Source organism: Bacillus rossius, chromosome 11 (assembly GCF_032445375.1).
Source record: "Bacillus rossius redtenbacheri isolate Brsri chromosome 11, Brsri_v3, whole genome shotgun sequence".
NCBI lineage: Eukaryota > Metazoa > Arthropoda > Insecta > Phasmatodea > Bacillidae > Bacillus > Bacillus rossius.
This window is the reverse complement of record NC_086338.1, coordinates 50,398,535-50,652,606: the sequence shown is the minus strand read 5'-3', so window position 1 is coordinate 50,652,606 and position 254,072 is coordinate 50,398,535. Positions and strand designations below refer to the sequence as shown.

Below are 254,072 nucleotides of genomic sequence, written 5' to 3'. Positions count from 1 at the left end.
TCTCCAACCACCTGCACTGATGTGCGGTAGAGCGCTTCTACATGTTCGATGCTACGAACTAAGCCGTGCTGGCGGCTAATGCCACCGCCGCAGCAGGTGCCTATTGTATGCTGGGGTCCGGATACCAGCTCAGCCTAAAATACGTCGTCTCCAACCACTTGCTCCGATGTGCTGTGGAGCGCTTCTGCATGTTCGACGCTACGAACTAGGTCGTGATAGCAGCTCATGCCACCACTGCAGCAGGTGCCTATTGTATGCTGGGCTCCGGATACCTGCTTAGCCTAAAATACGTTGTCTCCAACCACCTGCTCTGATGTGCGGTGGAGCGCTTCTACATGTTCGACGCTACGAACTAGGCCGTGTTGGCGGCTAATGCCACCGCCGCAGCAGGTGCCTACTGTATGCTGGGCTCCGGATAACTGCTCAGTCTAAAATACTTCGTCTCCAACCACCTGCTCTCATGTGCGGTGGAGCGCTTCTGAATGTTCGACGCTACGAACTAGGTCGTGATAGCGGCTCATGCCACCACTGCAGCAGGTGCCTATTGTATGCTGGGCTCCGGATACCTGCTTAGCCTAAAATACGTTGTCTCCAACCACCTGCTCTGATATGCGGTGGAGCGCTTCTACATGTTCGACGCTGCTGGGCTCCGGATACCTGCTCAACCTCAAATACGTCGTCTCCAACCACCTGCTCTGATGTGCGGTGGAGCGCTTCTACATGTTCGACGCTACGAACTAGGTCGTGATAGCGGCTCATGACACCGCTGCAGCAGATGTCTACTGTATGCTGGGCTCCGGATAACTGCTCAGTCTAAAATACTTCGTCTCCAACCACCTGCTCTCATGTGCGGTGGAGCGCTTCTGAATGTTCGACGCTACGAACTAGGTCGTGATAGCGGCTCATGCCACCACTGCAGCAGGTGCCTATTGTATGCTGGGCTCCGGATACCTGCTTAGCCTAAAATACGTTGTCTCCAACCACCTGCTCTGATGTGCGGTGGAGCGCTTCTACATGTTCGACGCTGCTGGGCTCCGGATACCTGCTCAACCTCAAATACGTCGTCTCCAACCACCTGCTCTGATGTGCGGTGGAGCGCTTCTACATGTTCGACGCTACGAACTAGGCCGTGTTGGCGGCTAATACCACCGCCGCAGCAGGTGCCTACTGTATGCTGGGCTCCGGATAACTGCTCAGTTTAAAATACTTCGTCTCCAACCACCTGCTCTCATGTGCGGTGGAGCGCTTCTGAATGTTCGACGCTACGAACTAGGTCTTGATAGCGGCTCATGCCACCACTGCAGCAGGTGCCTATTGTATGCTGGGCTCCGGATACCTGCTTAGCCTAAAATACGTTGTCTCCAACCACCTGCTCTGATGTGCGGTGGAGCGCTTCTACATGTTCGACGCTGCTGGGCTCCGGATACCTGCTCAACCTCAAATACGTCGTCTCCAACCACCTGCTCTGATGTGCGGTGGAGCGCTTCTACATGTTCGACGCTACGAACTAGGCCGTGTTGGCGGCTTATGCCACCGCCGCAGCAGGTGCCTACTGTATGCTGGGCTCCGGATAACTGCTCAGTCTAAAATACTTCGTCTCCAACCACCTGCTTTCATGTGCGGTGGTGCGCTTCTGAATGTTCGACGCTACGAACTAGGTCTTGATAGCGGCTCATGCCACCACTGCAGCAGGTGCCTATTGTATGCTGGGCTCCGGATACCTGCTTAGCCTAAAATACGTTGTCTCCAACCACCTGCTCTGATGTGCGGTGGAGCGCTTCTACATGTTCGACGCTGCTGGGCTCCGGATACCTGCTCAACCTCAAATACGTCGTCTCCAACCACCTGCTCTGATGTGCGGTGGAGCGCTTCTACATGTTCGACGCTACGAACTAGGCCGTGTTGGCGGCTTATGCCACCGCCGCAGCAGGTGCCTACTGTATGCTGGGCTCCGGATAACTGCTCAGTCTAAAATACTTCGTCTCCAACCACCTGCTTTCATGTGCGGTGGTGCGCTTCTGAATGTTCGACGCTACGAACTAGGTCGTGATAACGGCTCATGACACCGCTGCAGCAGATGTCTACTGTATGCTGGGCTACGGATAACTGCTCAGTCTAAAATACTTCATCTCCAACACCTGCTCTTATGTGCGGTGGAGCGCTTCTACATGTTCAACGCTACGAACTAGGCCGTACTAGCGGCTAATGCCACCACTGCAGCAGGTGCCTTCTACCAGCTAAGCATCAACACTGCTGTCTCCAACCTGATATTCTGAAGCCGTTATACCTACTTGGCCTTTAGATAAATTCTACTATCGTCACCTGTCTACAGACTTGATAGTATCCTACGAATACATTGTGTACTTAATATCATCGCGTTGTAATACTCTCGTGTGTTAAATATGTGGCTGTGAAATGCCAATTAGTATTATTATGCCATTTTAATAGCAAAAATGATTTTTTACATATGCCATGAGTGTTAAAAGCAATTTATTAATTTGGAAATACCTTTGTGTACTTTCATTATATAAATAATATGATTTTATAAATGTTATTTATTTTGAAAAGGACTTATTAGTGTACAAATAGCATAACCATTACTAACTTCATGTGTGCATTTCAAATCTAGAACATAAAAGATTATTTTCCAGTGAAAATAATTTATGTTTATTTTTACACTTTATATAATATTATATTTATTTAACATGTATAGTAACTTTTATATTTATTATATTGGTTTTATAAGGACAATAACTTTTTTATATATTACATTTGATGTTCACCCTTTTTTTAGAAATGTGCTTTTTTTTTAGATACAACCGTTTTTGACATCATCTCATTTCTTAGATACCTCACTTCGTAAATTCAGAGATACTGTGATACTTAAAATAATTTATCCATTGGGTTGATGACACTGAATAACATTAAAATGTATATACTTAATCTCGCAAATTTTATGAGAAAACACATAAAAGTCTCTTAAGTTTTTCTTTTGAATGATCAGACAGTTGACAAAACAATTCCGTGGAGAGAGTAATTTAGTACAAATTAAATCAGTGTTCTTTATTTTTCTCATTTATTTGCCTCCATATTGGTAGTGTGTATGTTTCGGTACATTTTTATTGAAAATGGATTTTTGATGACTTGAAAACTGTCCGAACCCCGTTAAAATAACCGTCCTCGGAACTTCTGTACGTCTGTCTGTTGACTTAATAAGTATCTTTCAGTGGGCTATAGACTGTTGTGAATGTTCAGAGTTTTCGCAATTGTCTGCGGAGAGCCTGTTTTCAGTGTTCAGTGTTAAGCATCGTGTGACAATATACAGTTAATATTATATATGTCAGGAGCTGACTTTCCTGCGACATCAGAAACGCCAGTGCTTCAATAAAGACACTGGAAAATTATAGACTGTTTCTCGCACTGTTGTACATTATTTAGAAGTATTTTCTCGATTTATAATGATGATGTTTCCGTCACATAAGATTTAAGTGTGTCATGAATGTAAAAGTGTCTAAAGAAATATCAAATAAATTTTAGGCTCTATTGTATTCTTGTTCGACTATTGACCACCAGAGAAATTCTTTTTTATGTTATGTAACCCCATACTATATTTTGGAACCTGCAGTGAAAGCTGTCTTGGATGTTACCCAAACGCAAACTTTATATCTTTGTTAAATTTTATAATATTTAAAAAAATATATTACTCTTCACTTCATCAATGAAAATATTTTCTCAGGTAATCAGAGAGCCTCAGTTGTTAATGGCCAAACTCTGGGAATCAATTGTACTTTTCAAAAGCAATGACCTGTAAAAAAAATTTTAAATCCTTCGTTTAGGAGACTTAGTGTTTTCCTAACTTTTCACTTCCTTGCCGTATAAAAGCGTTAATAACTACAGATATACTGAAGCCACAACATATCTGATCGAACCATTAGAATGATAGTTTGTTGGATTTACTCTCAGTCAATCTTGTTTTCAATCTTCATCATCAGTTGGAAAATTAAACGGTATCATTTCGAACATTTGAAAATTTAAAAATTTGTAGTAGTGAATTTTTTTCGCAAAGAAACTTCCCTTTTTTTAAATCTATACCACTTTTTCTTACATTCAATCATCATATTCTAGTTCCATCCACTTCAATGTTACTTTTATATCTTGGGATACCAAAGTCAAGTACATTAGCTGCCATTTTATGTGAGTTTGGTCATTTATAACTAAGATTTGCAGTATAGATAAAAAAAATTACCTATTGGTCACTCCGGATGGTATACCTCTGCTTAAAAGTCTGTTCATGTGTGGTGAGTTGGTTTTTAGAAAGAAAAAACAAAATAAAAAAGAAAGAGAACACGCCCATCACGTATGGTATCAAGGGAATATGAGCTAGAAGTATTCAATGCAGTGGTAGAGAGAGAGAGAGAGAGAGAGAGAGAGAGAGAGAGAGAGAGAGAGAAGTTGGATACGTACTGGCTCTGATATGAGCGGAAACCTACACTATTAAAAAATTTCTACTTAAATTTGCGATCGAATTGTCCAGTGACGTTAAAAAAATTTCAATTTAAATTTAAGAACAAATTATTCAGTGATGTTGGTAAATTTATCATTATATTTGTAAATTACCGGGAACTAAGCTCATTTATTTCGAAAATTAATTCACAAGAATAATCTTGGTATGTAAGCAAAACATTCAAAAACTGCTTAAGACTACTGCAAAAAAATTATATTTTTTCCACTAGTTTGTTTTCCCAGTGGGAATGTTTTCGAAAACATTTACGTGACATTAGGTAATTGTTATTTATTTTGATAGATATTACATGTAAGCTTTTTTTTTTGTTTATTTATTGAAACAGTCCACGTATTATGAGGGGCGCAACAACTAAATTTCCAAAAGGGGGAGGGGCAATATACCTTTTTTTAAAGAATAATCGATCCTCCTATTGAAGCGGGGGGTCCGGGGGTCCTCCCCTGGGAAAATTTGGATTTCAAGGTGGAAAATGGTGCTATTTAAGCAGTTTTATTATCTAAAAATTGATTACACAGCATTTTCTTTGCCCCCGTTTGCCCCCACTTCAAGGTTTCAGAGGGGGGGGGGGGGGGGCAAAATACCCTTGCCCCCCCCCCTGTGTTGTTGCGCCCCTTCGTATTATAATACCATTCTCTTTTGAACAGCCCGTGAATGTTCCCCGCCCACAACCCCCATATTCCCGCCTTGCCTCGTAAGAACGAAGGTATTGCGATATATACCTATCCCACAAAGCGCTGTATTGCCTTGCAAAATCAGCAACGAGCTTGCGGGTGTGGTCTATGTCCGCCATTACTCTATGGACCCATCGCTCCACTCAAACCCAAGTTGCGCTGGTGTTTAAGAAAGCGTGCTTACGCAGTGCGCAGTCGTTTCTTCATCTTAGTTAAACTGGGTACGTAGTTGCCGCATGTAAAAAAAATCAGTAAACGTGTATAAAAAAAAAGATATTTTGTGTCTGGTCATTAGCGAAAGCTGATGTCAAACGTAACCGAATATTTAAAAAAAAAGTTCTTCAGTCGAGAGCAAGCCGTCATCAGACCAGCTTCTTCAAGTCAGCCACCGGATGCCATTCGACACCGAGAAGGTCAAGTTTTTAATTCATTTATTTTGTGGAAATTAAATGTTCGTGGTGGTGGTAGCTTTTGTTTTCCCAGGTATAACTAATTGTGAGACACCATATGATACATTACGAATAACCTATGCTTCCGTTTTAACTCACGTAACTAATGGCTATTTTTTTTTCTCGCGTCCTTTGATTCATGAGTAGGCATATGTATTTACGAATATTTATGATGCTAAAATAATTAAGGTTCCCCACTTTTACATTCGTTTTCAAAAAAATTTAAAAATTAAGCTTTATATGTTTAACTAAAAGTTAAGAATTTTTAAGAATATTCAATTTTAACACATGATAGATACACATAAAAATCCCTAGACCTTTAGATGCGAGTTTTATGTTGGAAGGCTGGTGGTAGGGTGGAGTACCATGTGAGTATAAACCTATTGCAGTAACTAAGCTGCTTATTCGGGGATCGAATTTGGTACCTAGTGTGACTAAGTATTTTGGCCACAGATGTCATCTGATATGAATATATATTATCAATATTGCCTACTAAATTATTCACTACAAGTCTTAAATATTTAAAAAAATAACGAACAAAGTTTATTGAGGTGAGGTGGGCTACTCTGATGATCATTTATTTAAGGGAAAGAGGAAAAACGTTTGTGTGAGGTTTTATAGAGTTATTTATTTTTAAGCGATGATGAATAAAATTTTCAACCATCATAATTTTCGTCCACAATTTTCCCACGTGTTAGTAATTTAATCTATGAATCCACGATGTTATTCGGACGTTTGGAAGCGCACGGTTTGGTTGAGACTAGTAAAGCTGGAGTCACAATGCCCCGACGGACACGCCTAGCTCAGCAGCCAATGAAACACAAGGTCGCCGTGACGTCACCACGACGAAATACGCATCTGGACGACCCGCAAGGAAAAGATTCCATTTCTTATTTCGTCGTGTCGTGCCGCGCGACAGAACGCAAAACGGAAACCAAACAGAACTAAACAAAAAAAAAATTGGTTGTCTGTAAAGTCGGTTTATGGACGATAGTTTAAAGTGACAACGTCATATCAAAACATTTATGAAATTATTGCATACTTTTATGAATAAAATTGAATAATTTTATTGAATTATCACTATTTTGTATGGATACAAAGACAGAGTGAAATGAAATCTACAATTTAATTTATAAATTTACTTTTAATTGCATTCATTAATTCAAATATGTTTATTACTATAACGAACAGATTATTTTAACTATAACTTTTATACATGTTTGCTATTTAACTTCTTCTAATCTGTGTTATTCTGTTAAGGATAGGACGATGATAGGAAAAGTAGGAAACGAATGGGAGTGTTTCAAGTTTAATGTGCCTCGAAAAAGTCAAATCGATGGTTGTTCCAATCAAGTGGAAGAGAGATAGATGCGGGGCAAGCGTACAATGAGCGTAACGGGACAATATGCGTAACGGGACAATGAGTCATCCGTTTTCGTGCGTGCAGCCGGCGTTCATCGATTTATTAGACGTCACGTCAAAAAATATTATTTACTTTGTAAATCTTTATGCTGAAAAATTAAATTTAGTTTTACATTTAGGTACACTTTCACATTTGTAGTTTATGACGTTTGTTTTAATTTTTAGCATGCCTGACAGCGGAATTATTTTTTTGGACCTTTATCAACATATCTATTCCTTGCTTCTTTGTTTCTAAAATAAACTTAATCTCACTTTGTGCAATAGAGGGCTAAATGTTACATTGTTTCGCACTTCAGGTATCAACAGGAAATAAAAAGATTCCTATGGGACCTACACCTTTTTTTTGGTGCATTATAACTGTATTTTAATGACATATTTGGTTTGGGATGATTTGTCGACAGCCGCATTAGAGTTCGTTGTGTTGGTACGCTTGTTAACTCTGTCTTGCTGAAACGATGTACGACACTTAATCGGATTCGCCATGAGATGTTGGTCGCGGCATTGTGAATCCAGATTCAAGGCTGGTTTGAGGCGTTTCGCAAGGTTCGAGTTTCGTCGAGAGCACAGCCAAAGGTGAACGTTCAAGATCGTCGAAGAACCGAGTCAAGAGTGCGCGAGACAGCCAGCAGCTTCTGGAACTTGCAAGATCTCGAGACCTCATTGCGCACCATCAGGCATGATCGTGGACCGCACTTTAAAAATAGGCCAATTTTCATAAAATTCTGCAAATATTACAGAGGTACCATAATGAATCAATATGCATAGCTTAGTTCAAATAAAATTTAAATAATTTTAATTGCTTTAAACACTGTTTTTTTTTATTCAGTTGAATATAAGAGCAAAATCAAAAATAAACAGAAGCTATCATACAAGGAAAAATTAAATTTTGAAGAGAACCTCTGAACTCTGCCAGTCCTTTTGGAATGGATATTGGAAGAAAATAAATGTCAAAAAGAAACTAAAATTACCAAAACATTCCTTATGTACGTGTACGTACATGTATAAATAACGGTTCCTTGTTATAGACTCGTCCGTATAAAGAACTACACTCTGTATGTTAAATATTTGCAGTACACAGTAATACTATATGACCACGAAAATAACGAAACGTTCAGTGAGACTGTAATAGTACTATTTAAAACCTCAGTTTCAGCGTACCGCATTTAACCATAAACAAAGCAATACCGTTTTACATACATAAATACACTTTAAGTTCACGTAATAATTTAAAGAAAGATAAATTAACTTGACTGAGTTTATATCAACTGTATTTGTTTTTAGTACTATAAATTGATTACACTATTATCTCATACATATATGTACCTTAGTGTTATTGATCAAAGGAAACAATAGCTGAACATACACGTAATACACAATTATACTTCTCAAAGGTTCTCGCACTGTCTATTAAATATCAAAGCATATCAGATTATTTTTGAATCATCAACAATTAAAGTACAGGCTGTCCATAAAATAATCCCACAGTTTCAATGGTATAACAGTTTAATTTAGACTATTTACAACAAACAATTCACTAAATTTAAGGTAAACTAACCTAGTGTTTCTTTAAAATGTTCAATATGTGCACCTTTAGATATACGGCATGCATCCAACCTAAAGTCCGATATTCCAACACTTTGGTTAACACCTCCAGAGTAATGGAAGCAATAGCCTCTTCAATTCTGTGTCTTAACTCTGGAAAATCATTAGGTAGCAGCGGAACGTAGACACGATCTTTTATAAAGCCCCAAAGGGGAAAAATAATCGCATGGCGTTATGTCAGGTGAACGTGGAGGCCAGCGAAAAAGAGCTCTGTCGTCTCGACCATTACGACCAATCCAACGGCCAGGTACTTCGACGTTCAACTATTATTTTGCAAAGAGATTCCAATGGGGAAGGGCTCCATCCTGTTTGCCAAATAAAGTTTACAGGTTCACCTTCTAATAACTGGGGAAAGAGACCTTCTTTCTCGCTGCAAGCGAGATAATAACAAAGCAGTATTTGCTAATGCGCATATATAAAACTGTTTGAGTGACTCTTTAATTATGACCTTGAACCAACACTCTTCAAAGCTTACTGTAGATACAATTATTATATTTTATTGGGACATTCTTTTATGGACATACTGTACGTAATATATGCACTCGAAATAAATCTCGGGGGTTTGTTAAGCACGGAATCATTCAAAGACCACTGGTTTTCCATGAACCGTAGGGATTGTTTACTTTCCTTCGTTTAACAAAACTTCATTTATCGACGGAATCAATCAATAGATTATCGTCCACATATTACGATTTATACCAGTTTATGTCCTCTGGATTTATTATTTACGTGTAATCGACTTGGCGTCACTATGCCATATGAGTTTTGCATACTTTTAATGGCTTCATATACAAACACACATAAATCACTCCTACGTAAGATATTGTGCAATACATTCCTATATATCCGACAACTAGTCTTTCAGGTCGGTACTAATCCGTTTCAAAGCAACGGATTCCTAGCTATATTTTATAATAAGCTGGATTACTCAGGAGCATCACTTAGTATCCTTAGTATCACACATTATGGAATCCGACCTTGGAGGACGCTCTCGATTATTTACCGTTCCATTCAAATTACCGGCAACAATACCGACGTCAATGACGTCATTATTTAAATAAATATCAACAATCGAAACAATCAGATATTGTCAATCAGTTTATGTTTTTACCAAAATAAATTTAAAATAAGAATTATTGAAATGCAGGTCCCTGGAGTGCTTTCAAGAATCTCCACCGAAAGTTTCTTGTCCAAAATAACTCTGAATAACACGTGTTTTTTTTAGCTCTTCTCACTCGCCTAAAAATGCAGTTTAACAAAAAATAGTGCGTGGAGTCCCTCCGCGCGGAAGAAGTGAAACTTCACTGTTTACTTCGCTGCAATAGCAAGAATACCACGCGCATGTGCTTGGGATCTACCGACTCACTCTCTTTCTCTCTCCTACTTTCTACCTTTGTGTATCTTTCTTTCTATCTCCCTCTTGAGTTGGAATATTGGACGCTACTCGTTGCTAGTAACATTGACGTGACAACGTCTAATAAATCGATGAACGCCGGCTGCACGCACAAAAAAGTGTCCCGTAACGCACATTGTCCCACTACGGATGTCCCACTACGGATGTGTCCTGTTATGCTCATTGTACGCATGCGTGGCATCTCTCTTCCACTCGATTGGAACAACCATCGATTTGACTTTTCAATCCTATTTTCGTCGTTTGAATTATTAATATTATGTAATTTAAAGATCGTCCACCGATTTTCAGCACAATCGGTACGGTTATTAATATCCCGCCTACCACTATAAGAAATAAACATGGCGGACTACATACGTTTTTAAAACTTCCACAACACAAAACAAAATTTTTATAAATATATATAACATTTGAAACAATTGTTTTCAATATGGCATCGCTAACTACCAATCCAAAGGTTGACGGATCGAATCCCGGCCGCTGCAATACTTTCATTTTTGTACTTGTAAAAATAAATACGGCGCGCGCGACACTACAAAAGTAATAAATATATTTGAATTAATGAATGCAAATAAAAGTAAATTTATCAATTAAATTGTAGATTTCATTTCACTCCTTCTTTGTATCCATACAAAATAGTGATAATTCAATAAAAATGATTCAATTTTATTCATAAAAGTATGCAGAGGTAGATTTTATTATACAAAAGATTGAAAAGTTTTATAAAAATTTATTTCTTAAAGAATATAATATTTTTAATGCCTAAATGGTTTGGTTGCAAAAAACCTATCACGGCTCAGTCTCAGGCCGAATATATTTCATTTTCTTCTGGATCAATCATTTCATCAATGTTTTGTTATGACGTTGTCACGTTAAACTATCGTCCGTAAACCGACTTTACAGACAACCAATTTTTTTATAATTTAAGAACTAGTTTCAAAATTTTTAACTTTTACCTTCCTTGAAATTTTTCAACATACATTTTTCATTTGCGCGACTTTTTAAACCTATGTTATTCACTTTTAATTGATATTTCATCTAAACTTATAAAATATGTTTTGAAAAGCTTTTTTTAAATTATTTTGTTAAAAAAAAGTCACAAGCTAAATTTACAACATTTGTTTCAAATTGATCTGAAATTGTTTATGAATATTTCACTTGAGCGTTAATCTCTATCACGAATGATTTCCAATATTCTTCATAAAACAATTTTGAAAGTATATCAGTCTGTTTACATTACGAATTACATCGTAACGGGATATAATTATATTAAAATTAATTTCATTTGGGAAGTTATTGTGTTGTTATTATTATCAGCAAACATTTCACGTCGGCAAAAACCATGTAGGGGAGTTGACTTTCGTAGCGCAGTTGAATGCACGTGAGCTTTCTGTCCAATGGATTTTGGGTTCGAGTTCGGATGAACAAGTGAACATGTTTTAAATACTCGTGTCTCTTGATAATACTCGATAGAGATAAAAATTAAATATCAAACTTTAAACTATTCATTAATAGAGGGGGTGTTATTGGTAACGAATTATTACCATCGAGCCAAGGTTTTATTAATTACATTATTATTTTAAAACGTTTTTAAAAATAAAATAAGAATCCACGACAAACAGTAGCGTATGTAGAACACTTATAAGGGAGGGTCACGCAGTGTGTTTCTATCTTAACGGTCGTAGACTTATCAGTTCATGGGCTGCAATGTCAGTCGAAGTCATCAGGTTTTTCTTTTTTAATTTCTTCTGTAAGTGGGCGCTAGAAATCTAGAGCATTGCTACAATCCAGCGTTAGAAACGAAACTAGAATATGTGATATTAAAAAAAAAAAGACAGGGCTACTATTTGGCTACCGAACATTCAAGTCTTAGCAAAAGTTGCTTTACAAAATAATTTACCACCCCTTCCTCTCCTTCACCATGTAACTAATTCCGTGTTATACTTTCTACTGAGAAGAGAGTTAAGTTTTTTATAAAATTTAATTAATGTGATTTAGTTTGTTTTGAAAACATGAGCTATCGATATGGATACTAAACAATGAAAAATGTATCACAAATAAATATTTGGTTGTATGATTCAATTACTGTGATTCACAATTAGACCATGTTGCAGGTAAGCTAATTTAAGACGTAAGTTTTATAGTTCATCAATGGAAAAAATATACCACTAGGTACTTAACTAAAATTATTTAAGTGAAAGGTTTTTTGTAATAAAATTGTATTGTTCAAGTATGAAAATTGGTCAATACCTCCATAAATATTTTATGTTCTCCATGGTGACGGTAAAAAAGTATTTTAGTAAACGACTCGAAGTAATAGATAGTTTTGAAGTGATTGAATTATATAACGGTGTTTAATTCTATATCCGCCAAAGTTAATTTATATTTAAAAATTAAATGCGCGTAGATACTTATGTAAGCACGTTAGAAGTTATACTCACTAGGCAAAATAAAAACTAACTTTATTTTGCATGCAAATCATTAATAGAACTAAAATAATTAAAGGACTACAGTAATATAATAAATACTGTTAGTAAGGTTTTAATTCAATAAAATTTAAAAGTTTGAATAAATACTTAGTATTTAGTTATAATCATATGTAAAAATTAATTATTTAATTTAGTAAAATGATCGAAAAAGTTTTAATTAATAATGAAAATCAATATTATTTTTTCTAAATTAATAAGTAAATATATCTTATTTAATCATCAAATCAAGTATTAAATTATTATTTTTAATGTTATTAATTATTAAATTAATAAGTTATTCTAACTTAATAAATTAATAAGTTATTATATTAAATTCATTCTATTAAATTGATAAGTTATTATAACTTATTAATTTTCATTAATTATTAAAAAAATGTAATAAAATATCATAATACAATACATTATAGGTATGTACGGGAACATAACCTCACTTATTTAAATACACTTAAAAACAAACTTGAAAGTTTATCAACAAAATTTCTATCCCTAATATTCAGAATAAATAAATGGTTTTAATAAATGGACCAGTATTCAATATAAATCTCCAAATTAAATGATTTATAATAACATATATAATATTTGTTGTGTGTAGCCATTATTTAATTATGCGAACATTTCGTTTCATGGTGCGCGCGCATCGTAAAAATTCACTATCATCATTTTTTTTTTCATAACGCGCCTAACGAAGTAGGCTATAACTTCATAATAATAACATAATGACTAGTTAAATAACGTTTACGCTAGTTGGTTAGCCTACGTGCCGTACTAAAATAAATCACGGTAAATGCCTAGACACATATTTTAGATTATTCTTTCATTATATAAGTTTAGAATTATATACGGTACGTTAATGCTAATTTTTATAATTTCTTGATGCGATAAGTATTACTTCAAGCTATTTATGTCTATTATTTAGTAAATAAATTACAATTATTTTCTCAAAGTTTGTTTTTGGAAAACATTTTCAGACTAAATGCTGAATTTAATAAAAAAAAAATCGTCTAAGTAGAAATGTTGTAGGTACCTACATCAAATTTTATGCAATTATGATACACGGTCCGATACCTATATGAAAGAGTTGCGATGTTAATAACTTTAAAAACCAAAACTCTCTGGTTCTACTCAATTTTTGATACAATTATTAGATGGAAGGGGGGGGGGGGGGGTGAATGTAATTGCACCACAAATACCACAAGTACCTATTTATATCTAAAACTAGATTTTGTAGAGAAGCACGGAACGCTTATTGTTGATAATTTTTTTTTAATTTGTCAGACATGCTTTTAGACATTGCGAGGACATATTATTATTATTATTATTATTATTCGTTATCAAAACGAAGACACATTTTTGTCTACTGGAGGTTAAGTAATACCTGTAAAGTTTTAAATGTTTTGTATTTAAAGTCTAAGTATATATCACCATAAAAAAGTTTTAATTGAACAACAGAAGCTTGGAACGTCTCTTTTTACTTCCCTTCCCCATCTAACCTCTCTCTCCCCCCCCCCCCCCCCCCCCCTCCTTCCACACCTAAAAAACAAACACAAAACACACAGGTATGTTTCACAAATCTAGAAGCTGGCGAGCCACCGGAGCTGGTCGCTGGTCAGCTCCACGCCGTTCCGCCGCCGGCCGCCAGGGGCGCTAATGAGCCCGCACACCCGCACGGGTAGAGAAAGGCCTCTGCGCGCCACGATTTACGCTCCCGCCTCGCCCTCTAAATTACGAAAAATTGGATATAAATCAGAATACACACACACACCTTTGTTTTGATTATCTAATTCCCGCCCGCCCTAGCCGAACGAATAAAAACGCTAACTGCACACGCACGTAGTATGTATTCGCACACATCCCCAAATGCACGTATCGTATCTTTCCTCTTGATACGGTCGGGGAATTTCAAAATAATGTTGCTCCCGTTCGTATTTACATTCCCCAGGCGTTTTTTCCCCCCTCCAACCTTCTCTTCCACCCAAAAATAACCTTCAAAACATAAAATAAACCAACATTCTCCCATGTTCGCAATCACACAGTCCGTGTGTGAAACAGTTAAAAAAGGGATTGGGAGGGGGTGCTTTTTGCCCTCGAATGGTAATTGGATTTCCTCTCATTTTGGCAACATAACACTTAATAAACATTTCATAATAACGTAATCATCGCAGTCGTAATTATTCACTACTTCATTTTTTTTTTTCTGGACTTGTATTAAATTAATAAATTCCACAATGAGATCGCTGTGTTTTGAACACAACAGCTAGGATTAAGTATAAAAATAATAATTTGCTTGGGATGTAAAATCTTTAGTTAAATTGTTAATGCGGTTAATTTTTTTTGCGTCAGTAATTATCTGTAATGCAAGTAAAGATGGCATTGCTATTTTCAAATTTTTATTTTTAAGTCTAATATCAATATGATCCGTAGGTGATGTCAACATAGCTATAAACATTTATTTACATAAGTCCTGTAAAAATCTAGGGTGATATAGCTTCATATGCCTGGGAATGTCCTAGAGATCTGGAACTTGAGTATTAATTTCTTAAATTATTCATTTTATACATTCTTAATGTATGATCGTTCCAAAATGATCTTTGATTTTCAGTTAAGTATTTCCAGCAATTTGATCTCATAAATATGTCTGTAACATGTAACTGGTTTATTTTTCATAAAGTCGTCACGTAAATATAACGGCATTGGTGTTTTTTTTTTTAATCTGCATGTGCACGTAAAAAAATTAAAACGTAAAGCCTTTGAAAATAACCTTCCTGTATTTGTGTTTATGTATGTAGGTTATGTGTGTACGTTCTTTATGCTTCTATGTAACAAGTTATGAATAAATTTAAAAAAAATATGTTCGGTCAAAACTATTTTAGCAAATACTAAAATTTTATTTAGGCCATAAATTTAGACTTCTTCAAAAATTCAAAGGATATGTGTTGTGTCAGATAAAATTAATATTAATATGTCGGTAAGAGTGGATAATATACTGTTAAAATGGATGAAAAACCAAGCTTTTAGAGAAAGAAGTCATAGGCCTAATCAAAAGAATATAATTTGATGTTACAATACGAGGTTTGGTTGGAAAGTTTTAATACTGTTCTTGTAATTTCAAAATGGTAGTACTTACATGCTCCAACGGTGTTGCCACGTTTGGTGTTTGGTAGTATTCGTGGAAGAAAAAATAATCTTAACGGTATTATAAACCCTCTCCGTTGTCTGGATGTCAAATCGTATCCCTTTCAGGGGAATAGAGGTGTTACGGTAGCTCATAGCTCGGAACTTGGTCGAATATTCTTGTCTCGCCAGATTCCAGGCCTTAACTCCCGCACGATTTTGCGCAAAAGCTCGGGGGCAAATTTGTAATATTCCTGTTTGACTGTCTGCCTCCTGCGGTAAATTCGTCTTGCGCTAAACCTTAAATCGTCTTTACATCCGACGGACTTTATCGTGTTTTTTTCGGTCGTTGCGAACTATGTCACATATACTGCGATGATTGTACCTTTGTTTCTTTATCTTACCCATAAACCCATGATTCGTCCGCCTGTAGTTACCCTGTTTAATCAAAATTGGACAATTGTGGCCCAATTCATCAGTTCCTGTGACACATCAATTCTGTGTTGTTTCTGCTGACCTGGCAACCAATTAGGGATGAATTTCGCGGACACTTGACGCAATTAATAATACTTATTTAGTTGAAACCGAGTGGAACACATAAAAAAATAAATTCTGTTCTTCAGCCATTTATAAAATTATTTTAACTCTATGGTCTGAGCGCACTAAAACTTACTTTTTTTTATGGAGTAAACTTCGTAAGAATTTAAGGAATTCACAAAATATACATGCCCTAGACATACTTTTAAACATCTTTGAATCAAACATCATAAGATTATGTTGGAAAGTATCAAAGGCTTTGCTCATGTTGAAATAGATAGAATATTTTATTTACATCTGGATTTATACTGGTACACACACACGCACGCACGCACGCACACACACACACACACACACATATATATATATATATATATATAAACGTGTGTTAAAGACGATATTCCTGATTGAAAACAATGTGGTTTTACAGAAATAATATATTTAGGAATAAAATTAATGTGCCTTAAAATATTTTTTCGTCAAAAACATTACAAAACAAAGGTTTCTGACTAAAATTTAATAGACAGTAATACTTCAAGAAAATATATACCGATAAAGGGTTGAACACCCAACATCGGTATACAACCACTCACTGACTGATACACAATTAATGTTTGTTTGAGCTTTATTTATAACATGTTGGAATGATAATGCTAGTTACTAAAAACTAAAACGCTACAAAACTAAAGAAATATATATATTTTTGTAAAACTCCGTTCCCCCGGAGAAACCCCCGGAATGGCCACCGCATGGGGCGCCCAAGAAAAGAAACGGGCTCCCCATTTGGAACACACCTGGAAGGTTTTTTTTCTGTTCCACCCACCGTTTCTATGGTAGCCTGACTTGTTACAAGGGATTGTATAACTACCAGAGAAAATGTCACCACTTTATCTGGGCCATCCGCCTTGGAGGAGCCGGGGCGCGAACCCGGGTCCTACAAGTCACAAGGCAGGCGCTCTATCCCAGAACCAGAGTGGTAGAGCGTATACTTGCAGTCTTCTTTACACTGACATTATGTTATTCCACGAGTTTACTGCAGTTTCGTGTGTCATTAACACGTGCAGTAACATCTAACCTCGGTAACGAACAAATTTATCTGTTCTTATGTTGTTCTTTCAGCATGAATTGTGTAATTTCATAACAGTGAAATATAATTTGTATAACTAGTCTGGCAAGTTTTTAGTTGATTTCCTGCAAACAAACTTACAGTCCCGTTGTACAATAATTATATAGAAATATAGACTAGTAAAAACATATGTAAGCGCTTGCACTATCGATGGTAAATTTATTTTAAAATAAATGTTATATATTAAAAGAATGTGTTTAGGTAAAATATGTGTGTGCTTACAAGCATGAAGTTATTGTATAAAGATTTTATTTATTTGGTTTTAAAGCCAAAGAAAAGTTAACTTTTTTATATTACTATTGGCTTTACTTTGTTTTACCGTGCTTAACTTGCGCAGCTAATACTGGAAAGCTATTCAAACAACTAAATATTGGAGGTACTGGGGCAACACGAAGAATAAATGGTAACACTGTTTTGTAAATGTACAAATTAAAAAATATGTAAGTTTACATGAATATTTCTGTTCCATTTACAAAGAAAATTTACGGCGCACGACAAACAGAATAACTCAACGATGAAACTTAACAGAAAATGATAACGGCTATACAGAGACGCACAGGTGAACACAGCGATGTGAATAAACAGTGATGACAGCACAGACGAACACCGTAAGCAACAGTTGAGCGAAAAAAAACAACAGATATTTTGAAAACCACAACGATGATAGCGCAGACTAACACAGTATATGATTCCTAACAGAACAGTTGCGGCGTTTCGGGAAAGAGATCTATTATTCCCTTCTGAAGGCACAAACAGACTGAGGTTTGTCGTGACATACAGCTTAATGAGTAATAGCGTATGTCCGAAACTACATCTTGAATTAATTTACCTATTATTTAAAATTATGTTTGTCAGTGGAAATTTTATTTAATGAACTACACTGAATTTGTTGATATTCACATAGCTACTGATTTTCTTTAAACAGATTTGTGTTTTGTTGTTTTATGTGTATATTTGTTTCCACTTCTGTTAACAAGGCACAGTTATTATTGCCGAGAAGCTTATTTAAAAGAGGAACCTGTTTCTGTAACAATAAGTGTCAAGAGCGTAGTAAAAAAAAAAGGGGGGGGAGTAGGGTTGCCAGATTTATCTATACAAAGAATTTTATTTTACAAAAATTACAATGGCAGGAATTTCAAAACATACTTAAGGTATCTTCAACTAACCTAAAAATATTTTTTCAATTATTATCTTTGTAAAAGTGTTTCCAGGGCAGGGACTGGCTTCTGCCCTCCCCTTCCACAAATACTGTCTACACCATGGTAAATGTGTAAATAATAATCACATGTACTTACACACACTACTACACGATATAGCTACTCAAAATACGTGAATTACAATTTTGGAGACTGTAATTTTTGATAGTTGTACTTATAATATTAGATGTCAATAATGTTTCAAGACATGTGATGATAGCCTACATGGAGTACTATAATCTGAAACTATGTATTTGTACTGTTATGCAATAATCGTACACTCACTCCTGTGGCATAAGGAATCACTACAAGGCAATCTGAAGATGAGAAAAGATACACTATAGAAGTTTATGGAACGAGTCGTAAGACACTATATTCGTATTCCAGAGAACATGGGTTCAAATCCCGACTGGTATTGTATCATTTTGACGTAAACGTCTTAAAAATCACAGCGAAACATATGGGTACCAGAAAACGTCTGACGAAAAGGTCTGTATCATCGTGCTTAAACATTTTCCTAACTATATATGCTTCGGCCGGAGACGCTCTTAGGTCTTCCTTACCTAGACCTCCCAAATACACTTAGTTTTTTTTTTTTTTAATTTAGGTTCGGAAAAAATTTTCTGTTCAGTGTAGCTCACGACTCAGATGTGATAGCGTGGTGATTCGTGTGATTTTGTTTAGAGAACTGACAACACTGGGCAGTAAAGAATGTACGTTCACCAAAAAAAAAAAAAAAACATTAATTTTTATATTATGCTTCGGTATCTCATTTATCATATCACAGGCCAATGTTAAACAGAATTTTCGTTGAATATTAATTAAAATTAATAGTAATCTACCATTTAGTGTCTGTTTTGAATTTAAAAAAAATTTAATACATTGTCAATTTCTCGTTTTTATTGTTTTTATTTGAAACCATTACACTAAAAGCGACTCGCTGACAAAGAAGTTTCACGTGAAACCAACGGCAGTGAGTCTCGATACAGCCCCTCCGATTTTTTCTAGAAAATTGGTAGGATGGTTCCGTACTGTAGGTCATGGCTAATTTCTTTCACATTGTCGCTCTACTGTGGCGTTGTGTTTTGCCGTCTGCACTGACCTCGCTATTAATATGTTTACGGACAAGCAAGCGTATCGGAATAAGAAGAAAAATAATATCGGAAATAGGCTATTCCCCTGGTATACATACATAAAAATAATTTCAATGCTTTCAATTATTTTTTAGTCATTGAGGCAGTTAAAATATAGGTCTAATTTCAGTAAAACTAAAACAGCAACCGTAAATCGTTCTCAAGTAACGTATAACAGATATTTCGTATTCACAGTTCACAGGTTCGAAATGCTGTGATTTTTTTTTATCTATTCTTAATGGCAATAGTTTTTTTCTGTATATCTATATGTTAAAATACTCTTCTAATGGTTTTCACAGCACATGCTAAAAACATAATCCTGTAACATCCCCAACATGACAAAAACAACACCACAGCCATTAATAAGTAAGGTAGTAGTGAAGTCAGCCTACAAAAAGTGAACCCCAATATCCCATCAGAAACATAATGTGGGTATTATTAATGATGTAGCAACGTAAAAGTTTATTTTTTTTTTTGCGAAATCATTAATGCTTAAGTTTATTTTATTGCTCTTTTGATATACATTTGGTACATAAAATAAACACAATTTAATTGCCACCTCAGTAGTATAGATGACTATACCGCGATGGTGATAATCTGTCGTGGCATTTTAAACATATTATATAAATAATGCAATATTTTAGGTTGTCAGGGAAATGTGCTTTTCGGTCACTAGATTACATTTCATTTCAACTAGTGGCCTGGAGTTAAAACATTAATTAGAATCACAAGACTTATTATGCTGCTTATTTATACAAATTATTTCTAAGATAATAGACATAATTTACTCATGTCGTTCGATTATTAGGACTGTATGGTAACGTTTTAACTTATGGTAGTTTTCCGTCGCCCCCAGGCGGAATTCTGGCATTATGGTAGTCTTCCATTATGGCAGTCTTCCGTTGCCCCCCGTCAAAACAATAGGAAAATTTCCATAATTGAAAACTATCATATGTTTATTTTTACAGATCGCGATTATAAGTATACAGTGTTGCTTCCTATAGCCCATTTTTGGAAACATTTGTTTCTATTAGTGCGCGATCTGTTGAGTTGATTTATGACTGGAACTACAGAAAGTAACTGTCAGAAGCACTATATGTAGCCTTTTAAGTTAACCTAAGACACAGCTAGGGGGTTAACAGTGCTACCTAGCGACGTATTCTATACACTACTTCGAGAGCAAGGCAGCTGTACTCATTCCATGGAGTGTATAAGGAAATATGGTAGAATTCTGCCTCGCCCTTTGAACTTATGGCAGATTTCCATTATGGTACTTTTCCGCCTTTTTAGAAGAGGCCAGGCAGAATACTGTCATTATGGTAGTCTTCCGATATGGTATTCTTCCACCCCCCCCCCCCCTTTTTTAATCTTGTTTTTACTTTCTTTCTTTTTTTTACATGATACTACCAATTTTGTATTGTTCAAGGTTCAAACTAAGAATGTGAATCATACGATTGAATTAGTATATTAATTGCTGTTTTTTAATTTTGGAAATTTTTCTAAATTTCTAGCTTAATAATTTAACATTTTCAAGATGGCGACCAAGATGACTGCCTTGTTATTATACTGGCTGACATAATATATATCTTTGGCATTACTAGTTGGGGGTCAATCGGCTGGTGACTTCCATGGAAGGAGGAGACACTGCCATTTTTTTTTTTTTTTTTTTTGCTTTCACAATGTTCGAAATAGTACACCATGGCATAAGTGTGTATTTTTTATTTTATTAAATAATTTTTTTCATATATATTTTAATTTTTTTTTTTTCAAAATTTCTGTGCGATAATTAAGGATTTCTAAGATGGTGACCATAACAAAAATTACAACAGTGACATCACTATAGAAAATGGGGTCATTACATATTAATGGTTAAGGTCATGATCTCGGTGGCTTAGGGTGGCTTGTTGATGGTAAATTTAAGCTGTTTAAGGAACATTTAAAGTTTCTGACATTTCTGGGAAACAAAGCGGGAAATTTTCCCTCAAAACGGGAATTTTCCCCTCGAAATGGGGGTATTTTGACGAATAATTAGCCAATTATTGCAGATTTTGAGTCTCTCTTTTGGCAGTTCTCAGCTAATTTTCTAATTCAAGATTCTTCGTTCATTTACTTCTCTCGTATCTTAGCGCATCATGGGAAAGTGTGAACGATGTATCACAGTAGCCGAAAGGATGTCTAGTCTACGAAGACGAATCTTTCAACCCGAACCAGATACTGATGTTACTAGAGTTGTACCAATTCCTGGAGTACTCTTATGCACATCAATGCATCGTTGTTTCAGAGAAATTTTTACTTTCTACCATGCAGCTCGACCTTTGCATGTCTTCAAGTGTGTTTTATTATTATCTTTTCTGTCAAACTGCTTCTATCATTTATCACAGCCAAACATTTTGCGGCGTGAATGCTTAGCATAGACTCTCTTCTCGTAACATCGAATGTTACTGTTATTCGAGAAAATCTTGTCACAGTAATGATATCAATGCTCGCTGTTGTTAACTAATCACCAACCATTATAGTCTCCTTCGCTGGCGAAACGTCATTCATCGATGTTTACTCTGCAACCACCACTGCAAGACATAAGAGTCTCTTCTGCTGGTGGAATCATGCCTGTTGAAGTCGCCTCTAACATTTTCGGTGACGATTATACACATTCCATCAAGATCAGTGTCACCGTCATTGCAGACATCAGGGTCCCCGATGTCGATGGTACATTCCATCGAGTTCAGCGTAGTTGTCGTCGTCGCTGCCATCAGAGTTCCCATCAATGATGATAGAACTTCCATCGAGTTCGATTCTAAAGATTGTACAGATGACATAAATATCTTAAAAATTAGGTAATTATGTGACTAAGGGGCTCACTTTACATTACGGAATTTGGGGTATCAAAAAAAATTATCAAAATAAAACTTTAGAAGTAATTTTTTGATTAATTACTTCTACTTGCCCTTCCTTCTCCATACTCTCTTTTTCCCTTCCTGGCAGCGACCCTTCGACGACAGCTGTCATCCATGGGCGTCTCTGGCACATAAAGTTTTGGGGGGATAAAATAAATTATTTATTTAAATGCTAGTTTCTTCATAGAGTTAAGTATATAATTTCTGTTTATTTTCAAACAATGCTTTGTAAGTAATTTTTATTTAACACCTGACCTAATACTGTATGTCATTACTGTAAATACATGTATTTTATGAACATGAAACTAGTATCAATAAAACTACTGGATGTACTTGAAAATATTGTGAGGGACGTACCCCCCTTCCCATCCACCCCCCCCCCCGAGACGCCCATGCCACTATCCAACTTCCTGGTAGCGATTATTCGGTGATCGCTGCCAACCGCCATTCCCGGTAGTGAATGTATGGCGAAGAACACTTGGGAGATTTTTAAAGAGGTTATATATTTTAAAAAATTAAAATAATGTTGAGATTAATGTTGTATACAAAATATTTTTTGCATGGAAAATAAAATTATATATCTATAACTTTTAAAAATTACTGCTTATTAATATGAGTTATATTTATAAGAAAGTAAAGATAAAATAAGAGTGTGTGGAACTCGATACATGTGATAGATGTGAAACATCTTTGGCATTTCAAACCTCGACTCGCAAGTGCTCTCTTTATACCTTTTTGGCATCAAAACTTTCCAAAACAATGTTTAATAAAAATTTGCATTAATATTCTGTCTTGAAATTGTTATTGAAATTTTTCTTTCATTACACCCAAAAAGGTTTCACTTCAATAAAAACCATTAATATTCAATGCACGAGATTTGTTTAAACCTTTTTTAAAATTACCATATTCTTACTTTTAACAGAACATATTGCAGTCGCCTGGGGTCTCGTGCTCAAGACCGGGCCTGTATCCTAGCAGATATGTGGCTTTTAGGTGTTTCTCCGGGTGGGCGCCAGGCTAGCTGCTCTAACCATGATGTGGGTGTGGGTGTTTCGCCCCTTGCGTGGTCTACTAGGATCGTCGGCGGTACTTACTACAAATAATGTACATGGGTTTTCTTAGACGTCTTTTAATTGCGCAGCGCGCACTGATTGAGCATAGCCTGCACTGTACAAATGTTTGCAATTACATACGGGAGTGACACGACATGTTACAAATGAAGTTACACGATACCTTACAAAGGGAGTTACACGACACATTACACTGTAAAACTACATTGGTTAAAAGGCACTGCTTCCTATGTGATACCCTAATGCCAGTCTCGGTTGGGGTGGCGATTGGAGGCGGCCGATCCCGTAAATTACAAGCCGAGTGGAGGCCGGGCTCACCTGTGTGAGCTGCGGTCCGAATTAAATTTAGCGAACAAGTCTGTTATGCGGTTGATATCGGCACTCGTGTACCTGACACATTAAATAAAGTTCTGAGTTCTCGGGAGTCGGCCCGTGCCATGAAGTGACTACACTGTTGGTCTAAGTCACACGTGAGCAAGACATTAAGCGGCCGGGCTAAGCCCTGCACCGTAAAAGGACACGGGGGTATTTAAGTGAAAGGGTTAGGACGATGAGTTAATAGTTGCCAGAATGAACAGTTCAGCGAAGACCAAAATGTAGCTCCCCATGGAACACTAGGTCCGCCCCGGTTCGCGAGTCGCGCGGTACTTGCATCTGGCTCTGTCACGAGGGAGGGGGTAAACGCTCTCTCGCACCAAGGTTCCTAAAGTGCCGTTATTCGAAAAATATAAACATGAGTAAGTTATGATTGTATACAAATTCTATTAATAATTAGTGATAGGCAAATTAGGCCACAGAAGGCCTATAATAATTATGCTAATGAAATTTATGTAAAATTATGTTTGAAAATCCAAAGTCACGCTAGAGCCTGTTCGTCACTTGTTGACTACTCTAGTGATTGCTTATGTGTAAAAACGTGGAGGCTTAAGTTGGCAGACATAACACTACACTTGATTAAGGCGGAAGGCCACAAGGGGGACACTCATGCTCATAGATTAACACGTTCCCGCAGGAGTGACCCGGGCACTCCTGCATCGCACTTTCCCCAGATGGGGTTGGGAAATTATATAAAAATCACTGGTGAGTGGCATCTAATAATTAGGTGTGGGGGTCAAGTGGTATGGTAGTTAAGTGCCGTGGCAACAGTTTTACCTTAGATTTGGGAGGCTTGCCTAACTCAGGTTGGTTTGGCTAGGAGTGCATTCTGTTAGCGGGGTCAGATGCTGGCAGTTGCAGGTCGGGCTTAAGGTAGCCTTCGGCCATACGTCAATATTTAAATGATTGTGGTCATGTGTGATTTAGTTAATCAAATAATTCGTAAGACATAATTAACCTGTCAAACTAAAGCATGAAAAACATTATACCAGAAAAAAATATTTAGTAACACAGCTAAAACAATATTCATATAACACTGTTTAACAATATAGATTTACACAAGTAATTAAAATAATATGCCTTAAAAGAACATTTTCTTGCGAATATGGCCCATGTTACAACAATAAGCTGAAACCTCTGCCCACAAATATTCCCTTTCTAGATGCTAGCAAGTTGGATAGGGACAGATACAAGTGGGTCCCTATCGCCGCGATTAGCCTATCCCTGTATCATGGCAGGGTTCAACCTGAGCTGCAAGCCACCACATGGAGCCAACTCAAGAGAAAGAATCCAATCGAGTTCTCTGCATCATCCACAGCATATCTTATGTACTTTTAGTGTCATAAATCGTTTTACAATATTTCTTGAAAATATTGCATTAAACTTTGGCTGTGAAATTGTATTCACATTGCACCCAAGGAAATTTCAAATCAAAACATGCAATGCAATGTAATGTATTTCCAGTACTGTGATGCATTACTTAATTTCAAAATGCGATTAAGATCGATACAGCTTATACACTTTAAGCTGACGCCGCCGTCGGTGCTCCCTCTGAGAGCAAAGGCCACTATGTGTCCTCAACACCTGAGCCAGTGCTAGTGCGACGAACACGCCCGCGTGTGTGTCTTAGTGCAGCGCCTCGAATAGTGTGATGTCAGTCACGGCCAGCTAATTGCCCAAAGCGCCCGGCTGGGTGTGGCAATGCGCATCAGGTATCTAGTGCACATGTAAATTATTTAACAAACAGAAACTAAAGCTTTTAATAAGCATAAAAATTGTCTTTAATTAATTAATGGTTGTGTCAAATATTTCCGCTCACAAAACTGGCCTGCACCGCCTTCCTGCGCTCCGTCGTTTTCCCGCGGGTTTTCCTCCCCTCCCTGGCCCGGTTGCCAGGGAGAGTCGTCAGTCGCCATCCAGCACTCGCCAGGGCCGGCAGCCCCGCTCACGGGGAGCCTCCAATTTTCGCGCCAGTTTCCACGTTTAGCATCAATAGGTAATTATCTCCGAATCTTCTTTCTACAGCTCCCTGGTCGGCCCTAACCGGCCGTACGACATTTCGTGCAGTCCTTAGATAAAGTGTGCAACCCGACCACGGGTTTTTCAGCGCAATATACGTAATTCTGTGTTTTAAGGCAGCCCGCCGAGGCGCCTGCGCCTCACGCTATAAAACCTCCCCACGGAGAATTAGAACTTTGCCCACGCAGGGCGACATGGCGCCAAATGCGTAACTGAACTTACGAACGCCTCAACCCCTGGGACGTGCAACGGACGTGAACGAGAGACCACGGTGGGTCCCATCGCACCCGCTCCCAGTTTAAACGTGGCTCACGCCACTGCGAGAACCAGTCTCGCATCACGTTGACGCCACTCCCGCTGCCTGTTTTTAGCTTTTAATTAATTATTAGCGTTGTAAAATATCTCAGGGGTTTTAACGGGGGTTCGGCCTCGTGGCTGCAGGCAGGAGTGCGTCTCGGAGTTTGAAAATCGTTCAGAAATTACCTGGGCTGTTTAGGCCACCCAGGACGCCTTGTAAATGAATGGTAAACGATTTACAGGACACTGCACTTTATTCAGTATCGATACACTCATTCGTCCCCGAGACTGGCCGCGTCCGTTGTCGGACCGCTATGACACGCGTATCTCTATACGTGACGGTTTGCGCGACCAAGATAGATTGCAAAGTTATATCGACAAGCTGAAACAGTGGCTTCTCGTCCCTATGAAAGGTTTAGCAGATAAATATGAAACTGTCATTGCCACAACTTAGGCTGGCGGGCAATCACGTAGAAAAGATCCTATGTTCAGGATGGTTTGCAGTCTAGCCTGCTACTAAATGTTAACGTCTCTGAAATTACGTGGGCACGCCGGCTGGAGACGTACACGTAAAAGTCCCTTACAAATAAAAGTTAGTCACTTAAAATACACGTTACACTTTGCACTATAAAAACGGAGAAAGTTACAAGACGAAAGTTAGTCAGTGTTGTTCTCAACACTTATTACGGAGGATCTACGACGATAACGATTAATTGGCTAATCAGCCGAAAATTGCGTACCACTACTACGCGGTCGTTAAACTGGACATGGATTTACGTATGAAAACAAAGTTCCCCGATGGGGAGAATTTAATAAATTAAGAGCCGCACGAAATATCGTGCGACTGGGTTGGGGTCGGCGCCGAGTCAATTAAAAGGTTTCCGAAAACTTACACTATTGCTGAAATGTTGAAGAGATGCTAGAGTTGATGACCCGACGTTCGCGGAGCGCCCGACACCTTCGAGCTCCAAACGGTAACTGAGCGCGAGACCTCCCTGCGGCCTTGCGCCTAACCACGTGAAACGCGGGAAAACCGACCCGGCCAGTTTTGGACTTAAAGACAAGTTACATAATATATGCTTATAAAACAATTAGACATAATTTCCCTTACATGAATCCTCTTTTAAATTGTTATTAATTTAGTTGCTTTAATTTGACAAATAATTATATATACTTAGTTAAGCGCATTGCCACACCCGGCCGGGCGCTGACGTCGCTTTGGTGTTCGTCGCGAAGCACTTTCACACACTCACGCTCGGCGTGTTCGATGCACTTCGGGGCAAGTGTTGTTGTGGCATAACGACCTTTGCGAACCAGAGGGAGCACCGGCGGTTGGCGTCAACGTGATCATTAGAAGTCCGGGAACCGAACCCACCTCGAGTCCGGGACGTTCTCATAATTATTTAGTGTTAATTACCGAGTTAAGATTAGTGTGTGTCGTCATCATCACGTCCATGTATAAGTCAGTATTAATTGTAAACCCGCTCAGACAGTAGCAGATTCACGTAGTGAGTGTATCACGAACTATCACGTGCTATGCACGTGCACGTGCTACGCGCCACGAGCCGCCATCACCGTAGCTCAGGCTAGCCTGCATCCCTCGTTGGAGTAGTCCTCGGAACACCATGAGACGTAATCAGTGCCGCCATTCGAGGGCCGTGTAGGTGGAGTGAAGGTTGACGACGATACGGCCAGTCACGTGCCAGTGCCTTGTGTGACGTTCTGTAACGTGTGCTACCGGAATAAAACAATCAAAGTTACGTGTGTATTTCACTAATACGGCGTCCTGGGAGGCCATAACATCCCCGGGAGGTCCTTTGTCGACGCGTCCCTGCCTGCAGCCATGAGGCCAGGAACCCCGCCCTTAAGACCAAATTTCCTTTATATCAATTTAATTAACGTAATTTCAAGACAGGCAGCGGGGACGGCGTCAAAGCTAATATAAATACTTTGATAGGGTTTCATTATACAAACCAATTTGGAGTAGTCTGTCCCACTTTATTTGATGAAGTAATATGAAAGCCATTTTCCGTCCAATATTATCCTTCCAGTACTATTGTTAAATATATTTGAAGACAAACATTTGACATTATGAGGTGTATAATATACAGTAACATATTTTCTTTTGCTACATGAGGATTTACTATTTTGGAAAAAATGTTTATGCTGTTGATTTTTAAAAAATGAAATACCAAAACCCACTGTTTATCAAAAAAATATTTAGGATAATTTTTCACTATAAACACCAGCCATCCGTTTTAATTTTGAATAATGAGTTTACAAATAAATATTATACTAATAAACTTAAAATTTTGTTTGAATCCAATATGGCGTATTTTAGTTACCTTGTATTATAATTAAATGTTTAAGTATTTTAAAACAGATTTTTAAAATCAAACCAAAAACAAAAACTCTGTGTACCAAATAAGTAATATTAGTATATTTTGTATTTCATCACAGTTGATGAAAAAATTCGTAAATTCTACGTTATACACAATTATGATATTAGTACATTTTCGGTGTCATTTTGTGATTTATATAGTTGTTTGTAAATGAAACATACTGCATTATAGATGTTACCAGTTTCTATCTCACTTTCAATAGTATTGCCAACTGTGTTATAATGTTTGTTAGTTGGCAAAAGGAAAAAAAAAAATTCATGGAATAATAATTTTGGTTTGTTTGAAGAAGGCGGTGAGAATAAAAAAATTTGTTCCCGGCTTTGTTATGTCATAGGACAACCGTGTGGGGATTGGTGGAAGGGAATGGCGTGCGAGGTATTGGTGTGTTCGAAGATTTAAGTTATGAGTGTTGCTGTTTGGCGGTGCAGTCGTGGTACGGAACACGCGGGTACTCTTCTCGCAGCTTGTTGGGTCTAGTCGGGGAACGGTAGTTTCGTGTGTTTGCCGGGCGGGTAGTGAACCGACGAAATCATTGAACGAATGAAAATGAACGAGTTTTAAGAAACATTTATATTGGCTGGGAGAATTACTTCACAACGTATTTGATTTCCACTACATAAGTTGGTAAGTTATAATCTCAAACACTGTATTGATTTGTTGATGTCTATTACAGAGATTTATATTTTTAACACATATTTCTATGGAAGTAAAGCGGTGTTGTTATTGTAACTTTTGCTTTTGGAGCTATTGTTTACACATGTTTTATCTCAACTTATTTGAAATTTAATTGGATTAGTAACCGTTTACATATTTAGAAGTAATAGGTACCGGCAACGGTAGGTAAAGTCTTGTCATGCTAAGTGTCTCAAACATTGAGGAGAAAATTTTTACGAAAGGCTCCGTCCATTATTTGTGAACAATTTTGAAGGGGGACAATATTTTTGTAGTATTATTAATAATTTTACCTGATGAATATTTCTTGGGGTCATTGGCGAATCCAGCGCGGGGTACCATGGTTAGGTGCTCCCCCCTTTTTTTTTCCTTTAATTTTTTGCCCGGTTAAAAAAAAACTGTCTCTTGAATTCATTAGCTCCACAGTGTAGAAAATACAACTAAAGTCAACTAGTATATACCATCAGGTATTTTAATATATTTTGTAAGTTATTATTTTATTTATAAAATTTTATGTTGTGTGTACCTCCCTGTGTGTGTGTAATGTGTATCATTAAATTTTTTTTATTATATAGATTGTCATGCGCTAGTAAAATTAAAACTCGGGTACATTTTAACATTGAAATTCAGAAATCTTTTGGAGTCATAAGATCTGGTTAAATGTGATTAGTATATTACTTAAGTTCTAAAATCTTTACCCAAATTCCACTCCTGCAGTAGATCTGTGCCTCTCCGTGTCAAACCTCTGGAAAATTGGAAAATTCAAATATGGTTTTCAGTGGCCAGTAAAAAATTCTATATAATGTGTAGCTAATTCTAGCCTGAATACAAAAATAAATTTTACAGTGTGTTACTTTTGGAAACTTGGTATTCCAAATATATTGTTTTTGGTTAATGTAGTAAACATCCCCATTTTTAAAAATGCTTTTGGGTTTTAGATTGTTATGAGACTTATAAAAAAGGCTTAGTTATATAACATAAAGTGGTAGTGTATTTAAGTCTTGTTAAAAATATCATGCTAAATTTTGAGTTGTGTTAAAATTGATATCCTTGGTTATCTAAATGCTGGTAATTTAAGCAAGATTTTTCCCCACATTTACTACTCTAGGTATGCAAAAATAATGATGTATTAGAAGATGAACTAATTTATATGTGACAAATGTATTGCAAGACTAATGTAAAATGTGTTTTCTGTTTTAGGTGCTTTACGTTGACTGACCACGATGCTAAGAAGTAGAACAAAACACTTACTGCATTGCGTGCTCCTATTTACTGTCATAGGAGTATTTGAATTGTGCACCGGAGGAATACGTCTAAGTGGCGATCAGACGGCGTATTTGGACCCTTGGGAGAGGTACGGTTACATCGGGACGGTCGTGTTATACTTCCTGAGGCTCCTTGCGTTCCTGCCATTGCCCCAGGTGCTGTTCAATTTCTTCGGTCTGACCTTTTACAACGCGTTCCCCGACAAGGTGGCGCTGAAGGGATCCCCCATACTGGCTCCTTTCATATGCATCCGCATCGTGACGAGGGGGGACTACCCGCAGCTGGTGAAGGCGAACGTTTCGAGGAACATGGCGACGTGCACGCAGGCCGGCCTGGAGAACTTCATCATCGAGGTGGTGACGGACAAGAGCCTGGGCCTGCCGGAGCGGAGGCGGGTGCGGGAGGTGGTGGTCCCGCCCAGGTACCGGCCCAAGAGCGGGGCGCTGTTCAAGGCGAGGGCGCTGCAGTACTGCCTCGAGGACGGGGTGAACATCCTGGCGGACTCGGACTGGATCGTCCACCTGGACGAGGAGACCCTCCTGACGGAGAACTCGGTGCGGGGGATCCTGAACTTTGTGCTGGACGGCAAGCACCACTTCGGCCAGGGGCTCATCACGTACGCCAACGAGGACGTGGTGAACTGGGTGACGACGCTGGCCGACAGCTTCCGGGTGGCGGACGACATGGGCAAGCTCCGCTTGCAGTTCTACATGTTCCACAAGCCGCTGTTCAGCATGAAGGGCTCTTACGTCGTGACTCAGGTGAGTCCTCGATGCCTTGAGAGGAGGGGGACTGGGGTACCAATGGAATTCAACTATGTATAGTCTTTCTTATGCTTCGATTACAGTACAGAGGAGATGTCACCCACTTGCCAGAATGATATTAATCAGCTTGAGAACATTAAAGTTCTTATTTTGTTTACCATCTTTAATTATAAGTTTTATTACACATATATATTTTTTATTTTTATATTTTTTTTAAGTTTATAAAAAGGTGTGTACATTCTGGAAAAGAAACTATCATTTCTTAACATCAATTATAATTTAATATAGTAGAAACTATTTTTAGCAGTCGGTTGCTATTAACAACAAGCTAAATAACAATAAAAACATTGATTATGTGCTGTGGTCAAACAGAGCCAAATTACAGAAACCTAATTAAATATAGACTAAAGTAATTGGATTGCAAAATTGGTTGAAACCTAAATGGCGACTGTGTGTTAAGATTTCTTAAAAGTAGAAATTGAATATTACCAGATTACTCTCTTGATAAAATACAAAAAGAAATTATATTTCTAAGATTATTTCAATTTTTTTAATTTTTTTTTTTACTTTTTTTGTATATTCTCAAAAAAATTTATTTTACGTGAAGTTTTGGAAAAACATTTATGCTCGTTGGGTATGTCACTGAAACAAGGACATTTCTAATAGCAGATATGGTGCATTGGGAAGTGAGAGTAAATGCTCGTTAAAATGAACAATGCAATTTAAGGATGAGACACAGTTTAGGGGCATTGATTATTCACTGAAAGATTCTAAAACTAAGTAGAATTTTAACCACTGTAGTAGCATTTATTTGTATTACAAAATTTGTTGGATTTTTTTTTTTTTAGTCACGTGTCAACACTTTGCACACGAATCACAGCTTTATAGCATGGTAGTGTTGCCAGTCTGCAAATTTCCTGGTCAGAGAATGTAACAGCATTTTGTGTACACATTATCTAGTAGAAAGAGAAGAAGCAGTGTTGTGGTCACAACTTTTTAGTATATACAGTTGGTCAGAGTGTTTCGTAAAAAAAACACTGGCTCTAAATAGGTATCGCTGTCGAGCATTGCAGTGAAATTTTTTTCACTAACTTTGCCCGGCATTGGCGTTTATTATGTAATATCATTGCTACGAGGACAGGCACTAGATGTGCAGATATTGTAATTCATGTGGAACTGCAGGCATTATGTTTACCTGATTTGACGTGCAGCACAGGTTTGTTCTTAATGCATCTAACATCACTGGATGTTGCTAAAAGTGGACAGATTATATTTGTAATTTTTTTTTAAGATCGGTTCATCAATTTCTGAAGATCTATTGAAATGTCCACTACTTTGTGTGAGCTGTAAGTTAAGAGGATCATGGCAGTTTCACAGCCGGACGTAAGTATGTTCAGATAACTTGAAAGAAAAAAAGGGATTAGTCTTTGAAATTCCATAACAATACTGATGCCGTAATCAAGATGGCATCTCTTACGTCCTTACCACCCTACATTCTTAATGGACAAACATGGGGAATATATGGGGGTTTTGGGCAGAGAACTCTAAACATGCATTTATCATGCATCTATTTTTTTTGTCGGTATTGTAAAGTATACTATAAACCCCCCGTTCTAGTATATTTTGTGATATTCCTGTTTCATTTTCAAAGAAAAATAAAATCTGTAGAGGTTACAACTTATGGTGGTATCATGATATACAAGAGTGTGCCCTATTTATTAGAAAACTTCATGATACTGAAAAATAAAAGTTGTGGATAGAGTGGTAAAATATGACTAGACCGGGTGGGACTGTATTCTACTTAGCGATACAGAGAACATATTTTCTTGAAACGTGATACCAATATAATATTTCTAACCGTCATTCTTTTAAATAAATTAATTCAGGTATCGTAAAATAGACCAGACTGGGCCGGACTCTAAATTACTTTTATCTACGTATTTCTTCTTGTGTTCTTATTTATTCACTTTATAAAAATATTTATTTCCTTATTAATTTGCTCCTCCTCGTAACATGATCGCTAGAAAACTCAACTATCATTGGTCTTTTATTTCCACTGTGGTATTTTGTCTTTCGCTGTTTCCAATTTTATGTACAATATTTTCTTTTGTTCCGTAGTTCAATATGTTAACATTTAAATTGCAATTTCCATGACATAATATATTTCCCCTACTTTATTTCCAACCAATAGGAATCCGATTTCGTAAAATAAACTTGACCTGAAAAAAAAATGTTTCATACCGCACCAAAATTTTGATACAACTTTCAATCGCCATTAATTTTATCTACTCCTTGGTTAATATTTTCTGTTTTCCGAATTAGGGTAAAAAGAAGAGGTAAAATAAAATCACAATTTCTGCATAGTTTGATTAATTTTAAATATGTTAAAAATATGCTTATACATTTGACAACAAAAAGTAAAAGTTCTGTTAAAAAAAATAATCTGTACATATTTATACACACACAATTTTGTTATAATGTCAAATCTTATTATTATTATTTTTTATAAAAAATCTTTTTGAAAATATTTTGTATGAAGTTTTTGGTTGTGGGTTGCATACCAATTTATCAAATCTTATTAACAAGTTTCAAAATATAGTTTGGAGCCATACCTCAAAATGTTTTTGTTTTTTTTTGACATATATATATATATTTTAAGATTAAAAAAAATTGACAGTATGAGCTTGTGAATAAATCTATATTTTGCAAACATCTTGTTTGATTGGATTTCAATTTGCACAGCTAAATATATATTTTTGTGTGTGTAAATATACATTTTTTATTATATATTTTCTATGGCTGTGTTTTATGTTCAAAGAGCAGGCAGTCACATATCTTGAATGCAGGGACTAATTAATCATATCTCTTGTTTGTGGCTTGCGGCAAAAAGACCTTGCACCAAAATGTAGCTCATGTTCTATCACCTGATATTTCACGAAATCAGCCAATGCAGAGAAAATCCTGAGAATCTTGAGCTAGCATGAGAAGGTGACTTAATGAAACTAGCTAGGTGTAACTATTGTTGACTTTCTGCCTGAGTCACAATTTAAAAGCCTAATTTAACTTAATTACATTATATTTATTAAGTAACATTCAGCGGACTTAGTTTACAAAAGCAAATTGAGTCTTCTATTTGGTAATTGATAAAAATTTGATTGACTCGACGTAAACACGCCTCGTCGCGTTAGGAGGGAGAAATATAGTAACTGAAAGTTGCCAATAAATATCAACCACTTTTACACAGTAAGAATTTTTTTATCATTTTATATTTGAAATCTGACTTTAAAGCAGAGATTTAAACTAAGAGATATACAAAGCTCATAAAATGGTGTCTCACAAAAGCATTATTACAGTTGATGCTATCCCTAAATAAACTTATAGTTTAAAAAACTTATAAAAATCACACTTTTATTGTTGAATAAACTATAAACTAAAAATTTTAGTTTTAGTATAACTAAAACATGGGGTGCTTGATATCATTTGTCTTACATTTTCTATATGTAATAACAATATGATTTGTAATATATTTCCTACCACTAATTTTAGAATATAGTCAATACAACAATTTTAGAATATAGTCATTACAAAATTAATATTTGAACTTATTACAATAATTAATTTAAAATTAGTAATAGGGTGCTTCAGGGGCACAAATATGTAGGATTCACAATTTTGGCCCTCAGAAATTTACAGGGGGGGGGGGGGGGAGAGGTTTTGCACGTGGGGTTGACTGACACGTCATATCTGAATGCGAGGCCTGTATGCCCGTGCACTGCCTATATTTTGGCCTACATGCATGCAATAAGAAGAAAACTTTAAAATATACATAAAGTTTCCCATAAGGCATAGTTTTGACATCAAATGTGTTTCACAATCACGCCTTTGCAAGTGCAGGCAGCCTTAATTCCAGCATATTAGCCTTTACATAGATACCATTTGTTTTGCTATCTAATCGCTAACCATTTGACTTCGTCTTCAGAACACACACACTTCCATGGTTGTGCCCGCGTGGCTGCTGCATTGACGAAAGAGATAAAGTGATGTGTAAGGGGTGGGGGGGGGGGGGACACACGGGAACCACGGGTGTGCGCATGCGCGGCGAGCGCTGATTGCCCGCGTTCCTGCGCCGCGCCGGACGTCCGGCCCCGCGCCGCCGCCCTTTTGTCGTCGCCCAGCCTCGCGGGTCCTCGGACGGGTGCTCGACCGGCGAGTGTCGCGTCGTGCCGCCCCGGGGCCCCCTGCCAGCACCGTCCCCGAGCCTCCCCGGGGCTCTGCCTCGGAGCGGCGAGCCCGCAAAGTCGCGAGGCGAGCGGCCATGGCTCCCTTCCGAACAAAACTCACCAACCAGCTTAAAATAACGAATATGCGGCCAAATTTATTGCCATTGAATATGAAAAATTATAATAGAGTAAGTGACCTCCTCTTTAAACATGTATTAGAACGCAATCAGCAGGAAGTAGTATATAGTGTAAGGATCTACCGTTCATAAGTGTTGTGTTTTATATATATATATATATATATATATATATATATATATATATATATATAAGCACTCGAGAGTCATCGGCTAGCCAGAAATGTGTATTAAAAACATTATACTGTCAAGTGACACTATTTTAAAGTGTCATGCAATCTGTTGATGTGTGGTCTCTGTTACATTGTCAAACTTTTGGCTTCAAACACCTTCAAATATTTTGGTTCATTAAGTAGATGGTTGTGACGTCACCGAAACGTCACTAGCGCGGACATGTTTTTTTTTTGACAAGTTGGATGACTTGGATTTTCATCAAAAATTGAGCATATAGGACAGGTTTCTAAAATATGTTGGATGCAATCGGCCAATCAAAATAGTACCCGGCGTAAACGGAAACTACATCCGTTTCCGTCACAACGATTCTTTAAAATGATGAAAAGCACATAAAGTATTAGTGAGGTTATAAAAGTAAATAACTAAAATAATGAGAATATGAATGTCGTATACGAAATACTTTTATGTGTTAAAAGAAAATAGTGTTACTATAATTTTAAAATATCGCTGAACATTTATTTTTATTATTTAACGAGTATTACATGGTGAGTTAAATTTATGTATGTTAAAAAATTTTTGTGAATGTTCACATAGTATAACAATTTCAAAAATTCCATCCAGCTCTGTGATGAGTTATTAAATTTCAAAATGACATTAAAATTGTAAAGTTTGAGATACCTGTGAACCAAAAAATTAAACTTTGATGGTGCGACGTGACTAAAAAACCAATTTTGAAGTTATCTGTCCAAATATATATATATATATATATATATATATATATATATATATATATATATATTTGATGGAGAGGATGGTCAGCCATTTCGCGTGTGATACTACCTGGCCAACTCTGTTGTCAAGTATGTTGGAGACAGGTGTTGGACCGTGTGACAGGGACTTTGGCGGTACTCGCCAGGCGAGTGCAGGTGGCGCGCCGCTCCGAGTTGCAGTCGTTTGCAGTCCACTTTCTCTAATCGCCAGACCTGGCGGGCGCGGCGAGAGAAGGTCCGAACTGAGGTAGAAACCTGCTGTTCTGGCTTCTCTTGTTGTGTCCTCTCTTTCTCTCTCTTGTGGGAGTTTCTCAGTGTCGGCGCCTCGATTGCGGGTGCCCGGAGGGATTCTTCTCCTTCCCGTGAAGGGTCGAGAAGCGTTGGCGGCGATGCATCTCGGCGCTTTTTTCTCTGGGACGGGTTGACGAGAACGGAAAGGGGGGTGGAGAAAGCAGCGGGAATGTGGATAGCATTCCGCCACAGAGCAGGTCAGTTGCCTGAGCGGCCGGTCTCAAGGGGGTTTCGCCTAGTCCAGGGGTGGGCATGTGTGTAAGAGAGGCGGGATGAGGTATTTCTAGCGCTGTATCGCCTCTAAGAGCAAGGCTCTCTGAACTTGGCCCCCAGCAGTCTTCTCGTCGTGCGTTGGACAACTTCGAAGTTCAAGCGGTGGACCATAACATTATATGGCGGGGAAATGAAGATAAAGGTGTAATGCAAGAGTCCCTTTAGTGCTCTCAAGAATCTGTACCGGTTGTTTTATGGCAAAAAAAGTTACTCTGGAAACACGCCTTTTAGCCATCCGCCCTCGACGTATTGTCAAATGGTTTTCGAGGACGGACACCGCTCGGATATCTTGAGCAGTTCTTGAATCGCGTGTTTTTTTTTTTTCCAGAAGCTCTGCGCAGCGTATGTGTGCCTAGATAGGCGGGGGCCTTAAGTACAGAATAAGGTGGTGTGTAGCGCTGTCAATCCCAGCAGTTCCCTAGGTGGCCAACTTAAAAATACTATAGATCGCGATCCTGGCGCCGACAAGATGTGATTACAATTTTAGGATCAACCCATTAGATCGCGCGCTAGGAGAGACGTATGTTTCCAAAATTATTTTAGATGCAGTACTGTAAGCTTTTAAAAGGGGGGGGGGGGGGGGAGAAGAAACATACGGACGCCATCACGGTTTTAAACAGTTTTCAGGCAATGTCAAGTTTCTGTTTGTTTTTTTAAATATTTTTTTTTTTCGCTTCGTAAGAACGTAGAATATAATTGTAATGATATGCTTGTGGTTATTAGTGACCGGACACTACAAATGTTTTATCCTGTGAAGTCATTAAAGTTTAGTATTGAATATTTCCGAGAGAAAGGCACATCTGTAATAATACTCTCAGTAAACACGCTGGGTGACGCGAGAGGGGGGTAAGGGGGATATATCCCCCCCCCCCCTCTCGAAATTGGGAAAAATGTGCAAGATATCTGTAAATTTTGGGTGGTGCAAGGTGAGCTGTTACAACACCTGCAATCTCAACTGTGTGAGAAGCCGCGTAGTATACGGTCAACTACTATAGGCCTACATGTCAGTGTGTTAGTGTCAATAGTAATGTTAGTTTTTTTAAACACACGTGTTGAAATTTTCATATTATTCCCATGCCCTCTCCCCCTCTTTGTTTCTCCTCCCGAAAAAAAAAATCCATAGAGGCGTCACTGAATAGACTCCATGTTATGGTCTTGGCAATGCGTGGCGTATGCTTTAAGGAAGGACCATTTTTTTAATATAAAAACGATAAAGACAGTTGAAGAAGATATGGGTCTTTTGATACCTTTATCTTCCCCTTTTTTGCTATCTTGCGTAGGAAATGTTTGTGGTATTCCGTCGGTACTTTTTTTTTTCCTCCCCGTTCTCGAGTTTTCCTCCTTGAGTAGGAGGAAAAATGGGGAAAGTCCGTGCTGAGACAATCCTGCGGCTTCCCCCTCCCCCCCCCCCCCCCCCCGGCGCTGCGCTACGTGCATCGTAGTGACCTTGGCGCGCGCGCATCGGCGCCCACGCGGTGACGCGCCGGTGACGTGTGCAGTGTCACGCGCTCGCCCGAGTCACCGGGTCGAGGGTCCGCCCGCTCGCGACTCCTCGCGACTCCTCGTGACTCCTCGTGACTGGAGACCTCGTGGTGTTTGTTCCTGCTGACTGGCGGCGGAGTGAGTGGTCAGTGCAACCACTCACCACCACCAGGGGCGCTTGCGTCCCTGGTCACTGAATCCAGTACTGGACAATTAGCAAAGCGGACCACGAGTACAAGTGCCCAACCACCCGCATGGTGGACTCGTTTTCTACTCTGTCCAACACTTCATCCGGACCATCCTCTGTCTCCTGTAAATTCCTACACGTAATGCATGCCAATTTGCATCCCGCATGGATGTGCCCAGGGTTTTTCCCTGTGTCTATGCAGGTTTTACCTGGGCCCAACCTATCTCTAGTTATAGTCTAGATTTAAGAGTGAGGGGAGTTAGTCATGGCGCCAATCGCTGCCATGGCTGGCCAATCCCCTCCTAGCACATGATGCATGCGACCCTCTCCTTGCATGGCTAATCCCTGCATGACTAGGCGTATAGGCTTCGGCCTGAGACGCACCTAGGTCCCTACCTAACCCGGACCCCTCCAAAATACACTTAGTTTTAGTTAGGTTAGGAAAAAAAAATATTTTGTTCCGCGAAACGTCTTCTTCTCGAGCCGGACTCGCAATGATCCGCGCGTCCGACCTTATATATATATTTTTTGACGTGACAACGTCTAATAAATCGACGAACGCCGGCTGCACGCACGAAAAAATGTGTCTCGTAACGCACATGTTCCCGTTACGCTGTGTCCCGTTACGCTCATTGTACGCTTGCGCCGCATCTATCTCTCTTCCACTCGATTGGAACAACCATCGATTTGACTTTTTCGAGGCACATTCAACTTGAAACACTCCCATTCGTTTCCTACTTTTCCTATCATCGTCCTATCCTTAACAGAATAACACAGATTGGAAGAAGTTAAATAGCAGACATGTATAAAAGTTATAGTTATCGTTATCGTATAGTTATCGTTTAAGTAATAAACATATTTGAATTAATGAGTGCAAATAAAAGTAAATTTATCAATTAAATTGTAGATTTCATTTCACTCCTTCTTTGTATCCATACAAAATAGGTATAATCCAATAAAAATGATTCAATTTTATTCATAAAAGTATGCAATCATTTCATCAATGTTTTGTTATGACGTCACGTTAAACTATCGTCCATAAACCGACTTTACAGACAAACAATTTTTTTTTTCTGCTTGATTGCTGCCGAATAATCACAAAGGCCTAAATTTTTTTTTTGGGAAAATTTCTCTTCTAAAGGTTTACCAGCCTGACGATCATGTACGCTGAGCACCAGACGGAGACGGACCCGCGCAATGCTGAGATCTTCCGTTTACGTTGCTCCGTGGCGACCAATAGAAGCAGAGTACTTGGCTGCGGTAGTAGCCATATTAATTAGTCTATGGCAGTGGTTCCAAAACTTTTTCAGCTGGCGACCCACCTTTCCTTATAGGAATACCTCCACGGTCTCTCGGTCCATGGTTGAGTAAAAAAAAACAACCCTATTCGTATCGTATCCCTTCCTTATGTATATACAATTTACTATACAATTTACCATCAAATATTTCAAATATATGTATATATTTATATATATATATATACTTTTTTTAAGATACCGATTCATTATTGATTAACAATTTGTGTTCTGATTTGAAAATGTTTGACTAAATATAAGCACTTTGTACTGTAGCAAAATGGTTATTTATTTAACAATAGATATGTGTTTGCACACAATTCGATTTGTTTCGATTTTTCTTACCTTTTCTGGTGGTTTATTCGATGGTATCTGATAGTTTTAGGATCGAGTCGCGACCCACCTGTAAACCTTCCGCGACCCACTAGTGGGAACCGCTGGACTCTATGTTCTAAATACGATATCAATTGTTTCAAGCACAAGAATATCTAGTGTTCGATCATAACTCTATCGTTTATTTTTATTATACATGTAAATTCTGCCCGTGCTTTAATCTCTAATCATAATTATTTTTTAAAAAATTAAATTAATGTTTCGTGATCTTGAAATACAATCCCATTGGTTGTCATTTGTTATGTTCCCGTGCACTGTGGAAGCAGCAGACGAGATAGTGAAAGGTTTGGGGATATCCTTTCTCTGTTTCCATGCCAATTGTAGATTGGGCCTTAGTATGACACTACAATAATTTTTACACGAATTGTAACTACGTATTTACTTCTCCTACCACTACTTTTATTGCTCGTTACGAAAGTATGAAATCGTCATTCATACGAGATTAGTTCTTCGTGGGAGTACTCTGGATTCCAGCCCGGGATGAAGGTTTTTGGAAACCTGGCCAAGAATGCCAGCTTTTTGAGTCATTCGTCTGCTGGGGTAGTGTTGGGTCGGACAAGGAAGGACACGGCGTCAGTTTGACTTTCAGAGAGTTACTGCTTCGTGAAACGACCTTAAACTCGGCGTTTTTTTTAAAGCTTTACGGCTGCGCGAGATGCTTATACAACCCCGGCTCGGTTATATCGCGGTGTTTTGTTGGCACGTTGCCGAAGCCAGGAGAACATGACCTTGAACGTGCGAATTAGTTGCCTGCCCCTCCGCCAGGAGGCTAGCAGGTTGATCCCAACCTGACTTCAGGGATCCTCGCCTTAAAATGTTTCCAGCGACGCATTTATCACGCATCATGAATAAATCATATTTTTAACACCAGATTCGATTTTATGTGGCGAATTATATTCATGTATTTAAAAGGTTTTGATTTATATCCGCTATTTAATATAACCAAACAAAAAATAAACATTTTTTTCAGGGCACGAAAAAGTCCCGAAGTGAACAGTAATTGCGCTGGAATTTAGAATATTTTGATTTCCAGCAGTCTTTAGCTAACGTGCATTTTTTTTTTTTTAACTCTCTTTAGATTATAGTCGCACATTTAGTTTAAATATAAACGTGAAAATTTTCTTGGAAAATATTGTAGCTCCCTAACACACACACATACATATACTATATATATTTCTAAATAGATATTTTTTTTATTTTGCTTGCTGTATATATTTACAATTGTATAAAAAATTGACATATTGAATTAAAAGGTCATGTTAAAGCCCTGAGATTGGTTCATCAGGTAATTGTAGATACACTGTTATGTTTACAAGCTTAGCCTAGTATTTGAAAGCATACTTACATATACATTTCTTACATATACTAGCATACAAAGTGTGTACTCCTGTGCTCATACAAAAAAAACCATGCTAAAATATCATAAATGAATAATCTAAACGGACGGGAATGAAATATCGTTGTTTTAGCTTCTTTCAGATTTTTGTTATGTATTACTGTATTAGTTAATGTTAGGTATGCATTATCCAACTGTATAAGTAATAGAGAGTGAATACTTGCCTTTTTTTTTTTCAAGTAGCAAACATGATGAGTTTGGTTGCCACAATTAGGAATACGGTCATTTGGAGTTCATGGAGTTAGGACTTACCAAGAGACGGCATGCTGTGATGTAGGTGAAGTCACTTTACCGCGCCATCGCCATATTGTTCCGCCAAAAAACATTGGGAAAATTGTGCTTGGCTGCGTCTGATGATAGTTAGTAAATATGAATTAGAATTCCCGTCTTTAAACACTGTTAACTTCCATTAAAAAAAATTATTTGAAACTGTTTCACACAGTGCAAACAACACACTTCAACCAATGTTTTGGGCATCGAACCAACACGACGCAAATTATCTGAGGGGAAAAAAAAACTTCATCCTGTTACCGTGTGAAAACGCAAACGTGGCCACATACTGTCTGGCGTAGCGGGGGTGTTCTGCAGTGGTTAGCCTTTGCCTTCCGCCAGTACGGAGCACAGGGCAGTCCTGAGCCCAGGAAGTTGAAAAATCTTGGACTCGGCCGTGAATGGAATTTGGGATCTTTGGGCCACCAGCCAACAGAGCACACAATTATTAGGTAAGTGTTGCCCGGTATATGCAGTATGTCCATAAAATAATATCCCAGTTATAAGTTTCAATAGTATCAACAGCGTTGTAGAGTTTCGGGTCAAGGTCACATTTAAAGAGTCACTCAAAACGGTTTTAAATAAGAGCATGGGAGAGTCCTGTTTTGTAGTTTTCTCGCTTGCCGCGCCACCTCGCAAAATGGCGACTGTTGAGCATAAAGTGTTTTGTGCTCTGCAATTTGCTAAGAGTGAATATGTAAATTTAGTTCAACGTGGCAAAAAACATCCGCCGATGGTCGCGATGACAGAGCTCTTTTTTGCTGGTGTCCATGTTCACCTGACATAACGCCATTGCGATGTTTTCCTTCAGGGCTTTATAAAAGATCGTGTCTACGTTCCGCCGCCACCTAATGATTTGCGAGAGTTGAGACGCAGAAGTGAAGACGCTACTGCTTCCAGTACTCCGGACTTGTTAACCAAAGTGTAGGATGAATTGGACATTAGGTTGGACGTGTGCCGTGTAACTAAAGGTGCACGTACTGAACGTTTGTAAGTAAAACTAGTTCACCTTCAATTTGATGTATGATTCATGTAAATAGTCCAAATTAAACTGTTATAATATACCATTTAAACTGGAACATTCTTTTATGCACATGCTGTATACGGTGACCATATTTGCGACCAAACAAATATGCAACGCAATTGTGAAAAACTCTTAAGAGATCATCACTGAGCGAAACAAATTTCATGGAGATGCAATTACACAGGAAGACGCTACCTGCAGGTGAAAACTCGTCGCGTCGAAAATTACTCGTTTCTTTGTTGAATGGTGCCTTGAAGTGGTTTCGTGCGAGGAGAAAGAATAAGAAACAGGAAGACATTTGAAACGTGCCTGGGTGGTTTTCATTGCACAAGTAATGCGATTTTGCGAGGTGCGTCGTCATAATTATCTTTTTTTCAAACGCTTCCTCGAATACGGCGGGAACAAATGTCCACAGAAAAGTCGCTTGTTCTGCAATTTTGACGCAGCTACAACCCATAAGATTAAAGGGTGGTATTCCAAGACTTTTGGGTATGGTAGCATATATTTCAACGCATTCTAACGGACGTGTCACAACCATCGATACGTTTGTTACGGAATGAATACTAGATATAGCAGCACGATCGCACAAAAATGTAACAGCATTTACAATTTTCTCAATTACTTTTTAAGTTGCGATTTTTGCGTGTTGTATAAGTGTACAAAATGTATTCCAGGATAGTTTCGCTACCATGGATTTATATTTGGCACGCCAAAATGCATTGTACGTTCCCCGATGATAACAAAAGTGACTATATATGAGTTAATGGCGGCAGACACGGGTCTGCCATCTGGAGGACGAAACCACCGAAAAAGTTAGCTTTGCGCATACGCGGAATTTGGACAACAGATCGGTCACCAAAATCCGTTCCCTAAAAATAGAGACTGGTCGTGTCCTGTCGTGCACTAGGAATACGGTTAGGGCACAGGTGGCATATTTAACATCTAACCCCGTATTTTTGTGTCTTGGGAATACTGGCCAATGGCTTGGTCTTTCATGCCATTTGATATGTGTGTGTATATGTGTGTTAAAGGGCTATTTTTGTAAATTCAACACACGACCAATCTTAAATTTGTTAGCGTGTCTCAAATTTGTTCAAATTTGTAATACAATAATAACAGAAAAGTTGAAAAAATGATAATTACAAACATTTGCGTGACCTTTTACACACATGTTATAATACTTTGTGAATAAATGTGGAAATTATGTGGATATAAAAAAACCTTGACAAGAGAGGTATCGTCTTAAAATTTACAGAAACAGACTTTAGAGCAAATTAATGCCATAAAAAAAATGTAATCAATAATATGGCGTGTCAAACATTGCATGTCAAACATTGCACTGTCAAACATTCGTCTTCAACTGTATCTTACGTTTTTCCTTGGTGTTTCTGGGCCTTGTGGAGGCGAAGGGGTTTGCAGGAGTTACTGTTGACATGGATATGCCATAATCTACATATTATATTTTTTTACATTTTATTATTTTAATGCATTTCTTAAAATTAAATAACGCCTATTCTGGTCCCATTAAACAATTAATTTTTCCTTTAAAAATAACCTTAGTCCTGTGATATCCAGTTTTGCTAGGCACAGATCTGATTGGTTGATAATTTTAAACGGCAAATTGAAACTTTTCATGTTTTTACCCAAAAATGATAATGGAATCTAAAGCTAGTCAGTCAACTATGTTAACTAGGAAAAGAGATTGGGGCGACAGTGTTCGACATTTGTTAGTAAGCATGTTCAAGTAGTGGTCGCGGAAGTCTGTGAACTTTGTAAACTCAGCTTGTTTGGCTTTCGACGAGTTGCGTAACTGATTATGTACCATGGGGACGAATATGAGAGTTGGTTTCCTGACCTTGGAAGAAGTACTTGGAGACCCGAGAAGGAGAGTTGTTTTCCTGACCTTGGGTAAGATTGCCGAGTGAACACGTTCGCCAGTTATTAAAGGGATAATTACTGTAGAGATTAATGGCGGTGGTAAAAAAAAGTAAATTTAACATTGTGAAATGTTTCCCAGGCGAATTGTGAAGGCATTGAGCGTTTACAGAGTGAACCGACAGCTAACACGCTTAAAAATGTTGACATTAAATTTAATACGAAAACTAGTTACAATTTATCAGTGGTTATGGGTAAATCTATACTAATATTATAAAGCTGAAGAGTTTGTTTGTTTGTTTGAACGCGCTAATCTCAGGAACCACTGGTCCGATTTGAAAAATTCTTTCAGTGTTGGACAGTACATTTATCGAGGAAGGCTATAGGCTATATTATATTATCAATAACATTAGGGATCCTTACTAAAAGTCCAATTTAGAATCAAATGCGTTGGAGGGGGTTAGATACAACATGCAGTACACGCACGAAGTGTGTGTTGACAATGCCGCAGGCGCTAGAAGTTTATTTAATATTGCCTATTAACATTGTTGCCACGCACTAGATGCCTTATAATTCTTAATTTTCCCATACAAGTAAAAAACACCCGTGTGATATTAACAACGAAGCAATCAGTACCCTCATAAGAGTTCAATTAGTATTTAAATACTTTTTATCACTTTAAATCGCAAACCTAAACTATTGTTTTTTTTTCCTCTCTCTGTGTTTAATTTGTTTTTTTTTTACTAGAATTATTTTAAATTAATTTTCATTTTTCGGACCATCAATAATTTTCCTCTCCCGTTACAATTCTGACAAGGACTTGTGTGTGTGTATGTATGTATGTGTATATATATATATATATATATATATAAAAGCGAAATACCACTCACTGACTCATCACGAGATCTCTAAATCTATACACCCGATTGACTTGAAATTTAGCATAGTTACTCATTTTGTGATGTAGACGCTCACTAAGAACGGATTCTGCGGAAATCCGATCCCAAGGGGAGTTTCGGGGGCGTAATATATCAAAATTTCCAGTTTTTTGTAGGAAATCACCATGGCAACGGTTGTTGCTTTGTTGATGCTTCATTCGTCTCTATGGCAACGACTATTTAATTGTTAGTGCAGTCTTCATCACCGTTGAAATTTTGCGGGTACTTTAAATATCAAAAATTGCCCTTTTTTTTTCAAGTATGTATATTTTACAGACTTGAAACTTCACAGTAATGTTCCTTATGTTACGCAGGATGACATTTTCCGAAAATTAGATCCCATGGGTGGTTAAAACCAGGCAACAGTGGGTACTTTGTCTGCATGAGAACAGGATCTTGCATTGTTCATGCCTTCTGCGTCTCCATGGCAACGGGCATCGCGCGGCAGTGGCGTACCCACTAGGAGGGCCATGTATAATGAGCGGCGCAAGAGTGATCTGCCTGTAGACTGCCGTAGCGAAGTACGGGTACGTCAGTTGTACGTTGCGTGCACGAGTCGGGAAACCATCGGTGCTATTCATATTCTCTCCGGTACATTACACAGCATTGTAATAAATTTTTACTGAATTTTTTTTAAATTTACCATTACTGTAAATGGGAGATGTGGCTTAATTTTTTTCCTTTAGTATAGCCGTGCGAAGCCGGGTCGGGCAGCTAGTGTATTAATATTTACGTACATTCACGGGTTAAGCGCAGTCACTATAATCGAATTGTAGTATTAACACAACCTTGAAAAAGGCAAGGCCGTGTTAATTTTTTTCTTCGGGTTTTTCGTAATTACTTTTATTTAAAGGTGATTTATAAAATTCTAATTTGATTTTCATTTGTTATTCTGTCATAAATATTTTAAACAAATATTTACTTAGTGTAATGTTATTGACTTAAAGAGGTCAATTGTGGAACAATATGGCGGTAACCATCGTGAAGTGAAACCGTCAAGTCATGTAAGGGATCGCAGGCTCACGCGGCCGTTGTCTGAAGGGACTTGGACTTGCTGATTCTAGCCGCGTCGAAGGAGTAAGGTTCGGCGACGTTTCGGCGAACGTTGCTGTCGTCATCTTCAAGGTAGCAAGGTGGGCAGAGAAGACTGCTACCCTGGAGATTTCGACTGAAACTTCTGTGAACCAGTGTCGTTCTCGGTGTCCGCCAAAACCCACAAGCAACTTCATAAAGTCACGTGTCTTAAAGGCCCCTTTCAAATTAAGAGTAAAAATGGCTTAGACGCGTGTTTTTTTTAGAATAATTTTTAGGCATGAAACAACACAGTAATGATGCATGAAAGCACTCGAGGGACTTGCATTCTACGCCATATCATGTTTTGGCTGTCGCTCAAATTTAACAGTTGTCTTGTCTACGTCGAGAAGACTGCGCGCCAAATCAGAGCCATGAGCTTAGAAGCGATAACGTGCTTTCAGCACCAGCGAGCGCCGATCTTATCGTCCCTCCTCATTAACACATACAAGCCAGACTGGGCGGCCCCCCCCCCCCCCCCCGAAGGTTTTGTTTTTTATTGTGCAAAGGTCTTAACTTAGACATGAGACGATCTTGCTCGTGGTCACTTGCTCGTGCGTCCCCCCCCCCCCTCTCCCACGACTACACACAGTTACATGGTTTTTTCACTACACCTCTCACTTTTATCTTCTTTCCTTTTTCCCCCCCCCCTTCTCTTGGCATCCTTAGCAACCAGCGAAGCACGAGGCACAGACTGCCAACGCTGACCAGAATATATTTATACCTTGGCCAATTAAGCCACGTTTATTTATAAACAAGACAGTTTCAGTCCCCGTGCTAAGAGGATAGAGAGTTCGCATTGCGTTGCGAAATCGTTTTCTAAATTAAAAATAAAAATTAATCTCGTGTGATGTTCAGGTACTGGAAAAATTCGCGGTTTTTCAGTGACCTCTGGGATATGCTCCACATTCCCTTAACATACTCGAGCCAATGCCACCTGCTCATTGGCTACTGACTCGTGACAACTGTTAGCTGGGATGCTTGCGACTCGATACTTCTTTGGCTGAATGTTTTTCGTTTATTCAGAGTCCTTCAGATGAACTGTGAACGTATAGAGGAAGCAGCAAAAAAGATACAATTATTTGAATTTTGGCATATCACGAAAATAATCTGCGAATTTTCTTGGGGATCTAGTTATGCTTAGAGACGTTCAAATTTAATGTTGCTATTTTGCGACAGTCTAGAATGCAAATGTTTGTACACTTGAACGTTCTTGGTTTTTGGACCACGGGAGAAAACAGGAAATATTCGTGGCTTCGTTTCGTGATATGCTGAAATTCGTGTAATTTATCTTTTTGCTACTTCCTCTATTGGTTTACTGTTGACCTGGAGGACTCTTGGCCAATTAGAGACTCTCAATGAAATAAGTAGCGAATCACAAAGTTAACCATTTGAGGCGCCTCACAACTCAGCAGCCAATGAACAGGCGACGTTTGTCTAAGTATGCATAGGATCGTGGAGTCTATAGGTCATCGAAACCGCGAATTCTTCCAGTCCCTAGTTAGTGATAATAATGTGTATTGTAAACATATTTGTTATATTGCCAGGTAAACAGATGAGACACGGGAAAAGACACGGAAAACAGGGAAAAGTCATGGAAATTGGCCGAGTGAAGAGAGAAGGAACTCTGGTTCCGCGTCTAATTTCAACGAATGTTTGAAATATGCTGTTAGTTGTAAGAAAACCCGCTCTCTGTTCACAAAATCCGATTTAGAACAGTTCTGAGGGAAAATCTTGAGCCAGGTTATCCACATTCTCGAAAGTCGAGGAAGTTATAATTGGTCTGGGAAAGTCGGGAAATTTACTTGTTAACCTGTAAATGTATTGGAAATTTCCGGATATGGGGGGGGGGGGGGGGGGGGAAATGCCATGCTCCAGTCTGCATTTACTCAGAATGAAAGCATTTCAGATTGTGCCTCAATGCAAAGTCGTAAACATTATAATACGGCGTACACAGAGTTCTGTTGGAACTATACCAGCTATGGGGATGGCGTAGGCTGGATGATATTTATTTGTCCCCGAAACTGGCAAAATAGATAAATTATTTTTAAAGAGTAGTGTAATTTTCGTCGTGGAAAAAAACATGGTTAAGTCAGGGAAATTTTATTACATACTAGCTGAAGTACCCGGCGTTGCCCGGGCTAAACTCCTCTTGGGAGTGATTTTCGGAAAACCTTGTTCTAAGTTGTTGGCTGTATAATATAAAGATATAAAGAAAACACACACATTCATTTTTATACATAAGATTTGCGTGGACACCCAGTTAACCCCGACATTATCCCTTTGTCACACTTTGTCATTTTCTATTAATTTTTTTATATCATAACAGAACAACTAATGATTTAATCAAATTTCTTGGACATGAGTCTTAGCAGTTTTGCACGGTTTATCATTGGAAAAAAAATCATAAATGCAAAATATAAAAAAAATAATGAAAACATTCACCATTTAAAAAAAGCCTAAATTAAATGATGTCAAACAAGCAAGCTTGATTTCTGTGCGTAAATGTTTTCTTTTATTTATTTATCAGTGAATGAATTATTTGAAGAACGTAAAGGTAACTTAATTTAACTTCTATTTTTTTTCTTTTCCTTAGCCCTGAAGAATTGTGTCGACTAGAATTATTGTGGGCTACGCCGTGACCCATGCATTCAGAATTTAACCACTCCACGTATCATTTAAGATCTGGATTGCCCACTTGAGTTGACGGGATAGTCTGAAAGGGTTGGGCATTGTACGGCGCGCAGAAGACTAGTCTTTCTGGCTGTACCGTGTCTGCGGTCTGCCCGAATGCGCCGCGGCGGTCGACGGGCTATTGGTAGAGACCTGAAAAATTCGCGAATTAATTTCATGTTATGCTAAAATTCAAAGAATTATACCTTAGTGCTGCTTCTGCCATTGGTTCACTGTTAATCTAGAGGAATGGGGGGCCAATTAGAGACCCTCACTCATAGAAGTGTCGATTCACAGGACACCCAGTTGAGACGACTCACAAGTCAGCAACCAATGTACAGGTGGCATTTGCCCGAGTGTGCATTAGGATTGTGGAGTCTATCCTGGAGGTTATTGAACCCGCGAATTTTTCCTGTCTCTAGCTATTGGTAGGGGCAGGCATTTTTCGCGAAAAGATCTGAACGCCTATTAGACTGCAACAAGGTATACCCGCACCTGTGGTTTTATTCCTTGTGATTGGCGGCCGTCTGCAGAGAGAAGTCGTTGCCTTGTTTGACCGAGCCACTCAGGACGCTTTTACTTCCGCACTGACTTACTGTGATCGGTGTTGTTAAAATCGATGTGTACCTGGGGGAAACTCACCCTAATCACTAAACACAGACGACGCTGCAGTGTTTTAACTTTCAGCTAGTCTCGAGATCTTTTCGCGAAATCTGCATGCCCCTAGCTATTGGGAAACTCTTCGTCAGTCTCCAGTCGCCCGTCTCGGAGGTAACTTGCCAGCGGTCCCGTCGCCGGTTCCGCGAAAGCTGCCGACGTCAGCCGTCGCGACGCATGAGCTCCTCGGGTGAAACGTCCTGTGCCTTCTTCTCTCCCTCCTCTTCTTACTCCAGGAAGTTCTTCATTCACTGACTTCGAGTCGGACCCAGGGGCCCCCAAATGGCCGGTGCTACCGTTGCTATGGCAACGGGGCCCATGGGTCTAGGGGGCCTGCGAAGGAAAGAAAAAAAACTTAAAACAAAAAAAAAGTAGACAATTTTAAACAAATCATAGAAAACAATTAAATAGTAAGGCATAAATTTAGTTACCGATGAAATATTACACCAGAGTAATATTATTCGGAATATGCTGTGCATACAAAACGTGTCTGAATCTACAACTGTAACAAAACCACCACCAATTGACGTGACACCATGTTGACAGTGCAAAAAACTTACTCATTTATTTGCCATTATTCAAAATAAATTTACGTTGACAATCGAAAAACTGACTTAAAACTAGTTTCAATGTGTTTTAAAAATAATTGTGAAAAGGTTAAAAATATATATAACTAAAACAATGTACATAAAGGAAAGAAACATTTTTTTATCTCTGTTAGAAAAAAAGGGGGGAGGGGCATCATGACTTCTAGCAACGGGGCCCACAGAATGATGTGAGGGCCTGGTCGGACCCCCAGGATAATCCGCGTTCGTGCATCTCCGGATTTTTTTGTTTCAAAGTTAATTGAAATTGCATCGAATAGAAACGTGGAATTTGGTATTTTTGGTTTCTGGATAGACCTAAAAAATAATAATAAATAAATTTAATTCCTGTTGTAAAAGCGAAAGTTTGGTTATGTTGTGTGTTTTACTTAAATGTAATTTTTGCAAAAAAAGTTCTTATTGAAGTAAAACTTCTTTGCTGAGGGAACTGCAATTTTCGAGCGTGACGAAAATTCCGATCGCATAAGGGGAATAGTTAGGTAAGCGATGGTGGAACCGGTAGAGGAGACGGCAGGGGGGGAGGTAGAAATGACGCAGCATACTTGCACTTTTGCATACCTGCACTTATGCGTACTTGTACTTTTACATACTTGCACTTTTGCATACTTGCACTTTTGTGTACTTGCGCAGTATCATAATTAATTTAGCGCTCGTACACTTGCATATATATATATATACTTTTTTTAATCTGCGACCTCAGCCAAACAAAACTATGTTTCTTACACCTAATAATATAATAAGCAAGAAGTTTCTCTTCTGTTGCGCGCAAACTCCACGCATACAATTACAATTTTTTTTTTCTGGTAAGAAAGGTTTTAACTAAAATGAAAGATTTTTGAGGTTAGGTAGGTGACATTTTAAAATACTCTAAATTCAATGTAAATGAATTAAATAGGCTATAGCAATTATATTTTTTTTATATATTTTTATTCCGACCGCAAATTTGCTCGAGCGAACGGCGAATTGGGGACATATACGGGGACTGATCCATGTTTCAAAGAATTTAAGGCTTCCCCTTGTCCCTATTCCTCTTCTTTTTATTTTGCACGCACGTACCGCCGCCGAGCCTGTGAGCCTGTGAGCCTGTGAGCCCATGAGTCGTTAATGTAATCTGTAGCGGAACATCCACATGCCTTCGTTCCGATCGGTAGTCATTATATACAGAATGTATGCTTTCTAAGATACGCGTCAAAACTGAGGGTATATAAGAATGCAGGACACGTAGAGGAGACAAATAGACAAGAGGTACGGAAATGCTAATTTTTTTATCACCGGAGTCGTTATTACCGTGTGCACTGGAGCCATGTTGTGTGGAATGCCAATGCTGGCGAACGTGGCGCCTCGAATTTGGCGTTTTCTGAGAAGCTGTACTGGTGGTACCAGTTTCCCGAATGTCACCTTCAAAGCAGCACATGATGTCTGTTCACAAACACCGACGACCACTTGGAATTTGTTTAAAATGTTGACGGAACAGCGGTGGCACAAGAATGCCTAGACCGTTGGTGCAACTTTCGAGAGCTGTCAGATTTGAGACAAGTTAAATGACAGAGGATACACTTTTTAACGTGATAACGTTTAAAAAAAAAATGTTTCCGTACCAAGGTCTCGCCAGAGTGGGCGATGAAACGCTTTTGTCGTCGCCAAAAAAATTTAATTTTATCTCGTGACTCAAGAGCTGTATCGCCAAGTGATTTATCGTGCGCCTACGTCCGGGTGGGAAAAAAAAAGGGGGGGGGGTGAAAAAAAGCCTTGAAATTATTCACTCTGCGCGACCAAAGAATTAGTCATAATTCCGAAATCTGAAAGGGTTTCACAAGTTATTTGTGCATCGTCGTGTGGGTACTGAGATGCTCTAAAAGGTTAGCTAAGCAGGAGAAGAAAAAAAATAAGTTGTCGGTTGAAAAGTTGCGCCGGGTGAAATTTTTACAAAACTTTCTAAAATTGCTTGTAAAACCATACGCGTCGTATTTCTCATTTCGCCACCCCGTTTTAAATGTTTTAAATCTAATGTGAAATATAATTTTCTTATTAACCGGTAATGTATAAATACATGCATTCATAATAAAAAGGTGTGTTTCATTTCTTTTCTCTGAAATTACACACGTTTTCACGCAAAATAATTACGGTAGTGCAGCAATAATACACACCCCGTTTTTCTTTTTGCATGTTGCAGATTCCGTCATGATTGATATTGTACCTTGCAAATATAAATAATCGAAAATTTCTGGGGAAAAAATTTAATGGGCTGCACAGGGATAGCCTGAACAAGTAGTTTCTTTATTTAGGAACGCTTGTTTGGAAACACAACAAAGGTACAGGTGCGAACAGCAGTGTGCGAATTATAATTGCGCGCGCATCCAGGCATTATTCCTCTGGCTCGAGAGGACGTTCGAACACCCCGCGAGAAGCACGTGACAAGCCGAGGACTGACGTCACAAATTCTGGTACGCATTTCAGAAACGTCACGTCCGCGACGCGAATGGGGGAAAAAAAAATACGGTTTCATAGCTAGAGACCAGAAAAATTCGCGAATTCATTTCGCGATAGGCTAAAATGCAAATAGTTATACCTCAGTGCTGCCGCTGCTATTGGCTCACGACTCACCTGGACGAATCTGGGCCAATGAGAAACGCCCGACCAAAGCTTTATCGAATCACAGGCTGCTGCGTTGGGACGTCTCACAAGACAGCAGCCAATGAGTGGGTGACATTTGACCGAGTGTACGTAGAACTATGGAGTCCATACTGCAGGTCATTGAACCCGCGAATTTTTCCGATCCCTACTCATAAGAAATTCTGCCTCACCCGCGAACTTTTTGTCGCACTAGCACCACAGCTGTGCCTAGTTGCCATTGGCTAGGAAATTATTTTTATTCGCGTCGCGTACGTCGCGTCATTTGTGATTCAATCGTGATAGAGTCGTCACTGTTGTGCAGGGAGTTTCCCAATGGCCAGTTGCACCATTGGGAGTTGGGGCGTGATCTCGAGCCATAAGCTTGTTTGACCATCGTTGGACCACAATTTCATGTTGCACCATTGGGTTGTGAGCGGGGAGCGAAGATCATTGGGAACTTGGATGTGAACCGACTCTCGGGCCGGTTCATAGCAACGATCTCGGATAGACTCCTTGCGAGCAGACATGGCCAGTATTTCCACAGACTTTATTCAGGTTAATTTAATCAGACGTAAACAATAGAGTATTATTTACGATATTTAAAATAATATATAATACAAGTTTCCAATGTTTTACTTATTCTAGTGTTACAACCTCTTCTCTCGCGAAATACTAATTATTTAAATGTTTGAAATATTTTATTTCTTCATGATTACTTTTTTTGTTTAGTCGAAACCTAGTCATATTCCCGACTGCTCCGTTTTGTATTAACTTTAAAATAACGGCATGTGTTTTCAGTTGTTTTTAAATTTCAAATGCTGAAGGAGCGACTGTAATTGCTGCTATCTTGTGGCGATCGCATCAATCATTTTTTCGCCGTGTCCCAATCGATTGTAGCGACTTCATATAGTTCCAGCCGACAAACAGAGATGCACCTAACGTTTCTTCGACGCTGCTGCTGCCCGTTGCCGCAGATTGAAAATGTGTGAAGTTCGGGTTCACGCGAACAAAGATCGTGTAGTGCCAGTAGTGCCGCAACTTTTAATGATCTTTGTATCATTCTTGGGCAAAGATCATCGGATCGAGGATCCAAGAGCAGAATAGTCAGAATAGTGCAACTGACCATAAGACGACGGAACCTCCTGCCTTGAGTACCAACGCTGTGGTGTTCGTATAATGTAATTATGGAATTACAGTTGTGCGATGGGAAATTTTTTTTTTCCAGTAAGCACACCGTGTGGACAAAAATATTTTATTTCGCTTAAAATAAGTTTGGGAACGTATTCCAGAATGATGAGTGCACTCTGTGGTTTATCATTTATCTTACGCTTAAAAACCACGTGCGAATAAGAACGTAGCTGAGCAATACGACTTTGTAAACCGACTGTGCAGTCTTAAAACAACCTTCATGTGAAATGTAATCAAGCCTGCTGCGGGCTGCGTCAAGATTAGCCTAGTTCTTGGCAGAAATGATTCATCTTCCGTTGTCAAACATTCTTCCTCTCCTTACGGCATTGTTGATGCAAGATTTTCTTCTCTCTGGCGATGTGATTGAACTTGCTTCTAATGAAGCGTTCAACAGTTAAAGGAATATATATTTTTTAATTGTGTAAATGATTGTTACTGTCTCCACTAGATATCGGCTATACTCTCTCTCTCTCTCTCTCTCTCCCTCTCTCTCTCCCTCTCAATGGCTTTAGAATTAAAAATTTAGGGGGTTGTTTAGAATCAAACAATAAAAACACAAGCTGATACCAAATGCACAAGCTGGTACCAAATGTAACTCGGGTTGGGGGTTTTAAATCACTCCCATGAGCAAGCAGATGGGATTGGGGGGAAAAATGACGTAACTCAAAGTCAAAACTAACTAAATCATTATTATGGTAGAGCTGCGAGAGGTTTTACGACATTTAGACTTGTGTTAGGAATCGTGTAGTTTTCCTTCCTCTACAAGAAGTTCCAGTGTATGACTACTTACTACTTGTAAAGGTTTAAAATTAAAAAAAAAAATTTAGATGTCAGCATTTATTACGTTATCGTTAAAGAGAACAGGTGTGGTTAAGGTACTGCCGGAACTTAAGTAAAGTAGACATTGTTAAACTAGTTGTTTAAAAAGATTTAAAACAAAATACTTAAGTACGAAGTTACTATCGACTGAGTATTAGATAAAAATTTTAACTTATTTTAACTCTCTCTCTATCTATCTCTCACTTTCACACTCTCTCACCCGCCGTCGCTCTCCAAGGGGCGCACGCACCATCTTCACTTAACTGCAGTTCGCAGGACGGCCCCGCCTTTTATATATTTCAGTCCCCACCCATGGAAAGGTCCCGTAGCCCTCCGAAGTGTCACTTCATCACAGTCCCCCGACTTTAGCACTCGAAACTTCGAGAACATTGACGTCCTAGTTACGCCACTTCACGCGGACAGTGTTCTGGGGACCCGCAGAACCTTCTAGGCAGCCATGAGGCCCGCTAATGGAGGGTCCGTGTAGTGGTGGGAGAGGGACGGGTACTACCTGTGTCGCGCCCGCTTCAGTTGGAGGAATCCTACCAGGCTGACTGGCCCTCGTCTCTTAACTACCTCGCAACAATAATATTACAAATGCCCGTGGGATATAAGGCAGAGAATTTTAAGGCTTTATAGTGGGAAGCTTTCAGCTCTATAAATTTGTCTGTTGTGTTTGTCTTTTCCTGCCAGAAGCCGAGTTACGTGTTTTAACAAGCAAGCATTTTGTAGTTTATTGAAATGGTTTGGAAGTTCACGCAGTATTGTGTTGTTTTGTAAGTAATATAATATAATAGAAATGAACTCTGACTGCCTCGCTGCTGACTCACACGACGATGATGCGCTACTCTAGTAAGTTATAGAAACAAGAAAATATTATTTACTTTGTAATCACACAATAACAGTTACGTTCTTTGTGCAAAAAATAATAATACTTTTTGCAGTGAATTTGCCGATTCAATTCACGCAATTTCCAAATCACCATATGGTAATTTTTTTTGTGATTTTTTATGTGAGATTTGATGCGTTATAAATTTATCAGAGGTTGGTTTTTCCCGCACTCGTGACAATTCTGTTTACATTTCGTTATCTTGTTATTCGTATATAATGGTATATGACGTAGCCGAAAAACGTTCTGTGATATTTTTTTTTTTTTTTAAGGAAATGATTGAAAGTCATTTTATAAGCCACTATTTGCAGTAATTTGTATCCTAATGTATATAATTATTACCAAATTAATTTCTAATGAAGATGAGTCAAGTTAGGTTGTAACTTTTAGTCTTAACATAACAATTCCCAATTGGTTATTGGTTAGACTCGTCATTTTGTTGTACCTATACCAGATTCGAAGGATTGAATAACGTGATCATTGTGCCCGGGATCGGGGATAACCCGAAAAAGTATCGCCGAGTTTTTGATTACTGGGGACCAGTGGCGTAGCCAGGATTTGTGTATGGGGGGGGGGGGGGGTGTTAATAAGCATGCGCCCCCCCCCCCCGTATTAAAGTGGGGGGTCCGGGGGCCCTCCCCCGGGAAAATTTTGGATTTTAGGGTGTAAAATAGTGCTATTTTAGCAGTTTTCGGTACCTAAATTTAAATATTGTAATGGTAAAATTTTTATTAATTTTAATATGAAATTTGTTTGAGTGATGAATAAGAAATTAATTAAAGATTTGGTGCTAAAGGGGGGGGGGGGGTTTGAACCCCTAAACACCCCCACCCCCCCTGGCTACGCCCCTGCTGGGGACAGGTTTTGCAGGACTTCTAAGGAACGAACGTGTCGTAGTGTTTTTTTTTTTTGTGTCGTGTAAAGTCGACTGGCGTGACCATCTCGTCTGACGAGGTCGGCCTACTTCTAGCGCGTCCTTGGGACGGTTCGTCCGTCGCCGCCGCGATGAAAATTTCAGGCGCCAACCCTCCCCACCCCCCAACCCCCACCCCCCTATTGCAGTTTCCGGCGGCAGTGTACTGTCGTCACGGCACGGTGCGGCGGCGTGCGGTCGACCGCGACACTCGAGACGGGATCGATACTGCGGCGCCGTCGACCAGCTGCAGGGGCCCGGTGGGGAGGGGGGGGGGGTGGTGTTCGGGTCGTCGACACAATGCACGCGGGTCGAGTTCGGGTTTACAAACAACTCAACATATCGTCTATTGATTCTCTTGTATGAACGAATTTTTGATACAACATAAAATTTAATACTAAATTATTTCTGTCTGGATTTGTTATATATAAAACTATACGAGAACTTTGGTTTTCTAACTGTGGTTGAATAAATTGTTTCAAAAATTGTATTATTAAAATTTATAAAAATTTTAAATAACGAATATATTTTTTATTTTATTTTTGCATCATTTTATTTTCGATCAGAACAATGCCAAATTTTAACTAAGCATATATTCTCAAATATTTTTAAGAAAACTGTCTGTTTTGTAAACAAAATAGCCCTCGGCGTACGGCATTTTGGTAGGGATAAAATTTCCGCGAATGGAACGGAAGTGGACTGGAACGGAAATGTGTGATCACGTATCTCTGTAACGTCTGCGGAAGTCTCGGAAATCTCGAGAACACGGCGGACCCGCGTGATTCGTCAGTATGTGTTGCTTTCGTGAACGTCGCAGGATTTACACCGCGCATAGGAGTACTTCGTTATATTCATGAACATAAAAATGAATAATGACAACTTAATAAAAAATACGCGTTACAATTTTGACAGTTTTTTTTAAACATTGAAGGAAAAAAAATTGGTTGTCTGTAAAGTCGGTTTACGGACGATAGTTTAACGTGACAACGTCATAACAAAACATTGATGAAATGATTGCATACTTTTATGACTAAAATTGAATCATTTTTATTGAATTATCACTATTTTGTATGGATACAAAGGAGTGAAATGAAACCTACAAATTAATTGATAAATTTACTTTCATTTACACTCATTAATTCAAGTATGTTTATTACTTTAACGAAGAGATTATTTTAAATATAACTTTTATACATGTTTGCTATTTAATTTCTTCCAATCTGTGTTATTCTGTTAAGGATAGGTCGATGATAGGAAAAGTAGGAAACGAATGGGAGTGTTTCAAGTTTAATGTGCCTCGAAAAAGTCAAATCGATGGTGGTTCCAATCGGGTGGAAGAGAGATAGATGCGGCGCAAGCGTACAATGAGCGTAACGGGACTAACGGGACAATGAGTCATCCTTTTTCGTGCGTGCAACCGGCGTTCATCGATTTATTAGACGTTGTCACTTCAAAAAAAAAAAGCCTTAAACATATATCGTTGAAAGCGTATTTAATGGCAAGAAACATGTTATGTCCGGTGTTTTATGTTTGTCGCGCGCACCATCGTGCTATTGTGATTCCAACGCGACGGGTAAGTGTGTTGTAAAAAAAAACCGAGCGAGGACACGTTAGCCTCAAGTCTTTACGTCATTGCTAGACACGGCACGTGCTGTTGTGCGTGTGTTGGGGGCAATTTTGTTTTTCTTTCTCGGCGGGGCCTTGCGAAACACGGTCGTTGTTTCTCGTCGAGCACAATGGACGGCCCGCGTGAACAGCTCCCACACATTCGATCTACACTGTTAAAAATACATTCGCCTTAAATTCGCGAATGACGCTGATTACGAATTACTAGATCTTTGGGGGAAAAAAAAATTTACAGGTACTGGGTCAACTCGTTTCGAACAAGAATTAAGCTCATCTTCAAAATCTTGATCATGTCTGCTGGAAGAAAAAAAAAACTCTCACAATCATAGGCGCACACACGGTGTACAGAGCTACAGATAAAACCACGCAATTTGATAACTGCTCGAGATATCCGAGTAGTGTCTGTTTCCGGTTTTTATTTTAACTGTATTTTTTATAAGAGTGAAAATGGCAACAAGTGTTCGTTCAGAATAATATTTTAGGCATGAAACATCAACTAGATATTATTGAAAGTACTCTATGGACTGTACATTGCACCTTTATTTTCATTTCTTCGCCATATATCATCATTAGAGACCGGAATAATTCGCGGATTCATTTCACGACAGCCTGAAATTCAAATAGTTATACCTCAGTGCTGCCTCTGCTATTGGCTCACAACTCACCTGGACGACTCTGGGCCAGTGAGAAACACTCAACCGAAGCTGTATCGAATCACAGGCCGCTACGTTGGGACACCTTCACAAGACAGCAGCCAATGAGAGGGTGACATTTGACCGAGTGTACGTAGAACTATAAAGTTCATCCTAGAGGTAATTGAACTCGCGAATTTTTCCTGTCCCTAATCATCATGGTTACCACTCACATCATATGGTTGCCCTTATGCGCGACGAGAAGACGGCGCGCCAGTTAAGAGCCTTGCTCTTAGAGGCGATACCACGCTAGAAACACCAGCGAGCGTCGCACTTAACCATTCCGCATTACCAACACAGATACGCCCCTGGCTAGGCGGGCCAATTAACCCTATTCGCAAACAGAACCATAACTCGGCAGGAGGACTCAGGAATAATTTGTACAAATATATGGAACTACGAATAACCCTTCGTTTACCTGAGGTACAGTCTTCGTTTGAAAAGTCAGTAAATATGTTGTAATATCTAATAGTGCAGTTTTCATTAGGTGTCAATCTGAACAATAGTGAAGTATGACTGCTAACCTTGGTTGGAACAGGTCTTTAAAAATCGTATGTTAGGGTTGCAAAAGTCCATAAAACGTTTAAAAGTCTGGAAGTTTGATGTCGGGGTAATATTTTATGTCGAGTAAAAATCAGTTATGGTGTAGTGTTTAATATAAAGCAATTGCTTTTAGAAATAAACAATTCTCTAGCTGCAAAAAAAATCAATATCCGAAAGGTCAATAAAATAATATGAATTATGATAAGATTTAAATTAAATACATGTCGCACTAAATATGAACAGACAAGCAGTACTGCTGCTCAGGCTTTGAACAGCTGAACATCTCGTATTTTGGATGTGCACATTTTGTTATAGTGTGAATTTTTTGATGTTATAAAAGTTTTTTTTATGAGGAAATCCTTGAAAAGTCTGGGGGAACTTTATTCTGACGTTATCTGTGACATGGATTGCGATTCCAACGGGAAAAAAGCTATTTTCTACGTGTAGTAAATAAAAGTTGACAGTTTAAAGATAATGCTTTTTCTTAGAATTCAAAGACAGATTGTCATATCTGGTTTTTTTTTTTTTTCGTGTGGCAATATCCGCAAGCCATTGGTATTTACCAGTGTATCTCATATAACTGAAAAAAAAAAAAAAAACTATAACTACCAGCAGACCTTAACTACTTAGCGCGAAGTCTGTACACTCGATATTATTTTACTCAGAACTACTGGAGATATTATTTTCAAGTTTTAACATTTTTGTTACATTAAACATGTTTTTCTACTAGCCTCTGACAATTCATTTTTTTTTGTGTGTAAAAGTCTATGATAAAATTTTAGTAATCTTCCAAAATCATTAATAAGTAGTATATATTATCGTAATCAAGGATGGAAAAAATAGTATTTTGGAGAAAAAAATAAAACGGCAATGTGCCTACGTTACTTGACACAAGAATTTTTTTTAGGAAATTACAAAACTTTTTTTTCTGTAGGCATAATATAACGGGCACAACATTTCCATAAGTGATATGAAAGATAATATACAGTTTGTTGTTGAATTTGAATCGCTTTAAAATTAGTCATATCACTTCAGTAATTGTATATTTTTTTTGGAATGAAATAATATGCCAACTGTAAGGTATGGTTGTTAACGATATCATGTGGGGGAAAAGGTATCTTAACTTTGGAGATTGGCTATAAGAAGCTTTTTTTTTTTCTTTCTGTGTTTTGGAATTGGAAAGACACCAGATAAATTTAAATTGCGTTATTCTTTGCTACGATTATATGAAAATACTGCGAATATTAACTGTCTTCGTAGCGAGGTAAGTATTGAAAACTACGCAGATGGTTGCTATTTTAAATGTGTCGTACTTGTCGGAGCGGAAATGCATCACAGTAACCTGGGCGTGTGTTGTGCCCATCCGTCCCAGGAAAAAAAAATGGGATGCGATGAGAATTCGACATTTATGGGCTCGTGAGCGGCGGGCCCAACTAAGTATTAAAAATGTTCGGGTATTGCATCTGTCATTTTGTATTTTGGCCCGTGATTTAAATTGAATGAATAATAATTCAACTATGGTTGATAGTTGGAGTGGTTTCATCACTCCAGTTAAGTTTTCTTGTATGATTATTTTGATAACCTTTAAGTCTTATTTATATTTTATTCCAATCGATTGTTGTGCGATATTGAATTAAGAATTTCAGCTTAACGTTTCGTCGTAAACTTTTTTTTTAAGGGCCACATACAAACTTTCAGTTCGAAACTGTATATACCATACGATTTTATGTTAGTTCGTGTTAAAGGGGCCCATACACGCTCAGTTTGACTGTCCGTTTATCTGTGTGACGTCATGTCTGTACGATAACTGAAGCCACTGCGCAGGTTTGTCCTTCCCCAGCCATCCGGGTTTTTTTTTTTTTTTTTCGGACTGAGCCGGTTCCGACCGAGAAACGGACAGTCCTTCAGTTTTTTTCAATCCGTGCTCTGTTCAGTTTTTTTATTGCTTGTTTGATTTAAAGTGTCGTTCGCTATGGCCACTAAGAAGACGAACCTACCTCTTTTTTTTTTCTTTTCCGAAACGTGCAGACGTCTCTTCCCGCTTTGTGGGAATCAGAAAATCCCGACGACGGCAATAAAATTCGTCAAGCAGGTTTACCTCACCAGGTATGCTCATGTCCAACCACTCCTTTGTCCATACTTTTCCTTTTTTTTTATCGCGCCGTTTTTCGTCTTTTTCCTCCTTCTGAAGCGATGAAACAGCTGCCAAAAGGCAAAATGATTATTTTCTCTTAACGTCCATACCGCACTTCTTTTTTTTTTATGTTCAACGCATGGTGTGACCTACACAGCTGAAAGAAAAACTGAAGAACCTGGACGATAAACAGTGTGGCTACACACGCTCAGTTCAGTTAATCATTCAGTTTTTTTCTTTCTTTCTGATGAACTGGCAACAGATAAACTGGGCGTGTATGGGATTGAAATATAAATTGGCCTTTTAAGTTTCTCATCACCATTAAATTAACACTAATGAGTAGAGACCTGCAAAATTCGCGGATTAATTTCGTGATATGCTACAATTCAAATAATTATACCTTAGCGCTGCTTCTACCACTGGTTCACTGTTAATCTGGATTAATGAGGGCCAATTAGAGACCCTCGCTCATAGAAGTGTCGAATCACAGACACTCAGTCGAGACGACTCACAAGTCAGCAGCCAATGAACAGGTGGCATTTGCCCGAGTGTGTAGAGTGTAGTAGAGTCTATCCTGGAGGTCATTGAATCCGCGAATTTTGCAGGTCTCTACTAATGAGTTGATAAAACAAACTCTCACAGGCGTGGTTAGATGATGGAGTTATTTAAAATCAAAGAGACAAAACTGCGTGAGTATAATAATTAGTAGAGACCGGAAAAATTCGCGGATTCAATGGCTTCTAGGATAGCCTCCATTATCCTCTGCACTTCTCAAGTAAACACGCGTGTTCATTGGGTACTGAATTGTGAGGCGTCTCCACTGGGTAGCTTGTGATTCGACGCTTCTTTGGTCGATAAGTCTCTCATTGGCCCGGAGAGCTCCATTAAAACTGCGAGCCAATAGCAGAACCAGCAGAATTGTACACACGTGTTTGAATTTCAGCCTATCACGAAATGAATCCGCGAATTTTTCCGGTCTCTAATAATTAGAGATGCTGCCCCCGTAATGGCGCGTGCTCTTGGCTAGACCTTGACACACAGCCGGTGGTCGGACACCCGGTAGCCGCCTGGTGCGGTGGAACACGGCCAGTCAGGCCGTGTGCCAATCCGGGCAAGGCCGGCCTGCTCTTCCTGGGGGGGAGTCCTTTACCTGCGCGGTATATTTGGATTCGCGTTTAATTTAACACCCTTTGGAAGCCCGGCTTGCGATGTGTAATTCTGGGTCCGCGCGGGGCACCCCTCGGTGGTAGAGTGGCCTAATTCCGCGGTCGGAATGCTCTCCGGCTGTGTTTTTGTCTCGTTCCAACTGTTGCGCCGAATTTTTTGGGTTCGGTATTTTTGTGCTGTCATCATTTGTGGGTTTTTTTTTTCGTTCCGTTAGTTAGCATTTTTCTTTGTTTGTTGACCATATTCCTGTTGTGGAGTATTGCGTGGTGTTTATATCCTGACAACAGCAATTTTTTTTTTTTGCATAATTTGTGTTTTTGTCATTTGTGTGTTTTTTTTTGTAGTTTTCTTCTACAGACATACATGTGCTTAGCAATGGCGTATGTCCAAAAGCTTACATAAAGTCATGCACTCCCATTGCACAAATCTTTCAAAGATAATATGCTCTCCGGCTTTCGGCGCGTTGCTAGTTCGAACCCCGGGCAAGCTGTGGGTCGGAAATATTTCGCTAGTCAAAATATGACAATAATATCAATTGACTTCCTCCATCGTCCAAAAATAGTTCAGTAAATGATGTATTAACTCGATGGTAATGACAATTACCAGCAAATCACAAACATTTTAATATAAGAAAAAGTAGTTGCGTGGCCGTCACGCGTGTTAGAAGTTGAACTTCACAGGAAATTATTAGTGTACTCTAATATTTTGAACACGCTTAATGATACGTTGAAAGTAGAGTTTTTTTTATTTTTTTTTTTTTTTTACTGATATGTTTCCATGTCTTCAGTGGTGTCTTAGAATGAATTAATCGGTTTGTGATAGCATGAACCTATTCGAAATATCTGCACAAATGGTCACAATTCCAATGCTGACACCGGAACCAAACTCAAGCGAGTTGGGAGTTTAGTGTTGCGAATTACTATTTGCGAAAGAATGCAAAAAAAAAGTGTGCGCTACCGAACGCTCGAGAATGACAGACAGGCGCCACTGCCAATCGCTTTACCATGTAGCGGAGTGACAGACGCTACCTGTGTCCGGGAGGTGGAGCCTCCCTTGGAATCCCCCCCTCCCCCATCTCTACCCGCTCCCCGGCTAACCGGCGCGACACAGGCCTGCCTCGTCTATAGCATTCTCGTAACAGTATTTTTTACTTCAGCACAAAACTACAACTACGCCAACATACGCAGCATCGGCAAAAAAAAAACTGCTGCCGCATAAGTTTTATGTAAAATCACGCAGTGTTTTTTTTACAGTGTACAATTGTTCATCTGCGATGTGTGTTTTGTTTTCCTCCTGTAATGACCTTTCCGTCCGCGAGACCTAAATATCCAGCTTGGTTCTGTTCGTCCTCGTTCGCGGATGGGCGAACACGGCGCGACCAGATGGAACGCGGCGGGCAATTGTCCACGCCGGTATCTTCCTGGAAGCTGAGGTATCGGAAGAGTCCAGAGGCAGCACGAGCTGGCGAAAAGGGAAGCCGCACAAACCGGACAGTTGCTAAGGTCAACGATGGGGTAATTTCTCTGTGCACTCGATGTTTTTCTATTGTATTAAGTTCACTTTCCATCACGATGTTCACTTTCTGGGAAGTCAGGAGAAATCAGGGAAGTTGAAAATTGATCATGGGAAGTCAGAGAAATTACTTAAAATCCTAGAAAAACCATGGAAATTTCTCAGTGGTGGTAATTAGAGAGGGAAAAATATCATCTAGCCATTCCATCACTCTGTAAAATCCTTTTTTATTATTATGTTTTAGTGCATAGTCACACACACTATAAAATGGTGTATGCAAGGTCAGGGGCGTAGCCAGGGGGGGGGGGATTAGGGGTTCAAAACCCCCCCCCCCCTTAGCACCAAATCTTTAATTAATTTTTTATTCATCACTCAAACAAATTTCATATTAATATTAATAAAGTTTTTACCATTACAATATTTAAATTTAAGTGCCGAAAACTGCTATAATATTACATTTTTACACCTTAAAATCCTAATTTTCTCGGGGGAGGACCCCCGGAACACCCGCTTTAATACGGGGGGGGGGGGGGGGGGCATGCTTCTTAACACTCCCCATACACATATCCTGGCTACGCCACTGTGCAAGGTTATGTTTGAACTATGCAGCTATGCGGATGTTGGAGAATGGATTTTCTTTATTTCTTCCAGAAAATTGCAAAACAATGAGATTATTATTTTTTTTTTAGTTCGTCAGATATATTAGTAATTTTTGATCATATAACTTGAAAGAAAAAATCAGGATAAATATAATCAACAATTTGTGTGGGAACGTTTCTCCAGGCTAAACTCGCTTGCCTATACATAGTTCAGACTTTTTTTTTTAAATTAGAGTGCTCATTGATCGGTAACTTTGGCGGGGTTGCGCCTGATTCGGTAATCAATTATTTGCCCGGTTTACAACTGGTCCAGTATCGCCGAGGGCTTGTCAGAGCACTGTAGCACAATCATTATGTATCTGTGGTTTCAAGTCTACTTAAGGGGCCCGCCTCGTCAAGTGTGTATGTGTGTTAGTGAGGCGGGATGATAAGCGCGACGATCGATGGTATTTCCAGCGCGGTATATATCCTCTAAGCGCAAGGATCTGAACTGGCGCGCAGTCTTCTCGTCGTCAGTGAATATCTGTGAAATTTGAGCGGTGACCGTAACATTATATTGCGGGGAAGTGAAGATAATTAAAGGTTTAATGCAAGTCCCTCAAGTGCGTTCAAGAATCTGCACTGGTTGTTTTACGCCTAAAAATTACTCTTGAAACATGCGTTTTTAGCCATTTTAACTCTTCTAAAAAATACAGTTGAAAAACTAAATCCAAAATAAAAAGTACTTTTCGGTCCTCAGCGAACTTTTAAATGCTTTTAGTAAGCAGACCCCACTCGGATATCTTGAGTAGTTTTGAATTCGCGTTGTTTTTCCTGAAGCTCTGCACACCTTGTGTGTGCCCGGGTAGGCGAAGCCCTTAACTACCCAATAAATCCGCGAAATAATCTTGGCTCTTCACTTGAACAAAATTTGTTTGCGAAAAAGGGGGGGGGGGAGAGAGACATTTCCGTTATGGTGTTGCGCCCGTCTGCCTATTACTGTGCAGTCGGGCCTAGGTGGGTTCGAGTGCCGAGCGGTACACTCGCTGATAGCCAAAATTAAGGGATAGGTACCCCAAGAAGGAACTACATGAATCTGTGGAAGATCTCTTTTATTCCTGCTCCCAACTATACACTTCATTTACGTACAAGTCAGCTATAACTAGGGACCGGAAAAATTCGCGGGTTCAATGACCTGCAGGATGAACTCCATAGTTCTACATACACTCGGTCAAATGTCACCCACTCATTGGCTGCTGTCTTGTGAGGCGTCCCAACGTAGCAGCCTGTGATTCGATAAAGCTTTGGTCGTACGTTTCTCATTGACCCAGTCATCCAGGTGAGTTGTGAGCCAATAGTAGAGGCAGCACCGAGGTATAACTATTTGTATTTTAGCCTATCGCGAAATTAATTCGCGAATTTTTCTGGTCTCTAGCTATAACCATCATTACATTCTAGACATCCGCTCCCTCCGAGAGCCTAGTCTCTTCTCTTCGCTGTTCCCCAGCGTCTCTCACGTCAGTCCACCGCCAGCAACGCCCTAATCAAAGTTCAGTTTTTCAGGCGTCCTGTCACGAGGCACTCCAGATTCCAGGAATCAGCAGCGACGCACACGCACAATCATTCTTGGTTTGTACAGCATTCAGTGTTCCGCAAACAGTTCTGTGTACATGTCCGCTGACGTTTTCAGATTACAAACATTCGCCACGCATCAGCCGGCTAAGTGCACATGTACCCTTTCCACTGAATCATAAGAACTACGTACTATCTTTATAAATGTCTTAAAACGTATGCTTAAATGAACAAAATACAATGCAAAAAAATAAAAAAATAAAAATATTCTTGTCAATATGTCCACCCTCCCGAAATCCCGGACACAACAATGGCGCGAAGGCTGAATTCGCCTCCCCTAAATTTCTCCTGTTTATAATTCGGTTGCAAGCGAGCCGCTCTAACAGCCTACCCCATTATCTTATCACGGCTTCGAGTGGCCGATAACGGCAGCCGGATCTCCGATCGCGCTTCAAAAAATAAAAAATTTAAAAAAATGAACCTCTTTATCTCTTCGCATTTACGTTTTGCTGCACGCACGCCTTTATCGCAATCTCGCACTCTCTGGTCTGCAACGCCCCCCTTCTCTCTATTCCTTTCTCTCCTCTCGTTCATTTAATGGAATGTGATGTGAATATCGTGTATCGCCGTTCTGTGCGTTGATTGGACACTTCACGAAACAGAAAATAATGTAAATACATTCCGAGGCGAACGTCGTTCAGATCAGCGCTGATACGCTGCACATCCGTGAATTTTTTTTTCTTTACTTACGTGAAATTTTTTTCTGTGAATACATATTTACATAGTGCACTAAAAAAGAGGACGACTGTTTACGATGCTATCTAGAGCTGTTGAGGGATCACTAAAAATGACGCAATTTATGATGATTGTAACGTAAAATGAGTGCGTAGTGATAACGTAGTTTAGTAGTTAAAAATAAATATTTATACTAGTTATGTAAATAATGACAATATTGTTCATGTAATAGGTTCCTTTGCTGATTGAAAATTGAACCTTAACATTCCATACTTATTTTCTAACTCGAAATTTGGAGTATATTAGCATTCAAGTAACGCACGTGGTTCTTTAAAAAAAATTAAAGTAGTGAGTTACGACAACTTCTCGTGACTTTTTAAATGATTTTTTAAGCGTATGTCACTAAGGAAAAATTACTTAACAATTCAGTGTAGAACCAGTTAATACACGTTTATAAACAAACTTCGAAATTTTGCAAATTGCTTTTGTTGTAATCATTTAGTAAACATCGTCATTCGTCATCCCCATGCGCAATACGCTATTCGTTGCAATACATTTGCGTTTTGTCTAATTACTCCATCAGTTATGGAAGAAAAAAACACCGGGTATTTATACTACATATTTTACTTTATATGAATTTAAGGAGGCTGGATGATAAGTGCGACGCTCGATGGTGCATCTTTGCGGTGTCGCCTCTAAGCGCAAGGCTGCAAACAGATAGCGCGCAGTTTTTCCGTCGTGCATAGGGCAACTACAAGATGTGAGCGGTGAGCATAACATTATAACGCGGAGAAATGAAGATAAAAGTGCAATGAAAAATCCCTTGAGTGCTTTTCCAGAATTTGTGCCAAGTGTTGCACGCTTAAAAACTACTCTGAAAGCACGGGTGTAGCCATTTTCACACCTCTAAAAAAAAATTTGAAGCCAAAATGCGGGAGAAGAACTACTCATCCGTCCTCAGCGCATTATTAATGTTTTTTTGCTAAACAGACACATGACTCTGATATGTTGAGCAGTTTTCAAATCGCGTGTTTTCTTCTGAAACTCTGCACACCGTGTGTGTGCACCCAAAAAGGGGCCCTTAAGGGGCAATTAGGCCCCGCCATCTCGGATTTTTCCAATTTTTTGCTGTGATTCTAATTTTGAACTATTTATTCCAAAAAAAATTTGGCATGTCGAAGGCATGAGTAATATCTCCCAGACTTTCTGTACCGTGTTGAAACCACTTTTTTACTAACAAGGCTGTCTGTAAGCGCCGCGAGGAAACAAGCTATTATTTACCGCGAGCAACCACTACTGTCATGAGAACCAACTTCAGTTCACATTGTGTTGACTTCAATAAGAAGCCAAAGATAGGTCCTCATGTCATGTCGTTCCCAAAAAATAAAATTGCAAGTGTAAACCGTAATATTTGAAGATGCACGATGGCGAAGCCTAATTCCTCATTAGGGAATAAGCCACGTGTAGAGACCGGAAAAATTCGCGGGTTCATTTCATGATATGCTATAATCCGAACAACTGTATATTTATATTGCTTCCGTGATTGATTCTCAGTTTACCTGAATGACTTTGAGCCAATGGAAAACCTTCAACCAAAAAAGTAGGTATCGAATCGCAAGCGTCCCAGTTGACAGTGGTGTCACGAGTCAATAAATAGCCAATGAGCAGGTGGCATTTGCCCGAGTGCGTAGGGGGTGTGGGAGTCCATCCTAGACAGGTCATCGAAATTCGCGAATTTTTTACCGTCTCTAGCCATGTGACTCGCGACTTGGGACCTCGACGCCCTTGGGAAAAAAAAAACCGTCCTTGGAGCCGGACCCTCGGGAGTTGTTCCTTCCGTGACGAATGTCTGGTGGACGAAAGAAAAAAACCCTGCCGCGCGGGCGGGCGGGGTCGTGTTGATGGATGGGGCGGCGCCAGAGTCTTTACTTTCCCCGCGCTCCGGTCCACGACTCGACGGGCCCCCCGTAGATCGATGGCGGCCGTCTCCCGCGGCCTTCGCGCGGCCTGGCTCCCCCCTTTCCCCCCCCCCCCCCCCCCCGGCGATCACCGCCGGTACAGCTCCGAAGCTCCCGTCCGCAATCCGCCAGCCCTCGTCCCTACTACCTTTGAATATATATACTGTATAGAAGTCGCCAGCCCAGGTTAAAATTTCTAATACGGTTTTGAGGTAGTTGGTTAATTCACCGCCGCAATCGCCACCATCTCTAGGGCATCGACTTGTGGTGGTCCCTAGCGGACAAGTGTCGAACTCTTCGAACACCCCTTCCCCCCTCCCGTTGAACGACGTTGAGCTGCAGTGAATGATGGATGAGGGGTGCGGGAAATGACAGCGGGCGACAGCGCTGCGCTCTAACGTGTAAATAACAACTAAGACGATACAGGGCGTTACGGCAGCGCACTGCAGCGGTGAAGTTCCCAAGCTGCTCATCATACGCTTCTGAAAAACGTAGAGTAAATCCTATCCACTCGCGACTTCTATACAGTATATATATTCAAAGCTACTACCAGGCTCAGACTTGTTGCTCAATCAGTAGGGACACCTTTATTTCGCGATTTCATTTCATGTCAAGGTATTTCACAAAACACTGTAGCTTTTCCTAAGAGTCATGGCTAGAGACCTGCAAAATTCGCGGGTTCATTCGGTGATAGGTTAGAATTCAAACACACATACCTCTTAGATAATTTTGCTATTGGCTTACTGTTCATCTGGACGAATCTCAACCAATTATAAACCCTCAAGCAAAGAAAGATCGAATCACAGAAAAACCAGCTGAGACGACTCACAAGTAAACAACCAATGAACTTGCGTTATTTTGCCCGAGTGTACAGGGGAATGTGCAGTCCATCCTGAAGGCCATCGAAACCGCGAATTTTGCAGGTCTCTAGCCATGGCAAATTGTGAGGGTGCAGCAGTACGGTGGCCACATTCTCATTGGCCCCGTCAAGAGCGGGACGACACCTCTCCCCCGACCTCAGCCAATAATCACAGGAGAAAAGCTACAGTATTTTGTGAAATACCTTGACACGAAATGTATTCGCGAAATACAGGTGTCCCTATTAATCAGTAGAGACCCGGAAAATTCGCGGGTTCGTTTCGTGTTATGCTGAAATTCAAATAAGTATACCTTAGTGCTGCTTCTGCCATATGTTCACTGTTAATCTGGAGGACTGAAGGGCCAATTGGAGACCCATCACTCATAGAAGTGTCGAATCACAGGCCACCCAGTCGGGACGACTCACGAGTCAGCAGCCAATGAACAAGTTGGCATTTGCCCGAGTGTGTAGAGGATATTGGAGTCTATCCTGGATGTCATTGAACCCGCGAATTTTGCAGGTCTCTATTAATCAGGCAATACCGCCGCAGGGTGAGCTGCAACTGTATGTACACTGTCATCATAGCCATTGCCGGCCTCGAGGTCCGAATGCAAGATCCGGGCATCGAACCGCGGGGCCGCGTGGAGTTCCAGGCCGCGGATTGCCGCCCCACTACCTCTAGTTGTGAAAATAGATACTAGATTTTAATGGTGATGTAGATAACGGATGTTTGGTGGCCCTGAGAGTGTTGTGAGTCGGGTGGTTTGGCGGGGTTGCAGTAAGGACTAAGGGAATCACACTAGCGAATGTTCTGCCCGACGCGACGGGGCGACATCCTACATCACATTGCTTCCGTACAGCAGATCATCTTCTGTCGATTTTATGGAATAGGTTTCCGTGTATCGCTGTACATTTCCATAACACTTGCCGTCAATGTGGAAATTTTTAATGACGTGAAAAAAAAATTGACGTCCATTTGGCAAGTACGTATAGAATCCTCCTTAAAAAAAAATTCTGCAAAATTTTTAAATACAGTCGTTTTTTTTAAACGAAATTATATTTCCTTTGTACAAGCAACTTTATTTTATGTGACAGGCGGACGGACTTAATCTATAGGGACACGCATATTTCGCGGGGGAAAAAAAAATTCAAGACTAGTTGAAAGTTAGAACTCTGTAGTATCTATCGTTTGTGCTTCGTGATTCGGCGAGTTTCTTTCAGGCAAATGTCGATTGTTAACAACACCACAGTTATTCAGTGCGGAAGTAAACGCGATCTGAGTGGCACATCGTGGTATTATTGGGGAAATGAATTTTTTAATTTTATTTATTAAAACCAAGGTTAAAAATAAAGGTTTATACAGACCTGCCAACTCTCACGATTTTGGTGTGAGGCTCACGATTTTAAGGTCTATCTCACGCCCTCACGCCAAAATAGTGTTTCCTCATGATTTTTCGGGGCCCCAATATTTTGTTTGTAAAGTTACAAAACAAGTTTTACGAAAGCTTACAGTAAAGAGTTTCCATCAATACTCGAGTCACGTAAAGGAAGCAATTTTGCGTTTTGTAGCATGTGCCGTGCTGATTTTTCTATCTCGCATAGTGGAAGAGGAGACATTGTGAAACATGTCGCTACAAAAATAAACACAACTAACACGTGAAGTGTATTGCTTCCAATAAAAAATAATAATTTTGCTGTGAACTGTGATAATAGTGTTAAACGAGCAGAATGTTATTTTACATCTTTTTTTAGTTGCGGCCCTGCATGATCACTACATGACAGCGCTAAATTATGTTCAACTAAATTAAATCTGCAACCTATAATTTGTTGAAATAAATTTTGAAGCGGAGACCATGTAACATAGGTACAGGTATGTCACTTAAATTTAAAGATTCTCATTTGTTGTTTTTTATATCTAACCTGTATTTATGGGCCTAAAAAAATTTATCGAGGACCTCATGATTTTTTTAATTTGAATGTTGGCAGGTCTGTTTATATGTTTATAAGAGTAGGAAGTGCATAGCACATTTCTTATGAATGTTTTCAACCCCACCTCCCTCTCCCCTTTTTTGTTGTTGTTGAGAACTACGATTTTTTCTGTCTTGAGTTATTCTGTATTGAGTCTAATAGGCGTTCGGAATGCCTGCCCCTGTTCATCAAAGTAATAACAAGCATGCCTGTTATTTCTTTCACTGCTGTTTGAGGGTGTTTGAAAATTGACACATCAGTGGGCTTTGCTCTAATGATTACATCAACTTATCTGTAGATCGATAAGATTCCTGGTAGTTTATAAGATAATGTTCGTGAAGAATTTCTCTTTGTAGAAAGTAAGTGGAAAAATTTATCACTAAAGTGGCTTTTTTTCCCCTTTCCTTTTATGGTATCCAGCGCGTGATTGTAACGAATTATTCGCTCGTTACAGTGATCGTCGATCGGACTTTCTTGTGTGACAAAATAGCGTAAGAGATTGATGATTATAGTACATATTAATACGAAACACCTGTTAGATTTTATCCCTACATTTTCACGAAAAATCTACGATGGGAACCTGAACTGCGCCTTCCTCTGTTTATTTTGTTACTTAAGCAACTCTCTCTTTTAATTTTCATTTTCAATTAGCTTGCTTATTAATTAACTTAATAAAAGTAAACTATACGTTTTCACCTTAATTTATAATGGGTTTAGACCGGGAAAATTCGCGAATTCCTTTAGCGATAGGCTAGACTCCAAACTCGTTCGCCTTCAAGCTGCTTCAGTGATTGAACCACAGTTTTCCTGTATGACTTTTTGAGCCAATGAAAAACCCTGAACGAAGGTAGTATCGAATCACAAGCATCCCAGTTAACAGGTGTCGCGTGTCGGTAGCCAATGAGCAGGTGTAATTTTGCCCGAGTACATAAGAGGCTCGTGGAATCTATCCTAGTGAGGTTATTGAAACCGCGAAATCTTCCAGTCCTTAAAAATTAGGGACCGAAAAATTCGCTGGTTAAATGACATCTAAGATGAACTTTATAGTTCTACGTATACTCGGTCAAATGTCACCCTCCCATTGGCTGCTGTCTTGTGAAGGTGTCCCAACGTAGCGGCCTGTGAGTAGATACAGCTTCGGTTGAGTGTTTCTCACCGGCCCAGAGTCGTCCAGGTGAGTTTTGAGCCAATAGCAGAGGCACCACTGAGGTGTAACTATTTGAATTTCAGGCTGTCGTGAAATGAATCCGCGAATTTTTCCGGTCTCTAGTAATAATGGGTGTAGGCTAAACCCGCCGTACATTTGAGCACCAGGCTGGGCGCCATAGTCATATACATGTTCGAGGGTCAGTGAACTGTTCATTGGGTGCCGCTCGTGCAAAAAGGCTACCCCGTGATTCCCAGCCACACGGGATTATCACGTGTGCCCTCGACTAAGTTTCAAAATAACGATGGTCCAAAAACAATTGAGGTAGGAACGCTCATACTGTTTAAAGACAGCCTGGTACTAAAATAAAATAGTAAAATGCTCCGTGAAGTTTAGTATGAATCGCGCCACATGATGAACGCACACTTTCTAGCCTGTGTTTACTTGCTATCCGTGGTCTTCGCAGGGTATATGAAGATTTCTAAATCAGCATAAGCAAATTAAAACAGTCGATTAAGTCATTTTGTTCTGGTTTTAGATAAAAATATTGCAATAACTTACGATGATTAATTTGTGTGTGTGTGTGTGTCATCTTAGCTCTCAGTATATGGAATTTTGTGGGGGTAATTTCGTGAATGTGACGGAAGTCAAAGAACGTAAATGTATAATAATCACGGTGCAGCCATCTGTGGCGGATGGCGCGAACTAAAGTTCACAAAAAGCCCGAGGGAAACTTTTACAGGACTAACTTTTGCACTAATTTTAACAAGGATGGTCAGTATTTTCTTAAAATTCCTTGTCGAAGATCTGGTCCAAAGCCCAGGTTTAGTAATTTTTTCCCCCCGAGTTTTTTTTTGTCGCTTTTATCGGAGCCGTTTCATTACATAGTTAAATATTTCGCTTTACAAATGGAAATGATTCGATGGTCGACGCAGCCGCTCCGGCAGCGAATTCTAGCGGCGGGTGCGGGAACTCTCGGCATTATTTTTTTTTAAAGAATTCTGCGTTTGATTTCGTTCCTTGAGATTCGAGGTGTTTGCAACATGAGAACACGTGAATCGTGTGTGTGGGTGTGAGGGAGAGTGTGTGTGTCGGGAATCCTTCTTTTTACAGACGAGAGAGCCAAACTCCCAATCGTGCATCTTCGGGGGGGGGGGGGGGGGGGGGGTTTGTTCATTGTAAATAAATATGGCGGGGTTGATAAAAGGATACTAATGGTCAATTGGGTTAGGTTAGCTACATTATAAATACTATAAAACATTGTGGACGGTTGATTTGGTTAGGATAGCTACATAAAAAGATACGGAAAATAAAAGCACGAGCTTCGGGGAACTTCGGGTTTTGGCTCTCTCCGTCTGTGAAAAGAAGGCTTCCCGTGTGTGTGTGTGTGTGTGTGTGTGTCTTCCCCTCCCCCCCTTCGTTCAGCTTCCACGGCTTGTTAGAACACTTGTGGACACGTGGTCACGTGTGTGGGCGGTCCTTTAACACGGGGTCGCTGTGTGACGTCACGCGCGGCGCCGTGTTCCAAATATACCTCCCGGGGAACCGCAGGAACCCCCCTTCGTTTCGAGGGGCGTCCGTCTCTTGTGGCGGCCTGGGAGCGGCGAACTACCTCCCAACTATAGCCCCCTGACGTCACGGGACCCCTCGTTTTCTTTCTGTACCGCCGCGCCGAGGCCTTTCAACCCTGAGGAGGGCCGGCGCGTCCACACAGGCGGACTAGGCAACCGCCCAGGGCGCCAAGTAGCTGGGGGCGGCGCAGCACGGCACATAACAGCTCATATGATATGTTTAACGATTATTGAAACTAGATGAAAATGGATTTTTGTAACAGTTTGGAATGTTTATATTGATATAGGTAATTATGTAAAGTCAACGGTGACCTGTTTATGATTTGTAATAAGTAAAAAAAAGTAAAAAAAAAACAAGCCTGCTTACATTTGATTGTTGACGAAATATTAGGCTTACGTGATGTATTTTGAGGCAAGGAAAAAATTTCTTGTGGGGACCGGCGTGGCGGGGGGGGGGGGGGGGGGGAAGGGGGCATTAAGGTTTTTCGCCTAGGGCGCCAATTTACCTTGCACCGGCCCTGTGTGAACGGCAGTTCGTTCCGGCTCACCTGCGGGGTGATTATTATACCCTCGTTTTGTTTTTTATTGATGGAACAGAAATATTCATTTGAATTTACAGATGTTTATAAATTTTGACATTCACGTTAAAACAACAGTATTATCGCTGCGAAATAAGTGTTCGCAGAAATTCTGGGTTCGGATTCTTGTGTTTCAGCCCAGTAAATTCCGATAGTTATTATTTTTAAACCGTTCCCTGAATAGCTTTCCAGTATTAACTGCGCACACGTTAAAGCATAATAAAATGAAGTAAAGTCGAATTCGGTAGTTTAAAAAAATTATGCTTTAAAATAACATCCATTTTCCAAAAAAGGTTTGTCCACAAATTTTTGGGAGAAATACTCAGTGTTATCTCGAAAAAACGTATTTCATGTATTCAGAAATAACTATCGCCATGTGCCATCTTTCTTGTAGTAGGGGAGGGTGTTGTACCTTGGACCATTTATCATAAAAATCGAAATTATCGAGTTATAAATAAGACATTTTCTGTTTTCTTGGACGCAATTAACTCTTCAGTGTGTTTTCGTTGTATCTTCATCGGTATAAACCCACGAACTGTGCACAAAATATTTCCAGAAACAAAACAATAACATGTTGCATAGTGGGGTACACGATGCTCGTGTACCTTGGGACAACCATCCTGTACCTTGGGCCACATTAATAAAGTAATAAGTAGCCGAGCCTATGTAATGCAATATATTAGAACTATAATTAATAATCATTATTGCATATACTGTAGCAAAAAACAATACAAAAAACACAAATAAAACATTTTACAAACATAGTGTACCTTAAAGGTAAAACAAATTGCATTCAAAACAAAGTATTGCTTTCATTGTTAGTTAATTCAAAGGCACACATCCATAGAAGTAATGTAAATAATGTCACAACATATACAATGAAAAAATTCGGACAAGTATCCTTTAGGTTACCTTAAACAATGGTAAAAAAAATGGTTTTAAAAATTAGTTTGTAAAGCTATTATTTATATGACTAGGCCCTACTGTTAATCAAACAATGATAGACCTACAATAAGTAGCCAATTAATAGGTAATTAGGTTTTAACGTGAAACACAGTAATCACAACTGTATGTTTTCCAGTCGTTGCCTTCTACCCCATCGCACAGGAAATGAGTCCAGCGACCACATTTAATGCATATGCACCACTTTTCGCCACTACAGTCAGCCTTCTTTGAATTCCTGCAGTAAGGCATTCTTCGTCAGCACTGTTCACAGTTGCTTTATTGGTAGATTGGCTTACGTGAAGCACAGTGTCTTCATCTTCACTTTCAGATGACAATGGATCCAGTAGTTTCATCTTCTCCGCCATGTTTGGAGGTATCGATATCTTCTCAGAATGTTCGCTTTTAATGGCTGGCTTTGATTTAAGCACTTCACTTAAATACTTGGCAACTTTAAAAAAATTCTGTGTTTTTCCTTTGAAGTTTGTTTTTTCCCTTGCTGTTTACCTTTATGTTGCTTTATAGCTTGTTTTTCTGGAGTGTCCGTAGCTATCATCGTATTTCTAGATCTTCTTCCTCTGTTTGAGATTTTCCTCCGTGCAGCCTTCAAATATGCCTGGATGTCTTCAGGGGTGACCATTTTTTTTTTCTTCTCTTGTCGTGTCAGGTGTAACACAGTGAACAGGAAATATTCCCGATTTTGTAAATCCGGATAAAGTGTTATTTGGTGTAAATGCTTTTGGATAAGCCACCCCCAAGGCCTCTGCTACTGTATAAATGTCAAATATTTTCCCCTTGTTATACAGCCTGATTGTAATAGGTCTTCAGTGGGCTATATACAGATATGTCCAAGGCTGAAGCTTGTGAGATGTGTGTGGGGGAAATGTTACCATTGTTGGGATGCTGCAACCCCACACACGAGTATTTCTTCGCCATTGATGGTAATCTCTTGTACCATGGACCACTGGTCCAAGGTACAAGATGCATTTGTGGCCCAAGGTACATGACGATGTATTTTTTAACACTAATGGCTGCTGACAGTTTAAAACACGACAGAAAGATAAATGCTTATCATTTTTCACTCACCAAATAACGAGCTATCCAGTAGTGGTACACAACACAATGTTTATACAGGTAGTTTAAATAAAAAAACACATTCAACGGGAAACGAAAAAATTTACTTCACACAACTTAAAACAACTTTTTACTGCAGTACGCGCGATTCTTGTGCTAGCGCATCTATACTCAACCTGACGGGTGAAATCGTCACTAAGAACGACACACTTAATCCAGACATCGCTAGGTTGCAGCACAAGCACAATAATCAAACTGGCCCAAGGTACACCATGGTCAAGGTACAACACTCTCCCCTATTAAAAACTGTTTATTGTCAACTGGTTTCCAAAGGAATCTTTTGAAAACGTCCAGAAAATATGGGAAAAATTAGTGATTTCGACAGTTAAATTATACAAATTTGGGCATTAAAATTGTACATTTGCAATCGTTTTACTTAATAATAAGTTTCCAAAACCAGGTAAATTGTCAGAGAAACCAACTTAAAGCAAATGTTAAAGATAAAACGAATATGCCAGTCGTGTGAACAGTGAATAAATGTTTTAGTTTGGACGTGAAAATATTTTAGCCTTTTTCCAACATTTTTAAATTAATATTTAAGTTGCTTGTTTAGGAATTAATAGACGCGGTCGAATACGAATACGAGGGAGAAAATGTATCACATGTTTATATTGCCACTGAAACCAGATCAGTTATTAATTTGATTTGCATAAAATAAATTTACTTTTTGTAGAACGTCTTTTATAGTTTGAAAGTAATGTGTTGTTAAAAAAAAGTACATGTTATTATCGGGACTGCAGATAAGTGTTTCAGGTATACTTAAGATTTTTCTGAAGCAATTCAACAAACTGAGAAGTTCCTCAAAACTCATATACTAACATGCTACAGTTAAGATACTTGTCTCGTTTTGACTGTTGTGCTGAATTTTTTGGATCCAATATTTTTTGTGCTGTCATCATTTTTTATTATTATTATTATTATTATTATTATTATTATTATTATTGTGAAAACTATTGTGTTTGTTTCGTCTTTTCGTTTTGCTGTGTTTTTTTGTCACGGTTCAACTGTTGTGTTGAATTTTTTTGGGTTAGGAATTTTTGTGCTGTCATCATTTGTGGGTTTTTTTTTCGTTCTGTTAAGTCCATTTTTCTTTGTTTTTTTCCTTGTTTGTTGACCATATTCCTGTTGTGGAATATTGTGTGGCGTTAAATCCTGACAACAGCAATTTTTGCTTAGTTTGTGATTTTTGTCATTTGTGTTTTTTTGTAGTTTTCTTCTGCAGACATACATGTGCTAAGCAATGGCGTATGTCCAAAAGCCTACATCAAGTCAAGATACTTATAAGTTGAAAATTCTTCAAACAACAACAGAAAAAAGAAATAATTTCGTATAGCTAGTCGTGCATGTGAAAAAAAGTGCTTTAAATTATTAGCCATAAATAGTTGGCAGCACTGTCGAAATGCTTACAGCGTGCGTCGGAAGACTGCCGACATTCCGCGGCCAGTGATAGCGCCCCCTACACAGTATCGCTAGTTTTCCTTCGTGGTTTGCTCACATTCTATTGTGCGTGTCACGCTTAGTTTACAGTGCCGAGTATATATAGCGTCCACTGTCGCCATATTGGTACTGCAGCGGATTGTTAACATTAAAAAACTTATATTGTATACCATCGTTAATTATATATATTTTTTTAATTTTAATATTTTTTCTTAGTTCGTAAAATGGTGTCTTTTGACAGAATTATTTCAGCTGTAGTTACTCTGAAAGCAAAAAAAAAAATATATATATATATATAATGCGTTATACCAGTTATTATTTCACAGGAAAGCTATTGACCAAACACACGAGTGAACTGTTCAAAAAAACGTGACTTTTTTTTTACAGAGCAACTTTTGACAGCTTGAATTTACTATAAAATGAGCTAAATGATTATTGATACATGATTAGCTAGAGTGATGTTTTATGATCTTCAAAATGTTCCTTGCAGCACCTGTCGGGGGAAAGAAATAAAAGTTGCACAGATTGTAGTTTTTGAAGAAGGTCGCGTGCCCAAAACTTCGTCGCGGGGTCGAACTCGTGCGATTGATCGAGGTCGGGGACTCCGCAGCAGGGGATATGTAATTAAGCGGAAAGCCTTTTGGGGTGGTACGGGAAGGAAGGGAGGGAGGGGGCGTTAAAGGGATTGGTTGGCGGTTCCAGTCTTCGTCGGGTATGGGCGTCTCCCCTTCGTGGCGCGGGCTCGTTCCGCGCGTCAGTGCGACAACCTGACTGCCGAGAGTCCAATCTGCTTGATTGTTGTCGGTCGAGCTGTCGATATCCTCCGAAGTTATTGGACGTTGTTTGGTGATTACTGCAACTGCCGGTTCTGGCGGTAAACCTGGGGGTAGTGGTTATGAAATGGTTGGCCTAGAATTTTCTGGGGGGGTTCTGGGCCATTTACTTTTGCGGGGTTATGATATTTTGGAGAGGGACCTTACCATAAACCCCCAGAGAAAAGGCATAAATTTAATAATAATAATAATAAACCTTTGTTACGAGTGGGAAAAAAAGTGTTCGTAGTACTAATATGTACACTATCAATTAAACCACAACGCTAAAATGTCTGTTCACAAATTAACTACGCCTTCGTACAGTCCACAGTTCACTCTCCCCACGGGAGTTTCGGCTCGACGGTGGATCTCTCCTCCGCTCGTCTCTTAACGCTCGCCTCCGTCCCAGCACGCCGCCACGCAGTCCCCGATACACCAGTCTAGAGGTGTAAAAGTAACGAAAAAATGTGTACCCGTATGTATTCGTTACTATAACAATCAGTACTCGTTACTTTCGTATCGTTACTCGTTACTTCTGATACCGCATGACATGGCACATGCTATGTTATGTAACAGCATCGAATCGAGTCGTATTTCGTACGCGTACAGTATGACGTCGCGTAAATAAAAATAAATCGAATATAAACAATTAAAAATATTTGATAATTAACAGCTTTTGTTAACCAAGAAACAATTAACTCTCATTAGAGCGGCTTTATTATAATATATCTTTTAAGATAAGAACATAAAACGTGAAAATACGCGATTATAAAAAACAAAAACATACATATTTATAATTTGTAAAAAATACTTTCTTACGTTGTTTCTGTTCGAATCTAAAACTTTGTCTACACACACAATACCTTTAATAAACAGTAAAAAACTTGGACGACGAATTTCCAAATCATACTTTTATTAATAAACAAACATCGTTCTTTGTAACGAATACGCGCGCGCATGCGTGAAACATACGAAAGATGCGAGTAACGAAATGCATTCGTGTGTAACGTTTCGTTACTCGTTACTAGATGCCGCACCCGTTACTCAGTAACGAATACATACGGTTTGCTACAGCTCTACACCAGTCTCCTCCGCACACGGAGCCCGTCACTGGCTCGGAAGCTGACGTCGCCGCTCTTATACACCTCATCCTCCCCTCCTTCAAATGAAAAAAAAAAATATGTTAATATTTGGCTACATAATTTAACTGATGAAGAGATGGCTTTAGTATTTAAGTAAGTTTTATATATTGTTATAACTTTGTACCTGTACTTTACTTAAATACTAATTTTTATTTAATTGAATTTTCATTTATTCATGTAACAATGATTCAATTTATACTTTTTTTTTGTTTATACATAATATTGAATTTAAATAATTTGCTCTTTTTAACTTTCATATTTATATAACTAATGTAATATTTTATATATTTATTTCTCAGTTATTATACATTTACAAATGTTTACAATCGTCAAAATACCGCATGTAATTTAAAGTGACTAGATGCACTCACATACAAGCTTGCTTTCGTGAGTGCCAAATTTCCTGGTTAATTAAGTGAATATTGTCAACAAAGTGTAAAGTGTAAAAGTGCTTCGCACCCTTCTTGACGTGTCGCGTCACCAGGGTCGACCCGACGCCAGAAGCTCCCAGAACAGTGGCGCACTAGTTACGCCACTCCACGAGGCGGTCTCCGGATGCCCCGTAGAACCCTCCAGATGGACGGCTCAAAGTCAACGACAAAGCGCCGTGGAAGGGGAGATAGTGAGGCCAGGTCGCTCTGATCCCAGAAGGTTTGCGTCAACGTGCCGCGCAACCACCTTCGGGCCACTGGCTTGTTCCGTAATACGTTCGTAAAACTATTTTCAACGACGTATTTTAAGTCAACCAGGACCTCAAAATTTCAACGACTGTTTTTCTGAATACTAATTTGTTAGTTTAAAGTATAAAAATAAATAACAATGACAAGTCAGTTTAGTGACAAACATTTTATGCTACTAGTGCGTTAGTAATAGAAGGGCCTAAGCGGGGGCTGCTAGTCGCGGGGCCCTGGTCGATTGCCCCGCTTGACCAGCCCTGGAGCCGCGCCCCAGTGGAGAAGGGAGGGTGGGGAGATCACCCATAACGAAAGTCCTGGAAGTCAAGGAAAAATTAAGGAAACTGAAGGACTGGTCTCGGAAATCACGGAAAAAGTCCCTAAATAAGCATCATTGTTGCTGGGAACCTAGAAATAGCACGTGGTCGACAAACTGCTTGAATCCGCCCGAAAATTTCCGAAATTGAGCGGCAGCGTTCGGTGCCGAATTACAGGAATGCCGATGTAAAAAGCGCCTGCAGTAATAATGAAAACACCAGTTGGCATGATGTGAGGGAATTTTGCAGTTGAATTGAGACGGTTTCGAATCGACACGGGAAGTTGCCCCCACTGGGAAGACTGGCGTGGCAGCGCCGTATAACGTATTTGCGCGAGAGGTGACGTCACGTCTGGGACGCGTCTGGGGCGCCGTGGTATCTCTCGGTGTTTGCCCGGGGATTAGCGCCGCTGCGCCGTGTGTTGGTGTCCTCTTTCCCGCCGGTCCTGGTCTGGTCCTGGTCGCCCTTTGACGGGACCCTGAAGACCTGGTGGTGGCGTCGTAGGGCACGACGAGTTGGTTTCACCCCCCTTATTCTCTTGAAATAACTATAAATAAAGGGGATGTTCCTCTTAGTCTGTTGCGCTAGCTCTCTTGGCATTTGTTGTTGGACCACGGATATTTACCAAGCGTTATGTTAGAGCTCTTGAAAGTACTAACGCAAGTGATCAAATTAAGGTTCAGACGAAAACATGAAATTCGATAGAGCTATCAGGATAAATTCACAAAAAAAAAAACATGAGGTTTGAGACCGAGCCTTGTCAAGGTCATAGGTTTAGTCCAGTCCTGAGTGACAATAACTATATATATATATATATATATATATCTTTATATATATATATATCTCTCTCTCTCTCTCTCTCGTAATCCCTTTGGTACACATTAGACTTTGTTTTCAGGACAAGTTTAAACTTGTATTATTTTAACTATTATTTAATTTTCTAAAATTACAGTGACGTTAAATATGTGTTTAAAAATTACATAACCACATAATATTACGAATGATATTCAATTCACCTTGAAGGGGTCGTTATGCGAAGTAAAACTGCGGGTAAGGAAACGGTATGTTGTGGATGTCTAGCATGCGCGCGAATCTTAACCAACTATATACGGTTCCCCGCCTTTTGGAGTGAAATGTTTTGTAATTTATTTTTTTCTTTGGACTGGGCTACTAGGTGCTGCCCGCCGTGGAAAAACACCGCCAAAAGACGTTGAGGCTGGTGTGTTTATGCTCGACGAACGACCTTGGCGCACTGTAAATCGCCAACACGTGGCGTCGTTCTGCGGCGAGAGCTGTTCGTCTGCACGGCCTTGTTCTTATTGACGAGTCCACCGGCTGTCCACCCCGTCATCGGGGAGTTATGGTTCCATTCGGCGGCCAATAAGGGTTAACGAGTTCACCCTTGCGTCCTTGTGCAATTGCTTTATTGGTATTTTTTTCTTTTAGCTTGACTGTTTCAAAAGGTCTTGTTTGCCTCTTCTCGCTGAACATTGGCTTACGTTGTCAGAAATTGCTGATTCGTAGGGGCATGCTTATTTCGCGAAACACTTACTGGACTGCAACAAGGTATGCCCGCACCTGTGGTTTCTTCCTTGTGATTGGCGGCCGTCTGCGAGAGAAGTCGTTGCCTTATTTGACCGAGCCACTCAGTACGCGTCCCCCCCCCCCCCCCCACAAGGAATCACTGTGATTGGTGTTCGTAACAATCTATATGTACCTGGGAGTAACTCACCCAATCACGAAACACAGACGGTGTTACAGTGTTTTAACTTCCATCTAGTCTCGAAATCTTTTCCGCGAAATTTGCGTGCCCCTATACGAGTGATTCGTTTAGGATCCATTAAGGACGTTTTCGAAGAATCTACCTTAAATAAACGAAGGGTACTTCGTTGAAAAGTGGTCAATGTAAAAATAATTGTGTAATTTTATAAAAAATGTATGTGGCAGCAGTCTCTTCACCGACGTCAATGTAATTTTATCCCTACATGTGTTGTGGTATTTTTATTCTTTGTTTTCAAAGTAAAAATACTATCAAAAGTGTAAAATTACAACTGCTATGGTTTGGTAAATATGTCAGCTTGGCTATTGGTGTATTTTTACTCTTGATTTATAAATTTACATATGCATGCGTGTTTTTTACACAACTGTAGGCTAATTTTACTGAATCGATGAGTAAAGTTGCATTAAAAACGAACATGCTGATTTGCATTATTCCCAAAGAAAAATTATTTTTGGTAGCTTATAGCTGTTACTGAAAAGTGTGTATTTTCGAGGGGGGGCCCCCCCCCCTTTTTTTTTTTTCAATTTTATGATCTTAAATTCTTCAAGTAAATACTTTTAACACGCGGAGTGGATTACAGGATTATCGAACTTACTATATGTTGATTGTTCGATTGTTCGTCTATCGTCTCAGTCACTTGACTATCGCGCACACAGTTAACGAGGTTAAATGTTACACATCACTGGCGAGTACTGAAAGTCTCACTCGCATTTTTTTTTGTTCAATAGTGGGTTAAGTGATGGAAGTTGCAGTGAGGTGTTTTTTTTGGGGGGGAAGGGGGGGGGGGGGGTTCGTTGTGATGTACCAACCAAATGCTTCGCTTATTATTTTATGGTTTGGCTCAACTAAAATTCCGCATGCATGGGGCTACATGATAGTTTCCAAAAAAAAATTTTTGTTACAGTCCGTGCCATGTAACTTCTCAACTTACAGTTCTTAAAAGTAGTGCCAACTGTAGCCTTCTGCCACTGTTTTGTCAACAGCGTTTGTAAACAACTCCTTGTGGTTGGTTTCCAGTGTTCGTAAACAAACATCGAGTGTTGCTTTGCAATTGTCGTTTGGGAAATAAGTAGCACTGGTGCTCCTTGTCAGAATTGTCACGTTTCAGCCAAGTTTCGTGACGCAGACAGTGGCCAGTTGCACACTTCCGCTCTTCGATCCGCGTTCCAATTATCTTCGCCTGAAAATGATCCATGGATCATTCTTCTAAACGTTGTGCCACTGGGACTACAAGATCTTAGCATTCCAAATGTACGACAACGGGTAGCAGCAGTGTCGAAGAAATGTTAGATGTATTTCTATTTGTGGGTTGGAACTACATGAGTTTTCTAAAATCGATTGTGACTCGGCGAACAAATGATTGATGTGATTGCCAAACGATAGCAGCACTTATAGTTGCTGCCTTATCTTTTGAATTGTAATAACTGAAAAAAAAAAGACTGGTATTTAAAAGTTAATACAAAATGAAACAGTCGGCAATATGAATAGGTTACGATTTTTTTTAAAAAAAAAGGTATTTATTTATAATGGAAAGTAATCAAATATTTTAACATTAAGCTGAGATAACAAGCATTTCGAACATTTAAAATGTGGGTATTTCCAGTGAGAAGAGGTTGTACCATTAGAATAAGTAAAATGTTTTGTACGTATGTTGTATATGATCTTATGATTTGCGATTATATTTTTTTAATTAATACTCCAATATTTACTTCTGGCATGTATAAAGTCCGTGAAAATACCAGCAATATCTGTTGGCATAGCATCTATCCGAGATCATTGCAATGAACCGATCCGAAATCATTGCTATGAACCGACCCGAGAGTCGGTTCACATCCAAGCGCTCACAACTATGGTGCAACCGAAAATGTCGGCGAACGGTGGTCAAATCAGCTAATGACTTGAGATCGCCTCTGAACTCTTATGGTGCAACTGGCCATTAAACATTCTTCTACGAGGGTATTATGAAAGTAAAATAAAAAAAATTCAAGAGTCTATGAAGAAGAAAACAATGGCTCTCTCTTTTAAGCTGTTGCCTTTTTTAAGAACCCGAGCCTTGAAGGAAATTCTTTGGTGTAATAGTTTTTTTGTAAGGATCAGTTTGTACATTCCTCGTTTCTTTCTCGTGTTAACCTCTTTTTGAGTGTGTTTCGAAGTCACTGAAATTCGTGCCAAAGAAAGTCTCTGTTCTCCCACGTTTCTTGTCCTAGAAAAAATATTGTCTAATCAGTTGTCTACAGTGTTGCAAAATCATCGGTACTTTTTTTTTACTTCCAGCTTTCAAGGATACTTCCGAAACACAAGCAAGGCTTTTTTCATTGTAACTTTGCTAATGGTTTCAACCATCTTCTATCAGAACTAATTACTAGCTAGGATGATATGTACGATGATTGTTGCTTTTTTTATAAAATGACAAGGACAGGTAAATAGCCCACACCTGTAAATATAATATAAACTGTAAGATAATTGATTTAGGTAGCTACTTTACGGCGTTAATACTGGGTGGAGCATAGGAACTAAGGTTTTTTTTTAAATAATCATAAAATTGTTAGTTTTTGCTCTAAAAATAATTCATTGGTAAAACTACATGTGTTAGAACAAAGCATTGTAAAATATTCATGAACGGAAAGTTACACCTGTTATGTGTTGTCCGTTTTCGTTGATGCATTGTTGAAGTCGTTCGCGAAAATTGTTCTCCACTCTTTCCAGCAGGTCTCTTGTTAGTTTGAGTGAATTTTGACGGATCGCTTCCTTCAAATCGTCTAATGTACGAGGTTTTGGCCTCGTAAACACGTGACTTGAGGTATCCCCATAGGAAAAGAATCACGTATGGACAAGTCAGGTGACAGAGGATGCCATAAAACGTCACCAAATCTCAAAATGAGACGGTTAGGAAACAGGCTACGAAGAACAGCCATAAATGCTCTGGAAGTGTGTGCCGTGGCCCCGTCTTGTTGAAGATTCACAACTATTCTTTGTAAATCAGGTATGAAAAAGGTGTTCACCATGTTAATGTAACGCTCAGATGTAACAGTAACCCCATTTTCTTCAAAAAAAAAAATTGAACCAATGACGTCTAATTTTCCCATCGCGCGCGCACCAAACTGTTACCTTAGGGCTATAACGCGGGTTTTCATGTAAGTCTCCCGGATTACCGTCAACCCAATACCTACAATTTTATCTGTTGACGTACCCATTAAGGTGGAAATGGGCTTTATCGCTCGTTATCAACATGTGTTCATTCTGCTCATAAATTTCAAGCATTTGTTGTGCAAAATTCCAGCGTTGGAGAGGGTGATCTCTTATATTCAATTCCTGCACAACCGCTATCTTATATGGGTGAAAACGTGATTCACCGTGCAAAATCCGTCTTGCAGTGCGATTGCTGATTTGAAGTTCAGCTGAAAGACGACGAGCAGAGCGGCGTGGGCTTTGCAGTATCGCTTGTCTAACCTTTTCAACTTTCTCTGGAGTACGCACAATACGTTGACGGCCGGGTGGATTTTTTGACGTGAATACGTCTTTAAAATTGCTTCCATAGTGGGAGACAATTCAAAAAATCTAATGATAGCAAAAACGGAGGATACAATTTGGTGTTGCAGCTACATATCTATCATCTCCATCCAAAATTTAATTACACCACTGGATAGTGAAAGGATCAAAGAATTCGTTACGCTAAGTGAGAACTGCGGTGGATGGGGGAAGCGCCGCCATTTTGAGGTCATTTTGCTGCGTTTCGAGATTTACATTTAGTATAACTTTTGACTTGGAGAAGCTACGACGTTCGTTTAGGTTGCAATCGTCAGCTCTCGTCAAAATCTATTGATTGCATGTATAAAACATTAGTGTAAAATTGTTAGTGTATATATATGGTGCTAAAATAATATATATATATAATGTCGACCTATACGCGACTTCTTTGTGTTCAAACATGATTATAACATACATAAAATAGCGTATTTTATATTTTGTATAGAACATATTACCTGTTAAATACACGTATTCACGTACAACACACGGCCGTGTCCAGGGCTGCAACTAAGGGGGGGGGGGATGCAAGCGGGGCATACGCCCCGGGCGCAAAGCTTTGGGGGCGCCGAAATCGCTTGCATTGTAATTCCTACTACAACTGGTAAAAAATTTTTGCATGGAAGTTACAGTAGCACAGAAACTGTTACATGTAGGTATGGAAAATGCTTAAATAGCACCATTTTTCCGTGGTAGGGCCCCCGGACCCCCCGCTTTATTGGTGTGGTATGTGCAAAAAAAGAGGGGTGGGGGGGCATGAATCCATTCATGCTCCGGGTGCCAAAGACTCTAGTTGCGGCCCTGGCCGTGTCCATGACACAGCGACACCCCCCCCCCTTTTTTTTTTTAATTATTGAGCCTCCTGTTTGAAAATTACTAACCCAACGTAATATTGTGTCTCGGGCGGGAACAGTCATCTCGATTGATGTCGAATCTCCGGCGGAATTCGCGCTGTATCGCCGTCACCGACTCGCCACCCCTAACAACAAAATCGTATGTAAATATGCGTTGTTCTAACGACCACGGCTCCCATGATAACTGAAATAGAAATGCCTTCAGTCAAGAAATATATGGTAACTAACCGCGCGCCCCTCCATTTTCTAATTGCTGAGTACTACCCAATAAAAATACACTTATGCCTCACCCTGTATTTTTCTTAGCTTTCTCATAGTTAATAGACCTGCTCTTAAATTGTTTTAATTTCGGTCTTTTAGCCGTTTTTATTTTTGTGAGTCATATTCGACGAATTCTTTGCCCGATGTCTCTAAAGCGTCATACGTTGACCATCGAGTTTGAATCCACAGTGATCCATGGATGCAGTTGTTTATGATGTTATGGGCAAGCTAGCTTTAAAGCCGCCTCTTTATTGGCCCACCGGCGCGGCGTAAGAGCTGAGAATCAACTTTCGACAAAAAAAAATCTATTAAATGTCTTGTCATTTTACTTGTATGTTTAACGTGATCATCTCATTATTTGCACTCAGGAAAAAAATAGCATTAAATTTAGAAAAACCCTAGCGCGCAATTGGTCTTAAAAATGCTTTAAATGCATGTGTTTTATTTTATTTGTTGTCTTTTTATGCGGCGATGTTAAGGCGACACACAGTCTCTTACACTTAACCACATTTGTATTTTAACTACTATTGATTTATTTTTTGGAAATAATTAATTTAACACTACTAATATAGAGTTTACGATAAAATAGGTAGTAAAATAGGGCCATGAATATTTCGCTAAAAGATTCCGAGACTAGCTGAAAGTTAAAACACTGTAGCGTCGTCTGTGCTTCGTGATTGGGTGTGTTTCTTTCAGGTACAAAAGCAATCACAGTAATTCAGTTAAGGAGCAAACGTGTCATGAGTAAATCGGTCAAATATGGCAACGACTTCTCTCGCAGACGGCCGCCATTCACAAGGAAGAAATCGCTGACGCGGGTATACCTTGTTGCAGTCTAAAAGGCATTCAGAATTTTTTCCCCCCGAGAAATGCCTGCCCTTAGTAACAGGCCACTACGCTGGAAAACAACTTTTTTTTTCCCTGTAATGCATTCTTGTGCTGCTTAGCGCCTACTAATCTCCCATCATTCACTCCCGGAGATAGGGTGTCTGTATCTCCTCTAGAAAACAGCCGGCTCCAATCTAAATCCAACTTGCTTTCCCCTTCGCCCCCCCCCCCCCTTTTTTTCATTGATCCTTCTTCCTTTTTAATCGTAAACGCCTCATGTACGAGTGACTATATGGATTTATGGGCTGGGGGAACCAGACAGGGCTGGGAGGACGAACAGATGGAAATAATCAAGCAAGTCTCGTCTAGACGGAAGTAAAATTAACCTCCCGGTATATACCAGTGCGGTGAACCAATATTACATCGACCCAGGGGTACGGATGTGAAATCGGACATACGCATTGGCGAAGCAAATGGAGAGATGATTTCGCACTTGGGATTGAAGATAACTAGTTTTGTATCTGCAACATTATGTACGAGGAGTGTTTGAGGTTAAGGATTAGAGTTTGTTAAACTTAAGAAAATATTTTATATCAGTTTAATGAAACATGTTGTTCTTTATTGGAATAAGTGGTGGGCCCAAAATTGTTTCCTGACGTGGGCACACAACATCAAAAACTCGCGGTTATTATATTTTGAAAGAAAGAAAAACAATTGAAAGTTCAGATTCGAGTCATATTCATTGAATTGTTTTTGTCTTAGGATCCTTATTGTCTGTTGATGACCCTGATACTAAATCGGAGTGATCTGAGACTTAAGCACTCGCCTTGGTTATCAAGACTTGTAACAAGAGACGCACGAACAGTAGCACTATTTCTAGCTAACCCTAGTTGGACGCAAAAAATCTGCCTTGGGTCGTGTTGTTTGTTGTTGCGAAATACAAACTTTAAAAAATTTGAAAATATGTGCGATTTCAGGTAGTGTAATTTAAGGTTTCTACTGATAAAGTGTATGAGGGGAGGGGGGAGGTTCCCCTTGTTGGTTCTCCTCCCTCAAAATCCGCATCTGTCAAACATCATCACTATATATTTTTTTTTTTTAATACAGCATGTCCCTGAACTCAATGTTAAGCCGAATACAGTTGATGGGCCAATTAATTACAGTTCTGAATCAAGAAACCAATCAAGAAGTTTCGTGGTTTTTTAGTTACATGCCTTTTTTTTCTTTTCAAAGGTTCAAATCCTTATCCTGCACCAATTTATTAGCTATTGAGTCTACATATTTTTGTTACGCAATAATGAATAACCCTACTATTTATATCAATTCCGAATAAAATCAAACATTATGTTACGATTGTGGAAAACGTGTCCGGAAAGGATAGCCTAAATTAATTAAAGTTTATTTATTAACTACTCTGCATACTTTTTCCCCCCCTAAATTACAAGCTGAATGACTGCCCACAAATTAATCTCACTTTCATAAATCCACTATGCACTCTCTCTACTGGAGCTCGGCTCGATAGTGGCTCTACTCTGATCGTCTCTTGCCGCGCACTTCGGTCCCAACACACTCGGCCGCCGCGTCGTGAAATATGCAACCCCGATGCTCCGATCTCCGCACACTAGTCCGTCCCTCGTTGCCCGCCATCGCTCGCCAAAGGGGTCTCTCGCCCTCTTCGCTTCACTCTCGCATCGCTCCGAGGATTCGCCGGTATCGCCACCAGTCTCTCTCTTGCAACATGTCGGCACTACTTTATGTTACACTGGAGTCTGCCCTGGGGAGAAGTCTCGAAGAGCTTCTATGTGTCGCGTCATAAAAATCCCCCTGACTTAACACTCGAAGCTACGAGAAAAAAAAAAGCGTCCTACTTACGTCACTTCACGAGACAGGGAGTTGGGAGCCTACCGAATCCTCTAGAGGTACATAGGGGCACCCGTATTCTTTGGGAAGGGCGTTAATGGGATTTCTGTATTCCATATGGGGAAGGGGGAGGGACAGGTACCGCCTGTGTCCAGGAGGAGGTGTTGTTATCCCTTTTGAATTCCGCAGGCCGGCCGGTATCGTCTCTAGCAGCCTCGTAACAGTATGTGTGATTTTATGTTGAGTTCTTACCAACGAAATTGCGTAAAAAAAATTTGTAGTTTGTAGTGTCTAATAATGTGGTGCATGGCGAGGATTTAAAAGTATTTTAAGAATTCCCTTTAATTAGAAAATTGCTACAATATTTTTTTTTTTTAATTTTGATTTTCTGATTAAAAGCTGTAATTTATTGGTCTGTCAACCGTTCTCGGTTTGACGTTGAGACCTCGGAGGGACAATAACCAGTAGGTTTCTTTGTCATTTACACTCGATGTATTCTTTGTTTCTTGAATATTTTACTACAAAACTATCTAGGAATTAACGTTATCGATCCGTTTCGACTCCAGCGTGTGAGCTTAACCAGTACGAAATTTTCGCCTCGTGGCCGCGGACTGAAACAAGTCCTTCCTTGCGTGTGTGGCTGTGTGTCAATCGGTGGGCAACCTTGCGCCGCGCGGGCAGGACACGTCGTCGGTGCCCTACATCGGGGACGCACCACCACGCCGAAATACCACAACGCCGAAATACCACAACGCCGAAATACCACCACGCCGAAATACCACAACGCCGAAATACAACCCCGAAATACCACAACGCCGAAATACCACCACGCCGAAATGCCAAATTGACCACAACGCCGAATTACCACAACGCCGAAATATACTAACGCCGAAAAATTTCATTGCATCAGGACTGCCACAAAGGTTAGGTTAGACTAGGTTAGGTTATACTAGGTTAGGTTAGGTTAAGTTAGGTTATGTTATATTATGTTATATTACGCTAGGTTAGGTAAGCTTAGGTTTGATTGTGGTATTTCGGCGTTAAGGCACATTTAAGAAACACACACAAATTCATTCAGTTGTTATTTCGGCGTTGTGGCACACAGCAGTTTTCTAGCTGTCGGCGTTATGGTCAATTTGAACATTCGGCGTTATGGTATTTCGGCGTTGTGGTAACGACCCCCCTACATCGCTCACGCCACGTCCACGAGCAGGAAGGAGGGGAAGGGGGGGGGGGTGTTTCTCCTCCGTCGAAACATCCCGCGACCGCGGAAAGCAAACACGCCACCAGCCGAACATCTGCCGGCCATGGACGACGCACGAGGTCGGATAAAACGCACGCACGGCCAGAGTTCAGGGAAATGGGGTCGCTTCTCGTGTCTAGGGACCATCGATTGCGTCGTTTGCCCGCGGAGTGACTATAATCCCGAAAACCGTGGGATACCAGGTCCGAGCCTTGCTTATCCGGGAACTCATGAATGCCTTGCCTTTCATTTGTTTTATATTGTGAGAAGGGATTTCGGAGCGTCTAAAACGGATGTCGTGTTATCATTTAGACGATTCACACGATTCATCGCCGCACGCAGGGCTTATTTCTTGCATCTTTTGGAGCAAAATATTGTTACGAACTAATGTGATAAGAACAGGGCTCGTGAGGGATAGGCCAATTCAGTTTTATTAAGTACTAATATTTCCATTAATTTTAATAATTTGTACTTAAAAACGCCTAATCGCCAATTACTTGTACTTAAAAAAAAAGTTTATTCACAAGTCACTAAGTGTTTTTCAAGTTCCACAGTCTTGCTTTCCTCACTGTACCGCACTCCTCGCGGAACTCTGTCGCCAAAATCTCGTCGCACTCATAACTCTCGCCGCACTCCGTCGCCGACGTCGCACTTCCCCTCGCTTGGGATCCGCTCGGAACTCCCGCGTAGGGCCGGCGCGGCGTCGCGGCTCAAGTAGCCGTCGGGCAGTACTTCCAGAAACAGACGAGCGCAGTTGTGGCCAGTCGCGTCATGCCGCGCCGACCCGGCGCCCGAAGCGTCGATAATAGCGTCGCTCCTCACGTGACTTGACGCGGCGGCCCCCGAGAATTCCCAAGGCCGCTCAGCGATAGATGACGGCGTCGAGGCAGGACGATGCGCGGGGAGCGGAGGGGGGCGGGAAGGGTGGTAGCAACGACCCTTGTAATCCGGCCAGGCACGCGTGGCATGTCTTGCGTCAGTGGCGGCCACGGGATACGCGCGTGACGCCAGCGGTCTGGTCTCCCGCGTTCGTGACAATATGTTATGTGAAACACGTGTCCTTTTTTTCCCCTCTCCAGTACTGGCGGAATGATTAGACAAATTGTAAATGTTTTGCAATGTTCAGCGTATTGCTAGTGGGGATGGACGAAGGACGTTGCTTAACAAAGGACTGCACGAACACAGCGTTTATGTTTGACATATTTTATGTGGCGAAGTTACCGCTTGTCTTCCACTTAACCACATAAATGTTTACAAATTAGACCAGAAGCAATAATAGTAAAATAATACGTCCGTAACTAAGTTAACCTGAATAACAATTATACCCGGGAAAATGAAAACAGCTTACAAATACAGTAAAATACAAGCTAATTAAACAGATTATTAGTAAATATAAAAAATAAACTAATAAGATACTTTACTTGATTTAACGTATATTATATTAAAAACTGGGTTTTTATAAACATGGATTTATGAGAAACAAGTTACATAAAGAGGAAAAAAGATTATAAACTAGCCTAACGCTATAATTTATAATTTTAACTATCCTTTGAAAATACAAATACATTTAGTAATAAAAATATTTGTTTTTACATATTCACACATACTCAACCACAAATTACCGATATCGCACTAAACGTATGCTTGGGAATGTAGTAAGTGCCTTAATACTGTTTTATTAAACATCGAAGCCTGATTGACTCGAGGTAGTTCATTCCGGGTACGTGTACGTGCAAAGTACAGGGAATATTTATATAGCATATGTTTTATTTATCGTCTATCTTCGTTGCATTGTCACGTACGTAAGAGTTTGTTGAGGTGGTGACGTGATGGCTTTTTCTTGGCTTCTTTTTCTTTTCTTTCTTTATTTCTTTCTTCCCGAGGAGGGCTCTAAGAGCTGCGGCGCAACTGTGGGTTGGTTGTCCGTCGCCTGGAGTCCAGCTCTTGTGGGGCTTCTCTGGTCTGCCAGGAGCGAACTTTGTTGGGTGCGGTAGGCCCCGGGATCGCCGAAGCTGGACATCGTGGTGTTAAGGCACCCGCCTACCCGGGCACACACACGGTGTGCAGAGCTTCAGGAAAAACAACGCGATTTCAAAACTACTCAAGATATCGGAGTGGGGCCTATTTACGAATAGCATTTAAGAGTTCGCTGAGGACCGAAAAGTACTTTTAATTTAGGATTAAGTTTTTAAACTGTATTTTTATAAGCGTTAAAATGCCTAAAACACGTGTTTTCAGAGTAATTTTTTGGCATAAAACAATCAGTACAGATTCTTGAAAGCACTTAAGGGGCTTGCATAACACCTTTATCTTCATTTCTCCGCCATATAATGTTACGGTCACCGCTCAAATTTCACAGTTATCATGTGACGACGAGACGAATGCGCGCCAGTTCAGAGACTTGCGCTTAGAGGCTATACCGCGCTGGAAGCACCAGCGAGCGTCGCGCTTATCATCCCGCCTCACTAACACACATACACCCCTGACGAGGCGGGCCCCTTAATAGCCGGGCATAGGCGTGCCCAGACATTTCCCTGCTAAATTTTTAAATCAGAAGCTGAATTTAGAATGTTAAATAGCCTAAATACATTCACTCATTTCCGTGTTTATATTTTTGTGCAGTATCAACGAGATATGTTTACTAGTTAATATTTGTATCCGTATAATTTTAACAATCTTGAAAATATGTTTTTTTTCTTTCCGTAGACAATGTATAAAGGGTACTACTTACACATTTATCCCCCTCGAATTTTCCAATAGCTTGGTCCAGATCTACCTTTAAAATGAACTTCTTTTTTGTGAATGCAAACACAACAATTCAAACAACAGAACTTTAACAAACCTCTTAAAAAAAATTTTTTTGCTTGTCCATTTTAAGGGACCTCGTATTTTAAATAAACTAAGGCGGCTGTATTTCCAGAACGATAAAATGTTTAAAAAATATTGTTAATTAGCACGCTGCAACACTGAAAAACAGTTTGAGTGTCACAGTGCCAGGAATATACGAATATTAACGAACGCATTAGAGAAAATGCCGATATGAGTGATTACATTAGGGGGGGCCATGGCGAGCGAGTTTTTCAGTACTCGCCAGTGATGTGTGAACATCTGACCTCAGTAACGATAAAAATTGTAGTATTCTCATGTAGTTCATTTTGCAAGTAAACTTTTCGACAAGTAATTTTATTAAAATACTGTCCATTTTGTTAAAAAAAAAATCGAACCTTAATACTTTAACGTTACCGCACGCGTTAGAAGTTATAATTATATGGCCTTACTCAAAAATCAAAACGCATTATAACACTAAGTATGTGTTTTATTTTCCGTAAGCTACTTTAATAAGTCTGTAAATAATTACTACAAAGAAACCTTAATATTTTCGAGCTGATTCGACATGTGATTTTATAATATTATAAAAAGTAGAAAATGTAGTAGTAGAATGTGACGAGTTTCGAACCATGTCACTTGGGTTAACAAGCACGTGTTTTGTCGCTGTGTCACCGAGCCAATTTAAATATTGCAAGGAGAATTTGTATCATCATTTTAATGCCAGTTTTCTTAGGTATTTTAAAACTTAAGATTACTTATTACTATGACTTTTAGTTCAACAAATCTATTCCGGGGTAATTTCACTCACTATCATAAATTTTTATTTGGCACGCCAATACGTTTCGTATGTATCCTAATGTTTACGAAAGTGACTATATACGGGTTTATGTTGCACTACATGTGTCCGCCATCTTTGTGTCGCGTGTCCGTTCATCGACTTCCGTTCCGGTTTCACGATATTGCTCCTCTCAAATGCCGTATACCGAGAGCCAAGATGTTTGTTTACACATAAAAATAAATTCAGCGAGTCCAGTTCCTCAAAATCCGACATTTTATCGTATCAAGAATGAAATTGATTTTTGCCTTGGGAAGAGGTCGGGAAGTGCTGGGTATTTATTCTTTAATGGCTGTTTGAAACACAATAGGATTTGACAAGTCGTGTCGATGACAACTAAATGCAAGTGGACCAATAGTTTCCCGCTTGAGGCAGGGTCTGCATGGATGGAATGGGATTGAAACTCACAGCAGCCGGCTGTCTTGCCAGAGGGACAGGCCTGTCGTTTGACGGCAAAATACATATATGCCTATTTATTCCCAACGTTTTTTTTTTTTTTTTTTCAGTAACCCCGCGATAGAAGCGGTCAGGTATTGTGCTGACTAGCTGATAAGGACGATTGTTTTCTTTTCCGAGGCAGTGTTCGTGTTTGCGCATTGCGCCACAACCCGCAATAAAATTTTGGTGGCAGTAATTTCCGTGAATTTGACGGAAGTCGAGGAACGGAAACGTGTAACCACGGTGCTGCCATCTGTGGCCGATGGTGCGAACTAGAGTTCAGAAGGACAGAGGGAAACTTCATATATCCTTGTCGAAAATCAATTCCGAAGCCGGGGTTTGGTATATCCCCCCCCCCCCCCCCAAGTCATTTTTCTCTTTTGTCGGAACCGTTTCATCATGTAGTTTAAAAATTTCTATCTACAAATCGAATGATTCGAAAATCGACTTAGCTCCTCCGGCAGCGAATTATAACGGCGGGTTGCGAAAACTGCCGTGATTCGCGTCCGCGCACCGAAGTTCACAAAAAAATGCAAAGGGTAACGTTATAGCATTAACTGTTTAATGATTATTTTTTTTTACAAGATGGGCAGTATTTTAATAAACAGTATTTTTAATGCTCGCCGTATTTTGTAAAAAAATGTAGGCGGGTCTTGATGATAATTTTTTTTTCGCGATGTCATGACCACCCATCTTCAGCCGGTGGTGCTAAGAAGGAGGAGGAGGCAGGCGGCTTGGCGGCGCGACGGGACTTTTGATGCCGGCGCCGGTGATCGATGTGGGTGTAGCCTGTAGCGACGAGTCCTTGCGGGAAGGAAGGCGCTTCGTCGCGCAAGACGGGCGCCAGCGAGGTCACGTGGCCTGTGTGGCCTTGCCGCCCGCCCGTCGCGCCGGTTTCCTGAGCCAGCTCAACCTTCCCACGGCCCGCGGGTCTTTTTGTTTTTTCCGCGCGTTAATCGGCGAGACACGTGCGCGCGTTTATCGGCGCTCGCAGTCGGTGGCGCTCGCTAGTTGGGGAGGGGGGGGGACATGGGGATATATCAGGGGTGCCCACAAGGTGGGGGTAACGACGCAGACTGCGTCATTAAAATTTCAGCCGGGGGGGGGGGGGGTGGTGGTTAAAAGACGAGAAAAAATGTATATATTATTCACATAATTATAGCTTCTAATGTGAAAATACGTTTCTGGTGCTTTGATAATTGAAAGGGATCTTGTAAATCAAATTGGCAACCCCGCACTTTTCTCAACAAAAGCAGTTTGACATCTGTCGGTTCAGGATGGAAATATTACCTGATATGACCAAAATTATTATTATAAAATCAGTTTTAATTAATGCAAAATGTGATAAAATATAATACTAAAAAAGTGTAATATTATAAAATCATTGAGTAAATCATTGAGAAAATGGCATAAAAAATTTCGAGGGGGGGGGGGCCATCATTAGGTTAGGGGGGGTGAGTCATATAGTTTGGGGGGGGGGGGGGGTTGGGCACCTCCGGATATATCGTACTGCCAAAGTAATACGGCCACATGTCAAAAGTGGAAACTTTTTTAACAAAATTAAACGAGAAGCTATATTATTGCAATAACATGGTTAAATTTCAGACTCGCGTCCATCGCAACATCGTGTTTTGACCGTTATTTTTCAAAATTCAGGTCTTATGGCCTTATTACATTGGTAAGATTGGCAGATGTTGTTCCCATTGGCGATCTTAACTCAATTTCACATTTTTTTGAGATATGGCTCTATTACTTTGACAGTGCGATTTCTCCGAAATCCTAAAAAAAAAAAAAAAACTCGCACATTTCCCACTTCCAAAGGGAAAAAAAAAGAATTTGAAAGAGAAAAAAAACAGCGGGAAAAGGTGTTTCTATCCCCCCCCTCCCCCTTCCGAAAAGTATCTCTCAACACATTCTTGCATGGAGTGAATAATCCTAGTAGGACTTCAAAGTTCATACTCATTGTTATTGAATCGTTGATGAACCCCGCCCTCTTCAATGTCATACGAAATTTCAAGCTTGACATTAATGCAAATCGTTTTATCGTGCTGCTAAACGCATCGTTAGCAGAACACGAGGTATGTTAGCAGTACATAATATGATCAAATGCTACGTAAGTACGCATTAAACAGTCGTAATTTATATCAAATTTGTACGGAAACCAGTGGATTTTTTTTTATGGTTGCGTAACATTTGTTTCTCGCAAAAATTCCGACCACTGCCAGATATTCCTTCGTAGCGAGCACGCTGGTCACCATCTCTACGACTTTGTGCGGTGCGACAAGTTATAGTTAGGGACCGGAAAAATTCGCTGTTTCGATGGCCTTCAGGATAGTCTACACGTTCCCCTGTACACTGGAGCAAATAACGCAAGTTCATTGGCTGCCGACTTGTAAGTCGTCTCAGCTGGTTTGACTGCGATTCGATTTTTCTTTGGTTCAAGGTTTATAATTGGTAGAGATTCGTCCAGATTAACAGTAAGCCAATAGCAAAATCATCTAAGAATGAATCTGCGAACTTTTCCGGTCTCTAGTTATAGGAGGTCTGAGAGATGTGATTTGTACCTTGACAAGCCCCAAAAAAAAAAAAATTATAAACAGAATAGTTCAAAATTAGAATTATAGCTAAATGATGGGGAAAAAAAAAATCCAAGATGACTGGTTGACATTATGTTACGCAAAATCACACCACAAAACGCTCACGCTCTTGAATAATTGAAATCTCTAAAAAAAAAAAAAAAAAAAAAAAAAAAAAAAGTCTTAGGCAAAGACTACATCTGACGTATGTGTTGGAGCCCAAAAGAAATAAACTTCCAGTGTTTCGCTTCAATACGTTGCAAACAACTTGTAGCTACCTCGGTTTTTTTTTTTTTTTTTTTTTTCCCAAGGGATATTTTCAAACCCTCTGGCTGACTTTAGACACACACTAGACTATTAATCTGCGCTGTTGCGAGAGAACCCGCGTTGTACCTGAGTCGACGCCAGCCCAAATGGGTTCCTGGACCGCTACCAGGTGCTAAACTTGGGCTTTGCCCAGTCGGCGCCGTTGAGATCTGGCATGAGACAGCGGCCGTCTTGCGCTCGTACAACCACGTAATCTTATTAGAGTCGGTGTTGGTTCCTGTCAGTGGGATCGCTTTATCGGTTGGGCAGCTGACCAGTGCGCGCCATCTGCACATATAAAAAAGTACGACGCCCCGTTAATCTCTCGTAATTCGTTTAGTGCCAGGACTAGACTTGTGTAGTTCGCGAACGAACTAGTTCGGAAGAGCGCTCCCACAGACGAACTACGCGAACTAGTTCCCAGATATCTCGCTCCTCAGTTCATTAGTTCGTTCTTTTTCCGATCTCGTTCTTTTAGTTCTGTGCACATGATCTGGCTCTTATCAAAAGTCGTCACTCGTTCTCCCTTTCGGGTATTAGCATTGAATATATATAATGTATAGAAGTCGCGAGCCCAGGTTAAATTTTCTGTCCGGTTTCTCAGAAGAATTGTTGTAGTTCCAAGCTCCGCCGCTGCGATCGCTTTCATCTCTGTGTATCGGCCGTATACGCCCCTGGCGGTATTTGGCAGAACTAGGTTAACCAGCCCAGTCGTGACATCATCCTTCACCCCCCCCCCCCCCCTCCTTGCGAAAATCCCAGACCCACGATTCAAATTACCCGGCAGGTCTTATCAGCATCGTTAGGCGACCTTGAAGAGGAGCTTCCCTTACCGTCGTTTGAGAATGATGAAATCCCAAAAGAAGCTAGCCACGGAAATCACTGAATGATGGGATTCTGTACCCGAGTGAAGTGAAAATTGGCTATTAAAACTTTGTATTGGGCCAATAGTCAGTGTTCCGTTCAAAATATGGTTTTATTTTAAAAGTAAAATACTTATTTAAACTATATTTCGCGTTTGTACAAATTTACTTTTAGATATTGGCAAGGAAAATCAACATACCTTAAACAACCTTCTCTTATTCAATGTTATCTATTAAGTAGTAAAAGGGGTAGATATTATTTTTTTAAATAAAAAAATATGGAACCCACTAAATTAGTATTGGCAAGATATATATATATATATATAATATATAATATATATATATATATTCAATATTAAAATACGCATATTAAACTTTTTCGGTAATAAAAATTCAGGATGATTTTGGTTTAATTGGTTTACGTATATTGCTATATTTTCTAAATCACATAGAAAGGGGAAAAGAGTACATCAGTGAAAATTCAAAAATTTAATTTAAGTAATACTAGCCATACCAAAAAATCAATATGCGAGATAAGAAATTTGGTAACTGCTCTACATTTCAAAAAAAAAATGCATTGGTTTCATGAATACTGAAATGTATGCGTAATAAGGCATATTATGTTATTATCCTAAGCATGACTATAACTAAAAAAATTACAGTAATTTAAAACGATGGCAGTCTTAACATACAATAAGTGCGCGAGTCTTAGTTTATTTTTTAATTGGCTTCTTCGTCAGATGGAAAAGAGTTAAGATTTCATCAAGGAAAAATATATTCTCAAAGTCACTAAACCGGGAGATAGAAAATAAGTAGGTTCTTAATTTTAAATAAAAGTTAAAATAGGCTTACGCTAAACCAATTAAAAATAAGTCGTTGTAAATATATTTTATTTATTAAATATGTTCTTTACTTGACAGTTCTTTGTGTATAATTCTTCAATAATCTTTGGAATTTAATACATACTTTTCTTAAAATGGTAGAATATCAGCAATACCCGGAAATTACGTGAGCAAAGCCACGGGTTATTAGATACACTTTTACTATAAAATAAAAACAACTATACTTTTGTAGTTCACGAATGTGATATTTTGTTTATTGCTTCACAACATTCATTTGTCAGTCTCAAATTTCATCGTACCACTTGTCAGAAATGTCACCAAAAATGAGAGATAGATTTTTTTTGACGAATTTCAATTACGAGGAAACCTTTCGCAAGACTTTTTTCTTCGCAGTAGTCACTGGGACACCATTAATTTAAATCCACTAAGATAATAAAATTGTATGTATAATGATTTGTTTTTGTATATTTATATAACTTCCCAACCAATTTTTAATGATTTTCATGTGAATAAAAACTTGTAAAGCAATTTGATTAACTGTGTCATAATACTTCTGATTAGATGGAAATACAAACTTTTCATCCGTAATATACGATGATAAAATATATTTATTATTGCAAAATAATATTCACTGTTCAAATGCAAATTTAAATAGATTATTCATACATGTTTCCTTTTAATTAATGGTTTAACATAATAATTTTTAGTATAAAATCCTTTTTATCTAGTGTTAAAATGGGTTGCTAAAATTAGGAATTATAAATATATCACTTACTAAGTCCGTGCACAGATTTACACAAAACAGCAACGTAGATAATCTTTTTTGGTAGTTTCTAATTTTCTGCCCTGAATAACATGAATTTGGTTGAATTCATACTAAAGTGAATTTTTTGAACAACTTAAATTGATGTCATAAATAAATATTTATTTTATATTAAAAATCCACAAACTGTTTTTAAAATATAATATTTTTCACGCCAGATGAAATAATAAACAAGAAATAGCTTTTATATGTTGTCTGTGTTTAAAGAATTTTATTATATTTCATGGAAATAATATTTACCTTTCGGTTATTAAAATTAAATATATTTGTATTCAAAATACTTGCGCATCGTTTTTACGAGCATAACTTGTGTATCTAACCTCAAAGCAAGGAATATAAAGAGTGGCAACTCAATGCTATAACACAAACTCTTATTTTCTTTGGAGATCCGGGAAATGTGCGTTAATTATAAGCAACTTAACATAGTAAATCGTTAACTTTTCAGATCTATGTTGGCAAAATTGATTTTTTTTTGTGGTCATTCGTTACTGGGAATATTCACCATATAACGTTTAAGATTATTTATTTTGAATTACGAAACAACCAAATCATTATGTAAAAATGCTTCATCTTATGTTAAAAAATTTATAAACTGCATAGCCACAAAGTATGACATCATACCATTAGTTTCAGTTACTAATAACAACACGTGCACGCGTTTGAACAGTCATCGCAGCCATAGTTGTTTCATAGCTACCAAAATCATTCAACGTTGTCAAGAATTATTCCAAATTATGTTTTGCCATTTTACTCAATGCGCCACTCCGTTAACACAACATTTTATAAATTCTGAACTACGAATGTCAGTATTTTTTTTTACGTTATTACGTTTAAGAAATTTCTGTAGTTTTCTTATAATTAAAACTTAATTTTTGATGTTGGCATCTTTTAACCGCACTTTTTTTTCGGTGGCCGTACTCCTCCAATTCAGTTGCGCCCGCCCGTATCTAAGCGCTCGGATTTCCTCAAAAGGCACCGCCTCTCGATAGAGTGAGACAGAGAATTACGCGCACGACCTTGAAAAAAGCGACGCTACAGCGCCCTGGCGTGGAAGCTGGTAACTACGAGTACCCTCTTGTGGAAAGAAGAGCTGTCTAGCGGCGGAGCTAACAACTACCACAGTTTTGGATCCGAAAATTGGAATAATAAATCCTATCCCCTCGCGACTTCTATAAGTTATATATATTCAATGGTATTAGTTATGGCTTTGTCGCTGGTCTTTTTGGCTGGCTATCGTTATCTGCTCTAGCTGAAATTTCAGACGTCTAACGGATACTGATTTTACAAAAATATTGACTCTTGGTCGCTGTGAATGTTTACTGCAATGATACATTTTCAAACATGATCGTTTTGTTGATGATGATAGCTTTATACTCGTGTCCGAGCACGGTTACCCCAGGGTAACTTCGCGGTGGGGAAACCGTGGTGTATACTGAGAACAAGTCACACATAATTACATTAGGTACTTATATCAGTGTTTACAAAATGATTTCAATATTCATAAAATAATTTTGACAGCTGATGACAAATATTAATATTAAAATTATGACTAATATAAAACCATTGTTAAATAAACTTATTTTTACATTTCATACATTATTTATTTGTAATTGAATAAAAAAAATAAACTAAACAAGTTGTTTTTATGACTGTCTTAGAATGCCAGTACATGCAGTGTTAAGTAATTATCTCAAAAATAATAAGTGTGGAGCACATTTTTTGTAACTTCACTCGTATTTATTCTTAGCATTTTTTTTATTACTTCCAAAATTCGTGTGTATGTGAAAAAAATTCTTAACTACTATGTACTTAACATTTGACATTGTCGACTGTAGATACTTTTTATGTTACCCTATATGGTATATTCTTTGATCAGATGTTTTTAGCTCTTGTGAATGTGCACGTCTAATACTTAAAAAAAAATAATTAAAATTTGTATATTTATTTTAAACTAGCTATAAAATAAATCCTTTTATAATTTAATTTTTTTATTATAGTGTATGTTAAGTGAAGAATAAAAACATAACTGTTATATACGCCATTTTACCCAATTATGTAAATTATTGTTTTTTTTACTCATTTGATGTATAATAACCCAAAAAAGGATAATAATCTAGGCATTCACAGCACTGATCATTATAAAAAATAACTACTATAACATACAAAGAAGATCGCCTGCAGTAGCGGTAGAAAAGCGAACGAACTATCAGTGACCTGTCTTCTTTGAATTCGAGATGGGAGCGGACGAACTAAAAGAGCGACCTAGTTCGCCAAGGAGCTGCGAACTAAAAGGAGCGCTCCCGGTCGCGAACTATTATGCGCAAGTCTAGCCAGGACGGACTCTTCAAGAGTGTTAAGGGGGGGCTCGTCTAGCGAGGGGTGTATTTTCGCTCGCTGGGGCATCTAGCGCAGTATCGCCTCTAAGCGCAGGGCTCTTGAACTGGCGCGCAGTCTTCTCGTTGTGCACGGGGCAACCATGCCATCTGAGCAGTTATCATAACATTATATTGCGGAGAAATGAAGATAAATGTGTAATGCGAGTCCCTTGAGAAATTTTCACGAAACTGTGCCTAAAAATACAGCTTTGAAACAAGATCTGGAAACAGAACTACGGCGTATTGTTAAACACCACTCGGATATCTCGAGCAGTTTTCAAATTGCGTGGTTTTTTCTGACGCTCTGCAGATCGCATGTGTGCCAGGTAGGCTACATTCCTTCCAATGAATCTTCCGATAACCATTCCGTTAAATATTTTTCTAGTAAACATTCTAATGACAAAAAAAAATCTTGAAACCAAGCTGGCATATTTTGGTTGGTATTCTCCTTTATGAATCTAGTAAAAGTATGTGAGTGCCACAGTATGTGATCATCAAGTGAGAGACATGTTTCGTCACCACGGAAAGGAGGTAGGTAAGCACAAGAGGAGAGAATTGCTACACGTCTGTAATCTGAGGGAATGTTTGTTATCACTGCGATTTGTTTGCCTGAAGGAGTTTCCCCAACTTCTGCCATCTATCTCGCAACACGCTTTCAACCTTTATCTCTACTTGCTCGGATTAGTGAGCCGGATATGGACTGTTAATCCTTTTTTTCACCTCGAGCTTTGTCTAGGGCATGCTAACCTATCTTGAATGGATGTCCATTTTATTTTAATATTACCTCAAAGCTGTTACATTCTACAAGTATACCTACCGAAATAAGTCTTAAAAGCAAATAGGTAAGCACTGCGAGTAATTTATATCAGACTAATTTCTGGTACGATGATGCACTTATCCTTTTGGTTATTGTGACAGTATGTATCCTAATCGGACATCATAGGTCTACCACTGCAATTAAAGTAATGAATTTTATTTATGTTATATGACGTTAATATTTTGTTTTGGTATCAAACCTTTTAATCTACAAATATAGTTACACCGAATAAACTCTCTTAGATTTGTTTTATGAAAGATTGGTTTCTTCTGGTGAAGCAGGAGATCCTGTTCGTGGAATTCTTGTTGATGTTTCATGGTAGACATGTGTGGCTGCGAGAAATAAAGCATGATGGCTGCAAGTAGTCTGGATGGATAGGAGTACAAGCATAAGGGACAAAGTCGTGGTTTATTTTCGTAGTTGGTTAAAATTCTAATAACCACCGAGTCGTTGGTGAGAGAGATAAAAACGCACGCTCTGCCTCGTGCCCAGTGAACTACATTTAATAGCCCGCATTCTTTCGTGGTTAGTCTGTACTACGACTATGGAATGGCGAGATTTCACCAAGAGTAATTAAATTATGCTTTAAGATTTTGTTTTATCGAAATCTCACCCCTTGTTTCGAAGGTCGAAAGAAGAAAATAATTGGTGCCGGGGGGGGGGGGGGGGGGGGGGAATGCTAGGATTCCTTTTGTGATGTCCTAAAATTCTAATAATTCTATATTCTAGCTGCTTCAGCTATTGGTTATCTGCAGATCTGGAGGACTCTTAGACAAATAGAGACTCTCTGTCAAAGAAGTATCGAATCACAAGTTAACTATTTGTGACACATCACAAGTCAGCAGCCATTGAACAGGCGACGTTTGCAAGACTCTCTCCTGGAGGTCATTTAACCCGCGAATTTTTCCATTCCCTACAGATAATAGATAAAGAATTTACGATGCTGGGTCAAGTACCACAACCAAACAATGTTCTGCCACTATTGCAGAACTTGTCGTTATAGTGAAATGATTTTTTTTTAATAATAGGGGTTAATACACATTTATATTCCATGCATTTTTTTTGTAAAGTGTTGGTACCCCTAATTACTGCAAAAAAATCAGGGACAGGTTTTTTTTCTGTGGTTGTAGAACTTTGGCGAATTTAATATTATCCAAATGCTTAGTGTGCTGTTATAATAAATTTTGTATTATTAGAGATGTTGAAGTTGTTAAGCTCCAGCTTTAAAGGTACACACCAACCTCGAATTTAGGCCACGATTCGTAAAAGTATGTTTTCGTGATGAAGCTGTAGCCAAAATTTGTCGGGCGAATTCTGCCTCCTCTTGCGTTGGATGTCCGCCCATCGCCCGTCGCGGCTCACTTTGCCCGAGTGATTTGCGGCCGACGAAAGAGATGAGTGCTGTTTAGTGCGATGGTGTCGTGGGATTGCTAAATTTGGGGGGTGTGCGCTGCAAGCTTTGCGTGGGGTGCATGGCCTGGCAACCGCGGGTGTCTTGGTGGGTTTAGCGTAGGGTGACCAAATCATAAAGTTGAAAAAGGGACACATCCAGGAGGGTTTGGGGGCGATGCCCTCCAGCTAAAGGGGAGTCCGAGGTGCCTCCATCGAGACGTAATCATTGAAACATGCTCTTTTTTTTTGCTAATTTGAGACCTATAATTATTTTTCAATTTACCTATGAATATGTAATTTAATTTAAATTGTGAGGCGTATAATAAATAAAAACAACTATTTTGCAGTGAATACTTATTTATTATAAGTATGTCTGACATACTTAAAAACATAATTAAACAAGGTAACTAAAATGGGTGAGTTCAACTGTCGAGAAGAGGGGAAGACGGTCCGAGGAGAGGCGCGACAAAAGAGTATCATCAACCCAACGTAAATACGGGACATTTAGGCGTCCCGGGAGACTTTTTCAGGACCCCGTGTACGATCGTTAAAAAACGGAACAATCCCGTTTTTACGGGACGTTTGGTCACCCTAGTTTAGCGTGATGGTAATGGGAAAGGACTACAAGTTACATTGCGTTCCGTCGACGAAAGCATATGTATTTTTTTTTTCTGGGCTTGTGGATGATGGGTCCCATCTACCGTAAAGAAGGCGTAAATAGGCTCATTCCCCAACCCCCTTCCCCTTTTTATTTTGTAGCCTTCATTTATTGTAAACTAGTTTTTACACCCGCGCTTTGCTTGGGCAGTCTACAGGCAGAACACTGTCTCACAGTTCATTATACATAACCATCCTCATGGGTAACGCCACTGTCGCGCCTCGAACGAAGAAAATTAACTGAATTAATTGAAAATCCATTTTACGGAGAGAAAAAAAAAAGCTGTAGAACGTATAGTTAACGGGAAGGAAATGCCAACAAGTTACTAAAAAAAAAAAAAAAAAAAAAAAAACTATCCAAACTTCGCACACGTAATTGTAAAAAGTGTTTAAAATATTTGGACCCGTTTCTAAAGTCAACAATCCCAGTGAAAGACATTTTGAGCTCTTAATTTCTGTGGAGTTGAGTAACTTTATGTAAATATTTTAACTGTTATTTCAGTTGTTTGAATTAATTTAAAATTATTAATTTTTCTGTTTTTTTTATTGTCTTGGTCGTGTGATTTGTTTTATCATAGTTGAAGCTTGTGTTGTCCCATTTTCATTATTGTGACTGTCTTTGTGCTTTATGTATGGTATTGTCTCTATGTTTTATGTAATATAGGGCTGCTGGCAGGTTTTTAAGTAAAAAATAAATTTGTTAAAAATATCGTGTCGCCCTTAAAAATGAATAAATGAAATGACGCGCGTTGAAACGGCTGTAGCGTGCTGATAAGAAACCTGCCTCCGTTTTCAGGGAAGGTTGCGACACGTTGCTACCTGCTCAGTAGTCAGATAGATTGCTCCAGACAGAGAGAAGAATGAGTATTGTTCGAGAAGCAGCTAGCGACCCGGGATCGTGATTATTCAGTGCTTGTAGACTCTGTTGTATCGTGAGGTAAACAAGCGAGTGCGTGGGAGGCAGCAAGGAGATAGATATGGCGCTTCGAGTTGGCTTCCAAAAGAAAACAGACGGGGGCACATTCGCACTATCTTGTCAACGCCACTTGAACACATCGTATTATGTCGAATGCACTTACCACCTTCCTTTCATGCCTTCATTTTCCTCGAGGACAACACTTTGAAAACTTTTTACCGCGTAAGTTTTTTTTTTTTTTAAAAGTCACAGTCTCACAGTGCCTAATAATTTGGAGCACGGTAGGGATTTAAAATATATTTTTTTAATAAAGGGCCTATAACTTGAAAACTACTACACTTATACTTCTTCTTTTTGTTCAGAACCGTGATTAATTCGCTTATCAACTGTTGAGTTCTGGAACATCTTGTGTGCAACTTGTAGTCTAAATAAAGTGTTTCCCAAGGATGGTGTACGTATTTGAAGTTGGGGCTGAACCATTTTCAGTAACGAAGTTAAAACATTTTTTTTAATTATCTCTCATGCTTAAAATGAGTGGTGACTGTTAGTTTGAAGACTGCATCGTGATGACGTCAGCTCGTGCGGGTCGAAGTACCTACGTGAATCACTTTGTGGGTCGGGGGGTCATCAGAGGCTGAAGATAACAGCTGTCGAACAAAGATCATGCATTGATGACACATCAAGGTCGTCGTCTTTTCACAGACGGCATGACGTCATTAGGTCACCTGCACCAATCACGATTCGTGATAAAAACAAGTTATAGTTTAAGTGTCTACCTTGGCTTTAAGATTCTAGGTTTAGTGCTCGTTTAATTAAATTGGTAACAAGAGAACAGCAAAAAAAGTTTTTTTTTATGAATTTTCCTATTGAAATCGTAATTATTGGGGAGACATAAGAACTAAGAGGAACCTTCTTGGCTTTAACAGCTTTAAGGTCTAATCAATTTCCTGTGGTTTGATTTTAAAATTTTGGATGTCGTTACCGCCTAGTATATAATTGACTTGAATGCCTGAAGTTAATTGCGACTGGCTGTTACAAATAGTTAACCTCTGTTTAGTATTGAGTTTGTTTTTGGAAACGACTAAAATTGTAATTACTGCCAATAGACAATATGCTATGGTTTTCAAAAATCTCTTGGTGTGATATCTGCAGTGCCTTCAAGCATTACGAATTTTCCGTAATTATTACTGATTTTAGAATCGAGTCATGAAGTGTTATTTATTTCGGAAGCAGAAAAACGTAATGACACGTTTAAAATATTGTGTGCGCCAGCGTTTCATAAAGCCTCGCCCACCACTCATGTAGCTGATTTAATAATAAGGTGAACGTTTTGTTAAGTAACTAAATCCTGAAACACTCTTCAGCTTTTTAAAACCTACTTAGTTTTTGAACTAATTAATGTATGGGTTATTTAGTTACTGTAAAGGAGTGGCGCTTTCTGTTTACGCGTGTTTTATTGCGTGTTTTAAATGCTTATGTATGTTCCTTTACGTTGGCAGCAATGCATCTGCCTTAACGAAAGCGAATTTGCAATGTTAAACGTTTGAAACATTGATATGACATAAAAGTAGTTCAAACTAAAAAGACATATTTATGTTTCTATCTCTCCCCAATTTTTTTTTTCTCCCTGTGTATGTAGCGAGAAAATGCTAGTGTATTTAGTTCTGTTTATTTTGTTAGGCGGTTACTCAATGCAATTGGTTATATATATACATATATATATACACACATACTCAACCGCGGTAGCCATTTATGTGTTTACATCATGAGCAGTTGGTAGCATCCAGGTTAAATGTTTGTAGATATCTGCGATGCAGTTGTATGTATCTCCATGGAAACTACGCAAACTTCACTACTTTTAGAACTATCACGCAAAATTCGGGAAGTACAAGCCTTATCTCTTAGTTCAGGACCTCTTCTGTGCTCTCTGACCCGTATTATCAGCAGCGTATCACAGCTCATAAGGACGACACACGCTTGCGCAATGCAATTGACTGTGTGATAGCACCATCACTTAGACTTTTTTTGGGTGCCTTTTCGACCACGGAGTTAAAAAAAAAAAAAAAAAAAAAAAAACAAGAATGAAATTTACCAATTATTTTATTATGACTAGAACTAAGCTTCTGAATACGTAGGTACTTTTGTTTCCCAGAACGTAGTAAATTGTATCTATCAATAATTTGTCTTCGCTGAACAAATATTAATAGGTTTCGTAGTCGTTGATATGATTTGGTAAAGTTCGTTCATCTATTTTGCGTTTTCTTTTAGAGTAAAATTTACCTTTAAACAAAATTTATGTCTGTGCGCATAAAACGCCATTCAGACAAATTATTATAAATTTGAAAATATTTTTTTATGTTGTCCACTTTATAATATATTGCGAACAGGTATAGTTTTTTTTTAAATATGAATACCAACACTAAAACGATTGAATTTAATGGGAGATAACCTATCATATCCTAAATTAGAAAGATATACATGCATCTGAACAAGTTAAGCCTTCAGCAGGTTTGTTACTTTAGGAGTTTATTGCTCTCAATAGACAAATTCACATTTTTTCTAAAATGATCACTAACTTTTTTTGTTTGTTTTAAACTAAGATCAATTTGGATTGTGGGCTATTAATAACAATCCACGCAATATAAATGATTTATTTTTTAAGTGAATTTAGATACATAGATCTGAAGTCTCATCTGCAAAATGGTACAAGAGCCATTTTAGAGAATTTTAGACCCAATAAAGAAAAAAAAAACTTTGATGCTCATTCATATCGTATTTTAGCTTAACATCGTTATGCTATAGGGCTAGTTATACGTTCTTATCACGAAAACAACAATTTTGCTCAAAAATATAAATTGATCACTAAAGAGATTAGCTTATCGTACAAGTTCACTACTGCCAACTTGGTAAATACATGTTTGATTAAAATATGTTACGTAAATTCGTGCTGTTCAAATATTTGTAATACTGTCGTAAAGACTTATTTTTCGTATTTTTTTAATACGTAAAATAATTCTCAAACGTTTCATGTAAAATTTTTGAAGAGTTAAATCACTAATATATACATATATATATATATATATATATAAAAGGAAATGTGGTCCCAAGCTAATTACCCCCTCCCCTTCCCCTCGAAAAAATTTCACTGACTATTATCCAGGTATTTTTTTAATTCCTTGTCAAACCAAACATATATTTCTCGAAAACCGTCAATCTTATTATTTTGCGCGAAGTCCTAATACTGCCTTAGTCACGACGTACTTGCAGATTCATTAATGTCGTGGCATAAATGTTGACACATAATCAACAAACGTGGGAATTCTGAACCAACCAATATTCGGCACAACAACGTTGCAACATGGGGAAGAAAAAAATCTCTTCGGTACAGCCTACAGGTGCAGGTAGATTTACAAGTACCAATTTCTTCTGGAACATAGCATCCTACGTGTACTCCATTATTTGAAATTATCGACTAAAAAGTTTCTCATTTTTCAGGAAGCGTTTTCGAATTTCATACTATGACTACTTAATTGCTAAGGATTCCCCCCCCCCCCCTTCACTTCAAACGCTGTAATTCATCCCTTCCACTAACAAGTGGCCATATAAAAATTTGTTTTAGATCAGAGTTTAATAAAATATTTAGAAGGTTTACAGTAAGTTTGAACAGATTTGATTGTGTACGTGGTAAGGAAGTTTTAAATTTTTTATTTTATTGTAAACTACGTGTTTTTTTTTTTTTTTTTTTTTTTTTTTTTTGCAGAAATAGTTCGTCTCGTTGATAATTGTTTAGGCCAAAAGGTTTATATAATGTTTAGGATTTTTACCATAAGTTATAACGTATTTGATAGCATACATACAAAAAGTTGACTGTCCACTTGATTATAATGTTATTTTTGTCCTTCAACCCGTTTTATTTACACCCCTTAAAGTATAAAAAAAATACACAAAAGTTTTTAGATGATAATATTAATAAGATTTATAATCAATTTTAACAGAACTGATGCCTTAGGTAGTAGTAGTAGTAGTAGTAGTAGTAGTAGTAGTAGTAGTAGTAGTAGTAGTGACTTTTTTGTCCTCCAACCCCTATTTTATCACACATTTTGCAGTTATGGTTGGTTTTATCAATACATTAAATGTGCTAAGTAAGAACTATCAAATGTCACAAAAAACTACCACGTAAGTTATAAAAACATAATTTAGAATTATCACAAGTTGGAACCATATAACGTAATACTAGGCTATCACAAGTTAGAAACACATAACTTAGAACTATCACGAGCTTGAACCACGTGGATTAGAACAGGCATAAACTAGACAATTTCGTCTTGTGTGTTTCTAAGGCCGGCGTTTCAAGACTTTCGAGTAAGGTAGTGAGTGATAAGCTCTTCCTTGTTGGCATGCAACCGTAACATAACTCGCGGGCCGTATTCCAGAACGCGTCCAAACCGAATCCCAGCAAGGGAACAAATCGTCAACAGTTTTGATAAAAAGGTGCCCTGCGCGAGGTTAGAAACTTGTTTCAACGCATTCTAGCGGACATTTCAAAACCATCGATGCAATTTTTACATTTTTACAGCAAAAAAATTCTAGAGATAGCAGCACCAACGCACAAAAAATAGAACCGCGTTTAGAATTTTCTCAAGTACATTTTAAGTTGCCATTTTTTCTTGATATGACCTTTAAAGTGTACAAAATGTATTCCAGGATATTTTAGCTACCATAAAGTTTCATTCGGCACACTAACAAGCTTGGTACGTCCCCCGATGGTCACCTAGGTGACTATACGTAGGGGCAGGCATTTTTCGCGAATAAATCTGAGCGCCTATTAGACTGCAACAAGGTATACCCGCACCAGCGGTATCTCCCTTGTGATTGGCGGCCGTCCGCGGGAGAAGTCGTTGCCTTATTTGACCGAGCCACTCAGGACGCGTTTGCTTCCACACTGAATTACTGTGATTGGTGTTGCAACAATTGGTATGGACCTGTAATAAACTCACCCGATAACTAAACACTAGGGACCGGAAAAATTCGCGATTTCAAAGACCTGTAGGATGAACTCCATAGTTCTACGTACACTCAGTAAAATGCCACCCACTCATTGGATGCTGTCTTGTGAGACGTTCCAGCGTAGCAGCCTGCGATTCGATAAAAGCTTTGGTTGGGTGTTTCTCATTGGCCCAAAGTTATCCAGGTGAGTTGTGAACCAATAGCAGAGGCAGCACTGAGGTATAACGATTTGTATTTTAGCCTATCGCGAAATGAATTCGCGAATTTTTCCGGTCTCTACTAAACACAGACAATGATACAGTATTTAGCTCCCAGCGCGTCTCGGAATCTTTTCGCGAAATATGCATGCCCCTAACTATATGTAATTTAATGGAGCCAGACGTGGGTCCGCTATCTGGACGGAATCGACGAAAAAAATGAGCTCTGCGCATGCGCGAAGTTTGGGCAGCAGATAGGTCGTGGATAGGACACCAAATTCCGTTCTGTAAAAAAATAAGGGACTGGCCATGTCCTATCGTTAGAGACCTGAAAAATTCGCGGATTCATTTCGTGAAATGCTACAATTTAAATAATCATACCTTAATGCTGCTCCTGCCATTGGTTCACTGTTAATCTGGAGTAATGGAGGGTCAATTAGAGAACCTCACTCATAGAAGTGTCGAATCACAGGCTGCCCAGTTGAGACGACTCACGAGTCAGCAGCCAATGAACAGTTGGCATTTGCCCGAGTGTGTAGAGGATATTGGAGTCTATCCTGGAGGTCATTGAACCCGCGAATTTTTCCAGTCTCTACCTATCGTTAGAGACCCGTGAATTTCGCGGATTCATTTCGTGTTATGCTAAAATTCAAATAGTTATACCTTAGTGCTGCTTCTGTCATTGGTTCTCTGTTAATCTGGAGGACTGAGGGCCAATTAGAGACCCTCACTCATAGAAATGTCGAATCGCAGGCCACCCAGTCGAGACGACTCACAAGTCAACAGCCAATGAACAGTTGGCATTTGCCCGAGTGTGTAGAGGATATTGGAGCCTATCCTGGAGGTCATTGAATCCGCGAAATTCACGGGTCTCTACCTATCGTGCACTAGGAATACGGTTAGGGTACAGGTGTGGCATGTTCTGTACCTAAGCCCTCGTTGTTGTGTCTTGGAGCACCGGCCTGAGTTATGACTATAGGGACCGGACTCGAACCCCGGGGCGCGGGTCGGGGTGACGGCGGGCGCTCAGGGGCGTTACAGGCACGACCATCGATCCGCGCGCCATCGATCCGGAACGCGCCCGTCCTCGCGTCCTTCCGCTTCCTCCCTCTCTCTCTCTCTCTCCCTCCCTCCCTCCCTCTTTTTGCATCGTCCTCCACTTGACGGACGTGAAGCCCACGTTTCACAGACCTCCGATCAGTCCTGAACATATCCGAGGTTCGCCCTTCTTTCGTGCTGCTTCGCGGTTGGAATATTAAAAAGAAGGTATTGGTCCTTTTTTTTTTTTCCCCTTCACGATTTTAGACTATCATGTCGCTGACCTAACCCTACCAACCTTTCATTTCAGCGAAAATAAAACCTACCCTCCCGCAGGGGCGGAGCCAGGTGGGGGGGGGGGTGTTTTGGGTGTCCAAACACCCCCCGAAATATTATATATATATATATTATATATATTATATGTATATATATATATACACTTATGACAAAATTTACACTTGTCTAGCTGTTGCAAATGCACTTAAATGAAACTAAGAAAGAACCATTGAGCCGATAACCCTTAATATTCAGCAATGAATTTTCAACAGTGTCTCGTTAAAAATATCATAAAGTCGGGACACAAACTTATGTTATTTAAATCCAATATTTTAATTACAAAAGTGCTTAAATAGCACCAATTTGCACATTAAAATCAAATTTTTTCCGGGGGAGGGCCCCCGGCCCCTCCCTAGTACAGGGGGTGGGTGTAAGTAAACACCCCCCCCCCCCCCCCGAAAAGAAATCCTGGCTACGCCCCTGTCTACCGGACTAAAAAAATAATAATAAGGAATGAATTTTTGCTACTAACGTTACCAAAATGGTACTTTACAGCTGCAAAATAAAAGTCGCGGTAATGCGCATGCGCGGATTCGTCGAGTTCGTTCAACTCGGGGGTTAGTGAATACATATATTGTGTTTCTCGTAGACGGTCCGTCGGCGTATTTTTTTTTTCCGGCCGTCCTGCCCGACCTCGTTCACCGGGCTGTCTCCGAAATACACGTCAGTGAACATGGGGTTTATCGCTGGAACCGTCACCGTATACTTTGGAGAAGCCTAAGATGTCCATCAAGTTCTGTCCCTGCCCGAACACGCCCGAATATTCACCTTCGGCCAACCTCGGGATCTGTTTTATTTTTGCGCAGGAAAAATGAATTCCAATATTAAAAGTGGAAGGTTAGGTTAGCTACATTAAAACACTTTAAAAACACTATGGACGGTTAGTTTGGTTAGTATAGCTACATTATAATAAACAGAGAAATATAAATATATATATATAAGTAGTATAGTTTGGTTCCTCCGAGATCAGGATGCAGGATGTGGTGCCGGTGCCGGTGTCCGCCATCTTGGATTTGTGACGTCACGGCGGCAAAAAGTCCTCAAAATTCCTCAAAAATGACTCAAAATGACTCAAAATTTCCCGTTTTAAGAAAAAATGTCCCGTTTTCGAGGGAAAAATTCCTGTTTCGAGGGAAAATTTCCCGTTTTATTCCTTAAAAATCCCAACGGCTAGAAATGTCCTGATAGAGGCTTAAGCATCCTTAACTCAAGCCTCAGTTAAGCCTCTATCAGGATGTGACCTTGACCTTTGACCTTGACCCCGACGGCCATCTTGGATCCACCATCTTGGATGACGTCATTTCGTTTTCTCGAACATTCCGGCATTGTGTTATCCGCCATTTTGAATTATGACGTCATCGTTGCAATTTCCGTTACGGCCGCCATCTTTAAATTTATTATCCGATTTTAATGAAAAAATATTTTAAAATTATAAAAAAATTAAATAAAATTTTTTTTAATAACATATTTAAAAAACAAACATTTACAACACGGAGCTCGGAGTCCTCGGTTCGAACCCGACGAGTGCAAAAAAAATAAAAATGGCGACCGATCCTTCCCTCGTGGTGGACGCAGGCATACTGACTCCCTCCACTTTTTTTCAAAGCATATATATCGTCAGGTAGTATGACGTCATGTCCGCCATCTTGCCCTCGTCTGCTGGAAGCCATCATCAGTGTATCGTCGGCGAGAGTGCGCTGACGCCATGTTAGTTTAATTCTTATCCGCTAGAGTGCAGTAATCATTTATTATTGCTGTGACACCCGCCATCTTGTAATTTGGCCGCCATCTTGAAAATCCATTATTATTTAGCTAGAAATTCGGGAAAAATTCCAAAATTCATTAAATAAATTTGTAATCTATATACTGATTGATTAGGTCGACTAAGGTCCTTGGTACGATCTAGGACGATGCAAAAAAATTAAATATAACATCAATTTAACATAATAGTAACAGGTTCGAGGAATGAAACACCACAAGTTCTTTTTACAAACATAATATTTATTACATAATTTCTATTCTACTACAGGATCATTTGCGAAAGCCAGCAATCTTATAATCATTTAGTTCCGCAGCGGTGTGAAATGACTAATTCTTAGCTCCAATCGGTTTATACTAGACAGAGTCCAGCCAGAACCTTTACAGACATAGTTAACCTCTTCTTGACAGAGTTTCTGGATACCGTTTTTAACAGTTTGCTTCACATCGTTAGAACTGTAAATTACTGCAGCCGATGTCTTGAATGCACACTTCTTCACTTTGTCATCGAACGGATATGGCTTTCCATATATACAGTCCAACCACAAGTTATATTTCAAAGGTCCGTTTGTTGCTACATCATCAGTAAGCTGATTGATTATGTCCTCTCTGATATCATCAAGAAAATTACAAATGTCTTTCGACTCACCTAACGTATTTAAATAATATTAGTCCTTCAATGTTCCACGAAATGCAGACTGCGCTAAGTAGAAGCCATTATCGTTCACTTGTAATGCGCCGAACACAGTCTTAGGTTTATTTTCCTGTTCAGACGTCATACCAATCGGTTGCTGCACATCGGTTTTCTTGCTTGTACGCTCACGAGCCTTCAACCTAAACCGAGGAGTCGAAATTTCTGCAGGTAGTTCAGCAGTAGGCACACGGACTTCACCTTTACAGTTTTTCGCATGCCATCGCAAATTATCAATTCGAGTAAACCATTCATGACACTCATCACATCGAAACTTCATGCGAGATGAATTCTTCGTGCATTTGCTCCGCTCATGTCTTCGTGCATCATGAGCAAATGCGAACGACGTATCACAGTAGCTGCAAGGATACCGTGGTGATGAAGACGAACCTTTCAGACCCGATCCAGATACTGACGTTGCCGCAGTTGCACCATCTCCAGGCATACTCTTATGAACATCAATGCATCGTTGTTGCGCTGAAACCTTTACTTTCTACCGAACAGAAGGACCTTTGCATGCCTTCATGTGCGTTTTCATATTATCTTTTCTGGTAAACTGCTTATGACATTTCTCACAATCAAACATTTTACGATATAGGTTCTTGGCACATTCTCTATTCTCATGTCGTCGAGCATTGCTGTTGTTTGAGAAAATCTTGTCGCAGTAACAGCACCGATGTTCGTTAGTTGTTGTCGATTCGGCATCCATTGAAGTCTCCATTGATGACGAACCAGCGTTCGTCGAGTTTCCCTGTGCATCCAGCACTAGTAGCATTAAAGTCTCTTCTGCTGGCGGTACCACGTCTGTTGAAGTCTCCTCCAGTGTTGACATCGACGTTGCCAACGGAATCTGCTCCACCATCGTCGACGCTGACGTCATGGTTCCCGCATTCGATGGTACAACCTCCATCGAGTTCGTCGTTAAAGTCGGTAAAGATGACATCGAGTTCGCAAGAACAGGTAATTACGTGATTAATGCACCAGATGAAACAAACTAGGTGATCCTTACACCGACGACGTCAGTAACAAACTGAGCGTCCTGTTGTCTAGGACTCGCTTATATACATGCACCGTATGGAATAATACGCTAGTCAAATCAAGAACCATTTACAATAATACTAGAGTCAAAACAACATTAAAAATAGAAGAACCATCAACGAAAATACAGCACATTTGGAAGCACCGACAACGAAAAGGCAGCACATTTGGAAGCACTGACAACGAAAAGGCAGCACATTTTGGACGCACCGACAACGAAAAGGCAGCACATTTGGAAGCACCGACAACGAAAAGGCAGCACATTTTGGACGCACCGACAACGAAAAGGCAGCACATTTGGAAGCACCGACAACGAAAAGGCAGCACATTTGGCAGCACCGACTACGAAAAGGCAGCACATTTGGAAGCACCGACAACGAAAAGGCAGCACATTTGGAAGCACCGACAACGAAATGGCAGCACATTTGGAAGCACCGACAACGAAATGGCAGCACATTTGGAAGCACCGACAACGATAAGGCAGCACATTTTGAAGCACCGACAACGATAAGGCAGCACATTTTGAAGCATTGACTACGAAAAGGCAGCACATTTGGAAGCACCGACAACGAAAAGGCAGCACATTTGGCAGCACCGACTACGAAAAGGCAGCACATTTGGAAGCACCGACAACGAAAAGGCAGCACATTTGGAAGCACCGACAACGAAAAGGCAGCACATTTGGAAGCACCATCATCGAAAAGGCAGCACATTTGGAAGCTCCATCAACAAAAAAAGGCTAAAAGGAAGCACAAGTTACGAGATCTAAGTCTTAGTTAGAAATCAGAATACAAAAATAAAAACATTAAATTGTTATAATTTAAATTATTTATTTTATTGCTTTACATTATACAAATGCAAGTAAAAAAAGCCATTATTGTATGTAGCCAGCATTCCTCAGTTCCTTGAGTATGAAGGATATTTCTTTGATGCACGAATAGTTTCCTGCACAAAGCGAACCATGTAGAAGTCTTAGCCGGTCAACCAATATGTTTGGATCTTTCCATGAAGTATAATCATTCTCTTCTACCACCATCTTCCTTGCACCTTTATAATAAATATTATGATCTCTGATGTCTTCCGTTTTACCACCAACCTCAGGGTAACTTTCAAGTTTGAGATGGTGATCATCACAAGCTTGATCAGATTTTTTTAATATATCACGTCGTTTCCATCATTTCAGTCTCAGGACACCGCCACATTCTTCGATCTTGACAGCTTTAGGTGCTTCATCATAGTCTATGTCTTTGTCAACAGCCTCAGAGTCACTGTAACAATCACCGTAGAAGGAATCGTCTTCACCCAATTTACCGTAATAATTCGATGTTGATGATGTTGAAGTGTCTTCATCGTCTTCATGCTTCCTTTTTAGGAGTCCATCATTTTTACAAAGTAGGAAAGATCTACTTGAATTCGGCTGGAATATATTCTCACTTTTCACGTTAAGGATTCTTCCATTGTCTTCATTCTTCCGTAAACCATCAACCTTCTTCAATTTAAGTTCTTTGTCGAGATCGGAAGAGCCAAGAAAATTATTGTCGTAATGCAGATCACTCTTCCTTAGGCTAGTACATTCATTGTTGTCCTCTAGCTTGTACGCAGGCTTGGCGCTACAAGTTCTGCCATGTCTTTTTAGGCTCTCTCTCCGCGTAAACGACTTGCTACATCGAACACAACTTATCATATTGCGCAGTGGATTTTTAACACAGTCATTCTTCTCGTGTTGTCTTTTATTCTTTCTCAAGATAAACTCTTTACTGCAAAACTTACACCTTTTTTCTTTCGATACAGCGTCAGATCCCAAATCGGAATTCATATTAGTTACTGAGACTAATGCCAGATACCAATTGAGTGTTTTAAATTAGATTCAATACTTAAATAGAAATTTTTTCATATTTCATCAGCGAGAATTAATATATCTCATGCAAAAGTACTTCATGCATGTAGTTCTGCTTTTCAACAACATATGTCGCCACATGTAGCTTGCAGGTAAATAATATTTAGTTCTTTTATGCGGGATGCGGGATGCTCACTAACGATCGCAAAAGAAGGATGGCTTCGCTAGACTCCAAGGAAAAGGAAGTTCGTCTTGCATGTTGGTGCTCCACAGATGTCTCATGGCGTAATATTAATTTGACTGAGTAATTATATTTGTTAATTCCACCTGATAAAAATATTGCAAGTTTTGATTTAGTAGCAGAAATTATCGAATTAAATGTAACTCCAAATAAAATGACATGTCTCATTAGACCAAAAAAAATCCATGCAGAGAGCGGTTTCTCAGAATAGTCAGAAACACTTGAAGAAACCACAGGAATGATTGCAAGAACACGGGAAAAACCATCAAAATATTGTCAAGAATAATCAGGAGCACACTGAGAAAACCACCATAATATTGTCTAGAATAATCAGGAGCACACTGAGAAAACCACCATAATATTAACAATAATAATCGGAAGCACACGGAGAAAACCATCATAATATTGACCAGATTAATCGGAAGCACACAGAGAAAACCACCACATGTTTTCTTTGATATCATAAAATTACAAGAAAAAATATTTTAAAATAAAAATAAATTAATAAAAAAATTAAAAAAATGCATAAACAGTTTCTGCTAGCTTGTAAACTTATCATTGTTGAGCAAAGATAGAGTTCTTGTACAAGCCAGAAATTTATGCATTAATTTTTATTTTTTTATTAATTTATTTTTATTTTAAAATATTTTTTCTTGTAATTTTATGATATCAAAGAAAACATGTGGTGGTTTTCTCTGTGTGCTTCCGATTAATCTGGTCAATATTATGATGGTTTTCTCCGTGTGCTTCCGATTATTATTGTTAATATTATGGTGGTTTTCTCAGTGTGCTCCTGATTATTCTTGACAATATTATGGTGGTTTTCTCAGTGTGCTCCTGATTATTCTTGACAATATTTTGATGGTTTTTCCCGTGTTCTTGCAATCATTCCTGTGGTTTCTTCAAGTGTTTCTGACTATTCTGAGAAACCGCTCTCTGCATGGATTTTTTTTGGTCTAATGAGACATGTCATTTTATTTGGAGTTACATTTAATTCGATAATTTCTGCTACTAAATCAAAACTTGCAATATTTTTATCAGGTGGAATTAACAAATATAATTACTCAGTCAAATTAATATTACGCCATGAGACATCTGTGGAGCACCAACATGCAAGACGAACTTCCTTTTCCTTGGAGTCTAGCGAAGCCATCCTTCTTTTGCGATCGTTAGTGAGCATCCCGCATCCCGCATAAAAGAACTAAATATTATTTACCTGCAAGCAACATGTGGCGACATATGTTGTTGAAAAGCAGAACTACATGCATAAAGTACTTTTGCATGAGATATATTAATTCTCGCTGATGAAATATGAAAAAATTTCTATTTAAGTATTGAATCTAATTTAAAACACTCAATTGGTATCTGGCATTAGTCTCAGTAACTAATATGAATTCCGATTTGGGATCTGACGCTGCATCGAAAGAACATAGGTGTAAGTTTTGCAGTAAAGAGTTTATCTTGAGAAAGAATAAAAGACAACACGAGAAGAATGACTGTGTTAAAAATCCACTGCGCAATATGATAAGTTGTGTTCGATGTAGCAAGTCGTTTACGCGGAGAGAGAGCCTAAAAAGACATGGCAGAACTTGTAGCGCCAAGCCTGCGTACAAGCTAGAGGACAACGATGAATGTACTAGCCTAAGGAAGAGTGATCTGCATTACAACAATAATTTTCTTGGCTCTTCCGATCTCGACAAAGAACTTAAATTGAAGAAGGTTGATGATTTACGGAAGAATGAAGACAATGGAAGAATCCTTAACGTGAAAAGTGAGAATATATTCCAGCCGAATTCAAGTAGATCTTTCCTACTTTGTAAAAATGATGGACTCCTAAAAAGGAAGCATGAAGACGATGAAGACACTTCAACATCATCAACATCGAATTATTACGGTAAATTGGGTGAAGACGATTCCTTCTACGGTGATTGTTACAGTGACTCTGAGGCTGTTGACAAAGACATAGACTATGATGAAGCACCTAAAGCTGTCAAGATCGAAGAATGTGGCGGTGTCCTGAGACCGAAACGATGGAAACGACGTGATATATTAAATAAATCTGATCAAGCTTGTGATGATCACCATCTCAAACATGAAAGTTACCCTGAGGTTGGTGGTAAAACAGAAGACATCAGAGATCATAATATTTATTATAAAGGTGCAAGGAAGATGGTGGTAGAAGAGAATGATTATACTTCATGGAAAGATCCAAACATATTGGTTGACCGGCTAAGACTTCTACATGGTTCGCTTTGTGCAGGAAACTATTCGTGCATCAAAGAAATATCCTTCATACTCAAGGAACTGAGGAATGCTGGCTACATACAATAATGGCTTTTTTTACTTGCATTTGTATAATGTAAAGCAATAAAATAAATAATTTAAATTATAACAATTTAATGTTTTTATTTTTGTATTCTGATTTCTAACTAAGACTTAGATCTCGTAACTTGTGCTTCCTTTTAGCCTTTTTTTGTTGATGGAGCTTCCAAATGTGCTGCCTTTTCGATGATGGTGCTTCCAAATGTGCTGCCTTTTCGTTGTCGGTGCTTCCAAATGTGCTGCCTTTTCGTTGTCGGTGCTTCCAAATGTGCTGCCTTTTCGTAGTCGGTGCTGCCAAATGTGCTGCCTTTTCGTTGTCGGTGCTTCCAAATGTGCTGCCTTTTCGTAGTCGGTGCTTCCAAATGTGCTGCCTTTTCGTTGTCGGTGCTTCCAAATGTGCTGCCGTTTCGTTGTCGGTGCTTCCAAATGTGCTGCCTTTTCGTTGTCGGTGCTTCCAAATGTGCTGCCTTTTCGTTGTCGGTGCTTCCAAATGTGCTGCCGTTTCGTTGTCGGTGCTTCCAAATGTGCTGCCTTTTCGTAGTCGGTGCTGCCAAATGTGCTGCCTATTCGTTGTCGGTGCTTCCAAATGTGCTGCCTTTTCGTTGTCGGTGCTTCCAAATGTGCTGCCTTTTCGTAGTCGGTGCTTCCAAATGTGCTGCCTTTTCGTTGTCGGTGCTTCCAAATGTGCTGCCTTTTCGTTGTCGGTGCGTCCAAAATGTGCTGCCTTTTCGTTGTCGGTGCTTCAAAATGTGCTGCCTTATCGTTGTCGGTGCTTCCAAATGTGCTGCCTTATCGTTGTCGGTGCTTCCAAATGTGCTGCCTTTTCGTTGTCGGTGCTTCCAAATGTGCTGCCTTTTCGTTGTCGGTGCTTCCAAATGTGCTGTATTTTCGTAGTCGGTGCTTCCAAAATGTGCTGCCTTTTCGTTGTCGGTGCTTCCAAATGTGCTGCCTTTTCGTTGTCGGTGCGTCCAAAATGTGCTGCCTTTTCGTTGTCGGTGCTTCCAAATGTGCTGCCTTTTCGTTGTCGGTGCGTCCAAAATGTGCTGCCTTTTCGTTGTCGGTGCTTCCAAATGTGCTGCCTTTTCGTTGTCGGTGCTTCCAAATGTGCTGCCTTTTCGTTGTCGGTGCTTCCAAATGTGCTGCCGTTTCGTTGTCGGTGCTTCCAAATGTGCTGCCTTTTCGTAGTCGGTGCTGCCAAATGTGCTGCCTTTTCGTTGTCGGTGCTTCCAAATGTGCTGCCTTTTCGTTGTCGGTGCTTCCAAATGTGCTGCCTTTTCGTAGTCGGTGCTTCCAAATGTGCTGCCTTTTCGTTGTCGGTGCTTCCAAATGTGCTGCCTTTTCGTTGTCGGTGCGTCCAAAATGTGCTGCCTTTTCGTTGTCGGTGCTTCAAAATGTGCTGCCTTATCGTTGTCGGTGCTTCCAAATGTGCTGCCTTTTCGTTGTCGGTGCTTCCAAATGTGCTGCCTTTTCGTTGTCGGTGCTTCCAAATGTGCTGTATTTTCGTTGATGGTTCTTCTATTTTTAATGTTGTTTTGACTCTAGTATTATTGTAAATGGTTCTTGATTTGACTAGCGTATTATTCCATACGGTGCATGTATATAAGCGAGTCCTAGACAACAGGACGCTCAGTTTGTTACTGACGTCGTCGGTGTAAGGATCACCTAGTTTGTTTCATCTGGTGCATTAATCACGTAATTACCTGTTCTTGCGAACTCGATGTCATCTTTACCGACTTTAACGACGAACTCGATGGAGGTTGTACCATCGACTGCGGGAACCATGACGTCAGCGTCGACGATGGTGGAGCAGATTCCGTTGGCAACGTCGATGTCAACACTGGAGGAGACTTCAACAGACGTGGTACCGCCAGCAGAAGAGACTTTAATGCTACTAGTGCTGGCTGCACAGGGAAACTCGACGAACGCTGGTTCGTCATCAATGGAGACTTCAATGGATGCCGAATCGACAACAACTAACGAACATCGGTGCTGTTACTGCGACAAGATTTTCTCAAACAACAGCAATGCTCGACGACATGAGAATAGAGAATGTGCCAAGAACCTATATCGTAAAATGTTTGATTGTGAGAAATGTCATAAGCAGTTTACCAGAAAAGATAATATGAAAACGCACATGAAGGCATGCAAAGGTCCTTCTGTTCGGTAGAAAGTAAAGGTTTCAGCGCAACAACGATGCATTGATGTTCATAAGAGTATGCCTGGAGATGGTGCAACTGCGGCAACGTCAGTATCTGGATCGGGTCTGAAAGGTTCGTCTTCATCACCACGGTATCCTTGCAGCTACTGTGATACGTCGTTCGCATTTGCTCATGATGCACGAAGACATGAGCGGAGCAAATGCACGAAGAATCCATCTCGCATGAAGTTTCGATGTGATGAGTGTCATGAATGGTTTACTCGAATTGATAATTTGCGATGGCATGCGAAAAACTGTAAAGGTGAAGTCCGTGTGCCTACTGCTGAACTACCTGCAGAAATTTCGACTCCTCGGTTTAGGTTGAAGGCTCGTGAGCGTACAAGCAAGAAAACCGATGTGCAGCAACCGATTGGTATGACGTCTGAACAGGAAAATAAACCTAAGACTGTGTTCGGCGCATTACAAGTGAACGATAATGGCTTCTACTTAGCGCAGTCTGCATTTCGTGGAACATTGAAGGACTAATATTATTTAAATACGTTAGGTGAGTCGAAAGACATTTGTAATTTTCTTGATGATATCAGAGAGGACATAATCAATCAGCTTACTGATGATGTAGCAACAAACGGACCTTTGAAATATAACTTGTGGTTGGACTGTTTATATGGAAAGCCATATCCGTTCGATGACAAAGTGAAGAAGTGTGCATTCAAGACATCGGCTGCAGTAATTTACAGTTCTAACGATGTGAAGCAAACTGTTAAAAACGGTATCCAGAAACTCTGTCAAGAAGAGGTTAACTATGTCTGTAAAGGTTCTGGCTGGACTCTGTCTAGTATAAACCGATTGGAGCTAAGAATTAGTCATTTCACACCGCTGCGGAACTAAATGATTATAAGATTGCTGGCTTTCGCAAATGATCCTGTAGTAGAATAGAAATTATGTAATAAATATTATGTTTGTAAAAAGAACTTGTGGTGTTTCATTCCTCGAACCTGTTACTATTATGTTAAATTGATGTTATATTTAATTTTTTTGCATCGTCCTAGATCGTACCAAGGACCTTAGTCGACCTAATCAATCAGTATATAGATTACAAATTTATTTAATGAATTTTGGAATTTTTCCCGAATTTCTAGCTAAATAATTATGGATTTTCAAGATGGCGGCCAAATTACAAGATGGCGGGTGTCACAGCAATAATAAATGATTACTGCACTCTAGCGGATAAGAATTAAACTAACATGGCGTCAGCGCACTCTCGCCGACGATACACTGATGATGGCTTCCAGCAGACGAGGGCAAGATGGCGGACATGACGTCATACTACCTGACGATATATATGCTTTGAAAAAAAGTGGAGGGAGTCAGTATGCCTGCGTCCACCACGAGGGAAGGATCGGTCGCCATTTTTATTTTTTTTGCACTCGTCGGGTTCGAACCGAGGACTCCGAGCTCCGTGTTGTAAATGTTTGTTTTTTAAATATGTTATTAAAAAAAATTTTATTTAATTTTTTTATAATTTTAAAATATTTTTTCATTAAAATCGGATAATAAATTTAAAGATGGCGGCCGTAACGGAAATTGCAACGATGACGTCATAATTCAAAATGGCGGATAACACAATGCCGGAATGTTCGAGAAAACGAAATGACGTCATCCAAGATGGTGGATCCAAGATGGCCGTCGGGGTCAAGGTCAAATGTCAAGGTCACATCCTGATAGAGGCTTAACTGAGGCTTGAGTTAAGGATGCTTAAGCCTCTATCAGGACATTTCTAGCCGTTGGGATTTTTAAGGAATAAAACGGGAAATTTTCCCTCGAAACGGGAATTTTTCCCTCGAAAACGGGACATTTTTTCTTAAAACGGGAAATTTTGAGTCATTTTGAGTCATTTTTGAGGAATTTTGAGGAATTTTTGCCGCCGTGACGTCACAAATCCAAGATGGCGGACACCGGCACCGGCACCACATCCTGCATCTTGATCTCGGAGGAACCAAACTATACTACTTATATAAATAAACTCGAGGTTGGCCGAAGGTGATTATTCGGGCGTATTCGGGCAGAGACAGAGCTTGATGTACATCTTAGGCTTCCCGTATGCTTTGTGGTATGCAATAAACCGTGCGCTATCCTCTGCAACGCCTATATGACATTCCACACAATAGATCTCCAGTATCTCAGCGTTCACGGCGGTGGTTCTAGCGCAAAAAACCCAAGTTCATTGACATTCTCTACGTGTCATACCGAAAGTTTTGATCGAGTGTTGCAGGGACAGTCTCTTTAATTTTCACAATCAGACATAACCGTATTTGTTTTGATTTTGATTTTTTTTTTGACTTGATAAGGTCTTATGAATCGACGAACGCCGGCTGCACGCACGAAAAAGCATGACTCATTGTCACGTTCCGCCTGAGCCGAGCGTGCAAGCGAGAGCGCGCAACAAGCGATAGAGAGGCACGATCGACCTAAGCGTTCGGCTTGTGTTATTTAAATTAGATTTGCAAAAACTGTAAATAATATTCGAAAATTAAAAAAGTATGCAATTTTTCATCAATGTTTTCTTATTACGTTAACACGTAAATTTATCGTCCGTAAACCGACTTTACAGACAACCCCCCCTTTTTTTTCTCTCTATTTATACAGCGTTTTTAATAAGGCGCTTTCGTAAACATTGCGAGGTTAAATTCGATTAGAGTTTAAAAAAATTGGTTGACTGTAAAGTCGGTTTACGGACGATAGTTTAACGTGACGTCATAACAAAACATTGTTGAAATGATTGCATACTTTTATGAATAAATTTGAGTCTTTTTTATTTTAATAATAAAAGAATAAATACTTGAAATTATACTAGTAATCAGATTTTTAAAATGCAAGAATAATTGTTGTAATAAGCAATGAAAACCACATTAACTTTTCACTACACTTTATAAACAGTCGACGAAACAGTTCAAGTGTAGATGACTTGTAATTAATTTTAAAAACTGACGTTTAGCTATAAAGTTTAAATATAATTATGAACAAGTTTTAATATAAATAAACTGTAATCAAATATATATCATTAATTATTTGAATCACCATAATTTTTTAGTCAATTGTAACATAACTTATTATTACTGCACTCGCCGAGAGATGCTACTAGTTGCCACAGAAATTTTATAGATAGCGCGATTCGTTCGGTTCGCCTCCGTCACCGTAGATAGCAGCACGGTAGGTGAATAATATTATTTCGTTTTTATAATACGATTTTATAACAAATATGCATCCGAAATACACCATACTTATTTATAATGTGTTACAATATTTTTTAAACATTGTGCAAAAGATCCCGGGTGTAATTTGAATTATTATGTGTAACTGTAAAACACCATTGTTCGTTAAAAATGTATTTGAATATTCAACATTACTTTTAAATAACCGTACCGATTGTGCTGAAAATCGGTGGACGATCGTTAAATTACATAATATTAATAATTCAAACGACGAAAATATGATTGAAAAGTCAAATCGATTGTTGTTCCAATCGAGTGGAAGAGAGATGCCACGCATGCGTACAATGAGCATAACAGGACACATCCGTAGTGGGACAATGTGCGTTACGGGACACTTTTTCGTGCGTGCAGCCGGCGTTCATCGATTTATTAGACGTCACGTCAAAAAAAGTACTTAACTCTTTTCAATTCGTAAATGGAGCCCCAAGTAGTTCATCGGTAGTTTACCTGTGTTCGTAATCTGAACCGGTTAGTTACGATCCCTTACAAAACAAAATATTGTAAAAGTGCCACAGGGCTCTGTCTCATACGATAGTTGATTTTTTTTTCGTATCTTCGTCATTATTTTATTTTAAAGGCTGTTTCTAAAATTTCAAGTCGATAAGAATGTGTCAGCTGGATAGCCCTTAAATAAAAGTTAATGACGAATAAATAAAAAAAATCAACATGGCGTGCCAGACCGAGCCTAGGTAGAGTAAGAAACAGTTTGTTTGACGATATCGTATGAGATAAAGGGGGGGGGGGGATTCCTATTTGACCTCTATTCCTCCAGTTGAACTGTGTGCCAATAGCAGAACCAACGCTAAGGTATAGCATTTTGAATGTTCTTTTTGTCACGAAATAAGTCTTAAAATCCAACTCTGTGTTTCAACATATGCAAAATATAAACTTATTACATCTCTATTTTATATAAGTATATATATATAACCGGCAAAGTTTCAAAATTTGTAAGAAAGTATGCCCGTGAAGAAATCGAGAATTGTTTTCGTAATCTTCCGTGGCGGCAACGCAACTTTGACGTGTAATTATTTTAATTTTTTTCTTCCCTCGAAACAATCCACGAATTTATTCCGAGCTCTATCCATACACGACATTTTTTTATTATTATTTCTATAACCGACACGGTTTCGAGTTCGTAAGAACGTGCGGTCGTGCGGAAACCGAGTCGTGTGTTTTTTGTAATCTCGAGCAGTGGACAAGGCAACGGTGACGTCACAGCGGTCGCGTGTCCGCTCGTGTTGGTCCAGCTGCTTCGGCGCTCGTGACCTTGGAGACCCTGCTTTTTGGTTCCAGGGGTGAGGAGGGGAGAATCCTCAGCTGCTGCTAGATGTGGGTTGTTACAGCAATTTTCGGTATCTGTTCCAACCTGATACTGATACAGTAATGTTGCTAGTTACAAGTCTCTGATACTTCTGTATCAAACGTTCCCAGGAAGCAACAAAGCTCCGCGTACGCAGACCGTGCGACCGGAAGGAGAATCTGATACATTATTAATCACGCCCGGTAATTCTCTACCTCTGTTACTCTCATGCCCGCCTGATACAGCCAGTATCAATCAGTTCATCATTCATTGCAGTTCGTCCTGGCCGTGTATCACCATGTACATTGTTGCGGGCTGTCATGCTTTGTAGTTAGTATCTTTATAGTGAAATAAGGAATAGATAAGTGCACGAAAAAGACTTCATTTGTGTGGAATTTTTTTACGGAAGATAATGAGTTTGCTAATTGTAATTTGTGTAAACAAAAACTGAGTTATAAATCATCATCGACTAATCTGAAGAAACATTTGAAACGTAAACATTGATATAGTATGCTCACTAATGTACGTATCTGTTTTGTTTTTTTTTTAATTTTTATTTTTTTATAAAATCGTAATCTTTTAATGTATGAAAACACTAGTTACTAATTGTTTTCGGAAAAAAAGTCCTAATGTTGATTACATCTGTTATTAGTGTCAACTGAGAATTTATTTGCATTTTCATAGCTGTTAGGTGCACAAATATAAATATTATATCTTGTATTAATGTACTTTTTAATATTAAAATTTCATTAGTTTTATTATTGAACGAGTCTGTGCACGCACTGCGCTCTGAGCGTACTTTGATGTGGGACAATAATAACCAAACGACTCGTAACAATTTCGCTTTGCGCCTCTCCTTCAACGCCTTCCCCTGCGCTTCCTCCCCTACATTATTTCCCTTCTTTATCCCTTATTCGTCGTTCCTGCTCCCTCCCCTTTCACAAGCTCCGCCCAAGTGACCGTCATCTGCGATCGGGTTCTGCGCACATTGGCCGTGGTGTTGTTCCAGGCGAATTATGAACTGATACTAAAGTACCTGATACTTTTCAAGTGTACTCGTTTGCCGTTCCTGATACAGGCGCGTATCAGTGCCAAAGTATCAGGTTGATACTTATCGACCCACCTCTAGCTGCTGCCCGGGTCTCGGGTCCATCTCATATTCAGCATGTGTCTGGGCCTCGGACGGTCTATAAATAGAGACTGGAAAAATTCGCGGGTTCAATGACCTCCAGGATAGACTCCACTATCCTCTACACACTCGGGAAAATGCCAACTGTTCATCGGCTGCTGACTTGTGAGTCGTCTCGACTGGGTGGCCTGTGATTCGACACTTCTATGAGTGAGGGTCTCTAATTGGCCCTCATTACTCCAGATTGACAGTGAACCAATGGCAGGAGCAGCACTAAGGTATGATTATTAGAGTCCCGGAAATTTCGCGGATTCCTCTGGCTTCAGGATAGAATTCAAAGTTATAGGTGTGCTCGACCCGTGTTTACTTTCCCATTGGTTGATTTCTTAGCGAGAACATTTTTATCCTTGTTATTTGGCACTACCTGATTCGCTTACTTCTCTCCTAGCTGGACATCGTTGGCTCACGGTCGTAGAGGGGCGTGTCCAAGTAACTGCGGGCCAATCATGAACACAGTGCGACAGTGTGGAGGTTTGCATTCTAGCTTGCAACCAAATGAATGCGCGAAAATTCCGTGGCTCTAATGATTATTTAAATTGTAGCATTTCACGAAATGAATCCGCGAAATTTTCAGGTTTCTATCGATAAACATCTCGCGTGCACAAGTATCTATTTCCCCGTCCGCTAACTGTCGCAGCGCTCCCAAGGCCGCGCAGGTAGCCCGGGCTGTGACGTCACGTCACGTCCTGTCGGTGCCGAGATAAAAGGCCCGGAACTTCTCGGAGACCTTGACCTTTGAATATATATACTGTATAGAAGTCGCCAGCCCAGGTTAAAATTTCTAATACGGTTTTGAGGTAGTTGGTTAATTCACCGCCGCAATCGCCACCATCTCTAGGGCATCGACTTGTGGTGGTCCCTAGCGGACAAGTGTCCAACTCTTCAAACACCCCTTCCCCCTCTCACTGAACGACGTTGAGCTGAAGTGAATGACGGATGAGGGGTGCGGGGAATGACAGCGGGTGACAGCGCTGCGCTCTAACGTGTAAATAACAACTAAGACGATACGGCGTTACGGCAGCGCACTGCAGCGGTGAAGTTCCCAAGCTGCTCATCATCGCTTCTGAAAAACGTAGAGTAAATCCTATCCACTCGCGACTTCTATACAGTATATATATTCAAAGATAAAAGGCCCGGAACTTCTCGGAGACCTTGACGGACCCTCGTGCACAACTTTCCTTCCCCTCTCCCCCCTCTGTACTCTCCTGCAATTGTACACCCTCCCCCGCGTTGTCAACTGGAATTATACATTCGCGCTCGTGCGGCGTTTCGAGATTGTTTCTGCCGCCCAAAACAGTGCATTACTTCGTATGATGAGGCCGTGGTTCGATGGCCATTTTGTTCTACACAGAATGGCCACGTGACCCTCTTTTGCCGACAAAATATGTGGCGTATGTTTGTCCTTTTTTTCGTTTTTTCGAAGCTTATCAGTTACAAAACACAAATTACTAAGTTAGTATGCTATTTTAACTTTGATAATTATATATATATATTTAGTTTAAATAAATGTTCGTTATAGAACCATGCTGAAGTCTTTGAATGCTTATATTTATATGTTTGTAATTCTAAAGATATTATTTGGATCACTTCATGCTAATGTTAATATTGTTAAGACCTATGTGGAGGAGAACTGGGTTCGTGATAAGGGATGTTTAGTGGCTTTGAAGATTTTTTTTTTTTTTTAAGTTGATCAAATTGGTGATGTTGCGTTCTGGTGGGCTTAAAACCAAGCGCTGTGCTGAGGTACAAACTCAGAAACAAACGCGGGAGTAAATAAATGAACGAGATTCGGGGGGAACATTTGTCCAAATACTAGTGGAAGCAGTTGACATGTTTGAAGGTTGCTTGTCGAGAGATTTTGAGTTCTCATTCGTCGCATGGATAATGGGCCCCACCTATCTGGTCACGTATACGGTGCGCGGAGCTTGAGAAGAAACCACGTGATGGTGTATGATTAAGAAAAGCATTTAAGAATACGCTGAAAGTGGATGAGTAGTTCTGTTTCAGTATATATATATATTTTTTTAATTTGTATTCAAAACAATATTTGGACATGAAATAGTACAGATTTAGTACAGATTTATTTAAAGCTCTCAAGGTGCTTGCGTTACATATTTCGATATTTGTCTTCATTCATCGCTCAAATATTGTAATTTCCCGTAAGGATCTTGCGATTAGGCCCGTTTTACAATGGCACGGAAACGTAACATGTGGCACCCAATGAGATTACAATTCAAGGTTAGGAAATATTAATTAAATTTAAAAACAAATGTATTGTGCTTCGAGATTATAGCACGGGCAGAATTTACTCATAGTAAAAAAACAAACGACTAGGTTATAATAGATATTCTTGTACTTGAAACAATTTTTAAACGTGTTTAGAACATGAACAAACATGGCCACCACCGCAGCCAAGTTCTCGGTTGGTCGCACGGAACGACGTAAAACGGAAGAGCTCGGAATTGCCCGTCTCCGTCTGCGTGCCGTTGTGGAAACGAAACTCTGTTCCGTAAGATGCGTCTGCGTTTCCGTGCCTTAGGGGTGATAACCGCGCTAGAAGCTCAAGCGAGCGTCGCACTTACCATCCCGCCTCACGGACACAGATACAGGGGCGCAACAACAGGGGGGGCAAGGGTATTTTGCCCCCCCCCCCCCCTCCTCTGAAATCTTGAAGTGGGGGCAAACGGGGGCAAAGAAAGTGCTGTGTAATCAATTTTTAGATAATAAAACTGCTTAAATAACGCCATTTTCCACCTTGAAATACAAATTTTCCCGGGTGGACCCCCGGACCCCCCGCTTAAATTGTGGGGATCGATGATTCTTTATAAAAAGGTATATTGACCCCCCTTTGGAAATTTAGTTGTTGCGCCCCTGCACAGATACGCCCCTGGCTAGGCGGGTCATTCAGTTACACACTTGTGTCGATGTATTTGAGGAAACGAGTGACTTCAGTTCGGGGAGGGGGGGGGGTGAAAATGAAGGATGATTGAGATGACGTGTGGAACCCGACGCGACTTGTCGCGTGAGCGATGACCCCGGGGGAGAGACCCTAAGTCTTGGCTCCCAACACACGCAGGCTGTCTCTCTTCCTCTTCATCAGCTCAAGTGGCCCGACTCCGCTAATTGCTGACGTCACCGCCATTACCCCCTCGCGCCCACGGCGATCCCTAAAGGCGTCGCGAGGGTCCGCCCGTGTCGTGTTTCGTTTGTTTCGCTTCTCCTCCTCCCAAGATGGCCGCCCGGGCCGGGTCAACGTGCAGACCCTCCAGGTGTCGACAAACAGCTCGGGGTTTATTACAAATGTGTAGAGACCGAAAAAATTCGCGGATTCATTCGGCGATAGGCTAGAAGTCAAATACATATACCTTTTAGATGATTTTGCTATTGGCTTACTGTTCATCGGGACGAATCTCAACCAATTATAAACCTCCAACCAAAAAAGGATCGAATCACAGACAAACCAGCTGAGACGACTTTACAAGTCAGCAGCCAATGAACTGGCGTTATTTGCCCGAGTGTACAGGGAAATGTGCAGTCCATCCTGAAGGCCGTCGAAACCGCGAATTTTTTCCGGTCCCTACAAATGTCTGATTACGAACATCATTGCATTTGCCTATACAAGACCTTCCTTTGTGTTTTATGATCAATCGGGCCTCTTTGTACCCCAAAAATAAAGACAAATGACCGAAAAGTCAAGCATTTCTACTTTGCCCAAATGGTGACAAATTTTGGGGCAAGGTGTGGGAACGTCTCGGAAAACTAAAACTAGTTCAAGTGTTAGCTAAAAATGCCCAAAAAAAAAAAAAAAAAAAAAAAAAAAAAAAGCGTCAAAACGCGCACACGGTTTCATAGACGCTTTTGAGTTGGGCTTTACTTCTGGTCGACGACGAGGTAGCTTGGTGGCGGTACGGGGGCGGGGTGGTGAGGTTTTGAAACAATGGGCTCGGATTTGGAAGCACTTGGGTTCGAATCCCAGCTATTTTGATTCCGAATTTTTTTTTCCTTTGATTTTCGCTCGAAAACAACTCCGGGCAAAACGCTAGCGTGGTCATTAATCACATGGCCGAGTTCTCGCCGCAGTTTCACCGCACTGCGTTCGTTGTGTCTGTTCGTCTCTAATGACCTTGAAGTCTTAGTGACACCCGACTGGTCTGAAAGTCGGGTAATTCACTTCCAGGAGAGAGAAAAAAATCATGAAATTTCCCGGTAGTGGTAATTTGAGGGGAAGATTTCATGCTCCAATCTGCCATCACCCAGACTCTGAAGTACAATTTTTTTTTTTCAAATTGTGTTTTTATTATTGTCATAAACACTATGAAATTGCGTATGGAATATTCTGTTTGAATTTTCATTTTTATTATACATTTATAGGTTAGTTGTGAGAACAGTGGAGGCGGTTTTTTATTTTCTCTCGTTATTTCTTTCAGAAATTACCCAAATAGGGTAATTAGCCTATTTGCTCTTGAAAAAGCAAGAGGAAAAAAAATCAATAATTGTGTGGTCACACTGCGTAATGATAAATTTAAGAAATTAGAGCGGATGACACACAACAGTTGTTGGAAGAGGGGGGGGGGGGGGGTTCTATGTGTGTGCATTTATTTCAGTTTAGTCGGTCAGCCCATTTTCTTGGCCAGACAGGGTGTGTCGTCGCAGACCTGATGGCGGGCATCAAACCACAGACCCGGCGGAGAGTTTCAGGCGTCGGAATGCCTTTCACTGCCTCGTTTGTCTAGTTATTTGCTGTGAAAAATAAGTATACAAATATGAAAAAGAATTTTTTTTTTAAATTTTATGTGCATCTTAATTTAAAGTGCTGACCGATACCTTTCGATTTCAGTTGAGTTTTCATGATTTCATTTAATAAAAACCTTCAAAGATTTTAATGTCTCGTATTATGACGCCATCTCACCGGAATATTGTTGGCCGCATTAATAAAAAAATCTTGTATAATTTTTCTAAAAAAAAAAGAACATCGAACTTTCTTAAGATAAATTTTAAAAAATAATGGGCTAATTGTAAGTTCCGTATTGGATTAAAAAAAAAAAGTTCCGTCCTTTTCGTTAGGTGGCTATTCTATACCCATAGGCACTTCTCCATTATATTAGGTCCGTGAAAAAGTAAATGGCCCAGGCGCAAATTGTAGGGCCGCCAATGACAGAAATTATTGGCTAATCGCGGTTGCAGTAAAGGAGTTAATGCGACTGCTGCTGTGTATTGAATTGAGTGGACAGGCAGAGTTGCGGTCTGGGTTCGAACCCACGCTACGCTGACTGCCATTCGAACAGAAATTACGGGGAGAAACTAATGCATGAGTAAATGGGACATGGGTTCGGATCCCTTTGGGTGCAATTTAAAAAAATAAAATAAACAAGCTGTCGATTGACTGCAGTTTATTCGTGAAGATGAATCATAAAAATTGCTGGGGATGGTCCACTTTTGAAACAATTCCGCGTGTGCTGATATATCGTGTGCTAAATATCTGTAAGTAACTTTCGTTGAAGTCTTTCGTGTAAGGTCTCCCCCCCCCCCCCCCCCTCCTCTCTCACTCTCTCTCTTTTTTTCTTCCGAGAAAATAGTTAAACAAAGCTGTTGACTGTTCTCCAAGAAACGTGTCTGTAAACACATTGGTATCTGGAATTTTCGTTCCTGGAAGGTAAATACAATGAGCGCAGGACAGGCAGTAAACTGGGATTATCTTCATTTCCGATACTAGGAATGCTCTATGTAAACAGGATGGCCTCAAAGCGGACGCCGCGCTGTGTGATCAATGGCGATAAGCTTGCAGATGATTTTTTTTTTTTTCATTCTGAAGAATGGGACTATATTCGCACTATCTCTCGAAATCGTGTGATTTTGTCTCATAATTCGACAGTTCTCAAAAAGTATTGCAAAATGTGTCTGCGTGGTCCTTCTGTCGCTAGTGTTGTTTACATCAGTGATTGTTTTTGTAAACGATGGTCGGTGTTCGTAAACATTTCAGATTTTGGTTTGCAAGTGACAGTTGAGGAACGTGTGTGCCGCTGCTGCTAATTTCCGGAATTGACAGAACGGACTTTCAGGGGAGTAACTTACGCAGAATTTCTTCCGGGGTGGGTGAAGGGGGGAGGGGTAGGGGTATATACCACTTTGCCTGCGGTTTGCTTTCAAATTATTTTCCATTTGTTGGTGGGAATGATGGATTTATTTCAGGATTTCGGCATATTCCCCTGCGGGTTTCAACCTGATCACAAAGGCCCAAAATTTTACTTTGTTATAGCTTGTGATGTGTGTGTTTATATTTATTTTGACGTCTTGTAAAGTGAGGTCATCAGAGGGTCGTTACCACAACGCCGAAATACCATAACGCCGAATGTCAAAATTGACCACAACGCCGACAGCTAGAAAACTGTTGTGTACCACAACGCCGAAATAACAACTGAATTAATTTGTGTGTGTTTCTTAAATGTACCTTAACGCCGAAATACCACAATCAAACCTAACCTTACCTAGCCTAGCGTAATATAACCTAACCTATCCTAGCGTAATCTAACCTAACTTAACCTAGCCTAGCCTAACCTAACCTAACCTAACCTAACCTAACCTTTGTGGCAGTCCTGCAATGACATTTTTCGGCGTTGTATTTCGACGTTGTGGAACACAGCAGTTTTCTAGCTGTCGGCGTTGTGGTCAATTTGGCATTTCGGCGTTGTGGTATTTCGGCGTTGTGGTGCGTCCCCGGGCAGGAATCAACTGTGGCCTGTGGCCAGGGGCGAAGATCCCGGGTTCATGATTGGCCCACAGTTACTTGGACACGCCCTCTACGACCGCGAGCCAGCGATGCCCAGCTAGGCGAGAAGTGAGCGAATCAGGTAATGCCGATTAACAAGGACGAAATGGTTGTCTATAAGATGTCAGTAAATGGAAAAGCAAAAAGATATGTTGAGCACACCTCGGGCTTATAATTATACCCTGACGCCTGATTCCGGGGTAATTGTTCCTTGTCGCGTGCCCATTATATATCATTTTACAATTCATATTTTAAAAATTATATATATATTGGCTATGGTACAGTTTCATATCACAAACACATTTAAATGCTTACTTTATTTCAATAGTTTACATTAAAATACAATTGGATAAGTTTCTCGGAACAATTGCTCGTGTCAAAAATATTGTGGCGATTGTACAGTTTCAAATCACAAACATATTCAACATTTTTTTTTTTGCGTTGAAATACAATTGGATATGTTACACATAAAAATTGCTCCCGGGAATAAACGTTCCTGGACGATTTGTACGTATTCTCGAAATCAAATATATTTTGGCAATTTTACAGGGGTTTTTTTTTTTTATGACAAATACAACTTGTGCCTGTGTTTGTTGTAATGATTTTATTTTTTTAAAAGAAAACTGTATCCGCAGTAAGGAGCAAATTCCATTTTCAACGTGTGTGAATGTTGTGTTGGTATCCACGGGATGCCCGGCGGTGTCGTGACGACTTGACGAGCCCCGCCCACTGCCGGCTGATAGCGACTCGTGGGGCGTCAGCCGCTCTGCTGTGGCTCGGATCAGTTGCTGGTGCGGACGGCACTGTCAGCGACCAGTGGCGTCGCGCACCTGACACCGTCGTCATTGTCTGTCTTTGCCTGTCTGTGACTGTCTGTGACTGTCTTTGGCATCGATCCAGGGGGCTCGCGGGCTGCCGCCCATCACCTCTCGGCATGTCGCCGCCTGAGTATTGGAGTGTTCTATGTCCACTTTTTAGGTTTTTTATGCTATGGACACGAAATTAATATTAGTATTCATTTGTACTATATCCACACACGTCTACGCACATAAAAATGTTTGTTCTTAATTTAAGACCAATATTATTTTGTTCTATGTCATGATATTCATAGTTATTTGAACTTTCAAATGCCTATATCTTAGTTCCGACTTCAATGGACATAGAACACTCCAATTCTCAGGCGACGATGTGTCTGTGTGTACGTTTTTCATGTGTTTGGGTGTGAATGATTCTGGAGTTTGTGTTAGGGGGGTGGCTGTTTGGCCTTTTCCGGCTGTGGTGGAATGCTGGTGGTCTGGTTGCGTGGATGAATGTGGCGGAGTCACGAGGTTCACCAGGGCCCCCGCTGAGCGCTAGCCAGTCTGCGCCTGGGTGTTGTCTTGTAGTCGAGCTGGAGTTAGGGTTACCAGACACTGATAATAAAAAAGGAGGACATTCATATCGCAAAAGGAGGACATTTCACTAAAAAGGAGGACAATATATTTTCTTAAAAAGCCATGAATTAATTACAATGGAGTACGATATTTTACAATGTTTTGGCATTTAATACAGTTTCAGTATAAAGAATCAAACAAACTACGCATATTAAAAACACGTGCTTCTGCATGTGCTGTTACCTGTCAAGCTGTCATATAACTACTTACTAGTGGGGTGACTCTGCGGACAGCGCATTAGTGCGCACCGCGCGCTTTACTCAGAGTGTAACTGCAGGAATTATCTCACTTTATAAAAAAGCCGGACATTTTGGAGCATTAAGGAAAATCCGGCCGGACGCAAAAAAAAATACATAAAAAGGACATGTCCTCCTTTTGCCGGACGTCTGGTAACCCTAGCTGGAGTGGTCTGTGTTGGCCGCCGGGGTTCGCCTAGGGCCCTCTAGGCAGAGGAGTGGATGAGGAGGGGGGTCAGGCCTCCTCCCCCCCCCCCCTCTCACGCTCTGCTGGGGCTGTGTCCCGTCGTCAAGGGAGACCTAAGATGCACATCAACTTCTGCCATTCCCGATTACACCCGAACAATTCACCTTCGGCCAACCTCGGGATTTGTTTTATTTTTGCGCAGGAAAAATGAATTCAAATAGTATTAAAAGTGGTCGGTTAGGTTAGCTACATTAAAACACTTTAAAACACCATGGACGGTTAGTTAGGTTAGTATAGCTACATTAAAATAGACAGAGAATAATATATATATATATAAACCCGAGGTTGGCCGAAGGTGAATTGTTCGGGCGTGTTCGGACAGGGACAGAACTTGATGGACATCTTAGGCTTCCCCGTCGTCAACGTGCAGTGCCCGCCGTCTCTGCCGTCGGTCGATTCGACTTGGCGGCTGTGCCATACCATATCGTGAAACATGATTATGACTGTAACCTTTCCCCATGCCTGAATTCTGCAATAAATGCATTATGTAAAACTGTAAACACAGAGCGGTGGCCAGCAGCAGTGGCTTCCTGTTCTAGTCCCGGCGCCGAGACCGTGTTTGAAGTACTCGCTATCACTAGCTCGGACGCCCGTCATGGGCTAGCACGTTGCCTTGAGGATATCTTATAGTGACTTGAGTGACGATTAGATAAAAAGGGATAAGATAATTATGCCTTTCGTAGCACGAGAGAATTGCTACTTATGTTTACCTCTACAATGAGTAGGAAGTTTGAACAATGGAGAGAAAGGGAGTGTTAACAAATTTATTGTGCAATTGTTTAATTGCACACAGCATTTACGTTAACATTTTAAAATACGAGGTTCACTACTTGACAACAGGTACTAAACTTGAAGTAACTTGGCTTCTGGGTTGTAGCCGCGTCCTTGGCGAATAATTCACCGACGTTTCGGTGGACATTGCAGTCGTCATCATCAGGGAGCAGTAACTTCAGACAATGGCCGTGAAAGCCTGCGAACATTATTAGGTACTAAACTTATCTGTGCGTACATGTATTCTCAGCCACATATGACTGAGAATTAAAAAAGGAAAGTGCATATATTGTATTAACCTAAACATAAATTGAATACATGCATACCCTAATCTTTCTTAACCCAAACCAATATCTCTTGCATAATCAATTTGTAATTTCAGTAGCATTCGACGTGTTTGAAAGCTATGTTTATTAAGTAATGTTGAAGGTATTTTTTGTTATGATAGAAACTGTTTTTTGTGCAAATTAATCATTGGCCTTCATAATTTTATTAGTGACTTAATACCGATATGGTAGGTTTTTTTTTAGACAGACGTAATTTTAGGTGGCCTGAGGTGTTTTACAAACTTAAGTATTATTATTTCTATGTTTTTTTTATGTTGGTTACAAATAATGTTTGCTTACAAATGTGATGGTAACATTAGGTGGTTTTTTTTTTTCTTTTGAAAACATTCCCTGCAAGTATTTAGGGCACCAATATTTATTATAATATGAAAATTTCATTTTAAAGCGTAAATAGGTTTTTCTGGTTGGTTGATTCGGCCCACTACGTACTTTCAGGGAAGAATGCACTCTTTACGTAGTAAATATATATTAGATATTACTGTATTTAAAGTCACCCACTTCATTTTAAGAAAACAGGAAGCTCAGTTTATTACACAAAGTTGCAATTTTCAATAGCAGCATACCGGTGGGGGAAAAAATATCAATCTCTTTAAATTGAACCTTTATAAACTTCAGTACTGTAATTACATTAAGACCGAGGCCGATATGGGCACTCGGGTGTAGATTTTTGAGGAAAGTTGGTAAGTTCGGCATTTTGAATTTTTTTTGTAACATCTTAGCTCTCGGTATACGGCATTATGTAGTAGCAGTTTTGTGAATGTAACGGAAGTCGCGTGGAACGGAAATGTGTAACTATGGTGCTGCCATCTTTGGGGGATGGTGCGAACCAAAAGTTTACACACCTAATGGGAAACTGCTTGGTATCAACTGTTTATTGAATTTTAAACCTGATGGGCACTATTTTAATAAAATTCCTTTGTCGACAATCAGGCCCAGAATCTTTTTTTTTTTCTCTTTTATGGGAGACTTTTCATTATATTGTTTAAATTTTTGTTCTGCTAATCAAATGATTCAGTAGTCGACGTAGCTGCTCCGGCAGCGAATTCTAGCGGCGGGTGCGGAAATAACGTGTCATTCTGGTTCAGAAATGTAGTTGAGAACACCAGTTGCGTATATTTATCACGCTCGGCATTATTTTAAAGAATTCTGCGTTAGATTTCATGTCCGAGTTTTGGTATTATAAGTGTATTTGCAACATGAGAACACATGAATTGGCTCGTTACTGACGTTAGATGTTACACATCTCTGGCGAGTAATGAGACTCGCTCACATTTTGGTCTTGTTAATATATATGGTAAAGAAAACTGTTTCTGTATCGGGAAGAAGTCAGAAGCGCTAAACGTATTCATTACAGTTGGTTTAAACACTAACGAATTGGGTGAGTACTGTTTTCTCTATAGTTGAAAGCAAAATTTTTGTACCTATTTATGTTTATTATATTACCAACTTTTTCTTGTTACCACGCTTTGGGCGGGAATGTTTTGTGTTTGTGAAGGAAGATATGACCGTTGCCTGGAAATAACAATTGGAAGACAACCGAATTATTGATATAAAGTATTGGGTTCTTGCATGAAAGCTAACACGGGTGGTTTGATTTTTCAATCGCCAACTGATGAGTTCAAAACATTGGCATGGATGTTCCTAAATGGTACAGTCAGTAGCCTGTAAGACAATTGTGTGGCAGTGTGTGCTGTACATGTATAATTGATGCCTCGAAATTATTATGGTTTGCAACTGGCACCATCTGTTCGACGTTGATAGTATTTCTTCACGGCACGCTTTGGATGAAGTGTGTGTTATGTAACCTGGCAGCTTCGATTATGGCAGTTGCCAGATGTCCTGGCTGAGATTAAGCTTACTTTATCTGATGCAGGTTATAGTTAAAATATATAACAATTCAGTGTAACATAGTCACAATTTTTGAGAGTTGGTGGTTTCATAGTTCTTATCTTATATCAAAGATGTGAATTTTTCACAACTTCTTCAGCATGCAGATAGATAAATGCCAAAAAAGTATCCTCGTGGTTGGTGTCGAAAGATTCCGGGAATAATCCAACAAGAACGATGATCTCGTTGGAAACTATGTATCATACCTTAAAACAATGGGTGCTCCATATCACGAAAGGCAATAGTATTACTTGAACATTTTTAATTTAAGTCATATATACAACAGTGTGTGCGAGAAATTAGCAGATGTAACAGAAGCGTTTATATAATATATAACATCGCTTTGCTGGAAAATTCTGGATCCTTTCAGTGGGCAATCCCAAGATATGATGCTCAAACAAGTATTTAATCCAAGTGGTATGGTTGTATTTGGTGGTTTTTTGTGAGTTGAATTGAAGTTGAATGCAGACAGTAGGGTGCCTAAAACAGTATTAGCAGAATATTCAGTTCTGATTTTTAAAAACAGTTAGCGTTGCACTGGCAGAATTCGTTATCACTTGCCTCCTAATTTTAAGTTAGTTTAATGACTAAACAGTAATTTCTGATTAAGTGTTCACGATTTTTACGTGAGTCGGTAGTGTGTAAAATTATTTTAGCTAGACAGGTGTAAATTTGCTAACAGTCTACTTTAAATTCATTGTTGTTGTAAAATCTTACAATTTGGTTACACTGTTATGAGAGGTTCTGGTGACTGCGATGATAGGTCGAATCGAGTAGGCTCACATCCTTTTGGTCAGGAATGATGTGTTTATTTGGTGGATTGGGGAGCAGGCACGGTGGCTAGTTTAAAGTTAGGATCTCGTTATGTGGATCACACTGGAATATGGGGATCCTTGCAATGAAGAAGGCTGCTGAGACTTTTTGGTAACTAAACTGATCTCTCCAGATGGAAATATTTTGGGGTTGGTGGATGGATTCACCTCAAGCACGAGTGTAGGCGATGTGATCAAGGAAGCAGTGATGAAAGTTGGTGTGCGGATGGTTCTGAGGAAGGTGCTCGTTGTTGCAGGTTGGAGCGGAGCGGCACGTGTCGTTCGACAACGGCCTGGACGGCTCCGTGGCGGAGGACTGCTTCTTCGCGATGCGCGCCCACCGCGAGGGCTTCTCCTTCAACTTCGTGGAGGGCGAGATGTGGGAGAAGTCCCCGTTCACGCTGTGGGACTTCGTGCAGCAGCGCAAGCGCTGGCTGCAGGGCATCCTGCTGGTGGTTCACTCCAAGGAGATCCCCGTGCGGCACAAGCTGCTGCTCACCATCTCGTGCTACTCCTGGGTCACCCTGCCGCTGTCCACGTCCAACGTGGTCCTCGCGGGGCTCTGCCCCATCCCCTGCCCGCCGCTCATGGACTTCGTGTGCGCCTTCATCGGCGCCGTCAACATCTACATGTACGTGTTCGGCGTGGTCAAGTCCTTCTCGCTGTACCGCGTCGGGCTGGTGCGCTTCGTGCTGTGCATCTGCGGGGCCCTCGCCACCATCCCCTTCAACGTGCTCATCGAGAACGTGGCCGTCATCTGGGGCCTGTTCGGCCACAAGTACAAGTTCTACGTCGTCAACAAGGACCTGAAGCCGCCCGTTACCGTGTAGCTTTGCTTGCAGCCCTCCCCCCACGCTTTCCTGCAAATTCAACACGAGTCGAATTTCGTTCTCAGATCATTTTCGTCCAGCGTGTCGTCAAAGTGTTATTTGTTTTGTTACCATTGCGGTTTTTTCTCTCTATATCTTTCTCTCTCCGTTGCGTACGAGTATTTTTGCCTCATATTGAGGCTGATATTGCTAAACCGACCCTTTGTGGGTTTGACGCAGCAGTCGTTAGGTACGAGGGGTTTGTCGAACGTTGTCTGCAATGTGGGCATTAGAGTGTGAGACATATGGTTAACAAAATTTAAGGTATATAATTGTTGCAAGCATTCTTCTTAATATCCTTATTAGTAACATATGTTCCTTGCCCTTATTAGTTTGCCAAAGTTTTTACACAAAGTTCTTAAGTATGTTTGGCTCTAGGAAATTGAAATATGTAGAAACTAAGAATTGAGTGTATTTAAAGCATCACTTTTCTTGTTAAATTTGCAAAAAATATATTTCATGATTCAAATGTGGCATGCATTAATTCCTTCCAAACTCTATACAAAGATTTTGTCCCATTTCTTAAAAGTTTAGCAAAATGGGATCAGATGCCAGTAAAACTATGAATGAAAATTTTCCTTATTTTCATAAGATTTTTTTTGTAATTTTTATTTATTATTTTTCATTTTGAAAACTGAGAAATTTTAAGATTTATTTTTGACTGAGGGGGGGAGAGATGTTTCATTTGTAGTTAAGGTTAGTTTCTGCTCCTCGATAAAGAAACTGTATTTCATGGAGCAATAGATTTATGACAGATCTCTGTAGTGCACCTGGCACTAGTTTCGTCCCATTGTAGGAATAGATATAGTTTAAAAAATAATCTAACTGATTTTGTGTTGTTGTTGATGTTTCAAGAATGTTATTCGCAGAATGGTGAAAAATTTCAGAATGTGTTAGTCATATTTATTAAATATACAATTGAAATTCTGTGTCCATAATTATTGCTGTATTAATGTGAATTGATGGCAAAGTACTATTTTTCAATGTGATTTTTGTGTTTGAATACGAATGTATGATGCCAAACACATAAATATTGTGATAAATATTGAAGTTAATTTTTAAAAAATAAGAATGCAGTATTATAAATATTAAGTGTTTATTTTTTATGTTAAGTTCTATTTTTTTATTTTGATTTTGTGTCTGTGCTAAATCACATTTATCTGTAGAAATTATTTTGATGTAGATATAGGCTACTTTCACAGAAAAAAATATTTCTACACCTTTTTTTTGAGCAATTATTTTCAGACATAGAAGTAATTAAACAGGAGTGGATGATAAAAGTTCTAGAGACAACATTTTCAATGTTAAGATAGTACCTACTTAGCTTGATGTTTTTTTTGCTGATGATGTGTCTTGAGTACCCAGTAATGTGAAGATTTTTAAATTTATTTCTGCTATAATATTGTTTATCTGCCTTTGTAAATTAGTTCGAAAGGACTTAGCTTGATTATGACGCTGAATTTACGACTGTCCATTAAGTCCATTAAAGTCACTGCTGCAAGTGCATAGTTACATTCGCTGCACCATTGACATGTGTACACACCAAGCAAGCATTGTGATCTAATACACACAGAACCCTGCATATTTAACAAACTATTTTATTTTAATGAGCATGACCTGTTTATATTCTTGGTTCAGGGCTAACGATTTTCAGCCTGGTTAAGACTATATTTTTCAAATGTAGTTTTATTATGAAAATTTGTAAGAAAACCAAACCACACATGTTTGCTTATTTTATTTACTTTAATCCAGATATAAAAAAATATTTGGGATCAGCTATTTACCTTATTTTATTGGCTAAACATTAAACTCCATTATTTAAGAACACATGTCTCAAATACTTAACATAAAATCTCACAAACTCATACATCCATTTGCATGTAGACGAGTAATTGCTTTACAGTTTTTTCTAAAAAGAATTATTTCTTAGTTGATAATAATAACAGTTTTTCTGGGGTCAACGTGTATTGTGAAATTGTAGGTAAAACTAATAATTTTTCTGCTTTTAGTGTTTTAAGTTAGTAGTTCCTAGCATATATGCACTTATCAGAAAGTATTCAAAATTCATTTTAAAGACATTATTCAGATTGCAAATGGTTTGCCCTTGTTACAACAATCAAGCTAAAATTTGATCAAAATTGTTTAACAAGTTAATTGATAGTGGAGATTTCATCATCTTCTGACCCTTGTATTTGATTTGTAACAGTAATCTATTTAAGTGTAATGTGAAATCAATTACAAGCGGAGTGTTTAAAATGTGTATATATACAGATGTTAAGTAATAAATTGTTTACAGTTGTGGAAGGTTGACACTTGTAACTTTGCTTGGTTCTGTATTTTCAACAGAAATGTACTCTTCAGAGGCAGGCCTCTTGGATCCACTGTCACTTGTGCAAAGAGAAACTTAGTCTCGTACGTCTGTCCTTTTTAACCACACACACGCACGCACACACGCACACACGCACTTTCACGTGCGCATGCAGATGCACTTGTCTGTTTCAACTCGTATCGCCGCATTGAGTCGAGTCACATGCACAGCAGTGAAAATTATTACATAATTATAAATAAGTAAGGCTTAAACTTTGGCTAAAAGCATGGCATGGTACTATTTAGGCTAGAAGCATGGTAGTTGGAACAGCAATGTGAAGAAGGGGGCAAATTGCTAAAGCGTTGATCTTAGTGGTGGGGCAGGCACTTTATTTTGCCCCTGCGCTTTATTCTTTTATAGATCATTGTATCACAACTAACCCACTGAAAATCAAGATTTATTTTTCAAACCAGCATGTTAAGTTCAATTTACTAGGTTGTCTAGAATGGCGCAAAACACGGAAAACCTGTAATTTTCGCAGGATTTAGAATTTCTTGAAAATCAAGGAATAGTCTGGGAATGGACGTCCTGTTTAGGTAGCATTAAGATATATTTGGAATTTCAAATTTTGGTTTTGGAAAGCTTGATTTAGGCTTGTATTAAAAAAAGTGTTGCTTAAGCAGTTTTAAATTTTATGTTACAAAATAACATTTTTATGTTAAGGTATTGGTATTACCACAATATTAAAAATCTAAATTCACAGCAAAAATCAAAACAAAAGTATTTGCCCCCAGAAAGAAAAAGTTCTGATGTTAAAACTTTTTTTTTAACTACGGGACTTGCATGGATTAGAAAGAAGTTTAAAGCAAAAAATAAGTGCATGAAACAACAAAGCAAGTTTAAGGATAGAAGTGTATGATTACCAGGCAGTGGATTAATTATCAGTGTGAGTGCAAACACAGCAACTTTTTGTACTGTTGGGGGAGGTTGGTTGTTTCTGTATCTTTTATAGTGATTTTTTTTAGTAGTGAAATTTATTGTCAATATTGAGATCACCTTTGTTTGAGCAAACAACTTTATCTTGGACTTCACATGCATGACAAACAGTGCATCAATGCTGAGAAGTGCCCAGTGTCATCAATTAGATGACTTTAGTCTGTTCAAGTGCAGTGGGAAGGCTCACGTGCTTAAGACCATGCAATTTCAACGTACCTTAGCTTCAAGCCGATTTGTTCTGGAAGTTGATATTTCAACCTCAAGGCAATAAGTGACTTTGATTTTTGGTATTTTTTGTTGTTGGCACTTGTAACTTCTATGCTCATTAATTAATTTATTTTTTTTTTAAATTGTGTACCAAACCTAAACTTTTACCGTCGTGCATAAATGTAACTTTCATAACTGTTATTTAAAATTTTTCATCGCTATTATATGAAGGCTATTTTTTCAGGAAAAAAAACGACTACACTTTAATGGGGTATCGACGGAAATGAATTTTCTTTTATAATTTGGTGTTTTTGCTTGAGGGTACAAATCAGTACTACAACTTTCATTAATTGTTTGTAAAAGTTCTTTGTGTAATAATTCAAGAATCTTAAAAGTCATTTTTATGTATGTGTTGTTGTGAAACTCTTCATTTTTAGGATAACTTTAACAAATAAATAAATATTTGGATAACCCAAAAACCTAAACAATGAAGGTAAGCTACTCAAAAAAAGTTAATTAAAAACTGTTTATTACACTATTACATTGTCTTTTTTCATGGTAGGTCCGAAGTATTGGACATTAGTGTTCTAAAAACTATTTAAAAATACTTATTAAATTGTTAGAAACTTTTGTAAACAGTTTACTAAGTAAGCCTTAGAACTTATTTAAAATTGTAAGCAAAAACACAAAATTATGTAAGTAAAAAAAATGTTGGATACTTTTTCACTAAGACTGTATTATTTACACCATCATGGTTATAGAATTTTTTTTGTAAATGTACAGGATTAATTGCAACAAAAAAAAAGTGGTTTTAAAAATTGCTAGTACAATGTAGGTACATTACATTAAAAGATTTCTTTCATTACAAATGAAATGAATTGTCTTTAATAAATAAAATATTCTGGCTATAATTTTATTCTAGTATAGGTACCGTGGTTATGATGTAAAATATGTTGTTAAATTTTAATGGCTTCAAATATTGTATTTAAGAAAATGAATACTTTCATAGTAGCTAAATGAAAAAATATTCCAGAAATCAAAGTTACTTTTCTTGTAGTTTATAATTTTTGTCCCTAATATTTGTGCTATTATTGTTGTAGGCCATTGACTGTAAATTAGGCTACTGTATTTAAAAATAATACTCAAAAGACCACTATGTTTTCTTTATTCGGTACCACAATCAGTGTAACCTAATGATTGCATAGCTGTAAAATGGCTAATGTAGGACCAAAATGAAAGTTTCTTCATGTACATCACAGTAATATTTATTGTGCAGTGTTGGCAGCCAAGTTTGTAAAATAGTTGTGTACTTATTAAATTCAAAGAAAACCAATTGAACAATGATAAATTTGTAATTTGTTCCTCCTCCATCTTCCTTTATATGAATTAATGATTATATTTATTGTTATACAAATATTAAGGTCTGAGAAGGGCAGGTCAGTAGAATATACCATGTAGATCAACGTTTGTGATCTACATTTATATTCTACTGTGCAGAATACCGGGTAGAATATTGAAATTAATCTCAACTTGATCACACAGAAAATTATAATCATAAACATCACGTATGATGTGTATTTACACTCTTTTCAAGTGTGAAGACATTTCTTTTTTTACAAGTGTTCCAGCAAACATTCTAACTTAAAACAGCTGAATATTTCATTTATATATATATTTATTTATTTTAAAAAACTGACACCTTGTCTTGAACAAAGTGTAATTAGATTTTATAAATGATACACAATTGAAACACTCATGCATTGTAGTATCAAATTAGACTAGTTTTGATTAAATTAAGTATTTTTTTTTAAGTTTTCCGTTACACATAGAAATCCTGCACACACATTACCTATTTCCTTTAACAAAAGACATAAACCATATTGTGTATCAAAATGGAATCCAGCATTGTGGGTGTTGCATGGGTTTTTAAAAGTAGTCTTGCCCAGTGTTGTACCCCGGTAGGTGCAACACTACACAGTAGTTTTTAATAACACGCGAGTTAAGTGCTTTGCGTAAATATAGTTTCAAACTAAATTTGAGACACATAAACATTGAATATGTTTTCTATTTCAAACACTTGCTCTCGTAAAACAGTTGTACTCAATGTCTTGACTTTCTGTGAACATACAAAATTATGTAATTACACATCTACATAAGAATTATCACATTTTATAAAAATAGCCTTTGCTTAAAACACTCAACTAGCCAATTGTTGGAAGAGCACATGTATTCTTGTTAGTTGGTTCACAAGATTGCTGCATACATTATGCAAGCTACCGAAGGGAAAGGGGGCCTGCTACCCACCCCCTTTAAAATAAAAAAAATCTGAAAATTTGTTAAGTAAGATTAAGCCCCGCCATCTTGGATTTTTCCATCTTTTCGGTATAATTTTGATTTTTAACTATTTATCCCGATGTTTGGCAAGTCAAGGCATAAATTGTATCTCCCAGGCCTTATTGATAGTTGCCGGGCTGCAGGCCATTCATGTTAGCAGGACCCTAATATTTTGGTGAGGAACCTTCCCTGGGTAGTCAAGAGCTGTGTGTAGCTGGCCTCCAGAGAAAATAGTGGTATGTGGTCTCTCCCTTGGAGAAAAAAAGAACTGAAAATGGACACTAAAATAATTTTTCCAAGCCAAACTGCAACTTAAATTTCTGTGATGGTTTTGCACATTTATTTTAAGAAATTTTGATATTACAGGGGACGTAATAATAAAAGGGCTAATTCCGGGGGTCTGGGGGATTTCCCAGCACAGGGAACTGAACCCGGGACCCTTGGCTCATTAGCCAGAAACTGTAAATTGAGTCAACGGGATGAATTACATGTGTGGTGGTGTCACTAGTTTCCACTATTATGACCTGTTGAATCTTCTAACTTCACTGATTCTGAGCTTGCTTACAATGGTCAATAATTCAATTTTATACTCTTCCCGTCCTGCGCTATCAGAAACCAGTGACACTTCCTCAGGAAGTGGTTATCGCCTCTTTCTCCAGACTATATTTGGCGAGCTAAATATATAAAAGCCCAAGGAAGTGGTGGTTGCAGTCATAAATGTGCACAAAGTCTATAACAAGACTTTGGTGTTATAATGGCTGATGTATTGCTCCACTTTTGTTTTGGGTTTGACTTAAGGATTTAGGAATGGAGCTCGTAGGCTGTAACTTAAGATTGAATAACTAGCTGCTACAGTACTGTTCATTCCCTAGACAGCATAGTGTGTTGTTGCCTAGCTAGAATACTTTAGTGAAAACTTGTGAATAACTGTAAGATGTTCTATGAAAAATGCACGGTTTTAATTACATGTTACTATGTTTACATGTGTAACAAATTACACATTAGGTACACTTAAACACTTAGCATGTTGTCAGTGATGATACACACTACAGAGGTCCTAGCGGCAGTCTTATTAGATAGGATAGTTTTGATTGGAGGCGGTCAATCCTGTAAATTCCTTTGTTAAATAAGGATTGAACTCTACAGAACGAACCATGATTCGACCTTTAATTACTAAAGAAAACTATGCTTGAGGCTGGCAGGCGTATGCATGACTAATTAAATAAAGCTCTGTTCTCTGGAGTCGGCCAGTGCCAAAAGCGATTAACTCTAAAGTGGATTGGTCATGTAGCGAGGTGAAGTTTAAGATGGCCGGGTTATGATTTTCACAGTCAAAGTTACCCAGGACACATGGGGAGTAATTAGAAAAAAGTTTTAGGTCGTTGAATTACAGTTACTAGAGTTATGAATCATTGAGAAAAAGATGTTGCCTCCCTACGGAACAGTATGTCCACAACAGGCCATGAGCTGATGAAGACTGCCGGAAGAAGGATGGACAGAATCACCTCCCGCCAAAACCCACAACAAAAAGTTTGACATAATCCTACCTGCCCCTCTAACACTTTGCAGCGCAATCGGCGATCAGAGCACGAGACATTCAAATAAGGGTCCCTGGCCAGCATGGCTGAGACAGGGGAATTATTTCTTTTGGTAGCACTCCTTGAGTTGTAGGCCACTCAGGATGCCAAATTTGCAGAGAGAACACACACAATTGAGGTTGATGTTTTAATGAGATTCACATATACCCTCGAACATGGTACTGTCTCTTGACAGGACTGAACTGCACGGGAGCCAGAGGCTCGTCCCTGTGCACTGTCTCTTAATTCGCGTGATGTGCTATGTTCTTTCACATCATAGGCCTATGTGCATGCGGTACAGTTAGTACAATGTCAATGAACCATGGGAAGAGCAAAGTACAAAACCCTAAAGACAACATTCAGCATCTTTGGCGCAACTGAAAGCTTGTAAGCTATAGGAATTATGTCGGGGCACAGACCCTTCACTTGAAGCTCGGACAAGAGCTGAGCTAGGTATGCACACTGCATGGTCACTAATTAGCCCTCTGCACAACTCCGAGAGGCATACCTCATCAGTAAGTTTGTGGAACTTTCAACCGGGAGGCTTCCCCGTGCTGGCTAAACTAGAGAAAGCCTTGTGGCTTAGCTACCTGAGCTAAACGCGAGTCCACAACGCGTTGCTCGCTGAAAAATATAGTAAATTATGTAGGATGCTAAAATGCACTCTGGAGAAGCAAAAACGATTAGTTAAGCGACTGGTATTTTTGTCGGAGATCGTCCATGGACAAGGATGAAAATGGATTAAGATATTGTTAGAAACGTGAGCAAGGCCGGGACACATGCAAGTGCAGAGCTGTCTGGCGGCTGCCGCAACATGATATGCGCCGCGCGCGCCTGGAAGATAACAAGAATTGTCGCCTTCCCCCCTCCTTCCCACCACTACCCTTGCGGCACCCTGCCTTTGACACGTAACTGACACCTTACAGCTGCGGACTTATGCGAGCCACCGACATGTGTTTCGAGAGATTTCTGCCGTTGGGTCGGCGCGGAATGACGCGACTGGCCCCAGCCGCGCTCGGGAGTTCTGGAAGGTTTCTGGGCCTATATATGTGCCCGGGAAGCCGGCCTAGAGTGAGTGAGTACAGAGAGTTCAGGTGGGAGCTTTCCTGCGGCGGAGTTTCTGGGGCGATAGTGCCGCGGGTGCGGCAGAGTGGCGAAGTCCTTGGACGAAGATTCCAGGGCAGGGAGTGAGTGAGTGAGTGAAGTCGGGAGTTTTCCCGCGGCGGAGTTCCGAGCGAAGTTCTGAGCAAGGCGTCGAGTGGATCCTCGGCGAAGGCAAGTGCGTCGGCGGCGGCGGAGTGCGGCGACGGAGCCCCGCGGCGGAGACCCACGAGGGGTGCTGGGGCGAGAGTTGCGCCAGAGGTGCGGCCTAGCGAGGTGTGTGGATTGTAAAAACCATTGACTAGGGAAGCAACGTTATTTTTAAATGCAATTGATTATTTTCCATTTTGGAGGATTAATTGTAAATGACATAAGTAGTATAGTTATCAATAAAACTGTGTAATAAAATCTTTAATTGGGCTATCCTTTACGAACCCGCAGTAAATCGTAACAATATTTCCTACGCTATTGCAAAACTACTCGATGGCGGCAAAAGTTGAATTTCCTGAAGGAGCACGGACACGTGCGGCCTCGGTGCCGGTGAAACGACGACTGAGGTGGCCCTGGGAGGCTACGGACCACCAGGGCTACGTCTTCATGTGCAAAGTGCATAGGTATCTGGGAAGGCCATTCAGCCTGGTTTTGAGACCTAAGTGTACAGTGGATAATTGTCATTTATTTATGCATAGTGATTTGCGACCTAAAAAATCTTTCACAATGATTAGATACATAGTTTACAAAATAATTCAGTACAGAAGGATACGTACAAAGGCACACACACACATCTTCAAGGTCAATAACCACATAGGCGGCTATCAATACTGTCGTGGTGCGTTCAATTCGCAACACTATGCTGCAATAGGCCACCCCGACAGTGCGTTCGTAACACACACTTATTTGAGGCATTGATGAGGCAGCGGTCTGCGCAATCAGAGGGAGCACTGGCAGTCGGCGTAAAGGTAAATAATTCTTACTTAAAAATTGCATGTTAACATATTACAATTCCCTTGAATAAATTCCGTAGGTAGAATTCAAATGGCTGAAGGCTTAAAAGTCCTGAGGTTAATTATATTTTAAATAATTGGTTGAAATTATATGGAGACTGTCACTTGTAACTACTCCATTTAATACTACAAGGCTGTCTTAAAATTAGGAAATACATCCTTATAATTTGCAGATTAATGGTCCACTACTTACCTGCTCTCTATGGGAGGGTGGTCTTACTGAGGGAGCTGGCACCAGATAACAACATCTAACCATAGGAGACCGATACATATACTTCGCTTCATGTTTCTTCCTTTTCCTTGGTTCCTCACTTTTTCGTACAAAAATGTACAAAAAATTTTGAATGATGCAGTTCTGCGTGCCCAGTGTGGACCTGGCTTTTCCCTTAGGGTGCTGAATCTGTTCAGCTTGAATCGTCACATTAGAATAAATAATTCTATAAACCACCTTATTTGTGGTTTCTATCATCACAAATGTGGGCGTTGTGAATGATCGAAGCATTTCTTGATTTAAATTATGAAGTGAGCATTTCTAAATGCCCTGTCACAGTTTCAAACTTTGGCTCCAACACTTTCCAATATGCTATATCGAATAAAAATGTTATGAAGGGATATGAAGTCACCGAAATGTCACTAGGGTAGTCATCTTTGATTGACAAGTTGAATGACATGAGTTTGCATAAAATATTAAAGCAAAGTTCTGTCAAACACTGCGATATTTTTTTTAAATTGTAAAATGAGATTAAAATCGAAAAGTTTGAAATGGATCAGTAATCTGTTCGAATGTTTATGATGAAAAACATTGTAAGCATTTTCCATCCAATATTACCCTTTCAACTCTAATGTCAAATATAGTGGTGGGAGACCTATATTTGACAGTGTGATAGAGCCCTTCCTATATGCTGTGCTAATAATTGTCCTAACGTTTAGTTTGTAATAATTTATCATTCTGCATTGTATCTCTTTCAAAAAAGTAAAATATTTTTATTATTAGTATGCTTATAATGAGACTCTTCTTAGGCATGTTATCCTAGAAAAAAATGGCTGCACCCAGCAGAAGAGTGTTTGTTTATAACCGTGGTCTTCGAAAATACTGAAGTTTGTGATTTTTTTTACGTTTTTTCAAAAATAGTTTATGAAATCAAAGTATCAAAGTTTTGTAATATTACCATATATTATGGTTAAATGTTTGGAATTTTGTATTTTCCCATGTTAAACATTAGGAAAACCCGACGCAATATGAAGCCAGCACAACCGGCGTTGTGAAGAACTGATTGCGAAACACTAGTTATGGTTATACGTACCGTTATTATGCGCAGTGTTTTTCACAGATGGAGATTCATGTTTGGACAAAAATTATATCCGGTTTTTTCTGAAAGTGACCGGACTTTATTTTACTGCAAAAGAGTGGGTAAACATTTACTCGGGTGTCGATTTTACATCAAATTTGCCCCTACAAAACAATTGTTCAGATGCACGTCGAGCGATTCTAAGGATGAACCTGACTTAGAAGATGACAGTGAAAAATATGTATTTGATAGCACCGGGCTCTACGAAGATTCCCTGAGGGATGTTTCCGAAGCGAGGCAGTTGCTGTATCCAAGTTCGGACCACCCCGTCGTCAAGTTACTTAACGTGTCGTCATCGGTGCAAGAAGTGTTCGACGTCTTGAGCAACCACGAAAGGGACATCGATGCTTGCTCGTTGAGCCAAGCCGTGCTGGTGCTGTGGGACCTGCAGAAAGCTTTCTACGAGGTGAACATCAAGAATCTCGGCGGCGGGGCTGAGGAGCACTCCCTGTTGCGGTTGAAAGACGTGTTCGGCGACTACGTCAGTCAGATCCGCTCGCACCCCAGTTTCGAGAACCTCCTGGGCGGGGTGGGACGCCACGTGCACGAGTTCTCGACGGAGGCGCTCATGTGCACCTTCCTGCACCTGAGCAAGATGAGTGTCGCGATGCACCACGAGGTTATGCACCTGCTCTTGTCGCGCTGCCTGGCTCTGCTCGAGGAGGATAAGGGGGAGAAGGTCTCCCTGCCAGCCCTCTCGTGGTTCATTGCAGCGGTCCAGAACCCCGGACTGTGGTCTGTCTACATCATCAGATATGCACTGCCCGTTGTTTTCCAGAAGATGGGTCAGTATTTAATCTTTCAGAGAATTTTAAAAGTGGGAGGAGTGTGTGGGAACTTGATTGATTTGATTGATTGTTACACTTGCGATTGGGCCGGAAATACAGTTTTCACAAAATTATTTCCTTTAGAAGTATTGAATTTTCTAACTCATTGGTCTCAATAAAAGGTATAATAGTAAAAAGAATTCATATGAAATTGAATAAAAATGAGATGATATCTAGGAGGAAAAAAGCAAATTAAAATGAGAAAATGCATTCGTTTAGTTCGTGATATTTTCTCCAATCATTCCGCAAAACAGAATTGTGATATTTCGAGTAGTTTAATAGTAAGTAGTTTACAGAGAAAGTAATTTGAGGGGAACATATTATTTACTCTGCCATCACCCAGATTATGAAGAATTTTTTTTTCTAATAGTGTCTTTCAATTCTATGAGATAGACATTATAAAGTTGTGTATGCAAGGGCTTCTTTTAATTTTAATATTTTTTATGTCATTATGATTTCAAGCAGTTAGGATGTTATCAGCTGGAATTTCTTAAAAAAAAATTTTAAAAAAAATGTAGATAATGAGTGTTTTGAGTATTACTTGTCCTGAGAAAATACAGTTAAGTAGGTATGTTAAATGTGTCTTATCTTACCCAACCAACTGTTTGTATCAATTTTTGAGTAGTAGGCCTAATTTAAATGTCGGTAACCTAACAAACGGTTCAAAATTGTAAACTACATGAAATATCACAGCGTCATTTTTTCGGAATCATGAAATAGATTGAGAAGAACTCGGAAACGCCATTTCCAGAAGTTTGCCTGCTCTAGAAGACTACCAAACAGACCGGCCAGGGGAAACACACGCTGGTGTGCCGGCAGGGACGTGCGAGACGGCGGCAGACTTCCAGCTGCTGACGGCCTGCCTGATCGGGGCCCACCGCCTGCTGGACCGGCGGAGGCTGGAGGAGTACAAGGCGCTGGCGGGCCGGCTCGTGGACGCGGGAGAGCTGACCGGCCGGCACCCCCGCGCCGTGCTCAAGGCCGCCTACCTGCTCAACTACCCGCCCTGGTCGCACTGCAACTGCCCCCTGGTCCGCCGGCTGCTGCTGCTGCTGGCGGGCAGCGTCGGCACGCTCCTGGCCTCCGACCTGGTCCACCTGCACCGGGTGAGGCCGGCGTTCCCGCGTTCCGGAGACCCGGGGAGGGGCAGGCGTAGGCGTCGCAAGGATGGTATTTTTTTGGGGGGGACTGCAATTGTTTTAGTTGTTGAGGAATATCCATCCCCTGGGGAAAAACGCGGGGGGGGGGTCCCGGGGGTCCCCCCCTCCCCCCCCCCCCCCCGGGAAAATTTAGGGTTTGAAGGTGCAAAAATGGTGGTTTTTTTAGGCATTTTCTTTCCTGAATATTCTAATTATAGTTGGTTGCAATACATAGTTTATTTTTTTATAAAAAAAATATTTTTCAGAGAACAAATTTTGTAAAAAAACCACATTGCTCACATTACCACGATTAGACTAAATAATGCGCCATGCGCAACATATGGGTTATATCGCAGAAATCATATTTTTTTAATATAACTACGAATCTAAATATATTATTGCAGGGGACGAAATTGAAGACACTTCTATTATTGGGGGGGATGCGTCTCCCCCCCCCCCCCCCCCCCCCCCCACGTCCCCGGTTGCGACGCCCATAAGTCAGGGAATTTACTTTGAAACCTAGAAGAGTCATGGAAATTCCTCAATGGGAGTTATGTGAGGGAGAAATATATTTATTTATTTATTTATTTATTTATTTATTTATTTATGTTTGCTACATGCCCACCGATAGTTTGAGAACTTTGACGGTGGGTACCACATACACGCATGTACACGTACACCAGCGGCGAATATTCTGTGTGAGCAATCTTTGTAAGCAGTGCCTACATTTTGAGAATATAATATATTATACATGTTTGCTGAACCTACGACATTCTGAAGTGGCATGTTTCAGTGATACACGCTTGAATGGCGAGCACATAGTCACTTCCATGCCACATCTTCCATTCGGACTGTTTGGCAATCTTTGATTGGAATTGCTGGACACCCCTCTCTCTGACCGCACGTCGTCACTACAGACTGGCTGTAGCCGGCCGAGCTGCCTACTTGCCCTCTTACCCTGCGTGGTAGCATGAAAAAAAATTGGCTGGTTCCCCCGTCGTGGACACCCCTCCGTAAGCACTTCTCCTCTTGCGTACGTGCAGCTATGAACTATTATTGGCCACTCTCGACTGCTCGTGACAGAGCATATAGGTAACAACAACTCAGCTGTACACGCTGTAAGCAGACTTGTTTTTGTTTGCAACCAGTTCCAGCCGACTGGAAAATTTTGAAACATGGCTCGTGCAAGGTTTTACAAGATTTTATGACTTCAGCCACGTACCGGTTGTGTCAGCCATGATGAAGGTTCTGTTAGCAGACGTTCCGTGTGAACTACGCAGCTAACGCACTTGGTCTATAATGGGTGGAATACATGACTTGCAGAATGTATGTGACTCTGCATGTTGTGGCATGTGTCTTTGGGTACTTTCTGGGATTCAGCATTCTGGGGTTGGGGTAGCTGTCATTTTAAAATTAGGATTGGCTTTATGTCTTGTTGGCAGCAAGTTCATTAGTAAGACTGAAAAATTTCCTAAATTGCAAAGTTCGAAACAAATATTTTATTGTTAAATTCAATTCTTTTTTTAAATGCTTGCACTTTGAAATAAAGAACATTTATTTGTGTTTACAACATAAATGTGTACATTAGTTTTAATGTATTAGTTGGCCCGAATTGCTAAAGTTGGTAAACTAAAAAACAAGATAAGCAACAAATAAGCCGTGTGCAACCACTTGCAAAATAAACCCTAAAAAATTTGAAAGCTTACTTCTTTTACATGCGTATATTCAAAAACATTTACGTGAATTGCCATGCACAAGCATTTGTTAAAATATGACTTTAATATTATTAAAACTATTTTTTTTTTAAATAATGTTTTCTGACTGTTCTAATTTTAAATTTGTGTTCAAGAATATTTAGATTTTTGTTTTCAAGTTGGATTCAAAGAACCTGTTATAATAATCTTAGTAAATGTCATTTAAAAAATGCTTGCGACAGATAATGTGTACCTAACACAGGGGTTTCCCCCTCATTTTCTTTTTTGACCCAGCGCTCTTAGCCGATAGGCCCTACCGTCCCGGGGCCCCCATGGGCACGGATGCGGATCACGCCGCTATACGCGACCAGGAAAGGGCTTTAGAGCATTTGGGCTGTACACAGGGGCCGAGGCTACCCATCCCAGCATGTGTACCAACCTTCGGGCCCCTTACCCCACTCGGCTGACCAGAAAGTTGGATGCTCCCTGAGCCCTTCGGGAGTTGTCATCACTTCTGGCGCCTGCCCCGGTCTCCCGCCTCACGCTGGGACTCCTCAATCACCCAGCGAACCCGCGGTCCGATGGAGCCTACCCACGCCTCTCCCGGCTGTCCAGGCCGGTGAACGGAAGCTGTCCTCGTCGCTCACTACGTCAGCACGTCAGAGGGCTGGGGAACCCTGATGCTTGCCCCTGAAGCACACGGGGCACCACTACCAAGCACAAACAGATCAGCGTGAAGGAGTGACGTCGCGTGTGACCCCCTGGCAGGTATTCACGAGCCAGCTGGAGCCCGCCGGACTGCTGGAGGAGATGCGCGAGCACGCTTCTCGCCTCCTGGCCGACTCGGACCGGCACGACGCCGCCCGGCTGCCGTCGCAGTGCGAGCTGCTCGAGTGCATGGTCACCTTCTCCCCGCCGGCGCAGAAGCGCGTGTTCGAGGACCTGGCCTCCCGGCACCTGGGCGAGGGCTTCGCCGGCTCCGTCACGCCCCTCTTCAAGATCCTGCGCCACCTCAAGACGTCCGACGCCCGCCTGTGTGACCGCTTCTGGTCGCTGACCGTAGACTTCCTGCGGGACCGCGAGGAGGAGCGGGAGGACTACCGCCTGCTCAAGATCTGTTACAGGTCAGTCCGGAGTCCCTCCGTCCGACCTGCCGTTTTCAGGGCGTCCACAGGCCACTAGTCCCTAAACAAGTATCAATTGTGCTGAAAGTCACAGAACTTTCCAGCAGACTTTTGACACCTCACTTGAGTGTATAGTCGCCTTATAACTTTTGAAATTAGTATGTTTCTGGGAATTATAAAACAATTTGTTTCAAATTCAATTGTGTTTAATTTGATGTGTGTGTGTGTATAAGCGTGTGTACACACACTAGAGTGATTTTTAAATCCACGTAAATGTGGAGGTATCCGATATGGAGGCCGGGGTCAAGGTTACCTTGGCGAAAAGTGTAACGTTCTTTAGCGGGACTCTCGATTCCAAAGATGGCAGATGTTTCTATATAATTACTTAAGGGGCAGAATCAAAGTTTGTGGAATCCGAGATGGCGGCTGAGGGTCAAGTTTACTCAAAGTGGCAGCTGAGGTCTAAATCATAGGTCGCTTTATATATCATTTGTGCTTAGCCTGTGATTAAGGGGAGATGAAAACTTCTTGAACAATGCAGTGAAAGGTCTTGAATCCGGCACAACTGTGGTTCACCACATTCTGTAATCCAGCACCAATCCAGCCGCGTGTGTTCAGATGTCGTCAGGTGGATTCTGGCTACAGATCGCATCACTGCACTGCCGGCATTTTTAGTTTGTTCAAGAGTTCATCCTTTCTGTGGGTTTTTTATTTCAGTTCAGTGTTGTCAGTTTTATAGCGCGTTTCAATTCAAAATTTTTCACTGTTGGTATTCTCGTTAAAACAATAATGATGTTCAGTATCCTGGCATAGTTGCTAATCAGGCAGTGCCTTTTACTGTAAATAGATCACTCCCCACCTTCCAATCGTCAGGATTATTCATAGCATTTAATTTTAGGGGAAGAGGGAGGGTAGAACCATTTTGGCCTGTTTGCTGGCTTTCATATTGTTTCCATTAATTTGTCGGTGGGAATGGTAGGTTTTTTTAAAATTAAAATATCAGGTTAAGGTAATGGGAGGGTGATTATGTCACCCAGTGGCGTAGCCGGGATTTGTTTATGGGGGTGTTAAGAAGCATGACCCCCCCTCCCCCTCGTATTAAAGTGGGGGGGTCCGGGGGGGTCCTCCCCCGGGAAAATTTGGATTTTAAGGTGTAAAATAGTGCTATTTTAGCAGTTTTCGGTACTGAAATTGAAATATTATTGTATTGGTAAAATTTTTTATTAATTTTAAAATATGAAATTTGTTTGAGTGGTGAATAAGAAATTAATTAAAGATTTGGTGCTAAGAGGGGGGGGGGGGGTTTGAACCCCTAAAACCCCGCCCTGGCTACGCCCCTGATGCCACCTTATCCCCCCCCTTGCATACGCCTCTACTCCTTGAGTAAGGAAGCCCTCGAACCCAGCGACAGATAGAAGAGAGTGTGCGTGCGCAGGTACATGCACTTCAACAGCCACCTGGGCGGCACGTACCGGCACGCCCGCTTCGAGGCGCACGCCCTCCAGTGGCTGTGGGAGCACCTGGGCTCGGGCGCGACGGGCCTCGTGCCCTCCAAGTTCTCGCAGGCGGCCGGCTTCGCGCTGGCCTACGCCGGGGACCGCGGGCCCGCCGGCCACCCCCAGCTCCTCGAGCTGGTCGCCCGGCGGCTGCCCGGGATGCTGCCCCAGTTCTCCGAGATCGACTGCCTCAACGTGTCCCGGGGGCTGCAGGTGCGTCGGCTCCCTCGCTCCAGCAGTTTCCCACCCGGAAAGTTGTAGCAGTCAGTGCCGAGTGGTCAGTGGCGTAGCTAGGATTTGTGGTATGGGGGTGTGTGTTAAGAAACATATTAAAGCCGTGGTTCCGGGATTCCTCCCCCGGGAAAATTTGGATTTTAAAGGTGTAAAATAGTGCTATATTAGCAGTTTTCGGTTCTTAAATTTAAATACCTATTGTAATGGTAAAATTTTTGTTAATTTTAATATGAAAATTTGTTTGAGCGATGAATAAGAAAATAATTTAAAATTTGGAGCTAAGGGGGGGGGGGGGGGGGTGTTGAACCCCATAACCCCCCCCCCCCCGGCTACGCCCCTGCGAGTAGTCAAAGATTGCGGGAACAAATTACAATACATGGAAATAGTAACACACAATATGTAAACACATGCTCCTACGGAGGAAAAATATAGACACACCACTTCCAGGTATTGATTCCAGATAGACTTATAACACAGGGAAAAAAAAAACTTATATGGGGCAGAGAAAATTCAGGGATATGTGCTAAAGTGTAAAGTGAGTGTGTGGGAACCCTGTGTCAGTTTTCTGAAAGACTCCCGCTTCCTCTAGCTACCCTTTTTGTCACTTCTTCTTCGTAGCGTTAATTCCATATCATGCTGCAGAGAAAAAAATGTATGAGCACTTTTTTCTTGCACAAGATTTAACATACACTGGCAGTTATAACAGTTAAATATCTATTGAATTACTTTTCACTGCTCCTTTTTTCCTTTACTTTTTTTTTTTTAAATATATATTTTTTGCAGTTACAATAAATATCCCCCCTAGTGTGAAAAAAAAATATTCACTGCTTTTTTATCGTTGTTACATGGGGTCTACAAGTTAAGAAGTCATGAAGAAACAATGAAACCAAAAGATTGTTTACAAAAGTCTTAAAAAAGTCCCAACATAAAATGACACAAAAACTTAAATTTTCCAGTTGCCTTTTGCTAACTGCATTTTTTTTTCCCTGATGCCTCACTTCATTTTACAGTTGCAATTTCAGTATAAATGGTTGGAGACGGATCACTTAAATATTCACGTGGAAGTTATTTCTGATAAAGGTTTTAGCTTTCTAACACAAAAATCGGTACCGTCGAATAGTATGTGTATTTGTAACTCTGTTTAATTTTTCTTATTTCTATACATATTTATAAAAAAGAAAGTGTTTTTTTTTTTTTTTTTTTTTTTTTTAACACAAATCTACTGTTTTTATCGTAGCTGGACCTTCATCTTCCCTTTCCAAACCCTTAGAGGAATTTTTGCACAATTGATGTTCAAAATAAGATGAACATTACTGTCTACGTCTGGAGCCTTTTCACTCTGCGTAAAGCCCAAGAAATGCCGAAAAATTACAGTGTGATGTGAAAATGTTGTGAGTTAATTTTATTAAAAAGGTAAATATAGCAAAATAGAATCACCAGGTATTTGTAGACACGCTGTATTTTATTTTTTTTTACTTTATTAGGTATTGTGACTTCCCTACTAACAGCTGAATAGCTCTTATCGATAGGCACCGTACAAAAATACGTCTACATAAACAATGACAGTGTCACAAACAGACACAAGGACTTAATTACCAAACAGATTACATATCTACTGGACCAACTCGAAGTAAAGGAAATGTCAACAAGCACAAGCTCGTACAGTAGACACGACACGGTATTGGGTCAGTCGGTCTCGGAAGGAGTGTGCGGAGGAGGTTGATATAAGGAGGCTGGGGACCGGTGGCGACAGGTCTAAATGACGTAACTATTTGGGAACGGAAGAGTCAGTGTTAGGGGAGGGGGTAGGTTCTTTTGACGTCAAAAGTCGTGCGTCAATGGTGCGTGCGCTCGGGGTGCATGGACCGGACTGGAATAGAAAGGGTAGAGATGTGGGAAAAATTTTGAACCATTGCACACTTTAGGATGGTTTATTCGAGGCTGTCCCCCTGCCCCAGGTCAGCATGAGGCTGCAGCGTCGCGGCCGACGCATGGCCCCGCAGCTGCTCTGGAGGCTGGCGGCCGTGAACTCCGCCCTCGACGAGTGGTCCTTGGCCCGGCTCCAACGCCGGCCGCTCGGCCTGCAGGACGTGAACCTGGTGACCAAGGCGTACATGTGCCGCCGGGGCGCCCGCAACACCCAGCTCTTCCACCAGCTCGTGCGCAGGTACCCGCTCGCGAGCCCCGCTTGGCTCTAGCCTCGACACGAGGGCCGCATCGCTCCGCTCGTCGGCGAGAGAGGTGCTTAGTTTGATTCATCTTCGTCTCGGGGATAACAATTTATGACGTACAGGATATTAGTGGGAAATGTTCACAGTTAGGTTATTATTGTTTCGGCAATCTCATGTAACTCTGTTTATTTTCCTGCGTGTTACATAGGAGGTCTGCTACGCGTACGTAGTTCATGCTGCTTTATGTACAATTAATGCGTGTTATAAATATATAATTGTCCGAATCGCTTCAAAATCGTTCAGCTATAAATGTTTTTTTTTTTTGTGGCGGGTCTTCATAGTTCGAGTGGATTTCAAGCCGTCCTAGCCTATGTACCGCTCGACGCAATCTGTGGCCCTGTAGCAGCGCCCAATGCTTCAAGTTTACGCCCTGTACGGCGCTCACGAAGGTGCCTCACTCGTTCTCTTGGCAAGCTCTGGCGCTTGTTTGATTCAGTAAGAACCGGTCTTGGGCGCTCATACCTGTTTCCGCTGCTTCCGGCGCTGAATACTCCTGTGATTGCGTGGCGGTTACCTGAAACAAGCAAATTTTAGAACGTTTTGTAAACTCTTGTCTCCTGGCAAAACTTTTCACTCCACAACTTTTTTTTTTTTCTGCTTAGCTAAACTTTTAGAGCGCACGCATGACGACGCAAATAACTCGTGTAACCCTGTTCGTTGAGAAGTTATGAATAATTCTTTGGCAGTGCAGAGTGAACTTGGAGGCTCCTTTTTCAACTCCCCCTCCCCGCTGAACGATGTAGGCACACGATGGCGTAAATGCACTAACAGGCAACGTACTGACGTGGCCGGGGGTTTCGTTATCGGGTAGATGTTAGAATTAATGGGTGCCACCGTGCATAGGGGTATGGACTGGGTAGAGACTATCTGGGGTTGTGACGTCGCCCATGTGAGGGTGTAACTCATAGTCATAACCCTTTAAATTTGCCCAAATCGACTGGACCCGGCCCACTCTCAGCTCGGGCACACTTTAATCATTATCACAGTGGGCTCTTATAGTGTCCCACACGCCGACAGACATCTTCAACACACGCGTGGTCAGGGGAATGAAGCAAATAGGAGGTGGGTGAAGCTGAGATTTGTTATACGCTGCTCAACACACTTCCCTCGTACAATGTTTGCAATAAGAAATTAAATGTTGAAAAGCCTTGCGGTATGACTGGTTCACCGAGGTTCGAACCACCTCAAGGTTGAACAGAATATTTGCGGTGATAACGAATTCCTGCTAGCTGATTTAAATACAAATTAATTATGCAGTCACGTCCCCATGGTAGGCTCCGAGGGTAGACGTAAACAATTGAGATAAATTAAGGCAGATAGAATTACTTAGCTCAGATATTACCAAAGGTTAAGTCCTCGGAGTGCTGGAAGCGTCCTACCTCGGGTGACGACGTGAAGCGATTGGGGCGAGACATGGCTGCGGATGTGGTTCGTCAGTATTATGTATCACGCCAAAACTCAAATACTGTTATGCAAACCCAGGTTATGCCGCTGATATACGCCAATTTAAAACAAGAATATTTTCTTGAAAATTATAATACAATTAATTAATCCTTAAACCCTTTTTTTTTATAATTTCTGTAACAACTAAAATTCAAATGCTAAACTATATAATGGCCTTTGGGTCCATTGTAGTTGAAAACTATTTAAAAAAATTTAAACTTCTGATTGTGTAAAGTAGTTTAAAAACAAAAGCATTTTTGACTGAAATAAAAAAGGTTTATAATACTGATCATTAATTACCTTAACAAAACAAACTTACAGTATTATTAATAAACAAAAGCACTTTTGACTGAAAGAAAAAAGGGTTATAATACTGATCATTAATTACCTTAACAAAACAAACTTACAGTATTATTAATAAAATATTATTAGCTTGACTGTGCCCTCTAGCGGATGTTAGTGGTGCACATGCGCACACACATTTTGCCGGTGGGGCATTCAAAATGCCATAAGGAGAGGATGGCATATCGGGTTCAGGTAGACATAACCCTGGATGATGTCAGCACAGTGGTCAATTTTCAGAATATATATACAACACTTGCCAATACAACGCTTGAGTCACGAGATATATTAAAATTTTTGGCAACAATAAAAGTGTTTCATCGTTAACTCTGGTGGGACCTTGGTATGGAAGACTCTTTAAAAATGTTATCACTTTAAAAATTACAATTGTGCACATATTTTTTTCCAGTACCTCCGGTACCTTGGTATCGACCAAGAGCTGAATATCGGCTGAAATCTGATGTCAGTACCGGGTATTGGAACAGCCCTAGTTCCTATATCTTTCCCCTAAGGCTGCTTGCTCAGTCTTGTGAGGACAATCCGAGCAAGATCTTTGCAGGTTAATGACATGGAGAATGTCGAAAGAAATGTTCTTTAATAAAAACGAATTACAATGATTAAATGCTTAAATTGTAACGAAATAAATCAAAGAAAATGACTGAAATGTGTGGAAATGTTATCTACTTGAACACATTATGGTGAAATAACGAAATAAATCTTAAACGATACAAATGGAACTGAAATAAATCCAATTATACAGAAAAGAGTCGGAAACCTAATACATCAAACCAAATCACTCGATACAATGGAAATAATATGAATTGTACCCAAATGTAATAAAATTAATTAAATTAAGTAAAAAAAAACAGCATCAAAGGAACCCATTTATAACGAAATAAGTGTTCTTTAATAGAAATTAATCGCAATGATTAAATGCATGAATTGTAACGAAATAAATCAAAGAAAACGACTGAAATGTGTGGAAGTGTTATCTACTTTGACATATTAATGGGGAATAACCGAAAGGATCTTACAACGATACAAACGGAACTGAAATAAATCCAATTATAGGGAAAAGATCACGGCTTCAGATCACGATCGTGCGAGCAGACCCTTAATCTAGTTCGTGCAGAGCCGGGGGGGCAGTGACTCGTTTACATCGGACTGCGTTTCTTCCTGCAGCTACGAGGACTCTGACGACGATCTGAGCTCGCGGCTGATCCGCGGCATCTCCGTCAACCTGCTGCTGTCGCGCTGCCTGCTGCCGCGGACCATCGACCGGATGGCCGAGTACAGTGTCGCCAACTGCAGCCACGTCATGGGCGAGACCTTCGAGAAGCTGCTGAGCCTGTGCTACAGCGTGGGCTACTGCCCCGCCTCGCAGGACGCCTTCCTCTCGGCCGCGGCCGGGGCGGTGTTCAGGTGTGCCCGCTGACGTGCTTGTCTCGGCTCTTGGAGCTACAGCAGTCTCGGCATACAGCGAAACCTCATCTATAAAGTTCCTGTTGATATAAAACCCTCAATAATACCTTTGAATATATATACTGTATAGAAGTCGCCAGCCCAGGTTAAAATTTATAATACGGTTTTGAGGTAGTTGGTTAATTCACCGCCGCAATCGCCACCATCTCTAGGGCATCGACTTGTGGTGGTCCCTAGCGGACAAGTGTCGAACTCTTCAAACACCCCTTCCCCCTCCCGTTGAACGACCTAGAGCTGCAGTGAATGATAGGTGGGGGGTGCGGGGAATGACAGCGGGTGACAGCGCTGCACTCTAACGTGTACAAAACAACCTAAGACGATACAGGGCGTCACGGCAGCGCACTGTAGCGGTGAAGTTCCCAAGCTGCTCATCATGCGCTCCTGAAAAACGTAGAGTAAATCCTATACACTGGTGACTTCTATACAGTATATATATATTCAAAGATAATACAAAGTGTTTTCACAGTCCCTAGGAATTACATAGTAGTTAACAACGTGTACTTTCAATTCGAATAAAACTGGTGGGTTAACTTGGAAATTTTGTTCCTTAAAAATGATGGTAGTATGTCTGTTGGTAGGTAATTTCTAGATCTTATGTCTTAAATCCTTTAAAGTCTGATACAATACAGTATAAAACATATTTTTGAGCCACAGGTGTTGCTATCCTAAAATGTTTTTTTTTACAATCCATAAAAAAAAGTACATTTCATGTGGTATAAAATTGTGTGCAGGTTTTATCATTATTTGAATTTGATTTAGAAAATACATAAAAATTGTGATTAAATTTTATAATCTTTGAGGTGCGGTAATAACAGGATAGGTACAAAGATAAACTCAATGAGGCCTAAAAAAATTCAGAGTTTTCAGTGTTAAGTTCATGGAATTTGAATTTAATGCATTTCCTCCAATATTTTTCAGAGAACCTCTTTTTTCCTAAATTTCTTTCAAATAGCACTAAATTCAGTGGTACATTGAAACTTTGAGACTTTAGCTGGGATTTCTGGAAGGGACACACGTGGTAATGACTACCTGTTTTGTTTTATGAATGTTTTATTTAAGTTTACTTTAGAGGTAGCACATGATTATTTAAAACAAGTTTAATTGCAATAAGGTTAATTGTAAGCCCCTACTCAGTCGCACCTGTGTTTTCGTACCATGTGCGTCTCTGCCTGAGGACGGGAGCAGATAGCAGTTCCCGAAACGTCTATTGTTTCTGTTTTGAAAAAAACTATATGTTTGTTTCGTCTTTTTGTTTTGTCGTGTTTTTATCTTGTTTCTACTGTTGTGCTGAATTTTTTTGGGTTCAATATTTTTGTGCTGTCATCATTTGTGGGGGTTTTTTATCGTTCTATTCTGTTTTGGAAAACTATTGTGTTTGTTTCGTCTTTTCGTTTTGTCGTGTTTTTGTCTCATTTCAACTGTTGTGCTGAATTTTTTTGGGTTCAATATTTTTTTGCTGTCATCATTTGTGGGGGTTTTTTATCGTTCTATTCTGTTTTGGAAAACTATTGAGTTTGTTTCGTCTTTTCGTTTTGTCGTGTTTTTGTCTCGTTTCAACCGTTGTGCTGTATTTTTTTTGGGTTGAATATTTTTGTGTCATCATCATTTGTGGTGTTTTTTTCTCGTTCTCTTAGTACATTTTTCTTTGTTTTTCTTTGTTTGTTGACCATATTCCTGTTACAGAATATTTTGTGGTGTTTATATCCTGTTGACTACAGCAATTTTTTTGCTTAATTTGTGTTTTTTTGTCTTTTGGGTATTTTTATTTATTTATTTATTTAATTTTTATTTTTTAGTTTTCTTCTACAGAAAAAGTGCTTAGCAATGGCGTATGTCCAAAAACTTACATCAAGTCATGCACTCCCATTGCACAAATCTTTCAAAGATAGTATTTCATGGTGATTCATGTGGGATGGCACACACGCAGTTGGCTTGTCGGTGCATAGGAAGTGGTTGTATAGACTTTGTGGACCAGTGTTTTGATGTGCAGACCCATCGGCGACCGTGTACTTACACTTGTTTACTCTTCTCAGTGCCGTGCAAAGTAAGGGATGAAACTGCGTATGTGAAACTGCGACATACGGAAGCTTCTAGTAGCATCCGTGCGCCGCGCGATTCCCACACGTGACGAGATGAACTTTGTTTTTGGGCGTGCTGGCTGGTGACATAAGTGAACCCTATGGAGCCCCACGGACACACGATTGCTCCAGCTGACAGTATGTAGACGTGTCCAGCGTGCTGCCTGGACTATGCAGATGTGAGGGCTGTCGCTTGTAAGCTGGTACGTTGTGTGGCAGATCTATAAGTTGAAGTCTGTGTTAAATGAGTAGCTGCATCTTATTCCTTGGGGGTACCTATCCCTTTTAAATTCAGCTAATAGCTAGTGCACCGCTCTGCACTAGAACCCACTACCGTCCAGCTGCGAGTAATCATTGGTCTCAGCAGCACCCGAACACAACAATCTCATTTCTCACATGCTAAGTGCTGTATCCACTGGAAAGATGAGATGAATTGAAAGTTAGATAATGTAAGATGATTATAAGACAACTTTACAGAAATTTTTCTTGTACGTAAGACCAACTCATCCTGTATTAAATGTGAGTTTGAGTATTACAGGCTTTTTAAATAAGACGTCAAATAAGAAAATACTGAAAACCAAGACTTTTTAAGACCAAAATACTCTAATTACGTACTGCTGCTGAAAGTGCAATGTTTCTAGTTACCTGCATGGTAATGTGCACATACTTAAAACGTTTAAATGGTAACCCAAACACTTTACTGTACTTAAATAAAATTCATTGCATTTATTTGTTCTTATATTTATTTATTTTTAAATGTTGAAGGTAAAAATGAATGAAAAAGCCAATTTTGCGATGTTTGAGCCTAAAATCTAGAGTTAATAGTAGTAATCATGTGTTAATGTGTTAAGAGGTTTCTCATGGGACTTCATAATTTAGACTGACTAAGCAGGAAATCTTTGTTAGTTCTTGAAGGTGTTTCACGTTTGTGCATATAATCATATAAATCTTTAGAAGTTTAACATCGTTGCAGATTGCAGGGTATGTCATTGCAGGGTATGTCTTGATCAGTGTGTAAGAAAAAGCGGAAAGTGCAACGCTCGGGAGTGGGGCGCCAGATTGGGGAGAGGTCAAACACAATTTTTTTTTTTTGGGATGGGTCAATCAAATCCTCAAATATACCATCAAATCCTTAGTTCAAAGGATTTGATACTCGAGGAAAGGATTGAAAGGAAATAAAGTAAATTAAAAAATTCCAACGCTTATAACCTCTGAAATGTACTAGGTCAATTTATTTCTTCATACCTACCCAAGGTATTGTACTTTTAACTTTTAATTATGTATATTAATAAAATTACAATATATTATTGATTCTGGAAACTTAATATGTGAAACCTGCATTTAATGGAAGAATGTTTCAACACCATAGTTAGTATATTTTAAATTTACTTTACATTATTTTGTATTTGATCCTTGGAACTTGGATTCTGATTCGAGGGGTTGATTTACGGTACTCTCTGGATTAGTATTTGGATTTGGATTCGACCCGTCACTAGTGTTTTTATTTACTAAAGTGTGCGCTTTGGTAGTTCATCAGGAAAGCGTGTGTTCCGAACGCATGGCCACGCAGTGTGGGACTACAGGGGGAGGTCTTGTTGCAGAGACAAGGAGCGCATGAGCGGGATGGCGCTCCTGCAGTCTGCCCTCGCGCTGTGCTTCTTCCGGCGTCTCTCGCTGCAGTTCGTGTACTTCATCTTCACCGTGGACTTCATGGAGCGTTTGGACCAGGAGGTGGCTCAGTGCTACTCCAAGGTTGGTTGCGTCTGTGCCCCGGGGGACAGCTTAGTGACTTGCTCTTGCTGTGTGTCACGACAGAGCCGATTAATTGGTGTAATGTCTCATTAATTTATTTACTTGTCTATTTGCCATACTTAATACGTATTAGATATTGTCCAAGATAAAAAACACATTAAAAAAAATAAAAATTACAGCAAGCGACAATACAGTGAAATAATGTTCTTAATCCTCAACACTTTCAGGATCATGGCAATGTCGAAGCAGCGATTTTGCCAGTTTTAAAGGGACTATGAAGGTGTGAAACCTAAAAAACGTAACCCGCCGGAAAACTTAAAAACACTGGCACTGAAATGAAAACGAACAGTAACGTTAAAATTAAGTCACCTAAATTGTTACTTTCGATTGAAAGGCAGGGAAAAAATTTTTACCGTAGTATATGTGTGAGGTTACCTGTAATGGGAAATTTATCCGGACCGATTAATTTCTCCAATATATTTACGTCACGTGATCAGTGGCGTAGCCAGGATTTGTGTATGGGGGGTGGAGTTAAGAAGCATGCCGTCCCCCCCCCCCCCCAACCAGTATTAAAGCGGGGGGTCCGTTGGTCCTCCCCCGGGAAAATTTGGATTTTAAGGTGTAAAAAAATACTGCTATATTAGCAGTTTTCGGTAGGTACTTAAATTTAAATATTGTAATGGGAAAACATTTTTTATTAATTTTAATATGAAAAATATGTTTTGAGTGATGAATAAGAAATTAATTAAATATTTAGTGCTAAAGGGAGGGGGGGGTGTGTTTGAACCCCTGAACCCCTAACTTCCCCCCCCCCCCCCCCCGGCTAAGCTCCCGCACGTGATTGGTGTCAGCGCAGGCCACGTACCCGACCAGGGTGCGCCACTACCTCATGCAGTTGAACCGCGCCGTGTGCCTCGACTGCCCGGAGGCGAGCGTGCCGTGGTTCCACGACAAGTACGTGCAGCAGGTAGCCGCCCAAGGTCAGTGAACCGGCACCGTGCGTAGTCCGAGGAGAATCCATCATGATTAGGGACAAGATTTCATGATTATGTATATTTTTAGTCCAATTTCGTTTTTTAAAAACGGACAATTTCTGTGTTGTCGTTTTTATTTTTATATAAACCTGTTTTGTAACACTTTCTCTATCAAAATATGGGTAAAACATATATGCTTAGGGACACCTGTATTTCGCGATTTCATTTCATGTCAAGGTATTTCACAAAACACTGTAGCTTTTTTCTAAGAGTCGTGGCAAATTGTGAGCGTGCAGCAGTACGGTGACCACATTCTCATTGGCCCCGTCAAGAGCGGGACGACACCTCTCCCCGACCTCAGCCAATAACCACAGGAGAAAAGCTACAGTATTTTGTGAAATACCTTGACACGAAATGTATTCTTCGCGAAATACAGGTGTCCCTACATATGCTGCATTTTTAAAGTAAAATAATTTTTAAATAAATTGGTGTTAAACAGACACATTTAGAACAATAAAAATAAATTAACGAGCATGTATGGTTTTCAAATTGATTCAATAAGAACGATACAATAACACAAATTATATCAATTTTTTTGGCCAGTGCACTTTTGTACAATTTTTTGTCCTGAAATAATGACATTCCGTGAATTAAAAACATTTAAAGATTCCTTTTTTTTTTTATAATTTAAATTAATTTTATGTTAAATGCTACTTAATTTTATGATATAACTTCATTTGGGTGCTATATGGTTAGGCACACCTGTATTTTGCGATTTCATTTCATGTCAGGGTATTTCACAAAACACTGTAGCTTTTTCTAAGAGTCATGACAAATTGTGAGGGTGCAGCAGTACGGTGACCACATTCTCATTGGCCCCGTCAAGAGCGGGACGACACCTCTCACCGACCTCAGCCAATAACCACAGGAGAAAAGCTACAGTATTTTGTGAAATACCTTAACACGAAATTAAATCGCGAAATACAGGTGTCCCTATATATGGTGTATTAACATGCAGTTCGATGTTACGCAGTGCTTTGACATGCTTAACTAACTACTGTTTACTTAACTAAAACTAGTCTCTGTTATCTTCAGGCATTCCATTAAATTATATACAGTGGATTCCCAATAATCTGAACTTGGGTAATCCGAAAGTCCGCTTGATCAAAAACAGAAAGTCTGAAAGAACTAAGGTTGCAATAAAACCACAGTGATAATAATAAATAACTAGAGACGAGATTTTATCATTTTTTTTAGTCAAATTTTGTTTTTAAAACAGAATAATTCGCTTAATACAAATAATTCATTAATACGAAAAGGGTCTGGTTCTGGTCCCAATCATTTCGGATTATTGGGACTTCACTGTATAATGTTTAAGCAAAGCCAAATTTTGAAAATAAAATGATAGAAAATTGTTTTGGCCAAAAATAGCTGTTGAAACTGAGATAGTGTGTTTGGGTTCCTATCCACCCTCCCCTTATTCAGCAATACGTATTAAATGCAGAGCAGTTTTTGGAGTTGAGACTCAGAACTGTAGATAAGTGGTGGTTTGCATGTCTGTTCTAGAACCAGTCCCAACATCGTCATTCTTTTTGGACGTCCAGAAAGCTCTGACAGCAGTGGTTGGAGGATCGGAGTTGGTTAAAAGCCACGTGTATTCACCCTACGGTTACCACATAGGTAATGAATAGATTTGTTTAGATAGGTACTACAGTGTCTGCTCTTTATTTCATGAGTGCATAACGTGTGTTCCATTACACTGCCTGTGATTCTGATATTACTGAGGCATGCACACAGGTAGGCCATTAGTGCCCTTTGGTAAATTATCTTCATCATCGCTGTAGTATTTTATTTTCTTTCACCTTCGTTAAGTATCCTTTTATTGATCTGTATTTTGATCTTCCTAAGAATGTGAGCATTCAGTGTTCATATGCCCCATTGCCTTTGTAACAATATACAAATTTTGAATAGACCTTAAAACACACCCTTTAGTATAAAGTGTTGTCGAGATATTAAATTTACATTTGGTATTTGACAGTCTGCAGTTACGTTCGTGTCTCATTGTCATCACTATCGATTTCTGTTTTTAGTCTTTACATGTTTACATCAAATGTTAATTATTTTTAGTAAATTTTTATTTTCTATCAGTTTTATAATGCTAGAAATAGGGGTTGGTTTCAGTTGTCATGGTGGTTTCTTGAGTGGTACAGGACAGTGTGGTATCATGATGTTGAACTCTCGCTCCAGACAGAGGGGTGGGTTCTTAAAATTTGCGTTTAGAGGCACTGTTATACTCCGCACTCCAGCAGAAATCAATGTGCAGAGTTAGTTGTGCCGTTCTCACTTGGAGGACTAACGGCAGATGCAGGTGTGGACTTAGAAGTGTGCAGATCTATATCTAGAGACAATATTTTATGGGTTTTATGTATAACTGTTTCATTTTTAAAACAGAAGAATTTGATGTTACTGATTTTTCTGTACGAGGTTGCATTATTCAACAAATATGACATTTAAAAATGGTACTTATTAAATATTTCACTAAAGTATTGTAATTTTGAGTGCTACATGTTGCATTTTAGCAATAAAATAATATTTAATGAGCACATTTACAACATAATTACAACAGACAAATAAAAATTAACATGCATCCGTTGTGTTTGATAAATGTAAGGTGTAAAATAATTTCATAATTGTAAGAGATACAAAATCAAACACAGTTAAATAATTTTTTCATAGTGACTTGTTTGATCCATTTTGATATGAAATTTAGGCTTTATTTATGACTTAAGTTACAGTTTTGCGATTAATTTCATGATTTTAGTTGCATATTGGTGTTATATGGTATGTTTACTAGCTTTTTAGTTTTATATCAACCAACAGCAGAGTTGTGACCCCACGTGTGAATAACTCGCGTCTGTGCCACAGACTTCCAGGTGGTGCTGGATGCGGACAAGAGACCTCTTCCCGGCAGGGACGCCAGCGAGGGGCAAGATGTTTCCAGGTAAGTTCAAGTTAGTCCCTCCAGGGCCGGTGCAAGGTAAATTGGCGCCCTGGGCGAAAACCTTAATGTCCCCCCCACTCCCCAACCGGACACCCCAAAAAAAATTTTCCTTGCCTCAAAATACATCACGTAAGCAGGCTTGTGTTTTGTTTTATCCTGAAGGCCATAGAAACCGCGAATTTTTCCGGTCCCTACAAATCATAAACAGGTCACCGTGGACTTTAAATAATTATACTTATATCAATATAAACATAAACATTCCAAACTGTTACAAAAATCCATTTTCATCTAGTTTCAATAATCGTTAAACATGTTGTATCAGCTGTTGTGTGTCGTGCTGCGCCGCCCCCAGCTACTTGGCGCCCTGGGCGGTTGCCTAGTTTGCCTGTACGGACGCGCCGGCCCTGGGTCTCTCATTGCTGCCGAAGCAGTACCTTCAGCTGTGATCAGGAGTCACCAAGTTAAGTGTGGAGTGAGGTGGCTTCAGTGGTAGGAAGTTGAACCTGCATTCAAGAGGACTCAAGTTTTGAATCTTAGTTCCGTAATCTTGATTTTGGTTTTCCCCCGTGGATTACAGGCAGATGCCGGGATGGTTCCCTCTAGGCCCGTGTGAGGATATTATTTTTTAATGTTCTGTTTGATTTTGTCAGGAAATTTGCTACACGTTTGATTTGAAGCTTCGGTTCTGATGCAAAGCTTCGCGTCAGATGTGAAGCTTGCACATTTGTTGCCAAGCTTTGAAACTTTTGAAAGACTAAGATTTGTTTTTGAAACTATTTTTAATATTTTTTTTCCCTTCTGATGTATGATGACCCTTTTTAGTCAAATGTAATGTAATATAGGTAAACTTTTTACTTTCATAACGATTCTGTTATCACATAGATTCCAGGTTAAACCTTGGAAAGGTTTAAGGTTTCCAAAAGCGTTCTTTTCAGTGTAAATCAGTGAGTGACAGCGAGAGAATGAGTGATACGAGAGGTAGTGGGGAAGAAGGAAAATGCGAGCAGGAAGACGATGCGGCTCTGTGGATGCAACTAAATACATTGTAATGTGACGTCGTCTGGCCGACGACCACCCCAGAGCCCGACCTGCACCCGCCAGTATACGCTCCCGCTAACGGAACACACCCCTGGCCATGGCCCACCCGAGTCAGGCGACCCGAACAGCAATCAAAGACAAAGCCGCGGAAACCTGAGTAGACAAGAGAAGAACCGTACCCATTCCTCCTGAAACATTAAATTAGGATTTTAGCGACAATAAAATCTCTTCCAGACACACCCGTTTGGAGTCTAGCGTAATGAGGTCACGCCTGGCGCGAGAGAGGCCGAGCCTCCCTCGGACGCCATGCCAGTTCGGCAGTTCAGCGCAGCTCACGGACCGGGGCGGACCTACGTCCCACGGAGAGGCAACATCCTTTGTCTACATCGAAAGTAACGTCCGGTAAATATAGTCACTAATTAACAGAACCCCTTTTATTACTTAACCTCTCCGTGAGTACCCGGTCCCTTTTTTCGGTCCTGGACCTAATCCGGCCGCATCAACTTAAGGACACCCCGCACCACACTTGGTCAACGGGGCTGCTCTTCAGCATACGGCACGGGCCGTCTCCCGCAACGTACAGAACTTTATTTAAGGTCACGCGCACGGCGCTGACCACAAACCCGCAAGGGAACTTGGACAAACTTAATTGCGGTGCGTGTTTCACCACAGTGGGCACAACACCCGCGCCGAGACATTTGCATACGGGATTGGCCGTCTCCAATCGCCCGCCCCTTAATCCAGTGTATTTTGTATCCCGTGTTTTGTATTGCTAACTTACGTTACCCGAGTAACGAGTGCCACGTAACTTGTGCGCGCCCCCTTAATCCAGTGTATTTTTGTATCCCGTGTTTTGTATTGCTAACTTACATTACCCGAGTAACGAGTGCCACGTAACCTGTACGCGCCCCCTTAATTCAGCGTATTTTGTGTCCCGCCTTTGTGTTACGAAATTACGTTACCTGCGTACCCAGTGAGACGTCTGAGACATAACAGCATCCGAGGCCACGTAACGCGGAACACAAACAATACGGCGCCACGGAATAACAAGTAACAACCCCCCGGGGACCTCTGTAGAGTGTTGTATTGTGTACGACTCGCTCCTCTGAATAAAAGGTACGACACCACCACCTCAACTCCACGTCTCTTATTTAAAATCATCTCACGCAACACCGCCGCCGGCCCTAGTGGGCCACGCAGGGGCACATACATCCACGACCCCAAATTCACGACTAGAAACGAGCTAGTCTGGCGCCCACCCGGACAACACAGATCAAGAACCGCCTTTTCCCACTAGGAGCCACACCGGGACTCGAGCCCGAGACCCCGGACGACGGCAAATGTAATTGTGCCGGTGCTATGTTTAAGGTCTTACAAGATAAAATCACTGTGCGTATCTATGTCTTTCAGGATGAGACTCTTTGTTTTTCATAGTAGATAATGTTTTAGGATTTTAAATAAAGGCAATTGAGGTACTTTCACTGCATTTTGGTGCTGTGCAGTGCATTGACTTCCATTTCAATGTTTGGCGGTGTATTGACTTCAATTTTTTCTGTCATTGCGGTTTTATCACTATTCACCACATAATCTTGCCTCTACAAATTTGGTTGGTTATTTAATTTCGTCATTATTGCCAAATCTTATTTACGAGCTGTGAAAGACTACGTAATTTCTCATTTTCTCAAAAAAAAAATTTTTTTTTGTTTACATGGGCCTATAATATGTGTTATTTTCATATCAAATTTATTACAATGTCGGCAATTAGCAATTTCGTTATGATGTCTATGATTTGAATTTCTTTTTATGCGTTTTATATTTTGAAATTTTGATGTTTATTTTCAATAGTTATATATTTTAAACTTTATTTGTTTGTATTGTTTATATGTTGTCCTTGTATAGGTATATGTGTCGTGCCCACCGCTAAAGCCCTCGGCTGCTGGTGGGAATTTACAACATTAATAAATAAATAAATAAATAAATAAATAATGAACACATGGATGATTTTTTTTACAGCTATTAAATTATGTTTAGTAAACATCTGTTGAGAAGATTTTGACAGGGCCGGCGCGTCCGTACAGGCGAACTAGGCAACCGCCCAGGGCGCCAAGTAGCTGGGGCTTGATGTAAGTTTTTGGACATACGCCATTGCTAAGAACTTTTTCTGTTGAAGAAAAACTAATAAATAAAATAAATAAATAAAAATAAAAATAAAAATACTCAAAAAAAGATACAAAAACACACAAAATTAAGCAAACAATTGCTGTTGTCAACAAGGATATGAACACCACAAAATATTCCGAAACAGGAATATGGTCAGCAAACAAAGAAAAAACAAAGAAAAATGTACTAAGAGAACGAAAAAAATCCCCACAAATGATGACAACACAAAAATATTGAAACCCAAAATAATTCAGCACAACAGTTGAAGCGAGACAAAAAACATGACAAAACGAAAAAACAAACAAATACAATAGTTTTACCTAAAGTTTTAACTAAACTATTGTATTTGTTTGTTTTTTCGTTTTGTCATGTTTTTTGTCTCGCTTCAACTGTTGTGCTGAATTATTTTGGGTTTCAATATTTTTGTGTTGTCATCATTTGTGGGGATTTTTTTCGTTCTCTTAGTACATTTTTCTTTGTTTTTTCTTTGTTTGCTGACCATATTCCTGTTTCGGAATATTTTGTGGTGTTCATATCCTTGTTGACAACAGCAATTGTTTGCTTAATTTTGTGTGTTTTTGTATCTTTTTTTGAGTATTTTTATTTTTATTTTTATTTATTTATTTTATTTATTAGTTTTTCTTCAACAGAAAAAGTTCTTAGCAATGGCGTATGTCCAAAAACTTACATCAAGTCATGCACTCCCATTGCACAAATCTTTTAAAGATAACAAGTAGCTGGGGGCGGCACAGCACGACACATAACAGCTGATATAACATGCTTAACGATTATTGAAACTAGATGAAAATGGATTTTTGTAACAGTTTGGAATGTGTTTATATTGATATAAGTAATTATTTAAAGTCCACGGTGACCTGTTTATGATTTGTAATAAGTAAAAGAAAAAGTAAAAAAAAAACACAAGCCTGCTTACATTTGATTGTTGGCAAAAATCTTAGGTTTTACGTGATGTATTTTGAGGCAAGGACTTTTTTTTTTTTGTGGTGTCCGTCCGGGGGAGGGGAAGGGGGTGGGGAGCAATTAAGGTTTATCGCCTAGAGCGCCAATTTACCTTGCACCGGCCCTGGATTTTGAGTCAGAAAGTAATACGAAAGTGCGCTGTCAATATGAATACCTATGGGGAACAGTAAGGAAGGAGTAGACCGAGCCTCGGAGACGCGCCGGCTGCTTGTCGCAGGGTGGCGGTACTGCTTCACGGCGCGCGGGAGTTCAGCGCGCACGCTCCGCGCCTGGGCGGGCGCGGCCAGCTCAAGACGCGCCACCTCGAGCTGCTGGGGTACCGCGTGCTCGCCGTCCCGGAGACCTCCTGGCACTCGATGCACATGAGCGAGCCCCACGCCAAGCAGGCCTTCCTGCGGGCCCGGCTGTTCGGGTGACGGGGCCGTGTCGCCTCCCGGGGGTCGCCTTCCCGGCCCCCGTAGCGCGCCTCTCCGCGGGGGGCCGCATGTTCGGTGGACCAGGGGCGTAGCCAGGGGGGGGGGGTTTTAGGGGTTAAAACACCCCCCCTCTTCTTAGCACCAAATATTTAATTAATTTCTTATTCATCACTCAAACAAATTTCATATTAAAATTAATAAAAAAAAATTTTCATTACAATATTTAAATTTAAGTACCGAAAACTGCTAAAATAGCACTATTTTACACCTTAAAATCCTAATTTTTCCCTGGGGGACGACCCCCGGACCCCCCCACGCTTTAATACGGGGGGGGGGGGGGGGGCATGCTTCTTAACACCCCCCCATACACAAATCCTGGCTACGCCACTGCGGTGGACCACCCGCCCTCTGGTCCTACTCCCCATTTCCCTTCTCCCACTCCCTTCTCCCCAAGCGCAGTCCCGAGCTACTTCATTGCTGAACGAACTCATGTTTACTAAGTGTCATTCACTGCTCCATCCCATGAACTGAAGTAGAATTTCACGCGAATGTGTAGCTGTATCAGTTAGGGTGTAGTAGTTTTGTGTCGCACGGCTAGAGATGACAGCGGGCCCTACGATATATTGCGGTAACCGAACCACTCGGGTGTAATGACTCGGTGCTCTTTTGATGATGAAGTCAGGTTGGGGGTGTTCTGTCTGAACCCTCGACACTCGACGCGTCAGCGCGACGCGTCGGCGGTCGTGGTCACCGAGGGAGGGAACCTGCGTTGCAAACATCTTGTTGACGTGCGTGGTGCGTTCATGTTCGTCTGAAAACACTCTGAACTGATCTTTGAGAAAACGTTTGCGCATTCATCATCTGGCGTACATGCTTCACATTTAAGCCCTCTGGGAAAAAAACAATTCCATGTCTTTACCCCTTGCTGCAAGCGTAAATTTTTGATGGCGGATAATTTTTTTTTTACACTACCATTTTAAAAATCACAATTGGTGTAATAGATAACACCCTACAGTTTCATATGATTTAAGCAAGGTACTATTTGCGCCCAAGTTTGGTTATTTTTAACTTCCAGTTGAAAGATAGGCACTTCAATTGAAAGATCTCAATAAGTGTGCATTTTAGGCTGAGATGCTTAGTCCCAAGACAGAGTTTTAACAATCTGAGAGTAAACTTACTTTAATGAATTAATTTTTGATATTGTTTATACAAATTGCTAAAATTATGTGTGGTCCCTTCGGGTTCTTTTTAATGAGATTCGACCATCTCTTTACACTTGTGTTCCACTTCCTTCTCCTTTTCTCCCACCGGTACTTATAGTCAGAAGTAAAAAAAAACACTGATGCCATCTTTTGCTGTCTTTGCCAGCAGAAACCAGATACTATTTGCAGTTACAGCCATTAATTTTTAATGTGTCTGTATGTTGTACACAAGCAGTGCTGCTGTTATTTTTTAAGCACCTTTGAAGAATACAGATTATTTTTCTTGAGACATGCAGCAGTATGTATGTTATGTTTTCTATTAAATTTTTTAGAAAATGATGCTGTGTTTTTTGTTTGCTTCTCTTGGCATGGTGTAGAACAGTTTTAAATTTGCTAAACGTTAACCCATCCTGTTTCACAGATATAAGTGCTACAGTCCATTTTACTCCACTAGGAGTCAGCCTGTTAAAATGTTATTCACTTATGTCTCACAGGCAGTAGTGGATCCAGAGGGGGGGCTAAGGGGCTCAAGCCCCCTCCAAAAGCATCTGGGTCCACTATTGTTTTAGTGTTTGCCTTGTTAAAACCTAGCCTCAGCTGGGTCAGGCCCCTCCCAAACCAAAATCCTGGATCCGCCACTGCTCACAGGCACATGTGAGACACAGCTATTCAGAGTTATCCTTCTCAGCTTTATTAATTGAGTTGTGCAATAAAGTTAAGTATTTTGCAAGCATTACACCCACATACATATTACTGTAACTAAACGGAAGTGTTGAAATCTCATCACAACATACTAGAAACAACACACACTTAGTGATAAAAAGTACAGTAAAACCCTCTTAAGAAAATTTCCTGCATAGTAAGTTTAAAAAAGACTGCCACTTAATGTTTAATAAGCACCTACAATTTTACTCTTTTAATGAAATATTTCCCTGTTAGTTAGTCTAAATTTCTAAGTACTTTGAAAATTTTCTTAACAGGGATTTACTGTACTTTATCTTGATATGGAAGTGTAAAACTTAGTGTAGGGATCTGAAAATATAGACTTATAAAGGTGAGGCACTTTTTAATGTGCTTTCACTATAACCATAATATTGTAAGCTTTAAATTTTTTTTTAAATGCTGGAAACTTTTATGTTTGAGTACACATTAAAAAATATTTGAGAAAAAGTGCACAAACAAAATAACATGGTTACGAATATGTCAATTAATAATATACACACACTATGAATTGTGATATTAAAGCAGGAAAAGAGAACTTGTAAAATAGAGACAAATTATGACAAACATACCTAGTAATCTAGGTTTCTTACACTTATTTGTTATGGATGTAAGTGACCTAAGCAGGCATAAAGGATTTTAGTTGAACAGCTAAGCTAGAAAAAACATGCTTCTTGAATATGAGATGCTGATCAACTGATCATAAACACATTTCTAGTAATGGAGGGGAAAAAAAAATTGTTTCTGTGTTTTCAAAATAGTTCTAAAATTTTATCATTTAATAATGAATAGTTCTACAATAAAATGTTTGAATTAGGTAATCAGTTTTTAAATTGTAAAAAGATGTACTTAAGAGAAATGAACATTCAATGGCAGAAATAATTTAACTAAATGTACTTTCTTTGTTACTATTTGCTATTTCTTTGCCACAAGTCACAAACTAAATACAGCAGAACAAGGAGAAAAAAAGGCATGGGGGGTAGTCGGAAACCCCCCCCACACTTATTTATGTTATATCAAAGTTATGACAAAATGAGGAGGGGAGGGGAGATGGTATATATCATATATCCTATCCCTAATCTTTAAAAAAAAACTATTATTCCACCCAACAAAAGGAAAGCATATGAAAGCAAACAGTGAATACAATGGTTCTTAACCCTCTTCTGTGTATGCTTTTGTCAATATAGTACTAATAGCAACAGTTAGCAAATGTTGTGAAAACACATAATTTAAAAGTATTATCGAGTAAATACTAATCGTTTTGGGAAAAGAAAAAATGAAGAGTACTAAGGAGCAGGGTTAGCTACCATAAATTAAATGGTATTTAAAATGAACTTTACCATCTATACCTGCTTTCCTTTCATAATTTCCTAGTGAAAACTGATAAAATATGTGTTTTATTACACATTTAGTACATAAATTGTATTCAATAACCTTACCTCCTGAGCTTTCATAATTGCCTGGTAGATTACTGGCTTAAATAATATCTGGCAATCTGAGCCAAAAAACCACCTGTATTACTAGGGACACATAAGTGTGTAAGAGGTAACCAACCTTCATACCTCCTTAGCTCTCATAATTGCCTGGTAGAACTAGCTGTATTTTGGCAATCTGAGCCACAAAAACCACCTGTATTACTAGGGACACATAAGTGTGTAAGAGGTAACCAACCTTCATACCTCCTTAGCTCTCATAATTGCCTGGTAGAACTAGCTGTATTTTGGCAATCTGAGCCACAAAACCACCTGTATTACTAGGGACACATAAGTGTGTAAGAGGTAACCAACCTTCATACCTCCTTAGCTCTCATAATTGCCTGGTAGAACTAGCTGTATTTTGGCAATCTGAGCCACAAAACCACCTGTATTACTAGGGACACATAAGTGTGTAAGAGGTAACCAACCTTCATACCTCCTTAGCTCTCATAATTGCCTGGTAGAACTAGCTGTATTTTGGCAATCTGAGCCACAAAACCACCTGTATTACTAGGGACACATAAGTGTAAGAGGTAACCAACCTTCATACCTCCTTAGCTCTCATAATTGCCTGGTAGAACTAGCTGTATTTTGGCAATCTGAGCCACAAAACCACCTGTATTACTAGGGACACATAAGTGTGTAAGAGGTAACCAACCTTCATACTACCTCCTTAGCTTTCATAATTGCCTGGTAGAACTAGCTGGATTTTTAGCAATCTGAGCCATAAAACCACCTGTATATATTACTAGGGACACTTAAGTGTGTAAGAGGTAACCAACCTTCATACCTCCTTAGCATCTGGCAAATATCAGGACAATCTGAGCCATAAAATCACCTGTATTACTAGAGACTCATAAGTGTGTAAGAGGTAACCAACGTTCATAGCTCCTTTCAAAATTGCTATCATCTGGCATTTTGACAAGGGAAAGCTACAATGTTCGGATCACTGATTTTATTCAAACTTTTTACACTTTTATTAGTCCATTAGGACAACATAATGGCAAGAAAAGTTTTACACGTCGAACATGTATCAATGCGTTGTGATTCAGAGCGTGAGATGGCGGTGGTCTAGTGATTAGCGTTCAAGCTCTGTAATCGCTGGATATCTGGATCAAGTCCTACTCATGTTTGTTTTTAATTCATATTCATTTCAACAGTAATCATATTCTTTCATATATATTAAAATTCAAAGGTAATATAATGAAAAAATGTGTATTTTGCATAAACCTTTATTGCATTTCCATTCTGTTCTTGTCTGTTCACTAATGTTTATTATTACAACAAATATATTTTTATAATTAACAGCATACATTTTCAGCAAAACTTTGTGTGTTTATGTTACGGTAAAAATATGTAACTGCACGCTAAGGAAAGGAGACAATCCGAAGGTACAATGACTTGGAAACAATTTTCATTAATTAAAAAAGATGACTTTACTTCATGTTGATGGCAAATTAACATATCATCACTTCATACAACATTTCTTTGTTGATTTCACAATCTCAACTGGTTACAATTTCCTGCAGCATATGGAGTAGATGCAAAAGACAGCCACTAATTATCGTAAAACTACCAAATATAAGGAGAAAAAATGTTTTTCTTAAAAATGTGTTGGATTGGTTTAATAAAAGGTTTTGTCAACTGACAACACACCAATTGTAACGCAAAGTTTTGCATCTGCGGCAATTGTACCCTGAAGCCCTGAACACCTAAAGAAAGTTACTTTTGTGAGAAACAAGTACATTCAGAAAATTTTTTCCGGTATCGCACAATTTTTTAAACAAGACTTCCACACACATTTCATATATAAAAAAAAGTAACAGGTTATGAACATTTTATTTCATAATCTTACATTAACATAACACATACATGTAGGAGACGTGATTACATTGTCAACATTTTAATTAATTAACTGTCCAAAAAATAGTTTCTTTTTAAGAAAGAAGTTGTTCGTCCATACAATCCAATTTGTCAAAGATTCACAAAATTACAAAAGAAAGCACTAAACAACACATGACAAATATTTGTGATTGTTTATTGAAACATTCTAAACATGGTGTAACAAATAAAAAAAATTTACTACATGGTTCATAAATAAAGAAACATTAATTAGTAAGTTTATGAAATAAGTTGTTGAATAAAATTAAATGCTACATTCAAGAATGTATGAGCCTGCGTAAGGATGTACAATCATCAAATTGTTACAACGTACACCCATGTTAAGGTAGTGTCTCCACTTGCCAGTACAAACCGAAGCACAGCACCGCAAGGTTGCCAAATAGTTTTTGTAGTAATTGTTGTTGTTATAATTAAATTGGTTCTGTAGAACTCTTCTCACTTGGAAACACACACCGGCATCTCACCAGATGGCATCGACACACTCATGCGTCGCCGCTCAGTAGTTGTCGTCATAATCATTGTCGTAATTGTTGTCATAGTTATTGTCATAGTTGTTGTCGTAGTTGTCGTCATAGTTGTTGTCGTAGTTGTTGTCGTAGTTGTCATAGTTGCGGTCGAAGTTGCCGTCGTAGCCGTCACCCTGCTGGGGCCGGGAGCCGCGGGACGGGGGAGGCATCGGGGGCCGCATGCCCCTGGGGGGCGGGCCCCGCGGCTGGAACTGGGGGCGGCCGAACGGCGGCCGACCAGGCGGAGGGGGCGGCGGTCTCCAGCCGGGCGGTGGTCCCCCTGCAACCAGGAAACATCGGCTCTCTCACCTGCACTTTGCCTGCTGTTCACCACATACCGTGTTTCATCGCATACTTGTCACATATTTTTGTTGGGGTTAAGTTTATCGTAAAAACTAAACATGTTGCGTTACATTAAAAAAAAAAAAAAAACATTATACAAAAGCACGCCAAACAATTTAAATTAATTAGTCACACAACAAAAACATATTTCATTCAACTTAAAATGGAAAAAACGAAAACTTTGAGCTGGAACTAACGTAGTGTACCGAACATAAATGGTGCCAACTAGCGCTGGCTACTTTTTATATGCGCTGCACAGTGGCAACAATCAGTTTTCTGTTTATTAAATTAGTATGCGGTAACATCCTAACGACAAATGAATTCATTTCATACTAGAAAAAAAATTTATGAATAAAATCCAACATGGGAAATCATATTGTTCGGGAACATCTTCAATAAGTTTTTAATTGTGTACTTTATTTTCCTATTATAACTACCACACAGCCTGGCACAACTTGAAAACTGATTGCTGTTGCACTGTGCTTTGTCCTGTGTTCTTTGGCAAGGTCATGTTTACTATCTACACAAAGCACTCGGAATCTAGCAGAGGAACCAAAAACATCATGCTATTTTTATGTGAGAATTTTTTTTTCTTCCAAATGTTGACGCCCTAAAATAACAGTGTGATGATTATGTGATAAAACACTGTACACTAATCCCTCACTTAGTACATCTTCAAACTGCAAGAATTAATTTAGCACAATGTTTTTTTTACTGCCCCAGTCTTGAATAACGCGTCTGTAAATTTCAGTAACCACGAAATCGCTAAAGGCAAAAAGGCAAAAAAAGGGGGGGAACCCTTGGGCATGACGCCATTAAGTCTGCTTCAACTCGGTACAGAACCGATGTACTGTGGCATACAGTTAGCTATACGAGGTGGGAAGAGATGCGCGTACAAGTCTGACTACGCTATTGACTGCCATTCTCAGGGTCACAGGGCTAGCGATTTCCGAACACACAAACATCAACTTCGGGAGTAGCGTTTAGGTATTCTCACCTTCACTATATGAAAAATATCTTTGTTTTAAGGAAACATGATAAATAAAAAATACAAAACCATGCACAGACTGAAATAACACAGAAAACGTCACATTAACTTAAAATAAAGCATTCTTCTCCATTAGCATCCTACACAGATGTCGATTTAACTATGATTGGCTGACATTCCCTACTGCACAGAAATATTTTAAAAATAATTCAAGTAACCGTGCAGTCAAGTAAACACAAAACAAACTCTAAATGTCAAATTGTAGAATTCAAAAACAATTCCACTCGCAAATTATCTAGTTGCCAGTCTAAAACTGCTGCAAAAACAGACAGACAGAGAGACGGCGGACTGACCATTCTAACCCTGTCTATCCATTTACATGTCACTTCGATGTTTCCAGATAGGCAAATGCTGTGATGATCCCTTGCACCGTGCTAACTCTACATCCCAAGACTGTGTAACGTGGACTCACCGTGCGGGGGTGGTGGAGGTGGCGGGAAGTTGCCCTGGAAGTTCCCCTGCGGCGGTGGCGGTGGGAACTGGTTCCCCTGCCACGGAGGCGGCATCATCCTCGGAGGGGGCGGGCCACCTTGCTGGGGCGGCATGGGTGGCATGCCCATGCCCGGGGGGCCCATGCCACCTTGCTGCTGATGCTGCGGTGGCCCGGAGCCGGGCGGCATGTTACCCTGCATGGAGCCGGGAGGCCCTGACGTGGGGGGCATGGCCCCGGGAGGCATGGGGGGCATGGGAGGGCGGCTGAGCGGCGGTGGGGGCATGCTGGGCGGCATGGGCGGGTGCCCGGGGTGATGCATGGGCTGGGGAGGGAGGGGAGGCGGCGGTACCCCGGGAGGCAGGGCCATGGGCGGGGGAGGGATGCCCGGAGGGGGTGGGACGGGAGGCGGGGGAGGAGGGTGCATGCCAGGGGTGGGTGGTGGGGGCGGCACCATGCCCATCATGGACACTGGAGGCGGTGGTTGGGGGATGGGAATGGGAGGTGGGGCATCTGCGAAAAGCTGGTGGGGCCTGTCGGCCTGTGATAGCGGGTTCTGATTCGCCAGCATTCTTTCAGCGGCCGAGCCGTGACGCTCTCCCTTCGCATCCTTCTTGAAGGCGTACGAAACTGAGATTGGCCGGTTGCACAAGTACTGGCCGTTCATGGCTTCTATTGCTGCGTCTGAGGCATCGAAGCTCGCAAAGTTGATGAAGGCAAAACCTTTGGAATTGCCAGTTTCTGGATCACGCATAATCTGAAACAGAAACACACTCAAGTTAAAGTGCCTGTGAGGAGGAATATTTAGTGAATATTTCATGGTTAAAGAAACTCTTTTTACCCAACCCAAAATTTAAACTCAACATGTACCAAGGAGGCAAACACATACTAATTTGCATGACTAGGATATAGTTATAATTTACTGAGAGCACAAATCTCTAACATAAGCTTCTAACCAACTTAATTTAACTAAAACATGTGACAATGGGATATTTGTATACAATTCCTACATACATTATCATATGTAGGTTGTTTATGTCTTATGGTTCAGCGTAAGAGAAGGCGTACATGCCTTAACTGCACCAAACTGACGTCGACATAAATAAATAAATCCGGAGCGAACTGAAAATGCTGACAGCTCAGTCATGCAACATGCCGGCCAAGATCAACAGCCAGAAACCAACCGAAAATATCTGAACGCGAGCAGCTTGTTTGGTGTCACATTACAGAATTTCAATGTATTTGCTATGTTAAAAGTACTGGCAAAAAAAAAAAAAACCCCAACACAATACTGACCTTGGGAGTTTGAAGAATAACTCCAAATGCGGAAAATGTGTCGTACAGCAATTTCTCGTCCACTTCTGGGTCAAGGTTGCCTATGAAGATATTAGCTCCCACATCCAAGTTCTTCTGGTGCGCTGATGCCTGAAATAAAAGAAGTCACAACACAATTATGGTTCACAAATTATTGTCAGTACAACATGTGACAGTTACAAGCATTGCAAAATCTGTTAAATAGTATATCATTCTTCTTCATAAGAATTCAAAACCATGTTTGTTACTGAAAGTTGTACTAACTAAAATAAAATGACACACTCAAATTAGAACGATACAAAATTTAAACTATAAAATTTTGAAATGTCATCCAAAAATTTTCAGAACTATTAAAATACAAACACAGTACCTTGATTTCATATCCTCAATTTTTCTACACTTTACGCATTAGACATATCTTTTTTGAAGTCACAATTATTGCCTATTTACATAAAGCTTACATTTACCTCATTTTATAATTTTTATATTTGTACAATTGTTTTTAAAGAACCAGAAAGTGAGGGGAAGGAAATATTTCTTTATTTTATGTAAAAAATACATATAGCTAATACATTACCAGTAAAAATACATTCTCTACAATTTACATGATTTTTAATATGATAAAAAAATCTACATGGTTTATACTGTACGATTTATTGTAATGTTTATTTTTTAATTTTTACTAATAATGCATGGCTAATTTGATTGAAAAACAACATTATATAATTAATATCTATTTTGACTTTTTTAGTGTTTAATACAAAAAATTTAATTTACATAGGAAACCTGATAAATAAGCTGTCTAAATGAATAATTTCTAAAAACTCACTAAATACAAGACAGGGTTGCCACTATTTTAAAATTTTGAAATTCCCTGAAATTTCCAGGTTTTCACTGAAAAATTTCTAATGTACCATTCATAACCAAAAATAAATAACAGCGAAACAATATTGTAGAAATTTTACATGCCATTCATTCCAACAAAAAAAAAACTATAGTTAATTTACTTTCAACATAAAGACAAGTGGAATTTTGTTTAAAATTACATAATTTAAATTCTAGCCTAAAGATAGTTAAACTTTTTACGTTTCAAGTTACCGGGTGTTGCTCTTTCCCACTACCTGTGATATACATGTCGGTGCCCTGACTTCTAACCATGTGGTCACTGGTTCAAATACCTTCTAGAACACAAGTATATTTTTTAAAATTAGTTTGTAAGCCATCTTCCACTAATACTCCTAACACATGGTGGGGATTGATAATCGCTACTAAAAAACACAAACAAATATCATGCTTCTGCTTTGATGAATTTTTTTTTGTAAGCATCTGCTAGTGGTGTGTGTAGGGAAGAAAATAATATATTGATATAACGGAACTTTCAATATTTCTGTTTCAATACATTTTTTGGTATCAATATTTTGAAACATATTTGGTATCAATATTTTAGTGCTAATAATTTTTGATATTTATATTTTGTTCTGATATCAAATTTGAATAAAATAAAAAAATTTAAGTAAATTTTTTTATTAAAATTATCTGTAAATAAATTTGGCAGAAAAAATGATAAAATGTTGGACAATGGACCAACCCCCTGCCTCCCCCCCCCCCCTCCACGCACATGTCCTTGGTGTGTGGTTCTAGATGCAAGCCCACTGCTAATCCAGGAGACTTGACACACCAGTCTGTCTATTTACGCTCAGTCTCACTAAACGTCATGACTGACTAGAAATCTGGCAGACACTTTAGCAACAACTGATATACAGAAAGAAAAATAATCCCGGAATTGATTACCTGTATAGTATTTCCATGTATAGCTATTTAAGAAGGTTTTTCCATTCATGAGTTCCTCCGGATTTTGATGTCTCAAATCACATTACTGTATGCAATATTTTCCAAATTGTGTTGCGTCTACAGCCATTACCGCAAGTGAGAACAGGAAGAGAGTAAAAAAATGCAGAAAAAAAGAAGTGACAATTGTGTTGATATCTGTCACTTCTGATGCAAAAGTCAGGTAGTAAACATCAGCAGTCAAAAATGGTGTAGCCTACCAGACGCAGTTTGCAGGAATGGCTCAACGTGCAGTTTTTCATCTTGGTCAAAAAAATTATTCCCTGTGACTTTCATAAATTCACAGGTTTCCCACAATTTCCCAGCATCCAAAAAATTCACAGCAAATTAAAGGTTCCCCGATTTTCCAGGTTAAGTGGCCACCCTGTCACAATCAAAAATCCCCGACACAAAATGAAATTCCAACATCTTCCTGATGCTCACGAAATTCCCTGATGTTTCCTGGTTTTCCAGACAAGTGACAACTTATCTGGTTAAGTCAACACACACAACTGTAGTTGTTCCCAGTGTGAAAGTAGATGGTCAAAATTTGCTGCATAAATCTTACTAACAGAGAATTCTTTGCAGTTTATGTACTGATTAATGTTGAACGATGTACTGTCCTGTATTGTGTGCTTCATTTGTAGGTAATATTTTTCTTTCCTTTTCAAGTGACACTCCTTTAAAAACTGGTACGGTAAGTCGAGATCAGAGCGTAACTAACTAAAAACAAAAACGGCAATGCTCAGAAGTGGGATACTCTATGAAGGGGAGGGAGGATAACGAATAAAGAAGAGTTAGAAAACTGTAGACTCTTTGCAGGTTTTTTTCCCCGACCATGTTTGTTACAATTGAATCAGGAATTTGCAAAAGGTACCAAGTCCAAGTAAGTAGATTGTTGGGAAACAACAGAAAACATATTATTGTCGACCTGGTAATGAAACAGGTTATCAGTAATGGATCAATTGAAAGTATTGTGGGTGTGTGATGATTTTAAACGTAATTCACATATATACACTTTTGTCTGAAATATATTAAAAATCAATAAAGTTAGTGGACTTGGTACTTTTTGCAAATGAAGTATCATTCATTCAAACAATGGCACATAGAACATAATGTTTTGGTTCGATAATAGTACAGTGTTGGTATATTATAATGCAAAAATTATTAATATGATACACAAAAACATATTTTACAACAAAACCACCTGATACCATTTACCCATAAATAAATGTTAAGTATTAAATTTACACATCTGAGAATGCATAGTGTCATTGGTATAGATTAGTGGAACCTTAGTACATGCTATTGAAATAAATACAAACAACATGAAAACAGATCCTTCAAAAACAATAATGTAAGTCATAAACAAAATAGTGCACTTGTGGCATACATGGGCATGTCTGTTAGTCTATGGCAGGCCAATGTAGTATATTGTCGTAGAATGTGAGAGCTTCATCATGAACTGCAATGTACCGCAAACATTTGTGAATGTCTTTAAGTTTTGTTTTTTTAATTGGTACAGTTCTATTTCTGTAAGCTTTGTTTGTAGGCATTACAATGTGTCTCAACTGTCCTGGGAGCTGGAGATGAAAGGTATGATAAACCAACCCCTGTAGCTGTTCAAATACTTCAACAACACCTTGATAAATGAACATTATTATAATGCCCTGCCCATGTTCATTAACAAAAGATACCAAGTTCAGAGATTGATATCTTCAACAAAAGGTACCAAGTCCAGGACTTGGTACCTTTTGCAAGTTCCACATATATTTACTAGTCCGTTAATCGTATTTCTTATACAGGACTTGGTTCCTTTTCCTGCTGACAGCAAAGAGAACACTTTGGAGATTCGGAATCTCGTATAACACGAATTTGCTCAAAAAGTGGACTTGGTACCTTTTGCAAATTCCTGATTCAATTGTGAACCTTCAGGATGAACTTCCATTGGGTGCTTTATTAAAGGCAAATTTATGTATTTTATTTTAATTATCATATTACTTGCTGAAAACACACCTCCTTACTCACATACTTATGTACTTATGCATGAGTTTAATTTATTTTTGTAGCTTACAAATTTTATACTTCTGTAACTGTGAAGCTTCAATTCTAATGCAAGTGGTGGCCGAGCACCAATTTTTTTTTTTTTTTTAAAGTATAGTGCCAGTCTATCAATGACATCTTGGTTCGTTGTGAAAACAATAACATATTTTTAAAAAATCTTGCATGGCGGCCTACCTTGTTGACTCTGATGGGCTTCCCGTACAGCTTGATCATGTTCATGATCTTGATGGCGTAGTCGGCATCTTCCTCGCCCATGAACTCCACGAAGCCGTACCCCTGGTGCATCTGGGTGACCCGGTCCTTGGGCATGTGGACGTTCACTGCAACCGGCAATCACGCTAACACGATTAGCATCTCCTCACAAGTGCCCTAGTCGTGGCTGTATCTGTGCTAACGAGGCCTGATGCATGATGAGTGCGACGCTCCCTGCTGCTACTACACTGGCGTGCAGTATTCTCGTAGGGTACAGGACAACTATGATATTTTAGCAGTAACCACATTACGTGGTGGAGAAGTAAACAATGGTGTAATGAAAAGTCCCCTGAGTGCTTTCAAAAATCTGTACCAAGTGTTTTCATGCCCACAAATTATTCTGAAGATACACTTTTTTTTAGCCATTTTTAACTCTCGTAAAAATATTTAAAACGAAATACGGAAACAGAACTACTCATCCGCAGTCAGCGTATTCTTAGTTGCTTTTCGTAAACAGACACCACTCAGATATCTTGAAATTTAAAATTGCGTGTTTCTTCCGACTGTACGTGCGCCCAGATATACGGGGCCCTTAGGAATACAGGTGTGAGGGTTTTGCAGATATATACACGTATACAGCACGTATGCATATGCTTAAGATTGATGTTGATGATTGTCCCACAGCTCTTTAAAGAGGGAGATAGAAACTGAAACATTCCACCCTGGTTTCAACTGTTTTAGGCCATAACAAAATTCTATTGTTTGATTTTCCAAATTTGTCAACTGAAGTTTACCCAGTGAAGATTGGCATTTTATACCTAATTTATTTTCGGGAATGAATACAACTACTACTGTTAACAGATATGTTATCTTTGTAAATACCTTTCCATTCCTACCTTTTCCCCTTAACATTCCCAGGATGATCCTGGATGAATTCAAAATAGGATGAGCTTTAATCTATGTATATAAAATGAAATACTAGTTATATGTAATAATGTTTAGATTGGTATCATTCAGTGTCAGTAGTTTATATTGTGTGTCAACATTAACTATAATAATAAAAAAATCTCAGTAAGGAACCTTAGACTTGGCACGACTTTGTCTAGATTTCATTACTTTTTAGAGATAAACAAGCAGCTCCATCGAGACTTGGCTAATTTTTTTTCAGAATGTTTTTGGTGGGATAAGTTTTACACTTTTAAAATTATAATGATTTTGCAATTCATGGTTGTAGAAAGTTTTTATTACATTTATTAGCAAGTTTAGAGCAGAGAAGGCCAAACTTTTAAACAATGATGTCCCTGTATAAATGTTTAAAAATATATACCTGGGGTAGACTGTATCCTGTAATAACATTTTAGTGTAAAAAAAAAAAGTCTTCCTTTATACCCTATTTTTGTGCAATTTAAGATTGTGATATAATGCAATTACACAGAAGTAAATGGGCTGGCTGTAAGTCAGTGATATTAAAGTTCTCATTGAAAGAAAAAATATATAAATAATGCACATGCATATGTATACAATTGTAAATGTGTGAAAAGTTCAGTTTTAAATCACCCTCACACTGAAAAAATTCTCCTTATTCAAAAATTGTTATAGGAGTGTCTGCTAATGTATAAAAATACAATTTATTAATAATTAAAATTACCTCCAATTCAGCCCCAGTGGTGTAGTTTAAAAGTATAGCTCTAAACCTTATTTCATTTATGTTCAATAGATGGGGTAAAATGGAACTCAAACAAAAATCAATAAATTATACAAAATATACATCCAATGAAAATAAGTTTTTTTTTTAAAACATCAAAATGTTTTATAGTAAAAAAAATTAATTTCTATAATGGAAACATAAGAAAGTCTAACTATTCTGTACCTAGTAGCTTTTAACTTTTCTTTTTAATTTTGTCATTTTTATATACCACATTTTAGCATATTTTCAAAATTAATATAAATTATTTTTAAAAAATGTTCTTCTTATTTACCTTACCACCGATTTGATTTATCTTGATTTCCATTTATTTAAAAGTAAATTAATTTTTTCATGTTAGTCATTAAAAGTAAATTAAAGGTTTCATGTTATTAGTCTGGCGAGCTACCGCCTCTGGTTAAGAGCTTTATAAATAAATAAGAAAATCTACAACACTGCACCCAGTATGTTTCCTCCTGAATAGATATTTTTTTTTTACTACAACAGGCTACCCAAACAATTTGTTAGTGAAATTTCCCTGACAAAAATTTCAAAATTCCTTGACTAATACACACACACACACACACACACAATATAAAAATTATTTACATATTTTGCAATAATTGCAAAATAATCAGATAATTATTATCTGAACAAAATAAAGAAATCCAACCTCCAGCCTCAACATATCTGGTCTAGTTCTCGCCCCACTTTCTTTATTTCTTGAAAATTTTAACAGAACCTTGCATAGGCCATTTTATAGCGTGCATGACTAGGCAATAAAACATTTTTTTTTATTACATTACAGTGTGAGTGATGTCAGGCTGGGGCATGACATTTCCCCCTCAAATTACTATCACCAGAGAATATCTATTCTCTTCCAGGATTTAAAGTAAATTCCCAGATTTTCGAGAAAGTAGACGTCCTGCGGAAATAAGTTTTTTTTCCCCCCTTCCCCGAGCGGCCGCTGACGTGCTCTCACCCACGGGTCCGGCCTGCACGAACAGCTCCCACATGAGGGCCTCCGACACCTTCTCGTCAAGGCCCCCCACGTAGATGGTCGCATCTGCAAGCAAGCGGCACCACAGGGGGGAGACACGCTCATGAGACCCAGCTCTTTGGAGCAGTGTTCAGAGTATATTACCGTGAAACCTCCAGTGGCGTAGCCAGAATTTGTGCATGGGGGGTGTTAAGAAGCATTAAAGCGGTGGGTCCCCTGGGAAAATTTGGATTTTAAGGTGTAAAATAGTGCTATTTTAGCAGTTTTCGGTACTTTAATTTAAATATTGTAATGGTAAAAATTTTTATTAATTTTAATATGAAATTTGTTCGAGTGATGAATATGAAATTAATTAAAGATTTGGTGCTAAAGGGGGGGGGGGGAAGTGAAACCCCTACCCCCCCCCCCCCTGGCTACGTCCCTGGAAACCTCATTAATAGAAATCCTGTCAATACAAAACTCTCGCTAGGTAATACAAAGTGTCTTCACAGCCCCTAGAAATCTCGCAGGAGTTAAAAAGTGCTAAGTCATTTGTTTAATACAAAAGTATACTTATCATGTATGTAATATAAAGTTGTTTTTGTTCCAAGGGTAGACTATTACATCTCGTAAAGCATTTTTTCCATAGTTGCGTAGAATGACTTAGGCTGTTGCTGTCCCAAGCTCTCTGTTCTGGGCGGCCGGATAGAGCTTAAGTTCAGCAAAGTATATTTTCTTCAGTTTATTATGGGTAAATAGTATCACAGATTAAAAAAATATATATTATAAAGTTTCAAATGTGTTTTTGAACACTACAAACAAACCTCTAGTAACCCTGAGAAAAAAAAAAGTTACAAACTGTTTTTGAAAAATTACCATTTATAGGTTATAATAGGTAGCCTGTAAAGTGACTTGACCACCACCATACTTTACTTGATACCAGCCATGTTGTGCCTAATTAGCGTAGCCAATACTGTTTTCCATGAGGGTTATCCCTCCCTGATCCTGTGGTTCTCCAGAGATACTTGATAATACAGCATAGGCTAGGTTGTTTTCTAAAATACAGGGATGTCTAATGTCTGTACATTACTGCCTACTAGGGTGGAAAACAATCTTTGCCCTAGCCGTAACCTAACAATAAACAACTCTGTTTTTTATAAGTCTCCGTTATGCTGTATTTCTAAGGCTCGATGGAGTACTGCAAGATCAAGTTGCAGCAACTATCAAGTAAACAATAGGGCAGTGGAAAACAGTATCGGCCATGCTAAGTACAATGGAGGTGACTGCGTGACTGCACATGGTACCTAATGTAGGTAGCCTCTAAACAATTTTTTCATAAAACATCACAAATTCTGAAACACTGTTTTCAGGGTCAGTAGAGAAACATTTGAAGTTTTCAAAAACACAACATTTGGAATTTTATAATTTCTTTTTTTACAGAAAAGCCACGACCCTTACAATTTATATCATTATGTTTTCCTAATGGAGTTATGCTATTACAATCACAGCGCAATTTCCGAAGAAAAAAAAAATTTATTTCAGCATTTAATTTCACAATTCCTGTGCTGTTATGGATTTCATCCTTTTATACTAATTTTTTTCCTTATGATTACACAATACCAACTACAGCAGCAAAGGCTAAAACAATCACTAAGTAATGGGGTAAAGTTTATGTCTGTCGTAGCCAGGCTACGGTGCTTGTTTTATAATGTATAAAAGCTTAAGAGGACTGTTTCTTGGCCTTTACGTACATGCATACATTACTCGTGTCCGCTTAGGGTCATTGCAGAACACGCCTTAAGGAAATACACGTTTCTGTACTGTACTTTTGTATGTAAACTAGGTTTATTACAAGAAAGGGATGAGATAAAAGGAATTATTATACCTAGTAAATAACAATGATATAAAAGATGGCGAACCAACAATGGTGGGGGAGGTATGTGACAGGTTAAGGACGACCAGGCCGAGATATACGCGAAGCTTTGAAATCCACTGAAGGAATAATTATAGATTATCATAAATGCTATAAATTTTATGTTGAAATTTCATACTGGAGCAAGAATTGAGAGAACAGCCGTTAACACTAGGCTCTTGCACCCTTTACCAAAGCGGTTTAGCAATGCTTGTACACATCCAAACAAAACCTATACTTAGTACCTGTACATATCCAAACAAAAACCTATACCTAAGTGTTATTAGTTGTGGATTTATTTACCTTGGTTTCTTTCTGCAATTGGGCCTGCAGCCATTTTTGTAGGCTACATGCGCTACACAAAAACAATAAACAATCACAAACCATAGATTAAACTAAATTATTTATAAAAGGACGTAAGACTCTAGCTACAGAGAATAATGATGTAAAGAGCAAGCGAGACCAGAGATTTACTTATCTCTGGGCGAGACGGAGTTTCACCGCATTTCGTTGATAATATCTACCTTACTAATAAATATTTGACGTGTTCAAATAAATTATTTTCAATTAAACAAGAACATTAAATTTAAATTATTAAATTACTCCAGTAGGTAGAACTACTTTAAAAGCATGACAGGTCGGACTTTTGGTATAGAAAACATATACATTGACAACACGGCCATTGAGACATATCAGAATTATAGTTTAATAAGATATGCATAAAATAAAACATATTCCGACTTGTAATTAGTTCAATATAGAGGATTCAGGCTGGGTTCACAATTAAAAAAATTAAGCGAGTGCATAGCAAGCCATGCACACGACCTGTGCACACGACCTGTGCGAACTGCGAAATCGGTTCACAATTGAATTCTTACTGTTAATTTCAGCCAATGAAATTTCGCGAACTATGCTGTTATGCTGGATTCACAATTGAAAAAATAACAGAAACAGTAACAGTAGGTTGTGTGCATAGGATATGAACGCCATGTTTCGTGTGCATGGGAGCAAGGTCGTGCGAATAGGAGTGAAATGAATATATTTTATTTCGGTCGCGTACGTATGGCAAAACAGCGAATGAGAGAAGAGCAGGGTGGTTTTTTGGCGGGACTAGAAATAAGTTTATATTTATTAACCATATTGTGGTAAGAAAACGTCGAGATAATAATAGTAATATCGTTATTTTGAAAGTTAATATGTGTATTTACTAACACTGCTAACAGCATAGTTCGCGAAATTTCATTGGCTGAAATTAACAGTAAGAATTCAATTGTGAACCGATTTCGCATTTCGCACAGGTCGTGTGCATAGGTCGTATGCATGGCTTGCTATGCACTCGCTTAATTTTTTTAATTGTGAACCCAGCCTTAGCAGTGTTAGTAAATACACATATTAACTTTCAAAATAACGATATTACTATTATTATTTCGACGTTTTCTTACCACAATATGGTTAATAAATATAAACATATTTCTAGTCCCGCCAAAAAAGCACCCTGCTCTTCTCTCATCCGCTGTTTTGCCATACGTACGCGACCGAAATAAAATATATTCATTTCACTCCTATGCGCACGACCTCGCTCCCATGCACACGACCAACTTTCTGCTATTGTGAATCGTTAGGCTAGGAAACATGGCATTCATATCCTATGCACATGACCTACTGTTACTGTTTCTGTTATTTTTTCAATTGTGAATCCAGCATTATAGTAGCATTTGTTGGAAGTCAAGCCTACATGTTTGTTTTCAATGCTTGCTACTAGGAGCACTAGTGTCGTATATTGCACATATAGTCTGCTAGAGTGCTGCCACCATCGTGGTTTAATTTATACCCGCTAGAGTTGACGTCGTACCGACCATGGCCGTTAAGCCCGTGCTCCGCACCGCCAGTACCGTATCCCGTTTTCGGAGCGCGCCCCTCACCCAGCCGGATTGAGTCAAGCGAGCGCCCCGGGCGTGACCTCAATTAAGTGAATTAAAACAACAGGACATGAAACGAGGCATTAGGACGAAATTAAGTAATCACATGCAGTGAGCAAGTGCGTCGTAGAGACTCTGTGCGTGCGTGGCTCGCACAGAACAGAAAACAACCCTCGTTACTAGCCACAGCGGCTACGGGCCTTGATTAATTGGCCTATGATAGTGGTCTAGCCAAACTAAGGGAATTCGAACCCAAACATTGAGACAATTTGTAGTTAAATTTACAGTCGCCAACTTGGTGCCGCTTTTTTAATTAATTATTCAAGTAAAACAATTGTTAAGCCTTTGGCAAATATTTACCAGGTGCAAAGTTTTAATCAAGCACCTGGAGCATGTTTTTTACTCATCATATAACCAATTAAATTATTATAAGTTTTTGGTGCTGACTCACAAAGAAGAGAAAGTTTCTCTTCCTTGCGAGGTGGCCATGTTTGGCAGTCTCCAACCACTCCGCGCCGGGAACAGACGTGTGTCCATGGGCAGCATTCAAGTTTGTTTCATTGATTATTTTTATTCTGCACCACACCTTCAAATTTTAATCCTTTTATTAATTCATCGCTGCCCACGTCGACTCGGCGCGTATTTTGCGGAACCGGGCCTATCCCGACCGTCTTCATTGTGATACCGCGCTGCGTATCGTATCACTCATGTAAGTGTTTCGCCGAACTTAGGAGCCCGCTCATCGAGCCCCCCCCTGCACCCGTTAACTTTCGGCGCTGGCCGTCTCCAGCGAGCATCGACCCACGTCCCGCGAGACTGCCGCGGTAACCATTTCAGTGTCACGTAGTGTTGTGTTTTTTTTCTTGTTAATTGTGTAACTGCTAGACGTCGCCAAGTGTTGGTGAGAATTTTTGTAGCGGGACTGAACCGCGGAGCGGACTTGTAGAGCGTACCGTGTACACACATGGACCCCCGGTGAAACTCCCAAATTAAATGTATTCTCACCAACTCATATACAATCATTTTCCGTAATCTCCCGCCCTCCACACGGCCGAGCGGCCTTCACAACCAAGGGAGAACCATTCAGGTTAGATTCAAGCCATGTACCTGGCGGGGCACGCGGGGGCAGAGTACCCACGACCCAACATCAATGGCCTATCAGCCCGTTAGCCTGGCGCCCCTCCGGACAACAAGAGCATCGCGACGCCCGTAGCGCCCGTCAGGTACCCCCCAGGCCTTCACAGAGGTCGGGTGACGGCAGAGTGAACTATTATCAGTCAACCCATCGGCTTTCGTAGCATCCGCCATCTTGTAAGCCATCTTTGTCACCATATAGAAAATTGGTAACTATCAAACAAAAATTTTCTTTAAAAATTCCTAAATCCTTAAAAAAAAATTGGTTGTCTGTAAATTCGGTTTACGGACGATAGTTTAACGTGACAACGTCATAACAAAACATTGATGAAATGATTGATCCAGAAGAAAAGGAAATATCATATTCGGTCTGAGACTGAGCCGTAATAGGTTTTTGCAACCAAACCATTTAGGCATTAAAAATATTATATTCTTTGAGGAAGAATTATTTTTAAATTTTTCTATCTTTTGTATGATAAAATCTACCTCTGCATACTTTTATGAATAAAATTGAACCACTTTTTATTGAATTATCACTTTTTTGTATGGATACAAAGGAGTGAAATGAAATGTACAATTTAATTAATAAATTTACTTTTATTGGCATTCATTAATTCAAATATATTTATTACTTTTGAAATGTTGCGTGCACCGTATTTATTTTTACAAGTACAAAAAAAATCGCGGCTGCCGGGATTCGACCCGACAACCTTTGGAATGGAAGTTAGCGATCAATTTTCAATTCAATAGGTTTTTATTGACACACTTTTTTACACTGTACAGATCTTGATGTTCACCCTACAGCCACGAGGCCATACTTGAAAGGCAATAGTTTCAGATGGTATATACATATTTATAAAATTTTTATTCACGGTAGGGGAATAATATTATTTCGATTTTATAACTCGATTTTATAACAAATACCATCCCAAATACACCAAACTTATTTATAATGTGTTGCAATATTTTTTAAAACATTGTGCAAAAGATCCCGGTTGTAATTTGAATTATTATGTGTAACTGTAAAACACCATTCTTGGTTCAAAACGTATTTGAATATTCAACATTACTTTTAAATAACCGTACCGATTGAGCTGAAAATCGGTGGACGATCGTTAAATTACATAATATTAATAATTCAAACGATGAAAATATGATTGAAAAGTCAAATCGATGGTCGTTCCAATCGAGTGGAAGAGAGATGCCACGCATGCGTACAATGAGCAAACAGGACACATCCGTAGTGAGACATCCGTAGTGGGACACTTTTTCGTGCGTGCAGCCGGCGTTCATCGATTTATTAGACGTTGTCACGTCAAAAAATATATTACTATATTGATTGATCTGATAATGTATTTCTGACCTTGGTTCAATCCTTTGTCAGTGCTAAAAGTATTTAAAGATTAAACTTTTTTTTCATTTCACTTTCTCGTTACCTTTCGACTAGTTTATTAATCTTCATTACTAAGAACAAAGACTTTATACGAGATAACTACCTGGCTAAATAAATATGTTACACAATATAACTATGTCTACCATGGATACCATATTCAGTGCACCTTATTATATCTATAGTGCCAACTACAAGCATATAGGCCAAGTTTCGCCGAACCATGAGGTATTTTTCGTCGATACTTGGCTGACCAACGTCAGCATCTACAAACTTCGAGGTCTTCTTTTTCGATACTTGGAATAACTTTCAAACCAGCTATGACCAATGTCAAGTACACAGGACAAAAATCTTTCATCTCACAGGTCTACAGTACTAATGTAATCTGACGTGCCTAATGAGTACTATAAGCTAAATGACAAACATATAGAACAAAACAAAACAAAAAATGACGGAAATAAGTGGTGGAACTGAAGCTAAAATTATAAATATTCTCATATATTAGAACATGGCTCCAACTTGCTACATGTCTCCAATTGCGTTTTTCTTCAACTAAGTAATTTCAATTGATACTATTGCATTTGACTTAAATTGGTTACATTGGGTCCAACTGCTCCAACTGTTCTAGCGGATACAAATGCTCAAATTGCTCCAACAGACTATAATGGCTCCAAATGGCTCCAAATGACTATAATAGCTCCAACTGCATATTGCTTAAACTAGCTTCAATCGCTTCAATTGAATTTTTCTGCAACTATCTTCAATTCCTCCAAATTCATTTGGCTCTGATTGGCTACATTGGCTCCATTTGTTACAAACTGATTCCAATCACATTTGGTACAACTGGTTTCAATAGCTCGAATGGCTTTCTTATTAATCTCCATGTTGTAAGTCATTGATGGAGTTATTCTTTACAGCCTTAAGCTAAAAGAAAGAATACAAGATATAACTAATATTTTCGATTAATTTTTTTTTAATTTTATACACATGTAGGTTATATAAGTTATTAATTAATTGTATGTAGCCCGCATCTAATAAATAGTTCATGTAGATTAGGCCATTTTTTTTATAAAAACATATTTAACAATTTGCGGAGCAATTAGAAGTCTTAACCTGTCGACCAATATGTCAGTATCCTCTCTGCTGCTGTCATCTTCCTTAAATGTTTATTATTAATATTTTTGAAATCTCTAGAGCCTTCTGATTTAACACCAGTCCCATAACCACGATCTGGATGATCATATTTATATTAATGCACCATTTCCATCGTTTTGGTCTCAGGGATTCATCATAGTCTTCGATCTTGTCAGCTTCAGGTGCATATTGTTATCAAATTCGCGGAGGCAACTAAAATTTGGGGGGAAAAATATTTTTCAGTTCTCATGAAGATGCTACTTTCTTCTATTGTATTCCCCACATCTTCGTTATCTTTCAATTCCAAATCATTAGCGAGATTTGGGATAGTGTTGTTAGAATCAGCATTTTCAAATTATTCGAAATCATAATATTCGTTTAATATTTTGCCATCATTCCACTTACTTGATGTTGTTGATTCGTCCTCATTAACATTTTAGTCAGTTTGGCTGTACAGATATCGCGATGTTTGTTCAAGATATATCTTCGGCCAAAGGATTTCTGGCACTGGCTGCTAAGGACAGAGAATTTGCGCTCGGTCCTCTCAAGGTAAACGCCTTACTTCAGTAACTACACCGGTGACATTTCGTTAAGACACTGCGATAACATTATTAGCTTTTGTGATTGATATCAGATGCATACTGAGAGTTTCTAAATTGAAACAAATACTCAAATACGATTTCAAATGATTCATCATCGTGAGTTAATTTTCTATTAAAAATAATTGGTACATGCTCTAAGTAGTTCCGCTTCTCAACAACGGATTTCACCACATGTTGTATCAAATTATATTTAGATTTTTTTTATGCACCATGCTCTCTCACGGACAAACGAGAAGGAAGGCTTCTCTATAATTTGGCCTTGAATATCTGTGTATTCTCTTTTACATGACGGTTTTTCTCATCTTTACTAACACATATAATCGGCTGAACAATGCATTTTTGTATGTTTAATTGTCACCTGATTAAAATATTATTAGTGCTGCTTTGGTAACAGGAATTCCATAAATCAAATGAAACTCTGAATACAATTTCATGTCTCAAATAGGTAAAAAAAAATTCACGGAGTGCTTGATAGTTCAAAATAACCAGGACCACACGGAGAAAACTAACGAAATTAGTGCCAGGAATAACCCGGAGCACATGGATAAAACTAACATAAGTTACCTATCTAAATCATGTTCTGTGAGTATTACATTTAGAAGATTAATATATATAGTGGACTATTCATATGCTTAAAATATTTCATGAAATGCTTTGCATTATATCTGTTACGAATTTGTATATGCATAAAACTCATATAGACTGCATACAACTCATATGTACTATTATATTAAGTATGCATATGCTTACTTTAAGACATATAATATATACATATATATGCAAGCATGAGTATAAATGTATTTATAGAGCATGAGCAGTTAGAGAAACTGGAGTATTTTAACCATTTGGAGCTAGTAAGAGCAGGTGGAGCAATCGAATATGAATATTTATAATTTTGTCTTCAGTTCAGTTCCTTCACTTCGTTATTTTTTTTTTGTCTATATGCTTGTCACGCAGCTTATAGTTCTCGTTAAGCACCTCAGATTTGGCGTGTCGTGTTCGTCGTAGCAGCTTTACACTTCATTATTACCTAAAAATGTTTTGCTCTACAGATGGGAAAGGTGGTTGGGTCAATTATTACCATGGCAAACAAATTATCCCCACCCACTCCTTAACATTATACCACAATTACAACTTCATATTTATATTAATTTGAGGGATTACAATAATTTACATATTGTTTTTTTATAATGCCATTATTTTTATGTATTCCAAAGGAGCGTTCTATGCAATCTAGACTATATCTAGAAAAACAAACTATCTAGGAAAATTGTTTTTAAATAATTTTATTTGTAAAATTAAAAAAAAAGAAGAAAGAAATGGAAAGCGTCTGGTGGGGGCTTACGTGAATGTGCTCATCAACTTAACAGTTTTTTTTTTCTTCATCCTACAGCGAATGATCGAAGCAATGTTTTATGAAGCGAAATACGTTATTGCAAATACGATTACGTATCTGTATTGTAGTGTAGTTGTCTTGCACGCTGTTCTTTCTGGCACACAACATCGCACGCCCGTGGCCCGTGTTGTGCTCTGTGATGACGTCACGGCCTCCTCACGCACAATGGGCGCAGACGCGCGGTGAGTTAAGCTGGGTTTACGATTGAAAATTAAGAATTAAGACTTAGTCGTGTACTTACCAGATGACTCTATGTAAACTAGTGGAATGGTTTATGACTGTCGTGTGTGAATTTTGACGGGTCGTGTGCGAACCATATGATGACTTGAAGACTTAACAGAAATGGTTATATTTTTATATTTTTCGTTAAGACTTAAGGGAAGCGACCAATCACAACAAACCGGAACTTTTCTGCCGGAAGTTTATGTCTTGGTATTGGACCGAGCGAGGCAGTATTTTTGGTTAGAATTCGTATATTTGTAATTACGAATTAATTTAGACATTAGTGAACATTCTTATGCAACAGGATTTGACATTTCAGTAGAAGATGATGTAATGATAGAAGAAAAATAGATATCCCATTTGTCAATAACCTATTTCAAACCTGCTTCTCCATTTCGAACAATGGCCGACAATGTGTTTTGTGCTGTGATTGGTTGGAATTAACGACTTCTATGTCAATCATAAACTGGAAAATGTAGTTTTGACTTAATCGTGTGCTCGATGTTAAGTTATAATTCTTAAGGAAATCAATCGTAAACCCAGCTTTAGTTTGCACGAAAATAAAACTCAAACAAGTTTCACGCGGAGACTGTATTTCATTCAGTTTTTCGAACAGCAGATAATTTCCAGTCATCGGCCGTCAAGAAGTGACATTTGTGTTCGCAAAAAAATTAACGTCCTGCAATGGTTGATCGATTTTTTAACTATAATTTATGTTCCATGTTTGCTATTTCTGTAAATCTACCAAAATAGACTTTGGACTAAGTATTATGAAGTATATAGGTAAGTTATTAGTGTGAGAAATATAGTAATTAGTATACAATTAGTATGGTGTCGTGTACATTAATTAATTTGGTGATTTTTGGTATTGTTAACTTTATAAACTCAGTATTAAAAGTCCAAAGATCGGACACAACTCTGTGGTTTTTTCTATATTCTATTTTTTTTAACAACATGAAAACTCATAAACATAACAACACAATGTATTTTAAGACATTATTATCTTGAATAGAATTACAAGTATTAAAAATAATGTATATTCTTGTTATTTAGAAAACAACATTACACATTAACACATTAATTTAATAAAAAAAAAAACATTGATTCCCTACCTAAGAAACTGCGCTGGTGCCCTGTATTTTAAAAGTTCAAAAGTTGGTTAAAATTGTTCATTAATTAATTAAAATAATGTTAGGCGTTTGATATAGCTCTTAACTCTCTGGGTTCAGGCAAAACGAATTATATAAAAATAATAATCAGTCAGTGAGAGACTCTTAAACCACTCTGGATTTAGCTATTAACTATTGCAGACTAAATTGCTGATCAAAGCTTGTTGATTAATCGATCTAGATTCAAGCAGTCAAAAATAGTTATATTATTTTATTTGGTAAACAATAATGCACATCCAGAAGACACTATGGCCATGTACACAATCAACCACTTATTTTTATATAATTGAATATCAGTAACATTTCTGTCGCACAGACTAAATATCAGAAATACTTTCAGGCTCTTTTGGTTTTAAACTTAAACTGTATTCATCTCGGATATATGCCTAGAATATCCGTTAGGCCATAAAATTTGCCAAGCCAAATTATATCTATCATTCCTCCATAATGGTAGAAGAGACCTTTCTTTAATCTATACCTCCTCGTTCGCTATCACATAGTTTTAAAACAATTCCAGCCAATAACTAGAGTTAACATGCCATTTGAATAGTGCGCCAAACAAGCTGACAACCAATCCGGTTGCTTAACTTAACTGGATGCTAAAAAAAAGGTTTTCCATATCACAGCTAGCACACTATCATCTCTAACATACAAATTAATGCAATTTTGATAATAACACTGAACAAATAGCTGTTAAAATACACATACAAAAGATTGCAAAACATGGTACTAAAAGAAAATGCATATATATACAGTTCCAAAGTCTGTAATGAAGAAATGTGTTCCTTTTCTCTATGCAGTTGAAATAAAATATTAAAAGTAAGGTTTCAATAAGCATCTGTACCTATGTAATAGTACAGATGAAATAAAAACAAAATATGCCATTTTAGATTATGCAGTTTTTAAAAAGCCTTCAAATTCGCATTTATTCAAGCAATACATTGTCAATATGACGGTAAGGATAGTTTTAGAAAGACTGGATTACGTTCCGAAAGCGAATAAGGCATCAAAAATGCAAATACGTTTTCACGGAGAAAAAGAAAGCACCAACAATGCAACGGCCGTGGCCATGGAGATTATCGAGTAAACGTGGTAGAAAATTGCAAAAAAAAAAAAAATAAATAAAAATTAAACTCTTCGAGTTGCAAACGGATTTCCCTCACCCAACCGGAGAATTCACGTACCAAATATCACGGCTCTAGGCCTATCCACCTCCGCGCTACACGAAATACAGACAGACAAGCTCTCTCCTTTATCAATACAGATTGTTTTCTACCTTGTATCCTACCAGTACCCACGGGTCGAGATTCTGAAGGCTTCTGCGGTGTCCCTATAACATGATAACGGAACAGTGACGGTATTAAAAAAGAGCGAGGGAGATGGGAAACCCCGAGAAAACTGCCAACTAAAATCTCTGCCTGAACGAAAAGAACATAATATTTGTTTGACAAGGAAGCTTCAGTGTAACTGTTAACTTCAGTGAACTATTCGTGTCCTAACCTGACTCAAAAATTACGTGTTCTGGGAAGGGTCTCTGTTACGGAAGACGTAAGTCGAAGTCTATTACGTCTCATCGTGAGGGGTTTCAACAGTGCAGGAAAGGTAGCATGCATGCACCGTGTGCTTTAATCGGGGGATCGGCCAAACACGGCAGCGATTATTGCCGACTATATCCCCATGTCAGATTTAAAGTAGTCAAGTTAGGCCCAGGTAGAACCTGCATGGACACAGGGGGAAAAAAATTGGTTGTCTGTAAAGTCGGTTTACGGACGATAGTTTAACGTGACAACGTCATAACAAAACATTCATGAAATTATTGCATACTTTTATGAATAAAATTGAATCATTTTTATTGAATTATCACTATTTTGTATGGATACAAAGAAGGAGTGAAATGATATCTACAATTTAATTGATAAATTTACTTTTATTTGCACTCACTAATTCAAATTTGTTTATTACTTTAACGAAGAGATTATTTTATCTATAACTTTTATACATGCTTGCTATTTAACTTCTTCCAATCTGTGTTATTCTGTTAAGGATAGGACGATGATAGGAAAAGTAGGAAACGAATGGGAGTGTTTCAAGTTTAATGTGCCTCGAAAAAGTCAAATCGATGGTTGTTCCAATCGAGTGGAAGAGAGATAGATGCGGCGCAAGCGTACAATGAGCGTAACGGGACACAGCGTTATGGGACAATGTGCGTTACGGGACACTTTTTCGTGCGTGCAGCCGGCGTTCATCGATTTATTAGACGTTGTCACGTCAAAAACCCTGGACTCCTTCATGCGGGGTGCGATAGGTCATGCATTCAGCAGCAGGTTGATTACAGGACTGAGAAGGGTGGTCCAGGAAGAAGAGTTTGATCGGGGCAGAGAAGAGACTACCGCGCAAGGGATGGTACACTATTTCTGTCTGCATAGGTCGGTAATGGATTTACGAGAAATGACTGCTGTTGTTTCTCTTCCAGCTGCCAGCCAGACTGATAAATGTCTTTATTTTCTATTTATAACAACCTGTGTCAATTATGCTTTACACGTGATCTAAGTCACAGGGACAGATATTCGGAAATAAATTTTATGCAAGGGAAAAACTAAAGAGTGTAACTTCTAACTTCGCTAACGTGCAAACTCATATGTTCTAATGTTACAAATAAATGCATGTACGAAAATTGTACACACAATTTAACGTAATTTTTTTTAAAAAGAAAATTTTCTATTTTATATACCACCCTATATGGGTATGCTAATATTTGTGCTTCATAGTACGCTTATCTCCAAGGTATACATATCTCTTTGGCGTTACAGAGTCAGTGATGAGCGTAAATATACATAGGATATATTAGAGATTAGTGAATAATAAAGCTATGGAATTTACTTACAGTTTTTTTGAGTACATATAATTAATTAATGATTTTCAGCCCCATTTGGACTTATAAAGATTCAACAGGTAATTAACCCTGGTAATCAAAATTTGTCTCTGTACCAACTAGTTTGAACTAGAGAGGTTCTATAAAACGAAATCATTTCGATATTCTCATAAATTTACAAGGTGTTTGAATAAGTAAAAAGCAATTTATAGTAAGATCGAACTCAATCGCTCCACGGCCAATTCCTGCTGGAGTTTCTATTGCGAGGTAACTACTAGACGTCTCAGCCGCATGGGTATATCCAAGATCTAATTTCGCGCGAGAGGGGAAAAAAGGAGGGGGGGGGGGTATTATTTTTTGGCATTGTCTGTTACCAATTTATAATCGCACGAAATGTTGTTTTATTTATTTTAATTTTACAAATAATGCAAGGCAACACGAAATTAAGTATCTAATGTGTGACTGCAATAGCAAAAGTACACTTTTCTGCAGGAGGAGAGTGGATATATTTATATACCCACCCCTCTGGCTACGCCTTTGGGCACTCACGAACTCAAAACGTGTTTTGAATGTGTATGTAAATGTATACGTAAACACATGTGTGTGTTCTATATTGTACATTTAATTCCGAGATCTAAGTCAAATGATCATATAATGAGGGATAAAATATTTGCAAAAGTCTTTAGTACCTGGTAAATTACACACAGTGCATCTGTTGTGTAACTTTATGTGGCAAACACTTAAATATCAGGATGGAACACAGATAAAACTCTTTAAATCACAATGTACCCATGTAACTAGTAAGAGATATGTGCAATAAACTTATGTTAGCCAGCTGGCTTATGTAGTTGCGTTTGCGTGATGTTGATTTATTGCTTCGTCGGTTTGGTAATCTGCGAGGCTTGTCATGTATGTAGTTTTAAAGAAACACTTCAACCTTACGCATGAGCTGCCAACAGGCTTAAAAAAATAGGTCTTGAAATAAACCTCTGAATGTAGCTGTGGTTCCAAAAGTTCGTAAACTTGTGCTATTCAAATAAAATACGCCATGTAAGTTATCTGCCGTTGGATTTGCCTCCATCTGAACTCTGAATCTGCAGTCTGAAGAGTAAACATAAGGACACTATATATATATATATATTTATATATATATATAAATATATATAAAGACTATTCTAAAGGGGAAAAAACTAAAAACCAACAAAAACTTGAGAATTTCTCACAAAAATTCAATGAATGTTTCTAGTAGTGTTCTTAAAATATTATAGATTTTTCCAGACTAACAGAAGCCCATTATGGGCCGAAAGGACAACATGGTGAGGAATTTGATGACATAATTACAGGTCAAAGTAACAAGAAAGTAGAAAGTTCAGTTCTCAGGCACATTTTTATCACTATAAAACATACTGAAAAAAAAAGGTATCTGAGGTCAACCATCCTCAATCCTCTCATTTAATCAATGATTTACTTAAGATCTTCAACATGACAAAACTCAATATGCAGTTAGGATGATTGAACTAAACCCGGAGGAAAACGAAAATGAAGTGTAAAAATTTTTTTTCAGTAACGATAGAATTATGGAAGAGAATAAGGAAGATATCTTCCATATAGCATAAAGAGAGCAGGTGCTTCTGGCGGAGAGGAGGCATGTGTGATAGTCACGCCTCTTGAGAATGGCTGGGGTGTGTTCAGAAAAACAGCATGACTCTGTGTACCAATGAGATCGTTGGTGAGAACAGCAGAACGAGCAACAATGATGACGACTCGATTCGGTCCTTGTTGACACGTTCTATCTCCCGTGTTGACACGCTTCGATTGAAGACGAGACCTTGGAACCTTAAACAATGAGCGGCATTACGTCGATAAATGTACCTCAAATACGACAGCACTCACAAGGAGCGGTGCTTAACACCAGCGCCTCCGTTCAAACAAGCTTCGGTATTTGTTGAGATCGTGGCATTGTTAAGAAGATTAGTCCCTCTGCTGAGAAGGGGGAAATTTGGTCGGCGAAAATGTGGGAAAAAAATAAGTTCCGACCTTGAGAAGGTTTTAGAACTATACTTTATGAACTAGTGTCGTCTGGGGATCGTCCTAGTCGGTGCCTAGTCGCCCAAGAGGGGCGCGACACAGGTGAAGCTCAGCTTCGGGCGGGGAGAGTGGACAAGAGATCAGGGAGCTACATCATCTACTGCGGAAAAATAACGAGGGCGTACATTCCCAGGCCTGAAGCGCCGTGGTCGCATCGTCTGTCTGGTTTTACGGTTAGGATCACTGACACGGATCCGCCCGACAAGCGCTCACGATGGGCTCGAGAGAGAAGCTGGATGCCCAGGAGGACAGCAGGCTCGCCGACAGTGAGAAAGGCAGCCCCAAGAAGAACGGCGGCACCGAGAAGAGCAGGATGACCGCCAAGGAGATCGAGGACCTGTACAGGGACCACCCCTTGACGGAGGACACGACCTGCGGCTTCGGCTTCATCCGGGGACACTGGCTGCAGCGGTTCAGCAACGAGAAGTACTACGTGTGCATGTACGGCCTGGTGGGGTCCATGTTCGGCGCCTGCTTCTCCTACTTCAACGGCACCATCTCGACCATCGAGAAGAGGTTCAAGATCCCCAGCAAAGTTTCAGGTGAGACTGACCCTGATCGTCAGGGTCATTTGAGTTTCCCCAAAAAACACCATGAGCACATGTTATACTATGGTGTTGTCACAAGAAGAGAATCTTTTCTCTTTCCTTAAGCTTCAGTCTGCACCAGATCAACAAAATTCTTTTAACTCCGAATCCGGCAAACCATTATTAGCGTGCAAACAGTTTACACAAGACTTAAATAATTTCTGTCAACCAAGTATATTAAATGTTGCGACAGTGTGTTGCTGATGGAAGACAACTACACCAAGCTGCCAAAAATCAGACCACGTAAAATTTAAAGTTCTGGATTTCATTTTACATTTAACAAATTTTTGTACTTACAGGAATTTTTTTTTCTCAGAAGTGATCACGGACTCTCTTTGGCAGTGACTCGGTACTCATCAAAAACAACTAGAACAATTCGCGGGTTCAATTACCTCTAGGATAAACTTATTAACAATTTACGTATTCGGTAGAATATCAGTTCGTTGGTTGTTGACTTGCGAGACGTTTCTAATGGGTTGCCCATAATTCTATACACTTTGGTTAAGGGTTAATTATCGGTTCAAAGTCTTCCAGAAAAACTGCGCTAAGGTAAATGTGTCTGAATTTTGTAGCTAGATGTATCGAGATTTACAGTGGAAAAATCTGATTGTTTGATGGACTTTGATACACAATGTCCAAATTCGCAACATGAATTTTCTTATTGGCTCTTATTGGTGTGAAAGAAGCTCGCTCCGCACTTAAACTCAGTCAATGAAAAAAACAATTATCGCAATACATAAAATCTGTGATTCGCCCTAAAAATTACCACGTTATGTAACAGTGCATTCCAGACCATCTTAGCGCAAAGCCTTTTTGGGGATGACTCTACTTATAGCTCACCCGAAATGAATTCATGAAATTTTCCAGTCCCTTCTTATGATGTTAAGTAAAAATCTTATAGTTACAGGACCAAGAATTTAGGTCATTGATTTTGTAGCAAAGTAGAGTTGAAGTACACAGACATGTTATTTTATTTAATAACTGTACCGCAATTATTTGATGCACTATTGACAACCAAGAATATGACGAATTGTTGGCTCAGTCGCGTGCAACATAGACAACGGAAGGCACACGACCTTAGTATCGGCCAATGGGCGTAGCAAAGTGGATTTATTCTGCGTGTAACAGTCGAGTTTAGCCTGGAGTGAAAAGAGCAAAGCGGCGTATTTGGATCATCAACTTAACTTCGCGATCACTTCTACTCGAAAATCGGTCAACTTTCCACTGTCTGTCTCCTCCTCTGGCATTAGGAATTTCCCATGTTATGGCTCAGTATCACACCCCGTGTTATTTAATTAGTTTTCTTGTCATAACTATTATTTAAGGGCTTTATCATGTTATCTCTTTGAAATTTTAGATTTCATCTGACATTTTCTGAACATATTTTTGCTGCATTTGAAATAATAGCGGTAGAAAAAATTCACAAACTAAATAAGCAAATATCTGGTGAGATTATTTGTGGCCCAACAACAGATGCAAGATAGGTATGTATTAGTATAAATTTTGAAGGAAAATTACTTTAGTAATAATGATGACAAGATTATATATATAGGCCTGTAAACAAATTAACGTGTGAGACCAAGTCTTAAAACTGTTCACGCGAAATTAGGCAACTCTGGAGTAAAATGTCTCCCATTAGCTAAGAGTCGACACGGGGCGTGTCGGGATTTCCAGTTTGGGACTTACCACCACGTGCTCGACATGAGAAAGGCCCTCGATAAGTCCACAGCCACCCCCGCTGCCCCCAAGTCTGCAGAAGCCTGTGTCAATAGGATCGGTGATGAATTGTAACCAAGACCGGGTACAGCACTTTGTTTACATGGAAAAATCAGTGGGGTTGGTTGTACGTCTTGATAACATGGTTCTACGTACTTCTTTCAGGGCCGGATTTAGGGGAGGGCAACCGAGGCGAAAGCCCCGGGGCCTCCACAAACGGAGGGCCCCCACAATAGAGACTTCGGAAAAAAAATCTTTCAAATTCCGACAAGTAAACACTAGTAAACATCTTTTCCTTTGATATTCTTTTTTCGCTGTCTTACCTTTACCTACAGTACTTTGCACATACATGATTATATTATTGTTAAATATTAACAGAAATATTCATTAACACTAAAATTTAATTTCATATAATTCTTGTCTCCGATTATATTTATGTATGTTTTTTTTAAATACTAAGAGAATCCACTTGACTTCACAATAAATTATTTATTGGAAAACTCGACTGGAAAAAAATTGTTCATTTTATTTGTAAAATAATTTGGGGCCAGGGGGCCTCCGCTCCTCTGTTGCCCCGAGGCCTCCAGATCTCTATATCCGGCCCTGACTTCTTTATTAACATTATATACATATTATGAATGGATCGAAACCACATTTTCTCAAATTCTAATCTGGAATTAATTTTTTTAAAGAATTTAAATATTAAAAGTCAGTACTAAAGTAAAAACACATATATTTTAGTTATGAAGAAACATTCAAACATAACTGATTTTTTTTCATTTCTAAAATAAATAAGACATTTTTCAAGGATAGTATCAATTTAATTTTAGTCAATAATTTACCCATGAAGTGCTAAAAAAATATCACCACAGCATTGTATCTGGTGGCAAATGCAAACATTTTATTTTACAGCTTCTGAAGGAAAAAAATCCATGATGTAGTCCTTGTAAACTAAACATGTGCTAGCGTTTGAAGTCCTTCAGATACTTCCCTGAAATATTATTCTTTGAATCTTTTTCCTCGAATATAAAATCATTCGAATGGTAAATATTTGAGAATTTTACTGGCCTATCCCTGGCCTATACGTATTTAACACGTTTTCCTCCAGTTTCAGTTGAACGATTTACTAACTAAAACAAAATATTAAAAAAAAATAAAAAATAAACATTACCTAATTGTTAAGGAATTCAATGTAATAAAGGGGAAAAAAAGGAGGGGGGGGGGGAGGTTTACCGACAGCTTTACTTGAATCCTACAGCGATTAAAATGTCTCATTGTAGTAGTACCTCTAATCACTATCGACCGAAAAATTTTGCGAATTTATATTTTACAGTTTAAAATCCAAATGATTACGTTACAAAATAACTGAAAGTCAGTTTATCAGCTGACTCACCGACAGAAAACCAGCCCAATAAATAAATTTCTTCGACACGACATGCAATCACACAAATAATAGCTCTGTGCCATCTGATCCGCACGCGAATTGAGCATGGAGTGTTCTCCAGTCTGTGATAATTACAAGCTCTGCCGTGACTGGGTGCGGCGAAACCTCTGCCCCTTCGATTCCGCGATCGACGGAGTGCGACATGAAGTTAATCCCATGCTGGCACGCAACGAGTTCTGCAACACGCCAGTAATAATAAATTATTCTGTCCTGTTTCAAAGCTGTGTCTCATTACAGGGAAGGGATATGACCAGAAAGACGCCATTTAGGTTACAACAGTTTTTAGGCAATAGCAATGTTCTATCGTTTAATTCTCAAAATTTCTTTTTCATCAAAGCATATTTTAAAATTAATAAAAAATTAAATATCTGAAGTTTATAGTCCCGGATTAAATTATAGGCCGAGTGGCTATTTCACATAAATGGATTGTAACGAGATGTTATATTATTACAAGCTTTTGTTTGTTTGTTTGTTTGTCTGTTCAGTTTAAATCATGCAAGTTAAATTTAAACCACTTCCGCTTGAACTAGAGAGATGAAATTTTACATGATTCATCAGTTCTGATGATAGTAAACTTATTTTTAACACACACAGATTCCGACATTTTTAATTTTGGCCGCCATATAGAAAATCCGTTATTATTATCTAACAAAAAATCGAGAAAAAATTGGGAAATTTATAAAAAAATACTTATATTGATTTAAATTAATATTTTATAAAAAAACAACTGATTCCACAATTTTGATTTATATTGTCATATTTAAATTCAGTAATTATTTATTTTACTTTTTAGTAGGTACATTTTAATAAAACCTTGTTTGAAAAAAATAACAATTTTTTTACATTAATTTTTTTTGTTTTAAGTAGGGACTGGGAAAATGCTCAGCTTTCGACTCTAGGATAGACTCCACAATTCCCTACATATTCAAGCAGATGCAACCTGCTCATTGGCTACTGACTCGCGGAACCTGTCAACTAGAATGCTTGCGATGTGCGTCCCTGGTCAGAAGAACCAGAACTGCAGAACAACAAACAATGCGGACATTAAGTCCAAGCGCCCAACCCCCCGCATGGTAAACTCTTTCTGCTCTGACCAACTCTTCTTCCTGAACCATCCTTCTTTCTCCCGTATTTAACCTGCCTGAAATTAATGCATGAAATTTTGGCATCCCGCGTTGAAGTGCCCAGGGTTTTCCCTGTGTCTGTGCAGGTTTTACCTGGGGCCCAACTCATCTAGTAGTTTAGTCTAGATTTAAGAGTGAGGGGAGTTAAGACATGGCACCGATCGCTGCCATGGCTGGCCAATACCCTCCTAAGCACACGATTCATGTGACCCTCTCACTGCATGGCTAATCCCAGGCGTATAGGCTTCGGCCTGAGACGCACTTAGGTCCCTCCCTCACCCGGACCCCTCCCAAAAACACTTAGTTTTAGTTAGGTTAGGGGAAAAAAATTGATACTTTTTTTTTGGGTTGAAAGTTTTCTATAATTGGCTCAAATTCGTTCAGATAAACTGTAAGCCAATCAGAGAAGAAAATATGTATGCTTGGGTACTGGCACATCGCGGGAGTGAATCCGCGAAGTCAGCTCGTGGTCACGAGGAGGTTGAAGGAAGAGAGATGTGTTATGGGTAGAGACCCGGAAAATTCGCGGGTTCATTTCGTGTTATGCTAAAATTCAAATAATTATACCTTAGTGCTGCTTCTGTCATTGGTTCACTGTTAATCTGGAGGACTGAGTGCCGATTAGAGACCCCTCACTCATAGAAGTGATGAATCACAGGCCACCCAGTCGATACGACTTCACAAGTCAGCAGCCAATGAACAGTTGGCATTTGCCCGAGTGTGTAGAGGATATTGGAGTCTATCCTGGGAGGTCATTGAACCCGCGAATTTTTCCGGGTCTCTAGTTAAGGGTTTGTGTGTGTGTCTGCAGGCATGATCATCGTGGGCAACGACTTCTCCGCGCTGCTGGTGGGCGTGTTCCTGTCGTACTACGCCGGCAAGCAGCACCGGCCGCGCTGGATCGCGCTGGGCATCTACACCGTGGTGTTGTACTGCCTGCTGACGCTGACCCCGCACCTGCTGTACGGTGTCGGCGAGGAGGCCCTGGCTCTCACCGTGGAGCACGGCGGCCGCTCCGTCGCCAACCTCTCCGCCAGCTACGTCGGTGAGTCCCGTGGGTCAGCCTCTCTGTCTCACGCACCTGCCGCGCCCTGCCCTGGTGAGGTCTCGCAGCGCTCCGAACAGTTGCGTCGGTGAGCGCCCCCCCCCGCCACTTCGACCACGCGACCTCGTCTTCCGACCCCCCTCCGCTGGGCCGCCTCGGTGCCTCGTGTCTAGAATATCGTTACCTATATGTATACAAGCTGCTTGTAATATATTTTAAATAAATTTAAAAAAAAAATTTTATACCTTTTGTTTTTATTGCTAAAATATTTTTTTTTAAAATCAAAATAGCAAGCTCAAAAAAAAAAATAGATTTCCATACTTAAATTGTTCACTCTAAAAGACAGTGCTACCGTCTGCTTTATGGTGTAATCATACTGACTATCATATAGCTCGACATTTTTTTTAGTTAATATACCTATGAATCAAATTTTTTAGATTTTAGATATGGTGATTTTTTTAAAATCAGAATAATGTTTAGAAGGCGTTTCTAGGACGAGATGCGCACTTTTCTACATGTTGGTTCAATAGCATTTATTGTAGTTTCGCACTGTTCGTCACGGAAAAGAACGCAAATTTTAAGAGATAAAAAAAAAATTGAAAACACTAAAATCTGCGCAGAACAAGCCTAAATCAGCTGGTGTCAAACAGATGAACCCAACGATCAATATATCTAAACAAGTGTTATGTGGACGGGGACGCACCACAACGCCGAAATACCACAACGCCGAAATGCCAAATTGACCACAACGCCGACTGCTAGAAAACTGCTGTGTACCACAACGCCGAATTACCACAACGCCGAAATACACTAATGCCGAAAAATGCCATTGCAGGACTGCCACAAAGGTTAGGTTAGGTTAGACTAGGTTAGGTTAAACTAGGTTAGGTTAGACTAGGTTAGGTTAGGCTAGGCTAGGATAGGCTAAGTTAGGTTAGGTTATATTACGCTAGGTTAGGTTAGGTAAGGTTAGGTAAGGTTAGGTTTGATTGTGGTATTTCGTCGTTAAGGTACATTTAAGAAACACACACAAATTCATTCAGTTGTTATTTAGGCGTTGTGGTGCACAACAGTTTTCTAGCTGTCGGCGTTGTGGTCAATTTTGACATTCGGCGTTATGGTATTTCGGCGTTGTGGTAACGACCCGTTATGGATGACACAACGGCGACAGCAGGTTTCCTATGACGCTGTTCCTGTCATCAGACTTTTGTCATAGGAAACCTACTGTTGTCGTTGCGTTGTCTATAATAGATGTTTATCTTCATCGTTGTGTTCGTGGGTTCGTTGCGTTGTCCAGGTTTTTTGTTGTGCGTCTGCATTTAATGTTATTGTTTGAAAACTGTCTCGCCTTTGTTAGCCCGATGTTTTCGTCTGTGTTGTTGTTATTTTTTTTTTCATGGCAAAAATTACTTAGTTCTTGTGCTGTGTTCGACTGTGCTGTCGTCGTTGTGTTGTTCACAATACCTGTTTAGGTTTCGATGACGTATTCCCGAAGTAGTGGAAAAAAGAGAGAGCGCGGGGGGAAAAACAAAAGCGTCCAAGTCAGCGGCTCGCCCGGTTTTGCAGACCCGGACCTGAAGAACGTCATGTGCTTCGCCGACGAAGGGCCCGAGTCGCGCTGCAAGGAGGAGGGGGGAAGCCTGAACGTGCCCGCCATCTTGTTGTTCGTCGGCAACCTGATATCCGGCGTCGGCGGCGGGCTGTACCACACCATCGGCATGTCCTACATGGACGACAACATCGAGAAGCACAAGATACCCTTCCTCATCAGTGAGTGGACCGCAGACCATAGATGTGTATGCTATACAGACCATAGATGTGTATGCGATACAGACCACGGAGGTGTTAGTCTATGGAGTGGTTGCAGACTGATGGTCACACACTAAAAAAAATATGTAGGCTACTTTTACAAGGGAAATTCTTAGAAACCCTGTTGCCAAGGATATTTCTTGCAAAACTACAAGGCAGAGCCTTGCAAAATCACACATGGTACGAAGCTCTGCCTTGTAGTTTTACAAGTAATATCCTTGGCAACAGGGTTTACAAGGATTTTTTTTGTAAAATATACAAAAATTTATTTCAGTGCAGGGGAGGGCAGAATTAAATTTCTTAATAATATGTTAGTACATTTAGAATTTAAATATTTATTCAATAATATGTGTTATTCAAAAAAGGTCCTATTATCCACAGCACTGCAGTAAGTTTAGTAAACTATGGCAAGGAAATAGGAGAAAATTACTCAGGGTTCGGTGGGTTGGGAAAGGGGGTATGCCACTATGCCCTCCCCTCTCTGGATCTGAGTCAAAGGAGTATCAATTTAATACCAAAACCATAGCTGTGCAATGGCCAATATGCTATAAATTGGTTTACTAGTTGAAAAGAACTCGTTAGGAAGAATCGTAAAGATGCCATCGTGTAGTGAGTATTGCTAAACAAACATAATACCAACACATCCGCAAGAAATTAGCGTTAAACTGCATTATAACAAAAACAATTGTTTTGCTATGCTGGTTTATGTAAGGGAGGGGGGGGGGGGGGGTTGAGGGCATGGATTATTAAATTTTCAGGAGACGGCAAGCTATGACTTAGTTTAAGCCACTTTTTAATCTCGCCATCGCAATGTTGTTCTCTCCAAAACATCGTGGAAATGGTGCTTGATAACTCCTGATGATGGTTAGTATCAATTAGAATCTCCGACGTTAAAAACTGTCACTTTAATAAATAAAAAAGGGGGGTTGTCTGTAAAGTCGGTTTACGGACGATAATTTTATGTGATAACGTCATAAGAAAACATTGATGAAAAATTGTATACTTTTTAATTTTAAAATATTATTTACAGTTTTTGCAAATTTAATTTAAATAATTTGTTTAAATATAATCAAGAATAATTATTTAAAAAGCCCGCCTTAACCTGTTAGTTCTTATAAAAGATTTTCTCGCACGGTGGTAAGGCCGGTTCTTGCATGCTCGTCTCAGGCAGAACGTGACAATGAGTCATCTTTCTATGTGCGTGCAGCCGGCGTTCATCGATTTATAAGACGTTATAACGTCAAAAAGTCGTTGAAAACTGTTTCCAAATGAAAAAAAAACTACACTTCAGCCAATGCTTTGGGCGTCTAACCAACATGGCGCAACAATAAGCTGAAGGGAAGACTTGCCGTGTAACCACGCAGACATGGCCACCCTAGGGTAAACGCTCTTTTTCATTTTGACTTCAAAAAATACCTTATTTGTTTTACAGTTTGCAACAATAGAGTAATCAAAATTGTGTCTGTGTGGACGTAGTCAGCCTTGTTGAGGTTATAATCTGTCAACGGTACTTGGTACGACCAGAGATTAGGAAAGGATACAGATGGAGCATTAACCGTCAGAAGTGAATACATTCTCCCCCCCCCCCCCCCCCCCCCGGTTCCTCCATTTTCTTTTCCCTGTTTTTTATATACCAATATGGTGGACGTTTGATTATATTTGTATCAGCTGTTCTAGCCTGCTTTTATTAACGACTTTAGTTAATCTGTTCGGAAGAAAATTACATTTACATATTACTGGTTCATATGTTTTATATAGATTAAAAGTCCAAAACGACTCTTCAGGACACAAATGTAATGACATGAGTTGACTTTTTTTTTCAAATCAAACTCCAATACAGGTGCAGCTGATACATTTGTAAACAAACGGCCGCCATATTGATACGTGTAGAGGACTGAAGTCCTCCTCCCCCACTACGCCAAGAATCGGACCATATGCTCCGTTTCTGAGTGTTTCTTTAATCTGTGGGCAACGACCAGGTTTCGAACTGGCAGAACGTGTTGGTGAATCCGTCACTGATGCGTTATTTTATTTTATTTTTTATTTTTGGCAGGTTTGTCGCACTTCGTGAGGCTGCTGGGTCCTGCCGTCGGCTACTCGCTGGCCTCGCTCAGCCTGGAGATGTACATCGCTCCGGATCTCACCCCCACCATCAAGCCAAACGACCCCCGGTGGACAGGAGCTTGGTGGATGGGTGAGCAGACGAACACAGGGGGGTTCACCGAACCCCTGAATCCGTGTTCGCGAATCTCTAGAGTTGTCGGTCTTCTGAAGTGCATAGCGTCCTAGCTCCCGATGTATGTATGCACGACCAGTGGCGGATCCAGGATTTTGGTTTGGGGAGGGGCTTGACCCAGCTGAGGCTGGGCTTTATCAAGGCAAACACTAAAACAATGGTGGACCCAGATGCTTTTGGAGGGAGCTTGAGCCCTGTTCCATGAAGTAAGCTGTTAGAAGTCGGAATTGCACTTTTAAGGCTAAACTAAATATGTAACATCAGAACTTCGTTATTGAATTTCATGTTTTAATGCACCACAAAATACATCTGCCACAATTTATCCCAAGATCACAACTACTCAGCCCAAAACAAAACAAAACAAAACAATTCCCTAACGCCAAAGGCCACTTGTCTTTCAAAACAAACAACTGAATAACAACACTGTGCGACTCAACAAGCCCCATAGCCAGAGGTGCCCACCCCCCTCCCAAAACACTATGACTCACCCCCCTAACCTAATGATGCGCCCCCCCCCCCCCCCCGAAATTTTTTATGCCATTTTCTCAATGATTTACTCAATTATTTTATAATATTATACTTTTTTAGTATTATATTTTATCACATTTTGCATTAATTAAAACTGATTTTCTAATAATAATTTTGGTCATATATCAGGTAATATTTCCATCCTGAACCGACAGATGCCAAACTGCTTTTGTTGAGGAAAGTGCGGGGTTGCCAATTTGATTTACAAGATCCCTTTCAATTATCAAAGCACGAGAAACGTATTTTCGCATTAGAAGCTATAATTATGTAAATAATATATATATATATATAAATATATATATATCTCGTCTTTTAACCACCACACCCCCCCCCCACCCTGAAATTTTAATGACGCAGTCTGCGTCGTTACCACCCCCCCCCCCCCCTTGTGGGCACCCCTGCCTTAGCCCCCCCCCTCTGGATCCGCTACTGTGCACGACCTCTAGTGAGTGTGAACGTTGTCACGTGACGTGACGTGACGTGTGTTCGTCTCGCGGCAGGCTGGATCCTGCTGTCCTTCGTGCTGTTCGTGACGGGCTCCATGATCGGGCTGTTCCCCAAGACGCTGCCCGACGCCGCCGTGCGCAAGATGATCGCCGACGAGAAGGCGCGCCGCGCCGGCGAGAAGGTGCCCGAGGAGACCAAGCCGTCCGTCTCGGGTGAGGCGGCGACGATACATCGACGCTCGGGCGACGATACATCGATACACACGGGCGAGAATCTGTAACCTGTAATCTGTTACCCAGGGGGGGGTCAAAGTTTATCATATCGTTCCCATGTCACGGTCACGATTTTGCAAGCTCAATCAAGCGGGCTTCCTCAGAGAGGAGCTTCCTGATTTCTCCTTCCCCCCTGGATTCTACGCTCATGTATCGATATATCAAAGTATCGATACTCATGTATCGATATATCAAAATATCGATACATACGTATCGGTATTTTTAATGTCTACATTTTCATATCAATATTTTGTTTCTATGGTATTTACGTAAAGACCAATTGAAAAATTACTCAGTTTTTTTTTAATATCCAGGCAAACAAATTTACAGATATTTATCCTTATCAAATTATTCAAAGCCTCGTTTGATAGCGAACGTACGGTAATCATAGTTGATATTGGTTGCCCGGGGACATTTAATCCAGATTAATCGAATTTTTTTTTATCGCGTGCTTTATGATTCGTGTATGCGAAATTCTAATAATTTTTGAAAACTGTTCGCGAGTTTAGGCTCTGCCTCGGGAACAAAGATTCTTCCCATAGAGAATGGGGGAATTTTCGGCCCTTCTGCGATGATGCTTCAGATTACAGTAGCTCGTGATACGACTTCAATATATACATCTCCGTTGTGATTGGTGTGTTTTTCAGACATGCTGGCGGGCTTCTGGCGGCTGCTCAAGAACAAAGCCTACATGGCCATACAGGTGTCCCACATATTCTACCTTTTCGGCTACATGCCGTACTGGGTCTTCATGGCCAAGTACATTGAGGTCCAGTACCGCATCTCTGCTTCCATTTCGAGTCTCATCACTGGTGAGTCATTGCAGCCAGGGCCGCCCAGAGAAACACAAAACCCGGTGGGGGGGGGGGGGAAGGGGGCAAACCATTTTGTCTGCCCCCTTTCGCCATTGGCGTAGCTGTGTTCATAAAGTTGGGGGGGACAAATAATGATTTTGATGTCATGTAAACCCATTCCCCTCCGGGGGTCCTCCGCCGGAAAATTTTGATTTTAAAAGTGCAAAATAGCACTTTTTTTTTAGCAGTTTTTGTATCCAATCATTGGATACATCGATGTTAAAATTATTATTGTTTCCTTAAGATAAAATTTGATGTGTGAAGAAATTACAAATAGATGTTGGGCAGAATAATATTATAAAATAAAAATATCACGGTCTAGAAAGTTGGGGGGAACAGTCCCCTCCACCCAAAATGTTCAGGGGGACACGTCCTCCCTGTCCCCCCGGTTTCTACGCCCCTGCCCTTTCCTCCCTTCCCATTACTTAATGTACATCTTTTCAAATCCCACAGATAAATAAATAACAATTAAAGACCATAAACGTCGCCATAGCCATATCTGTAAATGTGATCTACGCGTATCACATAACTTGCAAGCCGTATGCTTCTGCGAATACTATTTTTTTTCGTTTGAATATAATTTCGAATCAAAAACCATAGCATTCACTAGCAGTGATTAATTTTTTTTTTCACACTTCATAGGAGTCCAAGAAAAATTAATCCAAAGTGCAATAAAATAAAAATAAAAAGATTAATATGCACTGAACCACTGCAAAAAAGCTATGAAATAAAGGACATTTAAAAAAAAAATCCTGGCTATGCATTTTTTCAAACAGTAAATTTTAAGTCTGAAAGTTATTTGTTGATCTGGTCAAAAACATAAAATATAATATTATTAATAATTTCCAATCATATTAATTTGATTATTTGTTAAATGTAAAACAATGTAAGAATAATGTTGCAGCAAAAATCCAAATTTCTCAATAAATTATCATATCTTCGTACATGATAAATTTTATTTTCAATATTTTTTTTTATTGTGAATGTGTCTACATGGTTTTTGTTTTTGTGATTTGTGGTGAAAATAGTCCGAAAAAGCTTTAAAAAATAAGAATTTTTGCACACGACACCACACAACACAACACCACACAACACCACACCATCACAACACAACACCACACAACACCAGACGACACCACACCACACCACACCACACCACACCAGTGGCGTAGCCAGGATTTGTGTATAGGGGGTGTTACGAAGCATGCCCACCCCCGCCCCCCTGTATTAAAGCGGGGGTATCCTCCCCCGGGAAAGTTTGGATTTTAAGATGTAAAATAGTGCTATTTTAGCATGTTTTCGATTCTTAAATTTAAATATTGTAATGGTAAAATTTTTTATTACTTTTAATATGAAAATTTGTTTGAGTGATGAATAAGAAATTAATTAAAGATTCGGTGCTAACAAGGGGGGGGGGAGGGGGGTTGAACCCCTAAACACCCCCTCCCCCCCATGGCTACGCCCCTGCACCACACCACACGACACCACACGACACCACACGACACCACACGACACCACACAACACTAGACCACACCACACCACACCACACGACACCACACAACACTAGACCACACGACACGACACGACACCACAACACCCCCTGGTGGTGGACGCAGGCACGGTGGGGCTGGTGTTCTCCGCGCTGGGGATCCTGGTGTCCGGGATAGTGATCACCAAGTTCCGGCCCAAGGCGCGCTCGCTGGCGCTGTGGAACATCACCGTGGTGTTCATCAGCGTGTTCGGCATCGCCAGCTACGCCTTCATCGGCTGCACCAACAACGACACGTACGGAGTCGTCGACGACCAGGGCCTGTGAGTGCGCTGCGCTTTAACGTGCATTTCCTCCTCTTCGTCTTTCTTTCTCGCTACACGGAACAGAAACACTCACGTGAAATTACACATGTTTGTAATTTTTTTTTTTTTTTTACGTTTACGTGACAAAAAAAACTGTGTTCGTTTTTTTTAAACACCGGGTTCGTATTCTTACTCCGGCCATTTAATCTTATGTGTTGCACCAGTTATTTGCAAACCGTTCTCCTGAATAGCTTTCCAGTCTTAACTCCGCGCGTCAATAAGTACAATAGATTAAAACAAAGTCCAAATATTGAGTATTCGGTTATCTTTTCAGTGGTTTAAACAAGTTATGCTTAAACAAAAAAAAAATATCAATTAAAGTATTAAAATTATGCGGAAAAATTTTTTTTCTCTCTCAACATCTTGGTAAATTAATTTTATTAGGGTTCTGGGAAGATTGAATTTTTTTTAAAATATGAAACATGGAAAATAAATAAAATAAACAGTTTTACGACAAAAGCTACATAAAAACGAATAGTTACAACTCACGTTACAAATTAATAAATGCTCTAAGTTTATGCGGGAGTTGAAAGTTTTTTTTTTTTTTAAATATTAAGTAAACGATATTTTAAAAATAAAATCACCCAAAACAATTTATAGTTAAATTACAAAATCAATTTAAATCAAGGCAAAAAATTATAACAAAACAATTTAGGAAATCATTGCTTTAAAGCATGGGTTCTCTCGCTAAGCTGTGTTAGTACATTTTATATTATTTGTCTTTAATTTGTTACGATCCTTATATTTATTACTATTTAAGCATTGCGAATGAATTTTTGTTATAAATTTATGTGTAAGATATACTCTATACGTTATATGTTACATGTAAAAGACTTGACAAAATATTCATAAGTATTATTTTTTGCCCGATGAACAACGTCATGGTTATTCAAAAGAAGTTGTGTGTTCACTCAGCTGAGTAACGCATACAAACTAAATTTTATAATCCCATTGTCAAAACATTTCTTCATTAAATAACTGAAATTTAGAAAACAAAAATCCAAGAGAAAAATATGGGGTATTTTTTCTCAATATTATTTCACTTTTGTATTTTTTTGTCCATTATTCATGTTGAATCCTTAAATTAACTATTTTTGATTTTTATGAATGGTTTTATCCCTCTAAAACTTGTGTACTAAATGGTTTTTATAACTGTCTGGGCCGATTTATACTTACTTCGTCACTAGCATGAACTGAGCATGTATTCTTGTGGATAAAGGGTTTTCAATGAACCATTTGTATGAAACATTTATTGCAAACTTATTTTTTCGTTTTGAATTTTATTCATACATCTGTAAGAACTAGGTTTCCTCAACTCTTTAGGAACACGTGATTTTTCACGATTTCGGGAAGACGAAACATTCTTTTTTAGTTAAATATCCATGCGTCCAAATGGTTAGCAGCCCAATACAATGCTAGCTCTTCATCTAATTTCTGTAGTTCTTGAATATCGTTTAGCTTAAATCTATTTAGTTTTCATTCTGGTAACTGAGAGGGGTGCAGCTTTATGTTTAGTTCCATAATTAGCTTGATCCTTTGGCTGGAATGTGTTTATCGTGCATGTACCTACTTTATTTCTTATATATTTATTTTTTCTTTCTTCTTTCTTTGTTCTTGGTCCTTCTTTCTTTCTTTTTTGGTTGAAACATCGTGCATCAATTATTCATTATGTTAAGGGCTTCGCCTACCCGGGCACACACACGGTGCGCAGAGCTTCAGGTAAAACAACGCGATTTCAAAACTACTCAAGATATCCGAGTGGGGCATGCATGCGAAAAGCATTTAAGAGTTCGCTGATAGCCGAAAATTACTTTTGATTTCGGATTAAGTTTTTAAACTGTATTTTTAGAAGAGTTTAAATGGCTAAAACGCGTGTTTTCAGAGTAATTTTTAGCCGTAAAACAACCGGTACAGATTATTGAAAGCACTGAAATGACTTGCATAACACCCCTTTATCATCATTTCTCGGCCATATAATTTTAAGGTCAACGCTCAAATTTCACAGTTGTCCTGTGACGACGAGAAGACTGCGCGCCAGTTCAGAGCCTTGCGCTTAGAGGCGATACCGCGCTAGAAATACCATCGAGCGTCGCGCTTATCATCCCGCCTCACTAACACACGTACACCCCTTAAGGACGTAATTAAAATTTTTAGTTCGGAAGAACGCAAATCTGCAGGATTCTAAAAGGGCGCGAGCCGATAGTTTTGCGCGTGGATTTTTGACCGACACAATCTGCCTCTGTATACGGTGCTTGAATGTTGTGTACTGCCCATATTTTAAGCCTATGCAACAAGTAAAAAAACATTTCATCATGTGCAGAAAGTTTCACATTAAAAAAAAAACAGTTTCGACTTTTAAGTTCATCCACCCAGTTTCACGGTTACTGTTCTACTCGTACATGCAGGTCTCCAATGGAAAGAGGCTGCTAAATGCCAAAAGTGGGTAGGACGGGTGGGATCTACGCCCATGCAGGGTTGTACTTGAACGTGGTGCGTCGTGTTTCGAAGGCTGCAGCTGGACCTGACCTGCAACGCCAACTGCAGCTGCGACCAGGTGCGGTACACCCCTGTGTGCTCGCAGTACGGCGACCGCTCCTACATATCGCCCTGCCACGCCGGCTGCTCGGGCGAGAAGACCACCGTCAACGGGACTGTGGTGAGTCCCGGCTGCCTGGCCAATCAGAAAAAAAAAAGACATGCGATAATGCTTCGAGTTCTTTTGTTTTTTTCCTCCCCAAAATATCGGGAAGCCTTTTTTACACAGACGAGAGAGCCAAAACCCGAAGTTCCCCGAAGTTCATGCTCGCTTTTTTTTCCTCCGTATCTTTAATGTAGCTATCCTAACCAAATCAACCGTCCACTGTGTTTTAAAGTATTTATAATGTAGCTAACCTAACCTAATTGACCAGGGGTGCAACAACTAAATTTCCAAAGGGGGGGCAATATAACATTTATAAAGAATCATCGATTCCCCCTATTGAATTGGGGAGTCCGGGGGTCCTCCCCCGGGAAAATTGATATTTCAAGGTGGAAAATGGTGCTATTTAAGCAGTTTTACTATCTAAAAATTGATTACAGAGCACTTTCTTTGCCCTCGTTTGCTCCCACTTCAAGGTTTCAGAGGGGGGGGGGGGGGGGCAAAATACCCTTGCCCCCCCCCCTGTTGTTGCGCCCCTGTAATTGACCATTAGTCCATTAGTATCCTTTTATGAACACTTTTACAATGAACCAAAAAAATCCTGATGATACATGATCGGACGTTTGGCTCTCTCATCTGTGAAAAGGCTTCCCCACAATATCGCAGTCGAGCGTAAAACTGCGCTGCGTATTTCGTCGAGGAGAACGTTGCTACGTTGCTACGCTATTACGTTGCTACTTTGCGGCCGAGGCAGGGTCTGCATGGATGTATGACACTCATAGCAGCCGGTTTGTTTGCCCTACCAGGGGGACAGACTTGTCGTTACGGCCAGCCGGAAGAGTTCGTGAAGGTGAGGTGAGGTGAGATGGGGTGTGGAGCAGCGGGGGAAACGGGAGTACCCCGAGAAAACCCACAGGAAACTTCCGCCAAGAATCCCGCTAGCGAAAATCCTGATTCGACCCCGCCGAGAATCGTTCCCCGGACGCCTTGTTAGGAGACGAGTGTTCTAACCACTCTACCGACGCGTCTTTTGTTACGGAATACGAAAAAAAGCCACTAAAGAGTATGCATGCCTCCTTTTTTATAGATTTAATCATCTAAAAAATATTCAAACCTTAAAACCCCCTGTTTCGTGTTTTTATTTTTCCTGTAGCAATGTTTTCCTCATCCCAATTCACAGCGAGGATTATTGTTTGAAAGAGATGATGTTAAAAAGTGGCTGAATAACATGAAAAAATGGTTTGGAAAGCAAAGCCTTGTCTAAATGTACGGCTGTTTTTTTAAACCGAGCCGGCAGGCCACATTTCGTTCACTAAAAAACTACTGTTAGTCTCAGTAAATAAACGAAGACCACCATCTTAAAATGTAGAAAATGTTTGATATTTGGGTGTCAAATATATATAAAACTATGCACTGCGTCAAATTACTATTGAAAATTCAATAAACGTATTTTTTTTTAAAGTATGTCTACTGAAATACTAAATGTAAACAAACATATGCGTCGTATGAGTTCAGCTGATTTTAACACGACTCGTGAAAAATCGCAAGTCACGATGGCACCATGCATGACAGCACAAAATCAGCCTGTTTCATCATCACTCGAAGACATCAATCATTATTAGATACCCTCTCAATTCCTGGCATATATTTTACCAAATCTATTTTCCTGAATCTTATTCATACACAATGGATTGTCAACTGTTTATTGGCAGGCAATTGTGTTAAAAGTCATCTCCGTATTTCATTTATTTAAGCAGGATTCACATGACGATGACAAAATGACTAATACTCTTCAAGTATTCTAATGCATATCAAAATGTCCAATCATACGAGTGGCATGAACATACAAATGTGCGTAAGGCAGCTGGAGGGTTGTATGCAGAAATTGCATGGTCACTAGTCATCATCACTCTATGCGATCACCATTCTATGTGATTTTCACTCTATGTGATAATCACCAGTGTATTCAGTTTCACCACCAGCATGTAATACCACTCTGTGAGATCTTCAGTCTCTGTGATCATCAATATATATAATCATTATTCTTGGTCATCACCAGTCTAAGTGATAACGAGTCTATGTGATGACTCGTCTATGTGATCACTCGTCTATGTGTTCACTAGTCTATGTGTTTACTAGTCTATGGGTTTACTAGTCTATGTGTTTACTAGTCTATGTGTTTACTAGTCTATGTGTTCACTAGTCTATGTGTTCATCACTCTATTGTATCACCAGTCTATGTGTTCACCACTCTATTGTATCACCAGTCTATGTGTTCACCACTCTATGTGTTCACCACTCTATGTGATCTTCAGTCTCTGTATCATTATTCTATGCCATCACCACTCTATGTGATCACCACTCTATGTGATCAGCACTCTACGGCACAGGCGTGCCCTCGCTGTCGCAGATGTACACCGACTGCTCGTGCATCGCGCCCAACTCCAGCCTCCCCAAGGACATGGACCCGGCGGGCGGCTACGTCACGGACGGGGCCTGCCCCTCCGACTGCATGAGGAAGTTCCTGATCTTCGTGAGCATCGTGTGCCTTCTCAAGTTCACGGGCGCCACCAGCAGGTCCTCCAACTTCCTGGTGTCCATCAGGTGAGCTCCCCGTGCGCTCGGTAGTGCCAACTGCTCCGAACCAATCAAATAAAATTTACCATTTGCATTTTGACGTTGTAGTGAGGTTTTGTTTGACTTTTTTTTTTGTAACTTTTGAACAAACGTCTCCTCAACTTTGGGATCATTAAAGATGGCGAAGAGTGATGATTAGCGAAACTAGAATTTAAGGTGCCTGCCCAGCCAAGGGTGTATTTTTTACTAAGGCAGTGTGACCCTCCCTGTTGCATCTACCATGGTATCGACTCTAGGCACAGGGAATGGACTGACGCGCAGTATTCTAGTCGTGCGTAGGCCAACTGTGAGATTTTAGTGGAGACTGTGCCGTCATATGGTATAAAGGTGTAATGCAGGTCCCTTAGTGTTTTCACTTCCCTAAAAAAACGGTTTCATAACGAAATCCGGACACAATTCCACTGATTTGAACTCAGTGTATTCTTAAATGTTTTCGTAAACAGACATCGTTCAAAGGTCTTGAACATTTTTAGGTAGGTATCGAAGAAATACTACATAGTTACCATGGTGCGACTTCAGGAAATTTTTTATATAGTTTTTCGTTTCATGATCCACAGACCCCAAAACCATCGTCAACTCAAGAGTCATATTTTTTATCTACACTATAACTGCCGTAATTGTGCACAAATCACTTACAAACTGATATGTACATAAAATATAGTAATCCAAAAATTTCGGTCGTGTTCGTTTGTGGACAAAATTCCACCAAAGAGGTAGAAATGGGGAAGGTTTTTTGAAAAACAGAAAAATGGCAGTAACTCCCATAATATGAAAAAATATCGCATCCGTTTGAACCTATTATAACTCGTAGGGCAAAAATACCAAAAACTACTTGGTTTGATGTCACGTTAATCGGACGCGTATCTCCCTGGTGGGAGGCGAGTTATATGACCACATGACCACTGTGTCCTCACAATCAACGACCATACATCTGAAAGACTGGAAACTCAACGTTGTTTTTCTATACTCGTATACAGTCACCGACTATACTGCCATCTATGAATCTACAACTGAAGAAACGTGATCGAAAGTGCGTGACGATAAATGTATTGAAAAATCAAATTCCAACGTTTTTTTTTAGGTTCGACTGTAGGCACTAGATAACGGTTTCTCACATAGTAGAGTATTATTAATAATAAACGTCCAAGATTTGTATGATCGATGCAAACTTCAAAATGCTAAATTTGACTTTGTTTTAAAAACAGTTCTTCTTTATGTTATGGACTATATTATAACGGCTAAATTAATTTCCTTATCTGTTATAAGATATGTCAGGTGGTAATACATCACCGTAAAAAAACACATTAAATAGATAATAATATTAAAAATAATTAATGTTTTCTACTACTATTTATTATTTATTTCATACATTTAATTAAGTCATAAACGCTAGAATAAATATTACTACAATTACTAAAGCGCTCTGAATTTACAAAATAACTGTGTAGCTATAGTAATGCTGTCTATAGTGACGATTTTTGAACACTACCTACTTGCGTTCTTATGGGACTGTTTGAGTGGTTATTTGAGATACGAGTGTGTGGTTTGTTCCCAGATGTGTCGAGGAGCGCGACAAGACGGTGTCGATGGGTCTGGGCATGGCGCTTCTGTCGGTATTCACGTTCCTGCCGTCGCCCATATTCTTCGGATACATCCTAGGTAATCGACAGTTCGACACATTCCAGTGAGTGTTGAGCAGTGAGAGTACAAGGTATACTTCACTTTGCAAATGAAACAGGAACAGGCGAAGTGGAAAGTACTGGTGGGGAGGAAAATGTTTCTGTTGTAAAGCGGGCTTTGCGGGAATTTTTTTTTAGGAGGTTTCACAAGTTGAGGGTAACCAGAATTCGTTCAATGTAGTAAACAAGCACCCAAAATATTTCGGGAGAAGGTGCTGATGATGTTTAGTAGGTATACATGAGAATTTAGAATGTGACAGAGATAAACATAACCAATTACATAAAATAAATACATCCCTTTAAGACCTTACCGCAATCCAACTATGATTCAAGGTTCTGGTTGCTCGCAAACGTGGCGCTGATAATCAGCTAGGGAGGGGAACATTGGCTTCATGCAGCCTCCATGCATGCACGACCATCCTCTGGTTGAAAGCACCATAGAACTGTTCTTACGACTCATAAAAATGTTATATAGAATGTTACATATACTGATATTTCAGTTGCTGGTAGTTTTGTAAGTAAAGCTGAACACTCGATGACCTGTCGCATCCATCCGTCATCTGTCCGTCCGTCAACTAGCTGAGTGATACACAATCATCTGCACATCTGTCAAATACTTTTCCTTTCAGATGCTGCCAACATACTAAAAATCTTATACAATGATGAAAATTTATCTTTATTAGAATGATGATCATGAAAGTTCGGCACTTTTTTTTTCACTCTGATGTGTATTGATACAAACCGTACAATATAAGTGGAGCATTGACTATCCGAACCTCGGTCAACCGAACGCGTTCCAGAGGGCCAAATTAATTCAAATCTGCGCGCCACGCACTGCAGGATTTCCGCACGTGGCCGCAAGCATTGTCAGAGCAGGAGCGGTTTTCAGCATTTCTGATAGACTAAGAACAGGAATGGTGTTAGTGTATCAACTGTATCCAATGAGTATGGAGCTGGAAAAGCAACAATATCGGATATTAAAAAGAATCGGGTTGCCATTACAAATTTGCGAGTGTGCTTAACAGTGAACGTGGAAGCTTGCGCAGAAATAAATATAGTTAAAAAAAACTAAAGAAACATGCTTTTAAAGATTATCAAACTAAAAAGTAAAAAATAATTTTAAAATTAAATTTATGACAATAGTATATAAGTAATACTAGTATAAATGAGAAAAAAGCATGGGGCGCTTGATATTCAAAAAATATGGCACAAAGCGCCTCAAGCTTTTTTCTCATTTATACTAGTATTGCTTATATACTATTGTCATAAATTTAATTTTAAAATTATTTTTTACTTTTTAGTTTGATAATCTTTAAAAGCATGTTTCTTTAGTTTTTTTAACTATATTTATTTTTAACTTTTTAGTTTGATATTATTTAAAAGCATGTTTTTAGTTTTTTAAACTATATTTATTTTTAACTTTTTAGTTTGATATTTTTTAAAAGCATGTTTTTTTAGTTTTTTAAACTATATTTATGTATAATTATCATAGGGAAATGAGTTACCGACACTACCTATTACCATCTGAGATAACTATTTGGAGTTGCAACGTCACAAAGAAATGGTAAAGTCTCTACGAATCATTTGCAGTTAGATGTATGGATATAATATTAGAATTTACCGGGGAAAAAAAAACTTTTTTTTTCGGCGTGGCCGGGAGTAGAACCCACGATCTTTGAATCCGAAAGCTGACGTCGCAGAAGTCGCGCGCCTTAGACCGCTCGGCTAACGAACGTAATGAAATGGGTGGGACATTTTACTGTGATGAGTCACTCACTCTTAGTCGAAAGAGTTACAGACGGACAGACAGAGTTACAGACGGACAGACAAACATACAGGTGAAGCTAATATAAAGCATGTAAAAACAATGAAAATGGCAGAAAATTGGGACTCAGACGTTGGAGCATGGTTAATGCATATGCGTAGCCAAGGGGAAACCAATAAGTATCCCTTTGATTTGAGAAAAAGCTCTTGAAATTAACAAACAACTTAAAAGGCAACACTGATTTTAAAGCAACTGCCGGCTGGCTTACGCATTTCAAATTCCATGCGTAGAATTAGGTAATTGGACGTTTATGTTGTGTGTCAGCAGACAAAGGAAGAAAAGTTCGCCCTATCTTCAATTCGTGTGATGGCTGACAGATAGATGACTTGTGTGTCGGCAGAAAAAGGAAGAAAAGTTCGCCCTATCTTCAATTCATGTGACGGCTGACAGATAGATGATGTGTGTCGGCAGACAAAGGAAGGAAAGTTCGCCCTATCTCCTATTCATGTGACGGCTGAAAGGTGACTTGTGTGTCGGCAGACAAAGGAAGAAAAGTTCGCCCTATCTTCTATTCATGTGATGGCTGACAGGTGGCTTGTGTGTCGGCAGACAAAGGAAGAAAAGTTCGCCCTATCTTCAATTCGTGTGATGGCTGACAGATAGATGACTTGTGTGTCGGCAGAAAAAGGAAGAAAAGTTCGCCCTATCTTCAATTCATGTGACGGCTGACAGATAGATGACGTGTGTCGGCAGACAAAGGAAGGAAAGTTCGCCCTATCTCCTATTCATGTGACGGCTGAAAGGTGACTTGTGTGTCGGCAGACAAAGGAAGAAAAGTTCGCCCTATCTTCTATTCATGTGATGGCTGACAGGTGACTTGTGTGTCGGCAGACAAAGGAAGAAAAGTTCGCCCTATCTTCAATTCATGTGATGGCTGACAGATGACTTGTGTGTCGGCAGAAAAAAAAAACCTCGCTCGCTCTATCCATGAGGTGGCTGACAGCGACTGTATCTGAGGACGCGTGTGTTTCAGACAAGACGTGCATGGTGTGGGGAATGTCCTGCGCGGGAACCAGGGGCAACTGCTGGCTCTACAGCGGCGAGGCCATGAGGACTGCACTCAACTTCACCGCGGCAGGTGAGTCGCCCACATTATTCACACACGTGACATTCACACCGTAAATGGCTCATGTTCTGCACGTGGGATACATGTTTGGTCATAAGGAGAGATACACGTGTCTGTAAGGTCGGTTTACGGACGATAATTTTACGTGATAACGTCATAAGAAAACATTGATGAATAATAATTGCATACATTTTTAATTTTCAAATATTATTTACAGTTTTTTTGCAAATTTAATTTAAATAATTTTTTTAAATATAATCACGAACAATTAGTTAAAAAAGCCCGCCTTAACCTGTTTGATGATATAGAAGATTTTCTTGCACGATGGTTGGCCGGTTCTTGCACGCTCGGCTCGGGCGGAACGTGACAAATGTTTCGTGCGTGTAGCCGGCGTTCATTGATTTATAAGACGTTATCACGTCCAAAAACCACATATTTTTGTTTTAATTTTTTTCCTTCTGTCTGTTAACATTACAACTTCTTGTGAAATCCATCACAATGATTTAGATGGAAATTGGCAAGATAATAATATACGTCGGGAGGTAACATTTTGAATCGGTTTTATGTTCCGAAACATCACATAGTTCCCGTATATGCCCACATTTTTTTTGGAGGCACCAGTAAAAATACTACTTTACGAGAACTAAGTCGAGTAACTAGTTGGTGTACAATACGTATTGTGAAAAATGAGATTAACCGAGAGTGGTGGCGCATTGGTAAGAAATAACCCTAGTCAAGAACTCGGCTAAGTCATCTTAATTTTCAGTGGTTTTTTAAAAGAAAAAAAAAGTCCTGACAAATGCTGGAAATTATCAAAAAAAAAATTCCATGTACCTTTACCAATAAATGTTTCCTCACTGTGTCTATTGTTCATGTTCCTTGAATGACCTAACGACGCAAAGTCTCCCAACCTCCAGAAAATATGTGTGCGTGGAGTCCACTGGTGACGGAAGTGAAACTTCTTGCTTATTAGGTATAGATAGCTATACATTATTATTATCTTTTAATTGAACAAAATATAATAATTGAGAATAGTAAGGATGCAGGTATGATCTCAAAAAAAATACTCACATAATACTGTTAAACAATGCTGATTTAAAGAAGTAATTAAATTAGGTAATAATACATCCATGAAAGAACAATATTTTCTAGCGAATATGGCCTGTGGCACGGTGCACAATAATAAGCTCAAACCCCGTTCTGCCCAAATACTCCCTTAAGTCAGGATGGCGCCAGGCGCAGACGGGTCCCTACCGCCGTGACCCGCCTGTCCCTGCAGCATGGCGGGGTTCAACCTGAGCCGCACGCCGCCACGTGGAGCCCGCTCAAGGCTGCTCCAGCGATCACCGCCCGCGCTAATGGCCCCGGGGTGGGGATAGCGCGACGTCCATCCGAAACGGCCATCTTTGAAATTTTAGACCAAACCATATGGTAATGCGTTAAGGTACCCGCCTAGTGAGGGGTGTGTTTGCGTTGGTGAGACGAGATGATAAGCGCGACGCTCGCTGGTGCTTCTAGCGCGGTGTCGCCTCCGGACTGGCGTGCACAGGACAACCATGAGATTTGATTGGTAACCATGACATTTTCAAGAGTATAAATGTAGGTAAAGGTGCATTGCAAGTCAATTGAATGCTTTCAAGAATGTGTACCGGAAGTTCCGTGCCTAAATATTATTCTGAAAACGCGCGTTTTAAGGCATTTTCACTTTCTCTCTTTTTAAAAAAAACACAGTTTGAAACGAAATATGGAATTAGAAATATTCATACGCCCTCAGAATATTCTTTAAAGCCTTTTATAAACAAACGCCACTCATGTATCTAGAGAAGTTTTCAAATCGCGTTGTTTCTCCTGGAGCTCTGCATACTGTACGCGTGTCCAGGTAGGCAGGGGCCTTAATTGGGGTGCGGAGTGGCCTGTATCGCTTACGGGAAAACAAGGCAAGAGATGGAGCCAAGGGTCGACCTTATTTGTTTGCCGAACTCAATCGAAAGTTGTGACCGTCCACTTTTTTTTTTTAAGTGAAACTTCTAATGCGACTTCCAACAAGGTACCGTTAAACGTTTAACGCTACCATGGAGGGGGTATGAAAGCACTGTTTCGTTAAACGTTCAACGCTCCTGGGTTAGGGGGAATAGAAAGAGACAGAGCGAGAGTGAATGCGTGGCACTCGAACGCATGCGCGTAGTAGCTATACCTGTTACAGGCCAGTTATCATAATCCCATTGTAAATGTTATAGATTTGGATATTTTTCCACTCGAAAATGATAATTAAAAGATGCGATCAATTGTAAGCAATGTTAATAAAGTTTGTCTTAAAGAAACAATAAAATTTCACTAAAAATCAATTTCTACCCCTTCCTATTTTCATTTCCACATTACGAAGTTTCACTTCTTCCGCGCGGAGGGACTCCACGCACTATTTTTTTTCTTCTCTTGTTTCAGCTTTCATTGCCGTCGGAGCCATCTTCGACATCTCCGTGTGGTACTACGTGAAGGACGTGAAGATCTTCGATGAAGAAATCGAACTGAAAGACATCGTGGAAGGGGAAGAAAATGTCGAGGAGCAACTGATAACAGAGAAAGGAATGGAGTGATGACTCGACCCTTTGACAGTCGTTAAAAAATTTAAAAAAAAACCCAACAAAAATAACTATTTTTATACGTTCTTTATTTGTTATTTATGGTGTCGCCATCGTGTTCTGTTAAAAGAATATGATTCTTAGCCTGTACATATGTTAATAAAATTGGCTGTAAATATAATGAAACCGAGAGGTTTCATTGAAGCAATAAATAGTTTTAAAGTGTTCCAAAATATGTAGGTGCATCTGATAATTTATTCACCTCTGTTACACACTTTGCGTTCGTGTCATGCTGGACTGCACCAACCGCGGAACGAATATAGAGGTATAGCGCGGACAAGGGGCCTACAAACACGTGACACGTTCCTTTGACCAATTAGCATCAAGGGTTTATATAAAAAAAGGGTGGAAAGTGAACTTTATTTTGAAGTGAAAATAACTGCAGCTACGCAAACTTAACCTGTGCTTTTAAAGTATCCTGCATTAAAACTCAGGATTTCACAGTTTATCATCATAAATATACAAATGTATGTATTAAAAAAAATTGGTTGTCTGTAAAGTCGGTTTACGGACGATAGTTTAACGTGACAACGTCATAACAAAACATTGATGAAATGATTGCATACTTTTATGAATAAAATTGAATCATTTTTATTTTAATAACAAAAGAATAAATACTTGACATTATACTAGTAATCAGATTTTTAAAATGCAAGAATAATTAACCTTTATAGCCAAAATTGTTGTTGTAACAAGCAATTAAAACCACATTAACTTTTCACTTCACTTTATAAACAGTCGACGATACAGTTCACGTGTAGATGTAAGTTGTGTGCTGCCGCTGTCTTTCTTCTCCTCGGACGCATAGGCCAATCGAGTGGAAGAGAGATACCTAGATGCGGCGCAAGAGTACAATGAGCGTAACGGGACACAGCGTAACGGAACAATGCGCGTAACGAGACATTTTTTCGTGCGTGCAGCCGGCGTTCATCGATTTATTAGACGTCGTCACGTCAAAAAGTGACACAATTCCGGAAGAAACTTTGGGCACAGGATTTACTGTAAATCGCCTTCACGAGTACAGGGGAACAGAATCGATGTTTTCCTATACGCGGTGACGGTGACACATCATCTTGGCAAGGCGCGCAGAAGCCTGAGATAAGTTTGCATCTGTACTCAACACACGGGACCAACCGTTTCCAACTCCTGCGACAAGATGTCCTCTCACTTAACGGGACGAACAGCGAGGCGAGCTCAGATCTCAGTTGGTTTACTGGCCTTGGTCATCCCCAAGCACATGGTAACACTCCTACCTTCGCCTCATGGTCTGCGCCACATGGTTATGCGCCCAAGAAAATGGCTGAAGTATTGTGTTTGCACTGTGGAAACAGTTTTAAAATTGCTGTATTTTTACAGAGGTGACTTGTGTTTGACAACGGAGACTCTAATTCATAGTTAGCTGAACCACCATCAGACGGGTCCAAGCACCATCTCCGCTATGTTTCGGGCGTATACAGCATGGTGATGCCGAGGTTATAACGTGACTTTTAACCACGTCGAAGCCTGACGGTTCCTAACCTCATGCAAGCACCATGATCACCTCAAAGCCACGCTGATTAAATCAGCCAAGCAAAAAAATTGTGATCACGAGTACCCGCATGACTTACAAATAAAAATAACGTGAAACACATATCACATATCTTTAGGATGATATTCGCAACTTGATGAATCATCCGTAGGAATTGTACTAAAACTAAACAAATATACTGCCACGAAAGTCCACTCGATTAAAAATGCGGTTGAGGCGGATACTCAAAGAGGGATTAGACCCCTCGTGTGGGAAATTGATTTTAGTATGTTGGTGCATATTGCTATACAGCTTCCGTGTTTCATTTGTTTCTCTTGGCGGGGCTTGGACCTAGCTTTGATCTCTTGTTTATGCCAATCAACATTTGTACAACCGGCGTATTTATTATTATGGTCTTAATAGCTTACATGAAATAGTTTTATTTTAATTCAATCAGTTGTAAAGTTTACTGATAAATACCACACTGCAACAATGTATAAAAAAAATTCCATTTCAGCTCGGTCCAAAGGTGCAGGTAGATTTAAAGTTAATATTTATTTTTTTAAAATTCTAGAAACTGGGCTGGTTATAGAATCACTAGCTTTAATTTCGAAGGGTTAATGAATTGAATAATTTAAATGCTTCAATTCATGACTTTGCAAGCCAGGGAGGGCAATGAGCTAGTTGCACGTGTTTCTTGTAAACAGCACGGCCGTCAATTAATGTCAAGAAGATTAGTAGTTCAACCGCTAAACAATCGGCATATTTAAGCAGCACGACGGAGATTGAATATCTAGCCTGCGGGCTATATTATCTCTCCTCACAAAGCCACTGTCACTGTCCCTATCTATCACGTACAATTAGGCGCCCTGCTAGATTTCCTACTGTATGGTTATGATCTGTGGACAGAAAATGTAGAATAATGATTCCTCTTTTAAACTGAGGTAGGGAAGAAATGTAATGTGAAATTAATTTTTTTTTAAATAGATGAGTTTCAATATTTTTACTTTAAAATGCACAGTGACAAAGTCTACATCGAAATAAGGAATAGTGTGTTCTTGGATTTATACTAACATCCGATGAGTACATGGGAGGTAAAGCAATTTCCTTCCTTGAAAAACATGGGATATGCCATGTTTTTAACGTTCACAATTAATTGTGTACACACTGGGCAAATATGAAAGCTTTTGGTGATGTAATTAAACAAACTCGGTGTGATACTCTCATTGACCGGCTAACGATATATCGATATATTAAAACAGTAGGCATTTGAGGTTCAAATAATCATATTTTACTACAGATATTTTAATACCGATATGATTTATATCCTCATTTTGTCCTAATAATGTTGAAAGAAAATCATATTTTTAAACCGAATCCATGTACAGAATAATAAGGAAATAAAAAAACTACTGAGTTGCATTTTTTGCTAGTAACAGCAAAACTAGTTTTAAGGTAAATTATTTAACAAGCTTAATTAATATCAATTAGACAATATCGCTGCGATTTATGAAACGTAACTTGAACATAATGGAGAAGGAGTCACCCGTGACCTAGCAAGGAACCCTATCAGCATTCGCCTGGTGATATTCCAGAAAGTCATTGGAAAACGAGGTGTGATAGGCAGTTACTCGCTATCTTCTGACAAAAAAAAATTGGTTGTCTGTAAAGACGGTTTACGGACGATAGTTTAACGTGACAGTGACATAAAATCCATTGATGAAATGATTGCATACTTTTATGAATAAAATTGAATCATTTTTATTTTAATAATAAAAAAATAAATACTTGAAATTATACTAGTAATCAGATTTTTAAAACGCAAGAATAATTAACCTTTATTGCCGAAATTGTTGTAATAAGCAATGAAAACCACATTAACTATTCACTTCACTTTATAAACAGTCGACGAAACAGTTCACGTGTAGATGTAAGTTGTGTGCTGCCGCTGTCTTTCTTCTCCTCGGACGCATAGGCCAATCGAGTGGAAGAGAGATAGATGCGGCGCAAGCGTACAATGAGCTTAACGGGACACAGCGTAACGGAACAATGAGCGTAACGGGACACAGCGTAAAAGAACAATGTGCGTAACGGGACACTTTTTCGTGCGTGCAGCCGGCGTTCATCGATTTATTAGACGTTGTCACGTCAATAAACAATTTTTTTTGTAATAATTATAAAAAAAACTAGTGCTCGGCTTTAAAAAAAAACGTATTTTTTTTTAGTAGATGTAACTCTAAAGGGACACATGACGTAAGGAGTCCTACTTTTGCAAGCATTGCCAGCAAATAAAATACTGGTTTGGGTAGCGGGTATCTGCATATCCAAAGGACATCAAGTCTTTAAGACCTCCCATACACGATCACTCTGAAACTGAACAGTCGAAACGTCCTTGTGTGAGCAAGGAAGGAGGATTTATCAGTCGGGACTGACGGACTGACGGACTGATGGTTTCCCACCAAGTCGGACTGTGGACTTGAGACCCTGTAAGGTATTTACGAACCTCCGTGCGTGGGAGCGGGTGTCTCGCCAGTCCAAACTGCCGGTCCATCTGATGGAGAGTCGTGGCATACATATTTTGGTCATACTACTCTTTGTTTGCTTTGGTATTTATTTTTTTACCTTCCCTTCTCCAACTGCAGCTGCAACATCCGGAGTGTTACACGATGAAACAATAGATCCAACAGCAACCACAAGACTGGTCTCGTGTGTGTGTGTGGGGGGGGGGGGAGATGGATAGAGAGAGATAGAGAGAGAGATAGAGAGAGAGAGAGAAAGAGAGAGAGAGAGAGAGGAGATCAGTTCAATCCACAACAGTTCGCGCTGAGCAGTCCCGAACTGGGAGCTGGACTGATCGCGCCTTTTTCTGACGTAACTCAGCCACTCGGTGAAGTGTTGTTGGCTTCCATAGCTGGGAGTGTGTTCGCCGCGGCATTGAAGGCGGTGGCGTGTTGTTTACACCCCGCTCGCCCGGACTAGGACACGCGCGCACCACGTGGTCGCCAGGGGTGTCCAAGCCGGAGAGGTCAGCCAATGCGCGCCCAGCATCGCGGAGACAACCTTCATGCCGGGCAGAGCGACGGGGCCTGGCTATGAACCCCATACACCGCGAGGTTTTAGCTGACAAATTACCTTAAAACTAGTTTTGCTGTTACTAGCAAAAAATTCAACTCAGTAGTTTTTTTATTTCTTTATTATTCTGTACATGGATTCAGTTTAAAAATATAATTTTGTTTCAATATTATTGGGACAAAATGACGATATAAAAACATATCGGTATTAAAATATCGGTAGTAAAATATGATTATTTGAACGTCATATGCCGATTGTTTTAATATATCGATATATCGTTAGCCGGTCAATGAGAGTATCACACCGAGTTGGTTTAGTTACATCACCAAATAGCTTTCATATTTGCCCAGTTTGTACACAATAATTGTGAACGGTAAAAACATGGCATATCCCAGTGAACTGAAGTGTTCGAGATTTTTAAAATAATAACGCGACAAGTCTTCACAAGTCTCATGTCTGCGTGCTGTCGTTAGAAACTCTGCTTCGTTTGCGTAACTCGTATCCTTTCACATGTCATCGCGGGCTGAGCTCTTCCGTTTACGTTTCTCCGTACGACCAATAGAAACCGAGAACTTGTCCACGTTTGTTAATTTTCTAAATACGTTAAAAAAATGGTTTCGAGTACAAGAATATCTAATGTTCTATTATTACATACTTCGTAGTTTATTTTTTTATGTAAGTTCTACCCGCGCTATGATTTCGAAGAATAATATATATATTTTTAAAAATAAAATTAATATTTAGTAACCTCGAAATGCAATCTCATTGTTTGTCATTTGTTAGGTTTCCGTGCACTGTGGAAGCATCACACGCGACAGTTAAATGTTACGTGAGATGTCTCCGTTTCCGTGCCAATGCAGGGCGAGGCCTAGTGACGAGCTTTGCTTCGTAAGTCGACCTCCAGTCGGACTGCCAGGAAAGGGTCGCCAACTAAAAGGAAGGAAAGGGTGTGGAAGAGAGGCCGAGATCCGAATATCACTTTGGTCTCTCACGGGAAGCCTTCTTTTCACAGACGAGAGAGCCAAACGTCCGATCGTGCATCTTCGGTTTTTTTTTTTGTTCATTGTAAAATGTTAGGTTAGCTACATTATAAATACTTTAAAACATTGTGGACGGTTGATTTGGTCAGGATAGCTACATTAAAGATACTGTGAAATCATGTAAAATGTTTCCTAGTCCTGGATAGCTACATATTAAAAAAGTTATTTGCTAAGCAACATTAAAATGATTTTACAGTATTTTAAATGTAGCTATACTTACCTAGTATAACCAACCATTCACAATGTTTTAAAGTATTTATAATGTAGCTAACCTATCCTAATCGACCGCAAAATTTAATGCCACACCGGTTTATTCAATGAAATAGAACGAAAAAAAAAAAAAAAGCGAGCATGAACTTCGGGGAACTTCGGGTGTGGCTCTCTCGTCTGTGAAAAGAAGGATTCCCGTCTCTCTCGACTGTTTGTTCCCTAGATTGCGCTGTGGAGAGCTACAGGTCGATTTCAACACTACCGATTAATATTTCAAAACATAGATTAAACAACACTTTAAGCGTTGTTTAGTAACGAATTGCATTTCACCAAAAATTTAACTCGTGTTCAATATAGCTGACCGTTGATTAACCTTGCATGCCCAATCTCGGTCGTTTATAACTTCTTAACCATTGTTTAGCAGACAGCAGAACTCCTGCACAATAATTGTGTCAGGCTGATATTTGACGCCGAAACAAGAGACATAATGAGCTCAAACAAGGACACGGATGTTGTGTTATTATTTTTTTAACAGTATTTATTTACTTTTTTTTAACTGTGTTTGTTTTTGCCTGCTACATTACTGATACCGGCCATATAAACAAACACTCTTAAGTCATCATACTCTAGGCAGTCAAACAATGGTTACGAGGTGAATTGACGTGCCTCCTCTAGGGCACAATGAAACAGCGTATAAAATATTTATTTGGAATATCTCTAACATATTTAAGTACTACGAATATTTAATATTTACATATTTAATGTAAAACATGATTTTGCAATTTAACTTACATTTTATATATTACTGTATCAATTGCGTCTAAATTTTACACGAACTTCGTAAAGATATTTTCATATTTTTATTACATCTAGGTCTACGATTTCATCTAATACAAATGATCTAACCTAAAACTAGCACATTATGTGGTTAAAAAAAAATTGTTTTGTAAAATTAAAATTTTACCAAATAACAAATTAAAAATATCTTTCAATTTTTATTTTGAAAAATTAATAAATAACACACCAATTTAGATACCCGAATGTATTTGCTAAAGCTTCTCATTTCACTCGTTTGTAAACCTGAGTTTCTGTGCACCTTAAAAATTGCACATAATATAACGAAAGTTTAAGAAATTAATTTTTTTCTAAATAATTTTTGTTTTAAAAAAACTTAACTCGATATGAGCCCAAAACTAACGGGAAAAAAAAGACCTCTGCCTTGTAATTGTGTTTCGAACGAACTTCAATAAAGTTAAACGTTGTTTAACTTCTCGAGGTTAATGAAATGCGAGAAATGTGTGGTGAGGTAAAAAAAAAGAAAGGCTTAACCGTTGTTCAAAAAGAAGAGGTAACTTTGAACAGGGACCTAGGTGCGTCTCAAGCCTGAGTCGTGCAGGGAGAAGGTCGCATGCATAGTATGTGCTTTGTGCAGAAGTTGAAGCCACGGCTGACTATCCCAGAGCGCAGTGCTCTGAACTGGCGCGCAGTCTTCTCATCGTCACAGGACAACTGTGAAATTTGAGCGGTGACCCTTAACATTATATTGCGGAGAATTGAAGATGAAGGTGTAATGCAAGACTCTTAAGTGCTTTCAAGAATCTGTCCCGGTTGTTTCACGCCTAAAAATTACCCTGAAAACATGCGTTTTAGCCATTTTATCTCTTCCAAAAATATTCGATCCGAAATCAAAAGTACTTTTCGGCACTCAGCGAACTTTTAAGTGCTTTTTCGTAAGCAGACCCCCACTCGGATATCTTGAGCAGTTTTCAAATCGCGTTGTTTTTCCTGAAGCTCTGCGCACCGTGTGTGTGTTCCCGGGTAGGGACCAAGACAGGCAGAAAGGGAGGAGAACCAAACCCACGAACTGGGCTCTGGGTCAGTGCGCGTCACGCACCGTGTGTGTTGCGCCCCATCAGCATCGCAGACTGGCCCCATGCGGTCGACCGGGAGCGTGCGACAACGACACAAGGAACTATCACGTGCCCGTTAGTTCGCTATGCGGGGATGGATATCGATCACGATTGCTAACCCCGTCACTCTTGTTGTCCGAATCACCGGGAACGCAGGCCGGGCACGAAGAGTGCGGATTCAAGATTAAATCCGGCTCACTGTCCGGCAGAAGAGTGATTTCTGCTTTTCAACTGAAGGTCTGAGGGGGGGGGGGGGGAGTGGGAATCCCCCACGTGTAACGGGAGGCCGAGGTCCCTGCCCCGGAATTTTTTTTTTTATCTATCATTAAATTGTTAGTTTCTTTTTTTTAGTTTTCTTTAAACTATTTTCACAATAAATCACAAAATAATTGCTAACATTCTCTATTTACCCTAAAATATTGTAAATTGGATATCATTGACACACAACTAAAGAGTATGCCTATATTTATAATTGACTGAGTGTTCTGCCTGATCGTTTTATCATGTACGTTTGTAAATTATTGATAATTTTAATTCAGAATGGGGTGGCTAGGAGCTAGGTTGAACAATTCTGGGGTGACAGGGCAAGGGGTGACAGTTGCCAGTGGCAACTGTCACCCCTTGCCCTTCTAGGGGGTGGCAGTAAGAAGTAAAGAAGCTGTCGCTTGACGCCTGGCTCTGATGTGATTAGTGGGGGGAGGTCACCCTTTTATCTCAGTTAGTTGGCTGACTGATGCATGTAAGTGTCGTGACGTCTGTATTCAGAGGCTTGTAAGTGTTGCGCAAAAGTGGCCTAATTAAACAAGTTTGTTTGAGTGTAGTGTAAAGCTCCAAGGCCGCACGCGACAGTAAATCTGCATTTAAGGTTGGATTGATTTTTCTTCTTCCTAACCTAACTTGCACTTAGTGTAAATGGGAGGGTCTAGGTACGGAAGGCTCTATGCGCGTCTCAGGCCGAAGCATATACTACGTTCCAATCACGCAGGGTTTTAGCCATGCAGTAGAGGTAGCATTAATCGTGTACTAGAAGGGAATCGGCCAGCCATGGTAGCGATTGGCACCATAGACTAAAGCTAGATAAGTTGGTTGGCTGGTTGCTACATTGGAACACCACTTTCGTTGGTACACACACAACAGGGAATGGTACATATACAAGGACGGTAGGATGGGGTGGGGGGTAGGTATAAACACACTTGGTATTTACACATCTAAGATCTAGAGCCAAGATATACGGTACGCATAGGGTACTCGACCTTAAGTGGGATCTACCAGTGCGTGATTGTAACCTTCCCTGAGTTCATAGATACTAACGCTTTGTGCGTCTCTTTGGTGCCTAGGGAGTTCATTGTGGTGACGGCAGAGGCCAAGATGGTGGACGTGTCAGTTCACCTGGTTCCTTGTGGTCTCGCCCAGGGCTCTTGGGCCGTCGCACTTGCCCAAGGCCAGCAAGCTAGGCTTCAGTCCCTGGGCTGACCCTTGCACGGCCACAGTCTTTCTCGCGGGTCGCTTGAAGCACGCAGTTAGGAACTGCCGTGAGACGGAATGCTGATGACGCAGTTGAAGTCACTTTTCAACCTCGCCATCGCCATATTGTGTCGCCCAAAGCATCGCGGAAATGGTGCCTGGTAACGTCTGTTGATGGTTAGTTGAGTATGAATCAGTTATCCCCGTCGTTCAAAACAGTTACTTTCGTAAAAAAAATTGGTTGTCTGTAAAGTCGGTTTACGGACGATAGTTTAACGTGACAACGTCATAACAAAACATTGATGAGATGATTGCATACTTTTATGAATAAAATTGAATCATTTTTATTGAAATTTCACTGATTTGTATGGATACAAAGAATGAGTGAAATGAAATCTACAATTTAATTGATAAATTTACTTTTATTTGCACTCATTAATTCAAATATGTTTATTACTTTAACGAAGAGATTATTTTAACTATAACTTTTGTACATGTTTGCTATTTAACTTCTTCCAATCTGTGTTATTCTGTTAAGGATAGGACGATGATAGGAAAGGTAGGAAACGAATGGGAGTGTTTCAAGTTTAATGTGCCTCGATAAAGTCAAATCGATGGTTGTTCCAATCGAGTGGAAGAGAGACAGATGCGGCGCAAGCGTACAATGTGCGTAACGGGACAATGAGTCATCCTTTTTCGTGCGTGCAGCCGGCGTTCATAGATTTATTGGACGTTGTCACGACAAAAAAAAAGAATTATTGTAACACTGTTAAAATGACATTTAAAAATTCGTCCGTTGCACGGATCATTTAGAACGTGATCGGTTAAAGTGTTAGTGAAGTTCTCTAGGCTCGGGTGTTGAGTCGCGGGACATCAAGCAGAGCCGAGAGGGCTCGAGGCTTGTACACCCGCCGGACAGCGGCTATAGGAGCGTTGTTTTGGGGCCGCAGCACGCTCCGAGCTACGTCACGCTCGCCGCGCTATAAGAGCGCGCCGCGGTCTGGCCGCGGGCTCGACTCCGCACCGCCGCGCCGGCAGACAGTAGCAGACAGCCAGCAGACAGCCAGCAGACAGCCAGCAGACATGAGGCTGCAGCTAGCCACCGTGGTGAGTGAGTGGTCTTCGACCGCAGCAGTGGCGTAGCCAGGATTTGCGTATGGGGGGTGTTAAGAAGCATGCGCCTCCCCCCCCCCGTACTAAAGCGGGGGGTTGGGGGGTGGTCCTCCCCCGGGAAAATTTGGATTTTAAGGTGTAAAATAGTGCTATTTTAGCAGTTTTCGGTACATAAATTTAAATATTGTAATGGTAAAATTTTTATTAATTTTAATATGAAATTTGTTTGAGTGATGAATAGGAAATTAATTAAAGATTTGGTGATAAGGGGGGGGAGGGGGGGGTTAACACCTAACCCCCCCCCCTGGCTACGCCCCTGGACCGCAGCGCGGCTCCAGAAGGGGGGCGGTGGTGTGCGATAGCCCCTCCCGAGACCAATTTCATCGATTAGTGTGTATATTTATGTTTACTTAAATATTTAATTTCATACGTTAAACCTTTATCTCATCAAAAGTTCCATGGAGCTACTAAGGTTCTGTATTTGAAACCTGTAAATTTTTAAATAATATTCCAAGGCCAATATCTTGACCACATTCAATTTTTTTTTGCAACCACGACCTTTCCTTGTGCGATAGCCCCTCCCGAAAAGTCATCCTGAAGCCGCCATTGCTCGCATCTTGCGTGGGTCGTGTTCATCCTGGTTTGAAAATTGTTCATGTTGTACAATCAATCCTCTGGTTGCAACATTTCATGGTATTTTATTCGAAGATATAAATTACTATATTGTATTTATACAAAACGGTTGCTCTATCATTCTTAGTACGGTCTTCCAATGTTAACCTTTCTCTCCTGCATATCTACGATCCTCGCTCCAGTGGATATTGAGACGCTACTAATGCGCAATATAACTTCATTGTGTTGTTTGAAAATAGTTCATAATTCACAAAAAATGTTCTAACTGTTTAATAATAAAATATGAAGGTAAACAATTAGGCAAATATATGGGCCCCCGAAATTATTGTCCAAGCTAGCCCGAAAGCACATGATTGCAACTGCACCTCAATAATAAAAAGATTTGCCAAAATTGTTAGTAATCAACTGTTGAGACGTCTATGAACAATTGCGGATGACTGAACCCTGCAACTCCTGCTATAATGTTTCTGCAGTAGAGTGGCTGCAGTAGTGTGTCTGCAGTAGTGTGGCTGCAGTAGTGTCTGTAGTAGTGTGTCTGCAATAGTCTGTATGCAGTAGTGTGTCTGCAGTAGTGTGTCTGCAGTAGTGTGTCTGCAGTAATGTGTCTGGAGTAGTGTGTCTGCAGTAGTGTGTCTGGAGTAGTGTGTCAGCAGTAAAGTGGCTGCAGTAGTGTGTCTGGAGTAGTGTATCTGCAGTAGTGTGACTGCAGTAGTGTATCTGCAGTAGTGTGTCTGCAGTAGTGTGTCTGCAGTAATGTGTCTGCAGTAGTGTGTCTGCAGTAATGTGTCTGCAGTAGTGTGTCTGCAGTAGTGTGTCTGGAGTAGTGTGTCAGCAGTAAAGTGGCTGCAGTAGTGTGTCTGGAGTAGTGTATCTGCAGTAGTGTGACTGCAGTAGTGTATCTGCAGTAGTGTGTCTGCAGTAGTGTGTCTGCAGTAATGTGTCTGGAGTAGTGTGTCTGCAGTAGTGTGTCTGGAGTAGTGTGTCTGCAGTAGTGTGTCTGCAGTAGTGTGACTGCAGTAGTGTATCTGCAGTAGTGTGTCTGGAGTAGTGTGTCAGCAGTAAAGTGGCTGCACTAGTGTGTCTGCAGTAGTGTGTCTGCAGTAGTGTGTCTGCAGTAGTGTGTCTGCAGTAGTGTGTCTGCAGTAGTGTGTCTGCAGTAGTATGTCTGCAGTAGTGTGTCTGGATTAGTGTGTCTGCAGTAGTGTGTTTGGAGTAGTGTGTCAGCAGTAAAGTGGTTGCACTAGTGTGTCTGCCGTAGTGTGTCTGCAGTAGTGTGACTGCAGTAGTGTATCTGCAGTAGTGTATCTGCAGTAGTGTGTCTGGAGTAGTGTGTCTGCAGTAAAGTGGCTACGGTAGTGTGTCTGCAGTAGTGTGTCTGCAGTAATGTGTCTGCAGTAATGTGTCTGCAGTAGTGTGTCTACACTAAAGTGGCTGCAGTGGTGTGTCTGCAGTAGTATGTCTGCACTAGTGTGTCTGCAGTATAATGTGAATGCAGTACCGTGTTTCGAGTAGCATGGCCATAGTTGCGTAGCTGCAGTAACAGGGGTGGGACTATAGTAGATGGGCTGCAGTAGTCTGTAGTAGCATAGCTACAGCTGTGTGGCTGCAGTAGTGGTAATTATGTAACAGAAATGCGGTAGCAGAGCTCAAGGACACATTAAATTCTTCGTTTTTTTTCCAACGAAGGAAACTAAAAAGAAGTTCAATCTAGACAACTCTTTAATATTATTTTTTTTAGGGAAATGAATATATTTTAAAAAAGGGCTTTAATATTCTCGTCACCTGGAAACATCTGTAAGCCTAACATACAACTATAGGATAATGTTGATCACCAATTGACAAAACTACCGCTATGGAGCCCTGTGTTACCCATCGCATGGATAACAAGCTGACCACACTTCCCCTGGAGTCATATGTGGTGTTACTGCAGCCGCATCCATGACGTGGATAACCAGCTGACAACAATTCCTCCATGGAGCAATGCATAGTGTTACTACAACTACATCCATCACATGGATGATCAAATACCAACACTTTCTCCAGAGAACCCTGTGTGGTGTTACTGCAGCCGCAGCTGCAGACGGTTTCAAAATTGTATATTGGTTAAACGTAGAAACTTAACTTATAGAGTAGTCTATTTGCCATCAATTTGGGGTCAAACATTAGACCTGCCACTAGAGCAGACTATAATTTGTTATTTTTTTTTAACTTCAACTGTACATTTGGTTCCTAACTACATGACTATCAAGTGTCAGTGATGTAGATAGGTATGGCGACAAGGCGATTGTTCGTAGGTTTCGTGAGATACAACCAGAAGGATACACCGCAGACTTGCAAGCAGTGTGGTGTGTGTGATGATCGCAGGTGTGCACGACAGCGCTCCTGGCGGCCGTGCGAGCGGCAGTGTGCTTGCCGCGAGAGTACGAGTGCTCCCTCGACAGCCGGTCCATGTGGCGCGGCTACGAGGGCAACCAGCTGGACGCCGACGACTTCCAGGCCTTCATGGAGCTGGTGTCCGGGGGCCGCAAGCCCGCCCGCTCCGTGGACCCGGAGCCCCCCAGCTGCAGCCGCGAGCAGCCGGCGCCCGCCAGTCCGGAGCCGGAGAGCTGCGCGCGGCCCCGCCCTCCGGTGGCCAGGGGCAGGGTCCGCGACAAGGGGCGGGGCGTCTAGGTCACAGCCTGCTCCCGGGGTGGGGCTAGTTCCTCTCCTACAGCAGTGGGCGGGGCGTCTAGGTCACAGCCTGCCGTAGGGGTGGAGCTAGTTCCTCTCCTACAGCAGTGGGCGGGGCGTCTAGGTCACAGCCTGCCGTATGGGTGGAGCTAGTCCCTCTCCTACAGCAGTGGGTGGGGCATCTAGGTCACAGCCTGCCGTAGGGGTGGAGCTAGTTCCTCTCCTACAGCAGTGGGTGGGGCGTCTAGGTCACAGTCTGCCATAGGGGTGGAGCTAGTTCCTCTCCTACATCAGTGGGCGGGGCGTCTAGGTCACAGTCTGCCGTAGGGGTGGAGCTAGTTCCTCTCCTACAGCAGTGGGTGGGGCGTCTAGGTCACAGTCTGCCGTAGGGGTGGAGGTAGTTCCTCTCCTACATCAGTGGGCGGGGCGTCTAGGTCACAGCCTGCCGTAGGGGTGGAGCTAGTTCCTCTCCTACATCAGTGGGCGGGGCGTCCAAGTACAGCCTGCTTCAGGAGCGGGGCTAGTTTCTCTCCTACAGCAGTGGATGGGACCTCCAATTTACAGCCTGCTATAGGGGTGGAGCTATTTCCACTCCTAGAGCAATGGGTGAGGCGTCAAAGTTACAGACTTTCGTAGGGTGGAAAAAGTTCCTCTCCTACTGCATGTAGTGGTGTATATAGTTTCCAGCCAGGCTCAGAAGCGGGGTTAGTTTCTCATCTACAGCAATGGGTGGGGCATTTAGGGTACAAGCCTCCCTTATGGCGAAGCTAGTTTCTATTCTACATCAATGGGTGGGGCTTCTAAGGCCTAGCCTGCCTGCGGAACTAGTTCTTTCCCTACATCAAGAGGCGGAGCATCTAGGGCCCTGACTGACGTAGGGGCTGAGTTAGTTCCTTTTCTACAGCAATGGGCGGAATGTCTATATTACTGTTTGCCTCAGGGGTGAGGCTAGTACCTTTCCTACAGCAATGGGTGGGGTTTAGGGCCCAGCCTACCTTAGGGGCGAGGTCAGTTCTTCTACAGCAGAGCTGAGGTCTGTAGGTTCCTACTTGATGCAGGGAATAGTTTGTGTGATCTAAATTAAGGATAGTAAACACACTCTTACATTATGCTCTACAGCAGGAGTGGAGGCAGTTCTCGCGGGTTTTGAGAATGGGTGAAAGTAATTCAATACATATATATATGACATATTCTAAATACTGTTTTAGAACAAAAAGGGTGTGATTATTTGAAGGTAACTTAAAATATACTGTTAGAGCATATTAGAGCGTGAGTTTTCAGTGTTTACACTGAAGAGATGTCACTGAAATATCATGTCTTAAGCTATGAAAAGCAAAATATTGCATAATCTATATGTAATTATGTACATATAAATGAAATGATTTAATGTATAAGTTATTATAAATTATATATTTTGTACTTATCATTTTTGATTGTTTTAGCTTTTTGTACCTAAAAATTATTTATTATTCTGTACCTATGTATTTTTTCGTTCTGTCACAAAATGTCAAGAGTGTCTTTTGGCTAAGTGTAACAGTGTTTATATTAAAGGTAAAGTTGTAACATTGTATTAAGTAGATTTAAAATAATTACTACATGTTGTTGCCGTTACCATTGTGCGAATTTGCTTGATAAACAATATTTTTTTTAGTTAGTTTTGTTTCACATGAACACTACGCCTATTTTATAAGTGTTTTTAATGAATTTTTGTACTCTTATATACTTATTCGTGTGAAATTCTAGTTAAAATATATAATTGGTTCTTACAGGCATTTTTGCTTCACTTTCCACAATCTTTGTAAAACTGAAAGCATGCATGTTTTACTGCTCTTTTTAGAAGCTAAAATAATTGGAGTTTCCAGCGCTGTCAGCAGAGCGTTATCTGATATTTTTAAACATTTTTTCACGCCCATATTCAAGTTCATAGTTCGTACCGTTTAAAAATAGTGACTTCGTTGTATTTTAGGCATGGAATTTCTCGAACAGTCTCTGAGGTGCCAAGTACTCCAACATTCAGATATACAAGTTGTAACCCTTCTTCCTCCTTAATTGGAAGAGGGGTTGCGTCCCCGACTCACTCTGGGCGCGAAGGGAAAAAATAAATATTAAAACCAGGCATAAAAAGCTAAACAATATAAATTCCCCACACCACTGCCCAGGGGTCAGGCCAAAAAATTCAAAGGATATAATAGTAGAGTAACCATTAAACAAACAAGAGGCAAGACTTTGGACGTATGTTATTAAAAAATAGAAATTTGTAAAAATAATTTTTACTATACATAACCATACAAGCTTAGTTACAAAAGCTGACGTTAATAATGGCAGCATCTTATCCCCATTTGCGATACTAACAATAACCTTTAAAAAATCGTAAAAATATAAATACTGATAACAACAAGTATAAAAATATATAAGGGCGTGAGGCGTGGCCACTATAAAATATCAAAATATACTGACTGCCCTAATACCAAAAATCAAACAAGACAATCAATATAAATATATAAAAAATTCTACAATAATAAAACTGAAGTACAAACAAATTATTTAAATAAAGTTCTTAAACTCTCAATCAACGGTTTAGTCTTTCTTCAGATGTTCGTTGCTAAAGACTTGCCAAAAAAACAAAGTTAATATCCTAGGCGTGCGCTGGCTTCCTGACCTTCCTCACCAACTCCAGAGTCTAATGCCACGCCGGGCCATAGGTACGAATTCACAAAGGCGTGAACGATGACCAAAAAAAAATTATCTTATTTTTTTTTTAAGGGAAATGTAGCAAAAACTCTTCACGTAACA

At 39.7% G+C, this 254,072-nt stretch overlaps 5 protein-coding genes across 6 annotated transcripts; 4 read left to right on the top strand and 1 right to left on the bottom strand.

The window, feature by feature from the left end:
* The first annotated feature begins 28,973 nt into the window (after window positions 1-28,973).
* On the top strand, window positions 28,974-149,307 carry LOC134536951 (beta-1,4-mannosyltransferase egh). The gene is made up of 3 exons (XM_063377062.1): window positions 28,974-29,350; window positions 30,599-31,425; window positions 143,837-149,307. Exons 2-3 carry the CDS (start codon window positions 30,622-30,624, stop codon window positions 144,407-144,409), a joined length of 1,377 nt encoding a protein of 458 aa, XP_063233132.1. The 5' UTR covers window positions 28,974-29,350; window positions 30,599-30,621; the 3' UTR covers window positions 144,410-149,307.
* Window positions 149,308-155,002: 5,695 nt separating this feature from the next.
* On the top strand, window positions 155,003-181,237 carry LOC134536948 (FAST kinase domain-containing protein 1, mitochondrial). Of its 2 annotated transcripts, XM_063377058.1 has the most exons (11): window positions 155,003-156,109; window positions 156,971-157,257; window positions 159,753-160,108; window positions 161,544-161,817; window positions 163,797-164,005; window positions 167,037-167,276; window positions 171,016-171,166; window positions 172,023-172,146; window positions 173,707-173,820; window positions 175,066-175,141; window positions 179,538-181,237. In XM_063377058.1, exons 1-11 carry the CDS (start codon window positions 155,266-155,268, stop codon window positions 179,734-179,736), a joined length of 2,874 nt encoding a protein of 957 aa, XP_063233128.1. In that variant the 5' UTR covers window positions 155,003-155,265; the 3' UTR covers window positions 179,737-181,237. The 2 variants fall into 2 exon arrangements, with proteins under 2 accessions (XP_063233128.1, XP_063233129.1); XM_063377059.1 differs by lacking the exons at window positions 173,707-173,820; window positions 175,066-175,141; window positions 179,538-181,237 and having other exon boundaries at window positions 155,031-156,109; window positions 172,018-172,140.
* A 3,307-nt stretch (window positions 181,238-184,544) lies between these two features.
* LOC134536947 (splicing factor 3B subunit 4) lies at window positions 184,545-197,745 on the bottom strand. The gene is made up of 6 exons (XM_063377057.1): window positions 197,637-197,745; window positions 195,425-195,508; window positions 192,741-192,886; window positions 188,658-188,786; window positions 187,344-188,118; window positions 184,545-185,821 (listed from the first exon to the last, which is right to left on the bottom strand). The coding sequence occupies exons 1-6, from the start codon at window positions 197,668-197,670 to the stop codon at window positions 185,532-185,534; spliced, it is 1,458 nt and encodes a 485-aa protein (XP_063233127.1). The 5' UTR covers window positions 197,671-197,745; the 3' UTR covers window positions 184,545-185,531.
* Window positions 197,746-211,064: 13,319 nt separating this feature from the next.
* LOC134536946 (solute carrier organic anion transporter family member 74D-like) lies at window positions 211,065-237,835 on the top strand. Its single transcript, XM_063377056.1, has 12 exons — window positions 211,065-211,801; window positions 216,942-217,175; window positions 218,742-218,945; window positions 221,038-221,178; window positions 222,249-222,407; window positions 223,115-223,279; window positions 224,939-225,134; window positions 227,685-227,832; window positions 230,225-230,418; window positions 232,007-232,110; window positions 234,929-235,033; window positions 237,464-237,835. The coding sequence occupies exons 1-12, from the start codon at window positions 211,474-211,476 to the stop codon at window positions 237,613-237,615; spliced, it is 2,130 nt and encodes a 709-aa protein (XP_063233126.1). The 5' UTR covers window positions 211,065-211,473; the 3' UTR covers window positions 237,616-237,835.
* A 9,554-nt stretch (window positions 237,836-247,389) lies between these two features.
* Window positions 247,390-252,484, top strand: LOC134536945 (uncharacterized). Its single transcript, XM_063377055.1, has 2 exons — window positions 247,390-247,970; window positions 250,974-252,484. The coding sequence occupies exons 1-2, from the start codon at window positions 247,947-247,949 to the stop codon at window positions 251,277-251,279; spliced, it is 330 nt and encodes a 109-aa protein (XP_063233125.1). The 5' UTR covers window positions 247,390-247,946; the 3' UTR covers window positions 251,280-252,484.
* Window positions 252,485-254,072: the final 1,588 nt, after the last annotated feature.

Coding starts and splice junctions, on each gene's coding strand:
- LOC134536948 (XM_063377058.1), top strand. CDS start 155,266: ATGGTTATACGTACCGTTATTATGCGCAGTGTTTTTCACAGATGGAGA. Junction 157,258..159,752: donor ACCTGGTCCACCTGCACCGG/GTGAGGCCGGCG, acceptor ACCCCCTGGCAG/GTATTCACGAGCCAGCTGGA. Junction 167,277..171,015: donor GCGGCCGGGGCGGTGTTCAG/GTGTGCCCGCTG, acceptor GTCTTGTTGCAG/AGACAAGGAGCGCATGAGCG.
- LOC134536951 (XM_063377062.1), top strand. CDS start 30,622: ATGCTAAGAAGTAGAACAAAACACTTACTGCATTGCGTGCTCCTATTT. Junction 31,426..143,836: donor GCTCTTACGTCGTGACTCAG/GTGAGTCCTCGA, acceptor TCGTTGTTGCAG/GTTGGAGCGGAGCGGCACGT.
- LOC134536945 (XM_063377055.1), top strand. CDS start 247,947: ATGAGGCTGCAGCTAGCCACCGTG. Junction 247,971..250,973: donor GGCTGCAGCTAGCCACCGTG/GTGAGTGAGTGG, acceptor TGATGATCGCAG/GTGTGCACGACAGCGCTCCT.
- LOC134536946 (XM_063377056.1), top strand. CDS start 211,474: ATGGGCTCGAGAGAGAAGCTGGATGCCCAGGAGGACAGCAGGCTCGCC. Junction 218,946..221,037: donor CAAGATACCCTTCCTCATCA/GTGAGTGGACCG, acceptor TATTTTTGGCAG/GTTTGTCGCACTTCGTGAGG. Junction 223,280..224,938: donor CATTTCGAGTCTCATCACTG/GTGAGTCATTGC, acceptor TGGTGGACGCAG/GCACGGTGGGGCTGGTGTTC.
- LOC134536947 (XM_063377057.1), bottom strand. CDS start 197,670: ATGGCTGCAGGCCCAATTGCAGAAAGAAACCAAG. Junction 192,887..195,424: donor CGTGCAGGCCGGACCCGTGG/GTGAGAGCACGT, acceptor TGCCGGTTGCAG/TGAACGTCCACATGCCCAAG. Junction 188,787..192,740: donor AGCCCATCAGAGTCAACAAG/GTAGGCCGCCAT, acceptor CTTTTATTTCAG/GCATCAGCGCACCAGAAGAA.